This window comes from Homo sapiens, chromosome 9 (assembly GCF_000001405.40).
Source record: "Homo sapiens chromosome 9, GRCh38.p14 Primary Assembly".
Lineage (NCBI taxonomy): Eukaryota > Metazoa > Chordata > Mammalia > Primates > Hominidae > Homo > Homo sapiens.
This window is the reverse complement of record NC_000009.12, coordinates 90,438,468-90,726,825: the sequence shown is the minus strand read 5'-3', so window position 1 is coordinate 90,726,825 and position 288,358 is coordinate 90,438,468. Positions and strand designations below refer to the sequence as shown.

The 288,358-nt window shown below is 40.2% G+C and overlaps 1 protein-coding gene and 1 long non-coding RNA gene across 2 annotated transcripts, besides 7 other annotated features; both read left to right on the top strand.

Annotated features, from left to right (window-relative positions):
- Window positions 41,331–41,500: an enhancer, noted in NCBI's record as "experimental_109028 CRE fragment used in MPRA reporter constructs". NCBI's record gives its function as "activates a minimal promoter by MPRAs in K562 erythroleukemia cells, with activity observed for both the introgressed and non-introgressed 9:93447693 variant alleles {active_cell/tissue: K562}" and the evidence as "EXISTENCE:reporter gene assay evidence [ECO:0000049][PMID:34662402]".
- Window positions 84,002–116,994, top strand: DIRAS2 (DIRAS family GTPase 2). The gene is made up of 2 exons (NM_017594.5): window positions 84,002–84,074; window positions 112,963–116,994. The coding sequence occupies exon 2, from the start codon at window positions 112,999–113,001 to the stop codon at window positions 113,596–113,598; it is 600 nt and encodes a 199-aa protein (NP_060064.2). The 5' UTR covers window positions 84,002–84,074; window positions 112,963–112,998; the 3' UTR covers window positions 113,599–116,994.
- Window positions 84,014–84,063: a silencer, noted in NCBI's record as "silent region_20021". NCBI's record gives its function as "represses an Ori minimal core promoter by ATAC-STARR-seq in GM12878 lymphoblastoid cells {active_cell/tissue: GM12878}" and the evidence as "EXISTENCE:reporter gene assay evidence [ECO:0000049][PMID:35858748]".
- Window positions 112,849–113,349: an enhancer, noted in NCBI's record as "NANOG-H3K4me1 hESC enhancer chr9:93375759-93376259 (GRCh37/hg19 assembly coordinates)". NCBI's record gives its function as "activates a minimal SCP1, AML or CMV promoter by ChIP-STARR-seq in naive H9 embryonic stem cells {active_cell/tissue: H9 hESC(naive)}" and the evidence as "EXISTENCE:reporter gene assay evidence [ECO:0000049][PMID:30033119]".
- Window positions 113,350–113,850: an enhancer, noted in NCBI's record as "NANOG-H3K4me1 hESC enhancer chr9:93375258-93375758 (GRCh37/hg19 assembly coordinates)". NCBI's record gives its function as "activates a minimal SCP1, AML or CMV promoter by ChIP-STARR-seq in primed H9 embryonic stem cells {active_cell/tissue: H9 hESC(primed)}" and the evidence as "EXISTENCE:reporter gene assay evidence [ECO:0000049][PMID:30033119]".
- Window positions 141,898–142,067: an enhancer, noted in NCBI's record as "experimental_108990 CRE fragment used in MPRA reporter constructs". NCBI's record gives its function as "activates a minimal promoter by MPRAs in K562 erythroleukemia cells, with activity observed for the introgressed 9:93347126 variant allele {active_cell/tissue: K562}" and the evidence as "EXISTENCE:reporter gene assay evidence [ECO:0000049][PMID:34662402]".
- On the top strand, window positions 144,080–264,394 carry LINC01501 (long intergenic non-protein coding RNA 1501). The gene is made up of 6 exons (NR_034157.1): window positions 144,080–144,298; window positions 217,885–218,027; window positions 219,486–219,568; window positions 221,046–221,103; window positions 225,042–225,187; window positions 263,024–264,394. It is a non-coding gene; the product is annotated as a long intergenic non-protein coding RNA 1501 (long non-coding RNA).
- Window positions 266,216–266,717: an enhancer, noted in NCBI's record as "NANOG hESC enhancer chr9:93222391-93222892 (GRCh37/hg19 assembly coordinates)". NCBI's record gives its function as "activates a minimal SCP1, AML or CMV promoter by ChIP-STARR-seq in primed H9 embryonic stem cells {active_cell/tissue: H9 hESC(primed)}" and the evidence as "EXISTENCE:reporter gene assay evidence [ECO:0000049][PMID:30033119]".
- Window positions 283,483–284,150: an enhancer, noted in NCBI's record as "NANOG-H3K27ac-H3K4me1 hESC enhancer chr9:93204958-93205625 (GRCh37/hg19 assembly coordinates)". NCBI's record gives its function as "activates a minimal SCP1, AML or CMV promoter by ChIP-STARR-seq in naive H9 embryonic stem cells {active_cell/tissue: H9 hESC(naive)}" and the evidence as "EXISTENCE:reporter gene assay evidence [ECO:0000049][PMID:30033119]".

The following is a 288,358-nucleotide window of genomic DNA, read 5'->3' as shown; positions in this document are numbered from 1 at the left end:
TTTGGATGGCTCACTTTTAGGGCTTCAGACAAACTACACTTCAAGCTGTCAGCTATGTCTTTCTGAGAGGGCCAGTGTTTCCTAAGTGGATGCTTGGAGATTGCAACCATTAAAAAAATGGCAGTAAAATAAATGGCAGTAAAAATAAAAAGGAGACACCCTGTGGTGAAATAATTTGGAAGTGAATTCTATAAGCATGGTGCAGATGGTAGGACAGCTTTATTTCAAAGGAGATGATCAACCTCCATGGAGTCTGTTACCATTGCTCAGGCAAGGGTGTTTAATTGCTTCATCACTGACACAAAATCCTTTGCAGATTAGGGACTCTCACTTAGTGTAATGGGCTCTCACCTGGGGCGACAGGGCTTCTCCCTGGTGGTCAATCGCTCGCCTGGGGTGACAGGGCTGTCACCTGGTGGTCTCACCTGGTGTGACAAGGCTGCCCCTGGTGGTTAAGGTCTCACTTGGCGGTCAGTTTTTTTTTCCAGTGTTCCAGTTAATGTTGATCAATGTGAAAAAATTATTCTTATTAAAACTAAAGCTACCTATTGGTTAACACATATTAAACTGTAGTGCCTGTAACGTGTAGTATAGGGTGAACCCTATTGTTGGTTCCATGGAGGAAGCAAACATCTTTGAGGTATTTTTCAAATAAATAATTTTTAAAACACTGTAGGCATTTGGTTCCAATCTATGCAATCAGAAGGATCGTCCCTCTAAGGAATGGGTGGTTACCTGGAAAAACATAAAGGGATTTCTAACTGTAAAAGCTACCTTTACATCTTGACAGCTGAGTTTGCAGGCCTGAGAGTAGAGTTTATTTTAAGCCTAAGAAAGAAAGATCTCAGGATATGATGTAAGGGAACTCTTCGTGCTACAAGCAGCAGCATAGAGACACTCTGGATTAGAGAGGTGAGAGGAAGGCAAGGAAGTTGGCAAGTGGAGCGCATGGGGTGGGGAGGAGAGAGAACTAGGGTGGAAGCAGCCAGATGACTTCATGACTGTGTGGGGGCTCTGTGCAGGGTCGTGGAATATGGGTAAATCCCATTGGTGGGTTTGAGGTTGTGGCTGTCACCCTCGGGCTGCAGCGTGCGGCTCTGGGAAAATTCAAAAAGCCCCTGGGGCCTTGATGCTCTGTGGCTGCGGAGGAGGGTACTCAGTGTGGAGCAGGTGACCATGGCCAAGAGCAGGGAGGAAAGCAGCTCTGAAAGAGGACTCCTTTCTGGGTATCTTTTGCAGATTCATTGCTGTTTAGCAAATATGAATGCAAATTCAAAAGATTAATGAGTTGTGAGAAGACTGCTCTAGGGAATTCTGGAAAATATTGCTGTCTAAGCACCAGTTCCTGCTCCATTTTCCACATGCCCACTTTTTATGAAGCAATGCAACAGCAGGGCGGGCGTGCTGGTGCAGACAGAAGGGAGCCCAGAGCCCCAAATCCTCTCACTGTCTACAGGAAGGAGGGAAGGGCTTTCTTTTCTCTGATGTCAGGAGAGAGCTGGAGAGTTGGAGGTGGCGGAGGGCATGGGCCTCTCTCAAGGCCTGCAAATAAAATCATTCTCCATCCTCACTTGGGGTGGCCCCACAGCACAAGAGGGTGGCCCACCTGCTGTGAGTGTCCCTGCAGAAGCCTTCCTGTCCCTGTCTAATGTTCCTCTAGTGGCCTTCCTTTCATTCCTGTGGCCCTGTCATAGCTACAGCGTGAACCTGGTTGGAGGAGCCCGCTCCTCAACAGAGAGGAACTGCAGGCTTCCCCCGAACCCGTTCTGCTCAGCAGAAACTGCTGCCGTCCACCACTTCCTGGTTTGTCACAGCTGGAGGAAACCTAACTGTCCTAAAGGCCACAGGTAAATAAGAAAAAAAAAATGGAAGTTAAGGAAGCATCCAGGGGGATTTCTTGGGAGGGCTGGAGGAGAAGATATGCAGTGACGGCAATCCTCCCTCGGCTATGTGCATAGAACAATAACTTTGTTCCCCATAACTCTCACCCCACACCTTTGCTTCACTCGTAGAAAATCCTCCCCAAAGTGGTGTCTCTACTTGTTGCCATGATTTCTCATCTCCTCTTTTCTGCCTAACCTCCTGCCATTGAGTTTGTGTCCCTACTGCTGCTTTGCAAAGGCTCCCATCACATCCTCCACCATGGTCATCTTTTCAAGGCCAGTGGCCTGAGAAGCAGGGAAGCTGATAGTATAAGTCCCAGCCTGAGAATGAAGGCTCCAGAACTGGGAGAGCTGATGTCCAAGAGCAGAAGGTGGATGTCCTGGCTTAACCAGAAGGACAGAATCTGTCTTTTTGCTCTCTTCAGGAACCCAATTGATTGGAGGATGCCCACCAGTACTGGGAAAGGCGGTTAGGTTTACTGAGTCCACTGATTGAAATGCTGATCCTTTCCAGAGACGCCTTCACAGTCATACCCAGAAATAATGGTTTACCTGTGATGTGGGAATCCTTAGCCCAGTCAAGCTGATACCTAAAATTACCCATCACACTCTCAAATGTGCACTCACAGGCAGATGTCTCAGTGATGCGTCATCCGGAAGGAGCAGTTGTGTGCTGTGGAGCCATAAAAACGGTACTTATGAGAAGGCTTTTAATCATGTGAATATTGCTTTAGTAATTGCACAATTGGAAGACCCAGAACTGTATATATAATAGGAGTTAAATACAAAGAAGTCCACCAAATATTAGCTCGGCTTATTTCTGGGTCGGAGAGCGATGCCTTTCATATACATAGTACCAACTTTGACTTTATATATAAAACAGGTAGATAAATAAAGGCGTAAGTTTTGTGGAAACTTCCACGTAAACTGGTTTCTGGTCCTGCTTTTGAGTCTAACAAGGTGCATGTTAATCTGCGACAGGAGAATCATGTTTCTACACTTCATGCTTGCCCTGCCTTGAACTTTTCATTCTTCTGCTCACCTGAGACAAATGTGTATCTGATTGCTTCCTCTGATGTAGAAATGCAGATTTACTGGGCCAGACAAAGGCATAGGTGACTATTACTCTACCCACCTCTCACACGTAAATTATGTATTCCGCGAAAGGCTGATCAAAGACTCAAAAGAATTCAACCATTTGTCTCTTATGTACCCCCAGCTTTAAAAAATTTCTTCCTTTCCCCCCAGTATCCACCCTTTCCCCTTTAAAATACTGAAGTCCTCAAAAACATCTTTGGAGAAAGACACAGATCTATCTTCTGGGCATGCATCCTTAACCTTGGCAAAATAAACTTTCTTAATGGATTGAGACCTGTCTCAGGTACTTTTTGGTTTACAGCATCTATTAACATAATCACATGATTTTTCTGTCTTAATTTGATTCTGTAATGAAGTATGCCAACAGTTTACTATTATCTAACCATCTTTGTACAATTGATTATTCTTGCGGTTATTTTTGTTGTTAAAGACTGCTAGATTCTATTTTTGAACTTTATTCATAATTGAGATTGACATGTTTTCTTTTTAAATTTATTATAACAGCATAATAATGGCTTCTTAAGTAAATTGAGGTACTTTACAATGTCTTTTCTTTTATGGTCTTGAATATTTTAAATATCACTGGAATAGTCAGTTGTTTAAACATTAGATAGAATTCAGTTGTGAAACAATATGTGTATAGTGTCTTTTTATGAAATGGCATGCTTTGCCCCATTTCCAATCTTTTATGAAAATTATATTTTCTTCTTCCAATGTACATTTTGATAGGACATTGTATGTTGTGTTGCCATGGAGTTGTATGTGGCATTCTCTTACAATTCTTCAATCAACTGTATTTATGACAGTGTCTCTCTTTTCATGTCTTAACTTGTGTCATATTTATCCCTTCCTCTTTTCATTCATTGTCTCAGGGGAGGTTTATCTATTTTGTTGGTCTTTTCAAAAACAAAGTTTTGGTCAGGCCTGGTGGCTCACGCCTGTAATCCCAGCACTTTGGGAGGCTGAGGCGGGTGGATCACCTGAGGTCAGGAGTTGGAGACCAGCTTGGCCAACGTGGCAAAACCCCATCTCTACTAAAAATACAAAAATTAGCCAGGCGTGGTGGTGGGCACCTGTTATCCCAGCTACTTGGGAGGCTGGGGCAGCAGAATCACTTGAACCTGTGAGGCAGGGGTTGCAGTGAGCTGAGATCGCACCACTTCACTCCAGCCTGGGAGAAAGAGCGAAACTCTGTCTCGAAAACAAAAACAAACAAACACACAACAAAGTTTTGAATTTATTTGTAGCTTTTTAATTTCAAATTTATCAATTTCAGCTTTCATCTTTGAAATCCTTCTTTTTTTATCTTTATTGCTCATTTCTATACTCTTTAGCTAAGTACAGAATTCTTTTATTTTTAGTCTTTTTTTTTAAGTAATGAAGGCATATAAGACTACACATTTTCCCTTGAGCACGGTAGTCTCAGGATTTGTTGTGATTTTTTTCTCCCTTTATTGCTTTCTGACAGTTTGTGGAACCTAAGCCCTGCTTTGAAGTCCTCTATGCGTCACGTGGAGAAGTCAGCAAGGTCTGGTCTCAGGAGTCAGCAGCAGCCCTAGAGCCAGATGTGTGCACTGTGGCCCCTGCCTTTGAAAGACTCTCATCCACTTGCCTTAAATTATAGCTTTCTGAGCTCAGACAGTTTTATATACAATTCTCATTCTGTCAAGCTTATGCAAGTCATTTGGGAAGAGTATTTGGCAGGAAGCAATGTTCAGAAAGGCAGCCCACAGAGATTGCCTTGAGGGGCAGCAAAGACAAAGAACTTTTAGAAAAACTATGAAAGATATCCCTTAAGTTTTCTGTATTTTACATTTGCACACCTTGGCAATTGCCACCTATTTTACTCATAAGGGACTGTCAATCAGATATAGATTTCTTTTCTTTTTTTATTTTTCCCAAAATAGACCAGTTTGTAAACATGGCATTTTTTTCTCTTTTTGAGGTTAATTCTGTATGTTTTTCCCTGAAATTACTGAGCTTCAACAATTCTGTACTTTTAAAACTCCATAGTCTTTACTTCAAGGGAGACATACTGCTTATTCTAACATTCTATATTATTTTAAAAATATTGATGGTAATTAATACCATGTAAGATTTAATGCCACATAGTCCACGACTTACAAAAGTAGCTGTATTTCAAAATCCTGAGCATCAAGAATACATCAAGAGAAGCCCACACAGAATTGATGCTCTGCCCTCATTTATTGCAGTTTTACTCTCATCTAGCTGTGAAAAATTCAGACTTGACTTGACATGGCAAACAATAGGGAAAGAAATCTTTAGTTTGCCAATCATTTTTGCCGAAATAACTAAGTTCAGGCTGCCATTAAAAAGTAATAACAGAAGAAAGGAATGATGAATGACTATTACTATGAAGTTGTGCTCTTTCAAAAGCATGGTCTCAACAAGTTTCTCAATCTTGCATGCAGGAGAAGCTTCTAAAGAACAAAGAAGCAATACAGTATGCCAGAAGACATTTATTTAAATGTCACTTATGCATTGGGTAATGAGAAATGAAGGAGCTCCATTTGAGATAATAAACCAATTTTTGCAAGAGAAGATGAAGTAATTAATTATTCAAGGGCAATAACTTCTCCTTGGACTTCATTTTCTCAGACCACATTTACCCTTAGCTGTTGGAATAAAAAACAGACTGTACACTACAGTCACTTGTACCTACTTAAAGAAGACACCAATTGTAATTCAATTCAGGAACTCTTATTTTGCGTGTCTGTTATTCTCAAAGGATGTGGCCAGGCATGGGGATGACATCTGGGTGAGGTGGGATCCCTGCCCACCCACTGTGATAATGGTAGTGTTTGAACAGGCTGTGGTTCCAGCAAGGTCAGAGTGACAAACAGAGGAGGCATTCTTCAGATCCCCAGCAAAAGGAAGCTTCCTCTGCCTTTCTCTGGGATACCTGGGCTCTGCCATTCTGATGGCAGCTCTAGCCCACAGTGGCTTCATGTCTGAAGGGGCTGTGGCATCGGATGGATTCTGCAGCAGGAGGCTGACAAGCCACAGGCCCATCAAAGGGATCCCAGGCTTACTTTGTTTTTTTAAAAACTTCTGTTGCAACAGTTTTGGGAGAACAGGTGGTGTTTGGTTACAAGGGTAAGTTCTTCAGTGGTGATTTCTGAGATGTTGGTGCACCCATCACCCAAGCAGTGTATACTGTACCCAATGTGTAGTCTTTTATCCCTCACCCCCTCCCAACCTTCCCCCGAGTCCCCGAAGTCCACTGTATCATTCTTTTTTTTTTTTTTTTTTTAGACGGAGTTTCTCTCTTGTTGCCCAGGCTGGAGTGCAATGGTGCTATCTTGGCTCATCGCAATCTCCACCTGCCGGGTTCAAGTGATTCCCCTGCCTCAGCCTCCCAAGTAGCTGGAATTACAGGCATGCACCACCATGCCCTGCTAATTTTTTGTATTTTCAGTAGAGACGTGGTTTCTCCATGGTGGTCAGGCTGGTCTTGAACTCCCAACCTCAGGTGATCCACCCACCTCGGCCTCCCAAAGTGCTAGGATTATGGGTGTGAGCCACCGTGTCCAGCCCACTGTATCATTCTTATGCCAAGCTTGCTTTCTAATAGTCTCCCGAGGAAACTGTTGCTGGAAGGAAGGATTCTTAGAATTGAGAATTGAGTTTGGTCATTATTCATCTTTGCTCTTAACAATATCCTCTTAGGCTTGCTGGTTGCTGAGGGAAAGATGTCTTAAGGATTTGGAGAAGTTATTTCATATAGAGAGGATGCTCCTGGGCTCTAAAAAGCAAATGATGTCAAGCATGCTCTGCTTTGCCAGTTGAACCTGCCATTGACTTTCTCTAGGGCTTAACATTCTGAGGGAGTTCTACAAGATGAGTTCTGTGTTCTCTTTTAGTTCCAAATACAGGACTTTTTGGATGATGTAAAGATGTAAAGCACAAGACTTCCTTTTAGTTAAACATGAAAGAGTAGACTGCATTTACCTATCCATTTTTCTACAGAAAACCTACTGTATTTGTCAAGGTTCTATTTATTTATGTATTATGAGAAATTAGCTCAAATGATTATGAAGGCTGACAAGTCCCAATATCCACAGGGTGGATTGGCAAGCTGGAGGCCCACGAGAGCCCATGGTGCAGTTCCAGCCTGAAGGCTGGCAGGTTGGAGAGTCAGGAAGAACTAATGTTTCAGTTTCAGTGTGAAGGTAGGAAAAAGCTGATGTCCTAGTTCAAAAGAAGCAAGGCAGAATGAATGGCCTCTTATTCAGGGAAGGCCAGGCTGGTCCTCTATTCTAGGCCTTCAGCTGATGGGATGAGACCCATTCACACTGGGGAGGGCCATCTGCTTTCCTCAGTCCACTGATTCAAATGTCAGTCTCATCCAAAGCACCCTCACAGACACACCCAGAATAATGTGTGACCAAATGTCTGGGCATCCTGTGGCTTAGTCAAGTTGACACATAAAATTTACCATGACACCTACCAGAAGAATAGTTTAAAAGGACAAAAGGAGAGTGGGGAGAATCAGAGAGCTGCAAAAGTGTTGGGTACAGGATGGGGAGACTGGCAAGATTCTAGTGACTTTCTCGATGACCTGAGGCTGATGAAATAGTCATGGTGGTGGTAACTACAGATCAGCGCTTCATAGACAAGACTGGAGTAGTGAGAGAAGTTTCTCTCTGTGGTGACCCCCAGGGTCAAGGGGTGTGCAGAGGAGAAGCCTAAACCAAGATAGTTAATTGAAAAAGGTTCTCTGCAGACAGTTGCAAGAGTCAGCTTTCTCCACATTGAGACGGAACAGCCAACTCCAGGAAATAATCACTAAGAAAATGGAATGATCTCCTGGTAGGAAACTGGAGTCAAAGAGTGGGGCCCTGTGCCTCCAGGGAGCCTCCTGCTGGATTTGGCATCTTGTGGGGAGCCCAGTCTACGCCTGTGGGCTTCGCCCATGTCTCCTACAGGGAAGCCTGGCAGGGTACTTGCCCACCTTCATCCACAGGGCCATGGCCAGCTCCTCACCCCTAGAGGAAGCACCCATATTGATTAGCCAATGTTTCCATTCATGGAAACGACGTCTTCAGAAAAAAAAAAAATGCCTATTGTTCTCTCAGGAATACTAGACACATACACTCCGGTATTTATTCCCCAATAAGGTGAAACCCAATCACACAGGTAAGATGTAAACCTATCAACCTCTATCCAAGGTGGCATGTGAGTTCTGGGCACTTCTGTTAACTCAAGGGATAAGATCTGTAACCGCATGTAAGATTTTTGGAGTTCAGGCATTTGTAGGAAAGGAAGAGAAATACTTGCTGACTTCCCATGACATTTTAATGAGCTTTTGATGATTTTCCCATTTATTTTGAGATGAGATCAGACAATCCTTTTGGTTTTACTTATATAAGTTCAACCTCCTTTGCATCCTCTCCTTTCCCACAGAGGTAATTTCTATTCCTGATCCTGAGACCTTTTGCTTTCTTTTTGCCTTTTTCATCCATTCATGTCATTCTCATTCCTTACAGTACTTTTTCCAGGATGGTGTTTCTGACCATGCTGGCCCACAGTCACCATTCTTCCCATACTCTGAGCCATCCTTGCCATCCCTGGCACCATGCTTTTCATCCAACTGACCCACTGGGCAATCCTAGCATCAGTGGCAAGGGAGATGCCTCAGATGATTTGGTGTTCCTCCCAGCACTCTGTGGCATTGTGATCTCTCCCCCTCAGCCCTTAGACTGTCTTTTATTCCAGAGCATGGAAAATGCTTCATAGCAGCAAGACTGGGCTGCTGTGAGGCTCTGCTCTCCTGGAGCCTGGACTTCTGTGAGCAGTGTGGAGATGCTGTGCCTATGCTCATCTGCTCTCATGCTGCACCTGCACTGCCCTGAATGTGGTGTTTGTAATTCTCCCACTTTTCTTCATATTTCAACTATGTCAGTTCTCCTAAATGATAGGACCCTTCCAATATTTTAAAACATTATATAAATATTATCATACCGTGTATGATTTTGCAACTTTCTTCACTTACCATTTCATTTGTGAGATTCATCTGCAATGATCTATAGTTGATTCATTTTTTGCTTCTGGATAGTATTCCTCTCTTCCTAATATTTCAATTGGCGTATTATTACTTTTAGCTATTTCCAGCAATGCCTATGTGAACATTTTTTCACACGTCACTTTGTAAATGTGTGTGAGAATCTAGAGTCCATCGCAGGTGTGCATTGCTGGAGAGCACCTCCTCAACCTTACACAACAGTGCTAAATTGCCTTCTTTCCAAATGGTGGCACCAATTCATGTGCTTGCTGCAGGCATTCATGCGTTCAAGCTGCTACACATCCTCTTTGACACTTGGGATTCTCTGACTTATAATTTGTTTTCGGTCTGATGAGTAAGAAATGCTATGTGATTATTGAAATGCTCATTTCATTGATTATCAGTGTGGTTGACCTTTTAAAAAATATTTTTACTGGTCATTTGCTTTTCTTGTGAATTGACTCTTTAGTTATCCTACACATGTTGCTTCCTTTAAAAAAATCATTTTTGAAAGTCTTCATATTAATTTGTTGTTAAACTTTTCTTTAGGGCATTAAATATATTTTCTTCCAGGCTGTCTTTGCTTATTTATTCATTTGAGACAGAGTCTTGCTCTGTCACCTAGGCTGATGTGCAGTGGCGAGATCTCAGCTCACTGTAGGCTCTGCCTCTCAGGTTTAAGCAATTATTGCGCCTCGACCTCTTAGGAAGCTAGGATTACAGATGTGCACCACCACACCTGGCTAATCTTTGTATTTTTAGTAGAGATGGGGTTTTACCAGGTTGGCCAGGCTGGTTTCGATCTCCTGGCCTCAAGCAATTGGCCCACCTCAGCCTCCCAAAGTGCTGGGATTACAGGCATGAGCCACTATGCCTGGCCTATTTTTATGTTATTTTTAAAAATAAATTTTATTGGTTTCATGTGGATGAATCAATTTTTTTATTGTTTTCTTTTCTTTCTGTGCCTTTTCAGTGAAACTCTACACTATGTTGGAGTTCTCCTGGAAGAATAGTATCCCTCTCTTCCTAATATTCCGATTGTTGTGTTAATTATTACTTTTAGCTATTTCCAGCAATGCCTGTGTGAACATTTTTTTACACATCACTTTGTAAATATGTGTGAGAATCTACTGTCCATCGCAGGTGCGACATTGCTGGAGTGCACCTTCTCAACCTTACACAACAATGCCAAATTGCCTTCTTTCCAAATGAGAAGGAAGAAAAGAAAGAAGAAAAATATTCTTTTTCTCAAAAGAAGAAAAGTACTTCTTCCAGGAATTCTCAAAAGTTGACATTCTCCTGTATTTATTTGTGAGCATTTGTATTAGTTCATTCTTGCACTGCTGTAAAAAAAAAAAAATACCCGAGACTGGGTAAATTATAAAAAGAGGTTTAATTGGCTCATGGTTCTGCAGGCTGTACAGGAAGCATGGCAGCATTTGGTTGGCTTCCAGGGAGACCTCAGGAACTTTCAATCATGGTGGAAGGCAAAGGAGAAGCAGGCACGTCTTACCGGGCCAGAGCAGGAGAAAGAGAGTTGGGGAAGTACTGCACACTTTTAAACATCCAGATCTCACAGGAACTCTTATCATGAGAGCTGCACCAAAGGGCTGGTTCTAAACCATTCATAGAGGATCCATGGCCGTGATCCAATTGCCTCCCACAGGCCTCACCTCCAACATTGGGGATTGCAATTCAACATGAGATTTGGGCAGGGACACAGATCCAGCTCGCACTAGCATTGGAAATTTTTTCATTCCGTATTTGAGTTTGTGATCCATGTTGAATGTCTTTTCATATACTTTTATGAAGATGTCAGTTAGGGATCAAAATGCACTTTTTCTCCATACAAATAAACAACTATTTTAGCTCTATTTTTTACTCATAAGGCCACCTCTTTCATTGATCAAGTTTCTATATAGGTTTGTGGGTCTATTTACAGACTTTTTATTTTTGTTTTAGGTCAATTTATTTCCTGAATCAAAGTCCCATTGTATTAATTAATATACTATTATTATTATCTTATTTTTTTTTTTTTTTGAGATGGAGTCTCGCTCTGTTGCCCAGGCTGGAGTGCAGTGGCATGATCTCAGCTCACTGCAACCTCCACCTCTTGGGTTCAAGTGATTTACAGCTAATTTTAATATTTTTAGTAGAAACGGGGTTTCACCATGTTGGCCAGGCTGGTCTTGAACTCCTGACCTCAAGTGATCTGCCCGCCTCGGCCCCCCAAAGTGCTGAGGTTACAGGCGTGAGCCACTGTTCCCAGCTTATTAATATACTATTATAATATGCTCATATAATATAACATAATAGTTCTATAATATAGTAGGTCTTAATATCTGGCAGGGAAAAGACACTCTATATTTCTCTTATTTTTTTTCCCAAAATTATCTATGGCCTTCCTAGCACTTTGCTCTTCCTTATCAATTTTAGAATCTGTCTGTCCTGCTCATAAATGTTTTATCAGGACTTTGTGGACTTGGATTGAATTTATGGATTGATTAGGGGAAAATCAACCTCTGGTGGTGAGTCTTTCTATTTTTGAATATGGTATATTTATTGCTCAAATGATTTAGGTCTTCTGAAATGACTTTTAATAAAGTTTCATAATTTTCTCTGTAGAGGCTTATTTTTTATTGCTATTGTAAGAGTAACTTCTTAAATTAAAATTTCAGACAGATGCTTACGTATAAGGGTACATTCAATCTAAATTTATTGATTCTGTATTCAGCCAATTTGCTAAACTCCCTTTTAATTCTGATATTATGCCTGCAAATTCTTTTGGACAGTTTTTGTATATGTAACTAAATGTAATTTTGTTCAATCTTCTCCGATTAATTATTTTTCTTTTCTGACAGGGATCTTAAATAAATTGAAGCATTGAGTCAATTACATTAATTGTGATTATTTTGATAGTGGAATTTTAAAAAATTTTCATTGTATATTCTATATATGCTCTTGCTCTTATTCCTGGGGCAGGCCAGGTCTCCCTAACGGCTGAACAGGCAGGCCTCCATAACAGATGTTTCAGCACTGACTGAGTGGTTAAGCTACTCAGCTTAAGTGGTTAGGATTAAACAAATTTTATTGGGGGTCTGAAGGAACTCCCCAAACCTCCATGATTTAGCAGGAGACAAGATAAGGGTAATCACCGCAGCACCTGGACTCATTTAGATTAAGTAAATTTACTGAGGCTCCAGAGGAAGGTCTTGAGGACTCGGATCTTAGTTATAGATTAGAAGAAGTTAATTGCTTATGTATTTAGATGCATGCACATTAACAGATAAACATATAGCTTAGAAGGTATATAAGCTCTGGAAAACTTTGTAATTTTGAGTTGATCTGGTGATAATTTCCAGGCTTTCTCCCTCTAATTGATTACAGAAATAAACTCCCTCCTTTCCCAGTTCATCTGCATCTTGTTATTGGTCCACAAGAATAAACAGCCTGACCCTTGGTTTTGTCTGGGAACACTTTCTTGAATTTAAAGATCATTTGGAATTATTCTTTTCCCTCATTCCATTTTCCCCCTGTGTTTATTTGGAAGTTTTATGCTATGTTTCTGTGCATTTAGTGGTTACTCTTGTTCTCTTGTTTCTGTGTGTGTGCTTGTGTGTATTTTAATTCTGAGCTCCTTGGTTATGGAGAAGCTCTCAGTAGCACCATGTGAGGTCCTGGGTGTAATTTTATCCTTCAGAGGGTTTGCATTCACTCCTGTGGGTACCATGGTGGTGCTACCTACCAGAAGCCACTGTAATTTGTTTACTTAAAGCTTTTGTACCACAAAAATAGTATGATTCAGTCCAAAAACAGCTTGGGGGTACCTTGGGCTTACAAATTATCAGCGGCAATTTTACTTCCTTCAATTGTCAAGGTAGAGATGATCAAGTTCTTCACCAGGCATAGGTGATTTCTTCTTCACCCACACTGGGAGCCACATCACTGGGGCCTCCAGCTATCTGTGTGCACTGTCTCCTCTGTTCTACCTCTCCTTTTCCACACACCTGATGCCCTTTGTGTAGAAACTTGAGGTCTCCAGGGAATTGCAGGTGGCCTTGAGGAAGTTTTCTTTGCTGTTCTCCTTTCAGGATTCTTGTCCCCTCATTCCTCCTCACCACCCTTCCTTTCCTTTGGCTCTGCAAATTCCTTCTTTTGTGCCTTGAAATTAATTTAAGAAAATGTTTCATAAAGTATGCATTTTATTTTGTATTTAGTTGTTTCATTTGGAGGGTTGTTCATGGCATCCTGCCATAATCCTGAAATTTGAGAGTTGAAACATACATGATGAAAAATGGCAAAATTTGCAGCAGAAAGGCACGGCATGATCAATTTTAATGTGTTGTTTCTTGGCAACATTTGACAACACTCTCCTTTTCTAAGGCGGCAGTGTGTCTGGAGCCAGGACATCCTGGCTTGTGTGTTACCTTCACCACTTGCTGGCTCTGTGACCTGGGACAAATTTCATCATTCTTGTGTCCTCAGCTTTCTCATCTCATACTTACTGTTTATTCCAAGAAACAAAACGCTGTATGAATACCCTACTGATGAGGACATTTAAACTTTTTCCAGATTTTGGCTTTTACAAAGAGTAGAAACATCATTGTATGTGTCTTTTTGTGTACATATGTACACAATTTCACTGGATTTGTAGCTAGGCATTAAACTGCTGGGTTGTGGGGTATACTATGTTCTGCTTTAGCTGGTATCGCCAAACAGTTTTCGCAAGGGGTTGTACCAATTTACATCCCCAAGAAAAGTGTCTGAGAGCTCCTACAACACCACATCTTCACCAACAATTGGTATTGTTGACTTTTAAAGTCATTCTTGTGGACGTATGATGATTACACATTGCAAGTGTAATTTTTATTTCTCTATTTGCGAAGGAAATATGTTTACTGGCCATTTGGGCAGTCTGTTTTGTGGTGTACTTGTTCAAGCCCCTTGCTTATTTTTCTACTGGTGAAATATATTTTACTTCTTGATTTGTAGGAGCATATTTGTTCTACACAGCAAGGTATAACTGTGGTATAATTTTTAACAGCTTTATTGAAGTATAATTGAGATAGAGTGACCTGAACATCTTTAAAGTATACATTATGCTAAGCTTAACATGTATGAACCTATAAAATTTCTACTATAATCAATATAACAAACATATCCATCACCCCACAAGGTGTCATCAAGCTCATTAGTAATCTTTCCCTCCCACCATTCTACAGACCACCCCATACTCAGGAAACCACCAATATGCTTTGTGTTGTCAGAAATTAGTTTGCATTTTGTAGCATTTTATATAAATGAGATCATACAGTATGTGCTTTTTTTTGAATAGTTTATTTTACTCAGCATAATTATTCTAGTAAGCATGAGATGCCACAGTGTTTGTCAACAAGCCTTCCTCCTTTATTGCTGAGTAATATTCCTTTGTATAGGGGATATATCACAGTTTGTTTACTCTATCATCTGCTGATGAACATTGTATTTATTTCTAGGTTTAGGTATTACAAATAAAGCCGCTATGAACATCTGGGTACAAGTATCTACATGGATATATGCTTTCATTATTTTTTTGTAATGTTCACTTTCATACATATAGTTGGAATGGCTAGGCCATAGGTGAAGGTTTAAAAAATATTTTTTGTTGTTGTTTAATTATTCTAAGAGATGAGGTCTCACTATGTTGCCCAGGTTAGAGTACAGTAGCTATTCATAGGCACAATCATCACATACTACAGCCTTGAACTCCTGGACTCTAGTGATCCTCTCACTTCAGCCTCCCAAGTAGCTGGGACTGCAGGCATGTGCCATGGCACCCAGCTTAAACTTTTAATAAACCATTTTATGTTCTACCATTTTATGTTCCCTACAGCAGCCTATGAGATTCCCAGTATTCCAAATCTTCACCAACACTTAAAATGCTCAGTCTTAAAATTTTAATCATTCTATTAAGTCTATAGTGGTGTCTCACTGTTATTTTTGTTTTTATTTCCCTAGCGAGGAATGACATTAAGCATCTTTTTGTGATCTTGTTTGTCATTCGTACGGCTTCTTTGGTGAAATGTTGGTTGAAGATTTTTGTCAATGATTCACTTGATTGTTTGTATTCTTATTATTGGCTTTTTTCCCCTAAACTTTCATTTTGGAATAATTATAGATTTTTGCACATAGAGAGAGCTGATATATTCTTCATGCAGTTTCTCCAAATGGCAAAATGTTGCATAACTATGTTAGAATATCACAACCAGGAAATTGACATAAATACAATTAATTGATCATAATCAGACTTTACCAATTTTACATGTATTCAGTGTGTGTGAGTTTGTGCACGTTTGTTTAGTTCAACCAGTTTTCTTCTATGTATAGATTCATGTGACTACAGTCACAGTCAAAACACAGAACAGTTCCATTGTGAGGAGCCCTCCTTCCTTTTTTTTTTTTTTTTTTTTGAGACGGAGTCTCGCTCTGTCACCCATGCTGGAGTGCAGTGGCGCGATCTCGGCTCACTGCAAGCTCCGCCTCCCAGGTTCAAGCAATTCTCCTGCCTCAGCCTCCCGAGTAGCTGGGACTATAGGCGCCCACCACCACACCCAGCTAATTTTTTGTATTTTTCGTAGAGACAGGATTTCACCGTATTAGCCCCGATGGTCTTAATCTCCGGACATCGTGATCCACTTGCCTCGGCCTCCCAAAGGGCTGGGATTACAGGTGTGAGCCACCACCATGCCCGGCCCCTCCTTCCTTTTTATAGGCACAACCACCTCCCTACCTTCCTCCCCCTATCCTCTGGCAAATATTAATCTGCTCCTTCTTTATAATTGTGTCATACCAAAAATATTATATGAATGGAATTATACAGTATGTAGCCTTTTCAGATTGAAAAGGCTTTTGATCACTAAACATAATTCTTTAAGATTCTTCCAAATTGTTTCACTTATCAATAGTTTGTTTCTTTTTAGTGCCGAGTAGTATTCCACAGTATGGATGTGCCAAAATATGTTTATTCACTTGTTAAAGGACATTTGGGTTGTTTCCAATTTGGGGCCATTAAATATAAAGCTGCTACGAACATTAGTACACAGGTTATAGTGCAAACATTTTTCTGTGTTAAATGCTCAAGGGTACAGTTGCTTGGTTGCATGGAAAGCATATGCTTAATTTTGTAAGAAACTGCCATATGCTTTAACACAGTGGCTGTGCCATTGTACATTCCCACCAGCAAGGTATAGGAAATCCATTATTGGTTCTTATGTATCTTGGACATAAGATACATATAACTATATTGCCTAGGCTGATCTTGAACTCTTGGGCTCAAGTGATCCTCCCACCTTGGCCTTCCAAAGTGCTGCGCCTGCCCTGATTTCTGTTTCGATCCATGGATTTTTGTTTGTTTGTTTTTAGAAATACTTGGGAATTTTCCAAATATCTTGCTTTTATTGATTTTTATTTTAATTTCATTGTATTGGGATAACATTAATATGTATATTTTGAATTATTTTAAAGTTGAGATTATTTTTATTGTCTAGATTATAGTTTATCTAGTTAAACATTCTGTGTCTGCTTGATAAGAATGTGTTGATTAGAGTATTCTAGAAATTCAATTAATTAGTTGGTTCATAGTGTTGTTAGCCTTTTATATGCTTATTGATTTTTGGTCTACTTGTTCTATCAATTACTGAGGGACAGGTGTTGAAACCCCTGACTACAATTATAGATTTGTCTATTTTCCCCTGTAGTTCTATCAGTTCTTGTTCATATATTTGGAAGCTCTGATATTAGATGCATAAATGTTTAGAATTGTTATGCCCTTTTGAAGAATTGCCTTTTTTTAATAATCATGAAACATGACCCTTTTATCCACGGTGATATTTTTGGTTTCCAATTTACCTTGATATTAATATAGTCACTCCAACTTTGCTTTAATTACTGTTAACATGGCATATCTTTCTCACAAGGTGGTATATACATATGTATATGTATATACGTATAAATATAAATTATAATTGTGAATTAAAAAGGTGTTTTAAATTTTGATATTAAGTATTTATATTTTAGGCTGATTTCGGATATATGATTTCCTATTTTAATAAAAAATAAACATTACTGTATTATCAAAAAGTAGTTATATAAAAAGTATGTTTTCCCTTTTCACTGTTTAACACACACATACATGCACACACACTTATTTTGACTTGTAAACTGAGAAAGATGCATAATTGTCTCTCATGAAAATAGTCAAGGAAGGAGGTGGAAGAGATAAAAAGTTTGAAAATGTTATACATGGGCTGGAGGGTCCTGGCTCTTCCCTTTGTTCTCCTGTTGTTTCACCATCTCAAAGGCTGGTTGATCCCTCAGACTTTTGAAAGCATTCAGAAGGAAGGGAAGCTTACGTTTTTTGTCAAGATTATTATCCATTCCAAATCTGAAGCCTCTTTGGAGGGCCTTGCACTGTTTTGGTTGAAACTTCTCTTTAATAGAGACTCACTGAAAGCTACAGCTTCAGAGAAGGGGCCCCGGGCAGCCACCCAGTGGAGCTCTTCTTCATACAAGTTCTCTCTTTCCTTAGGAGCTTTTAATTCAATGGAATCTCCTTCTCTGAAGACATGCCTTGTTTGGAGATGGTTAGGGGGGTGGCTGCTGGAGTCCTGCTTGGAGACTGTGCTCTGTGCAAACAGGAATTGAGGATGGGAGAGCTAAATTACTTGAAAAGACTATTTAAGGCCACAAAGACAGAAATAAAAGTATGTTTTTAGTCTAAGCTTAGCTTATCTCTTGAGCATGTGTGAATCTCAAAATAAAGGCAGTGGTCTTCTTCATGATGTGGGAAAGTTCTGTTTTTGAGACTACTGAGTGCTCTTTTCTACCAGGATAGCCTCGACTGATTAGGGAATCTACCTCCTTAAACACCTGCATGATAAACGAACAGGAGACACTCATGTCTAGAGTGCTTTGGATATGTCGATTCATTTATTCTTCATAAAAACCTTGAGTGATTATAATTTTGTTTGCACCTAAAAAGTAAAAAGAGAAAGAGTCTGAGGCTCTGGTAGGTGAAGACTACATGCAAATCTCAGTACTTGTAAATGTTTAAGCAGGCATTGGAACTCGGATCTGGCTGCCTGCAGGGCTTGTGACGTTTTTACATTTCTCCTGCAACAGCCATAGGCCTTGCTTTGGGCTGGGGTAAAGACTCTTACAAGACATTTACACAAAGGGCCAGGAGATATTGGCACCTCATAATAAAGCTGATGATGCAGTAGATTTGTGAGCCTGAGGAAGCAAGGACTTTGGCCAACTGGACAGTGGCTGATGGACACCCCAGCCACACAGTTAGCACCCGGGCAGGGAGGATTCTGTTGTTTCCATGTGCACTACAGATTAAAGTGGAGGAGATGAGCACCTCCCTTCCCGAGCACAGGCCCCTGCTGGCCATTGAGGCTCAGAGAACAGCACTGCGTGGCCATGCGCTCTTGTGGGTGCCCAGCTTCTCTGATGGTTCCTTCGCAGCTCTTTCTGAAAGGATGCATATGCAGTTTGCTAAAATCGAATTCAAGGCCTTGGCCGCTGTATTAGTCCATTCTCATATTGCTATAAAGAAATAACTGAGACTGGGTAATTTACAAAGGAAAGAGATTTAGTTGGCTCACGGTTCCACAGGCTGTACAACAAGCATGATGTCAACATCTACTCAGCTTCTAAGGAGGCCTCAGGAAGCTTCCAATCATGAGAGAAGGCAAAGAGGGAGCAGAGATCTTGAGAAGAGGAGTGAGAGAGACTGAGGGAGAGGTGCCACACACTTCTAAATGACCAGATCTCAGGATAACTCACTATCAGGAGGACAGAACCAAGAGGGCTGATACTAAACCATTCATGAGAAATTCACCCCCACCATCCAATCACTTTGAACCAGGCCCCATGTCCAATACTGGAGATTACAATTTAATCTGAGATTTGGTGTGGACACAGATCCAAACCATATCAGTCACAAACTTTTGATTCTTTCTGTGGGAAAAGGGAGGTTGAAAGTGACCTGGGATTTGAGAACCTTTGAGCTGTTCCAGGATGGGTGGGCTTAGTTTGGGAGGGGTGGATGTGTGGGGAAGATGGTTTGGGGAGCACTCAAAGGTGATGTGATGGTTTGGGGCCTATTAGCTAAAAGGAGTGAGATTGTATACCCCGCTTCAGTTTTTCAAAATTAAATCTCAACATGCACATAGCTTATAGAGTCAAATAGTTCTACTAGATTTGTTTAAAATGCATGGTAGTTTTTTCTCTTCATGTTCCTTTCTTCAGAGGTCAATCCTTCTAATTCTCTCTCTTTTTTTTTTTTTTTTTTTTTTTTAGACAGAGTCTTACTCTGTTGCCCAGGCTGGAGTGCAGTGGCACCATCCTGGCTTGCTGCGAACTCCACCTGCCCGATTCAAGCGATTCTCCTGCTGCAGCCTCTCGAGTAGCTGGGATTACAGATGTGTACAACCACGCCAAGCTAATTTTTGTGTGTCTTTAGTAGAAATGGAGTTTCACCTGTTGTCTAGGCTGGTCTTGAACTCCCAAGCTCTGGTGATTCACTCGCCTCAGCCTCCCAAAATGTTGGAATTACAGGCATGAGTCACCACTTCTGGCCCTTCTAATTCTTTTAACTGATGATTTTGGTCTTTATCCCCTTATCTCGAAACACTGCACCTGCTTTGCTGCTTCATGATTTAATTTCCTCCCACTACGGAAAGCTAAGGTTCTGCCTGTTTCCTCCTTCCTCCTGCACTGCACACTGGCCTTCTTCCCAACACAGGCTGCCATATCCAGTGGGCACCACCTTACTGCCAGGGAAACACTGGTCACAATGTAGCCTCCTCATTGGCATGCATATTTTTCCTTTCCCACTCAACTCTTTGATTTTCCTGGAAAACCTGTCATTAAGTAGGAGCCCCACATGATAAATAATGCTCCTTTCTGTCCAGCACACACCCCCACTACTTGTTGTTTTCCATACAACTATGGTAGTCATCATTAGTCAGGTGATCTAAGAACAGCAAGAGCCAGAGCAGAGCTAGAGATTTAGAAAACCATGGCCCAGGTCCAGCCTATTTTCTCCAGGTGGAGATATTTGGAGAATGGGCAAAACAGGGCTACAGGACAGGAGACTTGAATGAGGGGTTTGCTTATACCATGAGGAAACTTAAGGGGGAAGCATTCAGATGACACCCCCTACTTGAGGGGTCTGCCCTTATTGAAAGTGAGGAAACATCTAAATTAGCTGGAATTTTCTTTTAATTTTTTTTTTCATTGTGGTAAGAACATATAACACAAGACTCACTCTCTTAACAGGTGTGTACATGAACAACACACTCTGATTATCTATAGGCACAATGTTGCACAGCAAGTCTTTAGAACTTGTTTATCTTGCACCGCTGGATTTTATACCTGTTGACATTATGCTTTCCCCTAAACCATAGCCTCCCTGGGATCGCCCTGTCCTTGGCTTAGGAATGGGTATACTTGCAGTTTAAAAAGCTGGTTTTCTTGAGTCTGAGATGGCTGCATAGTCAGTAGAGAGATGGTTCTGCTGAATCCTTTTTTAACAACCTGCTCTGCCAAGAAAGGGAGTGATGACATTCCCTAGAGGCCGCAAGCCATGACAGGCAGCCCACATCCATGGCCCCAGAGGGGTCTGGGAGTCCAGGAAAGTGAGATGCAATTCCTTTTTCCTCCTGTGATTATTTATTTTTCCACGCTTTTGTATTTTTTATTGATATATAATTCATATGCAGTAAAGTGGACATATTTAAAATGTAGAATTTAATAAATGTTGACATATGTGTACTGGTGTAACTGTCAGCACAATCAAGATGATGATGTGTAACTTGCAAGCAAAACTGGCATTGGAGACATGTATACTTTTATCTAAGGATGCACATAATATTCCATGTGCACATAATAGTTGGGGGAAAAATCCATTTAAAATTTTAAGTCAGTTTTTCGTGGAGGCTGCAGTACTGTCTGCCAGGCAGATGCAAAGACTTAAGGATTTGGTAACACATTTGATGATTAGCTTAAAAGTTGACCAATATGAAAGGCCTGTGCCAAGCCAATCGTGCATATTCTTCCCTTCCAGAAACCTTGCACAATTTGTGTCCTGTCAATTTTAAACAGAGCAACAAGAAAATAATAACACTTTTGACATCTGGTAATTGGGTGTTCACTCTTCCTCAGGTTAAAATTTGCCCAATTCTTTTCTTTTTTAATTTAACTTTTAAGTTCAGGGGCACATATGCAGGTTTGTAATACAGGTAAACTTGTGTCATGGGGGTTTGTTGTACAGATTATTTCATCACCCAGGTATTAAGCCTAGTATCCATTGGTTATTTTTCCTGATCCTTTCCCTTCTCCCACCTCCCACCATGTCTTTTGTTCCCCTCTGTGTGTCCATGTGTTCTCATCATTTAGCTCCCACTTATAAGTGAGAACATGTGGTGTTTGGTTTTCTGTTCCTGTGTTAGTTTGCTGAGAATAATGGCCTCCAGCTCCATCCATGTTCCTGCAAAGGAGATAATCTCATTCTTTTCATGGCTGCATAGCATTCCATGGTGTATATGTACCACATTTTCTTTATCCAGCCCATCATTGATGAATATTTAGGTTGATTCCATGTCTTTGCTGTTGTGAATAGTGCTGCAATGAACATACATGTTCACGTGTGTTTATAATAGAATGATTTATATTTATTTGGTTAAATACTTGGTAATGGGATTGCTGGGTCAAATGGTAGTTCTGTTTTTGGGTCTTTGAGGAATTGCCACACTGTCTTCCATAGTGGTTGTACTAATTTATACTCCCAGCAACAGCATATAAGGCTTTCATTCTAAACCTCATCTCAAGAAATCTTCCTGCAATTTCAGCAGAAGGAATACAGAAGCACAACTCTAAAAACCCAGAGCAACGACTCATGTGCCTACTTCATCTGTTGCTGGCCACTGGATTCACTCTGGGGAATTAAAGAAAACCGTGTTATAAGTTTTGCTACTTAAAAAAATTAAGCCCAACTCCTGAAGTGTAAAATTTTTTTATTTGTAAAATAAGGAGCTTGAATTACATGACCCCAATGGTCCCTCCAGTTTAGACATTTGGGGGTTTGAGGTTATACTGCTGGAGTGTGTGCCTTGGTCATGAGATGGAGCAGGGACACCTCTAAGGACCCTGCTGGGTTCCCCAAGCATGGAAATAAAGGAACAATCTTGATTCCCTTCAAGGGAAATTCTGGGCATCTAACTAGCCTTGGAAAGTAAATGAGCAGCTTGATAAGCAAGAAGATAGTAATAATAGTCACCCAAGCAAGCCAGAGTCACCAGGTATTTTGGTTCCCTATAAAAACTAAATAATAACATATTAATGTATGTGATTGACTTGTTTCTCAGAATCCCCAGCAGGTAGAAAATGTTGACCACTATCACATAGACCTCAGAGAAGGGGGAACGCAAGGCTGAACTCGGACTTCCAGTTTTTGTTCTACATTTCTTTTTGCCAGGTCTGGAGAGAGTTACACTCACATAGGGGCATAGCCTCCATGTATTGGTTTACAATTTTGCCTGAAATTTCTGTTTTCCTGAAATGTACTCTTGCCTTTAAAAACTCTTGCTTGTAATCCATTGAGGAATTTGAGTTATAAGTGAGGCTGCACATACTCCTGCTTGGCGGCATGCGATAAATGCCCCTTTCTCCTGCTGCAAATCTCAGTGTCAGTGTCTGGCTTTACTGTGCTGGATGAGTGGACCCCAATTCAGTTTGGTAACATTCACACAAAACATTCTCTACTACCTCTTCTAATCATAGTAACTGAACGTGACAGTGTATCATGCAGAAACGTCCATATCAGCACATTTAAAGAGGCCTCATTCAGCTGGGTGTGGTGGCTCACACCTGTAATCCCAGCACTTTGGGAGGCCGATGTGGGTGGATCATCTGAGGTCAGGAGTTCAAGACCAGTCCGGCCAACATGGTGAAACCCCGTGTCTACTAAAAATACAAAAATTAGCCAGGTGTGGTGGTGTGCACCTGTAATCCCAGTTACTTGGGAGACTGAGGCAGGAGAGTTGCATGAACCTGGCAGGTGGAGGTTGCAGTGAGCCGAGATTGTGCCGTTGCATTCCAGTCCAGGTGACAGTGTGAGACTCCGTCTCAAAAAAAAAAAACAAAAACAAAAACAAAAAAAAGAAGAAGCCTCATTCTCCTTAATTGCTGCAAGGCATTCCACTGTATTGAGGTATTGAGCACCTAATGTTTACAAGAACTCGTACCTGTTGGCTGGGGGAAGGAAAATGAGGAGCTGTTGTTTAATGGGTATGGCATTTCTGTTCGGGAAGATAAAAGTTGTTCTGGAGCTGAATGGTAGTGAGGGCTGTACAACAATGCGAATATACTTACTGCCACTGAATTGTATACTGAAAAATGGTTAAAATGGTAAATTTTATGTTTTATATATTTTACCACAATAAAAAAATTTTCTGCTCCCTCTTTGCCTCAGGAAAGAAATAGTTCCTGTCCTCAAGAACTTTACACTTTAGAAAGATGGGTACAAGTTAGGAAATAAACATGAAATCCTAAGTCCCCCCACTGACTGAACAGATTCACTCTTGGTCAAGAGGACCCCAGAGAAACCTCAAAAACTGAGTTCCTGGCCATGATGGGACGGGAGGTTGGACACACCTCATCATACCCCCTCACTTCCTCACTTACTGGCGTTAGGACTTCTTTCCTAAGAGTTAGACAGAAACTAGCCCTTTTGAAAGACTTGCTGCACTACTGATTTCAACCAACCACCTGACACTGCTTCTCCCCTTTGCAGTTTTGACACAACAACTGAACAGCATTCTTTGTTGATAAGAGACCACAAACCATGGAGTGGTCCTCGCCAGTCTACAGAGCCTGTGCACAGAAGACCTTCTGTTTCATCTTTTGATGTATAGGGCCTGATTATAATATATTTAAATGTTAACTCTCCACCCAAAAATGAACTTAGGATGCATGTTGCCTGCATGCTAGCCTACAGTAGCCTGCCCATGGTTCCCCTTCATGAATATTCATATCTCCTCCCATAACCTGTTGAATATGTATGTTTGGCCATCCTGTTCAGCAAAAATCCCTTTCATTCTTTCCACCTTCTAAGTTCCTGTTTCTGGCTTCTGGCAGGAGGCTGTGCTTCTCAGCATGTCACAATGGCCTGCAGGCTGCAATCCTTTGTGGGAAATAAAGCTCTCCTTTCCAAATGTATGAACCTTGTTATTCTACAGTTGATAAAATGGTATACAGTTATGAGGCAGGATGGGTGTTGAAATGTTCTTTAACCAAGGTATGGATAAAATGCCCTTAGAAAACAATTCTGGCGGGAGATCTGAGAAGACTCCCCATGGCAGGAAGACAGACACAAAGAAAGGAGGCTGGCCCATCACACACATGCTTAATACTGCCAAAGGCAATGCTGGGTGCTGTACTAGTTGTCAGGCACAAGCTCAGAAAGGACAGGTTAGGATGGTTCTCACCTTTGCTTCCAGGTAACAAATAATTCTTTAATACAGTCAGGTCATATATGAGGAATCCACTCCTTAAAATTGATTTCAGATAGTGGTTCTTGTGTCCAGATGTTAGAGGAGGTTTCTAGCCATCTCTAGTTGTATCACTGGCTCATTTTCATACCTCCCTTCCATTTGTAGCTAACACCATGTGAACATGATTCGTTTTTACATAGGAACAAACTCCATACTTGAAAGTGTTGATCTGGTGATAATGCTTTTGCATAAAGTGCACATGCTATATACTAAACACATGATACTGAAACATCTGGACAGAGGGAGAGTTCATGTTGATTTTTTGGTTTTCCAATAATTTTATAACATTTATGTAGGTATTCAAAGTCTTTGGATTGATTTGGGGTAGATAGAATTGACTTCAGAGTTGGAAGTTATGCACCACTGTCTGCCCGTCTGTTTAGTTATCATCTATCTCTCATCCCTCACCTTAGAATACTCTTCCCCTAGATATGCATGGCTAGAGCCTTCACCTTCTCCAAGTCTTGGCTCAAATGTTACTTCAGTGAGACCCACCCTACCTCCTATTTAAAATTGCAAGCTTCTCCCTAAACACCTTCTTGTGGATTCCTGCTGCACTTTCCCATCACCATAATCACCCTCCAATATACTCCATAATTTACCTTTCCTCTTACTGTTGTCTTCCCACACAAGAATACAAGCTCCTGTTCTGTATCATTCCAAAAGTTAAGCCAAGTTCTAAATTAGTGCCTATTACCTAGTGAATTCTTATTAAATATCATGAATTAATCTCTCAAGTTTTATTGATCTACCATCTTTTCTGTGCAGATGGTGTATTTTAATATTTTGGATCTACTACTGCCAGAAGAGGCAGTTGGCTGTGCTGGTTGATTTTTGCCAAGAGGGTAACTGTGCTGCAAATATTCTAACACAAAAGTGACCACTTCCAGTAAACATTCTCATCAGTGCACTGTTTATCAACATGCTGTATTACCTCTCAATCAAAAAGAAAGTCCTGCATCTACTTTCCTCTTCCAGCTACTACCTTATAGCTCCAATCTTCTTTAAAAGCAGAATTCTCAAAACCCTGCCCATTCCCACCATCTCCACTCTCTTGCCTCTATTCACTGATCAGAAGGTTTAATGTGGCTTTTCCCCACTGCCGTGGAACCGGCCTTCCCCGGGTCCATAGTTCAGCTCCCAGCCCTCGGCTCCCTGTCTGCAGCACCCTGTCTTCTTCTCTACCTGACCTCTCCATGGTGAAGCTCCTCAGAGCCGGAGTTTGATCTTCTCTGTTCTCTATTCTGTGGTAATCTTCATGAATTCAAATACCACCCTTATGTTAATGACTCTAAAATTGTATCTGTAGCTCTGAGCTCTCCACTGGAAGCCACACTAGCATACAGTACAAACAAGCTTTACACCTCCATTGGGTTTTTGCAGATAGCTCATTTCTAACTCTTCAACACAGAACCCTTGAGTTTCACCCCCAAATGCCCTTGTCTCATACTGAGATGAGGAATCTCAGCAAAGGGCACCACCATGCTCTCAGTTTTCAAGCCAAACACCTGGTGTTACTGCTTATCCCTAACAGGTGAATAAGGACCCTCAAGTGCATTTCCCATAGAAGATTGAATCAGCTGCCTCTTCTGGCTCTAGGGCCCCTAGCTGAGCCCGCATCAGGAGCACCTGTGCTAAGCTCCAGCCCGCTCATTAGTGGCCACATTCCACACTTGCTACTCTTCAATCCAAGCGCCACCAAGCTGCAAGAAAGCTTCTTTTCAAGTACAATTCAGGTGATATCCTGCTTGAAACACTCCGGAGCGCCGGAAGGCTGAGGCAGGAGAACGGCGTGAACCCGGGAGGCGGAGCTTGCAGTGAGTCAAGATCGCGCTACTGCACTCCAGCCTGGGCGACAGAGCGAGACCCCGTCTCAAAAACAAACAAATAAAACAAACAAGCAAAACAACCCACTCCTGAGTGCTTCTCAGCAAACATGGAATAAACTTCACTTTTCATTATGATCTCTGAGGCTCTCCCTCCCCAGAGCCTCTGTGCTACCTTCCTCCCAGATCATCATTCTCCAGATTCAATGTTGGCTCGTAGCTCCTTGACCATCATACGCTCTTTGCCAGCTCAGGGACCTCACACATGCTCCTCCGTCTGTGTGGATCTCTCTGCATCACCAGCTTCTTCGATAGCTTTCCATCTCAGTTTCAATGTCCTGTCTATCTTTGGAGTGCCCTTTTCCTGACCACCTCAGCACACCACTCACTGTGGAGACTTTCTACATCAGTCCTGCATTGTTTCTTTCTAACACATACCATAACTTGCAATTATTCCATTTGTTTACTGGTATTTTATTGTCGGTCTTCACCTCTGGAACACAAATGCATGTAAGCCTGGAAAGGCTGAGGCAGAGTCTCTGTTCCTTGCTGAATCCCCAGCCCCAAGAACAGTGCCTGATGTGGACAAGGCACTCACTAGATAGCTGTTAAATGGATAACGTTCCAAGAAACCTTCACTGTCAGAAAATGTAATCAGAGCTCTACATTGAGTTTCACATTTTATAAGTTGTCAGAAATACTTTCATTTAATTTAAATCTTTTAAGAGATGGCTGCAGCAGAAAAGCAGCAATTATAATAACACTTTCAACCCAGAAGGGACACCAAGCTTTTAGATAGTGAGAAACGAGAATAATTTAAAGTTGGAAAGGAAAAAATAAAAGTGTGCGTGTGTGTGTGTGTGTGTGTGCGCGCGGCGGGGATGGGGGCAGCAAAACAATCAGTGAGTTGAGTTCAGTTATTTGTGAAAGGATTTACAATAATTCTATTCGCAACTATCATGACCTCCTACCCTAGCCATGATTTCGGACGTTCCACAATGACATAGATCGTGTTTTGTGAAACTTATATGAACACAGAGGTTAAAGTATGTCATGTAAAAGAGATACATTTATATATCTCTGGTATTTTCCTATGACGGAATGCTTTTCAACCTTAAAAAGGGATGAAATTCTGATCCATTACAAAACAGATGGGCCCCGAGGCCATTATGCTAAGTGAAATAAACCAGTCATGAAAGGGCAAATATTATGAGATTCCACTTATATGAGGTGGCTAGAGTAGTCAAATTCTTAGAGACAGAAAGTAGGATGATGGCTGCCAGGGACTGAGGGGTGGAGAATAGGGAGTTAGTGTAGTTAGTGTTTAATGAGCACAGAGTTTCAGTTTTGCAAGAGGAAGAAGTTGAGGAAATGGATGGTAGTGATAATTGCACAACACTATGAATGTTCTTAATACTCAGTGGTACACTAAAAATAGTTGAGTCGGTAAATGTTATATTATGTGAGTTTCACTGCAGTGAAAGAAAGCACCCCCTTCCCACAAACTTCTTACTACATTCTTTACTTGGTACCCTCATTCTCTCTTATCTCTCTCATTAATTTTACATTTTCTTACTGCATTGTATACAGTCATTTGACTCCGCTTGAATCTTTTCTGGAACTAAATATAGAATGCATATCTTTTTAAAAAGTTGCACTGAACTGACGTCAGATGTGATGGAGTAGAAAGGACAAATGCCACCTTTATGGATGAAAATTAGCCACTGATTCCACAAAGAGAAGCTTTTACACTTGGGACTTATGTTGGTGACAAAGGATATTTTGCAAAAGTTCTCTCTCTTTTTAACCTTTAAGTTCAGGGGTACAAGTACAGGTTTGTTACATAGGTAAACTTGTGTCATGGGAGTTTGTTATACAGATTACATTTTATCAACCAGGTATTAAGCCTAGTACCCATTAGTTATTTTTCCTGATCTTCTCCCTCCGTCCACCCTCCACCATCCACCCTCCAGCCTCCACCTTTTGAAAGGCCCCAGTATGTGTTGTTCCCCTCTATGTGTCCATATGTTCTCGTCATTTAGTTCTTTCTACAAAATGATGAATATAGAGTCCTACCATGTGAACCAGAAACTGTTGAAGCTGATGACCTCAGAACCAGTTTGAGGGTTGCAGTCTTGGAAAGCCAATGATTACAACTGTCATCATTGTCAGCTGTCATCTGCTGTCAGCTCCTAAGGGGCGAGGGACCTCAATAAATGCTTGTAGACTGATAAATAGGACTTCCTCTTAATGGCATGCATGATGATTTTGTGATATAGGTGATTAGAGAAAAGATGGTAAGCAATTAATACAGTTGATGGCAACCGGAATTATGTTCCCCTCTTAAGCAACGGTGTGTGGGCAGGCTCTGGTACAAAGAGAGGAACTTTGAGAAAGAGGGTGCAGGCTGCTGTGCTGATGATGCTCAGGGAGCACACAGAGCAGCCCTCCATGGGATGCCCAGCCAGACATGCTCCTCGACAGGGTCCCCAGCCCTTCCTCTCTGCTCTTGGGACCACGCCCCATCCAGTAGCAGAAAGCTCAACTGTTGCTCCCAATGTCAACATGGCCCCCATGCATGTGCTGCAAATCCCTTAGAATTTGGCATCTTTATACCAGTGTGTGCTCCACAATGACACTGTTCTCTCTCTTCTGGCTTTGCATTACCAAAACAGCAACAACAACGATAAAAATCCTTTGTATAGTGTTGCTTGAACATATTTACGCATGAAGTCATCCTGTGCATTTCTCATTAGTTTGTAGCAATTAACACTGCATTGCTGACATCAAAATGCAATTATTAAGGAACAGTGTGAGAACCGAAGTTGTTTGGTTGTGCTAGTTAGCTGCTTGGGTGATCTATTAGAAGAAGCACATAACGTACATGTTGGGAAAAAAAAAAGGGCACACTGGAAATGGCCCAGGTAGAGGATTTTGCTCTTGGGTCCAGACGTTTCTGCTGAGCAGTCCCATCCCTCATGACCCAGCAGTGGGAGGGGCGTCCTATGATGGAGGTGACATCCCTGGAGAGGTCACAGCCTGGACTTTATGAAAGGCAAAATTGGGATTTTTCCTTGGTTGAAAATAAAGAAAGTGTTATTTTTTATTTTTTTAAAAATCTTACACTGTTTCTGTTGGAGAATTGATTAGAGACCAGTGGCTGTTGGCTCTCTGAACAGTTCTTTGAAAGACGTCACTGGGATTTCTAAGCAGCTCCTTTGATTGGCTTTTTCCCTCCATTTGGCCACGCCATACCTTTTGTGATCCACGTGGTCACAAAAGCTGCTGTTTTTGCTGCTAGCAGAGCATGGGAAGAACAGGCTGACAGCTCTATTTGTGCTTAGGCCTTAAGCCCAAAGTGAGGATGTTCAACTAAGATGTTTTAAAAAGTGTGACATCCTCTTTAAAAAAGGCTACTATACAGAGAAAATAATGGAAATCACAAGAGGCGTAACTCAGGGCTGGGGGCATTGTGCTGACTTAGATTGGAGAGTCATCAGGCATGCAGGCAAAGGTGACCTCTGAAAGGCAGGGAGGACTGTTAGGTTCTGAATGGAATAGAAGGAGGTCAGGGAGTTATAACAGCATGTGAAAAGGCCAGGACTGTGAAGGAAAGGGCTGGGGGCACTGGGGGCAGAGGTGCTGGGAAGTGTGGCTGAGGAGGAAGAGTCCTTGTTCTTAGTTTCTGAGCTCTTACTAGGGGCTTTTCTTAGATTAGCCCATATAATTTTCACAAAATTCCTAGAAAATCAAGTATGATTTTTATCCCCATTTTACAGATGGGATAACTGAGGCTCAAGAAGTTAAGCAAATTTCCCAGGTCACACAGCTGGCTAGTGGTGGAGCTGGGCTTTCTCTCCTGGATACTGCAGCGTAGGTGATTAACCACTAATCCCATGCAGGGATGGTGCAGAGCCTGAGGGAGCACGTGCAAAGCTTTCCATGTGCATTTGTTAGAGGCCACTCTGGCTGCTGAGTAAATAATGGATGAGAGGCCGGGCACAGTGGCTCATGCCTGTAATCCTAACACTTTGGGAGGCTGAGGCAGGTGGATCACCAGAGGTCAGGAGTTCAAGACCAGCCTGGCCAACATGGTGAAACCCCGTCTCTACTAAAAATACAAAAATTAGCCAGGCATGGTGGCTGGCGCCTGTAATCCCAGCTGCTCTGGAGGCTGAGGCAGGAGAATCACTTGAACCCAGGAGGCGGAGGTTGCAATGAGCCGAGACTGCGCCATTGCACTCCAGCCTGGGTGACAAGAGCGAAACTCCTTCTCAAAATAATAATAATAATAATAATAATAATAATAATAATAATAATAATAATAGATGAGAGAGGGGTAAGTGGGGACAGTTGGGGAGTTTTATAAGCCAAGCAGCAGATCACGGGGGGTGGGAACATGAGGGCTGTGACGGGGAGGAGGGAAGTGGGTGTGATCAGCATACACCTGGTGGTAGATGGTGCCCATAGGTGAAGGACAGTGACAGCAGAGATTAGAGGACAGAGGCTGTGGAGGGATGACAAGGTGCTCCGGTTTGAACTTGACGAGTCTGAGATGCCCGAGGGGTGTCCACGTGGAGATGCCACCCTCTCTGTAGGTATGCGACAGCCACAAAAAGTGTGGACCTAGGTACGCATTTGGGGAACATCAGGACAGATTTAGGAGTGGCTGAGACCACAGGAGAAAATGTAGAGTCAGAAGAGGACACGCGCAGGACTGACACCAGGCAGTGAGCAGAGCTGCCCGGCAAAGTACCTATGGCCAGAGAAAGAGTGGCTTAGGGACGTGACCAGGGACTAGCAGCACAGAGACTTTGCAGCAGCCTGACTCATGGTGAGAGGCAGCTGACCCTGGTCAGCACCGTGCGAGGTGACCTGATGGGCTCCACCAGAACCTGCACCCATTGGTCCATCTGTCTTTCTCTGACCCAGCACATTCTCAAAGGGCCTGACAGTGCCTTGCCGCGCTGGGCAACCCCTTCCAGCCAGTGGGCTTTGGCCTGTTTTCTCCTCACCATATGCACCAATATTACCCCGTTTTATGGTTGAGGAAATTGGGGCACTAAGAGTCAAATAACTTGCCCACTGTCCTGTGCTGGTGGCCAGCTGGGAGTTGGCCTCAGCTCTCACTGTTCCTACCCAGCACTCTCATGCATGTTAGAACAACACCCTGGACTCCATGCATGTGAACTGTCCTTGGAAAGTTCTAGAACTCCTCCAGTTTTCAGCAATTCTGTTTTCCCTTTTGGTCTGACTCTCTTGTGGGGAATCCTTTACTAATTGCCTGTCTACGTTTCTCCATCCGCCTCTGGGTTTACAGGAGCGCCATACACACACACACACACACACACACACACACACACACACACCCCACACACACATATATTTCCCCTACAAATTCACACACCCCCCCCACACATACACATATACCCACACACAAATCCACACACACACATACAGACACATGCACATACCCATGCACTCAGCCACATTCACAGATACAAACAACCCCCCCACACACATTCACACACATACACTCACACAGTCACATTCACACACATGTGCTCACAGTCACTTCACACATATACACTCACACACATTCAGACACAAATACATTCTCACACACATACACCCACACATTTATAGTCACACACACTCACACACTCACATTCACACACATTCTCACATATACACACTCACATTCACACACATACATCCACACACTCACATCACACACACTCATACACATTCACACACATACACACACACCCACACATTTACAGTCACACATATACTCACACACATTCATACACATTCTCACACATACACACTCACATTCACACACATACACCCACACACTCACATTCACACACTCATACACATTCACACCCACACACACATTTACAGTCACATACACACACTCACATTCACACACATACACACTCACATTCACACACATACACCCACACACTCACATTCACACACTCATACACATTCACACACCCACACACATTTACAGTCACACATACACTCACATGCACACACATTCTCACACATACACACATTCACACACATCCACCCACACACTCACATTCACACTCATACACATTCACACACATACACACACACCCACACATTTACAGTCACACATACACTCACACACTCAGATTCTCACACATACACACTCACATTCACACACATACACCCGCACACTCACATTCACACACACTCATGCACATTCATAAACATACACACACACCCACACATTTACAGTCACACATACACTCACACACTCACATGCGCACATACACTCAAATTCACACACATGCACTCACATTCACACACACACATCACATATACCTATGCTCACACACGCATTTACCCCCCCACACACCACCCATACACACGCAGATACTTTGCATGTGTAGTTTACATATTTTACATATACTTTTTATTAATTATGTTTAGTTACAAATTTCAGAACCCATTTTGTTAGGAGAAAATACACATTCTCCTATCGTCCTTGCTGTAAGTTTTGTCTTATACAGTAAATGGGTCTTGAGAGTTGAGGGAATTCTTCAAACACCCTAATTGATGTGCTGAAGCTCTGCTCTGGTTTGAGAATGTGCTCTGAATAAATTGACGAACTTTGCTTTCTTCACAAAGGACACTTGATTGGTGGCTGCCATCTAATTATTCTGAAAATATCATGGGGCTACAAACTTTAGAAGACGTTTCTCTGGCCAGATGACTAAGGTTTTACAACCCTGTCACATCATCCTGAATAGAAGGAAGAATTTTCTTTTATTTAAAGAACTATAGCCAATAACAATAAGTTGATTAATTTAATATAATCCATATTTAAATTGAGCTGGATGATAATTCTTAGTCTTGCAGTATAACAATGTAACTGAAGGGCGTAGATTACTGTTTAGAAGGGAACTTTATATTACATAGATAAAATAATTTACTGGTAATTTTAAACAGTCATATAAAGGAGATATGAAAAGTACTTTTTGTTTTTTTTTTTAAAGACCACACGTTCATGCAATGTGTATGCGTGTGTGCACATGTGTAAAATTCTGGTAGAATAAAATACATATATAAAAATTTCTTTAACAAAATGATAATTCCACCCTATGGAGATCTCTTGTACAGCATGGTGCCTATAGTTAATAATAATGTATCGTACTCTTGAAATTTACTCAGAGCAGATCTTAAGTATTCTCATCTCTAGTATTCTCATCTCTCTCTCTCTCTCACACACACGCACACATGCGCGCACACACACACACGGAAACTCTGTAAGGTGATAGGTTAATTAGCTTGATTGCAGTAATCATTTCACAATGTATGTCAAACCATCACATTGTAAACCTTAAATATATACAACTTTTGTCAATTATACCTCAATAAAGCTTGAGAAAATGATAATCATACCCCAGGTCACTTTTTTTTTCAACATTGCCATTTGCATATGGGATTAGTAAAATTACATAAATTAATTTGATTTGAGTCTTACTTTCACCAAATTAGCTTGATTTAGTGTGAAAACTGACCGATTTTACTGGTAGTTTGGAAGCTGGTAAAAATTACAGCTTTTAGTTTGAGTGTGTGAAAGAAACTTTTGTTTTTCAATATGCCAAATATATTTATTTATTTATTTATTTATTGTGTTAAATTTCTTTTTTTAAAATTATTATTATACTTTAAGTTTTAGGGTACATGTGCACAACGTGCAGCTTTGTTACATATGTATACATGTGCCATGTTGGTGTGCTGCACCCATCAACTCGTCATTTAGCATTAGGTATATCTCCCAATGCTATCCCTCCCCCCTCCTCCCACCCGACAACAGTCTCCGGTGTGTGATGTTCCCCTTCCTGTGTCCAAGTGTTCTCATTGTTCAATTCCCACCTATGAGTGAGAACATGCGGTGTTTGGTTTTTTGTCCTTGCGATAGTTTGCTGAGACTGATGGTTTCCAGCTTCATCCATGTCCCTACAAGGACATGAACTCATCATTTTTTATGGCTGCATAGTATTCCATGGTGTATATGTGCCACATTTTCTTAATCCAGTCTATCATTGTTGGACATATGAGTTGGTTCCAAGTCTTTGCTATTGTGAATAGTGCTGCAATAAACATACGTGTGCATGTGTCTTTATAGCAGCATGATTTACAATCCTTTGGGTATATACCCAGTAATGGGATGGCTGGGTCAAATAGTATTTCTAGTTCTAGATCCCTGAGGAATCACCACACCGACTTCCACAATGGTTGAACTAGTTTACAGTCCCACCAACAGTGTAAAAGTATTCCTATTTCTCCACATCCTCTCCAGCACCTGTTGTTTCCTGACTTTTTTTTTTTTTTTTTTTTTTTTTTTTTTGAGATGGAGTCTCGCTGTGTCTCCCAGGTTGGAGTGCAGTGGCGAGATCTCGGCTCACTGCAAGCTCCGCCTCCCAGGTTCATGCCATTCTCCTGCCTCAGCCTCCCAAGTAGCTGGGACTACAGACGCCCGCCAACACGCCCGGCTAATTTTTTGTATTTTTAGTAGAAACGGGGTTTCACCGTGTTAGCCAAGATGGTCTCGATCTCCTGACCTCGTGATCCGCCCGTCTCGGCCTCCCAAAATTCCTGACTTTTTAATGATCGCCATTCTAACTGGTGTGAGATGGTATCTCATTGTGGTTTTGATTTGCATTTCTCTGATGGCCAGTGATGATGAGCATTTTTTCATGTGTTTTTTAGCTGCATAAATGTCTTCTTTTGAGAAGTGTCTGTTCATATCCTTTGCCCACTTTTTGATGGGGTTGTTTGCTTTTTTCTTGAAATTTGTTTGAATTCGTTGCCGATTCTGGATATTAGCCCTTTGTCAGATGAGTAGGTTGCAGAAATTTTATCCCATTCTGTAGGTTGCCTGTTCGCTCTGATGGTGGTTTCTTTTGCTGTGCAGAAGCTCTTTAGTTTAATTAGATCCCATTTGTCAATTTTGGCTTTTGTTGCCGTTGCTTTTGGTATTTTAGACATGAAGTCCTCGTCCATGCCTATGTCCTGAATGGTATTGCCTAGGTTTTCTTCTAGGGTTTTTATGGTTTTAGGTCTAACATTTAAGTCTTTAATCCATCTTGAATTAATTTTTGTATAAGGTGTAAGGAAAGGATCCAGTTTCAGCTTTCTACATATGACTAGCCAGTTTTCCCAGCACCATTTATTAAATAGGGAATCCTTTCCCCATTGCTTGTTTTTGTCAGGTTTGTCAAAGATCAGATAGTTGTAGATATGTGGCATTATTCCTGAGGGTTCTGTTCTGTTCCATTGGTCTATATCTCTGTTTTGGTACCAGTACCATGCTGTTTTGGTTACTGTAGCCTTGTAGTATAGTTTGAAGTCAGGTAGCATGATGCCTCCAGCTTTGTTCTTTTGGCTTGGGATTGACGTGGCAATGCGGGCTCTTTTGTGGTTCCATATGAACTTTAAAGTAGTTTTTTCCAATTCTGTGAAGAAAGTCATTGGTAGCTTGATGGGGATGGCATTGAATCTATAAATTACCTTGGGCAGTATGGCCATTTTCACGATATTGGTTCTTCCTACCCATGAGCATGGAATGTTCTTCCATTTGTTTGTATCCTCTTTTATTTCATTGAGCAGTGGTTTGTAGTTCTCCTTTAATAAGTCCTTCACATCCCTTGTAAGTTGGATTCCTAGGTATTTTATTCTCTTTGAAGCAATTGTGAATGGGAGTTCATTCATGATTTGGCTCTCTGTCTGTTATTGGTGTATAAGAATGCTTGCGATTTTTGCACATCGATTTTGTATCCTGAAACTTTGTTGAAGTTGCTTATCAGCTTAAGGAGATTTTGGGCTGAGACGATGGGGTTTTCTAGATATACAATCATGTCATCTGCAAACAGGGACAATTTGACTTCCTCTTTTCCTAACTGAATGCCCTTTATTTCCTTCTCCTGCTTGATTTCCCTGGCCAGAACTTCCAACACTATGTTGAATAGGAGTGGTGAGAGAGGGCATCCTTGTCTTGTGCCAGTTTTCAAAGGGAATGCTTCCAGTTTTTGCCCATTCAGTATGATATTGGCTGTGGGTTTGTCATAGATAGCTCTTATTATTTTGAGATATGTCCCATCAATAACTAATTGATTGAGAGTTTTTAGCATGAAGTGTTGTTGAATTTTGTCAAAGGCCTTTTCTGCATCTATTGAGATAATCATGTGGTTTTTGTCTTTGGTTCTGTTTATATGCTGGATTACGTTTATTGATTTTTGCATGTTGAACCAGCCTTGCATCCCAGGGATGAAGTCCACTTGATCATGGTGGATAAGCTTTTTGATGTGCTGCTGGATTCGGTTTGCCAGTATTTTATTGAGGATTTTTGCATCAATGTTCATCAAGGATATTGGTCTAAAATTCTCTTTTTTGGTTGTGTCTCTGCCCGGCTTTGGTATCAGGATGATGCTGGCTTCATAAAATGAGTTAGGGAGGATTCCCTCTTTTTCTATTGATTGGAATAGTTTCAGAAGGAATGGTACCAGCTCCTCCTTGTACCTCTGGTAGAATTCGGCTGTGAATCCATCTGGTCCTGGACTTTTTTTGGTTGGTAAGCTATTAATTATTGCCTCAATTTCAGAGCCTGTTATTGGTCTATTCAGAGATTCAACTTCTTCCTGGTTTAGTCTTGGGAGGGTGTATGTGTTGAGGAATTTATCCATTTCTTCTAGATTTTCTAGTTTATTTGCATAGAGGTGTTTATAGTATTCTCTGATGGTAGTTTGTATTTCTGTGGGATTGGTGGTGATATCCCGTTTGTCATTTTTTATTGTGTCTATTTGATTCTTCTTTGTTTTCTTCTTTATTAGTCTTGCTAGCAGTCTATCAATTTTGTTGATCTTTTCAAAAAACCAGCTCCTGGATTCATTGATTTTTTGAAGGGTTTTTTATGTCTCTATTTCCTTCAGTTCTGCTCTGATTTTAGTTATTTCTTGCCTTCTGCTGGTTTTTGAATGTGTTTGCGCTTGCTTCTCTAGTTCTTTTAATTGTGATGTTAGGGTGTCAATTTTAGATCTTTCCTGCTTTCTCTTGTGAGCATTTAGTGCTATAAATTTGCCATTTGCCTCTACACACTGCTTTGAATGTGTCCCAGAGATTCTGGTATGTTGTGTCTTTGTTCTCGTTGGTTTCAAAGAACATCTTTATTTCTGCCTTCATTTCGTTATGTACCCAGTAGTCATTCAGGAGCAGTTTGTTCAGTTTCCATGTAGTTGAGCGGTTTTGAGTGAGTTTCTTAATCCTGAGTTCTAGTTTGATTGCACTGTGGTCTGAGAGACAGTTTGTTATAATTTCTGTTCTTTTACATTTGCTGAGGAGTGCTTTACTTCCAACTATGTGGTCAATTTTGGAATAGGTGTGGTGTGGTGCTGAAAAGAAGGTATATTCTGTTGATTTGAGGTGGAGAGTTCTGTAGAAGTCTATTAGGTCCTCTTGGTGCAGAGCTGAGTTCAATTCCTGGATATCCTTGGTAACTTTCTGTCTCGTTGATCGGTCTCATGTTGACAGTGGGGTGTTAAAGTCTCCCATTATTATTGTGTGGGAGTCTAAGTCTCTTTGTAGGTCTCTAAGGACTAGCTTTATGAATCTGGGTGCTCCTGTATTGGGTGCATATATATTTAGGATAGTTAGTTCTTCTTGTTGAATTGATCCCTTTACCATTATGTAATGGCCTTGTCTCTTTTGATCTTTGTTGGTTTAAAGTCTGTTTTATCTGAGACTAGGATTGCAACCCCTTCCTTTTTTTGTTTTCCGTTTGCTTGGTAGATCTTCCTCTGTCCCTTTATTTTGAGCCTATGTGTGTCTCTGCATGTAAGATGGGTTTCCTGAATACAGCACACAGATGGGTCTTGACTCTTTATCCAATTTGCTAGTCTGTGCCTTTTAATTGGAGCATTTAGCCCATTTACATTTAAGGTTAGTATTGTTATGTGTGAATTTGATCCTGTCATTATGATGTTAGCTGGTTATTTTGCTCGTTAATTGATGCAGCTTCTTCCTAGCCTTGATGGTCTTTACTATTTGGCATGTTTTTGCAGTGGCTTGTACCGATTTTTCCTTTCCATGTTTAGTGCTTCCTTCAGGAGCTCTTTTAGGGCAGGCCTGGTGGTGACAAAATCTCTCAGCATTTGCTTGTCTGTAAAGTATTTTATTTCTCCTTCACTTATGAAGCTTTGTTTGGCTGGATATGAAATTCTGGGTTGAAAACTCTTTTCTTTAAGAATGTTGAATATTGGCCCCCACTCTCTTCTGGCTTGTAGAGTTTCTGCTGAGACATCAGCTGTTAGTCTGATGGGCTTCCCTTTGTGGGTAACTTGACCTTTCTCTCTGGCTGCCCTTAACATTTTTTCCTTCATTTCAACTTTGGTGAATCTGACAATTATGTGTCTTGGAGTTGCTCTTCTCGAGGAGTATCTTTGTGGCGTTCTCTGTATTTCCTGAATTTGAATGTTGGCCTGCCTTGCTAGATTGGGGAAGTTCTCCTGGATAATATCCTGCAGAGTATTTTCCAACTTGGTTCCATTCTCCCCGTCACTTTCAGGTACACCAATTAGACATAGATTTGGTCTTTTCACAGAGTCCCATATTTCTTGGAGGCTTTGTTCATTTCTTTTTATTCTTTTTTCTCTAAACTTCTCTTCATGCTTCATTTCATTCATTTCATCTTCCATCGCTGATACCCTTTCTTCCAGTTGATTGCATCAGTTACTGAGGCTTGTGCATTCGTCACGTAGTTCTCGTGCAGTGGTTTTCAGCTCCATCAGGTCCTTTAAGGACTTCTCTGCATCGGTTATTCTAGTTATCCATTCATCTAATTTTTTTTCAAAGTTCTTAACTTCTTTGCCATTGGTTCGAACTTCCTCCTTTAGCTTGGAGTAATTTGATCTTCTGAAGCCTTCTTCTCTCAACTCATCAAAGTCATTCTCCATCCAGCTTTGTTCCGTTGCTGGTGAGGAGCTGCGTTCCTTTGGAGGAGGAGAGGTGCTCTGATTTTTAGAGTTTCTGGTTTTTCTGCTCTGTTTTTTCCCCATCTTTGTGGCTTTATCTACCTTTGGTCTTTGATGATGGTGACGTACAGATGGGTTTTTGGTATGGATGTCCTTTCTGTTTGTTAGTTTTCCTTCTAACAGTCAGGACCCTCAGCTGCAGGTCTGTTGGAATTTACTGGAGGTCCACTCCAGACCCTGTTTGCCTGAGTGTCAGCAGCGGTGGCTGCAGAACAGTGGATATTAGTGAACCACAAATGCTGCTGCTTGATCCTTCCTCTGGAAGTTTTGTGTCAGAGGAGTACCCAGCCATGTGAGGTGTCAGTCTACCCCTACTTGGGGGTGCCTCCCAGTTAGGCAACTTGGGGGTCAGGGGCCCACTTGAGGAGGCAGTCTGCCCATTCTCAGATCTCAAGCTGCGTGCTGGGAGAACCACTACTCTCTTCAAAGCTGTCAGACAGGGACATTTAAGTTTGCAGAGGTTATTTCTGTCTTTTGTTTGTCTGTGCCCTGCCCCCAGAGGTGGAGCCTACAGAGGCAGGCAGGCCTCCTTGAGCTGTGGTGGACTCCACCCAGTTCAAGCTTCCTGGCCACTCTGTTTAGCTACTGAAGCCTGGGCAATGGTGGGCGCCACTCCCCCAGCTTCGCTGCCACCTTGCAGTTTGACCTCAGACTGCTGTGCTAGCAATGAGTGAGGCTTTGTGGGCGTAGGACCCTCCGAGCCAGGTGCTGGATATAATCTCCTGGTGTGCCATTTGTGAAGCCCATTGGAAAAGCACAGTATTAGGGTGGGAGTGACCCTATTTTCCAGGTGCCATCTATCACCCCTTTCTTTGACTAGGAAAGGGAATTCCCTGACCCTTTGCACTTCCCAGGTAAGGCAATGCCTCGCCCTGCTTCGGCTCACGCACGGTGCGCTGTACCCACTGTCCTGTACCCACTGTCCGGCATTCCCCAGTGAGATGAACCCGGTACCTCAGTTGGAAATGCAGAAATCACCCATCTTCTGCATCACTCACACTGGGAGCTGTAGACTGGAGCTGTTCCTATTTGGACATCTTGGCTCCATCCCCACCAAATATATTTATTTTTAACTCAGGGAAAAAAACATTTTTCTTAAGCTTAAACATGATGTATACTGAAGCAGAATTTGATAACCTATTTGGATTCCCCCAGTGGTTTTAAATCTGAGATTGGTCTCCCCTCATTCTTAGTCAAAAGTGTCTATGATGTATAATATCTTTTTTTAATTGCATTTTCCTGGTTGCAAGAAGAAAAGGAGAAACCAGGAGGTGATCTGCACTCCTCACCAGCCTGCAGTCCCAATTAGGATAAGTGATTGCTCTGTGCCTGGTCCTGAGTTCCAGCTGGCATGACTGAAGGGAGTTGCTGACTCCATCTTGGGCTTAAGGCACATTGGAGTTTGTGCTTGATGGTTGAAAACATGCTTTTAACATCAAGTAACATTTTGATTTTCAAAAATAAAAATTGTCCTCTTTCCTAGCTGCTCAATTTGCTTTGCAAAGCTAGGGAAACATAAATAGGGAATCATGGCTTGAGCTTTTCAATGTTAGGAACATTTTAACATTATTTATGGCTTGTCTAGGAGACTTTCTTTTAAAAAGAAAGAGAAAAGAATGCGACTGATTAATGAACAAAAATAGCTTATGCTTCACAAAGGTGACTGTTCTAGAATGTTGTGTTTCTTTCTAAACCCATGCCTGGGGGATATGGTTCCAAGATAGTCATGAAAATGGAGAACTGGATTCTATATCCCTATATTTCTACAGTCTTCTAGATATTTCTAGAGCCTCTTGTTAAGCCTCCATAATATCCTCAATTCTGTTTCCTGATGCTTTTCGCTACACACATTGCCCAGGTCTGCTCCTCTGCATTGGAGCTCATTGGGTGACAGAGGAGATTCGAGAAACTGACGTTTTTGAATGCTGGTTGTGCCAAAATAAGGCCAAATGTGCTTTTTAGTGGAGTAGTAAAGCTCTACATCTTTTGAGCTGGGTGATTTTGGACAAGTTACTTAACCTCTCTGTACCTGGTTTCCACATTATTAAAATGAAAGGATAATGATAGCTTCTTCATATAGCTGTCATGGAATTTAAACAAGATAATACAAATGCTTAGAGCAATGCCTCTGCAAAGCAGAAGTTAGTGCGATGAGCTTTTTTCTTTTTGTTTCACTCTTATAGTGCCAAGAAAGATTTTCTGAAGTGGCAACAATTAGCGTGAGCCCTGACTCTAGGATCCTCGTTTACTGTCCATGGTGCAATGTACTGATACCCAAATCTTGTATGCAATCAAACACAAGGCAGACAGATGCCAGCGAGGTGCCAGGGGATGGGGAGCCAGCCTGCTCTGCAACCCTCCCACACCCTCATCTCTTCCAAGTCAACACTTGCTAAAGGCATCATCACAACGTCAAGGTTTTTGCACTCACTTATATGAGCCAGGGCTCTCCAAGCTGCCTATTTAAAAAGGAGACATACTGGGATATAAAAAGCTTCAGAACATAAAATGTTAACTGCAGGGAAATGCCAAATGCTTGTATTCATAAGAGAATCACATAGAAACAAAAATACGAAAGCTCAGCTTTTGACCATGTTTCCAGGTCTTGGGACCGCACACTGGTATTATTAGCCAACAACACATTTTTCTGCTAAAGTGATCAACCAACACACCTCTGGGACTAAAAGCATGTAGTCTACTGGGTTCTGCAATTCAAGTCATTTTATTAATTCAGATTATGAGTACTAATCAGCTTTTAAAAAAATGTTGTTTTTCAAAGCAGAGTTTTAAAAAGTGTTAAATCTGGGCTATTATGAGGATGGTGATGAAGCACTCCTTAAAAATCTTTACTTATGCAAAACTATTGACAAAATTATAAAAGAAAAATTAAACAGAGGATGAGGCTTATGGGGCAGGGGACATAGGGCAACCAAGCAGGCTGCAGATGGGCACGATACCAGCAAGCAAAGAAGAGCCAGCTCACACACTTAAGGTACTTGGAGCCAGAAAATTGCTGCTGCACCCAGGGCCAGGACCTGGGACCCAGCTTGCTCTCCAGTTGGCATCCCTTGGTTTCAGATCTGTGATCTTAAAGCAGTAGCAAAGATTACCATAATTGCTGCTTATCCACTGAGATGAGTTTTCTTGTAACAAATGAGATATTATTTAAATTTATTTTAGCTGTTTTGTGGAAATTGCTTTGTAACTCCATGGTGTCATTATTGGTTCATATAGCAACACAATTGCTGTGTGTATTCTCTGTAAAGAAACTGTGAAGGAAATGGGTACGTGTGTCATGGGCTGTTAATAATAAATGAGGCAAAAGCAATTTACTTTGCACATATGCACATAATCATTTATATGCCCTTGCAGCAGGTGTGTGTGTGTGTGTGTGTCCTCTTGTAATTGTGCTTTTATACCAGAGATTTCTGCATGTGGCTCCTTTCAAACCTGATCCCCAGTACCTGTTTCAGCATAATGATGCAGTGGTTTTGCACAAAACATTTCTTTTCCTACAGGCCTCAGTTTTCTTATTTGTAAATTCAGAACTAGTTAGATCCTGAGGCCCTTTTGCACCCCTAAGCCTGTGTCGTGCAGGCTGTCCTGACTGCCCACTCAGCTGTGTGAATGCCGGGACTCTTTTCCACAGTCACCACAGGAAAGCTGCAGATTTGGAGCCTGCCTATAGTCACAAGGATTTCTTTATCCAGATCATAGCTTTAACACATTTTCTCTTAGCCATAGCTTCCTATCCCAGGTGGAAATTTCTGTACAAAATTTAAGAAATGCTTCCATAATTGAGGTTTTTTAGTAGAAGTGAAGGTGACTAGAGTCTAGATAATGGAACACAATGATTCAAAGCCATAAATGGCAGTTTTCAAGGCAGGACTTTACACCTTGCTCTTGGCTTCAGGTTTCTCACCTGGAAAAGGTGCAGACATGGCCTCCTAACATTAGACAGGCACCTGAACACTTTTACTCTGAAGGAAGATACAGTTTGGGGACCGGGACCACACATGCTTCTGTGACACATCAACAGAATTTCTGGCTTCAAGAACTCCTAGCTACAGACTGAAAAAGAGGCCTAAGCCCCAGCCTTCTGGTGTAACCGAGTCTGTTTTCCAACCAGCAGCTGTCCACCAACCTTCACATGTGAGTGCCAATGACCAGGCCCTCCTCCTGGAGCCTTTTAGGAGCTGTATGAAGAAACTGTGTTCACTCATTCCCCTCCTGATTTAGAGACCAACTGAAAAACACAGGGATTAGAGAACAAATCATTAGCTTAATTACTGAACAAAGCTGGCTTGGAAAATGTGGTGAAGATGGGCAGTCCCCATGGCCCTGGGGCTCAGGCCTGAATTAAGCAAGGTGTATGCATACACCAGGACACAACCTCCTGTGTTGCTTAGGGCAAGCAGACCTGAAGGTGTGGGATCAATGATTTCTTCCCAGAGCACTTGCCTGACACATAACTCCTGAGCCCAGCAGGAGAGGCTAGTAGAGTAGGCACGAGCTCTCCATGAGGAATCCTGAGTCCAGGAAAAAAGAATGAAGTGTCCTTGAGACCTCTCAGTGCCATACTGTTTCCTCAAGCCTACCTTATAGATTTCCTACATTCTGACCTGGCCGCTGCAGACCAGCCCTCCTGTGGTCCCGGAGAGGGGATTTGAGCCTCTGCATTAGTAGTTGCCTTGCTGTTTGTGTGAAGCATCAACTCAGATCCTCTGCATTTGGTGCACAAAGATTTCCAGAGAGATGTATCCTCCTCCTCTGTCTTATTTGTCATTCCGCCTTGACCACCATCTGCCTGGGATCCTCTGTGCACACCTCTTCTTTTGTGCATCTCTTTGCTTTGTGCATCGTGGCTCACCCTGGTGCTGTACATAGCACAAGATTGGTTTGCTTGAGCATTTTTTTTTTGAGACGGAGTCTCGCTCAGTTGCCCAGGCTGGAGTGCAGTGGCCCAATCTTGGCTCACTGAAACCTCTGCCCCCTGAGTTCAAGCAACTCTCCTGCCTCAGCCTCCCTGGTAGCTGGGGTTATAGGCACCCGCCACCACCATGCCTGGCTAATTTTTGTATTTTTTAGTAGAGTCAGGTGTTGCCCAGGGTGGTCTCGAACTCCTGACCTCAAGTGATCTGCCTGCCTTGGCCTCCCAAAGTGCTGGGATTATAGGTGTGAGCCACCATGCCTGGCTTGCTTGAGCAATTTTTAAAAAGGAATGGGTTAATTATCTTTAGATTTCATTTGATCTACTTACATTTTTGAGGTGAAAAGCATGTTTAGTCTTAGATCTGCCATTTTTATGGTATTTTTGTCTGAAAGCTTCCATTTTTGCATTTTGCTATTTGATCTCTGCTTGTTTTATGTATAGAGGATTGCCTATGTCTGATTTCTTTCAGAAAATTTGGAAGTCATCTATCTACTGAAAAAAAATCAAAATATTTTACAGCAACATATATTTCTTTGACTTATTTTGAGATAGCTGCCAGAGGGCCAGAAAACAGAAGTGGCTCTGCAAGGCTGTCTTTTGTGGGGGGAAATTTGCATCTCTAAATAAGCTGCATTAATACGGTTGGGCTTTCCCTTATCTGGATCTAGGAAAGACAAACTGAGTCTAACACCTTAAGTATCTGAAATAAACATTTACCTTCTATTCTCTCTGAGGGCTGCTATCTTGAGGCCTTATCGACATAACAAGACCACCTTTACCAGCTAAGCCTCCTTTTCTCCCCCTCCCACACCCTGTCATGCCACTAAAACCTGATTTACCACCATAACCTGCTTTTGGTTATGCTCTGAGCCTGCATTCTTTCTCCCGATTCAAGGTAGTATAAAAGCTTCTGAACCCCATTGACGGATTGGGTCTTCATTCTGAAGCCTCCTATGCAGACAACGTTAAATAAATTTGTATGCCTTTTCTCTATTAATCTATCGTTTTGAGTTAATTTTTCAGTGAAACTTCAGGGGTCTAAGAGCTCCACCCTGTTAAAGTGAAACAAGTATGGCTTGAGAAGGACTCTGGTACTTCTATATTTGAGTCCTTGTGGACGAACCATAACCTCACTTAATAAATAGAAAAGATTGAAAACCTAACTTACAAGTATGTCCTGTAACAATGGCAGAGTATTGACTAATCCCAGCAGCCATACTTCAACCACTCGTAGACTGCCGAGTGTTCAAACTGTGTTCGAATAAGACAAACACCAACCCGTAACCAATCCAGGTGTTTCTGTACGTCACTTTCCTTTTATTGTCTATAAATTTGTTCTGACCACGAGGCATTCCTGGAGTCTCTCTGAATCTGCTGTGATTCTGGAGGCTGCCCGATTCATGAATCTTTGTTTTTTTCTTGCTTAATTATACTTTGTTAAATTTAATTTGTCTGAAGTTTTCTTTTAACAGATCTGGCTTCAAAAGTGGGATTCGAAGTAAAACTTTGGCAACCCCCAGGAACACTAGGTGACCAGGCAAGGTACCTGTGGAGCCCATTGTGCTCACTACTCTCTTGATTGTAACTGGAGGACATGGGTGAGTTTTCTCTTGGATTCTGAGCTCCACTAACGTGTTTTGAGCTCTCTGAGTTTACTTGAGCAATATTTACATTGGACTGGGTTCAAGATAGAATTGGATTTGATAATTAACTGGATTGGATTCAGTTAGAGGCCTCGGACCTCGGTTAGGTACCTTATTTTTAAAATCGGTTCATCTCAGTCCAAGGAGTCTGGGACTCCACTTTCCGGGACTGTAGCTAATATCATGTATAAAAATTATGGGCCCAGAATGTGTGCATTTTTAGAAAAATGAGTTAATCTCACTAAAAAAAAGCTTAGAATTAAGATGGCCACAATGGGGAAGTTTTAATTTGGATAAAATTATTTGTTTGTGAGGCATGTTAGAAAAGGGGGATCAAAAACCCCAGAAACAGTGGGTCATATTCTTACATATTCATATTCATTGGTATGCAGAGGCCTCTAAAAGACTAAATGAATCAAAATTTGCCTCCTTAAAAGATTCTTTGCAAAAAAAACAAATGAAAAGCTTAAGCCACAGACTAAAGACATGACAAAACTACTCTGACTGAACTAACCCCAACTGTTCCTTCACTTTATCCGTCTCTACCTACATACTCTGAGTCCACTAACCGTCTAGTTAAATTACCTTTTTCACCCTGAAGATGATGGAAAAAAGGGAAGTTAGGCAGATGCCTTAAAAAGTGAGACCTTCTGATCAGCCAGGCCTGTCTGCTGTAACTACTTTCACTGCATGGTCTAAAACAGCTTAGAGCCATTGTGAAGGACTTCCCTGAGCCAAGGAAAATCCTCAAAAATTTACTAAGGAATTTAGAACCCTCCTAGGAGCTTACTATCTAGGACTTCCTGACGTTTACCTATTTATTCACATGATACTGGGGTTGGTGAAGCTTGGAAATGGATGGCAGCAGCAGAATGGGACGGACCTGAGGAGGATATTAAAGACCCCTCCAAAAACTCCTCAGGAGAAGGATCAAAAGCAGCTAGAAAAATTGCTGAAAACGTCTTAAATTCAATTTCTAAAATTTTTCCACAAAAAAATTGATTGCTCTATCATCCAATCTTGTAAACACAAAAAGGATGAACTAGTTTCATATTACAGAACTTGCTTAGAATCATCGTTTGTGAAACATTCTGGTCTCAAAGTACAGCAAGGAGTATTTCCTGTAGGGACTGAAATGGCATTAAGTGCTCTGTTTCTAAATGGACTTGGTCCTGGACTTAGCTGTTTAATTAAAAAACATAAGCTGGGATGAGAAGTTACAGATATGACTGAATTGGTGGCCTTGGCTGAACATTTTGAGAGGACTCTACAGCAAAAAAGAACTCAAAAGGCTAACATGCTTATAACCCTTCAATTATTATACAGCAGTTACAAAGGGACCAAAGGGACCTTCCCTTTCTCATTTTAAATCACAACCAAGAGGTCCTAAAACAAGAAATTCTTTACCCCAAGATGTCTGCCTTTATTGCAAACAGTCAGGACACTAGAAAAGGGATGTCCACTTTTCTATCAGTCCACCAATAAGCCTCCGTTTAGGCCAAACTGTTTAACCACAGAAGGAGCCCAAGACACCTTAGTCCTCCTGATAATAACAGGACAAGGCTCTGAGGGATTCTCCAGTAAATTGCTCCCTGTATTAGCTTTAAATGAACATGCAGAAACAGAAGTTAAAATAAATAGGGAGCCACGTACAGTCCTGGTGGATACCAGAGCTACTCTATCTACCATAAACCCTACTTTAATAGGCAAACAAATCCTGCAGAGTAAAAGGATCATTTCTGTGGTGGGGGTTTCAAATCAAGTTCAAGAGGTTCCCGTATCTGAACACATCCAATTATCTTAGAGGTTCTTTTCAGAAAAACACAGTTTTTTACTATGTGATACTGCTCCAGCAAACTTGTTAGGGTGATATTTACTTTCAAAGCTAAGAGGGCACATAAATTTTTTTCTCAGAGAGAGAAATAATCTTAGCACTTCTTGATTCCCCTGAACCAGAATTGTTATGCTGTCTACAGGCAGAAATTAATAAGACAAAAACTCAGGCCTGTAATACCCCTGATCTTTCCAAAATACCTAAATGTTTATGAGCCTCTTCCCCAACTAATATAGAAAGAATTAAAAGTGTGGAACCAATAAACGTCCAAATAGATTATTTTAATCCTTGGCCTAAATTATTCGAGTATCCACTAAAACCTGAAGCAATTCAAGGGCTCTCACCAATTGTAGAAAATTTAATTAAGCAAGGATTCAATCTCATGCACTAGCCCTTGTAGCACTCCAATCTTACCAGTTAAAAAACCAAATAAGTGAGGTTGGAGATTTGTTCAAGATGTACAGGCAATTAACAGAATTGTAATACCAAGATTTCCTGTAGTCTAAAATCCTAATACTTTATTCTCTAATGTACCCACTTATTACAAGTGGTTCAGAGTAATAGATCTCCGCTCAGGCTTCTTAGCATTCCAGTTCATAAAGAGAGTCAATACCTGTTTGCCTTTACTTGGAAAAATCAGAGGTATACCTGGACTGTAATGCCATAGGGGTTTATGGAAGCCTCTTCCTATTTTTCTCAGGCATTGCATCAGGACTGAATAACACAACAGTTTCCTCAAAATTCTACTCTCATTCAGTAAGTAGATGACTTATTGTTATGCTCTCCCACTGAGTGCTCTGAAATTGACTCAGTTTACCTTTTACAGCAACTCAAATATAAAAGTAACAAGGCTTCAACAGAAAAACTTAAGTTTTCAGAGGAAAAGTCTACTATTAGGGACATGACTTGACTGCTGAAGGAATTTTCCTCTTACCTGAGAGGATAAAAACTATCCAAAGTTTTTCTTGATCTGCAGCCAAAAGACAATTAAGAGGCTTTCTTGGACTTGCAGGATATTGCAGATCCTGGGTTCTGCAATATCACCGTTGTATGAACTCACTAAAAATGCTGTACCAGAGCCTTTACCTTGGGAAGATAGTCATGAGCAGGCTTTCAGCTAAATAAAGTTGGCCTTAGAACAGCCCCCAGCTTTAGGACTTCCAAATTACAATAAACCTTTCAGCTTGTTTGTTCATGAGCAAAAAAATCAGGCATTAGGAGTCCTTACTCAAGAACATGGTGATAAACATAGGCCCATTGCATACTATAGCCTGCAGTTAGACCCAGTCACTAAGGCATATCCTAATTGTTTAAAAGCAGTAGCAGCAGGGGCCAGGCTGGTAGAATCTTCATCAGATTTGGTTTTAGGAAATACACTGAATTTGCAAGTCCCCCAAGCTGTGTGGAAAGTCTACTAAATTCCAGTCAAACCCAGCAGTTTTCAGTAAGTAGACTAACATCTTATGAATTACTTCACCTGTCTCCTTCTAATCTAGATCTAAAATGCTGTAATCTACTTAACCCTGCTACTCTGTTACCTCTGTCTGATGATGGTAAAGACCACAGTTGTGTGAGTGTAGTGTCAGAAATAGTGGTCCCTCATGTTGATTTACAAGATACTCCACCAGATAATCCTAAATTGATACTTTTTGCTGATGGGCCCTGTGCTAAAACCTCAGAAGGAAAATATCAGGCAGAATATGCTGTTACCACCCAAAATTAGTAGAGAAGGGAACTCTCCCTCAACTTAAGTCAGCCCAACCTGTGGAAATTTTTGCCCTCACCTGAGCTTGTCATATAGCTAAGGACCAATCAGTAAATATTTATACAGATAGCAAACATGCTTTCAGAGTAGTACATTATTTTGGCATGATATGAAAACTACCAGGGTTTCTCACCTTTAGTGGAACCCCCATCAAAAATGGACTCCAAGTAGATGAACTCCTTCTGCTATTCTGTTACCATTACAGATTGCTGTTATTACAATTGAAGCTCATACTTGTAGAACTAAACCTAAATATCAGGGAAATGCTTTAGCAGATTTGTATGCTAAATCAGCTACTCACATTGTTAAGATATGCAGTCTGAATGAACTCCAGAAGGTTAATACAAGCCAACTTCTTTATGATGACTTATTTCAGAAACGGTGTAATGCCTTTGATTTGGAAAAAAAAATTGGTATCTAAAAAGATGTAAGTTTAATGTGAAGCACAGACTCACAGAGGGCCCAGGCAGCTGCCTGGTCCTCCCTGAGTCTTTGAAGCTTCCATTGTTGAAAGCTCTGTACTCCACAACTCATTGTGGAACAGATAAAATGGTCCAAATTATGAAAAAATACTGATTGGGTGATGGTTCCAAAATTGCTAAAATGGTTTATAACCAATGTTTTGCTTGTCAAACTCATAATCCTGGAAAAACAATCAAAACTTCAGGTGGTATATGTCTACCACCTGATGGATCAGTTGAACATTTACAGATGGACTTCATTCAGTTGTCACCTTCAAAGTGGTATCAGTATTGTCTTGCAATAGTTTGCATGTTTTCTAGTTGGATAGAAGCTTTCCCATGTAAGAAAGCTAATGCTGTGACAATAACTAAGAAATTATTAAAAAATGGTTTTCCTGGCTGGGCGTGGTGGTTCATGCCTGTAATCTCAGTACTTTGGGAGGCCCAGCCCGGCAGATCACCTGAGGTCAGGAGTTCAAGACCAGTCTGACCAACATGGTGAAATCCCGTCTCTACTAAAAATACAAAAAAAAAAAATTAGCTTAGCCTGGTGGCGGGCACCTGTAATCCCAGCTACTCAGGAGGCTGAGGCAGGAGAATAGCTTGAGCCCAGGAGGCAGAGGTTGCAGTGAGCCGAGATTGCATCATTGCACTCCAGCTGGGGCAACAAAGCGAGACTCTGTCTAAAAAAAAAGAAAATGCTTTTCCTTTATGGGAGATCCCTGGAAAAATTTCCAGTGATAGAGGAACTTATTTTAATGGGCAAGTTATAAAGCAGTTAAATAAGGTGTTACCAACACAGTGGCACTACCATTGTCCCTACCACCCGCAGTCTTCTGGAAAGGTTGAAAGAACAAATGACATATTAGAACCTATTGGCAAAGTTAACTGCATCAATTGGGTTGCCTTGGCCAAAGGTACTACCTTTGGCTTTAATGGCAATTAGATTCACTTTCATTGGAAAATATAAGTTGACCCCTTATGAAATAGTCACTGGAAGGCCTATGTCCCTAATAATAGCACCTCATGTTTCTCCTACTCTCTCATACTCTGATATGACTAAATACTGCAAGGCTTTAATGTATTATGCCAAAGTATACTTCCACCAGGTAAAGAAAGCTTTTCAAGATCCACCAACTGAGGATAATCAAACCTTCCATGATCTGGAACCTGGAGACTGAGTCTTCTGGAAATGACATCACAGGAAGACTACTCTCATTGGAAGGGACTATACCAAGTCCTTCTCATCACCTATACCACAGTGAAGCTTCAGGGCCTTGAATCTTGGGTCCATGTCTCACAACTCAAAAGGGCTCCTTTCAAACTCCTGGAACTGTACACCTGTTGGAGACTTTCAGGTAAAGCTGACCAGGGAAATCTCTCCCCAGAAGCAGACAGCATCCTAGCAGTGGACAGCTTTCCCAAGATCATGGATCAAGACTTTGCTACCACCATAAACCCTTACGTATTTTTCTGTTTTCCTCATGTTTTGTTGCCCTAATCCTTTCCTAGAGGAAAACCCATGGCTTTAGCTTGAGCTTATGCTGTAGAACAAAACCAGAGTAACTGTTGGGTTTGTGGGCTAATGCCAAAAAAATCAGGAAACTATTTCACTGATGCCTATCCCTCTTTGTGTTCCCAATGAGAGTCACCCTGAAACTCCAAGGAAAGAATGAAAAGCTTTTTTTTTTTTGGAGACAGAGTATTGCTCTGTCACCCAGGCTGGAATGCAACGGCACGATGTTGGCTCACTGCAACCTCTGCCTCCCAGGCTCAAGCAATTCTCGTACCTCAGCCTTACAAGTAGCTGTGACTATGGGCATGCACCACCATGCCCAGGTAATTTTCATATTTCTTGTAGACAGGGTTTTGCCATGTTGGCCAGGCTGGTCTCAAACTCCTGACCTCAATCAATCGGCCTGCCTCAGCCTCCCAAAGTGCTGGGATTATAGGCATGAGCCACCGCACCTGCCCTGAAAGCTATTCTTGATATTCTAAATATCACTGCTACTTGCTTTCCTACACCCACTAAAAACAACACTCTAACTTTTCCAGCTGAAAACTCAATCATTACCAAATATAAAAAGCCAATTCAAGTGATTCCTGCAAAAGGCATATTGTGCTTCCAGGCATCATGCACTCAAGATTTTGGAACTACCTGTGTTGGTACAAGTAATTGCTTGTATAATGTAACTGGATTAAATTCAGTATGGTCTTTTTTTACTAGATATGTTTATACACCCTTACAGCATGTTATGAAGAGGCCACAAAAAAGTAAATTTCTCACTGGACATTGTTCAGGAGCTATGCAGATTTATGGATGAACAAACCTGACTGACCACTGCTTAAATGCAACTAGTGGCCCTCTTCTCAACCCCTGAGGGTCTATATTCGGTCTGTGGAGAACATGTATATTCCATTCTGCCTCCTTGTTGGTTTGGATCTTATTATTTGGCTTGGATTGCTCCTGCCTTTTGAATAGCTTCCCCTGAAAATTCTCATGATAACTCTTACAATTGGAGGCCCAAATGATCAATAACTGAAATTAGCACTGGCCTTGAATGAGACAAAGATAAGCTAGTTTCCACTGAGGAAAGATTCTGGTGGGATTCCTGGGAGCTCACTCTTGGTGGTAGTGAGGTACCATTTGTATGGAATTTAAAGCTAACTCATAAATTGGGAAAATCATTGGATTCTGTAGCCAACCAGACCTCCCAGCGTTTCAGGCAGGTAGAAGCTACTCTCTAAAAGGTAGATGACAACACATATATTCAACAAAAACACTTAATGAAACATGATGCAGCTTTAGATCTTCTTTTTGCTCAAGCTGGAGACCTGTGTTTGGTGTTAAACAAAACTGAATGTTGTACTTACTTCTCCCCTTATTTTGTTACTATGGAAAGCCTAATTTAAAAGGTGGCTGATACTGCTGTTTCCTTAGACACTGCCACCAAATAGATTAAAGAAACCTCTCAAGAGAAAGGAACCCGTGATGTATTTACAGGACAACTAACGGTTGGTTTGCAGGCATCCTAAGTGGGGGTGACAAGCTTGGGCTTTCCAAGTGTCTCTAATCTTCATATTTCTCCTAGTAGGTTTCCAAGTCATACTAACTTGAATGAAATGAATACTTCTTTAAATCAGCCTATCTTATAGTGAACTATGGTCTTAATTGCTATCACACTCCAAATGAGGACTATGGCCAATTAGACCCTAATATTGTTGAACTGCCTATATTGTCTGAACTTGGTTACTTTGGTTCGGTTCATTTCATAAGAACTATTATTAAAGAGTATGCCTTGGCATTTTGATATTATCCTCTTGATAGTCATAATCATAGTCCCCCTGTACACTGTATCCTCTCAAGTCTTAAATGTTTTGTGGCCGGGTGCAGTGGCTCACGCCTGTAATCCTAGCACTTTGGGAAGCCAAGGCGGGCAGATCACCTGAGGTCAGGAGTTCCAGACCAGCCTGGCCAACATGGTGAAACCCCATCCCTACTAAAAATACAAAAATTAGCCAGACATGGTGGTGGGCACCTGTAATCCCAGCTACTCAGGGTGCTGAGGCAGGAGAATTGCTTGAACCCAGGAGGCGGAGGTTGCAGTGAGCCGAGATCACACCACTGCACTACAGCCTGGGTGACAGAGTGAGACTCCATCTCAAAAATAATAATAATAATAAAAGTTTTCTATGCAGGCTTCCATTGAAAGTTGAATGGTCTCACCCCAACTGGGTCAGCAAGTACATAAAGAATCATTCAGCTGGTACAAAATGTGACTTGTGAATTCCACATTGACACCAAAGAAGACCTGTGAAGCACCATACTAAAACTAAAGAAGACCTGTGAATTCTACACTGAGACCAAATAAGTCTTTATGATGGTGACAGAGAGTGGCATCGATGCCTAAAGTTTTGGCCAATCTCTCTAAATTGAGAGGGTGATCAAAAGGGAGGAATTGTTAAAGTGAACTAAATATGGCCTAAGAAGGACTCTGTACTTCTATATTTGAGTCCTTGTGGATGAACCATAATCTAATTGGATTGGTAGACAAGATTAAAAACCTAACTTAGGAGAATGCATCTGTAACAGTTGCTGAATCTTGGCCAATCCCAGCGGACATACTTCAACCAATTATACACTGTTGATTGTTCAGACTGTGTTCAAATAAGGCAAACGCCAACCTGTAACCAAGTCAGCTGTTTCTGTACCTCACTTCTAATTTCTGTATGTCACTTTCCCTTTTTATCTATAAATTTGCTCTAACCACGGGGCATCCCTGGAATCTCTCTGAATCTGTTGTGATTCTGGAGGCTTCCTGATTCATGAACCGTTTTTTTTTTCTTGCTCAATTAAACTCTGTTAAATTTAATTTGCCTAAAGTTTTCTTTTAACAGATCCTACACTACCTTTAGTCCTTCTCTTGGTTAATTGATTATCTTTAAAAAATTGATTAAGCCTCTGTTTGAACTTAAAATCAAGATAGGTCTGACAATGTCTCCTGACTCCATTCAAGATAAGGAAATATTCCAAGGACTCTCGTCTTTTCTCCCCATTACACCTGCAATTTAGTTAATTACATGATTGTCTTAGTTTATTCAGTGTTATAAAGGACTACATGAGACTGGGTAATTTATAAAGTAAAGATGTTTTATTTGTCTTATGCTTCTGCAGGCTGTACAAGAAGCATGGTGCCAGCATCTGCTTGGCTTCTGGTGACAGCCACAGGCTATTTCTGTACTCACGGTGGAAGGTAAAGGGAGCCAGCCAGCATGCAGCTCACATGGGGAGAGAGGAAGCAAGAGAGAAAGAAGGGAGGTGTCAGGCTCTTTTGGACCACTAGCTCTCACTGGAATGAGTGGAGTAAGAACTTGCTGGCCCACAGGGAGGGCATTAATCTATTCATGAGTAATCTGTCCCCATGGCCCAAACCCCTCTCATTAGGCCCCACCTCCAAAATTGAGGATCAAATTTCAACATGAGGTTTTGAGGGGACAACATCCAAACTATAGCAATAATGCTTTCTTGTTGTTGTAATTTTATAACATTTACATGTCATTTTGCAACCATAGTTCCTGTACATTTTAGCTTGAGTTCTATTGCCTAGTGTTCTTACAGATTTCCTGTTGGCCTCTTGGTTTTCCGAAGTTCTTTTTTGTTCCCATCCCCCACTCAAGAAGGATTTGTGTTAGCTAGTATTTGGCTTTCTCTTTGTGTAAAACTTCGGTTAGTGTCATTTTATTTTTGTGAATTAAAGATAGGTAGTCTAGGGTAATATTCTAGATCTAACTGTTATTTTCCTGAAACTTCTGTATACAGTGTTCTCATTTCCTTTCTTGAATTTTGCTGTGGAGAAATCTGCAGCTGGTCTGCAAGCTTGAGTTCCTTCATCCCAGGTAGTTTTGACTTTGCAGGAGGGAGAAAGGTTATATATTATTCAGATAATTTGATTGTTTATTTACATTTAAAAGGCTATTACTATTAACAGTTGATGTTCCAGGTTAATTATTCTGTGTCTACCTTTGCTGTGACATGTTGTACCCTTTAAATATGTAGATTTAGATTGTTTCAGGCAACTTAAAATTATGTCTTTAATACTCGTTATTTTCTGTTCAGCTTTTCTAGGGATATTTATTATTCCTATGTTAGTATTCTATTGTCTGTCTTCCAGATATATACTTTTTCTTTTTCTCTATTTATTGGTGGACATGCATTCAGTGGCAAGAAAAAAAAAACCAACAGAAAATGACTAAATATGATAAAACACATAGCTGCCCGAAAGATTTATATAAATTATTTTTGCAAATTGCATTCATGATTGTGTCCTTTCTCCTCTTCATTCTTTCTTCCTGTAGTAGCAGGGCCAATGGCTGCCGGAACTCCTTCTCTTTTTTTTTTTTTTTGAGACGGAATCTTGCTCTGTCACCCAGGCTGGAGTGCAGTGGCGCAATCTCGGCTCACTGCAAGCTCCGCCTCCCAGGTTCACGCCATTCTCCTGCCTCAGCCTCCAGAGCAGCTGGGACTACAGGCGCCCGCCAACACGGCAGGCTAATTTTCTGTATTTTTAAATAGAGACGGGGTTTCACTGTGTTAGCCAGGATGGTCTCGATCTTCTGACCTCATGATCCACCTGCCTCGGCCTCCCAAAGTGCTGGGATCCGAACTCCTTCTTACCCTTTTAGTATAGCCCAGGGAAGATCTATCAGTGGCTGGAGAAATTAAATTTAGAAGGGGAAGTACCTTGCAAAAGTGAACCCTCTCTTCACTTTCCCATGTGTACCCCCCAGTACAGCCCAATGTATCCTTAAACTCATTGTAACTGTGGAGAAAACAGAAGGGAGACCCTCTATTTTTCTCCCAGGGCCTAAGTTGTAAAAGAGAATTTCAATAATATCACAAATTCAAAATATTAAGTCACACGTGGTTTTCAAATCATTCTTTCCCTAGGATGCTATATTGAAATTCTGAATGCATTATAATTTAGAAACAGCTTGATGAACACCATTTATTATAATGGTAGTACATTATGTACAACATGTTCACTATTAGGGTCATTACTCTGATACATATTAGTGAGTTGAACTGGTAGTCTCACCAACTTAGAAATGAACTTTGGTAGCACAGTTCAATCAAATGTTAGACAAGACCTGTGTATCTGGATGCTCAGAAAGAGCCTAAGCATTGGTTTCAGCAACTAATATAGGTGCTGGAGTCAAGCAACATAAAACTGGTAGTTTAGGTACACTTTCCCATCTTTGCAAGCATATTTATGGAGGTGAGCATTTAATTTTTACAGCTGTTTTAAAAACTGATGCCACTGAAAGGAGTGACATTAGCAAAATTGCAGGCTAGGAAGCTCCAAGCTATCATTCTTACATGGAATGTCAAAAAACAATGAGAAATGAGCTGAACTAACCTTATAAGAGCTCTGGAAAACAGCAAAAGTCCTGTAGTATCCAAGAAAACACCCAAACAAGAAAGAGCCTCATTCAAAATGATAGAAAACTTTGTGTCATTTTTATATACCCTTTTCCCATTTCCCCTTTTAGCACAGAGTGGTCTTGGTCTGGAGGAGGTAGGACCCAGTTCCCAATTCCATCACTCAAACCAGAGACAGCAGAGCAGACCTCACTTGCCATGTTCTAAACTGTCTGGGGGCTGTCGAAATAACTGGTCTCTGTACTGTTTAACTTCGATCTCAGATGAGGAAGGCAGCCAGAACTGCTTATGAAAGCTTCAGAAAGACTACAGGCACCAAATGCCTGGGGTGGGAGATAATAGTAGAGATATACAATAGACCATTTAAGATCTTATGAAGATATAAATATTTCTGGTAAGTTAAGTACCCGGGGAAAACATAAATATCAGTTTTATTATAATTTTGGTTTGAAACTCAACTGTTTATCTTCTTTAGAATTAAAAGAAGCTAGGATAAGACTTTTTGGGATATTAAGATTTTCAAAAGCCATAAATACTGGGGAACTGAGAAAGCAAGACATACGCCCGTGTACAAAGCATGTTCAGAAAAAGATATGAGAAGACCTTGAGCTTTCAATTCAGGCTAATCCTTAGGCTCAGAGCACAACCAGTGAAGTAGTCATGGACTGCCCTAGCAAAGAGTCAGTTTGTGAAGACTTGGAGAAGTGCCTGCTTTTTGTTTTTGTTTTTGTTTTACAAATGTTCAATTTTAAAAAAAAATCACAAGTCATATAAAGTAATAGAAAAATGTTGCCTACTCAATGCAAGAAAAGAAATTAACAGGAACTGTCCATGAAGAAGCATAGATGTTGACCTTACTAGAAAAGACTTTAAAACAACTGCTCTTGAATATGCTCAAAGAGCTGAAAAGAGTAAAAAGAACTAAGGGAAATCAGGAAAATGAAATGCAAACTAAATAGAATATTAGCAAAGAGATGTGAATTATAAAAAGAAACCAAACAGAAATTCTGAAGCTAAAAAATACAATTATTGAAGTAAAAATTTACTATAGTGGCTTAACAAAAGATTTGAGTAAGCATAAGAAAGAATCAGGGGCCCAGGCGTGGTGGCTCACGCCTGTAATCCCAGCACATTGGGAGGCTGAGGCAGGTGGATCACTTGAGGTCAGGAGTTCAAGACCAGCCTGGACAACATTGTGAAACCCCATCTCTACTAAAAATACAAAAAATTAGCCAGGCGCAGTGTTGGGCGCCTGTAATCCCAGCTACTCAGGAGGCTGAGGCGGGAGAATCGCTTGAACCTCAGAGGCAGAGGTTGCATTGAGCTGAGATTGCGCCACTTCACTCCAGCCTGGGCAACAGAGAGAGACTCCATCTTTAAAAAAAAAAAAAATTAAAAAGAGAGAAAGAATCAGTAACTGTGAAGACAGGAAAATTGAAATTATTGAATCTGAGAAGCAGAAAGAAACAAAAAATAGAAGAAAAGTAAACAGAGCCTAAGGGATTTGTGGCGTACCATCAAGCTAACCAATGTACACATTGGGTCAGTTTTAGAGGAGGAGAGAGAAAAAGGGCAGAGAGATTATTTCAAAAAAATATTAACTGGAAACTTTCTAAACTTAATGAAAGATGTGAATCTATAAATCAAAGAATCTCAATAAATTTCAAGTAGAATAAATTTAATGAGACCCACACTATGACTAATTATAATCAATCTGTCAAAAGCCACAGACAAAGAAAGAATCTTGAATATGGCAAGAGAAAAGTTAAATGTCATGTTCAAGTGACACTCAATAAGATTATTAATAAATTTCTCACCAGAAACCCTGTAGGCCAGAAAAAAATGGGAAGATACAATAAGTACTGAAAGAAAAACAACTGTCAACTGAGAATTATGTACTGAGAAAACTTGTCCTTCACAAATGATAGAATTATTAAGAAATTCCCAGATAAATCAATGGCAGAATTGATTATCACTGAATCTGTCCTGTCAGACACTCTAAAGGAAGTTCTCAAAGTTAAAGTGGAAGGACAGTAGACAGTAAAGCAAAATCTTTCAAAGATATAAAGATCCCTAGTAAGTTAAGTATCTAGGGAAACATAATAACCAGTTTTGTTGTAAATTTGGTTTGTAACTCAACTTTGTGTTTTCTTCAGAATTAAAAGACAAATGCATAAAAATAAGAATATATACCAGTGTGTTTACTGTGTATAAATATATAATTTATGGTAGCAACAGCATGGTGAAAAAGCACTGTAGAGGAATAGAGTTTTGTATGTGATTGAAGTTGTTACTATTAATAAGATTGTTATAAATTTAGGATATTATATTTAATCCCATGGCAACCAAAAGAAAATATCTATGGAATATACACTGGGAATTGCATAGACAGACAACTGGAAGCAGCTAATGTGCATCGATGTCATGAAGAGGAATGGAAGGGGCAAGTAAATACAGCACCTTCAACTGAAACATCCAGGGACTCTCATTAGGACTAATTGAGGAAACAACTCAACCCACAGGGAAGGGAGAAAAGCAAGGCAGGGCGATGGCCCACCCAGGAGTGACATGGAGCCAAGGGAAGCTCCCTTACCCAGAGAAGTGGTGAGTGAATATGCAACCCCAGGGTCTCACACTTGTTCCATAGATCTTTGCAACCCTTAGGTCAGGAGATCCCCTTGTGAACCTACTCCACCCGGACTATCAGTTTGATACACAGAGCTATGTGGAATCTCACAGAGCAGCTGCTCAGGCATGCACAGAGACCCAGGAACTTTAGATACTCTGGCATTTCAGGCATCTCAGCAAAAGTAGCTGCAACTCTGGAAAAGTGGAAAGTTAGACCCCCACAATACTCGTAAGAAAGAGGCTGAATCCAGGAGACTGAGCAATGATGGTCTGTTGGCCCCACTTCCACGGTGCCTCACAGGATAAAACCTACTGGCTTGGAATTTCAGCCAGCAACCGATAGCAGCATTTTGCCTCCCTGGGATGGAGCTCCTCGAGGGAGGGGTGGAAGGGGTGCCACTTCTGCTGTTTGGCCACTTGGCTATTACATCCTTCAGGCTTTGGAGAGTCCAAACTGACCAGGGGCAAAAGGGATCCTCCAGCACAGCACAGCTACTCCTCTAAGACATGGCCAGACTGCTTCTTTAGGTGGGTCCCCAGTGCTATTCCTCCTCACTGGGCAGGACCTCCCAGCTGGGGCCTCCAGCCACTCCCACCAGTGTTCTCTGGCCAACAGGGATTTGAAAACTCCCTGGGACAGAGCTTTCATAGGGAGGGGCAGGTCAACATCTTTACTGTTAGGGTGACTTAGCCTTTCTAGCCTTCAGGCTTTGGAGAGCCCAAACCAACCAGCGGTGGAAGTGATACCCTAGCACAGCACAGCTGCCCTGCGAAAACATGGCCAGACTGCTTTTGTAAGTGAGTTCCTGATCCCATTCTTCATCACCAGCCATCACTCAGTTCAATCAGCCCACGGTGCATGGTCTCTGCTGTGGGCCCAAGCCAGGGGGTCTCTGTGTGGTGATGAGCAGTGGGGGGTGTGTGGGACCCATAGGAGACAGACTGACCTCCTCTCCTTGGGCTGACTGCAGCTTGTTGGAGGTGTGGATAAGGCACTCAGGGTCTTTTCACTAGGTGGAGCCTTCCAGTCAGGGTCTCTGGCTACTCCCACCAGTGTTCTCCAGCTGACAGAGGATTCAGACCTCCCTGGGATGGAGCTCCCAGAGGGAGGGGGAGGATGCAATCTTTGCTGTTTGGGTGACTTAGCCATTCCAGCCTTTGGGCTTTGGAGTACTGGAAGCATTACCCCAGCCCAGCACAGCTACCCTGTAAAAACCTGGCCAGGCTGCTTTTATAAGCAAGTCGCTAATCCCATTCCTCATCACCAGCAGTCACTCAGTACAATCAGCCCAGGATTCAGGGTCTGTGCTGTGGGCCCAAGCCAGGAGTTCCCTGTCTGGTGATGAGCAGTGGGGTGTGTATGGGACCATGGGAAACAGAATAGTGTCCTCTCCTTGGGTCAACTGCACCTTGTTGGAAGTGTGAATAAGACACTTAGGGTCTTTTCCTGCACATTCCCTCTCCATACATAATATAATATATAATAGCAGCTTCCCCTGAGCCCATGACAGCTTCTCACATCACTTTTCTGGCATGTGTCTGCATGGGTGGGTTTTGCTTTACTTGCCCCATCAGCATGCAGGAGTGCACTGTGCCCCACAAACCCCACCAACCACCATTGCAGATGGAGCCTTGGTGGGCACAGAGCCAGCAAGACCTGCCTCTGCCAGCACCCAGCTCTTGTGCTCATGCTGTGCAGAGGACAAGGAATCCTCCCAGGCCCTGAGTAACTACTCCTGCTTGTGGGGCACAGAGAAGGCACCCAGACCTGCACTAGCCAGCACCCCACTGCAAATCAACACCACCTCCAGTGCAACAGCACAGTCTCCTCCAGCAGGGGCCCCCGTTCTCCCTGCAACCGCCTTGCCTCTGTCACTGTGGCGAATGACTGCATGGTGGCAAGCACTCCTGCATCTGCTAGCACTCGGCTGCAGCTGCCACACCTTGGTCTCCTCAGTGTAGTAGGTCCAAACCTCAAGGAGCAAGAGAACAAAGTTAGGGCCCAATACAAATTCCCCAGAGTTAGAGCATGCAGTCCAGAAGTTAGGAGCTGTATATTGTCTCCTTAAAATCTTCCAGAAATGAAGCCAGTTGGCTGAATCTACCTTATACCACAATCAAACCCTCAAGGTCATCAAATAGGATAAAAGAAAAAAAAATATTCAAAGGTCAACAGCCTCAAAGATTGAAGGTAGATAAGCACACAAAAATGAGAAAGAATAAGTGTAACAACACTGAAAACTCAAAAAGCCAGAGCACCTTCTTTCCTCTAAATGACTGCATCACCTCTCCAGCAAGGGTTTCAAACTGGGCTGAGGCCGAGATGGCTGAAATGACAGAAGTAGAATTCAGACTATGGATAGAAAAAAAGTTCACTGAACTACAAGAGTATATTATAACCTAATGCAAGGAAGCTAAAAATTATGATATAATATTGCAGGATCTGACAAACAAAACAGCCAGTATAAAGAAGAACATAACTGACCTGATAGAGCTGAAAAGCACACTATAAGATTTCATAATGCAATCACAAGTATTAATAGCAGAATAGACAAAGTGGAGAAAAGAGTCTCAAGCTTGAAGACTGCCTTTCTGAAATAAGACAGGCAGACAAGAATAGAAAAAAATGAAAAGGAATAAGTAAAACCTCCAAGAATTATGGGATTATGTAAAGAGAACAAATCTACAACTGATTGGTGTACCTGAAAGAGACAGGGAGAATAGAACTAACTTGTACAACATATTTCAGGTTATCAACCATGAAAATCTCCCCAACTTAGCTGGAGAGGCCAACATTCAAATTCAGGAAATGCAGAGAACCCCAGTAAGATACTTTACAATAAGACCATCCTCAAGACACATAATCCTCAGATTCTCCAAGGCTGAAATAAAAGAAAAAATGTTAAATGCAGCTAGTGAGAAAATCAGGTTACTTACAAAGGGAAGCCTATCAGACCTCTCAACCCTACAAGCCAGAAGAGACTAGGGGGGGTCAATATTCAACATTCTTAAAGAAATGAAATTCCAACCCAGAATTTCATACCCAGTCTAAGCTTCATAAATGAAGGAGAAGTAAGATCCTTTTCAGACAAGCAAATGCTAAAGGAATTTATTACCGCTAGACCTTCATTAAAAGAGCTTCCAAAAGAAGCACTAAATATGGAAAAGAAAGACCATTAACAGCCATCACAAAAACACATTGAAGTACACAGACCAGCGACACTATAAAGCAACCACATAAACAGGTCTGAGAAATAACCAACCAGCTAACATCATGACAGGATCAAATTCACACATATCAATACTGCCTTAAATATAAATGGGCTGTGCCTCAACTGAAAGGCACAGGGTGGCAAGCTGGTTAAAGAAACAAGACACATTTGTATGCTGTCTTCAAAAGACCCATCTCACATGCAATGACACATATAGGCTCAAAATAAAGGGATGGAGAGAAATCTACTAAACAAATGGAAAACAGAGAAAGCAAGGGTTGCATTCCTAGTTTCTGACACAACATACTTTAAACCAACAAAGATCAAAAAAGACAAAAAAGGGCATTACATAATGGTAAAGGGTTCAATTCAATAAGAAAATCTAACTACCCTAAATATATATGCATTCAGGAGCACCCAGATTCATAAAGCAAGTTCTCAGAAACCTTCAAAGAAACTTAGACTCCCACACAGTAATAGTTGGAGATTTTAACACCCCACTGACAATATTAGACAGATCACCAAGACAGAAAATTAACAAAGATATTTAGGACCTGAACTAAGCACTGGACCACATGGACCTAATAGATATATACAGAATTCTTCCTGCAAAAACAACAGAATATACATTCTTCTCATCACCACATGGCACATACTCTAAAACTGATCACATAATCAGAAGTGAAACACTTCTCAGTAAATGCAAAATAACAGAAATAATAACAAACAGTCTCTCAGTCCACAGCACAATTAAATTAGAAATCAAGACTAAGAAATTCACTCAAAAGCATAAAATTACATGGAAATTGAATAGCTTGCTCCTGAATGACTTTTTGGTAAATAATGAAATTAAGACAGAAATCAAGAAGTTATTTGCAACTAATGAGAACAAAGATACAATGTACCAGAATCTCTGGGACACAGCTAAGGCAGTGTTAGGAGGGAAATTTATAGCACTAAATGCCCACATTAAAAAATTAGAAAGGGCTGGGCACAGTGGCTCACGCCTGTAATTCCAGCACTTTGGGAGGCCAAGGCAGATGGATCACGAGGTCAGGAGATGGAGACCATTCTGGCTAACACAGTGAAACCCTGTCTCTACTAAAAATACAAAAAATTCACTGGGCTACTTGGGAGGCTGAGGCAGGAGAATGGTGTGAACCTGGGAGGCGGAGTTTGCGGTGAGCTGAGATCGTGCCACTGCACTCCAGCCTGGGTGACAGAGCGAGACTCCGTCTCAAAAAAAAAAATTAGAAAGATCTCAAGTTAACAACCTAACATCACAACTAAAAGAACTATAGAACCAAGAGCAAACAAGGCTTAAAGCTATCAGAAGACAAGAAATAATCAAAATCAGAGCTGAACTGAAGGAAATAGAGACATGAAAAACCATTACAAAAATCAACAATTCTAGGAGCCATTTTTTTTGAAAAAAGTTAATAAAAGAGATAGACCACTAGCTAGACTAATAGAGAAGAAAAGAGAGAAGATTCAAATAAACACAACCAGAAATGACAAGGGGGATATTACAAGTGACCCCACAGAAATACAACAACTATCAGACAATACTATAACCACCTTTATGTACATAAACTAGAAAATATAGAAGAAATGGATAAGTTCCTGGACAAATACACCCTCCCAAGACTGAACCAGGAAGGAATTGAATCACTGAACAGACCTATAATGAGCTTTGAGATTGAGGCAGTAATAAATAGCCTACCAACCAAAAAAAAGCACAGAACCAGATGATTCACAACTGAATTTTACCAGATGTACAAAGAAGAACTAGTACAATTCCTACTGAGACTATTCCACAATATTGAGGAGGAGGGACTTCCTACAACTCATTTTATGAGGCCGACAATATCCTCATACTAAAACCAGGCAGAGATACAGCAACAACAAAAAGAGAAAACTTCAGGCCAATACCTATGATGAACACTGATGCAAAAATTCTTAACAAAACACTGGCAAATCAAATTCAACAGCATATCAAAAAGCTTATCCACCACAATCGAATAGACTTTATCTCTGGGATGCAAGTTTGGTTCAACGTACACAAATCAATAAATGTAATTCATCACATAAACAGAACTAAAGACAAAACCCACATGATTATCTCAATAGATGCCAAAAAGTCGTTGATAAAATTCAACATCCAATCATGTTAAAAACTCTCAATAAACTAGGTACTGAAGAAACATACCTCAAAATAATAAGAGTCATCTATTACAAACCCACAGCCAGCATCATACAGAATAGGCAATAGCTGGAACAATTTCCCTTGAAAACTGGCATGAGACAAGGATGCCCTCTCTCACCACTCCTATTCAACATAGTGTTGGAAGTTCTGGCCAGGGCAATCAGGAAAGAGAAAGAAATAAAGGGAATCCAAACAAAAAGTTAAGAAGTCAAACTATCCCTGTTTGCAGATGTCATAATCCTGTATCTAGAAAATCCTATTGTTTCAGCCCAAAAAGCTTCTTAAGCTAATAGACAACTTCAGCAAAGTCTCAGGATACAAAATCAATGTGCAAAACTTTCTAGCATTCCTATACAGCAACAGTCAAGCCGAGAGCCAAATTAGGAATGAACTCACATTCACAATTGCCACCAAATATCTAGAAATATATTTCTAAAATATCTAGAAATATAGCTAACAAGGAAGGTGAAAGATCCCTACAATAAGAACTGCAACCCACTTCTCAAAGAAATCAGAGATGATACAAAAAAATTGGAAAACATTCCATGATCATGGATAGGAAGAATCAATATCATTAAAATGGCCATACTTCCCAAAACAATTTATGGATTCAATGCTATGCCTATTAAACTACCACTGACATTCTTCACAGAACTAGAAAAAAACTATTTTAAAATTCATATGGAACCAAAAGAAGGCCAAATAGCCAAGACAATACTAAGCAAAAAGAACAAAGCTGGAAGCATCACGTTACTTGATTTCAAACTATACTACAGGACTACAGTATCCAAAACAGCATGATACTGGTACAAAAACAAACACGTAGACCACTGGAACAGCATAGAAAACAAAGAAATCTGACCACAAAGCTATAACTATCTGATCTTTGACAAACCTGACCAAAACAAGCAATGGGGAAAGGATTCCCTGTTTAATAAATGATGCTGAGATAACTAGCCTGCCATATGTAGAAGATTAAAATTGGACCACTTCCTTATGCCTTATACATAAATTAACTCAAGATAGATTACAGACTTAAATGTAAAATCCAAAGCTATAGAAATCCTGTAAAACAACCACAGACAAAGATTTCATAATGAAGACGCCAAAAGCAATTTTAACAAAAGCAAAAATTGACAACTGGGATCTAATTAAACCAGAGAGCTTCTGCACAGAAAAAGAAACTATCAACAGAGAGTAAACAGGCAACCTACAGAATGAGAGAAAATTTTTGCAAACTATGCATCCAACAAATGTCTAATATCCAGCACCTATGAAGAACTTATACAAATTTACAAAAAATTAACCACCCCATTAAAAAGTAGGCAAAGGACATGAATAGACACTTCTCAAAAGAAGATGTAGATGTGGCCAATAAATATATGAAAGAAGCTCAACATCACTGAGCATTATAGAAATGGAAATCAAAACCACAGTGAGATAACATCTCAGTGAGTCAGGATGAGTCAGAATGGCTATTATTATAAAAACAAAAAATAACAGATGCTGGACAAGTTGTGAAGAGAAATAATGCTTATACACTGTCAGTGGGAATGTAAATAAGTTCAGCCATTGTGAAAGACAGTGTGGCAATTCTTCAAAGACCTAAAGACAGAAATACCATTCAACCTGGCAATCCCATTACTGGGTATATACCCAAGGGAATGTAATTTGTTCTATTACAAAGACATGTGCACATGTATGTTCATTGCGACACTGTTCACAATAGCAAAGACATGGACTCAACCAAATGCCCATCAGTGATTGACTGGATAAAGAAAATGTGGTACATATGCACCATGGAATGCTATGCAGCCATAAAAAGAATGAGATCATGTCCTTTGCAGGGACTTGGATGGATTTCAAAGCCATTATTTTTAGCAAACTAACACAGGAACGGAACACCAAATACCACATGTCCTCACTTATAAGTGAGAGCTAAATGATGAGAACACGTGGACACATAGAGAAGAACAATAGACACTGGGGCCTATCAGAGGGTGGAGAGTGGGAGGAGGGAAATGATCAGGAAAAATAACTAAAATAACTGAAGGGTACTAGGCTTAATACCTGGGTGATGAAATAATCTGTACAACAAACCACCAAGACACAAGTTTACCTGTGTCCCAAACCTGCATGTGTAGACCTGAACTTAAAATAAAAGTTAAAAAAAGCAAATACACAGAAAGAAAAAAAAGAAGTAAAATGTATCACTACAAAGATTAACTAAACACAAATCAAGGCAGTAATGAAGAGAATGACAGACAAAAGGACTGTAAGACATATTAAAATCAAATAACAAAATGGTAAAATTAAGTTCTTTCTTCTATTAAATATAAATAAATTACACTCCTCAATCAAAAGGTGTAAATTGGAAAAATAGATAAAAAAAAAAAAAGCAAAACCAGATTTCAACCATATGCTCTACATAAGAAATTTACCTTAGATTTAGGAACACATATAGGTTGAAAGGGAAAGGATAGAAAAAGATATTCCATGCAAATAGTTACCAAAGGAGAGCTGTGGTCCCTATATTTATAAGAGAAAAGAGACTTTAGGTATAAAACTGTCACAAGAGACAAGGAAGGACATCATTTATGGATAAAGTGTTAACACACCAAGAAGATATAACATTTAAAAATATATACGCTCCAAACACCAGAGCTACAAAACCTATAAAGCAAATATTGACAGAAATAAAGTAGAAATAGATTGTTTCGCAATAATGTTTAAAAGGGTCAATACCCTACTTTCAATAATAAATAGAACAACCAAGCAGAAGACCAATGAGAAAATCGATGACTTCAACAACAATACGAACCCTTGGGACCTAATGGACATATATAGGACATTGCCCTTAATAACAGTAGCATACATATTTGTCTCAAGAGCAAATATAAAATATGCCCTAGGATAGACCATGTGTTAGGTCACAAAACAAGCCTTATTAATTAAAAAATTGTAAATATACAAAGCATCTTTTCTGATAAAAATGGAATGAAACTGTAAAACAATAATAGAAGTAAAACTGAAAAATCCATGAATTTGTAAGAACTACACACTCTTAAATTGTATCAAAGAAATCAAAAGGTACATTAGAGGGGATTAGGGAAGAAAATGGTAGATAGAAGACAGGACTAATATGCAGCTTCCATTTGGACAGACAGACAGCATGTGGAGACTCACATTGTAAACTTTTGCTCCAAGAACCATCATGGGAACATACCAGGAAGGCTGTAAGAATTCACAGATCCTTTGAAAGAAGCAGGTTGCTGCTGCAAACTCTGTGAGATAGCCAAAAAACTTCGAATTCCCTAAGTGTGAGAGGGGGAAATGTCTGCCTCTGAACAATATCCACCCTGGGGAATCTGACAATCTACATTACAGGAGAATGATTTAACCTTACCTAGAGCTGAAACAGTTCAGGCATTCAGGACCAGCCTGGCCAACGTGGTGAAACCCTGTCTCTACTAAAAATACAAAATTAGCTGTGTGTGGTGGCGTGTGCCTGTAATCCCAGCTACTCGGGAGGCTGAGGCAGGATAGTCACTTGAACCCAGGATGCGGAGGTTGCAGTGAGCCAAGATCACACCATTGCACTCCAGCCTGGGCTTTAAAAAGAGCAAAATGCCATATAAAAACAAAAACAAAAACAAACAAAACAAAACAAAACAAAACTCATAGGAGAAAATATAGAAATAAATCCTTGTAATCTTGAATTAGGCAATGATCTCTTAGGTACAACACCAAAACAGGCAATAAAAATGTAGATAAATTGAATTTCATAAAAATGAAAACCTTTTGTTTCTCAAAGGCCAGTATCAACAGAGTAAAAAGACAACACACAGAATGAGAAAACATTTGCAAATCATGCATTTGATAAAGGATAAAAGATGATAACCAGATTATACAAAGAAATCCTACAACTCAATGACAAGAAAATTGTTTATAAATGGGCAAAGAACTTCAAGAGACACTTCTACAAGTAAGATATATAAATGGCCATTAAGCACATGAAAAGATGTTTGACATCACTAATAATTAGGGAAATACAAACCAAAACAGCAATGAGATATCACATTTGTTAGGATGGCTAATATAAAAAACAAAACAGAAAATAATAAGAGATGTCAATGATGTAGAGAACTGTTGGTAGGAATGTCAAACGGTGCAGCTACTGTGGAAAATAATATGGCAGTTCCTCAAAAAATCAAACAGAATTTCCATATAATCCAGCAATTCCACTTTCGAATATCTACCCAGAATTGAAAGCAGGGAATTAAAAAAGATACTCATACACCAATGTTCATAAAAGCATGCCTATGAACACAATAGCTAAATGTGGAAACAACCCAAATGTTCATTGACAGGTAACTGGGTAAGTGAATGGGTTGTATACATATGATGGAGTGTTACTCAGATGTAAATAATTTTTTTTTTTTTGAGATGGAGTGTCACTCTGTTACCCAGGCTGGAGTGCAGTGGTGCAATCTCAGCTTACTGCAACCTCCACCTCCCTGGTTCATGCAATTCCCCTGCCTCAGCCTCCCAAGTAGCTGGGATTACACGCTCACGCCACCATGCCTGGCTAATTTTTTTTGTATTTTTAGTAGAGATAGGATTTCACCATGTTGGCCAGACTGGTCTCAAATTCCTGACCTCAGGCAATCTGCCCGCCTCAGCCTCCCAAAGTGCTGGAATTACAGGCATGAGCCACCGCGTCCAGACAAATAATTCTTACTCATACTATAATACGGATAAACCTTAAAAATGCCTAGCTAATTTTTTATATTTTTTTGTAGAGGTGAGTCTCCTTATGTTGCCCAGGCTGGTCTTAAACTCCTGGACTCAAGAAATCGGCCTGCTTCTGCTTCACAAAGTGCTAGGATTACAGTAATTAGATTTTTTTTTAAGAAAATTCCTTAATGTTAAAAAATTATACAGTAGAGAGTGAACATCTAGAGTAACCAAATCCTTCTAACTAGTTTTAATTGTACCAGGATCTATCCAGCAAGGCATGAACTTGAGAATACATTTGTGCTCTCCCATCTCTGACCATCAAACCTTGGACAGTCTACTTCCTTAAGTATCAATTCTGCCTGACTTCTGTGTTCTGTCGCTGCCTCAGTTCAGCCCTTCATCTCTCCCTTCTGCGATTCCTGATGTCTCACCTGACTTGTCTCTCTGTCTCTAGTCTCTTCCCTTCCTAATCCACTTCAGAGTTCCAGCAAGCCCAGAAAACAATCAGTCCAAATTAGATCAAGTTGCCAGCAGCCTTCCGAAAAGAGATCTTTGAAAAAAATATATATTTCCATAGCAAGAACGAATAAAAAATGGATAAGCTATGTTAAAGAAATGTTTCCTTTCACAAAGAGAGAGATGGGAAGAAAGGGCCAACGTAATTAGAATATCTGGGTGGGGTGGAAGCAGGGGTGGAAGGACAGTATTAACAAGGTCATGGTGCAAAACAGAGACAAATTATACCAAATGCAAGAAGACATCAAATGGCACTCTCCTCAATTTCTAGTCTCCCTTTGCTTTGAGTCCAAATTCACCTTGAAGTCCCTTGGACTGTGGGAAGCATATGTTTTCTCTTCTGCTCCTCCCCACTGAGAGTTTTACAGGGCCAGGTCCCTAGCGGGACACAGCTGGCAGGAGTTCCAAGCAGCCTGTGGTTGGGCAGGCAAGTCTCTAAACTCAAGAGTTCAGTAGTATAACAGTAAGCTCACTTGTCTGAAGATATAAGACGTATTTGGTAATACCAGCCTTAAATGATGATAGTGCTATTTTGTTCTCTGCTTCACTTCTGTATAAGCTTTTAAAAGAATTGTAAAATACACATAAAATTCACTACTTTAACTATGTTTAAATGTACAGTTCAGTGGCATTAAGTACATTAATATTGTTGCACAGCTATTGCCACCATTAGTTTCTAGAACTCGTCATCTTGCAAAACTGATACTCTGTCTCCATCAACCTATAACTTTTTGCTCCCCCTTCGCCCAACCCCTGGCGACCACAATTCTATTTTCTGTCTTTATGAATTTGACTCTTCTAGACACTTCATGCAAGTGGAATCACACAGTATTTGTGTGTTGGCTTTTGTGATTGGCTTGTTTCACTTACCTTAATGTTCTCAAGGCTCATCCATGTTGTAGCATGTGGCAGAATTTCCTCTTTTTGGAAAGATTAGTAATAGTTCATTATATATCTATACTACATTTTGTTTATCCATTTGTCTGTCAATGGACATTTGAATTTTTTTCCACATTTTGGCTATTGTGAATAATGCTGCTATGGACATTGGTGTACAAATATATCAAATATATGCTCAACTTGCTGCTTTCAATTTTTTGAGTATATATCCAGAAGTGGAACTGCAAGATCATGTGACAAATCTACACTGAAGTTTTTCAGGAACCATCATACTGTTTTCCAGAGTGGCTGCATCATTTTGCATTTCCAGCAACAGTTCCCCACATCCTCACTAATAATTGCTATTTTCTGTTTACTTTCTTTTTCTTTTCCTTTTTTTTTTTTTTTTTTTGAGACAGAGTCTTGCTCTGTCACCCAGGCTGAAGTGCAGTGGTGCAATCTCGGCTCACTGCAACCTCCGCCTCCCAGGTTCAAGCTATTCTTCTGCCTCAGCCTCCCGACTAGCTAGGATTACAGGCGCCTGCCACCACGCCCAGTGAGTTTTTGTATTTTTAGTAGAGACGGGGTTTCACCATGTTGGCTAGCCTGGTCTTGAACTCCTGACCTCAAGTGATCTGCCTGCCTCGGCCTCCCAAAGTGCTGGGATTACAGGCATGAGCCACTGCGCCCGGCCCCTTTGTTTTTGTTTGTTTTTAAATTAGCCATCCTAATTTATTAATCCTAATTTATTAATGCTAATTTAAATATATAACAATTAATCATTTAAATTAATTTAAATGATTTTCATTTCATTTTGATTTGCTTTTCCTTAATGATGAGTGATGTTGAGCATCTTTTCATGTGCTTATTGGCCATTTATATATCTTCCTTGGAGAAATGTCTATTCAAGTTCTTGCACATTTCTCCATCATTTGTTGTTATTGTTCAGGTGTAGAAGTTCTTTAGATTTTGGATATTAATCCCTTATCAGATGTATGATTTGCAAATATTCTCTCCCATTCTGTGTGTTGCCTTTTTACTCTGTTGATTGTGTCCTGATGCATAGAGGTTTTAGTTCTAATGTAATCCATTTATCTATTTTTCATTTTGTTGCCTGTTCTGTTGATGTCATATATTTTGGTGTCATTGCTAAATTTAATGTCATAACACTTTTCCCTAATTTTTTCAAATGTTTCTTCTGTTACTTTCTCTCTTTCTTCTTCTGGTATTCTCATTATGCATAGAGTATTCTTTCTGTGTCGTCCTACTGTCCTTGGCTATACAGTTTTGTTTATTTCAGGCTTTGTTTCTTCACTTTTCAGTTTGGAAGCTTCTATCGTCATATCTTCAAGTTCTGGTATTCTGTCCTCAACTGTGTCCTGTCTACTAATGAGCTCATGAATAGTACCCTTTGTTTCTGCCACAGTTTTTTTTTTAAATCTAGTATTTTTTTTTTTTTAGTTATGCCTTAGGATTTTCATCTCTCTGCTTATATTGCCTATCTGTTTTTGCATGTTGTCTACTTTGCCCATTAGAGCCATTAGCATATTAATTATAGTTGTTTTAAATTCCCTGTCTAATAATTCCAACTGAGAAGAATTGGCTGTTATGTATTTGTTAAGTTTTTGCTTACTGATCAAATCTCCTCATTAGTCATAGGTATATACAGATTTCCTATTTCTTCATGTTTCTGTCTTATTAGGCTGTGTTTCTAGGAATTCATTAATTTATCTTGGTTATCTGATTTCTTGGCATACAGTTGTCTATAGTACATTTTTATAATCCTTTGTATTTCTATAATATTAATAGTAATGTCTTTTCTTTCATTTCTGAATTTAGTAATATGAGTCTTCTCATTTTTAAAATTTATCAATGTAGTTGAAGGTTTGTCAATTTTGTTTACCTTTTCAGAAAGTCAGCTCTTAGTTTTGTTAACTTTCTATTGTTTCTCTCTTCTCTATTTGGTTGATCTCTTCTCTAATTTTTATTACTCCCTTCATTCTGCTAGCTTTGGGTTTAGTGTGTTCTTCTTTTTCTAGTTCTTTAAGACATGATATAGGTTGGCTTTGTCCCCACCCAAATCTCATCTTGAATTGTAGCTACCATAATTCCCATCTGTTGTGGGAGGGACCTGGTGGAGGTAATTGAATCATGGGGCGGGTGCTGTTCTTATGATAGTGAATAAGTCTCATGAGATCTGATGGTTGTATAAAGGGGACTTCCCCTGCAAACGCTCTCTTGCTGCCACCAGGTAAGATGTGACTTTGCTCCTCATTTGCCTTCGGCCATGATTGTGAGGCCTCCTCAGCCATGTGGAACTGTGAGTCAGTTAAACCTCTTTTCTTTATAAATTACCCAGTTTTGGGCATGTCTTTATTAGCAGTGTGAGAACACACTAATACAAGGCATAAAGTTTAGGTTGTTAATTTGAGATCTTTCTTCACTTTTACTAGAAGCATTTACAGCTATAAATTTCTCTTAGCACTGTTTTTATTGCATCTCATAACTTTTGAGATGTTGTGATTTTATTTTCATTTATGTTAAGTATTTTATAATCTCTCGTGATTTTTTCTCTGATCCACTGGTCTTTATTTTGGGGATTTTCCAGTTTTCCTTCTGCCATTGATTTGTAGTTTCATTCCTTTGTGAATATAAAAGATATTTTTATGGATTTCAATCAACCTTTTAAAAAATTATTGAAACTCATTTTGTGACCTGATGTATAATCTAGTGAGAAATTTGCATGTATACTTTAAATTCTGCTCATGTTGGGTGGAGTGCTATGTATATGTTTGCTAGTTCCAATAGTTTTACAGTGTGTTCACTCTCTGCTTTTTTATTAATCTTTAATTTAGTTGTTCTATTTTTTATTTAAAATGGAATATTGAAGTCTCCTACTATTATTGTAGAGTTGTCTATTTTTCCGTTAATGTTAATATTTGCTTTTTATATTTTGGAGCTCTGATGTTTGGTGCATATATTTTTATAATTGTTATATTTTCTTAATAAATTGAATTTTATCATTGTATCATATATTTATCTCTTATAACAGTCTTTGACTTGAAGTCTATTTTTCTAATTTTAGTATAGCCACCTCTGCTCTCTTGGTTACTATTTTCATGGAACATCTTTTTTCATTATTTCACTTTCAACTTGTGCATGTCCTTAGGCCAGAAGTGAATATTTTGTAGATAGCATATAGTTGTGTCTTATTTTTCTACATATTCTGCCAATCTATGCTTTTTGATTGGAGAGTTTAAAGTAGTTATTGATAATATAAAACTTACTATTACCACTTTATTTTTTTCTATATGTATGATAGGTTTTTGGGGGGCCCTCATTTTCTTCCTACTGCCCTCCTTTGTTTTCAGTTGATTTTTTGTAGCAGCATATTTTGATTTTTTTTCTCATTTTCTTTTGTGCATATTTTACAGATATTTTCTTTGTGCTTACCAGGGGATTACATATAACATCCTAAAGTTATAAAAATCTATTTCAAACTTGTAACAACTTAATTTCAATTGTGTACGACAAAAGAAGTCCTCTAGTCATTTACAGCTCTGCCCTCACTTTATATTATTAAATGTACTGAATTACATCTTTATGTATTTTGTATCCATTATATACAGTACTCATTAATATAGATTTGTAATTATTTTATGCTTTTGTCTTTTAAATTATATAATAGTAAGGGGAGTCAAGAACTCCCTTACTTAAAAAAATTATTATTAAAATTATTTAAAAAATTAATTTTGTCTTTTAAATTAATAGTAAGGGGAGTCAAGAACCAAAATTACAATAATATTATTAATTTTTTTCCTTAGGTATTTAACTTTACCAAAGATTTCTAAATTTTTGTGTGGCTTCAAGTTACTGTCTCACATCCTTTGATTTCAACTTGAAGAATTTCCTTTAGGATTTCTTTTCAGGTAGGTCTAGTGATAATAGACTCATTCAATTTTTGTTTACCTTGGAATGTCTTAATTTCTCCCTCATTTTTGAAAGAGAGTTTTGGGAGATACAAAGTTTTTGTTGACAGTTGTTTTATGTTTAGGACTTTAAATACATCGTCCTATTGCCTCCTGGCCTGCCAAGTTTCTGCTGCAAACTCTGCTGATAATCTTATTGGGGATCCATTGTACATGACATGTTGCTTTTCTCTCACTACTTTCAACATTCTTTGTCTTCAACTTTCAACAGTTTAATTATAATGTGTATCAGTTAAGTCTCTTTGGATTTAGTCTACTTGGAGCTCATTGCCATTCTTGCATTTATATATCCATGTCTTTCTTCAAATTTGGGAAGTTAGGTCATTTTTTTTTTTTTTTTTGCTCCTTTTTTTCTTCTGAAGTTCCTTTAATGTATATATTGGTCTGCTTGATGGTGCTTCATTAATCCCTTAGGTTCTTTTCACTTTTCTTTATTTGTTTTTCTTTTTGCTCCTGAGACTTGATATCTTAAAATGATCTGTCTTCAAGTTTGCTGAATCTTTTCTCCACTTGTTAAAATCTGCTGTTGAAGCCTTCCAGTAAATTTTTTAATTCAGTAATTGTATTTTTTAGCTCCCGAATTTTGATTTGGTTCTGTTTAACAATCTCTTTACTGACATTCTAATTTCATTCATATATCATTTTTTTCTGATTTCCTTTAGTTCTTTGTCCATGCTTTCTTTGGCTCTTTGAGCATATATAGAACAGTCTTTGTCTAGTAAGTTTTTGTCTAGTAAGTTTGAAGCCAGTGTTTCTTTAGAATCTGTTTTTATAGATTTATTTTGTTCCTCTGAATGGACCATATTTTCCTGTTTCATTGTATCCTTTGTGAATTTTTGTTGAAAATTGGGCATTTGAATAAAAACAGCCACACTGCAGACTTTGCAGACTGCCTCTGTGCAGGATAGATCCTTATTAATCAGCTTGGCATGGCGATGTAAGGTGTTCTGTGGCTCTTCTGGGGATGCATCTTCCCTAGGACTGTGTATGTACCGTTTTCCCAGTACCCCTATATACATGACTATTTTTACATGTCCTGATTTTCCTAGGGGTTTCACCCCTTCTTCTTCCCTGGCCTTAGTTGTCATATTGTGGTCCTCTGCCTGTAATATCTTCCTTCCAGATATCTATGGGTCTGAAGTTCCCCTGTAGTTTTCAGGCATTCCAACACACATCGCTGCTTTCAATATCCCCTGACCTACTATCCAAACTTCCATTATTCTTGTGTGATTGCTGAGTCAGGAAAGACAGAAACCCCTTCCTTGGACGGTCCCCAGACAAGCTAGAACACTGCAAACAAGTTATATTCTTTTACTTCTTTCCCAAGAAAGATCCCAGGAATTGAGTGGCTTCCTTTGGCACTCTGCTAGGGAGGGAATGGGGCAAGGTGAGCACAAACACATTGCCATTTTCTACTATTTAGGGTTTGCTTTTTCTTTATTGGGCATTCACTTGGTTGCTACAGATCCTTGACTGGTTTCTAGAACTTTCACTAAGCTGTTCTCTCAGTCTGTTATTGCTTGATATTTCTACATGGAACAAGAAACTGGAGTTCCTAGTTTGCCATCTTGCTCAAGTATTTTGATTCCTGTATATTAGTGTGTATATTCTTTATTGCTTTAGAGTCTAGGTAGTGAGGGAGGTAGCAGTTATGTACATCCTCCCTCAATTTTTTTTTTCAACCTGACATGCTGAAGAAATGATGAGAGAGACTCATGGTGTCTAACTTCATATAGCTTATAGAATAAAGGGGAAGACAAAAATAAGCATATAAATGACGAATATACAAAAATAAAGATATCATAACCTAGACTATAAAGGAAGCAGAAACTAGGGACTGCATGATCGAAAGTGTCCTGGGCAGTCCAGGCTGCTATAACAGAATACTATAGACTGTGGATTAAACAACAGAAATTTAAACCTCACATTTCTGGAAGCATGAAACTCCAAGATCAATGTGCCACGAGATCTGGTGTCTGGTGAGGGCTCTCTTCTAGGTTTGCACATAGCCACCTTCCTGCTGTGTCCTCATGTGGTAGAGAGAGAGTGTGCTGGTGTCTCTCCTCATATGAGGCTCTCCCATCATTGTCTAATTCCCTTCCAAAGTCCCTATCTCTAAATACTATCATATTGGGCATTTAGGCTTCAAATATATGAATTCGGGGGAGGGTTACAAATATTTAGTTCATATCAGGAAGTATATTAGTTTGCTAGGGCATCTGTAACAAAGTACCAAAACTGGATGGTTTAAAAAAGATAGAGGTATTGTCTCACAGTTCTAGAAGGTTGAAGTCCAAAACCAAGGTTTCAGCCTTGTTCCTTTTAAAGCCTTGGGGAAAAATCCTTCCTCACTTCTCCCAGCTCCTGGTGTTTGCTGGCAATCTTTGGCATTCTTTGGCTTGTAGATGCATTGCTACAGCCTTTACCTCCATTGTCACATGATGGTTTTCTCTCTGTGTGTCTCTTTGTCTCTTCTTATAAGAACATCAGTCATGTGTTCTATAAGGTGCGTTCCCTGTAGTGGCACATCCTACTCCAGTATAACCTCTTCTTAACCTATTCTATCTGTAACAGCCCTGTTTCCAAATAGTGTCACATTTTGAGTTACTGGGGGTTAGTATTTTATATATCTTTTTTTGGAGGACACAATTCAATCCAAAGCAGAAGGTGATGCAACTTTAAACAAGGTGATCAAAGAATGCCTCTCTGTGGACAAGATTTTTAGGGGTATATTGGAGGCAAGGAATCCAGTGAAACAGCCAGGGCCATAACAGCACACAGAGCCAAGTAATGGTATGTGCAGCAGCCCCAGTAGGAGGAGGGGGCAGGATGAATTTTGAGAATTGAAAGAAAGCCAGGCTCGTTGGCACCTGTGAGTAGGGGAGATGACCTGAGATAAAACTGGAGATGTAGCAAGCAACTGGATCATGAGAGCTTTATAAGCCAGATGAAGGTTTGGACTTGATTCTCAAAGCTCTAGAATATCCTGCTCTGCTCATCCTGGCTGCTACGGGAACAGACTGGAGATCACATAGGTCGGGGAGACCACTTAGGAAACTGATACTTACCTGGTAATTCCTTCAATCTTTTTGATTTTTCAGAGGGGACAAATGAGTGAGAGAGACAGAAAATGTTTTTGCTACCTCTTATAAAAATGGAGAAGATCTAACAGTGAGAAGTGAGGGTGTGGAAGAGACAGACACTTAGAAAGAAGAGATCCTGAGCACAGGGGAGACATAGGCCTGCTGAAGAGGAGGCATAGCTATGTGACTGGACTGGAATTAGGATGCTTGAAACCCATATTCTATTGTGATGCCAGGGAGCAGGATATGACTATTGGTGGGACAGCTGGACTGTGGTGCAGGAAATGTCAATGAGGAAAAGGAGAACCATGACAATAGAGGCCAGACATGGGGCGAATCTTTCAGGCAGCCAGGTAGAGAGGAAGACCACCAGGCCAAAAGGATGGCAGATGCCGACAGGATGAAGGGAAGAGAATGACATCATCCAAAAAGATGCAAGATTTTGCAGCTGAGAGGGGAAGATATGGCCCAGAAAAGATCATGTATCCAGAGGAAGGAGAACTTCTGCTTGAGATGTGACCAGAAGCAGGGACCTGGAGAACAGTCCTTCCCCAAAGAAGTTTAAATTTCCAAGGAATTTGATGAATAGGACATAGGCATTCCAGAGGATATAGTGGAAGGTCTGGGGAGGAGGGAAGGAGAGGAGTGAGATGAGTTGGATCCAGGAATGCACAGAGCAATGTTAGTGCACAGAGTTACATTTTATACATATAATCATCTGTTCATGCTCACTAATATTTTGAGTAGGCCAAGAAAACTAGGTCAACCTCATATAAGGCAGGGATGAGAAACTCTCTGAGATTACAGAGAACAGATGTCAGCTTTAGCATCTGTGTAGCTTGGGTAAGCTGAAAAGATTAAGAACACGTAGAAAGCATGGTGCCTCATTCTTAGTGGGGCACACATGGTATCAAAGGAAGGAAGGAAGAAGAACGGTGAAACCTTGTTAAACTTAAGAGCACCTAGTACAGTTGGATGGTACAGCCTGAAGGGATGATTAAAAATAGAGAATCAGGATTGAAACCAGTGGAATAACACTAGCTTTATCTGCTGCAAAGAAGACCTACCTCTGAGATTCTTTATTTGCAACAAAATGACACCATCCTCTAAAAGTCACTCTTGGGCACTCCGGGGGATGCCATAGGGCACCACCTTATCCATCATGCAGGACTGAAGCTTTTATTGCACCAGTGGCAATACAATAGAAATACACATTTCAGTCCCACTCCGGACCTACTGATTCAGAAACTCTGAAGGTGCAGCTCAGCACTCTGCTTTTTAGCAAACAATCCAGGTGATTCTGATGCACAGAAGAGTTTGAAACTCATTGCACTAAAATTAGTTTATAAATATATCACACATCTATAATTTTGGAGTATCACTGCCGAAGGCTCTCAGGTAACTCCCTTCCTTGACATTATCTTCTACCAAAGACAGCCAACTTGCCCAAGATTACATTCCTAAGGAGTGAGGAGAGACAGCACACAGAAAATGACTGATCCAGAGTGGCTTTCTTGCCTCAATGTGGGCTATCTTTGAAGGGCCACCCCAACTTCAGAGCTCTTATGTTTGGACCAGTAAACTCATGGACAAGAATGAAAAGAAAATTTTATTTTATTCTTCCTTTTTGGGGGGAAGCCTTTATGTGCTTCCTTTCTCCACAATCTGCAGAGCGTTTTGCACTTCAGGGCTGTGACCTTAGTTTCCAGGATTTGGCCCCTCCAGAGATTAGGATGGAGTGACCCTGTTGAGGAGGGCATGGTGACTGGGGCTTGAAGTACAGAGAGACCTAGGCCAGTCCTGGAGGTGGACATCCTGGCTGGTGCCAAGACTGCTGGGAAATGGAGTGTCCTCTGGGCAGCAGAAGAATGTGCCCCACCCTTGCATGGTAGAACTTTAGAAGGGACAGCTGGGAAGAAACCAATGTTGTGATGTCAGGAAAATCTGCTGAGTCTTCACTACCAGAAACATCACAGCAGATGGGGTGCATTGTTCCCTTGAGCACATTCTACCAGCATGGTAACTTTTCAAGAATTTTACAGGAGATATGTTGATAGGGCATTTGCTAAACGTATAATTAAAAAAAATTGTAGTGCAATGAGTTTCAAACTCTGCTGTGCACCAGAATCACCTGGAATGTTTGCTAAAAAGCAGATAGCTGGGCTCCACCTTCAGAGTTTCTGAATCAACAGGTCCAGGGTGGAGCTGACATGTGTATTTATAACAACTTACCAGAATTGCTGATACTGCTGGTCCCCAGAACCACTGTCTTAGGGAGAACAGGATAAAAGTAAGACAAAGAAACCATGGAGAACATAGTCCAAAGGTGTGTATTTTCATTCACTGCATGCTTGCTTGCTCAGCACCTGATCAGTACATCTGCTGCCTTCTCCCTTAGTTTGTGTCCCCAGTGTCAGAATTTGGCTCTTCCTCTTTGTTGGCAGTGTCTGGCACTCTGTGGACTAAGGTCATAAATGGAGCTATGAGCCATCACACAGACCATGCTGGCCTGGTAGGGGAGCAGAGCTGATGTGTACCTTGAGGGATGTGCAGTTTGTATAACATTCAAGGTGACCAGCAGAGGGTGAGAGTGGCCTGGGGCTCAGCAGGTGCATCCCTCACCCAGCTGGGTATCCAGAGTGTCTGCACCTGTCCAGGAAGTTCTTTGCACAAAGGGTCTTCTGCCCCTCAAGCCACGCACTGTCTGAGCAGAGGGAAGGGTTGTGTCCACCAAGAGAGGGGACATCTTCTCATTTGCACAAGGGCCAAGTGTAAGCTTGCAGAGTCCTAAGCTGTGAGAGCAAAGCAGGAACTCGGCTGAAGAGGCTCTTTTTACAGCCACCTAAAGACTCTGGGGAAAGTGCATCCGTGAGACTGTGGAGAAGGATGGGGCTTCCCCAAAAGGAGTGACACTGGATTGATTTACTTTACAAAATGGAGGACCGTTATACTTCTTCCACCTGAGGATTGAATAGCCCACTACCATTTGCTGCTGGTGTCTGCATGACCTGAGTGGCATAGCTCATCTGGATTCCTGCTCTAAGCAGCATCAGCATTACCAGGGACCCCACCCCGGACCTACAGAATCAGAAAACCAGGCCATGGCCCAGCTGGAAGTGTTTTAACAAGCCCCCTCCTCCAAGGCGATTCTGATATATTGAAGCATTTGAGGTACTCTGGCTTGGAGCTTCTCCACTTCTAACAAACTTGGGAATCTCCTGGAGATTTTATTAAAGTCAGAATCTGAGATTGAAGTTCTGGAGTGGGGATTGAAAGTCTGTATTCTTAATAAGTTGCTTGGTAATGTGGATGCTGCAGATCCGCGAATTCACGTTGAGTAACAAAGGTTTATATTAGATTAATGGTTCTTGACCTTAACCTCTGTTTTACTCTTGGCTGTTATTAAAAAACAAACAAACATAGACTGGGTAGCCTATAAAAAACCAAAATTTATAGCTTACAGTTCTGGAGGCTGGAAAGTCCAAGATCAAGGCAGATTTGGTGTCTAATGAGAGTCTGCTTCCTGGTTCATAGACGATGCCTTAGCTCTCTGGGCCCTCTTTTATAAGGGCACTAATCCCATTCATGAGAGCTCTGTGCAGAGGTCCCACCTCTTCAAGTTGGTAACTAGAATGTCAGCATATGAATTTTTGGGGGACACGAACAGCAACTTCACATAAACACGTTGAAATATATGGATGTTTGCATCCCATCCACGGAGGTCCTGTGCCAGTTGTGGCATGAGCTGGACTGGAAATTGGACCTTGTTTTAAAATGTATTTATAGCTCCCCTGCTGATTCTAATGTGCAGGCAGATGTCAGGAGCCCCTAGCCTAGAAGCAAATGGGTCAGGCTCTTAGAAGGATGTAAGTTAAGGGGAAGTTAAAAGAGGAATTTGGGAGCAATCTGCTCCTTCTGGCTGATGAAAGTCTAGGGATTGTGGGGAGTGCCAAAGGGGCCAGAGACATCATATTAAGTGAGTTGCTCCTTGTTTAAATGAGGCCTTTGGGCCTCTGCTTCACATTCTCAGAACAAATAATGATGGCATGTGGCAAAAGGCAGGCTTCTTCTGCATTGTGGGATATTCAGCATAGAACTGGCTCTCTTTATCAGCTCCTGATTTGCTCTCCCTGCTTCCATACTAGCACTGGATTTTTGCTTATTTAATCTTTTTACCCTCCTTTGTTTAGTTCTTAAATTCCATTTTGTCATTTAACCTGATAACCTACATTTTGGTTGTCATGGAAAACAACATCCTGACTTATAAAACTGGAAGGTTGTTTCAGGACCCAGAAACTGCATCAGGCAGTGCTCAGAATCCACTGTCATCATATTTGGAGCCTCCTCTGGGATGGGTTTCTGAGTGGCCATATATTCCTTTGCAATGAAGAGGAGACTGTGGAGGACAGGGTGACCACTCTGCTTTTAGACATCATTAGTGTAGGGGCAGGTTTGTTGAAGTAGCCTTAAATGACTTTAGTAAAAAGAGTGTATTTTTATTTTTATATTCCAATGGCTGTAGGATCAAGGCCAGAATTAGGATGAACTGGGGAATAAAATAAGTTTTCTTGACTATAAGTTGTAAAATGCGTAGTTTTTAAGTATGATTTTTAAAAAGCATATTTCCTGTGAATAGCAGGGCAGAATTTTACTATGGAAATGAACTTCAAAGGTTAACATGTTTTAATTATTTAGAAAGTGAAGACGGGATTAAAACAGATAAATAGGATTCTACAACAAAAATCAAATGTAAAGAACTACAGAATATTAATTTTGCTCAAGTCTTTTAGCATATTTGGTATTACAAAAGAATGAGTAATATAACCAAGAGAAGAAATCTTCCTTCAGTCTGTAGTTTAAACTTAACATGGATCAATGTTATGCTCAAGCACTTTTAAAAATGCCTGCACAGAATTGTTAGCCATTAATATTTTTTCTTGCTGATTCACCTGTTTTTTAATCAACGCGTCTTTGACAAAATTGTTTATCAATGTCAGGAAATAAACGTGGTCATTTGCTTGAAATGCTAATGTGAAACCACTCAGTGAAAAAGCAATTCTAATCCAAGCTTGCCAATGGCGGTGTTGTCATAGGATCCTATTAAATTAGAATATATTAATCTACACTGTGTGGTTGGCTATGGTATGGGGCAGGGCATTTCGTCTGCCTTTAAATGAGTCGGTTTTTAAAAGTTAAAATCTGGAAATGGAAAAAAAAAGTCTATATGGTTAGTAGCGATTATAGTTCGCAATGCGAACAAAAGAATCTGGTTCCCTTTCAATGGAATTATTTTAATTCATTAAATTATCAGAAAATTCCAGTCCTCGCCATCTATTCCAAGAGCATGCAGTAGGTGGCACCTAAAAGCTCTTTGGAGGCGAACAGGCGCCATTTAAGCAGGAGCAGCAGCCTCTGCAGCAGTTGGCACATCTGAGAAGGCAGAGATTGAAGAGAGTAGGAGGAGCGTGCAGCGGCGGTGACAGTGCCAGGCCGGAGCGGCTCAGGCCAGCGCAGGTGCAGGGGCTGCGAGCGGGTGGAGCGCGAGGGCGCTGGGCGCAGGGAGCACGGCCGGTGGGCGGTGCAGGGCGCACGGCGGGCGAGCAGCTGACAGCATCGTCACGGCGGCGGGAGGGAGTGCGCTGCGCCTGCCTCCGGGAGGAGCCGCATCCACACACCCTGCGCTGCCCTGTCCTGCGCGAGTGGAGCTCTGAAGAAGCTCTGAGCGGAGTTGTGTTCTTCCCCAGGTAACCGATTTCCCCCTTCTGCCGTGGCTTCGCTGCGTCCGCATTGGGGCACGGGCGGCTTTGGCATGATTGTTTGCCAGCCCCTGGAAAGGGATTACCGCTCTCAGGGAGGGCGAGTCAGCGTGTACTGGAGTTGGTAAGAGGGGAAGAAATCTGCATTTCTGTATCCTTGTTAGGGAGGGTGAGCATCATGCTGTCCTTGTCTAAAACATGTTCTTTTTTAAAAATCTGTATCTTACGTATTATTAGGGATTCCTTCCAAAACAGGATTTACCGTTTTGGAAAATTCTACTGTGCAGGTGTTTCTGTTAATGTGGAAGTTTAATGGATTTAGGAAAAGAGTAAGAAGATGTGGTCTAAAGTGAGAAAAAAGCCAAGCACGCTAGGGACTGCCGTTTGGTTCGGCATGCTTTCATCCTCGACTCCTTCACTTCATGCGCTTGGCCGAGACCTGTCTAAATCTTTTGTTTGTCTTCTTAAAGAATGTGTTTCATGATATCTACATGTGCTCCTTTCCGCTTCCTTGTTGTAAGAGCAGAAGATGGGCAAGGGGCTGCATCCAGTCCTTAGTTGTAAGACTGTGGTTTCCCATCAGATGACAATGACTGCTGACAGCTCCCAGGCTCGCCTGAAAAGCAGTGCTGGCTTCTGGCGTTGTGGGAACCTGCCTCTCTCCTTCTCTCTTGAAAAATGCTGTTTTTCCTCTTTAAAACTCCAATTCACATTCTATGTGGGTTTGGGAGACTTTTAAACTAGAAGCTCTGTGAATCATCTGTTACATCCATTGAATGCTGGAATACAACATTGTGGTGGAATTCAGTTTCTTCCTACTGTGCAGAGACACAGCTTGCCTTCCCTAGGAATTTATTTTACATATTTGCCCTCGTTATCTTTTAAATGGATCCCTTCAGATGTGAGAAGCTAGTCCAGCATATCAGAACTTTTCTGCTTCAAACTAAAAATTTTCAAAAATATTATTTTTGAGGAAGATTTTCCAGGTAACGCTAAAAGTCTGGAGCATTTTACATTTCAAATCAGTCACAATGTGCTCCATTTCCAGTGACATTTGGATTTGAGGAGGTGGAGGGGGAGGGAGAGAAAAGGGGAGGATAAAATTAGAATAAATTTAACAAATTTGTAGGGGAATCATACTTTTTTTTCTTCTTGGTTGTTGTCTGAAATTGAAAATTGTCCACAATTTTATCTATCTCTGGAAATGCAGGAGGCTTTGTGGGCTGGGGACAGGAAGACACATAGTTCATTTTATAGAAATAAAAGATACAGTGGCAAGGAAACATTTTCATCCCATTTAACATATGGCATTTAATTTGGTAATAGTCCCGGGCAAGCACAGGGAAAGGAAGGAGAAAGGAGGGGGTATTGCTGTCTATACCAAGGCACAGAACTGCTGCTCACACTTCAGTGATCCCTGCAGATGGGAAGTATGTGTTCATGGTTATTGTAGAAACCTCCAGAATCTTTCTTTGTTACAGCTTTAATAGAATTGTTCCTAAGAGGCGACTCAGAAAACATACAGATTGAATGCCAAGTTGTGGAAGTCACTTTTCAGCTTGTGTCTAACAACCCAGCATTCTCAGCAAAGCAGTTTCCTCATGAGAAGAGTGGAGGAGACCTTTTTTTTAAAAAAATTATTTATTGTATGTTGTTCGTATCCTATACACCACACATGACTTTTACTGTATTGGAAATGTATTATTTCAGTGGTAAATACTGCATATCTTACTGAAAAATTAAAACCTTTTAAAAAACAACTGGGGTGCTTTTGTCAAAAAGAGAGTGTATCTGTGATAATAAAAAGTATTGTTCATTCTTCTTCTAATTTGGAGACCAGAGTTGATATGTTGAAAATTAACCTATTTATTTATGCAAAATCATCATTTCCCTGTGACAAATGCCATACATTTTTCCACCAGAGAATTTCTTTGTGAGAGGACCATTCAGTTGTCTGGGGTGGAGTGGTTGCCTGCCAGCTGTTTTAAGTAAAAAAAGTGTTTGGTGTTGATCTGCAACTTTCAATTCAGATAACAACCATCCCCAATTCTCACTCATATGGTGGATTGCCTCTATCTATCATCAGTCTATCTACCTGGTATAAGTATTGACAGTGGACAGATGTCTTTTTAAGAGCAGAACTGATTTGTAGGACACTGATTTTGGTTATGATTTTTCCAGGAAAACAGCTGCTCAATCAAAAGGGAATACGATGGTTCTTATGTTGTCAAAATTGCTGATGGCTTTTTAAGAGTTAAATTTACTAATTCATACATATTTAAACATGAACTGAAAGTTATTTAACTGGTGTCAAATAATGCTTTAGTTTTCATTATATGACATGGCTTGCAAGCCTCTCCTCACTGACGGGGAAGGACTCTATGAAGTAATAAAAACAAATGCTCCCTCATTCTCTCCTTCTTTGCTCTCAGCCACTGGCAAATTTAGGAAAGAGATTCCTTATAGCTGTCTCCTAAATGCAGTGAAGTGTTTTCTTATAAATCTGTACTGTACAATAGAATTGAAATGTGTGAGTCATATGCACAGTTTAAAATGTCCTAATGGTCGTAATGGAAAAGTAAAGAGAAACAGCTGAAATTAATTTTAATGATATAGTTAAGCCAGCATATAAAAAATGACCATTTAGATATAATCCATACAAAATACTGGTAAGATATTTTACCTTTTTAAATGCCTGCTGACGACTTACAAGACATCTCAATTTGGATTAGCTGTGCTTCCAGTGCTCAATAGCCCACACAGCTGATGGCTACTGTATTGTCCAGCACAGCTATAGATCATTACTCAATTGACGGTAATTTAAAAGCTAACATGTTCGGCGCCATCACCAACTAAGCGCTATCAAAAATAAATATACAAATGATCTCAGATTGCTGTGAGTTATGTGTCCTTCTCTTTCCTGCCATTAACTGTGGTGCTGTCTTGAACCTATTACTTAGTTCTTTATCAGAAAGACAAAAGGATTAGATCAAATAATTCCTGTGATTCTATGAAAAATAACCAGTGAGTAGATACGAGGGATCCAACTCACATGCAGCCTAGGGGTTTATTGTGGCAGAAACAAAGGAAACAGGTATGCCTGATGGGCATCATCATTTTGCACCACTACTAACTTCTATCCCAAGAAGTACTGCCCCCCCGGGTTTGCTTCAACCTTATTCTTGATTGCAGAGGTCAGCAACTTAGCCCGCAAGTCCCATTATGGGTCATTCAATTCTCATATAATTTCTTTTACTGAACAAGCAGCAGCAAACCCATTATAAAACTAATGAACAGCTAGTGGGCTATTCTGTACTATGCAATAAAATATATTTCACAGATCTTTTAGTATTATGCTTTACTGGTATGAGTATTTTCAATGTTTGTCTCTATTTGACACCATTAGATAAAGTTTAGGGTGAAATCTCATGCTTTATAATTGACCCATGAATACCGGATTCTTGAAACACAGAAATTAATGACCTTAATGAAAATATGTCCATTTCTTTATCTAATCCCTGAACACCTCCATGATCAGTGAGTGCTCGTGGGGTGGGTACAATTTCCATCACATGGTTCTCTGTCTCAGAAATTATGATAGGAGACTTAAAGAGGGCAGCGTTTTGTATGAGAGGATCTGGGGCAATATTTTTCTAAAGCTAATTAATGTCTGCAAAGTGATTATTTTTCTGAGAAAATAAGAACGCAAGAACTTTCCATTAGGCCTTCTCATAATAAACACACACACGCCCTTCCTCCTTTACCATCTTTAGATAATCATCAGAGCTCAGACAAAGGAGCCTTTGAAGGAGGAAGATTTCCTTCCTCTGTCATCCTTACACTCTGTTTTATTGGAGCACTTTTGTGCCTTTTGAGTTTGGGAGTTTCTCTCTAGAAGATGCGGAACAAAAAGGAAAAGTGATCAGAATCCAGGTTTCTTCATCGAGGGCAAATCCAGGTGGAGTCCACTCAGCTCTCTATTTGCATAAAAAAAATCCAGCTCAGTGCCATTTTTGTACAAACTTAGACTCATCTCCCCAGCCTTATCACCCAGCTACCTACCACCCCAATTACGTGCACACACACACACACACACACACACATGATCAATGGAGTATTTCATTGCCTCCTTGCCTATAAAACAATCATCTGACACTTAAAAAGGGATTGACTAAGCCTTTTGCTTCCTTCTCTTTACCTTTGTGCTTCTCTCTTGGGACCTCTTTGGCCTTCACTGGGTTCTTATTACAGAAGGAATGGTAGCAGACCACAAAATGTAAAACTGACATTAGCTTTTGAGTAAGGTCTGTGTAAATGTTTGCAAGCCAAGAAGAGATAGAACTACTGGATAATAGAAATGGCTGGGTAACCTAGATTTTGAAAAGAACTTGAATTTCTCTGAATATCATGAAAACCATGTGCTTATCTATTTTTTTAATTTTGCCAGATTTACATATAATGCTTTGTGCCTCTCTTTTTTGTTCTTCCATTCTTTAAATGCTAGTTTAAATTCCTCCACATACATAATAGTTTCAAGATGCAGAAATAAATCAAGTTGTTGTAACAAATATTTAAACATAAAAAACGAAGAGGTAAATATGGGAGAATTTTTAGTGGTTTCAGAGTAGGGGAGGACTTTTTAAGGATGAACTCAAACTGAAATACTAAAAAGGAAAAGTTTGTTAAATTGGATATACAGAAATTTTAAATTTCTGTCCAGAAGACAATTAAAAATAGATAACATCAAAGGAAAGATATTTGCAACATATTTCAGATGAGGCCTAATTTTTTAAAATACAGTGGTTCTCAAATTTTGTAAGCATCAGAATCACCTGATGGCCTTGCTAAGCCTGAGACTGCTGACTTCAAACCCATGCGACTCTGATTCAGCTGATCTGACTCAACGGGGAACAGGCTTTCTAACAAGGTCCCAGTGAAGGGGACAGTGCTGATCTTTCAAGCACAGCCGGAGAGCCACGGCCTTAATCTAAGATAATACCATCCCTGCAAACTACTAAAAACCGAGCAAAGAACAAGAACACACCGGTTTCAAAGATACAAATACCAATCACTTTTAACAGAAAAGACGCTCAATGTCACCCAAATTAAGCAAATGCAATTAATTCAGTAATGAGAAACAGACATCTTGTTTCAATGGAAGGGATCAAAGAGTTTGATAATACACCATATTATGCAAGGTTTGGGGAAATAGCACTCATACACCTTCATGGGACAGGTGATGGAGAACTTGATAGTAATTTTCAACAGCAACAGGCCATCTCTACCCAATTTGAAGTGTACCTACCGTTTGATTCTGCAGTTCCATTTACAGGAGTTTTCTCTACAGATAGGCTCAGAAACATGAAATATTTAAGTATAAGGTTTTCATTGAGCAAAAGACTGAAAATAGCAAGAAAGTGGTTAATAAATGATAGCTTATCCCTCAGCAGAGTCTTCTGAAGCTGTTAAAAAACACAATCTGGCTCTATATATACTAATATGAACAAATCTGTAGATGGCTCCTAACTTGCAATGTTTCAATGTATGATGTTTTGACTTTACAATGGTGGGACTACTACATACATTCGGTAGAAACTGTACTTCAATTTTTGATATTTTCCTGGGCTGGTGATATGCAGTGATATATTTTATGATATTCTCTCACTATGCTGGGCAGTGGCAGTGAGCCATAGCTGTTAGTTATCCTCATGATCACCAAGGGAAACAACTGATACTCTATAATTGACTATGTTGCCAGAAGACTTTGCCCAACTGTAGGCTAATGAAGGTGTTCTGTGCACGTTTAAGGTAGGCAAGGCTAAGCTATGGTATACAGTAGGTTAGTTGTATTAAATGCATTTTTGACGTGATATTTTCAACTTATGAGGGGTTTATCAGACTGTAGCCACATGGTAAGTTGAGGAGCAACTGTACATGAAACACTGTGTATACCATACTTCCATGTATTTGTCTATCTCTCTGACTAAATAGCTATCAATTGATATCTGTCTCTCTTTGACTATGTACCATTTTGTTAACACTTGATCACAATTCTGCTCCCTTAGCAATGACCACTCAAATCATTTAGTCACATGCTAAATGTTCCACTACCATTCAATTTATGCTTTTGACAAGAGACCATTTCTGGTGATTGAGAAAAAAATCATGTTGAGTAAGTTGCCATTGTGAGTTAATGTGAAACAATGAGCCAATGAAGTTACCACATTGTAGAAATATTCAAGTTTGTCATATTTTGTTGCATTTCAAACAAAATATTGTTGATTTTTGCATGGTAACTTTTTGGTGATATGTTTATTCTTACAGAGGCATTCTGTAAGAATATTCAGGGCCGGGCACCATAATTGCAAACCATCTTATCCACACCCTTGGCTTCCATCCCTACCTCAATGCAGGTAGCTCACGCCTATAATCCCAGCACTTTGGGAGGCCAAGGCGGGTGGATCACGAGGTCAGGAGATGGAGACCATCCTGGCTAACACCGTGAAACCCCATCTCTGCTAAAAAATACAGAAAATTAGCCGGGTGTGGTGGCGGGCGCCTGTAGTCCCAGCTACTCAGTAGGCTGAGGCAGGAGAATGGCGTGAACCCGGGAGGCGGAGCTTGCAGTGAGCCAAGATCGCACCACTGCACTCCAGCCTGAGTGACGGAGCGAGACTCTGTCTCAAAAAAAAAAAAAAAAAAAAAAAAAAAAGAATATTCAGTTGTATTCTCTATCCTTTAGGACAATTCCAGATTCCACTGAATTGTTCCACTTCTATTATATAAACAGAAGCTATGTTCGGGGCAGAAGGGTCTTGCCCTGGAATCCTGAGACTGCAGATGGAACCCAGACCTCTTGGTTGTAGCACTCGTACTAAATAGGAAACTTATACTAATTAGAAACTGTGAGTCTTTTACCCCAGCATTGAAAGACATGTAAATACTAAATATTATCTTGTCTTCCATTACCTTCTCTTAAGACCGGCAAAGACTGACAAATGAGACTCCTTATTCTGACTCTAGTCTCCCATGGCCTGGGCCTTCTCTGATCAGGCTTATGAGGACACTTTTGCCCCTAGTGTTAAGGCTACATCCAAATCATGAGTTAAATATCCCATGATGTAAGTATAACCCATGTTTTCCTCCAAACATGTGTTTTCTTGACCTCGTGGTGTAGTTGTTCAGAGTTCAGCTTTTGGTGTGGACCTTACATGAAGCATGTAGAGCATTTCTGATGTGTCAGAAAACATACACAGTTATCCATTATAAGCTGCCTAACATTATCATTGCATTTTTTTAAATGAATATTTTATGAGTTTCAAAGTTGCTTCGCAATATTTTAGGTTAGTCTGAAAGGCTTCCTTCTGCAACAGTTTAGAATCCAGCGCTCCTTGTTCAGTTCTTACTAATTTGGGTTGGTTTGAGTGCTTTCCCAGATTAGCTATGATTACTATGCTTAGGTGCACTAAAACATTAATGAAGATTCTGTCCCCAGATACCTGCATGGCGTGAAATGTTCATCCAGAGCTTCCTTGTTTTAACCGAAGCCTAGACCACGTTTCTGGTCCCCTAGGCTCTTGTGATTGTCTGCTCCTCTTCCATGTGTGTTTGGACTTACCTAAACTTGAGTTCAAATGTGGATTCTGTCACTAGTTGTGCAACAATTCTCTGTGACTTTAACCATCCAGAGCCTCAGTTCTCTTATCTGTAAAACGGGGCTATTAAGAGCTAAGTAAGTCAAAAGGTGTCTTAAAGATGAAACTTGCCTAGAACCTCTGGATTCTAGCTAGGTAATAAGGATTCAGGCTGTTTGGGTCGTTGCTATCTGATGAATATTTGAGTGGTTCCTCTTTCTCAGTGTCTCAGGTTTATTCCTCTCTTTTACAACTTGGCACGAAGCCCATTGTCTTAGAGTTGTACTTTATTTCTGGATGGAATTCTGGCTTCAGCTTCAGCCCTTTCTAATTTACCAGAGCTCACACTCTCAAATGAATGTTCAAATGTTCCCTTTTCTCCTATACATCTTTCTGTTTTCATTGGACCAACTGGGACTCTATTTTTTATCTGGTTAAATCCACTTTCCTCCTTTTGCCAATGTTCCTTTCCTCTGTTGACTAGACTCATCTCCCCATAGGAGTTCCTGACTCTGAATTCATATGGTTTTGGATATGAAAGAACATGTCTTCGTTGATATTCTTGTTTTTCTAGCCTTGAGATGTTCATCTGTGTAAAGATCCTGGGCATCCTGGCCTTGACTGGAAGCCTGCCAAGAGCTCCTCAGGTATTAGGACTGTATGAGGTTATTGATCATTGGATTCTAGACACATTGGTAATTATTCCCTCCTATTGCTAACCTGCCCGGTCACCATGGAGCAGACGCAAATAAATTTTCATTGATTAATGGCTCCTAGGTCCTTACTGTATGCCCTTGCTCTCTTCTGACCTCCTGGAAATTGTTCTTCACTCAGCAAGGGTGTGGGCCCCTGGTTCATTGTCTTCCTTCTGACCTCATGTTCAGATATCATCCAAGGTCACTTCACTCTTTTTCCATCACTCTTCTTATGCTCCACAGGCACAGGAGGACCTTTTCTGGACTGGACACCCTTGCATTTCTAGGGGGACCAGAGGGAGCCTCCCCACTCTGACCATAGCACTTCCTTTTGACCCTCAGCAGGAACTTACACTTGATCTTGCTAGTAAATTCAGCTGTTACCTTCTCTTTAAAAAGTATACATGTCTATATATCTGTATTTGAAAATTAATTTTTAAAAACTTAACAAATCAAAACTGTGTACCATGTAGCCACCAATTCAAATCTTTCCTTTGATTCACAACCAAAGTCTCAGGAAGTGTTTCTGAGCTGCCTATCTCAGTTTCTACGTTTTATGCTTACTTCTCAATCCACTGCAATCTTCTTCTACCCTGTGGTGCCATTGAAGCGCCTCTTGCCAGGCTCACCAGTGACTTGCATTGCTTTGCATCCAGTGGGCACTCGCCAGTTCTCATTTGACTTCACTTCTTAGTGCCATTTCACAAAAGCAGATCCACTGCTTTTACCAAACATCAAATTATGGAGTCTCTTGAGGCTGTGTCCAAGTCATCCACTCCTTTCTCTTTGTTCTTGCAAACGATCTCATCCACACACTTGGCTTCCATCCCTGCCTCAATGCAGGTAGCTCCCAAATGTGCATTCCTATCCCAGATGCTATAGCTAGCCCTGGACATGTATCCACCTGTCTACCTGATGTGAGCCCCTGACTGTCCCAAAGGCACTTGGAGGGCTGCATCCTGAAAATTAAGCCAATGATTCCTCCCATAAAACCTGTCTTTTGTCCAGGATTCTCTCAGCAAATCATCTCATCCTAGCTATGCAGTTCTGTAAGTTGGAAACCTTAGGAATTTTCTCTGATGCTTCCTTCTCCTCCAGTCTACCTCAACCCCTTTTCCCACCGACCCATCACTAGTTGCTGTTGATGTCACCATAATTGTTTTCTGCCTCCTCTGCTCTCACCTTAGCCCAAGCTGCCTTTGTTTTTGACCAAATTGTCCACTTGACAGGGAAGCCAGGGCCCCTTCAGTGGCTGCCCTCTGCCCTCTACAAGCCGCCTGTGATGTCAGCATGGCCTCTTTTCCAGACTCTCCTCACATGGCTTCCCCTGGCAACCCACGGTGGCACTCTCCTTCCAGTATGTGAAAGGCTCCGTGCTGTCTCCTTCCCCAGGGCCTGCCTGGGGCACGTGGTCTTGGTCTGGCTTCACTAATCCGTCTACAACAGAGAGCCATGGATATCACCAAGTAGCAGCACTGCCCTGTCAGTGAAATAGCCGCATGTTCTGCACTAGTGTTCTGTGGTTGCAGCCTGGAAGCCCCATCTGAGATCCTGCCCAGCCCACAGAAACACATGTTACAGCAAAGTAGAGGTGAAGCCAGAGATCTTTGCTTACGTTGTTCTGGCCTAAGGCAAGTCGCTTAGCCTGCCCTTCCCAGTGTGCTCATTAGAAGCAAAACACAGATTCATGCATGGACTGAACAAATGCTTCTTGCACACTTCTTATGGGCCAGGCAGTGTTCAAGTACTGGGAGACAGGAATGAATGGAACAGACAAAAAGCCCTTAAGGAGCTTTTAATATAGTGGAATTAAACACAAATTTTTTAAAAAAGGAAATTGCATACTATGTTCTAAAACAAATGTAAGCTGGAGAAAATAAAGTGGGAAGATGCCACAGACTACTGGGTTGAAGATAGGGTTGAAAATTGAGATAGGGTGGTCAGGGAAATTCTCATTGAGCCAGTGATATTTTAACACAGGCCTGTGGGAGGCAAGAGAGTGAGGCCTTTGATTACCTGGGGGAAGAGGGTCTGGGTAGTGGGAGCAACCAGGGCAAAGGTCCTGAGGCAGAAGCATGCCAGGTGAGTCCAGGAGCAAGGATATAGTGTGGCTGGAATTGAGTGAGCTGGGGGATAATGGTGGGAATGAGGGTAAGGTGTGGAGCAGAGCCCCTTAGCTGTTACTGTCAGGGAGACAGGGCCAATGATGGAGGGTTTTGAGCATAGGAATGACGTGTCCTGCAGCCTGAGTGGAGGATTGACTGGAGTGGCTCAGAGCCTGAGGCAAACTGATCACCCAGCAGGCTGCTGCAGTCATGCAGGTAAGTGATGATAATGCCTGGAGAGCCTGCTAACAATGGAGAAAGTGATTCATGGTGGAGTCTGGAAGAGTTTGGAAGATATCACTGACAAATGTTGCTGATGGAGTGGACTTGAAGTATAAGAGAACAAGAGGAGGTAAGGAGGACTTCAAGGTTCTTGGCCTGGGTGACTGGAGGGATAATGTTGCTACTGACTGAGGCAAAGAAAACTATAGGGGAGCAGTTTCGGGTGTTACAGGGTGTTTAGACTTGCACATGTCCTATTTGGGATGTGTGCATGGCACCCAGGGGGAGATGTTGAGGCAGGAGAGGGGTATATGAGCCGGCAGTTTTAGGGAGAGGTCCTGGCCATGGGTTTGCAGTTGAGGGTGCAGGTATATGAATGATATGGCATCTCAGATGCCCCCACTGACTGAGTGAGTAGAGTAGCAGCGAAGGAAGAGTAGCAAAGATAGGGTGTGGGCTCTCTCATGGGCGAGCTAGTTGCAGTGATGGTGCTGATCTGCCTCTCCTGCTGCCTCTACCCTGGTACAAGCCACCCTTGGCACGTATCAAGATTGTTGCTGGAGACTTCTGACTGGAATCCTGCCTCCGCTCCTGACCCTTGGCCTGCAGGCCCTCAAAGGGGTACTTTTACAATGGAGGTCCCACCGTATCACTTCTCTGCTCAAAACCCTCCAGCTGTCTCCTGTTCTTCTTAGAATAAAAGTTGACCTTTTCCCTGTGCTTACAAAGCTCTACATGACCTGCCTGTCCCGGCCCCTTTACTTTGCTGACCTCATCTGCTTTCCTCTCTCCATTCAAGAATTTATCCATGTGTCTTGAGCATGTTGGACAAGCGTCTGTGTTTGTACCTGCTGCTCTCTCTGCCAGAAGAACCCCACCACCCACACACAGGTTTCCACAGAGTTCATGCCATTACCTCTCTCAAATTTTTGCTAACATATCAACTTTTCAGGGAGTCCTTCCCTGGTCTCTCATCATCTTCGATGCTCACTACATATTTTTGATACGTAATAAAAATATATTTTATTCATGTATTTTTGTCAAATGGTTCCACACTCAAGGAAATCCTGCATTTGGACAGCCTTTAAAATTAGTTTTTAAATTTGATTTTCAGGTTCTTAATTGTGCTGATTGGAGAGTTAATTTTAAGAACACATTTACATTGCTGTGGGCTATCTCATGTAAGGGTGGAATCATTTTTATATGTCCCTTTCCAAAACGCTGTCTCTATAGGATGATTAGGTTTCCAAAGCAGGTACTGTGTCTCTCACCTTTCAATTACAGGGATGAAGAAAGTATGCATATTTTTGGAAAATACCTGCTCTGCTATATAGCATGCTACTGAAGACCTACCTAGCAGAAAACATCAATAAACTTAAAACAGCGCTTTTTGTATAAAAGAAAAATACGCACCTTGATATTAGTTCTGCAACTCTTTTTTTTGTTGTTTTGCTACAGAGTAACTAGCAAACCATTGTGTGATAGAAAATGTTTTCATGGTTGCTGCACATCTCCATGTAAAGTATTGGAAAGACTCTATTGTATTTTAAAAGTCTGATTTTTATAAATGAAAAATAACATATCCAAGTGCATGCTATCCAGTAGCTTCTGCCTACTTTTGGCTTCAAGATCTTTTCTGTAATAGTGCAGTGATAAATGATGCAGTAAACTCACCTCTATCACGTTATCACATATCTTTGTGTAAGTTTTTATTTCAATTGCCGTTGCCAACCTTTGAGTGGTTTTAAGCAGAGTTTTTCAAAACACTTTATTTACTTTTTTATGGTTGAATTCTCTTCGCTGCTACAACTTTCCTTTGTTGGATCACACACACAAAAATGTATTTCCACAGCAAATAGTCAATATGTGCTGAGTGTTTCTGATGTACCTGACATTGGGCTAGAGGCATGGAAGTGCTGGAGAATGAACCAAAAGTCCCTGCCTTCCTGTTGCTATTGACTGAGACAAAGATATTGATATTCGAGTAGGGAGTAGGAGAGAGAGAGAGAAAAAGAACAGAGGTAAGTGCATAAATAAGCACTGAAAGAAGAATATATGTATCAAAGTATCTTATTGTTGAAAGAGAATCATTCTAGCAAATCATAAATGAGCTGAGGTTTATTGGGAACATTTGTACTTTTGCCTAACTATTTAGCAAAGCTCTGTGTGTAACTTCTAATAGGGTTGGCCCCTCTGTATCTGTGGCATCCGCATCTGCAGATTCAATCAGTTGAAAAAAAAATGGGAATAAAAGATGGTTGTGCCCGTACTGAACATGTAGACTTTCTTTCTCATGTCATTATTTCCTAAATGATGCAGCATAACAGCTATTTACATAGCATTTAAGTTGTATTAGGTATGATAAGTAACCTAGAAATGATTTAAAGTATCCAAGAGGATGTGCATAGGTTATAGGCAAGTACTACTCCATTACATATAAGAGACTTGAGTGTCACAAAGTTTGGTATTCACAGGTGTCCTGGAAACGATCCCTCGCAGATACAAAGGAACAACTGTATTGGTTTTTTTCACACCGTCAGCAGTTTTTTTTTTTTCTATATGTCTTCCCATAAGATTTTGAGAAAGAAGTGAATTTTAGTTTGTACCATACATTCCGGTGGATTATTGTATATATTTTACCACAGCGGGAAAATGTTTTTCCAGTGGCTCGTGGATTTTTGCCTTTCACTATTAATAGAAAACCTCAAAAGAGGATTCTAAGCATTTTTTAAAAATCAAGCTTATTTAAATTTTGTAACACATTGGACTAAGCATTATGTGTTATTAAACTGTGCTGGAAAGAGTATAGAGATTTGTTTTTATGTTCTCCAGCAGTACCGACCGTGTGAACCACATATGTAATTTTGTATTTGTAGTAACCACATTTTAAAAAGTAAAAAGATGAAATTAATTTTAAGTAATATATTTTTGGCCAGGCGTGGTGGCTCACGCCTGTAATCCTAACACTTTGGGAGGCCGAGGCGGGCAGATCACGAGGTCAGGAGATCCAGACCATCCTGGCTTACACGGTGAAACCCCGTCTCTACTAAAAATACAAAAAATTAGCCGGGCGTGGTGGCGGGCGCCCGTAGTCCCAGCTACTCAGGAGGCTGAAGCAGGAGAATGGCGTGAACCCGGGAGGCGGAGCTTGCGGTGAGCCGAGATTGCGCCACTGCACTCCAGCCTGGGCGACAGAACGAGACTCCGTCTCAAAAAAAAAAAAGTAATATATTTTTAGGCTGGGCAAGGTGGTTCACACTTGTAATCCCACCACTTTGGGAGGCCGAGGGAAGTGGATTGCTTGAGCCCAGCATTTCGAGACCAGACTGGACAACATGATGAAACCTTGTCTCTACAAAAAATACAAAAAGTGAGCCAGGTGTGGTGGCATGAGCCTGTAGTCCCAGCTACTGTGGATGCTAAGGTGGGAGGATCACCTGAGCCCGGGAGATTGAGGCTATAGTGAGCCATGCGTGAGGCACTGCACTCCAGCCTAGGCAACAGAGTGAGACCTTGTCTCAAAAAAAATACGTGTGTGTGTGTGTGTGTGTGTGTGTGTGTATAAATTTTGTTTTATTTTGCATTTCATATATTATCCAGTTTTACATTCTCACAGGATCAGCAATGACAATGGCCACCTAGTCTCCCCAGTCTGAAATGGCAAGATGATCACAGCTGTGGGTGGCAGTAAAGTACTGATATACTCACAAATCTATGAAAGATGATCATTTCAACTTGTAATCAATATCAGAATTTATGAATGAGGTTAAAAACAATTTTTTATTCTAAGTTTTCAAAATCCAGGGCAGCACATTTCAGTTCAGCCAGCTGCATTTCAAGGGGCCAGTGGCACTGTGTGGGCAGCACAGGTCTAGGGGCTGAGTGTTAGATGCCGTGGCTAATAGTGATGGCTTCACACAGTCAGTAATACAGTAGGAACTTAAGGCCAGCATGAAGGTGTGCATTTTAATTGGTCTTCTCAAGATATTAGTTTTGTTTTGTTCATCTTGTTGGATTAGATGAGACCTTTGCTATTTTTTTTTCTTTTTCTTTTTTTTAAATTTTAAATTCTGGGCTACTTATGCAGAATGTGCAGGTTTGCTACATAGGTATACACGTGCCATGGTGGTTTGCTGCACCTATCAACCTGCCATCCAGGTGTTAAGCCCGGCATGCATTAGATATTTGTCCTAATGCTCTCCCTCCCCTTGCCCCACAACCCCTGACCCTTGCTGTTTTTACTGTATAGTGTGGATGAATAAGGAGGAGCTGTCTGCCTAGCTAACACTGCCAATTACGTTCGTTATGGACATTATCTTTAATTCATGGTTCGGTTATTGCTAAAAATGTTTATACATACAGTCATATCTTTTTATTATGGTAAAATATATATAACATACAATTTTCCATTTAAATCATTTTCAAGCATGTAATTAATTCAGTGGCAGTAAGTAAATTCACATTGTTATGCAACCATCACCACCATCCATCTCTAAGAATCTTTTCATCTCGCAAAACCCAAACTCCATACTCATGAAACAACAACTGTCCTTCTTCCATTCCCTTAGCCCCTGGCAACTCCCATTCTTATTTCTCTCTGTGAATTTGACTGCTATATGTACCCGCTATAAGTGAATTCATACAGTATTTGTCTTTTTTGACTGGCTTATTTCACTTAGCATAATGTCCTCAAGGTTCATCCGTGTTGTAGCATGTGTTAGAGTTTTCTTCCCATTTAAGGCTGAATAATATTTCTGTTGCCATAGTGCATTCTTGCATTGCTATAAAGAAATCCCGGAGACTTCATAATTTATAAGAAAAGAGGCTTAGTTGGCTCATGGTTCTGCAGGCTGTACAGGAACCATAGCGGTGTCTGCTTCTGGGGAGGCCTCAGGAGGCGTACAATCACGGCAGAAGACAAAAAGGGAGCAGGCACTTCACATGGTGAAAGCAGAAGAAATAGAGAGTTGCAAGTTGGGGGTGTGGGGAGGAGGAATGCCACAGAATTTTAAATGACCAGATCTCGCGAGAACTTACTCACCTTTGCAAAGATAGCACCAAGCCATAAGGGATCTGCCCCCATGATCCAAACACCTCCCACCGGGCCCCACCTCCAGCATTGGGGCTTACAATTCAACACAAAATGTGGGCAGGGACAAATATCCAAACTATATCACCTGTCTATGTATACTGCATTTTGTTTATTCATTCATCTTTTCTATGGACATTTGGGTTGCTTCCACCTTCGGGCTATTGTGAGTAATACTGCTGTGTGAACACGGGCACACAAATATCTACTAGAGTCCCCGCTTTCGTTTCTTTTCCAGCAAAAGTGGAATTGCTGGATCATACAGTAATTCTATCTTTGATTTCTTCCGCAGATTTTGTACCATTTTAGATTACCACCAGCAATGCACAAGGGTTTCAGTTTCTCTCTATCTTTGCTAACACTTTTTATTTTCTGTTTTTTAAAAACAGCCATTCTAGTGGGTGTGAAGCGGTACTTCATTGTAGTACTTCACTGATTTACATTTCCCTAATGACTAATGATGTTGACATCTTTTTATGTGCTTGTTGGCCATTTGTATGTATTCTATAGAGAAATATCTATTCAAGTTTCTTGTCTTTTTTTTTTTTTTTTTAAGAAATGGGGTCTTGCTATGGTGCCCAGGCTGGACACGAACTCCTGGCCCAAACCATCTTCCTGCCTCAGTCTCTCTGGTAGTTTGGACTATAGGCATGTGCCACTGCACCCAACTTCTTTGTTGGTTTTTTAGTTGGCTTGTTTGTATTTTTGTTGTTCAGTTGTAAGAGTTTCTTTATATATTCTGTATACTACATCCTTTTCAGATATATGTTTCCTCCCATTCCATAGGGTCTCTCTATTTTTTTTTTTTTTTTTTGACAGAGTCTCGTGCTGTCACCCAGGCTGGAGTATAGTGGCACAATCTCGGCTCACTGCAACCTCTGCCTCCTGGGTTCAAGCGATTCTCCTGCCTCAGCCTCCAGAGTAGCTGGGATTACAGGCACGTACCACCACACCTGGCTAATTTTTTGTATTTTTAGTAGAGATGGGGTTTCACCATGTTAGCCAGGATGGTCTTGATCTCCTGACCTCATGATCCATCCACCCCAGTCTTCTAAAGTGCTGGGATTACAGATGTGAGTCACCGCGCCCAGACAAGAAGGATCTCTTTTAATTTTCTTGGTAATGCCCTTTCTTGTACAAATTTTTAAAATTTTGATGAAGCCTAATTTATCTATTTGTATGGAATTACAAAGGGCCTCATATAGATAAAAGATCTTGAAAAAGAAGTACAAAGTTGAAGACTCATACTTCTCAATTTCAAAATCTACTACAAAGTTACAGTAAACAAAATTGGGTGGTGCTGGCATATGCACAGACATATAGAGCAATGGGATAGAATTGAAAGTCCAGAAATAAACTCACCTTTATAGTTGACTGATTTTTGACAAGGGGACTTAGACCATTCAATGGGGGAAGAATTATCTCTTCAACAAATGGTGGTGGGATAAATGGATATCTACATGTAAAATAATGAAGTTGGACACCTACCTCACACCATATATAAGAATTAACTCAAATAGATCAATGACCTAAACATAAGAACTGAAACCATAAAACTGTTAAGAGAAACATAGGAGTAAATCTTCATGACCTTGGATTCAGTAATGGATTCTCAAATGACACCAAAAGCATGAGAAACAAAATAATTCATGATTGTTTGAAAGAATCATTTTTTGTACCTTGCCAGTTTTGTAAACTTTTAGGTGGCTAACACTAGAAATTCACCTAACCAAGAATACATAGGTAGCCCACGGGCTGACAGTGAATTAAATAGTCTGAGCTGCACACAGTAGTGCATCAAGCCCTCATAACTGGCATCAAATACTTTATTTTCCATACATGCAGATTCGTGTGCTCCAGTTGACTTTATCTTTGTGTAACTATTTCCCTGCAGAGGTTAGCATGCTGCATCGGTCATTGGTCACCAGTCCCTTGACCAAGACAACAATCTTGTTTGTTATTCACATGATTTTCCTTTTTGTTTTCCTTACTCACATAGAAAATGAATAAATCAGAAAATGCCCAAAGTGTAGTTAGGCTCTGGGCAGTCTTAAAAGTGTCATTAAGCGGCCAGGTGTGGGGGCTCACACCTATAAGCCCAACACGTCGGGAGGCTGAGGCAGGTGGTGGCGCCCGCCTGTAGTCCCAGCTACTCGGGAGGCTGAGGCAGGAGATTCGCTTGAACCCGGGAGGCCGAAGAGGTTGCAGGGAGCTGAGATCGCGCCATTGCACTCCAGCCTGGCGACAGAGTGAGACTCCATCTCAAAAAAAAAAAAAGTGTCATTAAGTATGTTTTATTTGGCTCTTTGGAATTTTTGGCCATCATATGTTCCCCAGATGAAATTGTTCTAGACAAATATAAGTGAAACTTATTTGTATACTTAAGCTGTGGGCTTATTGGCCTCTTGGATATGAAATCTTAAAAATAATTTATGCTATCCCCGCCATTCCAAGAAGTGCCCCATTTATCTCCACTGACTTCATTCTTGCAGGTAGTATGCATCTTGAAATGAGCAGCTGAGACCCTCTGGATGTGTCTCTTGCTTTCGTACCTGCCCCACTGCCAGGGAAGATGTCTTTACAACACTACAATACAAGATTCCGGGAAAAGCATTCTGCTTTTCTGGATAAAGTTGATCCATGGATGTTTAAGTCTCTTTTATGATCAAACATTTCCCACTAACAAATCTATCATTTTTTAGATTGAGCTAAGAAGGAATATAAAGTAAACATTTATTTAAATCAAGATTCTAAAAATATATAAAAGTACACTTTCCTACCTAAAGAATTTACATTTTGTTGATTGTTGTTTCTTAATGACCATTATTCACCTTGTATTATTAAGACTTTTAAAGGGCTCCCATGTACCAACTTCAAATATAAGATTTGTTTAAAGCTAATAACATTTCACGGAAACCAAGTCAGTAATTGAGCAGAGACAATCTGTATAAACCTTTTAGCTTTGTAAACCTTTTAGCTTTGTAAACCTTTTAGCTTAGGCTGTAGATAGAACATTTAGGGCAGAATAGTACACTAAATTATCAACCTTTTCCAAACATTTACTCTTAAAGATCCGAATTCTTCCAATCTATAATTTTCCCTCTAGTTTTGACTGTTTGTTTAGACAGGGTCTCATTGTATCACCCAGGTTGGTCTTGAGCAGCTGGGTTGAAGCGATCCTCCTGCCTCAGCCTCCCAAGTAGCTGGAGTTACAGGTGTGTGTCACCATGCCCAGCTCCATAACTGTGTTTTGAAGCAGGATTAATTTAGGGTATAATACAGATAAAGGCTGTGGGTTTGTTTTGCCTGAGATCATGCTTCTATCTCATTCACAAGAATTCAAGTTTCTTCTAAAATATTATTGAATGGGAAACTTGTGTCACTCAGCAAATCAAAATGCATTTTCCCTGAATCTAGGCCCAATAGGCCTAATACTGATTTTCACTGCCTAGGAGGTCTCATTTTGAATTATTGACATATATTTTTGTATTTTATGCACTTTGGGATGGATTTTTTTTTATTTTCTTAATCCTTTCCTTCCTCTAGCTGTCTATGTATAAGCTTTTTTGGAGTATAAGGGAGTGTTGAGACAGTTTAGCTCAACCAAGTTCAAGAAAAGGAAAATAACAGGGGTGTGTATCAAGTCATCCCAGCCTTCCCATTCAGGGGATGGCCTGTCGATAAACAGAACTGCACATCTTCAAGAGTACTCACACTCCAGCTACCTCTCCCAGCCAATGTGATGATTCTTTCATAAATCAAATGGAAAACCACAGACCAGCAGACATTTGGGGAAATGAGCAGATGAAAAAAAAGGATTAAAATGAGCAAACAGAGACACAGAGAGCTCAGATAAGCGAGGAGAACAGCCACAACCAATGGCAATGAGCATTCTTGTTGAAATTCAGCATGGTATCACAGTTCCTAAGATAAGAAACTACTTCTATGAAAAAGGGAAAATCAGAGTACAAGAAAGTTTATTAAAAATAGAAGATGCTGGAGAAATCAAGAATAGGTACAATCAATCCATCATCTAATAGAAGTTTCAGAAAGAGAAAAGATATAGGGGTTGGAATGTTGTAATTTTTTAAAATAGAAGAAAGTGTCCCCAGGCTTTGGGAAAAATTGGGTTTTTATCCCGTCTCTCCCCGCCCAGCCCTCAAAAAGCAATTTCGAATGGATCCTTGTGAATCTTCATAAATCCAAGGTTAGAGAGAAAACTCTAACTCTTCCAAAGAGAAAGGAAAAACACAAATTTCTTACAAAGGAAAGATAATCATACTGGCTTTGGATTTTACGTTAACAAGCCTGGATGCTAAACTTAAAAATGAAATAACGTCTGAAGAAGAAAGAATTTGAACTTGGGCTGCATTCAGGACTCTATCAATCAAGTGAGAGGCCATGAATTCAGAAATTTTAATACCATCTGAAATAATTTATTAGTATTGTTTATACCAGCACATGAAATGGCTGAAAGGAGACAAATTGAAATATCAAAATTGGCAGCTAAGAGTTAGAGGAAAAAAAAAAAAACTCCGGAAAAAAGTAAGATCCAAATGTTACTGACAGAAAATTATTCTTCAATTAGCAAAGTTTGATGAAAGAAGATTATCCTTCTCTCAGTGGGTCCAGTCCTACTACCTACTCCTGCAGTGAAAAATAGTTACAGAATCCTATTAATGTTCTTTATTGATAGGGTATGTATGTATGTATGTATGAATGTATGTATTTATTTATTTATTTGAGACAGGGTCTTGCTCTGCTGCCCAGGCTGGAGTGCAGTGGTGTGATCACAGCTCACTGCAACCTCACATTCCTGGGCTGAAGAGATCCTCCTGCCTCAACCTCCTGAGTAGCTACTATCACAAGTGTGTGCTATCACGCCTAGCTTACTTTTGTATTTTTTATACATATGGTGTCTTGCTATGTTTCCCAGGCTGATCTCGAACTCCTGACCTCAAGCAATCCTCCTGCCTCAGCCTCCTAAATGCTGGAATTATAGGCATGAGCCACTGCACCCAGCCTTTTGGTAGGATTTAGAAACAGGCTGTGGCAAAGCACAGAACACATATATATTTTGAACAAACTATAAATAACATAGCTGGAAATCTTAAATGCTGATGCAAACTTTATTTTTCTTGTAACAAAAATCAGGGTAGTGGAGGAAGGAATGACATTGTGTTAATTTTGTAGATAGATATGGTCCAAAGTCAGTAAGTCAAGATGCAAAGGTCTGTTATTCAAACAATAAGTGCCTGATTTAAAATTATAATTGTGGACATCAGAAGATGATGACTAAGTTCTCATTCTTTTAAACAGTTGTTATTTCTGAAAAGAGAAACTGGGGGGCTCCTGAATGAAGGGGACTGACTATGCATAAAAGAACATTTTATAATCTCCTTACATTTTTTAACCAAATACATACATTGTGTCAATTTTTTTTTGTTTTAAAGTGTACTTTTATAAAAAATTATTAAAATGCAGTCAGGCTTTCTTGTGCTCTCTTTGTGAGTTGAGTGATTTGGCTTGGTCTGGGCAGCTTTAATTTGCGCTTCTGAACTAACACCTGCCCTCTCTTCTCTCTTTCCTCCCCTCCTTGAAGACGGACCTGCCATTTGCATCCTAGGCCCCGGTGACTCCTGCTTCCTTAAGATTTGCTCTATCAGTTATCCATCACCAGATCTATACAGAATCTTTCCTACCTCTCTAACCCTGCATTACCTTATACTAGTCATTCTTTCTCCTTTCCTTAATCTCCACATTTATTTCAAGAGAAATCTACATTTCTTGTCTTTCTAGCCATCTCTTCCATTTCCATCATTCCCAGGCCTGTTGTAACATAACTTCTACTCCCTTCACACCCCCCAATGTCACTTAACTAAAATTTTCTCAGTCTTTATTTAACCTCTGCTTTGTGAAATCAAAGATTTACTTTCTATTTCTATTATACTTGATCTCACAACACTCTTATTCCTCTAACTGGGATCTGAAAATGTATCCTATTGGATTTTTGAGTTTTCAAAGATTTTTTAAATTTGAAATTTTATTTTCATGATAATTTTAAATGAATAAGATAGGATAATCTAGATAATGGTCATATAACAACAATGTTAACATCTGTGTAACCACCACCCACATCAAGATATGTAATATTTCCAGCACCCAGCAGGCCACCGTCAGGTTCAAAGAGGTTGTTGCATGTATCATTTTTTGTATTGTTTTCTCTTTTTTTCTTTCCTTTCTTTTTTTTTTTGAGACAGCGGAGTCTCACTCTGTCAGAGAGGCTGGAGTGCAGTGGCGTGATCTCTGCTCCTGGGTTCAAGCAATTCTCGTGCCTCAGTCACCCGAATAACTGGGATTACAGGCACACAACAAGGCCTGGGTAATTTTTTTGTATTTTTACTAGAGACGGGTTTCACCATGTTGTGCAGGCTGTTCTCGAACTGCTGGTCTCAAGTGATCCACCTGCCTCAGCCTCCCAAAATGTTGGGATTACAGGCATGAGCCACCGTGCCCAGCCTGTATTGCTTTTTCTTAAGGTATTAATATGTTAATTTAGGGTACTGCTTTTCATGGTATGAATATTTCAGGGTTTGTTCATCTTCTACTGTGAATATTTGGGATATTTCAATTACTTGCCTAGTAGGAATAAAGCTGAGGTCTGTTACCTTTAACAGGTTATTTCTCATACTGGGGTCTGTGACCTGATGCTCTATATGTGTGAATCATTTTCAGTAGATAATGGACTATATGCAGTGGATTACTGGCCCTCCTCATGTCTGTTTTTAAGTAAAAGCTTTACTGAGATATAATTCCCGCATTAAAGTGTACATTTCAGCGGTTTTTAGTACATTCGCAGGGTTTTACGGTACAGCCATTACCACTGTTTTAGAACACTTCATTTCCCCCAAAGAAACCTTGTACCTATTATCAGTTACTTCTTGTTTCCCCCCAGTCCCTACCCCACCCTCCCTAGGCAACCACAAATACCCTTTCTGTATATTTGCAATTCTGAATGTTTCATATGATGGAACCATACAGTATGTGTGGTCTTTTGCTACTGGCTTCTTTTACTTGCCATAATATTTTCAGGATTTATCCATGTTGCAGTATGTACCAGTTCCTTTTTCTTGATGAATAATATTTCATGAAATGGGTAGATTGCATTTTACTTATCCATTCATTAGTTACAAACATTTGTGCTGTTTCCACTTTTTGGCTATTATGCTTAATATTGCTATGAGTATCATTGTATAAATTTTTGTGTGGCTATGTGTTTTTATTTATCATGGGTATATACAAAGGAGGGGAATTGCTGGGTCATATTATAATTCTGTTTAACCTTTTGAGGAACTGCTAGAATTTTTTCCAAAACAGCAATATCATTTTACATTTTTTGCCAGCAATGCACAATGCACAAAGGTTCAAATGCTCCTACAGCCTTGTCAACATTTGTTATTTTCTGGGTTTGTTTTTTGTTGTTGTTGATTATAACCATCCAAGTGAGTATGAAGCGGTACTTTATAGTTTGTTTTGTTTTGTTTTGTTTTTGAGACGGAGTTTCGCTCTTGTCACCCAGGCTGTAGTGAAATGACGTGATCTTGGCACACTGCAACCTCTGCCTCCTGGGTTCAAGTGATTCTCCTGCCTCAGCCTCCCAAGTAACTGGGATTACAGGCACCTGCCACCATACCTGGCTAATTTTTTTTGTATTTTCAGTAGAGACGGGGTTTCACCATGTTGGCCAGGCTGGTCTTGAACTCCTGACCTCAGGTGATCCACCCACTTCGATCTCCCAATATGCTGGGATTACTGGCATGAGCCACCGCCCCCAGCCTTTGTTTTGTTTTTTGAGATGAGTCAGAGTCTCACTCTGTTGCTAGGCTGGAGTGCAGTGGTGAGATCTTGGCTCACTGCAACCTCTGCCCCCCAGGTTCAAGCAATTCTCCTGCCTCAGCCTCCTGAGTAGCTGGGACTATAAGCATGCGCCACCATGCCCAGCTAATTTTTGTATTTTTAGAGACAAGATTTCATCATGTTGGCTAGGATGGTCTTGATCTCTTGATCTTGTGATCTGCCTGCCTCGGCCTCCCAAGTGATGGGATTACAGGCTTGTTATAGTTTTGATTTGCACTTCCCTGGTGACTATTATGTTGAGTATCTTTTCATGTTATTGACTTATTATTGGCTATTTGTATATCTTCTTATTGACTATTAAATATAGTCAATAAATTCATATATCTTCTTTTGAGAAATGTCTTTTTAAGTCTTTTGCCCATTTCTAATTGAGTTGTTTTGTTGTTGTTGAATTGTAGAAGTTCTTTGTATATACCAGAACTAGTCCCTTATCAGATATATGATTTATAACAATACTCACTTATCCTGTGGGTTACTTCTTTCTTGATTGTGTCCTTTAGTTTTGATGAAGTCACATTTACCTAGTTTTAATCTTGTTGCTCATACTTTTGGTGTCACATCTAAGAAAACACTGTTTACTCCAAGGTTATCAAGGTTTATACCTATGTTTTCTTCTAAGAGTTTTATAGTTTTAGCTCTTATATTTAGGTATTTGATCTATTTTGAGTCAGTTTTGTGTATGGTGTGAGGGAGAGGTGCTCCCCTTATTCTTTTACCAGTTTCAGCGTCATTTGTTGAAAAGACTATTCCTTCTGCCTTTTGAATTGAATTTTATTGACACCCTTGTCAAAAAACAATTGACTGTAAATATGAGGGTTTATTTCTGGACTCTGAATTCTATTCTGTTCATGTATCTGTGTATCCTGTGTTAGTACCACAATTTCTTGATGTATTATATCCTTGTCGTGAGTTTGAAATCAGGAAGTATGGGTCTGCCAGCTTTTTCACTTTTAATTTTTCAACATTGTTTTGACTATTCTGGGTCTCTTGAATTTTTACATAAATTTTGGGATCGGTTTGTCAGTTTCTGCAGAGTCGCTAGTGGGATGCTTTTAAGAATTGCATTGAATCTGTAGGTGATTCCTGGAAATACTGCTATCTTAGCAGTAAAAGTCCTCTGATACATGACATGGGGTGCTTTTCCATTTATTCGTGTATTCAATTTCTTTCAACCATGTTTGTAATTTCCAGATATGTTTTGCATCTTTTGTTAAATTTATTCCTAAGTATCTTACTCTTTTTGATGCTATTATAAATTGAGTTATTTTCTTAAATTTCATTTTCAGATTGTTCATTGCAAGTGTATAGAAATACAGTTGGTTCTTTATATGAATGTTGTATTCTGAAATCTTATTGAATGAGTTTAATAGCTAGTTGCCCTCTTGTGAATTTTTCTCCTTGTCCATCATACTGCTCCTTTATGAACCCCTTATCTGCATGGTCCTTCTTGAATGTAGCCAAAAAACTATGTGCTGAGAGCTGTTCAAGTGCTTGATTGCATTGTGTTACTCCCCACATTAGTCTCATAAACAACTTGGCATTATTATATCCATTTCCTAGCTAAAGCAACTCAAATGCAGAAAGTTTAAGTAACTTGCCAAGTTCTCTCAATAGCATATAACAGATTGGGCATGTGGTATTCTCCTTTCATTCTACATGCTCTCTCCCTGGAGAATTTTTGTTTATTATAGTGCTGTTTGTGTATGAATGGTATCCAGATATTTATCACTAGATGAGTCCTCTCTGCTGAACTTTCACACTAAATCCCAATCACCTACCAGATATCTCCCCCATTTGTCCCATAAACCTGACCCAATCACAGCTCCTTTCTCCTTGTTGTTTACTGTCATTTCTCTAAAGCTGCTTCTCTCTTCTGCCTTTTATCTTGATTGATGGTGAGTGCCACCACTCACTTGCTACCCCAAATTCACTCCTGGATGCCAGTTTACACAAGCTGTCTACCATGGCATGAGCATTAGCTCTATTTCCTCCATTTATTCCTTCCTATGAAGTTCTTTCTTCTGACTAACACGCCTTTCATCACTTCACCATCTGGCAAGTTCCAGCCCTCTGTGAAATGCTTCCTGAGGGCTCCAGGCAGAGCTAGATTCCCCACTAGGTTCTTATCCTGCCTTTGTTGATAACTAGATCACAGCATCTGCGAAGTGGGGCGTAATGTATACTTTCCTATGCTTGTCCCCCCTCTAATGCTGTGAGTGCTGTTGGGTAAGCACTGAGTTTGCACAGTATCTAGAAGACATTTTATAAATGCTTGTGAAATAAATGAATGGTTCTGACATGGAAGAAAATAGTTTACAATTTTTTTTTTTTTTTTTTTTTTGTGATGGAGTCTTGCTCTGTCACCCAGGCTGGAGTGCGGTGGCATGATCTCAGCTCACTGCCACCTCCACCTCCCAGGTTCAAGTGATTCTCTACAGTCTGGGTTTTTGTTAGTGAGTTGAAGATCACTATGGAGTTATTGGCCCAGGCCTATCTCATAAATGCACATTGAACTTTATACCCCTTCAACTTTCTGACTCCTGTTCATCTTTCAGATTCATGCTTCCATGCCACCTCCTTAGTGAAATTCTTCCTGATATCTCAAATTTCATGAAATTCCTTCAGACCTCTCTTTTGCAGCACTTGCTATGATATAATTTATTAAATATTTATGAAGTTATCTTTTGGATTGATGTCTGCTTTACTTGATTCTGAGTTTCATGAGAATAGAGATCCTTCCTTAAGTCTGTCCTCTGCACAGTTGTTTTCTGGCCGCTTGTCCACAGCCTGGTTTAGTGGAAGCTCAGTGGATATTTCTCTGGGTAAATGAATAATTGTAGCCATGAATACTTTATTTTATGTTTAGCATTTACTTCCTATGTGTTCGTTGCCAGTTTAATAATGGAGACACCTTAACATAGCTGACCACATATTCAGCAAACTCATAAAGAGTGTATGTGCTGTGAACCAAGAGATCTTTGAGATACATTGGGATGCAGAACTTGTTAAGATATGTTCTCTTCCAGCTAGATGCTTATGCTCTAGTCTGGAGCTACATAACCATAATACAAGGCAAAACGAGTGAGGAAACTCCCTTCTAAGCAAAAAGAGAGCTTCATTCTGAGGATGTAGAAAGAAGCTTAAGATTAGATTCCATTGTCCATTTTCTATGGTTTAAATGTGTTCCCTAAAAGTGCATATGTTAGAAATGTAATCCTCAAATGTGTATGTTCATGGTATTTGGAAGTGGGGCTTTTAGGAATAGATGAGGTCATGAGGAGGCTGGGCAATGCCTGTCATGGCATCAGTGGCTTTATAAGACAAGGAGAGAGACCCTAGCTGACATGCTTGCTCTGTCTTATCATGCCATGCCCTCCAGTATGTTATGAGGCAACAAAAGGCTCTCACCAGATCCAGCTTCTTCATATTGGACTTACCATCCTCCAGAACTGTAAGAAGTAGATTGCTTTTAAAATTATTTCATCTGAGGTATTCTGTTATAGTGACAGAAAACAAACTAAGACACGATTGAGTTTTTTTAAAAAAATTGTGGAAAAATTTATCACAATGCTTCACCCTTGAATTAATCATAATTATCTCATAAGCATTTAATAAACTTCACCAAACTCCTAAGCAGACTCTTCTGCCATCTTTTGGTGTTAATGAACTTCCTAACAGTCTTTTATATTTTCTGTTAGCATTGATGTTTCCTTAGCTTCTTGGAGGGTTTGGGATTCCAAAGTGCATGCAAGAACAGCTGAGTATTGAATCGAGCAGATTTGTAGGCAGACGCATGAGGCAAAATGAGAAGGTGGAATACCTCAGTCCAGGGCTTTGACCTGATGTTCTGTCTGTCAGGAGAACATATTCACTGCACAAATGCATTTCCTTCCATTGGTAGTTATGTTTAATATTTTTACTGGACTCTAAAACTTATTTGCTTCAGTAAAGCTTTTTATTGTTTTTCCAAAGTTGCCCTAAAACTAGAAAGGTGAAAAGTCAGCACAATGCCTGCTTGCTGAGAAGAATGAATTCCATGCTTCACATTACCATGTTACTTATCAACTTCAGTTTTAAAAATGTATCCAAATTGTGTAATTCTCTATTTTGTTTGGTGTTATATGTCCTTCCTTACCGAAGAAGGTACAGAATGAAAAAATTTTGATAGATTGTAAATTAAGAAGGCACATCTACACATCCCTGAATAAAAATAAATATTAAACTAGGGGTGAAGTTTGTGATGAAGAGTTGCTGCATTCTCCTCATTTTTAATGACCCTTAAAAAGTAGTTTATGCTACTATCCTGGTAATACCTGATTCCTTATGTTTCTTAAAAATAAAGCTTATATAATCATCTTAATTTTGATGAATGAAATGACTATCCACACTTATTAGTTAACTCTTCATACTTAATGGAGACAATCTATACTATGGCCTGAGTAACGCCCAAGTCACTGGGACCAGCTCTGTCTACAGACAGCTTATGGGATGGGCATTGACATCCACAATGCTTTGGTTGTATCCTAGCCTTCCCTCTTATTGCTGTGTAACATCAGAGACATTCCATTCCCGATCTCTTCCTTGTTTCCAGTTTCATCATTGTACAACAGAGCTAATGGCACCAACTCCTGCAGAGTGGTGAGGATTTCATGAGTTAATATAAACACTGAATAAATATTAGAACATCCTTTTCCCTCATTCATCTCCCTCTCCCAGTATTTCTCACACACACACACACACACACACACACACACACACACACACACACACATTATGATGACCAGTATATTGGGTACTCAGTACTTCAGGTAAAACAGCAAAGATATGCTGCTGTTGATGATGGTGATGTGTGTGTGCATATGTGTGTTTGTGTTTTTACGGGGGTAGTTAATTTATCTTCTCATTGCCTTTCCTTGGTGCTGTCTCTCGGGCTCACTTTGCATCTTTTACCTGGGCTTAGGGCCTATGTGGGAGCAAAGATGCTCATTGTCATGGTCCAATAAAGAGAAACAGATGGGCTCCAGTGAGCCCCTGAGTAGATCGTCTGTCCTTTTGAAAACGGCGGATTGACCAAATTTATTGGATTTAGAATTGTCGCTATTTTAAATGTTATCACCTCCCATTTTTAAGCTATCAAAAGAGGGTAGAGCTATCCTTATTAATGTTTTTATATTTTAATTATTAATTCTTTCAAACATCTGGTTCCTTTGCTAGGTGCGTCCTGGCTGAGAGTTGGAGCTCTCCAGCAACATGCCTGAGCAGAGTAACGATTACCGGGTGGCCGTGTTTGGGGCTGGCGGTGTTGGCAAGAGCTCCCTGGTGTTGAGGTTTGTGAAAGGCACATTCCGGGAGAGCTACATCCCGACGGTGGAAGACACCTACCGGCAAGTGATCAGCTGTGACAAGAGCATATGCACATTGCAGATCACCGACACGACGGGGAGCCACCAGTTCCCGGCCATGCAGCGGCTGTCCATCTCCAAAGGGCACGCCTTCATCCTGGTGTACTCCATTACCAGCCGACAGTCCTTGGAGGAGCTCAAGCCCATCTACGAACAAATCTGCGAGATCAAAGGGGACGTGGAGAGCATCCCCATCATGCTGGTGGGGAACAAGTGTGATGAGAGCCCCAGCCGCGAGGTGCAGAGCAGCGAGGCGGAGGCCTTGGCCCGCACATGGAAGTGTGCCTTCATGGAGACCTCAGCCAAGCTCAACCATAACGTGAAGGAGCTTTTCCAGGAGCTGCTCAACCTGGAGAAGCGCAGGACCGTGAGTCTCCAGATCGACGGGAAAAAGAGCAAGCAGCAGAAAAGGAAAGAGAAGCTCAAAGGCAAGTGCGTGATCATGTGAAGGCCCTTCCTGCGGGAGGAGCAGCTGTGTGTCCCCGGCACCTCACTCCCCCAAAATGACACCCACCGTCGTCAGGGTAGCATGTATAATGCCCACGTGTTAAACATTGCATTTAATCGAGATGCGTCCTATTGTCCTTAAGAGGGCGTTTCACACCACCAACAGTAAGCCACCCACTCTGGAGTCACAGAATCTGCCAGGCGGTTCAAGTGAAAACCAACACACTCAGCATCCCTGGGAACTGAGAGGTGCCAGCAATTGCTGAAGGTGGCGATGAACACCCGAAGGTGGGAGGGAGGACTGGTACCCACAAAGCAACATGTACCGAGAGGACTAAATGTCATCTACGTGCATGTGAGAGCGTGTTAACCTAGAGTTACCTGCACCAACCCCAGACAGAAGCCAATCACATCTTTGGGGGAGGGGAGGGGCAGGAAGAGGTGAGAAGATCAGATGGTCCAAAGTGGACCACACTTGGTCCATTTTACACTTTTTTAAAGGGGATTAAAAAACACAGCCTCTCCCCCAAAGGGTGTCCGTTCTTAATTCCCACCTGGCCTGTTAGGAGCCTTGCTACCCTGAGGGGATGTGTTCACCTTACCTAGACCTAGTTAGGAAGTATCATTTTAAGCTATTAGAGTATTTATCTTCATGTGCAGGGATAAGTGCACTAACAGTGTGCTGCTCTGTCGGAAGTTCTTCAGTTTTTAAGTGAGGATATCGTGACAGTATTAAAACATCGCAATAATGTTCCTGTGTGTTATACATCGAGGGTTTTAGAAATGTGATTTTCTTCTTTTGACCTGTGAGGAGTATAACTTCTTTCAGCCCTCAGATTTTAAATACAAGCAAATAAACTCACTATTTTTAGACGTTTTTTTCCTCCAAGGTGGTTTTCTTCTCTTAAATAACTCGATCTGTACCCAGCTGGGTAGCAGCCAGCAAAGGCCATCAGACAACCAGAAGCACATCCATTTTTGTAGTGTCACAAACATGTATATGCCACACTTTGCACCTTAATGAAATACTTTGAAACAGAAGTTATTCACTGTGTTTTTGATGATCTATCTGTATTGGAAATATGTTCCTGGAAAATGCATTTAAATAATAGTAAATTCTCTTGCATGTTCCATTATACGTGTCTTCTAAGAGCTGTTCAATACAGTATTCACTCTAGAAACAATTATCTTTTTCTCTTAATGATTTTGTGTGCATCTTTAATCTTTCAAGCCAAATTACAGCTATTTCAGGTTTCCTGTGTTAGCTTGGGGATAGGATGGTGGCTGGAGACAGGCAGGCTTCTCTGCCCTGGGAAGAGCCCACTCAGCTTAATTGCTCTGCCATCGTAGAGCCTGGTTGGACTTGGCTTCCTGAAAACTCCCACTGATAGTGCCTGTTAGATCTCCTGTTTGTTTCAGTTGGCAGAACATTTACTGGCCCCAACTGTGGCATCATCCTCTCAGCAGTCTTCCTGTCACCCGCCTGGCAGGCAGAAGGAGCTGCAGTCCCACGTGGGCCTGCCTGGGGGGGTGGGGGCTGCATGGCTGTTGGGTGGCAGTGTCAGCACAGGGAGGGCTTAAGTTGGGGATGTTTGACCAGGCCACCTCCTGCAACTGCTGTTTCTCCTGTCCCTCCTATGCAGGGCTTGCAGCAGCAGCAGTGTGGCCATCTCCATCCCCCAAAGCACACTTGCTCTCTCAATATGTCCTAGTTTTCTTCAGCCTTTTCTGGTTCAGTTCCCTTGTCCTGATCTCATCCTCTCTGGTCTCCCAATAACTCACCCTTGGGATGTGTTTAGAGCGTGGGAGGTGCCTTTGAGAACTGCTTGACTCCATGATCTCCTAGAACAAAACCGCCCTGACTTTACAGGGGGAACACTCATGCTGAGCTGAGAAAGCAGAGAAGTGGCGTGGGAGCCAGCTGGGGGTGAAGAGCATTTGGGCCAGTCCCGTGGCCCCCTTCAGATTCCTCAAGCAGGATTGTTCTGTTCTAAAAAGCTGTTGCACAGCATTCGCAATGAGATCTTTAGTTGGCGGATTTTCTGGAACATTTGTTTTTCAACTTGTCCCGACATTTTTTTTCTGTTTCTATTCTGAGAGAGAGATGATCAAGTTTTAATTTGGGTATAGGTTAAATGGAAGAAGAAACAGAACTTCATGGCCAAAGTAGACCTATAGATTTTGATTGGGTTCTTTGTTAACAGTAGAATGCGATCTTTGCCACTGACTGTAGTATTAATAAGGTTTTAATGTGAGATATTCCTGCAAACCATCCCATTTCTACTGATTGTAAGTCAGAATTTCTTTTATCCCTTTCAAATCAGTTTCTACATGTTTAAGTGTTCAGGGCTTCATCAGCATGAGAAGTTTGTAATTACTGAAAGTCTGATTTCATTCAGGACACATTTTTTCCTTCATATTTTTTCTGTGAATTTATAGGCTAGGAAGGCTATTGAAGCCTCAATTATGGGTCTTCATTTTGAGATCGTTTTCTATGAGCTGAACTGAGGATATCAATGGTTATCTCAAAATCGTCTTTTAGGAGATCCCCAATTGACTCAGAGTTTGAGGAGTTAGTATCACAGAATTAGATTTTTTTAAAGCATTTGTACGTTTCCATTCCCAAATATGTAGCTGTGGTTCTTGAAAACACATCCTACATTGCATATGGGCATAGCAGTTTTTGACCCAGGCAGAATAAGTTAATATTTAATTAAATATTGCTTTGAAGATGGCGCTCTGGGCATGAGCATGGGGCTCCATGACTTCCCTTCTATCCCCATGAGCCCCTCCTCCATCCAGCGACAAGCCATGGGCATGCATACAATGCAGCAAGACCAACACAAGAGCAATATTGAATTGTTCATTCTATCTAAAATTACATGTATATAAAATATATAATTTATCTTCCTGCATTTTTGAAGTATAAAGTCATAAATTGTACATATCTGTAAGCTAGTATATTTGTTTCACTGTTTGTAATATTTAAGAAATGCTCATTCTTTGTAGAACAAAAATGTATTAAATATTTTAAAAATTGCTCTGTGATACTTAATTTTTTTCCCCAAAATTTGTAATGTGTTGCTTCTACATAAGTTCTCTGGAAATATCTACAACTAATAGGACACATGTAAATCCTTGAAGACACATCCTGGAATTCATACCCCACAAGGACAGTGTGTATACAAAGTATTTGCAGAGCATGACTTTTATATGTGTGGGATATCAATGTGTATATTTATATTTAAAGTGTATTTATTGTTACAAGTCTATTCTCTATTATATTTTATTTACTCTGCGGTTATAAAAATCACCCTTGCATACAAGTTTCTAGTTGCCAGTGATGTTCTGGAAATAATGGGAGATATTACAATAAAGCTACAGTTATGACACCCTGGCTGGAAGGTGGTGCTATTTCTTAAGGGGTTAGCTGGTCTAGGATGACCTTGACTTGGTGACCCCTCAGCGGCTGTTATGTGCTTATGACCACAATAGGAGGATATCAGGCTCTGTGCAGAACTAGCAATAGGCAACAATAACTCACCCTGGGGTGTCCCGTGAAACTTTCCCATTGCTCCCTGTCTTTGGGTGGAAATGAAGCAGAAGATCCAGACAGGTTAAGGTGAGAGAGGGAAGGAGTAGGGCAGGGCCTTACTTGTGTCAAAATAGAAGAAGTGAAGACAAACTCCCTTCTCTTTTTTTTTAATCCTGCTTTCCTCCACAACCCCAGGCTATTAAATTGTAAACCAAATATAAAATTCTAAGCCCCCCAACTGACTGATGGATGCTTCCCTTGGCCAAGGGCATTCCAAAGTTAACTCAAAAACTAGTTCAGGCCATGATGGGAAGTGGGGATCAGACATGCCTCATTATATCCTACTCCTCTTGGAATTCAGGCACAACTGACCAGCATTAACATTAAAACATCTGAAGAATGATAGACTGTTTGGGTCTGGTAGGAGGAATTTCCTTCTATTGATTCTTTCTGCATAATAGGAACCTTGGTTTCCATAAGCCCTTATCTTAATCCAGACATTCCCTTCTACTGATTCCAGTCTTTAGATAATAATCTAACTCTTTCAACCAATTGCCAATTAGAAAATTCTTGAATCTACCTATGACCTGGAAGCCCCCACTTTGAGTTATCCCACCTTTCTGGACCAAACCAGTGTACATCTTACATGTATTGATTGATGTCTTATGTCTTGCTAAAATGTATAAAATGAAGCTGTAGCCAGATCACCTTGGGCACATGTTCTCAGGATCTCCTGGGGTTGTGTCTAGGATCATCAGTCACTCATATTAGGCTCAGAATAAATGTCTTCAAAAATTTTATAGAGTGATTCTTTTCATTGACAAAATGATGGTGTTTTAAGTCTGGGACAAGCCAATGCCTGAGACATGGAGTTGCAGCAGAGCAAGAGGTTTAATTGTAGGGTCACCCAGTGAGGAGATAGATAGGAGGAAACCTCAAATCCATCTCCCAGAGGGCTGTGGGGCTAGTGATTTTAAGGGTTTTGGAGTGGGCCACAGCATGAAGTGTGGAAATCATTGATTGGTCAAAGAGTTTGGGGTGAAGTCGTGGGATGAGGATGAAGAAGCTGCAATCTCATGCTGATTCCGTCCTTCTGTGGGGTCTTCAAATTGGGTGCTGGAATTTGGGGGCTGAAAAAATCTTAAGTGATCCTTAAACAAAAGCCTTATGATTCTAATGTCAGAGGTCCTGTCTATGGGAACAACAGGGATGCAGATCAATTCTTAAACCATCTTATAACCTTAATGCCAGAAATCTTATCTACAGGAACGAAGAGATACAAATGGTCAGGATCTAGTGCTACGTGACTTTTAGCAACAAGGAAGTGGGCCAAAGTGCAGCCTGATTAATGTTTAATTATTATTCTATTTCTATCCAGAACCTGGCATGCCATTCTTGTCAACCCTGTGGGGACAGTTTCTGCCCTAGCATTGTTGCTGAGTACTGCTTCTGTTTGGTCTTTATTTCTCTTTTTCCACACTAATTGTGAAATAAAGCTTAATTTTGATGATGCAGGAAAAATCCATCAAACACTAAAAACGAAATCCTCACTCTGCCACGGAATGGCTAAGTGACACTGGGGAGGTTCTTGCCCTCTTAGTGCTTCTGCAAAATGGGAATGATTAACGTCTGCAGGGTGGTGGCCCTGAGGGTTAATTTAATGATAAGCACAAAGCACAGAGCTGGCTTGTCATATATTGAGCTTTCAGAGGAAATATACAAAAATCTGCTGACTATGTAGCATTCTATCTGGAAGGTTGGCGGCAAAGTGAAAATCAAACTACCCAAGTACAAAAACCACCAGAAACTTCCGCTTCTTCCAGCCTCTTTATCAACAGCTTTCCAGGTCTTGCTGTCTGCATGCCCCTCCCTACTCCAACCCTCCGCCCAGCTTCAGGTCATTATTGCAACATTAGTCAGGGCTCCAATTTACGGAGATAATGACAATCAGCCGACCCTATTAGGTATCATTAAAGGGTATTCTGGTGCTTATCAAACTTTAATGTGCAAATGAAGTACTTCAGGGTCTTGTGATTCCATAGCCTCTGAGGCAGCAGGGCCGAGTGGGGCCCGGGAGTCTGCATTTCTATCAGGCTCCTAGGTGATGTCCCTGCTTCTGGTCTGAGACCACACTTTGACATGCAAGGCTGTAATCTACTTGCTCTTTAGTTTTGTTGCACATGAGAATCACTTGGTAAAGGAGTTTTGCAAACTATTGATAACCAGACCGCCTACCCCTCACAGAAACTGTGTGTTAGTAGGTAATTTTGATATGGAATTGAATTTAAGAATCACTGCTGTTAGCCAAGTTTAGTTGGGAATGCCTGCCAGCTCCCTAAGTCTTGGGGCGGGATGGAGATGGGAGTAGGCTTTGTTAAATCAAGTTCCTCTTTAGTGACTTTTTTCAGTCAGTGGTATTGAGGGTCTCGGCTTTCTCTATGTAGAACATTTTCCAAGGTTAGCATTGAGAGAAAATTGTAATTCAGGTATAGAGCATCTGCCCACATGCTCTACCCTGGGGAGTTCCATCAGGGCTACGTGGGCAGTGATGTCCCTGGTTGTGGGTCTGAGCCCCAGCAGCCATCTGGAGCACCCCTCCTTGCCCTCCTGATCTAAGCATGGCACACTCTCTATTCTTAACAACTCCTCAATCTTCTTCAATGCCTGCAAATACTGAAGACAGGTGCCCCTAAAACCATCTTTGCAAAAATTATGACAGTGAGAAAAATCTGACATAGGAAAATTATGAGTGAAAGAAATCTGACCTAAGAGACTCCATCTTGCTTCTAACCTCCAAGCTGCCCTTATTTATTCCTGGGCTTAGGCCAAACTAAATTTGGGATGAATTTATAGTTTAACTTTGAAACATAGATAATAATAGCTCCTCCTTGAGCAAACTTCTCCTTGCCTGGAGACCAGACTTTTGCAAAACTAACAAATTAACCACAAGATTAGAAATTATTATTATTATTATTATTATTATTATTATTATTATTATTATTATTTGAGACAGAGTCTCGCTCTATTGCCCAGGCTGGAGTGCAATGGCATGATCTTGGCTCACTGCAACCTCTGCCTCCCAGGTTCAAGCAATTCTCCTAACTCAGCCTACCGATTAGCTGGGATTATAGGCAAGCACCACCACACCCGGATAATTTTTTTATTTTTAGTAGAGTCAGGGTTTCACCATGTTGGCCAGGCTGGTCTCGAACTCCTGACCTCAGGTGATCCACCCACCTCAGCCTCCCAAAGTGCCAGAAGATTAGAAATTATTATGGCTCAGAAATCATGCAGCCAAAGGCCACAAGATTTCTAACCTCTCCAATTTTTCCTATATATAATAATTCTACTGTAAAACCTAAGATTGATGTTCAAGATATTTTTCAGACCCTGCATTCCCATGGACCAGCTGGTGCCACCCAGACTGGTAAACTGGCTCATCTGGTCTTGTGGACCAGCGCAAGAGGACAGCCTTGACTCCCTGTAATGCCATTCCTAACCCAACGCATGAGTACTTCCCATTCTCCAGCACCCTGTCCACCAAACTACCTTTTAAAAACCATACCCTCTGAATTTTCAGGGAGGCTCATTTGAGGAATAATAAAACCTCCAGTCTACCGCTTAGCCATCTCTATGTGTATTAAGCTCTTTCTCTATTGCAACTGCCCTCCCTTGATAAATCGGCTGTCCCTGGGCAGAGGGCAAGATGAACCTGTCAGGAGGTTATGCCCCCATCAATTCTGCCTTGGCTTTGCCGACTTGCTGTTGCCCCAGATACTTTGAATGTGGGGTCCGTGGCCGCAGTTCCTTGCATTCAGCACTCCATGGCTGCTGCTGCAGCCACATCCACAGGATTCCTTTAACCCACGGCACTGGCTCTGCCCTGCCAAGGTTGCTGCTTCAGATCTGGGCATGAACTCTCATGCCTTCACTTTTTCACATCTCTGGATTGTCCTCATTCACTTTTCCATTTCCATTTACCTTTCTTAACTACAAGGAGTCTTTGCCTATCCTAGTCTATCACAAGTCACTGAGGGGCCCGAAGAGGCAGGCATCTGCCTAAGACATTTTAACATAAATTCTATTGTCACAATGATAATAATTATCATTATTGTTGCTATTATTTGTTTGCTCTTCTAACTCCTCACAGTCTGCCTCAAACAACATGGAGTTAGCTTAGGTGTAGGAAAACAGAGGAACCCACCATACTCCAACTTAACTTCTATAAGGAGAGATGGGGAGCTCAGAAAAAAAACCTAGTGGAGATAGAACTGTTTGTCATGAATGTAAGATGAAAGTTACGCAGTTTCTTTGTTAGGGGGCAACACAGTAGATGTGAAATGTGTTATTTGCCCTTGCCAAAAATCAAGACTATATCTTTTGCAGTCCTTTTAATAAAAAGTACACATTAGCTTTCAAGAAGTACCTCTCCAAATGTTCACGTGCGCACACACGCACACACACACGACATGCACACACCCCAACAGAAATAAAACAGCCCCCGAAGTTAGATACTACAAAATATCTCAAATATCCCCATTTCAATCTTAGCATAAGGATAAGGAACTCAGAGTGGGCTGGAGAATGGGCTTTAAGATATCATTGTCACTGTAAAACTGGCAACACATAATTACAGAGTGAATGTGTCAAAATGTACTGCTTTGATTATGTTATTTCCTCTGCTTGGAAATCCCTTCTTTCTGTCTCCCTGTCCATCCCTGCATATGAACATCTTTCCTATACTAAGGCTGCCCTCAGATGGCCCCCTCTATGCTTTTCCCAGTCATTTAAGTCAAAAAAAAGGATTTTCTCCCTCTTTGAAATGTTTCTTGGGTCTTGCTTTCTTGACCTTTCTGGCTTGTAGGACGTTTTGTTATACAGAAATGATTTCTTCATAATTCTGACTTGTTTGAAATTTAACCCAAGTTCATTTTTTTTTTTTTTTTGAGATGGAGTCTCACTCTGTCGCCCAGGCTGGAGTGCAGTGGCGCGATCTCGGCTCACTGCAAGCTCCACCTCCCGGGTTCATGCCGTTCTCCTGCCTCAGCCTCCCGAGTAGCTGGGACTACAGGTGCCCACCACCATGCCTGGCTAATTTTTTGTATTTTTAGTGGAGATGGGGTTTCACTGTGTTAGCCAGGATGGTCTCAATCTCCTGACCTCGTGATCCGCCTGCCTCGGCCTCCCAAAGTGCTGAGATTACAGGCGTGAGCCATAGCGCCCGGCCCCCAAGTTCATTATTGAACCCTCTCAGCAACCTGAACTATGCTTTGGACCAATAAGTATCCCATGCACATTTGCTAGATTGAGCAGCAAAACCCACCTGACTGCTCACGGTGATAATCACCTGTGCAGTTCTCTGGGTCTTCCCATTCTTCCCCATTCTGGGCACAGAGTAAGATTGCACTTCCTGGCCCTCTTCTTGGTGAGATTTGACCATTTCTGCCATGGAGTTGTGAGTGAAGGAGGCCCCTGATTTTAGGCTGGAGCATTTCATTGCCCTCTCCCCAAGGAACAGGCAGTGTTCCAGAGAGGGGTCGCTCTCCTGACTTGCTTTTCAGAGTGAGGGCAAGGCTGAGATGGGAGCAGAGGTCCCTGCTAACCTGCGATAGATTTAAAGTCTGTGGGAGAAATAAACCTTTGTTGTTTTAAGCCTTCAAGATTCTGGAGTTGTTTGTTACTGGGGCGTAACCCAACCCATCTTGACTAATGTGTTACCTCTGTTTATAGTCTCAGAGATTAGCATTTCCTTCTTGTCAACTTTTTCCTTCTAAGATTCAAATGAGAAGTTGCTAAAATCTGTACAATGTAAATAAATACAGTACAATGGAGGTTGAAGTTCTTAAGAAATTTAAGAAATGCCAGAAACTCATAAAGTGTTTTTTTCCCCATTCCTTTTAGCAGGTTATAAAAAAGAATATTGTCAAATTTAGGCTGACTAGCGTTAGCAAGAAATAAATTAGACTACAGAAATTATGCAACGAAGTCAGTTGGATAAAAAGTACTCAGGTATTCTACACTTTTTTGTCTTTGCCTGGTAAGTCTGTATTGTTCAAGATATTCGGCAATTGAGTAGTCTGTAAGGATTTACATAGTTTCCAAGGAAAATGTAGTGAAGTTTGTTTCTTCCTATAAATTTAAAGACGTGAAATATAAAACTAATTGACATTTATCAAAATTCCATTGAGACCCTAACAGTAGTGTTGACAACAGCATTTGCAGAGACAGTGGGACCTTTGTCATGTCATTGAGGCAGATACTCTATTAAACATTATGCATTTCATCTTGGCTAGTATATGGGAGGCTTACCTGACAGAAATAATTTTTTTTTTCTTTTTCTTTTTCCTTTTTTTTTTTCTTTTTTTTTGAGATAGACTCTCACTCTGTCACCCAGGTTGGAGTGCAGTGGCACAATCTTGGCTCACTGCAGCCTCCATCTCCCAGGTTCAAGCTATTTTCCTGCCTCAGTCTCCCAAGTAGCTGGGTTTACAGGCGTGTGCCACTACACCTGGCCATTTTTTTGTATTTTTAGTAGAGACAGGGTTTCACCATATTGGCCAGGCTGATATCGAACTCCTGACCTCAAATAATCCACCCGCCTCAGTCTCCCAAAGTGCTGGAATTATAGGCGTGAGCCACTGTGCCCAGCCTGACAGCAGTAATTTAAGAAATGAAGGTTGTCATATGGAGGTTGCTGAGGAAAGGTGCCCAGTGAGGGTGCTCAATCAACTGCATGCTTTTTGCCAGTGATTGTGGTTCTCCTGTTCAGCCCACCACCACCGGACTGTCCCTGTATTTAAAATTCCCCCAAAAATACCCTATGTCTCATTTGCTGGCTTTAGGTCTCTTTGGTCTCTTGAACCTGGTGCCATCCCTACTGAAGTGAGCAGGGTTTTGACATGACAGCTAGTGTATTTTCATGTTTGTTGCATGTACTTTCTTATGTTTGTTAAACTGCATTTTTCCTTTATATTCCTAACTCATGGTTCAGTGAATCATGAAGGTCGAGATAAAATAGTAGCAAAATACTAAACTTATAATGTCATAAAGCACCGTGAAGCTTTCTGTGCCTACAGTCCATCTGTCAGTCTGTAAGTATGATAATTTTCTAAGTCAAAAAAATGTAAACTAGTACACGACCACAGTCGAAAACAGTGTGGAGATTCCCTAAAGAACAAAAAGTAGATCTACCATTTGATCCAGCAATCCCACTTCTGGGTATCTCCCCAGAGGAAAAGAAGTCATTATACAAAAAAGATACCTGCACATGCATATTTATAGCAGCACAATTTGCAATTGCAAAAATATGGAACCAGCCCAAATACTTATCAATCAATTAGTCGATAAAGAAAATGTGGTATGTGTATGTGTGTGTGTGTGTGTGTGTGTATACGTATATATGTATATGTGTATATATATATATATATGTATATATATACACCATGAAATACTACTCAGTCATAAAAAGGAACAAAATAATGGCATTTGCAGCAACCCGGATAGAATTGGAGACCATTATGCTATGTGAAGTAACTTAAGAATGGAAAACCAGACATTTTATGTTCTCACTCTTAAGTGGGAGCTAAGCTATGAGGACCCAAAAGCATAAGAATGACACAGTAGACTTTGGGGACTCGGGGGATAGGGTGGAAGGGGGTTAAAGGATAAAAGACTACACATTGGGTACAGTGGATACTGCTTAGGGTGATGGGTATACCAAAATTTCAGAAATTACCACTAAAGAACTTATTCTTCTAACCAAACACCATCTGTTCCCCCAAAACCTATTGAAATAAAAATTTAGAAAAATTTTAAATGTCCCCCATGCCAAAAAAAAAAGTGTGTATAGGAGATAAGACACAAATATCTGAAGATTTGATATTTTGGGTCTGGATTCCTCATGACAATGCATTGATCTTTATGAAAGTTTATCAATTCATTAAACTTCTACCACTACTGGTACACCAATCAAGATCTTATTTTTTAACAGAACAAATGCAAAGTAATACTGTGCAAAATTTGAAATAAATGAGTTTTTAAAAGAAGATAAATAACCCAAGTTATACATTTTGTAGCAGAAAGAGACATAAGTAATATAACAGAGACCTATGAAACCAAACTCAAAGTTTTTTGCAAAATTTCTCAGGGAGAAAGAACAATTGGTCTTTAGTTAAAATTCCTTTCCTTATTGTTGGATATCATGTAACATTAAAAGCACACAATGTGGAAGAGCACAGCAATAGGGTGTTAGCTGATTCTGTTTCATGCTTGGATCAGCTCATCATATGCTGGTGGAACATATGAGCGGTCAACAGAGAATCCACGCCACATAAGAAGATGTTCCGTTATTGTTATTTGTTTAATTAGTGTTTATTTTTTAATAGAGGATATGGGCTGAGAAAGTACACTGGGGTCAGGTCCAGCGGGGACTCATGATGACTGGTATGAAAAGGGAGGATTTTACTTAAATGCCAGATCACATGCTGCTTTATTTTGCAGAGCAATTGCTGATTAACAATATGCCTCCTGCCCTTGATGTATTATTTCTTGTTCAAGGAAATAGTGAAAGTTGTGAACATAACTAAATCATGTCCACCAACATGTTGTGGTCTGCTATTTTTAGCAAAACAGGTGGAGGGGCAGAGGATTGATCGAGCACCCTGATTTTCAGCACTGAGCATGATGACCCTTGAAGGGAAAGGCACTTACCATGGTTTTGATGTTACAGATGGGTAAAACTGTTTTCTTTTAGTTATTGATAATATCAGTAGCATGATCAAATGACATATTTTTGAGACACAATGAGTACCTTGACAGACAGGTATTATGGTTTTTCTTCTGTTAAGGATAGTGCATTATCTGTGATGAAGTCTAGCTGAGTACAACAGAAAAACATCAAATAATAGTTACTTAAAAAACAGATTTTCATTATTTGTTCCATGAAAGGAGTCCATGGTTCCACGAAATCATGAGCTATCCAGATTATTTAGATAATTCATCTTCCCCATGCTAGATAGTTCTAGGTTGTGAGTGTGGGCTGCATCCTAATGGCCCATGATGACTACTGGAACCCCAGCCATCAAATCCTCTGCAGCTAGAGGAAGCACTCAGAAGAAAGCATGCATCCTCCACAGCACTTCGGAGAGCACTGTAAGCAAGCAGCTGACCTGATTCACGTGGCCACTGCTAATAGCCAGGGAGAATCAGCAAAGGCTCGGTCTTTTTTTTATCTTGGAGGCCATACGCTTACCTAGAAGTTGGGGATTTTTTATTAAGAAGAGAAATATGGGTATTGAGAGCAACTGGATGTTTTAAAATGTAGGTTTTATTATTATTCAGGTATGGTGAAACCAACAGATCAGGAGAGGGCTACCTTTGAAAAGTTAGCTGTTACAGTTCCTAAGAGGAGGAGGCATGCAATGCCAGGTGGGGCCACCCGGGGAAGTACAAGGCTCAGTGAGGAGGCTGAGAGAGGAGGGGAGAAACCTGCACAAGAGCCTTTATCATGTGGCTTCTGCAGGAAAGGCAAGGCAAGTCAGGGCAAGCAGGTTTAGGATTGGCTAGCTTGAATAATTTCAGCAGGCTCTGGGACAGGAGGGCTATCTCTGGACATCTGGTGCCTGGCCCTGGAATGATTAGGGAAGGAAGATGGTGGCCTAGATGGTGAGAACCTGAGAGAGAAGGTGGGGGAGGAGGTGGGCGCTAGGTTGGTGGTTTGCATACACGAGGTGTGCTCACAGGGAGTCATTTACTGCTTTTAAAAGTAGGCTAATCTGCATAGGATGCCTCCAGGGTCATCCAGATATCAAAGCATCAGAAATACAGAAAATAAAAAAGCATGATTAGTAAACTGCCAATCTCTGTCTTAGATAGGACATCAAGATTTCATGAGAAGGTAAAATGGTTCAATCATCAGCATTTCCCTAATATTTTACGATTTTTCCAAATTTGTTAGAGAAATGAAACAATGCCATATTGTGAATAATTTAAGAGTGTATCCAAACGCTGAAAAAAAGAGCATGAGGAGACACTTTCTAAAGCCAAATGAAATAAGTGACTAGAGTAAGAATCCATTTGCTGCCATCTTTTCGTTGAAATTTTAACCTCTGGCTTTTGGGTATGTCATGCTCTTTGGCTACCATTAGGTAAACACTGAAAACAGGGTCCACTGAGAGGTCTTTCCCCCTTTCTGGGTCCATTTTTAATCATAGTGCCCAGAACTGCCTGCCAAAATAATCAACCACTGACTGTCACTCATAATGAGCCATTCTTCCTTTGACTTAGGAGCTTCTAATTTGGTAGGCATATATTAATAGGACCAATAAAAGACTGTGACTAGGCAATGAGATGTGACAACCTTATGAAAAGATGAGAGCACATGCTAGTGTCTGGGGACACTGCTACCCCCAAGCATACGACATTTTCCCGTGGGGTCTGTTCAATTGTCCCATGGTTGAGAGACCACAAGGGCATCCAGGTCCCGAGACCTCTGTTTAGGGGGCCTTTAAGTGTCCAGACTGTTGCATGGTACGAGTGGAGGAAGGCAGCACACCACATCCAAGGATGCATATTTCACTGTCCCTCCCAGTGGTACCCTGCTCCCTTGCAGTCAGTATGTTCTAGAGGACAGCTCCTACTGGGTCACAAACCGAAAGGTGCGCAGTTTTTCAACTGCATCCTGTGACTTGAAATGGGGTGTAGCAGGACTATTTCCACCTTGGCCAATGCTACAAATCAGGGTTCCCCTTTTCTTCTCTGGAGAACTGGTTGTTAAGATTTCACCAGCACACCATTGCTTGCAATGCACAAAGCATGTAACTCCTCCCCTTTGAGATGCCGTCATTCTTCATATCCTTCCTCTCCTGGTTCGGTGCTATCCATCTTCATCGTCCTCTCACAAGAACCTTCCTTGCAGATCTCCCAGCTTCTCAGTTACCAGCTGATTGTTAAATTCATCCTTAGGAATTATATTTGAAGAGTTTTAAAGAATTATAACCTGGAAAAAATGTGGTAAAAATTTGTGCTGCATTTTGGGAACATTTTTGGAAGCATTAAAAAAAAATTATAACCCTGTTGGCCCAGCATCCACTTTAGGCATATCTGAAACTAATGTGAAATATAAAAGAAATAATCTTACACTCAGGGATGCTCTTTGTAGCCTTAATTAGTAGAAGAGCGGAAAAAACCTAACAGTAGGATACAGCACAGAGTGGTGAGAAGCGATTGTCAGTATAGCCACCCTGAGGCACTGTCAGTGACTTAATTATCAAAAAAGTTTAAATCAGGTTCACTAAGTCAAGAAAGTGCGTGTTTTATATACTTTAAAAAATGCATTTTAATGGGAATTTTTTTTTCCGGTTAGTGCTCAATTAAGCCAGGAAATTAGATTACTCGGATCCCTCAATTAATTGAAGACTCCTCTAATTGAGATTTTTACAATCACATTTAAAACAAAAAGCCTTGTAGTGTCTTTAGAGTAGGGCTGTTTGTTTCTGCTGCAGGCGATGCAGCCTTTTTAGGTAGATAGAAAATAGCAATGTCAAAAGTCATCGAGAGCTATGATTGGGGGCAGATCCACACCCCAGTTTCCTCAACTGTCACTGGGAATTATGGTAATATCTCTTAAGGTTAAATGAAACCACACACAGGTAAAAGACTTGGCACAGTGTTGTCAATGGTAAACACTCACGTGTAACAGACATGATTATATTCACTCAGTGAGAGCTGTTCCCAGGCAGGATGCACAAGATAGTATCCAGCACCTTGCCTGATTCTAACCTGAGCACTATTTCTTTATGTCTTTATTTATTTTTCTGATTGTAACATCATGCTTTCTAATAATCAACGAGAATTGAAATATGTGGTTTAGAACGACTTTGCTATAGTTTTTCTTCCTTAGGTTACGTTTTCACTGTCTCTGTTCACATTCTCTTTTAAAATCTGCTGTTACTTTCTTTCACCCAGAACTCAAACTGGTGCTAAATATAGGTAATTTGAAATAGCTATTTTTACCCTTTCCTTTAAGGTTCCCTTTCCTTCTGAGTTCTTTGAAAGGAGGTGTGCGGTGGGCTCCTGCCCACTCTTCCTGATGGAGACCCAGGTGGCTCCTCCTGAGGTCAACAGACCTCCTTCCTCCTCCTCCGCTGCGGGACTGGCCAGGGGCTCCTGGTCACCTTGCTGTGGGCCAAGGTCTTCATGATAGGCCCTGTCCTCCCCATGACGCGGCACCTGATGGGTGTGATGCATGACAAGCAGGGGTGCCCTTCTCCTGAAGGCTTGTGCTCAGTTGCATCTGAAAGAAACCCCCAATGACAGTGGCTTGAGCACAGTTTTCCTCTTGAGTCATAAGGAAGTCTGCAGGAAGCATCCAGGGGTCCTCAGGATTTCTCTAGGCTTCTCCATCCTGGTTACTTGCAAATGGCTGCAGCAGCACCAATTGCTATGCCTTATTCTAGGTGGCCAGTGGGAGGAAAGGCAAAGGGGAAAAGAGATCCTGCCAGCCAAGTCAAACTCCTCTGCTTTCTGGAGCTTTCTGGAAGCCCCACCTAACAACCTCCACTCATCCTTCACTGCCCAGCACTGTCTCACAGGGCCACCCACCTACCGGTCTATTTATAAGACTATAAATAATCTTATACTCAGAGATACTCTTTGTAGCCTTAATTTGTAGAGGAATGGGAAGGGAGAGGGTCAGCTGTGAGCTGGGCACATTGCCACAGCTTGTGAAATTGGTATTCTGGCAGGAAAGGGGAAGGGGCCACCACTGCCTTGTCCCTTCATTGTTGACATAATCCCTGACACAACTGTGTGTTTTGATTCCATATCAGACATTATTGAACAATTGGGGCAACTAAAGGAGATTGTTTCATAGAAAGCGTCCTCATTTCCTAGCCTGGCTTGGTTGCTGCCTTTGTCAGAATGTCTCCGTCAACTCTTCATGAAACCCCACCCCATCCACAGAAGGGGGCTTGCCTCTGGACTTCACCCCCTTATTCCCTTACCCTTAGCAGCTGCCCAGTATCTGAAATATTTCCTCCCAAACAGCACTTCTCTACTTTGAGTAATGAACTGGTAACTTTGGAAAAAAAAAAAGATTGTGAACCTTGGGTGGAGATCTATATTACGTGTACTTAATGTTACTTAGTATGTCCAAATGCAGCGCTTGCTGAACTTCTTCAGCTTATAGTTTTATGCAACTTTAACACAAAAACAAAATTCCACAGCAGCTTCAAGTAAAACCGTTCAATCAATTAATATAAAATTAGCATAATTAGTCTAGTGGGAAATAGATATTTTTCCCTCCATGGCTGCTCTTGGTCAAATACAGCACCAATGGGTCTGATTCTGCAATTTTGCGGTGGCTACAGCAGATTATGCTATGTGCTAGCTCAATTATTCCAGCATATTTCTGTCTGCAAGTCACTGCAAAAAGCATTATTGCAAAGTGTATCAGATGCCATTTGGGCCCCATCTCTTTCTCACTCATGATAAAGAAAGTTAGTTTTCCTTGGTTCAAACGGTATCATAGCTACAAGGAAGCTTCAAGGTGGGATGCCACATTAGGTGATCCTCCAGTCCTGGCCAACTGTGCTCAACTCCTTCTGTCTTCCCTCCATTTCCCCACCAAAATTTCCCCTAGGCACTACCCAACATTAGAAACTTCCTAAGTACATGAAAACCTGGGAAAATTTAACTCTTGGTTTGATTAGGCTCTCAGTTAAGACCATCATCTACCAAGAATGGGGATGAAGTAGAGAAGCAGGGGAGTGGGGGAGGCCTTAGAGATTAGCAGCTACATGTCACTCATATTTTTGAGAATGAGACAACTCAATTGGGATATCCCAGTGCCTTGGGCCTTGGACATTAATTTAGCATCTGTGATGGTTAATACTGAGAGTCAACTTCATTGGATTGAAAGATACAAAATATTGGTCCTGGGTGTGTCTGTGAGGGTGTTGCCAAAAGAGATTAACATTTGAGTTAGTGGGCTGGGAAAGGCAGACCCACCCTTAATCTGGGTGGGCACCATCTAATCAGCTGCCAGCAAGGCTAGAATATAAGTGGGCAGAAAAACTTGAAAAGAGAGACTGGCCTAGCCTTCTAGCCTGCATCTTTCTCCTGTGCTGGGTGCTTCCTGCACTTGAACATTGGACTTCAAGTTCTTTGGTTTTGGAACTCAGACTGGCTCTCCTTGCTCCTCAGCCTGTAGATAGTCTATTGTGGGATCTTGAGATCATGTGACTTAATAATTAATAAACTCCCCTTTATATTATATATATATATATATATATATATATATATATATATATTCCATTTGTTCTGTCCCTGTATAAACCCTAACTGATTCATCATCTTAATTGTGTATGAAGTATGAGCAAAGCATGGCATAAGTGATCTGAGAAGGAAAAAAAGCCTATTCACTTATCAAGAGTGAAGTCTCAGGAGAGTTTAAGAGAGTTTAGCACACTGGAAAATCTGACCCTATGTATGGCAGTAAGGAACTTATCAGTCTCTTAGTAGAAGTACATTTTTACTATTTTGCTATATAATTTAACACCAAAATTTATTGACTCAAGTGGAGAAAATAATGGCCACACAGCATCCCAGCATTCTATCTGGGTTTATAGTCTCCATTAAGCAGCAACAGGGGACAGCAGGGGAAATGTTGTAGGTGTTGTTTCAGAATTATCTGTGCCATTTTTTGGTCAAATTGAATAGATTCCATTTGAATTCTGGTAGGAATCAAACTTCTCTCATCCTCCAGGAAGAAATGAGACTCTAGCTGAGGATCACTGGACCCATGAGTGCCATGAGCCACAAGGCACTGTTTAGGCCTTGGCTGCCCCACTTCATGTAACTGTAATGTGGAGTTGTTCTTGCCTTTAAATGTGACTTGGATGAATTCCTTCTCCTGGCCTCTCCTCTGCTCATTAAATGTAACTAACTCTGCCTAGTGTCAGAAAACAATTCTGGAAGTAAGTCTGAAAATAGTTCTGAAGAACTGAACTTCCTTATCATACCAGTCAGCATAGCCTATGTTATATGGTGATAACAAACAGCCCCAAATATCAGTGCCTAAAAACAACAAAATTTCATTTCTTGTCCTGCTGCTTTTCCTCTGTTCCTTAGCTGGGGCACTCCTCCAACAGGATCTAAGATGCTAATGTAGCCTTTATTCTCTGGAATGAAATGACACACATTGTTTCTGTCCATAAGTAATTGGCCAGAATTAGTCACATGTCTTTGCCCAAGCTCAAAAGAGCCAGAAAATACAGTCCCACCATGTTCCTAGAGGGAGGAAGCCAGTGAAGAAGGAAATAGCTATGATTAGCACTAATGATCACCCAAACATCCAGCATTCTAGCTGGGTACAGGGTCTCCATTGAAAGTCAGTGAAAATACAATGGGAAACTGGAATTAATCCTTCTATTGGTGGATTCTATCCTCATAGAATTCATAGTTTTTACTGAGAATATGCACTTTCAAAGGAGGACAAAAAAGCCTCTCTACTGAGAGTAGAAAATGAGACCATGTACCATTTGGGTAAGATGCTGTCTGCATAGCCAATCACCCCTGCCATTTTGGTCTACATTCACCAGTTATTTTGTTCAATTATGTTCAATTTCATGCAGCATGCAACTGGCTGTGTATTTAGATAAGATCATAATCAAAGTCTCATCAGAAGAGCTTGCTGAAGGAAGTCCCATTGCATAAGATTTTGGAGGCAGAAATATCCCTATATGAGTTAGATAGAGGAAAGATATTTTAATTTCCTGTTAATAAAAGCACCAGCTAAGGTGGGAAAGGTGAGGCAAAGGTAGGTGGTTTTAATGAGGTCCCAGGGTGCATCCAAGGCTGGAGCAGCATCCAGGCGGAGAGTGAATTCTAGATATTGGAACTTGTTGCCATGGTGATTGGTTGGAGGAAGGGGGGACCATTTTTAAGAAAAAGAATTCTAGATCATCTGAATGAAAAGAGACTTACTTAGCCTCCACATCGTCTAACTCTATGGGGAAACATAATTAGATGGCATTTGAAATTATGTACATCATATCTACTTTATTATGCAGTATCAAGAAAAAAACATGAATGCAGTTAGCAGCCATGGAAACCCTGGCAAAATTTGACAATACTTGTATTTCTACCTCTTGCAACCTCCAAAACAAACAAACAAAAAAATAAAAAGTGGGAAATGGAAACCAGTCAGAAATCAAGTACAGAAAAAAGAAACTTGATTTAAAAAGAGAATGGTACTAGTGATACATTGTATTGCATACAGTCATCCTCTGCAAGCTGCAAAAACACGCTTAACCATGGCAATAGTACCCACACTTCTTCATAAATGCAAGTTCCACCTATGTGGAAAAAACAGGTAGATAGGTGCACCAAAATACCAAAATAATCCGCCCAGTTTGAAAGATATTAATGACATGGTGGACTGATAGCACCATGAATATCTGACTGGAAATTCCTTATTAATATTAGTTTCTTATAGAATGTAGTCAATAAATGTAATAGGAATTGGTGAGCTCCTTGAGAAATATGATATGGCTGCAAAGGTGAAAAGCAAGCTTCAGCTATAGTAGTTAGGAAGTTTCAATGGCAAGTGAAAACGACCTTTGAGTTTTATAGAAAATGAATTTTTCTTTTTACATCACTCAAAATGAGTATCTTCACTTTCTATTTCAAAGAAGTTGTAGTAAATACAAATAATAATAATAAGGGAATGACAACAGGTAGGCAACAGAGGAACCTAGAGAAAATAGAGAGGAGTTGTTTGTGAACTTTGAATCTTCGCTTCACCAAATTCTGTGGATCTAGTTAAGAAATGGATCTATGGGCATCTGTCCCATTCTACACACAGTTTAGGTGGAGGAACCCCCAGGGTTAGAGTGGATGATGCCCGTGTTATGAATGAAAGGCAAGAAGATTGAGTCTTGGTTGGGCATGGCAACTCATCCCTGTAATCCCAACACTGAGAGGCAGAGGCAGGTGGATAGCTTGAGCTCTGGAGTTTGAGATAAGTCTGGGCAACATAGTCACACTCCATCTCTACAAAAAATGCAAAACTTAGCTGGGCGTGGTGATGCATGCCTGTAGTGTCAGCTACTCAGGAGGCTGAGGTGGGAGGATTGCTTGAGCCAGGGAGGTTGAGGCTGCGGTGAGCTGTGTTCATGCCACTGCACTATAGTCTGGGTGACAAAGTGAGACCCTGTCTCAAAAAAAATAAAAATATAAATAAAAAATAGAAGACTGAATCTGGGCTCCTGTGGTCAGAAGGGATGAAGGAGGGTGCTGGGGGAGGTGGTGGCACTGAGGCATAACCAGGGTGTAAAGGCTAAGAATTACCGTAGTTTCTGGTCCTATAAACAGGGTCCCCGCATGAGCACTGGTGAAGCCCAGCTTAAAAAGGTTGGTGCCATCCAGACTTTGTTTCCAGCCGTTTTAAAAAAATAAGAGCAAAAAGATAAGTCTCATTTATTTCCCCAGGAGAAACCCATCAGATTGAACCTGATGGAGTCAGGATGCATTGAGTAATGAGACCCTCCACAGACCTGAGGCCACCTGCAGGAAAGAAGGCTTACAGTCTCACAAAATATGAGAGCATCTTCTTTGTGTCAAGCTGAGACTGATGGGCTTTTCAGCCTTATTTCTGAAAGCACATATGCAACAATCCCTATTTCAACAAGGAGAAAACTCTTCCCTCTCTTTGTTTCTTTCCCTGTCCTCCCACCAACACCAAACACCTTGTTAGAAGGGAGGGGAAGACCCTCTCTGTAAAGTCTATGGATGCGGATAAAAACCTCATACCTTATGCAGAGGTGCCAACGTGCATCCTAAAACAAAGATATTTCTTTATTGCATCTTTTTGAGTTTACCTTGTGAAGACCTGGTGCCAGCAACATATATGAAATTTTTTATATGCCAAAGAATATGAAATAGACTTCCCCTAAGACCCAGCAATTGCACTTTTGGGAATTATCACAGAGAATTGAAAACTTACTTTTATGCAGACACTTGTACACAAATATACAAAACAGCTCTATTTGTAATAGCCCCACACCGAAAATTACTCAAATGTCCTTCAGGGGATAAATGGTTAAACAAAATGTTCTACTGAGTTGCTGCAAAAGTAATTGCTGTTTTCATGACTTGCAGTGGCAGAAATTGCAATTACTTTTGCACCAACCTAATACATCCATACCATGAAATACTACCCGGCAATAGAAAGAAACAGGTGAATGATACAATAGCTGAGATGGACCTCAAGGAAATTATGCTGCGTGATGAAAGCCAATCTCAAAAGGATATACAGAGGTGATTCCTTTTAGATAACATTCATAACATAACCATGGACATTGAATGACCATGAATAGGTTAGTGGCAGCCCGATATTAGAGATAGGGAGGAGGGGTTGTTGTGACTATCAGATTGAGTAGGTTTTTTGTGGTGGTAGTTACGTTAATCTACACATGTTGATAACATTGCACAAAGCTACACACACACCCAGACTCATGTGCGTGGTGCATATATACTTTGTGAAATCTGAATAAATCCCAAGGATTGTACCAATGTCAACAAGTTTTAGTATTGTATTATAATTGCAAAAGATGGAGGAGCCTGGGTGAAGAGTGTTCAGAATGTCTTGGCATATTTCTTTGCAACTTCCCTTGTATCTATAATTATGTTTTTAAAAAATGTTAAAGGCAGTGTGAAGCTAACTAATCCAATTGCTGCTGCTCATTTGGTGCTATTTTTCTGTGAAGATGTCTGAGGAGCCTCAAATTCCTGTCATTTTAAAACGTAATAGCGATAATATTTTAGAACACCATGTGAATACAGCTATCCCATGTAAATAACATTAAAAGTTACAATAGAAAATTTAACAGATATCCAAATGTTAAACAATCACTATTATTGAAACTATTGGTGAACCACTAGCCCTTGTCCAACAGACTCAGCTTCAAAATGAAATAAAAATTGTGCCCAGTGTACATTAAAATAAGAACATCTATGATTCAAATAATTAAAAATACTTTAGGATGTGATGTGATGTATTGTAAACCTTCTGAAATGTTTCCAACCTTAATTCTTTAAGAACAGTAGTCATAACACTCCGGGGAACTTGACAATACAACTTGGTCCAAATGTGCAGACTGTGTTGTGGGGGGCAATGGGGGGCAGGTGCAGTTTCATGTTTAAGGTTTTTCTGAGGATGTTGGTACCATCTCATTCAATACCAGAGCACAGTGTACGTCCATGAAATATTCTGGGTGTTAATCTACTGAAGAGAGAGAAATGAGTTCAATAACTTTTTAAGAATGCTAGAGACAGAAGCAAAATTTCCCAAGAACCACCATATATCCCAGATACAAAAGAGAAATGAGAATAAAAGTATTATTCCTGCAAAGATAAAACATTACTATTTATCTTTAGTGTTGAAGAACAGAAAGAAGGAAATATAATAATTTACATTTGACTTTGGAAAATGGCAAATTCTTTTTTTACATTCTATTTTTATAGTCTTGCATATTTGACATCTTTAATGGAAATTAATATATTTTACTAATTAAAATGATATGTTTCATTATATAACAGAATTTTATTGATATGCTTGTCTCAGAAAGAAGTTAAAATTTGTTTTGTATTCTGAACTTGTTCCCAAATGATCTACTCTATTTCAGCATTAAAAACTCTTACTTTCCAGAATGATGGAATTCATTAAATTAAGAATTATGCCTCTAGCATGATATAAGCAATTTAGAAAGCTGTAACAAATCAGGAAAAGGCACAAGAGACTCTACGTTATTTTAGATAAAAATTTTCTTTTTGTCTTAGGACTACACTTTGAATCCATGTTCATGAATATTTATTGGTTGATATCTTGATGTGCCACACTGTTCACATGAGTTTCTGCACCATCGTTCCCTTCCCACTGTAACTCAGCCTCCTGCCACATCATTATTCTCTTCCTACCAGTGCCTCTTTCTACCAAACATTTTCCTTCCTTCATTCTGCTTTGCACATCACAGTGGGCAAAACTTTATTTCATATTGGGTAGGTTTTTGAGGAACTGTTCAATTTTGACTAAGTTTAATTTACATCCATAGGGTTGTTGATGGTGTTCCTTTATTATTCTTTTAATGTCTGTGGAGTCTGTAGTGATATCCACTCACTCCTTCTTGTGTTGGTAATTTGTGTCTTCTCTCTCTCTTTCTCATCAGCTCTTCCAGAGATTTACCAGTTTTATAGTTGCAAAGATCACTGTTTGGTTCAATTAATTTTCCCTATATCTGATTTTGATTTTCATTGATTTCTGCTTTGATCTTTATTAATTCCTTCCTTCTTCTTCACTGGGGTATTTGGGTTTATTTCTCTCTTACTTTTCTGTTTCATAAGGTGGAAGCTTATTATTGACTTGATGCCTTTCTTCTTCTGTAATATAAGCCTTATGTTTATAAATGTCTTTCTAAACACTACTCTTGTTACATCTCACAAATTTTGATGTTGTATTTTCACATGCATTTTATTCAAAACATTATCTTATTTCTCCCTTTAAACATTTTCATAAGGATTGGAAAACTCACTTGGCACCCATGGTAGGCTGAATAATGGCCCCCAAAGATGTCCACATCCTAATCCCTGGAATCTGTGAATGCTAGTTTACATGGTAAAAGGGACTTTGCAGTTGTGCTTAAGATGTGGAGGTTATTCTGGATTATCCAGTAGGGCCCAGCGTAAACACAGGGTTGTTAGAAGAGAGAGACAAACAGGAAATGTGATGAGGAAGGGGTGACAAGCAAGGAGAAGCAGGAAACTGCGAGAAGATGGATCTCTCCTTGAGCCTCCAGAAGGAGGGCAGCTCTGCCAACACCTTAGTCTTAGCCCATAAAACCCATTTTGAACTTCTGATCTCCAGAACTGTAAGATAATGAATGTGTTGTTTTAAGCCACTTAGTTTGTGGTAGTGTGTTACAGTAGTCATAGGAAATGAGTACACCAACTTTTATTTTGAAAAATGTCAGGTCTCCTGATTAGCTGCAAGAATAGTATAATGCACACCCATGGGCCCTTCCCCTGCATTAACGTCCTGCTGGGTTTGAAACCCTCCATACACATGTTCTGCTGGATTATTTGGACATGAGTTGTACACATCATCATGTTGACCCTGACTATTTCAGCTTGAATTGAAGACAATCACCTCTCCTTTATAAACAGTAAACTGATGACATTCAGGTGATTTAAAGTTGCCATATACTTTACCTAACACAGAGTTCATGTCCACATTTCCCCTTTTATGCCAACAATGTCTCTTACTGCCGGGCTTTTCCCCAATATAAGACCCATCAAGCATCCCACGTTGCATGCAGTGTCGTGTCTCCATATTTAGTCTCCTAAATCGGAGTAGTTCTCAGCCTTTTTGCTTATTTCCCTCCAATGGTATTGACGATTTTGCAGAATCTGGACTGGTTGTTTTGTAGAATGTCTTGCAATATGAGCTGTTTCCTCATGACTAGATTCCTGTTCAACATTTTTTGGAAGGTTTATTACATAACGATATTATGAAGTTTTCAGGGTCTTACTTCAGGAGACATTGATACTTTTTTTATGTATGTGACTTTACATTTTATTTTTCAAAATGTATCATGTAGTGACATTTTTTGGCATATAGTTCTATGAATTTGAAGACATGATTAGATTTCTGTAATCCCCATAACAATTGGGACACAGAATAGTTCCATCCCCACAAAATCTCCCAGGCCCAACTCTGTAGCTACTTTGCCAGAATCTGCACCTTAACAGGATCCCCAGGGGATCCTCAAGCACAGTAAGTCTGAGAAGCACTGGTTTAGAGGACTTGAGATAATGTTTGCAAGTTTCATGGCACATAGCAGACTATCACATAGCAGACTATCAATTAATTATGGCTATTTTAAATTATTCTCTTTTATAATTAGACGGCTTCCAAGCTCATACATTCACGTTCCATTATGTGAGAAAGATCAACAAATTTATGGTTTCAATAAAGAAAATTATACTGTGGTCAAAGCCAGGCACAGTCTTACTGTAATCACAGTACTATATCACTTTAGTGGTCATTAAATAGTCTCCTCTTCACTGTGGTAACTTCAGAAAACTTTCATGAGTTGAGATTGTTGACACCTGCTCCCTATGTGCATGTGGTTGTGCACTAGACCCACAACCCCGTGCACACACACAGACATTCACACCTTAACTAAGGTTACTAGAAATAGCTTTTTGTTTTTCCTTATGGAAGACACTGCTATAAAAGTTAATTCTCCACTTAAGCCTTTTACTGAGAAGAACATTCTGCTGAAACTGAGAAGGCTGCGTGGAATGTCCTGGGTCCTCTGCCCATCGTCACTTCTCCTGTAGGTGATTTTAAAAGGATGGTGTAAAATGGCCTGCTGAGGGTGGGCTGGGCAGGGCTAGGTCATGGTTCATGTCACTAGCCTTTGCATAATTATCTAGAGCCCAATGTCCTTGACTTACTCTTTCCTAAATCTTGCTCAATTAGGGACTAAGACTCCCACGTCTTGAGAGGGCCTGAAAAACATAGGGCATATAGGATTCATGGTCCCTCTAATGTCATATTAATGACCAATTTCAAGATCATTTTAATACGTCAGTCCATTAAACCAAAGTGAGTATTCACATATTTGTGTGCTGTCATATTAATGGTAGGGTTCACAGTCCTCAAATGTCAGCTGTCCAGTCCCCAAAACAGACCACTCTCAAAATTCCTGTTGATCAAGCAAAGCTAATTTTGTTAGATTTATTGCAGTATGGGAAACCACCACCCCGAGAGTCACAGTGTCTCCAAAGGGGGAAGTAAGGGCAAGAGGTTTATAGAGTTTTACAGACTAGGCTGGGTGACTTAAAGGCAGTATTTCAGAAGAGGAACTGGTTGGGGTTGGACAGAGGTTATGACCAATAAGTTGGATTGGTGTGCATAGCCAGGTAAGGGTCCAGAAGAAAGTATTGATATTATAAGAGGCTGGTATTGATAGCTAACTATTTCATCGGTCAAGCAACTACTTCGTACAGCAAGTAGCCATGTTAATTTTGCCTGATCCCAGTATTATTTAGCACAGAAATGAGAAAGTATCTTTGTGCTAGAAATGTTTGGCACAAAAACAAGAAAATATGTTTGATCCAAAATTATACAGGAACACGGAGAGGAAAGTTGTTGGTTTCAATACTAGCAAGCAACATCTTGCATCCTGGATCAGTATGGAGCAGTCCTGGGCCTCTGCACTCATCTAAGATCTGAGAGTGATGGGACACTACTGATGTTCTGCCATCCTGCTGAGATGTACACATGTACATCTGTCAGGGGTGTGTGGATGCCAGGCCAAACAGGGGCATCCCTCTCAATGCTATCCTCCGTGCTCTCTCATCTGTGCTTTGCTTTGTTGCTTTGTGGGGCTGTTTTTACGGCTTTGCAAAAACTTGAACTGAACAGCACATCAGAGTGGGGACTTACTGTGTAGACTAGGAAAAGAAAAAAAATTCTATGAGATGAAATATATGAATTGTGAGAAGAATCGAGGCAACATTTAGCATAAATCACTGACAATTTTTGACTACAGTTGCATTTTCCACTTTGAGTTTCATAGAGTGCTATGTCTTTAAAAGAAGGCTTCTGTGGACCAGAGGCCTGGAGATATGGCCTGCATACTCTTGAAAGATCCTTAGTGCTACTCAGCATCTTGCCCCTAAAGGTTCTCTTAGGGAGCCACTGGTGACCCTTGCTTGCTAGTGATGCTCAAATGTATGACCACTAAGTACTTTTAACATTTAACGAATACTCTAGTCCTTCAGAAACCCATTTTAGTAAATGCTGAGCCATATTGATTGCAGAAAGTAGACAAAAGTATCTCTGTAGACCAGAAAGACAGTGAAAAGAGAAAAAAAGGTAAAAAATGAAAGGGAAATGGACGTGATGATGAGTCAACAAATGAGGACTTGTGAATAACTTTGACATTTAGGAATCAGGTTTCCAGCACCACAAGGGCCCTTTCGCTTTACTTTATTTTTTTATATTCAATAATCTTTATTTGAAAAATAGTACCTAAAATAGTACAATTCTAATGCTACCTGTCAAACTTCAATAAGAGCAATTTCAGCGTCAACTAATGAACAGTAGCTAAACTAACAATAGGTCAATCAAAAGTGCTTTAAAGGGGGCAGCACCAGCTGATGTTCTGCGGTGTCTCTGGGCATTCAGGACCTGGCTACAGGGAAAAGAGAATCAAACGAGCAGGTGCTCTGGACCCAAGCCTTCCCATCATGACCTGCCTCCTTCCTGGGGCTCCTGGCAGCCCACTGTCCCCCTGGCACTTCTGGACCCCTGCGGGCTGCAGACAGAACCTCGGGAGCCAAAGGACCTTTCAGGAAAGGTTGGAACTTGGCCTCACAGTCAGCTGGCTTCAGCCTGTTGGGGTAATTTTCTTTCTAGAGCACCTGGAGTGCTCTTTCAGGGGATGTGGCCACCATCCATCCTTCCTGGGCCCTTTTCTCTTGGAAGAGGATCACCTTCTGAAAACTACAAGTGTCTTTCTTTGATTACCTGGACCAGGTATTGGGCCATCTTCTTGTAGCAGTTGTGAGTCTTGACACACGCAGTTCAAGTACCCGCGCACCTTGGGAAGCCTTTGCTTGAGGTCCAGGCAGTAGGCGTCCTCCCACTGAGGCCCCATCATGCATTCTCAGTGTAGTTCAGGCAGAGCGGGAAGCCTCAGCTGCAGCTTCAGGAGCTCCCTCCATGGCTGTGCCCTTGTCCTGCAGAGAGGCCTGCTCTGGTCAGACTTTGGTCTTGTGTTACGCGTTCTTTACTCCTTGTTAATTCTTCCCACAATTGTACATCTGCTGTTCCAATCTCCCCTTCAGGACATTTGAAGGATGGACCTAAGTCACCATTGTCATCCATACTCTTCAGAGGGACTTGTGGCTGGGACGCTGGGGAACCAGTATGTTCTGCTTTCCTGTTCCCCTCCACTGCTAAGTCCTCATCCTCCACGTGGTCTCTACTGCCCTGGAGCAGATGCAGGATGCTCATCGGGGTGTGGGCTGGGGAAGTCAGTTACCTCACTGCAACATTTGTGGCCTGTTTGATTCCTGCCTTGCCCTGCTCTGGCCTTTCCGCCTTCTCCTTCTTTGACTGCAAGCGTTGCTTCAGTCTCGCTATTTCTTGGTTAAGCAGCTCTGCAGTTTGCTGACAGTCAGTGTGGTCATTCATATCATTTGTTCTTTGCTCCTAAAGATCTTCTCCACCATGTGGTGAAGGGTGTAGGATGTGCCTTGCATCAGTTGCTCATGGGAGTTCAGGAGGCCTGCTTTTTCATGCTCTTTTCAGAAGCTCTCCTAGATGGGAAGACCATCTTATTGGGATGGGAAGACCTGCTTATTTCCTTTACAACCCTGAAGCAGAGGGTTTGGGGTGATCAATGACTGGCTTCTAGCCTGGGTGACATGAGGCCAGCGCCAGCCTGGGGTGCTGGCTGCATCTTGGCTCTGGTCTTTTCATGGACCTCGCCCTGGGCTGAATCCCTTTGTGCTAGCTCCTCCCTTATTCTCACTGAGTGTCCTCTCCTGACCACAAAGGCCACCACGGCAGTGCATACCTGGACCACCCAGGGTATCCACAGGGTCGCTGGCGCTAGTCCCAGGATTCTGTACATCACTATCACTGCTGCCCACAGGGTGGCCAGCAGCAGCTGAACAGGCATTGTGTGGTGGGCAGCAGGCCCTCCGTGGCTCCCAAGGGCTCTGCAGCACTGCCTCCACTTGCTAGTGGCCTGTGGGCCACAACGGACCACTTGGAACCCTGCGGAGAGTTCCGTGCCTAACAGAAACAAGGGCCCACCACCAACAGGGTAGATCGTCCGTTGGGCTGGGGGAAGGGGAGGCATCCCGTGTGTTAGAAAAGTGTGTCCCTGATTTCGCTGTGCAAATTGAAAGTGGCATTACTTTTGCAGGGCCTTAGGGGAGTGAAAAGAGCTCCTGGCAGCCCTTAGCTCAGGGCACTCCAGGCCCCACCCGGCCCTACAGCACAGCTGAGGGATCAAAGTAGCGCCATGTCTAGCCCTAAGTCCACACACGATCCTCTCAGGGCAGCGTGGCGGCCCATCCCTGGTGGGGCTCATTACCCCAATTTTAAGTTTCCTTCTGCAGCAGGGAAGCCTGGTCCTGCCTGCAAAGAGTTTGTCTCCCTTGCTAGATGGAGCTCCTTGAAGAAGGGGCTGTTTTCTTCATCTACTCTGACTTCGGACTTGTCACTTTCCCCTCTTGACCTCCATATTCAGATCCGTGAATAGGAGTAAGTGGGTAAAGGCCCCTCTAGCTTTAAAACCCCTCCAATACAGAGAGAACTCTGAAACCAGAACCAGAAGCTGAGGCGCGGTGAATGGAGCATTTTCCCTGGCATGATGGATGGGACCTACGGATCTGGCTGTGAAGGCGGTATCTTGTCACTGGAATGCCTCTGCAGACTCGGACCCTTGCAACACACAGTTTGCAAACCCATTGCAAACCCATAGTTTGCAAATCAGACTCAAGAATGATCTTCAGTATTGGTGGTTTTGTGTGGGTTTTGTTTGTTATTTTTATTTGTTTTTGAGACTTCGTTATTGGCACAACAGCTTCTGGAAATCTGTTTCACAGAGAGTATGGGGGCTTCTTTGGCCAAATGGAGTGGGTACTTATGAGTTCGGTCAGTGCCTGAGGGAGCACTCACTTCCTTGCCTGGTCATATTTTCATTGGTGCAGGCTCCGTCTGCTTGGCAGCCACTGTTTGGGCCACAGCCTGTCCGCAGGGTCCTGCTCCTCTCTAATTTGTTCAGACATTGTGGTGTGTCTGGCCATATCATTTGTCATAGGTGTAAAAACAATCACAACCAAAGCTTAAAGCTGTTGGGATGAGCAGCTGCCTGGGAATCACGCTCCTTCCTGCTCTTTCCAAAAAGCCAGGTGCCGCCGGCCAGCATCCCGCTCCCTTTGACCCGCAGTCTGTGCGGGAAGTAGGCCCGGAGTGGTGCCAGCAGGAGGTGGCCTTAGAAAGGCGGAGACCCAAGGAGCAGAGTGAGTCGGCGTCCAGCTCCACCTGAAAGCGCCATCTTGTCGCCACTTCCCTCAGGAGCAGGTGAGCTCTTCCCCAGGACCCGCTTCGCGGCTTCCTTTTTCCCCCAGTACCACTGGGCAGAGGCCGCGGCCTCTCTGGCCCTGCAGGGGACAGGGCCCAGGGAGGGGAGACGCAGCCTACGGGCCTGAGGCGGGCAGACGGCCTGCGGCCTCCGGGCGCTGCCTGCTCCAGCCCAGGAGCCTCCTGGATCCGCCCTCGGCCCAGGCCTCCCTCTTTCACTTTATTGGTGTCTATGAGGCTTTAGAGATGCAACCGTTACAAACACAGCCAAGTACAATAGACCAGAGCGCTTTCCTGTATGAACGCCCCCTGGGGCAGATGTCCTGGTTTCATTTAGCGTTTAACACATCTTTAGTACCATGGCAAACACTGGAATGCTACAGGCTCTTCGAATTCATAGTTAAATAACTATATATGAATAAACAGGCTTATGAGCTACATTTCCTTGTATTGAATGCCTTTTTATTAAAAATGTATTCAAATGATAAAATACACACCATTACATATTATAATAGTACAGATTATGTCATCTCCAATCTTCTCCAATCCCATTCTTCAATTCATTATAGGTGTATATTCTTTTAAACTTAAAAAATATTTATGTGTATTCTCAATATTTTTCTTTAGTCTTAAAGAGATAAAGAAAAACAGTAATTCATTAAAATCTTAAATTGCCTTTCTCTAATTTAATGAGATCTTTGGTCAGCTAGTATATTTCATTTTATGATGTAAGTTGTTATTCTGAAAAGTATTTTATCAATATTGTTATTTTGAGTCATAATATTAAGATGTTCTCTCTGTGTTTATGATTGACTTTTGTCATTGAGTGACTTATTTTAAACAGTACTTCACTGTTATTTTCCATTAGGAACAGAAAAGAAAGAAGTCAGTTTTGCTGTATTTGATTGAGTCTGAGGATGATGATGGTCTGTAAGGAGGACACTGGTATAAGGAACCTCAAGAAGTTTTTACTCAATTCTATGGCTTGAATGTTTGTTCCCTCCAAAACTCATGTTGAAATTTAATTGCCATTGTAATAGTATTAAGAGATGATGCCCTTAAAAGGTGATTAGGTCAAGAGGGGTGCAGCCCCACAGGTGGAATTAATGCCATTGTAAGAGGATGCATTCAGGCCTTTCTTGCCTTAGCCATGAGATGACGTAGCATAAAGGTCCTTGCCAGATGCCAGCCCCTCAATCTTGAATTTTCCAGCTTCCAAAACAATGAGTCAATACATTTCTATTTACTATAAATTACCCAGTCAGGCATTTTGTTATTGCAGCAAAAACAAACTAAGGCACCCAATATGAGAATTTTATTTCCTTTCTTTTTTCTTTTATAGAGACAGAGTGTTGCTCTGTCACCCAGGCTGGAGTGTGGTGGTATGATAGTAGCTCACTATAGCTCACTACAGCCTCATACTCCTGGGGTCAAGGGATCCCCCCACCTCAGCCTCCCAGGCATGTGCCACCATGCCTGGCTAATTTTTAAATTCTTTTTGTGGAGATAGGGTCCCACTGTGTAGCCCAGGATGTTCTCAAATTCCTGGCCTCATGTGATCCTCTCACCTTTGCCGCCCAAAGCACTGAGATTAAAGGTGTGAGCCACCACACCCAGCCTAAGAATTTTATTTCTTCATAATGTGCCTGTTTTTCATTATGTTAAGCTCTAGTTGGCAGCCTCTAAAATGGCTCCCAGTGATCTCCACTTCCCAGTACTCACACTCTGTGTGATCCTCACCCCTGAGTGAGGACTGGATCATGTGACTTGCTTCTGACTAATAAAATATGGCCATAACGATAGGAAGCCACTTCTGACAGCAGCAGCAGGAGACTCTAACCTCTGTCTTGCTCAGATGCTCTCCATGGCTCTTTTCTCTTGCCCACACTGATGAGCCCCAGGCTGCTGGTGTGACTGTCCTAAAGAGAGGCCCATGTGGCAAGGAACTGAGGGATGCTTCTAGCCAACAGCAAGTGAGAAACAAAGGCCATTAATCCAACAGCCTGAAAGGCATGAATCCTGTGAACAACCGGGCCAGAGACTTTAGAAACAGAACCTGAGATGGCCACAGCCCCGGCCAACACCTTGACTGCAGCTTCCGGAGGAGCCCTGAGACACAGCTAGTCATGATTGGGTTTTTGAACCATAGAAACTGGGAGATAATAAATATTATAATCCACTCAATTTTGGAGAAGGTGGTTATGTAGCAACAGATAATTAAATACTGGCTAATTGTCCACTGATTGCATATTCTACAATGTGTAGATCTCTCTTTAGTTCACATGTGTTTTTTTCCAAACAGTACAGTTGTTTTCTTTTCTTTTTTTTTTTTTTCTTTCTTGTCAAAAAAGTCCAATTTGGGTCTGACAGTATTTTTGACATGGGAAGATGGTACAGATGCAAAAGCATCTCTTTGTGCTTTACTACTTGAGATGTTCTGTATACAATTATTAGCTTTGAAAAGACAGGCCTGTGGTTTATCTCTGTAATTCTGAGAACTTTTAGTTCTGGTTGCCCTAGTCAGGCTAATGTAGTTAAAGGCCATGTGCTGTAGTCACAAAAGTCGCAGGAAAGGCCCTCTACCCTCTGGCTTTAAAAATAGAGCCTAAAACCACTATCCCTAGAACAAGTAATTTAAATTACTCCAAGCTAAAAATGATTGATAGAGGAAAATTTATGAGACTGAATGTGGTAGAAGGAGACTCTGTGGATGCTCTAGATTCTAGAAAAAGAGGCAGAAAAGAAGGGCAGGAGAGTTGAGTAAAGAAATTGCCTTAAAGAAAACTGGCTCCTCTTCAAAATTGTCTCAGGCTTGGGCTGCTGGGTTTGGCAGGGCTATTGTTTAGGGGATCACCTTAGCTGTGTGTCTAGACAAAATGATTTTTCATTTTGTGCTGCGGTCTTGAACTTCAGAATCCATGACCAACTTCTTGAATCAGCTTAGCAGTCCTAAGTGAGCCTTTCCCTTAAAACACACAATTGCTTCTGACAGCAAAAGTCCAATTACAAACAAAAGGGTACATCATGTGAGAATGTTTAGGAATCTTAAGTGACTTGCTTTTCATGATAATAACTGCCTTGTATATTGCAAAATGTCCTCTGGACCCCATGAGAGCTCTACAGAAAATATTGTAGAAAACCTAAGCATCGTGTCCAATGCTCACAGTGGGGTATAACCAACTATCAATTTAATTACAACTTTATTACTTACTATTCAATTTGGTTCCTACAGAGTGTATGTTCCTTCCGGGAATACAAAAAAATTATGTTCTAATTAAAGTATAATTATCCATCCAGTGCAGAAGGGCAGGTGTCACAATCTCTCTGCATCCTCATTACATCTGAGTATTCATGAAGATACCTCACATTTACACTCAGGCCCCATCACCGGACATTACATGTGGATTTCCAGGAAATACAAGGCTTTAACCAAACTCTTTTATTTCAAGTTAAAGAAAGTACAATTTAAAAAAAAATCCATAGTAAATGAAATACAATAAGATTTACAGTGACTTCAAACCCTTTACATTTTTCATTGAAATGCATACTTTCTAGGTTAACATATATTGATTGTTACAATCCTGAAATCAATGTAATGCAGTTGATAAGATCCAGAGTTTATTACCAACACACACAGGTATCGTTTTCACCTTTTTGTCTCCTAGTGTCCAAACTATTTTTAACGATGAGCATGTCTCAGACTTTCTGTATTCCCTATGCCCTGCTTCACTCTCCCATTTCCTAACCAGTCATAAGATTTGTGGACATATTTTTATCTTATTGAGCGGTGTCTCTATAGTTTATTCTTTTGTTTTGGTTTTGCTTCTATGTTTTCACTTGGTGTTTGGTAGCTAATAAACAGGTGGACTAAGATTCACAGGCAGATTTTTGGTGTCAAGAATGTGACAAGGTGACATTGCTTGTGAGTTCAGTCAGTGCCTGAGGGAGCACTCACTTCCTTGCCTGGTCATATTTTCATTGGTTATATGTGCTAGAGCTAAGCTTACTTTCTAATTCATTTTTAATTGAAGTGAAAATCACCACCAATTGCCTGGACATTAAAGTGTTAAAGTGTGAGAAAACAGGATGCAACTCTGTGAAAGAGAAATGCCTTACAATACACAGGTTTCCCTGGAGGTCTGTGTCTACTCAAGGAAGTAAGAAAATACAAATGACTGTTGCCACATCCTCAAGTATGTTAGTGGAAATGAGGCATCTACAAATATTTCTGCTGTTTCACTCATTTTTCACCTGATAGTCATGCCGAGAAATATTCTACACACCTGTTTTTCTCTTGTGCTTAGGAGTTTTAGAACACAACAGACCATGGCCCCTTAAATAGCCTCCAGGGGCTGGATTTGGGGAAAGAGCAGGTTTGCAGATTATACACGGTGTCTGTGGGGCAGAGACTCCACTCATAGAGACTGACTCTAATGAGCACAGAAAGAGTGGAGTTAAAGGAGGAAGAGAAGGGCAAATCCAAAAACAGGAAAAAAAAAATACCCTCAGGGTGTTCCGTCCTTCCCTCTGTCAAGCTTCTGAGCTCTTCCCCTGGGCAAGGCAGCGCAGAGGCCATGTATGAAACAGAGGGGAGGCACAGAAAGAAGAACGTGTTTCAGGGGTGCCAGTCTAGGATATGAGATGGATCTCAGAGGGAGAAAGCTGAATATTTATAGCAAAAGCAATGCTAAATGAATTATAGGCCTAGTTTAAAGAAAGAGGCAAAACTATAGATCTAAATGGCAGCTGAATTCTAGGCAAAATTAATTAACTATAAATGAACACAGAAAACTTGAATGTATTTTTCTTTCAAGAATAAAAAATACATTAACAAGCCAAAAAGGTTTTCTGTAAAGAAACGGATATCAGGTTTGTCTCAGAATTTTATTGTATGAATTTTAGTGTATAGAAATCAAAATGAAATACCTAACCCATGTAAGTTTTATTATTTACATCCTGCAATAGTGTATTCTAGTTAGTACTCTGCTGGTCAGCAAATAATGCTAATAGAAAAATCAAGAATGGTGAAGATGAAGTTAAAAAAACTGATGACAAGTAGGAATAAAGCTCAAAAGATACTATTTCATTTCTTATATTTTTAATAGAAAAACTCTACAAAAATTTTTTTTTTGTTTGTTTGCTTTTTTGTTTTTTTGTTTTTTTTTTTTTGAGACAGAGTCTCGCTCTGTCGCCCAGGCTGGAGTGCAGTGGCGCGATCTCGGCTCGCTTCAAGCTCCACATCCCGGGTTCATGCCATTCTCCTGCCTCAGCCTCCCAAGTAGCTGGGACTACAGGCACCCATCACCACTCCCGGCTAATTTGTTTTTATTTTTAGTAGAGACACGGTCTCACCATGTTAGCCAGGATGGTCTTGATCTCCTGACCTCGTGATCCACCTGCCTCGACCTCCCAAAGTGCTGGGATTACAAGCATGAGCCACCACGCCTGGCCTACAAAAATGTTTATGTTTAAAAAAAGAGACTCAAAAAATCAATAGTAATTAAAGTAGCTTCTCATTTATAAGAATAAACCACAAATCATCAGACATTTAAGGAAATAAAAGATTTATGATAAATTAACAAAATAAAGCAAACAAAACCAAACTTTTGCTGGAGGAATAATCCAGAAAAAAAAAAAAGAAAAAAAAACATTTAACTAATTTGAATTAGAATCTTCACAGAGTTTTAAGAGGTCTGGTATTATTATTAAAATAATACAAGTTTGCCATGGAAAGAGAACAGCAGGAGAATAAATAGTAAAGTATGTTTGGAGATTAAAATATTGCCAGACTGAAAACATTTGTAAAGGGGCTGCATGAATAAGAGAAAACAGCCAGAGATAGAATCAATAATTGGGAAGATGTTGAGAAACTCTTCAAAGGTGTTAAAGGAAAAAGGAAGAATGGGACAGTAAGGGTGAAAAGCTTAGGAATGTAGATACCCTCATCCAGGAATCCCAGAGTTTATCTAAGAGGATTTCTAGATGGAGAAAACAAAACAAAACAAAAATGAAAGAAAAATTGTAAGAATAATAACAATGTCAAAAATAATAAAGTAAAACATTATCTGATATGTAAAAAGTAACTGTTTACCTGTGAACCTTGTATGAATTAAAAATTGTTGAGACAGCATTAAGGTTAAAAAAAGGAGAGAGAGACAATATAAACAATATAACAGTGTAAAAGATTTAGTTAAGGAAGAAGTGAAATAAAGCTAAAAGGAATTTTTTTAAAGGATTTATTTTAATTAGGAAAGAGACAAAACATTGTTTCCTTTCATATCCCTCAAACAATACTATGTAGTTCTACATAAATATTTCTACAGTGTTAATATTGTGATTGCCATGTTTTAGTTTTTCATTCTTATAACTAATCTATAGGCAAATTTTTAAAGAAATAAGTATAGTTTCAAAATGGAATGTATATGTTGGAAACTTTAAAACATAGTAAACAATAAAACCAACAAAAATTGGGATGGCAGGAGAGAGAAAAGGAAGAAAACAGTCAAATATGCTAGAAGGAAATGATTTAATCACATTAGAAAGCTAATAAGTCAGTAAATATAGCTATATGTAATGTATATATACATATCTGTATACATATATTTTTTAAATAAAAATTTTAATAAACATCATCTCAAGGGTACATATTATCAACATGACATCACTATTGATGTTCATTTTGACCACGTGGCTGAGTAGCATTGGTGAGGTTTCTCCGCTCTAAAGTTATGTTGTTTTTTTTTCTCTCCATTTTCCATATTGTACCCTTTGGAAGGGAGTCACTGTATGCTGCCCACACTTAAATGCAGAGTAATGCTTTATTACCCTGGGGGTGGCTATCTATATACATTATTTGAAATTCTTCTGCATAGAATATTTATCTATTCTGCATGTATTTATTATCCCATCATTTATTCATATTAGAATGGACATGTGGATATTTATTTTATACATTGTGCTATAAGCCAACATCACTTTATTTACTTATTTTTGCTCAAATTGTTCCAGTTTTGGCCACTGGGAGTTTTCAGTTGACTTTAAGATTCATGGACATACTCCCGTCATTTTGTTTTGTTTTTGAGCACTTTCTTACTTGTTTGTACTACAAGATGCTCCAGGCTTGTCTTGTATATTTTCTGTCCTAGTCCTAGGATCAGCCATTTCTCCAAGGATCCCTGTTTTCTTTTATTGAGAATGGTATTAGAAACCAAGATCTGGGCACTATATGTATTCATTGCTACTGGGGTTTGTTGCTTCTAGACCCTCTCAGCTGACAAAGCAAGAAAATACATGTGTGTGTATGATCCAATCTATATATACACTTCTGTGAATATTTCTATTTGTAACCATCTGTATTTATGTTAGGCAGAACATAATTTCTGCCTAACATATGCTATATGCCTAACATTTCTGCCTAATATTTATGCTGTGTCCACAACTCTAATGCATTATCAACGAAACATCATTCTAACCTCCTTCTCTTACTTATCTGTAACTCATGGCCCCCAGTTGTGAGCAACCTGGCTCCAGTTGTCTTCTATCCATTTGCTTAATTGTCCCATTGCAGCACACATGTATAGTAGTATCAGCATTGATAATCTGCACCCGAGTGAGAAAAAACTTTATCAGCCACAGTACAGTGTTATGCACAGTGTTTTTTTTTTTGCCTTTAGTCTTACAGACTCTATTTTTTTCCCCCAAAGTTACTTAGGTTAAAACTTTTCCCCTAATTCCCTTCAGTGACATTTCCTCATATATTTGTGATAGACTTAGATTTTGGGGGGTCAGATTCTGTATTCTCTCCAGGATCAGATTGAATAAAATTTTAAATTCATAAATCCACTCAGAAGAAACACTAAAAATAAGAATAATATTACCATACAAAAAAATGAGGGTGTCTGGGAAGAAGAGAAAGGATGAAGTAGTAGATAAGCTAAATTTCTTTTTGGTTAGTTATTATTTCTCTTGTTTTATTATTTTATTGCATATTATTAATTATATATATTTCAAACAGGAAAATACAAAAAAAAGTATTTTGATAAACACTATTACCCACCACTTAGATTTAAAAATTGTTAACCTTTAGATATACTTTCTTTAAAACTTTAAAAATTCTTATTACAAAAAAATATAAACATATAAAATAGAAAGCCTCCATATACCCATCACCCACCTTCAAAAATTATCAATTCATGGACAACCTTACTTCATCTATATTCCCACCCATTTCTCTCACCCTGTATTATTTTGAAGCAAATTCAAGGTATCATGTCATTTCAGGTATAACTACTTCCGAACATTTAAAGATAAGGATGGCTAAAAACATAGTGAAAATAATATGATCACAACAAAAAGTGAACAATAATTTATTAATATGATTAAAATTCAATTTGCATTCACATTTTCTATTCTTTCATAAATGTCATCATTATCTAGATTTTTCTTACCATGTTTGAGTCAGGATCCAAATAAAATGCACCCATTGGTCTTGATGATAGGCCCTTTACATATTTTTTATCCTTGATCTTCTTCTCATTTTCTCCCCCTTCCAATTCGTTGTTGAAAAAATCTGCCCATTTGTTCAATACCTTCCCATGTTCTGGATTCTGATTATTGTCTTTGGGTGGTGTCAAATTTAACATTTTTCCTGTCCTCTCTACTTATAAATTGTAGTTGGATCTAGAGACTTGAAAAGATTCAGATTATTTATTTTGACAGACTACTTTACAGTTGCTGATGGACTTTTCCATCAGAAGCCACATACTCTCTGATTGTCTTCTTTTGTGATATTGGCTGTTCTGATGTTTAATGTCTAAATAATTATTAGGATTATAAAATGGCACCATTCTAATTTTATCTTTCCTTCTCACTCATTAGCTGGAATATACATGTAAGGAGAAACTCTGACTCATCTACTCCTTGGCTAGCCAGCGGTAGACTCCGTATAGGAAATGAATGACTTTTCCCCTTTACTTACCAGTTTTCAAAATAGTGACTTAATTTATTTATATGCCACATGTCTTATCCTTAATAATAGCCCTGTCTGAAGTTTAAACAAGAAATAACAGAATGTGTATATTGTATTTTATTGAGTTATAGGGATCAACACCAAAAAACTGAAGATAGAAAATGTTGATAGTGGTTGTCTCTGGAGACAGAGGTTGTGAATGGCAGGAAAGAGGCTATTACTTTTTATTCGGGTCCTTTTTTAACGTGTGTGTTTTTAAAAGCATATGCAAATTTTACTACTACTACTATTGTTAATAATAATGACAATAATACTTTTATCAGGAATTTTTAATTATGTGGGAAAATACTCATTTATACTATTTAAATGAAAAAGATATATATAATATATAAACTCACGTAATTGCATTAAGATAGGCAATGAATCCAGCTCAACAGAGAAAAAAGAGACAGTTAGAAGGTAATTATAACAAAACTAATGGCCAAGAGCTTTGAGCACAAGATCGAGTTCAGGTCTTACAACAGCTCTATAGCTTAGTATTATAAAAACATTCTCAGGAGTTTAATAATTTGCCCAATATCACCTAGTCTGGCTCAACTTTTAATCTGTATACTCTTGCTACTTGTACAAAGTGTGGGCCACAGACCAGCAGTGACAGCATCACCTGGGAGCCTGTTGGAAATGCAGAACCTTGGGCCTGCCCTAGACCTACTCACTCAGAATCTGATTTTTAACAGAATCCCTCATTAATTCATAAGCACATCAAAGCTTGACAAGCTCTGCTTTATAGTCTACTTATTAGTGAGTAGGGTGAAGGGTGTGACCCTAATTGTCTATTTCTCTGTCTATGTATCTATTTGTCTATCAATCTATCTATCTATCTATCTATCTATCTATCTATCTATCTATCCATCCATCCATCTCCTTTTATCTGTATCTGTGCATCCATCCACCCAATGTTCAAATTGTAAATTGTCTTACAAATGTGGTTCTCTTACACTTTGATTCTTTGAAATGATTATTTGAAATTTATTGAAATCCAAATAATGTCCATTGCAGCTTCCTCCTCCAGTTTTTATTTCTTGTATCTTTTGATATTTATGTGTGCATGAATCTGGATTGTTTCCTGATTGTCTGGGATATCATTTAATATGTTTCTCTGTCCTATGCATTTCCTGTATTAGATAATTGAGTATGGAGGCTAGATCAGATTCGGGTTTGATTTTCTCAGAAAGACTATTTCCTAGCGAGTGGTGTTTGCTCTCTCTCTCCTCTCTTCCTCCCTTCCTCTTTATGTATGTACATATCTTGTTCCAGTATCTACCTAATGAAATAATGGCTGTATTTCAAAAGATTAATAATAGGTATTACAAGAAACACTTTCAAATTGTTTTCCTAAAAATAAATAAAATTTAAAAAGCACTGGTTCAGTGCAAGTTAATATAATATTTGAAGAATCACTTTCAAGTAGTAATGTGAGCAATAGAGCAAGGAGGTCATGTTAGGATAAGAAACTGAAAAAATAAGGCCACAGATTACGCCTGGCAGCTTTGCCTCAGCAAAGCTTCACATAGTTCATAAGAGCCTCTTCTCCTCTCTCTAACTGAAGATCAAAGAATCATGTATTTAAATGCCACATGGCAGAAAATGGACACCATTTAAACCAACAAAGCAACAACAGCATCAGCCCTGGAGTGGAAGAGGCTGAGAATGGTGACGCACACCTCCATTGCCTTCAGCACACCTCACAGAGGAATGTAGAGCAGGGACACAGAGGTGGTGTGGCCTGTGACCTGACCTGAAGACCCACCGGGATCATTGGTGTGTGTGTGTTTATGAGAAGCCAGAGCAACATTTATGCAGCTTTCTACCTATTAGGGGGCACATTTTCTTCGAAGTTGTAGAGGAAACTTGTGAAGTTAAATGTAACATGACCTCTTTATCATGAGGCAGAAATTCTAATGATTGAAGTGTGGGTGACCCAAATTCTCCTCTCTCCTTCTGTATTTGTTCTCTATTGTTGCTGTAACAAATTGCCACAAACTTAGTAGCTTAAAACAATATAAATTTATTCTTGTACTGTTCTGGAGATCAGAAGTCCAAAATGAGCTTCACTGGGCTGAAATCGGCAAGGCTGGCGCATTCCGGAGGCCATGAGGGAGAATCTGTTTCCCTGCCTCTTTCAGCTGCAAGAGGCCACCTGCGTTCCTTGGCTTGAGACCCTTCCTCTCATCACAATAGCTTTTTCTTCTGTTGTAGCATTTCCTAGTAATCACTCTGATCCCATGTGCCCTTTCTACAAGGACTCTTGTGATTACATCAGGCCCAACTGCATAATCCAGGATAGCCTCCCCATATCAAACTCTTTTATTTGAATCACACTTGTAAGTCTGGTCCTTCTTCATTCATCCCACATGGCTGTGCCAGCTGACCTGTTCCTGTGGGCACTGCGAGATGAAAAGGAGTACGCTCACTGACAAACTGCTTTCATGGCAGGGAAAGCATGAAAGAGGATTGATGCCCATCAATAGTGGAATGGGTAGATACAATGTGCTGTGATAGGATAGAGTAGTTAAAAGGAATACATTATACAAATGCATAAGGATAAATACATAGAACTCAAAAGCCATGATACATAAAAAAGTAAGTTGCAGAACAGTATTAGTTATGTATATTATTTTATGACAAAAACATACATATCTTCATACATATGCAGACATAATAATATCATAATAGATTAGGAGGATGAATAATAAACTCATATTAATGCTTGCCTGTGTGGAGTGAGGGAGATGGATCTGGGAAGAATTGACAAAGGATACAACAGCATTATTTATCATATTTTATTACCTTTAAAAAAGTCAGATATGCGGAAGTACAACATCTCTACAAAACAGATACAATTCATTAAATGTATTGCTCAATGGATTATCACAAAATTAACCCAACTGGTTACAACCAGATCAAGAAATAGAACATTTTTAGACTCCAGAAGGCTTCTTCTTACTCCTTCTAATCATGACCCCTTCCTCCTGCTCTGTAATGCCAGAAATTTGATTTGCCTAATTTTGAACAATGTATAAATGGAAATAGAGTCATAGGATATATAGTCTTTTACATCAGGCTTCTGTCACTTAACATTATGTCTGTGAGACTCATCCCTGCTAGTCCTCATAACAGTATTCATTAATTTTCAGTGCTGAGTAGTATTTCTGTACATAAATATCTCACAACCTATTTATTCATTTGTCCTCATAGCCATGTGCTGCTTCCAGATTTTGGCTACTAGGAAGACTTTTGTATGCACCTTTTGGTGCACACATGTATACATTTCTTTTAGATATGTGCTTAAAAATGGAATTTCTTGATTATAGGGCGTGCATATGTTTGGTGTCAGTTATTTCCAACATTGTTGTACCAGCTATCATGCTCACTAGTAATGTGTGTGTGCATATAAATACATATATTACATATATACATTTTTTTTTCTTAAAGTGAAACAATAAAGAGGGGATACAATGGAGGCAGAAAATTCCTTTGAGAAATGTTGCTGAAATTGGGAACAGATAATTTCTCATCAGGGAAATAATGAATGGATAACATTTCTCTGCTGAGAGAAATGACACAATGAAGGGAGAGAGATGACAATGCAGGCAGAAGGGCCATCTACAGTAAAAAGTCCTTCAACAGTTAGAGATAGGACCCACAACACAACTGGTGGAAGTTTGCTGTGATGGGAGGAGGGACACTTTCATCACTTCACAAGTGATTAGCCCTAAAACATGCGTTCAGATTTGGTGAGGCAAAGGGGTTGACTTGCTGGTTCCTGTTTCTCTTTCCTCAATGAATTATGAGAGGAAGTTGAGGAAAAGGTGGTGTTGGCTTGAGGCCAATAGGGAAGACACTTGATTTAATTAAAGTAACACCAGCTGCTGTGACAAAAATAAATGCAATGAGAAAATAAATAATTTCCCTTATAACAAGAAGTTAGGCAATACACATTTATATTTTGTTCAGAATTAATACACCTGTTTCTGGGGAGGCTCTGCTCCACACAGGGATTCAGAGACCCAGGCTCGTATGCCTTACTGACCTACAATCCTAAGCACATGTCCTTTCAGGTCACTGAAGAAGAAGAAGTATGGCATCCCACACATGGGGGCTTGGGAAGCATAAGCCTCTGTTAACATTCACAGGGCTTCTCCTGATACCAAGGGAAGTGCCGTGTGAACTCGGTAAAGTGGAAAGAGATGCAGTTGAGCAGATCAGGCTCAACTTCAGCTGTATCTTCCGGTTTTCCTCCACACAAACACACACTCATCCCTCTCCAAAGTCAAGGGCCAACAGCCCCTTTCTGCTTTCATTTCAGGTTTACAGCCTAATTCCTACTCGTACAATTTGAGAAGCTTAAGAGGTGTTTTAAAGCTTGAATGATCAAAAACTTCAACAGTCAAATGCTTTTTACGTTTTGCCTCCTTTTTCAAAATTTAATTTCCGCTGGAACCAAATAGGCCTTTGAGCTATGTTTTTTTGAGCAGAATTATATATCATACATATCAATAGGTTTCCTAAGCATAATTCTCAGGTCTCTTTTATTTTTCTGTTTCCTCAGCCCTACATCCTTTTTTTTTTTTTCCAAACTAACAGTAGCTACCTGGAGGACGTCCAAAACAATGAGCTTGAGTAGGATGAGAGGCTCTTAATTGGGTCTTTGTGACAAAGTGGAATTGCTTTATGTAACGGAAGAATCATAATGGGCCTGTTTTGTTCAGTGCATTTTACAGTCTACTTTTTGAAATTTGAGTTGAAAAAATAGTTTATTCTCCCTATGTTTCAAGGACCTAGCTTTCTGGATTCTTTCTATTGCAAACTGAATAATCCTTTCCTAAGTTCATTTCTTCCTCAATGTAACTTGCTAAATGCAGAAAATAAAAGTTAATGCATTCTGTCGGCATGACGCTTCCAAACATGTTGCTGAAGGTCCGAGCTTGATGGATGGCTTTTTAGGAGCCGTACCTGAAAGGCGTGCACATCACCTGCTCATGTTCAATTTGCAGAAGCTCAACCACACGGTTGCATCTAAGTGCAAACTCTTCAGCCTTACAAACACAGAATTTCAGGGTTGCTAGCATGAAAATGAGGCTGCTGTGTGGGTGGGAGAGGTCTGGGGGTGATAATGGGGGATGGGAGATGGGTTCTGCTCTCAGTTTCCCTATAAGCAGTAGCTTCTAACTATTGACCTCCTTATTGATTACCTAAGAAGCAAGCAATTTTTCTAAGTGGGCATTACTTTTTCCCAGGAAAAACACATCTTAGTTGTATATGTGGAAAACATTTTCTTGTTTATATAACTTGTTTCTTGTGAAAAAAGGTACTCTGACATTATTATTATTACTATCATTAATTATTTGAGACAGGGTCCTACTCTGTTGCCCAGGCTGGAGTGCAGTATTGCAATCATATCTCAGTGCAGCTTTGACCTCCCTGGCTCAAGCAATCCTCCTGCCTCAGCATCCTAAGTAGCTAGGAAGGTTAGTCTGACTCTCTTCTCAAAAGAAGGAATGTATGCTGTGCACCTCAATCCTGTTTGTGCCACGGTATTATCTCAACAAGAAGAAAGGCAGGTTTACAGAGAAACGTGGTATATAGTCATGCGGTATTGGGAGCTCCTTCGAGATTTGTGTTTGTGGGATTCAAAGTGATTGTGTGATTTTCTTTCCAACCTTTCTGTTGTTGGGTTTCAGGCATGGAGAAAGTAGAGAGTTAAGTGTAACCAGTGTTGGGATCTTGGCCAAATGAGTCTAACAAGGTTTCAAGATGGCAATGATGTTGAGTGTCTTAGATTGGTGAGTATACTGATGAATGGAGGAATCCAAGTAGAGAAAGGAGCGAAATGAAGGCGGGAAAGGTGAATAGATTGTGAGTAAACAGTGTGGTTAACCAACTGGGAGTATTAACGGGGTTGAAGAATGATTGCGTGGAGGTGCAGTTATTGAGCACGTGACCAGGGAGTACAGGCAGTGATGGTTTGCGAGTTCTGAGTTGTTGCAGCCACGATGGACCATAGGGAAGAGACAGAAATACAGGTTTGTTTTGTTGCAAGTAAGACAGGAAATAGAGAGGCCATGATATCAAATGCACCCTCCACATGGAAGCTAAATATCCAAGTTTGTTGGGGTTGAGAGGATTCCTATAAGCCTGGTAGGAGCAGGGAACAGTGGTCATATGAAATTCTATTGGCACCAATGACCAGGAGGAGGGGACAATGTTATTTCCAGTGAAACAGGCTTCCAATACGCAGGCAGGTTTGTTGTTTAGTTGTTATTGTTGTTTTGTTTTCAGGAAGAAGAAGAGATTTTGGAGTAGCAATGGAATAATGACTGGAGACTGCAAGAGGTAAACTGAAGGGAGCTAACAAGAAACAGGACACGGCGGGCACGGTGGCTTACACCTGTAATCCCAACACTTTGGGAGGCTGAGGCGGGCAGATTGCCTGATCTCAGGAGTTTGAGACCAGCCTGCCCAACATGGTGAAACCCTGTCTCTACTAAAAATACAAAAGATTAGCCAGGCGTGATGGTGGGTGCCTGTAATCCCAGCTACTCGAGAGGCTGAGGCAGGAGAATTGCTTGAACCCAGGAGGTGGAGGTTGCAGTGAGCTGAGATTGCGCCACTGCACTCCAGCCTGGGTGACAAGAGCAAAACTTCATATCAAAAAAAAAAAAAAAAAAAAAGCAGGACAGCAGGTCTTAGCCAAAAGAAGGAGAGGGCCACTTTCTGAGAAGGCGTTGAAGACGCAGGGTCATTTCTTAAACGTAGAGTGCAAATTCCAATGTGGACAGCAGAAAGAGGTGAGGGAAGGCAGGAGGCCTGGGTGGGGTGAGGTGCTGGCTCAGTGGGTAGGCAGAACCCAGATTATGCTGGAGGGGGTCAGGCCTGGAAAACTGGTGGTTACTCATGCAGCTGAGTATTATCCCCGAGGTTCTCTTCCCAGTGGGTGGGTAAATGTTCCAGCATATTTCTGCAGCATTATCTTTAAGCCACCTTATCTGAAGTACCATCATGTTCTCTTGGGAAACTTTCCCTTCCTGCTAGAAGAAGTTCTACTCTTCAGCTTTATAAGTAGGAGATTTCAGTGTTGCTATCATGAGAATGAAGCTGATCTCTGGGTGAGAGAGTTTTGGGGGTGGTGATGGGGGAGGGGAGATGGGTTCTGCTCTCAGTTTCCCTATAAGCAGCAGCTTCTGACCATTGACTTCCTTGTTAATTACCTAAGAAGCAAGCAGTTTTTCTAAGTGGGCATTGCTTTTTCCCAGGGAAAACACAGCTTAGTTGTACATGTGGAAAACATTCTTGTTCATGTGACTTCAAACTTGGCTTCTTGTGAAAAAAAATAACTCTGACGTTATAGTTATTATTATTATTGGAGACAGGGTCCAACTCTGTTGCCCAGGCTGGAGAGTAGTGTTGCAATCATAGCTCACTGCAGCCTTGACCTCCCTGACTCAAGTGATCCTCCCACCTTGGCCTCCTAAGTAGCTGGGGCTACAGACACAGACCATCACATTCAGTTAACTTTCTTAAAATTTTTGTAGAGATGAGGTCTCACTATGTTGCCCAGGCTGGCCTCCAACTCCTGGGCTCAAGCAAACTCTGATATTATTATGTCATGAAATGTTTTATTTTTCTTCAGCTTAATTCAAATTATGAGAAAAAAATATGCACTCCTACCCACTCTTTTTGGCCCATCTTGGATGAGTGATACCAACCTGAACTAAATTCTTATTCTTAAATTGCACCTGTGGTAGGTAGCTTCTGAAATGACCCTCAATGGTCCTCACCTCCTGGTATTCACATACTGTATAATCCTGTATAATATGAGTTGGCCTTGGTGACTTGATCGTGATGGACAGTAGTGATGGGATGTCGCTTTGAGATTAGAGTATAAAAGACCAGCTCTGTCTGTGGTTCTTTCTGGGGAAGCCAGCTGCCATGTCATGAGGCTATCCTGGGAGAGGCCCATGTGGCTCAGGACTGAGGCTGAGGCTGGCCTACTGGGTGCAAGTCAGCCAGGAGATGGCTCTGTATGACAGCTGCACTGCACCATCAGGAGAAACCCTGGGCCAGAGGCATCCAGCTGGGCCATGGCCAGATTCCTGACTTATGGAAGCAGACAGATAATGAATAACCATTCAATATTACTTTGTTGAGTGCTAGGTAATTTGTTTTGTCCCAATAGAGAATTAATATACCATATCTGATACAAAGGGATTCAGTGGAGTAGGGAAGGGGAGAAGGAGGAGGGAGGAGAGTGGCACATACCATAACAATACTAAGAAAGTTAAATGATAAGTGAAATGCTGGTCAAAGCTTAACTTTTAGTATATAATCAGAGGGTCTCATGACTGGAAGTTTCCCCATGGTCATAATACTAAAGGATTATTTATGCAGAGTAAAACGATGCTCCAGGAAGTCTCCATGGAACACAGAGGTTTACTTTGACCCTAATTCCAACCTTTGCTGTTTCCTGCCATTGTAAAGAACTGTTTTTTCCAAAAAATATTTGGAGCACCTATATTGTGCATGTACTGTGCTAAGCTCTAGTTATCAAAAAAAAAAAAAAAAAAAAACTTGATATGGACACTTTCTTTGGAGAACTAAAGGTCTAGTGTGAAAGATGGAAATTAATTAAACAAACCCCAAATTAAATGTAAAATTACAACTATACGCTGTGTTAGAAAGGAGAGAGCCATGGCATTCCAAAGAGCTTGAAATGAGGGGAGTTGGGAGAATGGAGCATGTGCAAAGGCCCTGAGATAGCTGTATGACATGGAAGGAAATGATGGCATGCAACAATGACACAGAGAAGAAAATAATTAGTTAAATAGAAGGGGCCTGAGAATTGGAGGGGGCATGCAATTTGAGGTCTTGTGGCTTACAGTATGGGATATAGGTTTATCTGAGTTTTTTTATTCCATTGCAGATTAAACAGCCTTTGGAAAAGTATAACAGTAAGATAAATCTGACAGAGCTGACTCCATCTTGCCTCTAGCCTCACAGGCTGGCTGTCTTTGCTCATTTCTGGGCATGGGCCAAGCTCACTTTGGGAAAAGTTTAGTTTATGGTTTAAATGATAATAGCTCTTCCCCAAACCTAAACTGCTCTTGTAAAACTAATGAAAGACCATCAAGTAAGGAGGGTGAGAGGGGCTTGAGTTCTAAATAATTACCAGCCATTTTTCCAGAGTTAATAATATTTGCAACTTCCCCAATCACTCTTGCAGATAACATTACTTTTATAGAACCTAAGATTGGCCTTTTGAGATGCCTTTTCAGGCTTTTGCATTTCTGACAACCAGATGACCCCACCTGGACCTACCAACCAGTCCTATCATCCCCACCCAGGAACTGACTCAGCACAAGAGGACAGCTTCAATTCCCTATAATTTCATCTCTGACCCAAAAATTCAGCATGCCTCCTACCTTAGCCCCCTGCCCTCCAAACTATCTTTGAAAAACCCCTAACCTCCCAGCCTTCAGAAAGATTGATTTGAGTAATAACTCTGTCTCCTGTGTGGCATGGCTGGGCTCGCATCAATTAAACTCTTTCTTTACTGCAATGCCATGGTCTTGGTGAGTTGATTTTGTTTGTGCAGTGGACAGAAAGAACCTATTGGATGGGTGGTTACACAGAGGTGGGAGCAGGGAGTGACTTTGCCAGATTTGCATTTCAGAAATACCACTGACAACAATGTGGAGAATGCATTTGAGAGGGGATAATCAATGCCTGTGGGCGAGTTGCATCATAAAGCACTCGACTCTCTGGTAGCATAAAGCAGCAACAATTTTCTTATGTCCATGCATAAGATGGACCCACGGAAGTGGGTCAGGAATTCAGATAAGGCAGAGTGGGCATGGTTCGTCCTATCTGTCCCCCATAGGTGGTTGGAGATGGAGATAAGGGTGGTTTGGGTATAGGCCTACAAAAATAAAACAGTTGGAATAGGTAACGGATTTGCTGTGAAGGGGCATGGAGGGAGATTAAGAGATTGCTGGTTTGCATGGCTGGATGATTGGTGATAACACTCATTAGGATAGAACACTAGAGAACAGGGTTTTAGTAGGAATGGAGGATGGTTATCAAGAGTTTGGTTTTGGGTAAGTTTTAGCTATCCAAGTTGGCGGAGAATGATAGCTAAATGGCTGACCCCCTGGGTTTTGAGCTTGTAGATTGTGGGCATTTAAATATAGCATTGTGGTTCATTTCCATTAAGATGAAAACTGCAGTTATGAGTGTGAATATGATTGACCAAGAAAGTAGAGTAGGATGAGAAGCCAAGAGATTCATAGGCCTATTATTGGCAAAATCCAGTATTTAGTCGACAGGTAAATAATGAGCCTGGGAAGATATGTCCAGAGTGTCAGGAGGAAAACCAGGGTAGCATAAATCACAGATGCCAAAATAAGAGGGCTTACTCAAAGGAGGACGTGGTCAACTGTGCTGCCATTTTGTAAAAGCACAAAGAAGATGACCTTTGAAACAAGGAAAGTTAGGCTTACCAGTGTTGTTCCATTGGCCTGGTGGAGGCAAGTGAGATTGCAGATGGCGGAGGAGTGCACATGAGGGGAGGAGCTGGAGGCACTGAGTATGAACACTCAGGAGAAATTTGGTGCAAAGGGAAAGAGAGAGTAGGCTGGCAGAAAAGGAAGATCGAGAGATTTTATTCTAGATGTTTGTTGTCTAAAAATTCAACAGAGCTTCATTTAAAAGCTATTTTAAAATTTTGGGAAAATATATTGCAAATATTAGAGAGAAACAAGACAATGATAAAATGATAGTTGAGAAGGGAGGGAGAGAAGAAGGAGGAGAGGAAGGAGAAGGAGAGAGAAAGATGGGCCTTATGTAGAAAGGAGCAGCTGCTGCAAAATTAAAGAGGGAGGGAGGACTGGATGGGGTTGAGGGCCGTGTGAGTGACAGCAGGCTCTGGAGACATTGCCTTGTACACTCTCTTGGGCACTGAAGGCAGTGATACCCACTCATTACTGATGGTACAGCCACCTGCCCCCACTGAAAATGTCAGGTCGTTTAGGTGTGGCTTCAATGTCCCATTGTCATGATCCCTCACCTCTGGCAGTTGACCAGTCATGTGCTGCTGTGGCCAAATATTTGGAAATATTTGTTAGGCAGAGAATGATTCACCTGGCAAATCCAGTCTGAGCAAGAATAAACTTTGATTAATAATGCTTTAATTAGATACGGCAAACTCTGAAAGGAGCCGCAAAGATGGTTAGAGAAGCAGATGCTGGGTCCATGTGCTAAACAGGGAAACTGGTTTGATCTTTATCTGAAAGTAATGCATCTGAAATATCATTTTTCAAGCAGTATGGAGGATTGATCAGCTGGCCATGGCATCCTAAACCTGAGACAATATAGGATATGAAAGAGGAATATATGATATAAGTGGGAAAGCTGTGAGGCCTTGAAATTAAGAGATGAGAATCATCGTTGAGGAAGTATTATTTGTAAAGAAGTAGAATAGAATATATATATATATAATCATGTGGAGGGTGAGTAAAATGAGAGAGTTTGGATGAGCTAATTGATCTGGCGAACACACAGGTGCATAACCTTCACAGTGATGGGGAATATAGGTAAGGCGGTAGGTTTGGAGAGGGAAGGATGAAAGGACTTAAGTTTTAGGTGTGTTGGGTGTGATCCCCTTGAAGTCTTCCATGATGGACTGGGCAGTTTGGTCTGTGGATCTAGGGCTTTGTGGTAAGATCTGGGCTAGAGGTACATCAAGGGTTATGGACAGCGGATGTGTTCATTTCCTATTACTACTGTAAAAAATTACCACAACATTAGTGGCTTAAAAACAAGACACATTTATTCTCTTGCAGCTCTGGAGGAGGAAGTCCAAAATGGGTTTCACTAGGCTAACATCAACATGTTAGCAATATTGGGTTCCTTCTGGAAGCCATAGGAGACGATCCATTTCCTTGCCTTTCCCTGCTTCTACAGGGTGTCCATGTGCCTTGGCTCATGGTGCCCCATCACTACTGTGTCTCCAATTCTATTGCCACGTGTCCTTCTCCAGCCACTCTGACCCTCTTACTTCTCTCCTATAAGTATGTCTGTGATGACATTAATACTCTCCCAACCTCAAGGTTCTTATCTTGATCTGCAAAATATTCTTCTACCATGTAAACTAACATATTACCAGGTGCTAAAAATTAGGATGAGGACACCTTTGGAGACCATTACTTTGCTTGGGATTCAGCACTACAAGATGTGCATTTTATGCCTGATACACTGTAACCCTGAGTGACCCTTATTTTCAGTTAGCCTCCAGTTTTTCATATGCAAAATAGAGATGACATTTATATTTGTTACACTTCTTTCGACAGATCAAAAGGACCTAATGAAATGTTTGTGGAACCTGTGTAAAACATGCTGCACAAAGATGTAAATAAATCAACCCATGAACTCCTAGTACCCTGACCGCAGCGTATGTAAGATCAATAAATAGCTGTTGTCATGAATGCCACCTGTCGAGAGTTGAATCTAACATTCAAGTGAGACAGATCACATGATACAAGATAGTTTCTTGAAGCCAGCACTTGGCATCAAATTGAGGAAAATGGATGTGATGACACAGAGCCTCTGAGGCTGTGTCCCTATTTGCTGGTTATTTTCTGCCATCAACACTGAGGAGTTGGGTGCACATTTGCCCGTGAAGAGGCTCGTGTGACAACTCGCACCCTTTCCTGTTCTTCTAAGTAGAAAATGTCTCCATATCCAAATGCAGATGTCGTCTTATCCTCAATGAAAAGAAAAGATAAGCATGCTGGAGGCCCAACCACAAGCCAAGCATGGAGACAACGTGGCAAGAGAGGACGCACTGAACATCCTGGGGTGGACACGTGCAGAGACGGGGGTGGACACTTGCAGTCCTTATTCTGTTTCTGGAGACACATTGAGATTCTTTCTCCTGGTCCCTTTCGACCCTCTAAAAAAGCAGAGCCATATCAGGAAGAGTTTTTTTTTTAAGAAAAGACCCACCACTACTTTATTTTATTTTTATTTCAATAGTTTTGGGGGAACAGGTGGTGTTTGGTTGCATGGATAAGTTCTTTACTGTGATTTCTGAGATTTTGGTGCACCCGTCATGTGAGCAGTGTGACCTGTACCCAGTGTGTAGTCTTTTACCCCTCACCCACTTCCCACCCTTTCCCCTGAGTCCCTAAAGTCCTTTATATCATTCTTATGCCTTTGCTAGGAAAGACATTTTTGATGCAATTTCTTTTAGATTTTTACCAAAATCATATTCCTAACAATTTGAATTCTTACTCATTTGGGAAGTGCGATAGGCAGATAATGGGCCCTAAAGATGTCCGTATCATCATGTCTGGAAGCTGTGAATATGTGACCTTGCATGGTAAAGGACTTTGGGGATGTGATTAAGGTAGGAGCCTGGAGATGGGGAGAGGATCCTGGCTTATCCAAGTAGGCCCAATCCAATTATGTGTCCTTAAAAGAGGAGAACATTTCCTGGCTGTGGTCAGAAAGAGATGTGACTATGAAAGAACAGTGCAGGAGATGCAACATTGCTGCCTTTGACGACAAAGGACCAGGCCATGAGCCAAGGAATGCTGGGGCCTCTGGCTGCAGGAAATGGATTCTCCCCTAGAGCCGTGGGAAAGTACGAAGACCTGTTGAACCTTGATTTTAGCCCAGTGGGAGCCTTGTCAGACACCTAATCTACAAAAGTGTAAAATAATAAATGTGTGTGGTTTTAAGCACTAAGTTTGTGGTAACATGTTACAGTATCAATAGAGAAGATATGCTGGATGAACAGCTCCGCCCATCCCTGCTCTGGGTGGGGCCTCTGACCACCTCCCTGAAGTCCATGCCCGAGCTCTAGCAGTGAAACCTGAGTTCAGCTTTACCTTAGCATTTCTCAGTCCTATTTCTCAACACTTAGGGCTCTTGGTGAGGCGTCACCTCTCATCTTAATAGCTCTCCATCCTGATTCTCTATTTGAGTGCTTTCTTTTAGTTTCACTAAAACGCTCTCTGAGAGAAATATACTTCCATGCTTTCACTCCATTACCCAGTGTTCATCTCCTCTGCCTTGTGGACCTCCCAACTAAAGGACATGTTCAGCAGGGCAGGGCCATAGGGGAGGGATCCTGGTGGGATGCAGGCCAGGTCTTGGTGGGCAGAGATCCCACCTGTGTGCAGCACTGTAGGGGAGGTGGCAGGGAAGTGGTCTTCTGGCTAGCGCTGACATGCACAGGGTTGGCGGAGGGGCCTACCCTGCCACCACCTGCAGGTTCACTCACTGTGAAATGGTGGAGAACACCAGCTCACCTAGGCTAGCTGAGGTTTCCATTCCAGGAGGCTTCCTTCCAGCTCCAGCCAGTCTCCTGTGGGCAAGGGCAGCCCCCTGACCCCCAGCCACCCTCTTCACTCACAGTTCCTTAAGCAGGGCCCTCCCACAGCCCACCCCCGGACCATGCCCAGTTAGGGGAACTGGGACCCCATGCACATCCATGGTTTTCCTATGCTCTTTCCTTTCAGAGTCGTGTGCAACCCATCACAACTATCTGCACACTTCCCCTTTGGATTTCACAGCCATTCCTCCTTTCCTCTTCCCGCCTGGTCAGGATGGCCACACTCCCCTAGGTGGGATTTATAACCACAATGCAGCAGAGCATGTTCAAATTCATTACATTTAAAAAATTTTCCCTGAAAACTATCAAAGTGATGAAAGAGTCCGCAGTTTCATCTTTGCCACCCCCATCTCTCTCTTCTGATGTTGATCTAGGCTGTTCCTGAATCCAAAATTAGATGGGGAGAGATAGGAGTTTCAACCACACTGAACAAACTTAGCTAAAATCTTGAAGTGAGAAACTTGCAGCATTCAGTGCATCCGGAGGAAATAAACTAACTTACTCTGTCATCTTGCCAGCTTTTTATCACTCCTCTGTCAAAATACTGCAATTGTTGCCAGAGTAGAATGAAATAAAACTGAAAATCTCATAAGAAAACTCTGTAACAAGAAATTATTTTCATGGTGCTATTATTCATGTTAACTAATAAAATGACTCTAAATTACTTAAAAAATAAAATATTCTCTGCAATATATGACAACCTTTTGCTAGAACCAAATAGATACCCACAATCTATCCAGGCCCTGCACTGCATTCTGCCCAGCAAAGTAAATGGATGTGACAATTTTTAGAATTTATTTCTATTCCATCTAGTTTTATTGCCAAATGGATGTACAGTAGCTCTTTCTCTCTCTTTCCATCTCTCTCTCTCTCTTTTTCTCTCTCTGTATATATATATATATATATATACATATATATATATACATACATTCACAAGTAGACACATTAAAAAAGCAAAAGGACACTCAATCATACAATATCATCCATAAAGATGTGTGACTTCCAACAGGATATCTTTAATATCTAGATGATTTTTTTTAGCAATTATTATTCCACATTATAAGCTTATTTGTGTCACCGAAGGTTTAAAAAATAAAAATGAGATCTCTGTGGAAATCATATGTTTGAAAACTGTGCTGAAATTGGTATTGGAACTTCTAAATTCCTGTCATGAGAAAGAGGTAAAGTCAATTACCTTTATTAAGATTAGGGTGATGCAAAGACGAGCAGCCTGCAGTAGAGAATTTGTGCTGTAAAGGGAAAGCTGGAACATTTGATTGGAGTAATTTTACAGAACCCAGGCTTTTTTTCTGTGAAAATGGAAAGGCATTAGAGGTAGTTGGGAAAATAATGTGACATAATTATTGTGAAGGTTTAGGAACATTAAATTGACGATCTCAAGCATGATAAAATAGTTAGTTGCTCTATCTGTCAATGTTTATTTGGAAAATGTGGTTTACTCATTAGAGTAACCAACAATGGAAAGGTATGGAGAGATTCTAAAAGAAGCCTTTACTGAACTATGCCTAAAACAATTTTAGTACCACAATCAGCTAGGCAAACAGTCCCATCTTTGCTGATTAATAGTCTCACGACCTTGGGAAAGTTAATTAACCTCTCTGAATCAATCTAGAATTGCCCCTGGCACATAGCAGACTTTCAATAAATTGAACTCCTTTCCCCAATCTTCTTCATGAATTCATAAAAATTTTCCATTCCCTTAGAGTATTAGGCAACTCTATCTGTGTTGAAGATGGCAAACCGTCTTTAACTCACGAGGCAGCTTCACTGTGAACCAGTTCATAATGGACCAAGATGGCAAAAATGATGTGCTAGAAACATCATTTTTATCTGCTATCCATATTTACTCAAGGAGAGAAGATGGGTTTGCTTTACCTATGCTTTCAGTGCATTTAGCCTTAACAGTGCTTCCTGTAGCTCCTTCCTGTAGCATTGATGAAGTGTCCCTGAATACCTGGACCCCTGTGTACTCAGCATGACTCACAATGTTGTGCATAGATCATGTTCATTGTAGCAGTAAAACAATACAATGACCGTAGGAAAGAAATGTAGAGACCCACAGAAAGGTTAAGCAATTTGACATTAGGATTTTATTTCACCAAATTATTTTTTCCTGATTCCTGTGAAAACATCTCCTTTTAATTCATATGGCTGAAAAAAAGTTTCTCAAACGGATTGGGTTTTATGTTAGCAATGTTAAATTTTTTCATGGTAAAAAATATATTCATTTTTAATTTTAGAAAAAAGGAAGTATAAAGGAATGCTTAATTCAGTGAATAGTTATAGGTTACCCAGTACGTGCTAAGGCCTATGTCCAAGACTCGTGCTCTTTTTGCCCCTCTCTAGACACAGTGGATGGTGGGTGAAGATGGTGGCTGCTTTACCAGGTAGAAGGGTTTGTTAGGCCAAGTACAAGCTTCCAGAAGTGCAGAGGGAAGTTGTGGAGGTTGGATGGTGAGTGTTCTAAGGGCTGATACCTGAGTCTAGCTGAAGTTCAGCCAGATGTGACATTGGCTTTAGGATAGGTGTTCCAGAAAGAAGGACCTACATCATCCATCTTCTAGAGACATGAAACATGGCAATAATTCATGGAAACACACTGTCTATTTTCATAGACACGTAAGGCAGTGAGACTATGGGGCAAATACACCATCAGAAGCCAGGACCTATAATAGAGCCTTAGTTGACACAGTATGGACTTTAGCTATTAATGGATTTTCAGCAAGATTGAGAGTTGAATTTTAGATTGGTTACTCTTTAGGGAAAGAGGATTAGATTTTAGGCTGGGCAAGACTGGATTTAGAGATCTGGGCAAGGGTCTGGATTAGCACAATAGATAGAAAAGGAAGAGATAGCTTCAAGAAGCCCTTGGAAGAATGATTTACAGGATTTAGTGAATGACTGGTGATGTGGAGGGTGTGGCAGTGAGGAAGAAGCTGGAGTTCAGAGATTGGGTGGGTGACACACTCTGAGATCAGTTTTGGACACGGAGATGGTGAGGTGCCAATGGTGAAGTCTCAGAAGCAGCCTGCTTTGATGCTCTGCCCTCGAATGGGTGGTCTCAGTGGTTGTTTACTTTTGTTGATGTTGCTTTAGTTTGAGTGTCTAGAGCTATATATGTTCAAATGTTAAAATTTTCTTCCACTCAATCCTAGTTCCCATGTGTGATGATTAATTTTATGTGTCAACTTGGCTGGGGAGCCGTGCCCAGACATTTTGATCAAACACTATTTTGGATGTTTCTGTGTTGGTTCAGAATTTGCTAACTTGGTGTCCATGGAAATTTTATAGAACACAACTATTGCAGATAGTAAGAATTAAGAGTACTGTATTTATTTAGTGATTTACTTATGGTCATATATTTAAAAGTTTTCCCTGTAACAAAGCAAACATCTTTGTACATTTATTATTGCACGGTTGAACAAATATTTCTGTTGGTTAAATTCCCGGGAGTGGAACTACTTGGTCAAAGTATGTGTGGATATTGAACTGTCATGAATGTTGACAAATGACTGTCCAATGAGTTTGTACTTCATTGTTTGACAAACTCCCAAGGAAACTCCGGCCTTGAGTTCCAGCCACGCTGTGTTCACTGGGCCATGGCCACGCCTGGGAAATCTCTCCATACTCTCCTTTAGTTTGATGGTGGCTCATTTGTGTTGCAGTTCACATTTCACAGTGAATTGACAAATATTACCATAACCCTTACACCTCCATGACAAAAGAAGAGAAATAACAATGCCTCCTGGTGCACTTAGGGAATGAAGGCACAAAGTGATGGACGTCAACCCTGGCCTCCTGCCATGCTCTCTCATAATAAGAGTTCAATTTTTCAACACTCGTGGGAAAATAATGAAAGAAAATATAGAAGTTAACATTTCTTACACAATAGTTCATGTTTAATGTGTTCCTCAGCGACTGTGAGCAGCCTATGTGACCAGAGGAGAGGGTCATCCTCCACTGGCATTTATCAAATACTCTTAGTGGTTCAAGTGGAAAACAAAGTTCTGGTGAACCACGTGCTTATGCCAGCAGGCCCCACATTCACTTCCTTCAGCATTGTGTTTCTTTGCCTCAGCTCTCCGTCCTGCCACCATGGCCTATGCTTGATGCCACACAGAGTCCATTCCAGACACTGTCCTTTCCTCCTTGAGGGCAGAATGCCTCAGTGCCCAAAGCACAGGGCTTGTATTTCAGTCATTCATCAAATATGGAGAACCCAATGTTGAAGGAAGAAAAAAGCCTTAGTTGATATTGGTTGATAACCTGCCGTGTGTACAAAACAAAGTGGGGCTCAGGCTGGAACAGGGTGGGCCAGTTAGGAGATTTCTAGAACCTAGAAGTTGAACTTGGTTTCAGAGACAAAGCAAGTGGTTGCGGCAGTCCCTGGCGTGGGAAAAGTGAGGGAGACATAATCAGCAGGTAATGGAAATCTGTGTGTATGGTCTGGATTTCAGAGAGAGAATTTACATGTCTGGAAAGCCAGACCTTAGCTCTGGAGGAAGTGGGTTACTAGAAAGAAGAGGTAAGCAACTCATCTACTTTAACAGTAACTGCTAGCATTTGTTGCCAGCACAGTGCAAAGCTATTCATGACCACAGATAGGCAGGAGCTTCATTACAAGGAAAGAAACACAACAACTTATTATTGCAATTAGGATTCAGCATCGGACTGGGACAAATGGAAGTCAAAGGCACCATCTCCATCACTTTCTCAAGGGACATGCCATTTCTCTAATCAAGGGGTGTGTTGAACAAGGAGGTGAAATAAACAGGCCCCTGACTTAGAGAGCAACAGTGATAAGGGCTCCAGCAAGTCACATTGTCTTTATTTCTTCAAAATACCAATAACAATACTCAGCCAAACTCCCACTTAGTTCAGAGGAACTGATGAGCAACACCTGGGAAAAACAAATGACAACTCAAAAACAACGTTATCACCTAACATGGGAAGAACTCCCACAAAGCTGCTACATAAAAATAATGATTCTATTTTTTTTTTTGAGACAGAGTCTCACTCTTGTCACCCAGGCTGGAGTGCAGTGGCACGATCTCGGCTCACTACAACCTCTGCCTCCAGGGTTCAAGCAATTCTCCTGTCTCTGCCTCCCAAGTAGCTGGAATTACAGGCATGCGCCACCACGCCCATCTAATTTTTTTTGTATTTTTAGTAGAGATGGGGTTTTACCATGTTGGCCAGGCTGGTCTTGAACTCCTGATCTCAGATGATCCACCCACCTCAGCCTCCCAAAGTGCTGGGATTATAGGTGTGAGCCACCACGCCTGGACAAAAATGATGATTCTTGAACACAAAAGGTTACAGAAAATGGTTTTCCACTGTGCTCAGCCAGTTCTGATGCTCACCAGCAAATACTTGGTTCAGTTAGGAGGAGGAATGATTAGGTATAGGAAGAAAAGCCTTTCTAGCCTTCAAATTAAAAATTAAGACCTACATTTCTGAAAAAATAAAATTCTCTTTTCCCAATTTATAAACACAAATCACTATATAGTTTACAGGTATGCATGTATAAATCCATATATATATTTATCTGTTTATTGTCAAGAGTTGTCTGGTCAACTCCATGAGCAGGGAAGGGGAGGAAGCCCACGTGTGTGGGGGCCCAGACCAGGTGCACCCTCTGTGGGCTGTTAAATCAAGTGTGGTAAGCTGAATAATAAGCCCCTAAAGATGCCCAGGTCCTAATCCCTGGAACCTATGAACCTTACCTTACATGGTAAAAAGAAATTTGCAGATGCGATGAAATTAAGGATTTTGAAAATATGCTGGGGAGATTATCCTGGTGGAACCTAAATGTAATCAAGAGTGTCCTTATCAGAGAGAGGCAAAGGGAGCTTTGCCTACAGAAGTAAGAGATAAGCAAGAGGTTGGGGTGAGGCAAAGAATGGGCCACCAGCAGAGGAATACAAATGGCTTCCAGGGGCTGGAAAAGGCAAGGAAACCATTCTCCCATAGAATGAGATGAGCCAGCCATGAGAACATTTTTTTATTTTAGTACAGTGAGACTTCTGGTTTACAGGTCTGTAGGAGAACAGATTTGGTTGTTCAAAGCCACTGATTTTGTTTGTTGCAACAATCATAGAAAACTAATAGACCAGGGAAACAATAGAAGTTCTCCTCCCCCAAAACATGAATTGTTTCCAATAGCAGATATATTCAGGACATCCAAGACTAGCATTAAGCTTTGAAGACTTACTTTTATCATTAAAATCCTTCATCCAAGGGGATGGTAATTCACAATGCAGAAATTTTGTAACCCTCTAGGCACCTGGGACTTGGCTTCTCCCATCTTAGGTGGGTGTCCTTAGGCTTAATCCCAAGCTCTTCACTTACCTGTGTGAGATCAATCCTTGCTGCCATACTGAATAGTACCAGGCATAGAACTAGAAGTCCAGGCAACAAAACTCACTAATAAGATGACAAACCTCACAGGGTGCCTAATTCAGCCCACAGCAATGCTTGAAAGAGTGGCTTTGTGGAGCTGCCACAGGGGCTGTGGCTGAGAACATCTTCAGGCTGAGCTGACCTCCAGCCTGAGCTAGGCCCAGAAATGCTGAGCTGCTGCCTGGCCCCAGCTGCAGACATGAAACCTTCTCCTCACCCACCAGCACCGTTCTCTTGTGCTTTCATTTCCTTTCACAACAGAAATCACATGGTTGATAATTTTCCCATAAGGAGATACTGCTCCTAATGTGTGTATGTTGAAAACTAAATTCCCCTTCTATTCTGAAAAATTCCAGAAAAAACTCTCGGTTCCTACGACTGCTCTAGGGTGAGAAGATGGGGAGTTTTAAAAGAAACTGCCTTCAAAATCATTCGAGCCTTCTTGTGGAACTAACATGCTTATATAGTCCAGTCTTCATCATAGACCCTAGGAGAGGATCCAACACCAGGTAAATCCTCAGGAGAACACCTTATCTAGTTCCAGCCCTCAAGAGGAACATGGTCAGTTCTTAAGATCAAATAGAGAACTCAATAATATACAATTCCTTGCAGGCACACAAAAACTCAGAGTGTCTTATAGAGTTCCCTACTGGGGCATTTTCCTTGTATTTTGCCTGAATCCTTCATAGCACAATTTATGTTTGAATAGTATTAAGTTGCTGTGTAATTATCTCAGCTATAGGAAATAAGGCATTCTTTTCTAATTCACGAATCTTGGCTGTGGCTGGGTTTTGAACTATCTCTCAATGTGTATGTGTATGAGAGTCTATCTACCTACCCATCTATTGTTTATCTATGTCTATCAAATCTATCATCTATCTACCTACCTACCTATCCATTATCTATCTATCTATCTATCTATCTGTCATCTATTATCGAACTAATCTATTCTCTATACATCCATTTAATCTATCCATTATCTATCTATTCATCATTTATCTAATCTATCCATTATTTATTTATTCATCATTCATTTCATCTATCCATTATCTATTATCTCTCTATCTATCTATGTATCCATGTATCTATCTATCTAATCTATTCATTATCTATCTACCTGTCTATCCGTCTGCCCCCGGCCTCCACCCTGGCTGTAGAGCATACATGTGAATAGATGCCATCATCTGACTTAAGGATGGCCAGACTTAGTGTGGTCCCATGATGACATGCTTGCTCCTCTGTTTCAGGAGTCAATTAATGAATTTTAGAAGGACTTACCTCCTAAGTGGGAGGATTTAGTTTCATTTGATGATACACTTTGTGCCTATTTCTAGTTAACTTATGCCCAGATTTATTGTTTAACTTTCATTACTAGAATTTATTAGTCTTTTCTTGAATACAGCCATGGCTTTTTGCTTTTTTTCCTTTCCTTTTAAAGTATACATTTTTAAAATTTTAAAATCACACACTAATAGAAAAATGCATAATCCATAAAGAGCATTTTAATAAAATTAATAACCTTGTTACTTCAACCTAGGTCAAGAAAGAAAAAATTGTGAAGCCCTTGCCAGAAGCACTGATATTGTTTTTTGTTTTGTTTTGTTTTGTTTTGTTTTTTGAGATGGAGTCTCATTGTGTTGCCCAAGCTAGAGTGCAGTGGTATGGTCTCAGCTCACTGCAACCTGCATCTCTCGGGTTCAAGCAATTCTCCTGCCTCAGCCTCCCGAGTAGCTGGGATTACAGCACCTGCCACCATGCCTGGCTAATTTTTTGTATTTTTAGTAGAAACGGGGTTTCACCATGTTAGTCAGGCTGGTCTCAAACTCCTGACCTCGTGATCCGCCTGCCTCAGCCTCCCAAAGTGCTGGGATTACAGTCGTGAGCCACCACGCCAAGCCTCAGCACTGGCATTGTTAGTCACACACCCTTCTTTCTGCCTTCAAAGATAACCACTGTCCTCTCTTTTGTATCAGTCACTTTTGTGCTTTTATTTTTAGATATTTCATCTAAGTACTGCTAAGCTTGAGAGTTTACTTTTGCTTGTGTTTGGACTTCATATAAGTGGAATCAAATCATGTGCATTCTTCTTCTTCTTTTTTTTTTTTTTTGAAGAAATTGGTTGCTTTTACTCAAGATTCATCCAGGCAGCTGTGCAGTGAATGCTGTAAGGGCATTAGTTTTTATTGCTGTAGAGTCGTTCATAGTAAACACATATGACAAGATAGCTATTCATTCTAATGCTGATGTCCATTTGTGCTGTTTCCACCTCAGAACTATTAAGGATGATGCATATATATACTGGAATGTGTCTTTTGGACCTTATGTGCTCCATTTCTGTGGGGTACATATGTAAAGGTGGAATGACAGGGTCTTCAGATGTGTGTATTTTCAATATTTCTAGATAACTTTGGAGAGTTTCCCCAAAGTAATTGTTACAATTGAAACTCCCACCAGTAAGTAGTGTACAAGAGTTCCAGTTGTTTCACATCTTTACCAAAACCTAGCATTATTAGTTTTTTAAGTTTTACCCATTTTCTGTGTATATAGTGGTATCTTACTGTGGTTTTAATTTGCAATTCCCTAATGACTAATGAATTTAAATATCTTTCAAGTACCTTATTTTTAAATTGTTTATTTTACTTTTGCAACTGACATCCAATAAAATGGACTTTTGTTTCTAATGTGTGTATCAACTTGTGCAACCCCCTTCATAACTAAGATACAGAATAGTCCCATGATGCCAAAATAGTCAGTCATATTACTCCTTTGGGGTCATATCTTCCCCTCACTTCTAACCCCTGGCGGCCACTGATTTATTTTCTGTCAGTATAATTTTGTCTTTTCCACAATGTCATATATTTAACCATAGCCAATGTATTGCTTTTCTGTCTGCATTCAAGTTTTTTCTTGTCTTTAGTTTCCAGCAGTTTGAACATAATGTGTCTGAAATGGAAGTATTTCAAATTTGCTGAGCTGAATTCCTTGTGTGTCTTTTAGCCAAGTGCTCACTATTGCTCATTTCTTAACCTATGCATTGTCTTGACCAAGCTTTAGTAAGGCTTTTTTCTTTCCTACAGGCCCAGGAACTCTTCTTGCACTCAAGCCTGAGCAAGCACAAAAAAGTGTGGTGTGACACCCCCGCCCCATTAGTTTCTCTTGGGAATCAGCTGACTACAGTGAGACTCTTCTCCTGTCAGACTCAACTTTCCCTGCAAAGATGCTGCTTATCTCTACCCACATACTCCTTTACCTATGAAAGAAGAATTTTTTCCCCACAGGATTTTGAGATATCACAGATTTTTGAGCTTGGAGTGTTCTTCCTATTGAACTAGTCTTACTTTCTAATTAAAGCCTCTCCTTTTGTAAGTCCAGCTTGCTTTTATTTGACACTTTTGACAAATTTTTTGGGGGGGAGTTCAGTTACTAGTTCTTCAAATTTTAATTTTCTACATTGCATTCTTTCTCCTCTGCTGTTGCACTCCTTCTCCTCTCCTTTGCCCTGGCTTGTTTCTTACATTTAAGTCTTATTTTTAGGTTTCTGACAGCCTCAAGAGAAGCAAGGGGAATGTGAATCTCATTGTCTAAAAATATTTTGACAGTTCTATCAAAATACTTTGCATCAAAAACATTGCAAAATTAAAGGTTATACAGCCTTATATATTTTTTCAATCTTATATAGCTACATAGATAGATGGGAGAACTTGGAGGCAACACAGCTTGACATGAATGTTAAATCTCTTGGTATTTCCACATAGATATCTAAGAATCTGTTTAGCTCTCTCTTTAAATCTTTTCTCTTTCTTTTGCACAATTGGTTAATTTCTATCTTCACATGTATTGACTCTTTCCTCTGCCATCTTCATCTGCTGCTGTTGAGCCTGTCCAGTAAATTTTTAATTTTGATATTATTTTTCAACTTTAAAATTTTCATTTTTTTATTATATTTTCTATTTTTTCCTGTTATTTTCTAACTTTCTATTCATTTCAATAGTATTTGCCTTTACACCTTGAAGCATATTTATAACAGTTGTTTTGAAGTTCGGTTTTCAAGTGTTTGCAGTGTTCTTGGGATAAGTCCTGCTCTTGGACCACCGGCTAGTTGACAGTCTGGAGCAGCATTGTACCTTGTAGCTCAGTTCTCAAACTCAGGGGTGAGACCATATTTTATATGTGGTATTATGGGATCACTCTCTCAATCTCCCTTCTCTCTGTGACCTATCTGACAGTTTCCTGTTTCCGGGAACCTTCTTTCCCTGTTTTCTCACCAGAAGTTTTGGGTTTTATTTTTCTCATTCTTCCATACAATTGCTGTGACTGTCTGTACTCTGGGTCAAGCAATTAGAGGACCAAGAGAGAAAAATGAACAACAGGGCCTTGTCCCATATTCTTGAGATCTTAAGTCTCCAGTTGCAGGAAAAATTTATCCTCCCTTAAAGTTTTAGGGACATGCCTGGCTACCCTTGCTGTTGTCATGCTGCTACAGCAGCTATGGTATTGCCTGAGAGTAGGGTTGGGAGGCAGAAGAGAAAGGAACAAAGGCAAAAAAACCCTGAAGGATTTTTTCACTCTCTGACCATTAGGTGTCCCCTCTCCCACTCCTTAGACAATAAAGAGAGGGCTTATCATGGAGCTCATCTGCCCACATCCAATCCATACTATTGGCATTCTGTCTGTCTCTGAGTCCAGATCATGTTATCTTGGAAGAAAAGAAAATGATAAAAAATACCCCTCGGTTTGGTGATGTTTTTAACCTCGCTTTCCTTCCTCAATTAACCTGTGACCATTTATTTTTCAGAGTTTTCAAATAGCTGTCCTATGCATTCTGTCTAGGATGGAAGTTATACATCCTGGACAGAATGCATAGGACAGCTGTCTGAAAACTCTACATGAGAGAAACAGGGTAGATTGTGATTTTTCCATGTTTCCTGGAATTGCCACCAGACTTCGTTATTTGTAAAGCATTTGTTCAAGTCTTTTGAGTATTTTTTTCTATCAGATAATATTTCTCACTCAGTTTTTCCTTTTCACTTAAAATTAGCTCCAAAATTAGGTGAGTCACTTTAACTTCTAAGGGTGCTTTTGAATCCCATATTTCTCAAACAGAGTCAGATTAACATCGGCAGGATTTTTTCCTTCTACTCTGGATTCTTTTCCACTTTTAAATAAATTATTTTCAACACATATCTTATTTTCAAAAAATAAAAATTAGATATTCTCTAACACTAAACAGAAAAATGAGTCCCCTAGAGGGAGACTTGAGATAATAGCACCAGGAGACCAATACTGGCTTGTTTGCTGTACTTAAGCCTTACTTGTAGGTTTCTGACAGCCTCAAGGAGGCAATGGGAATGTGAATCTCATTGACTAGAGATATTTCTACCATGTTAGTCAGGCTGGTCTTGAACTCATGACCTCATGATCCACCTGCCTCAGTCTCCTAAAGTGCTGGGATTACAGGCATGTAATATCTGAATATTTGTCATCAAAACATTGTGAAATTAAAATTTGTACACCCTTGTACATTTTTCCAATCTTACACAATTACATACATAGATGGAAAAACCTGTAGACAATACAGCTTGAAAAAAATCATTTAAAATAGATCTGACCTTCAATAGGAAGGCAGTGTATATTGTAATGCCCTTTAATGTTATTGAGAAGTGAAGTGGATTATTATTTACTTCTCTAATATTTGTTTCTGAGTTTGTTATTCTTAGCAAGTGTTAGACATATTAACAAATGGACATATTTCTTATTCAATATCTTCTCCAGTGGATTCAATAATATCTTTTCTGTATTATTGCTCCAGGGAAACTCTAAAAATTGCAGTGGCTTCTCTTCTTATTTGAAGGATATTAGAATCTTATAAGCATCATTTTTTTTGTGTGTAGTACTCATCATAAACTTCCTTGATTTGGAATTACATGTGTGATCAAGTCCATTAATTGTGGTGATACCTCAAGATATTAAATACATAGTGAGGGGTATTATTTTTAGTTATCAGTATTCTTATGTCTAAATACGTACAGTTTTTATAGCAGTACATATCATATAATTACACTTTATTGGTTATGATGTCAATACTCTCTTATTTACTTTAGAGTATTTTAATTCAGGCCAAAATTGCAGATCTTTTCCTTCCTAATCTGCTTAAAGTGGACATAGCAATTACGATGTATGATAGAATTCTCCACCTGGCAACTGTCGTTGCCATGGTGATGACCGTGTGGGCAAGAAGCACGGTGACTCACTGCGTTTTCTCTGCTTGACTTCATCATCTCCAAAGGGGAAGAATGTGCATCTGGTCGAGGATTGCCTTTTAGGCCCTTTTGTTATCTTTTGAGCTGTCAGTTAGGAGGGGAAAATGGACAGTGTGGAGTTGCCTTATTAAAAACGGTTTCTCCCCATAAAAGGATGGGTAATCTGTTTTGCTAAAACACAATCTGCAACAAAACAAAAAATCTGATTTTAATATTATGGAGACAACATGATAATTGTGGTACAGCTACTGATGCATGATTAATACTATGTTTTTGATGATAAAATAAAAACAAATGTGTGTGATTTATGTTCTGTGCCATGTTTTGGCCACTACAGCAATTGCAAAAAGAAAGAAAATACATTATTGATAAATTTCAAGTGTACTTTGATTCCCTAGCTATGTTTGAAATATATGTTTTTTTAAAATATCCTTATCAGCTCAGAGAAGATGTGCATTTAATTTAAAGTTAGGATTTAGGGCAGAAGGATGGTTACTAGGAGCTGGGAAGGGCAGTGGGATGGTTAATGAGTACAAAAAAATAGTTCTAATGAATAAGACCTAGTATTTGATAGCACAACATGGTGACTGTAGTTAATGATAATTTAATTGTACATTTTAAAATAACTAAAAGTATAATTGGATTTTTTGTAACACAAACGATAGATACTTGAGGGGATGGGTACCCATTCTCTCTGTTGTGATTATTACACATTGCATGTCTGTATCAAAACAATTCATGTGCCCCATAAATATATATACCTAGTATGTATCCACAAAAATCAAAACACAAAATTAAAAAAAAAATAGAGGATTTAATGGCTGCATCCTCCACCTAACAGCTCTGAGACCTTCAAAATGTTATTCAACTTCTTCTGGCTTGGTTCTCTCATACGTAAAAAAGAAAGAGTAGATTGGAATGTGGGCTTTATGTGAAAATATGTTAGTATACTTAAATTAGTTTCTGAAATAATATTCATAAAGTGAATATTTGTCATTTTCACTGTTATTAAGTACCATAGTTCCTTGAGGATTAGAATGCCTACATTTCTCCGGGTTCCCTGAGGAGCGATTTCCACTAAATATGAAATCTCCTGACCCATGTCTTAACTCTCCCCTTGACATTGGATTGAGATACAGACGGAGAAGACAGCTGTTGTTCCCAGTTTCTCACTTAGATGGAGCTTATCCGCCAACAACACTGAGTTGGGGGCATTCTCCTCTAATGGTGGGAGGAAGAAACATGGTAGGTGTGTCTCTCCTATTGCCTGGAGCTTTCTCCTGAGAGACAGTTCCAAGATCCACCTTGGAGAGAATACTAGCCAGCCCATTGATCTTAAGCTGAGGTGCCCTGCTACCCAGATTAATCAGTAATATGGAGGTCATTTGGCTTTGCTCTTTTAGTTTTTATGAAAGGCAGTGCTCAGGTGGAAAGATAAGTATTTATTGGACGCTTTCAAAAACCTACCCTTGTTAAAAGCTTAATTGACTATTGAATACATATGCAAATTTATCAGGACAGGCTATAGAAATTCAGAGTTTGCTATACAAAATTATACAGAAGATTTTTTTTGTAATGAAATTATGCTATTTTATTTTATGGAGGTATTTTAGAATTTTAGGCATTGAATTTTATTTTTCCATTTATAATATAGTTCAAGACAGTCAAGGACTCTCTGAATCATACCAGTTTATTTAGTGATTGAGTTATATCTTAATGGCCCCAGGGAATTTATCTCATGTTGTAATAAGAGAGGATAAAGCATTTAGGTCGGTTACTGGGTATGTGCATCAAAGAAGAGAGATGCAATTGCAAGAACACGGTGTTTAAACTGCCATAGACTGTCTGGGAAATTTAGAAAGGCTCTTATATAAAGCTTATAAGGTGAATTGAATCCAGTGATGCTAACTTCTATGGATTCTAGAAAAAGAGAATTTATCAAGGATTGATCATGCTTAAAAAGGAAAATGAATGCTCGATATATTTTTTTATCCGCTATGCTTTCTTCATTAAGCTGATGATATAGAGTAATTTCATATCCTCCTAAAATGACCACAAGTGTTCAGTGTTCTTAATTTCTTTTTTTCTTAATCTCTTTGGTAGGCACCAGTCTAATATGTTTGATATTTATCATTGAACTGCATACACTTTATACAATATATTACTTTGATAACATACACATTTAAAATTTTTTTCTAGTTGGTAACTTTTTACTATTTTTTGTTTGAAATATATTTGTTATTAAATGTACATTTAGTTGAAGAGGTCTCAAACTATTTGATGTCTTAAAAATTTTAATATTCTCTTAAAAATTATTGAGGATTCCAAAGAGCTGCTTTTCTTCTACTGTTGTATTACATCTATCCATAGTTATCACATTCTCAATTAAAATTGAGAACTTAAAAAACTATTAATTTATTTGAAATGACAATAATAAACCCACAACACATTAACACATATGTTTAATAATGTATAATATATATATTTAAAGATATTTTCTGAAAAACTTAGAAGAGTGGCATTCTTTTTCATTTTTGCAAATCTCTTTAATGTTGGGCTTAATGAAAGACACCTGGATTCTCACGTCTATTTCTGCATTCAATTTGTTGCAATATGTTGCCTTATTTGAAGAATATGGAGATATTCTGGCCTCAATTAGCTATATAACTGGACAAAAGATGAGTATTCTAATAGCCTTGTCAGCTGATTGTGAATAATCTAACAAAGCTTGACAGTAGTAGTTTCTTAAAGGTTAATTGCAATATGGAATCTGAAACCATGTCAGTCAACCTTTTATACTTATTTATATCAAAATCCATTGGTCCATCTTGGGCTTTGAATGGATCATTTGCCCAAGGGTGATATTGTAACATCATACATTGGTCACTTAACTAAACACTGATTCACTGACTAATGCAGATCTTCCAAATGATGACACATTTAGTTCTATAATATCACAAATTATATCCATTGATATCTCACTACAAAGCTCATCAGAAATGACTTTAAGTTTGGGGAAGCTGTCAAGCTCACAATGACAGATATAAGTATTCAAAAATTCTAATGTTCATTTTAAAGCTCAAATCTCATCATTGGCAACAAATGTCAGTTATTTTCCCTGAATTGACAGGCTTACTTTGTTAATTTTTGAGAACATGTCTGCAAAAATCTAAGCCTGAATAACCATAACTTGTCTTTCAGTTGTTCTATCAAGTATACAAATAGCATTCCAAGAAAAATGTGACTATGTCTTTCACCTCACAACTCAAATAACTCTGCAAGTGATTTCCTGGAGACAACTCTCATGCCACAGTGCACAGCAGACCAGTTCTATGAGCACTTCCCATTTCGTCAGACACAACAGACACAATATTAAAGAGATGTGTACCTATAGGTCAAGATTGTATAAAATTATCACCCAAGATTGTATAAAATTATCATCTTTTCCTTTTATTAAGGCCATTCTTTTTTTCTTTTTTTTTTTTTGGAAATGGAGTCTCGCCCTGTTGCCCAGGCTGGAGTGCAATGGTGCAATTTTGGCTCACTGCAACCTCCACCTCCTGGGTTCAAGCGATTTTCCTGCATCAGTCTCCCAAGTATGTGGGACTACAGGTGCACACCACCACGCCTGGCTAATTTTTTGTATTTTAGTAGAGACGGGGTTTCACCGTGTTGTCCAGGCTGGTCTTGAACTCCTGAGCTCAGGCAATCCGCCCACCTTGGCCTCCCAAAGTGCTAGGATTACAGGTGTGAGCCACTGTGCCCGGCCCATTAAGGTCATTCTTAAGCAACACTGGCACTTATTTCAATGTGAGTACATGGTAGTGGTGAATGTAATCACCACTCATACAGTTTGGTGCCACTGCTTGATTTAGTAAATCAAGTAAAGTAAAACTTGATTTAGCATTTTTACCTCACACTGCATCACACCACTGTTGCAGATATCCGTGCAGTGAGAAGAGCACCTAATACCATCACATTATTATGAAAATAGTTTCGACACCATGAACTTTTGGAAGGGGTCTCTGGAAATCCCTAGGTCTTCACTGAGAACTGGTGATTTATCCCACCTACTTAATATTATTAATACTTTGACTACATAGTTAAACCTATCCACTTCAGTAAAGGTGATGTTATTAGATGAAGTCAAGAGATCTTAGCATATCATCATAGTTCTGGGGTGCATAGTAAAAATTAGATTATTTTACAATAAATAAAATAAGTAAATGTTACTTCCAATAAACAGATACACAGATGAGCCATATGAAATAACAATGAACCGTTTATATCAAAAAAGTAGGATGTCTTAGGATGACTAGAATAAAAGACCAAAATTCATGTTACGTGACACAGAATAACAATGAATATGACCAGAAAGGACTCCCACCCTACATTTGCTTACTATTGTATTATTAGTATGTTCAAGGTAAAGATCTTTAATATCCAATTTGACAAATTATATTTTCAAAACCTCTGTGCCATCAGTCTTCACATTATTATTGAAAGGCTTTCCATTAAATGTATGGCTTATGATTGCAACGATAGCTTTAAGTCTCTCAGGCAGAATCAAAGAATTTGGGCTGACTGTCATTTTTTTTTTTTTTAACCAATGGCCTTATCTAGTTATCCTGGTGTCATAAAATTACTTGAGCAGCTCATCCTCTTTCTCTTTCCTGGAACAACCTGTACATGAGAGGAATTACCTATTTCTTTGAAGCCTGACAGAACTCATCTGTGAGCTTCCAGGACCTGGGCCTTGGAATATCTTTAATGAATCTCAATTTCTTTAAATACTATTGGCCTATATTAGTTCTACTAAATTTCATTCTGTGACTATTTTGTCTTTTTACATTTTCCCAGAAAGTTGTCAATTTCTTCGAGGTTTAATGGATACTTATTCACAACATTAAAGCAATTATATATCTGTTATCTCCTCTTTCATTTTATAGTATGTTTGTTTGTTTCCAATATGTTTGTTTGAATTTTTAACATCAATTAAAGATAATGTACTCTCTTTTCAATTGATCAGTGTTGTTAGGGCTTTGCATTGTTGATATTTTCAAAGAAACAATTTCAGTTTCCAGTAATATTTTTATTATATGGTTCTTTAATCCATTGATTTCTTCTTTTTCTATATTTTCTCATTTTATGGCATTTATGTGGGTTTTTTTTCCCAACTTTTTGAGTTGAATTTTTGCTACTCAACATTTCTGCTCTTCTGAGTTGAAAGTTTTCTTTTACTATTGCCTTAGCACCTCACTGCTCTTGATTCCTCATGTCCTTATTGTCATTGAGTTGTAGGCATTTCATAAGGTCTCTGTTAATTTTCCACCCAAGGGGTCATGTGTATTTAGTTAATTTTCACACACATATTCACATATACACAGAAATACAGTGCCAGTGCTTTTTTTTTTTTTCTTTTTGTCTTATTGAAGGAAGCTATACCTACCTTAAGGTCATGAAGATATCCTATATTCTGCAAGCTTGACAGTTTTGTAGATTTTTTTCTTTGTGCCTTTAATCTATTTGGAGTTAGTTTTATGTGTGCTTTGAGGTACGGATCATTTTATTTATTTCCCTATGGATACATAGTTGTCCCAGTACCATTTATTGGAGAGTCTTTGGCCCCAACAAATCAACATGACATGCCATTGTACATGAGGTCTGTTTCTATGACATTTATTCTGATTGGTCTGTTTGACTCCCCCCTGCACAAATACCACACACTCCTAATTACTGCAATTTAAAAATAAGTTTTGATATGTGTTAGAATAAGTCCTCTCAGCTTTTGTTAAGAGTATTTTGACTGTTCTTGGCCTTTCGTATTTTTATTTCATAAATTTCAGAATCAGCTTATGAAATCCCACACACAAAAATAGAGATTTTCATTGGGAGTGAAATTTGAGGGAAATTGATATATTTAAAATACGGAGTAATCCAATCCATGAACTTTTTATATCTTCTCACTTATTTAGTCTTACTATTTCTCAATAAGATACAACTATGAGAACCCTACTCCTAGAAAGTAAGATATTCTAGTCCTCCTTGATCCAATAATTTTCTATCATATTCTCATTTCACAAAGCCAACCATTGCTAAACAACATCATTGTCTGTGGTAAAAAGGCATTGTCCATGGTTCAAGTCTTCAGAACATTCAGCATTTTTTGACTTCCAGTACCATATTATAATGAAACTCTTTGGGCTGGAACTCTCCACCAAGGAAGCTGCACATCTCTGAGGCATCAGTTGTTCATTACTCCAATGAAACATTTACAGAACTGTTCATAAATTTGCCAAGAAATCCCAGAGATTGTAGCATAAATGATGAAATTTTACCTTTATTTTCTGTATCCTTTGCAGCATTTTTCTAAACACCGTTTACTCTGAATAGTGATACCCCTGTGTGTGTGCTGGTTAAGACTTGTGGTCTGCGCTTATGATCTAAACCTAGAAGAACAATTCAACACTTGCTCTGAGCTGCAAATTGTAGATTAGTGGGCACTAGGGGTACCATCTGGTACTGGTAGTCAGGTGAGACACTGCTTGGAACCTTTAAACCATTATCAAACAAGGGTATAGGATATCAACTTATAAAGAGTACCTTTGATTAGAACAGAATCCTGCATTTATTTTTTTGCTGATAGTTATTATGATATACATGATATATTGCATATTCAGGGATTAGTACAGAGATGGTTGGAATTATGAAACTGAGTTTTATATTTAAAACAAAACATAAAGGACAGTTTTGCATACCAATCTCTAATTGGACTTATAGAACTTTTTCATGCAAAATACTGAAAGCAAATAAACTGATGTGGTATTACCATATTTGTCAGTATTTTTTCCCCAGAGTGACTCACTGACATGAGAAATACATTTTTTTAATGCCATCTGGTAATGAACATTTTGGCAACATTTTCCTAAACACTCAACAAAGCCACTGTGAAGGAAAGGCACTGTTCTTGGCTTCTGACAGCATTGCTGAAGTGGGTCACCTCATATTAACCAGTCCTGCCATTCCTACTTCCTCTTGTCACACAAAGGCAACTCTTTAAAAGGGAATTTGGTCACTATTTAAATTTATTAGTTCAGGGCTTATGAGTAAAGTTCTGTTTGTAGGGTACTATGTTTTGTGGGGCAACATCTAGGACTTATTGATTTAGTGACCTTGTTCGATTTTTACAGTTGGGAAATGTTTTACAATTATAAAGACCGATTGTTTGATGGCCTGCTTATTCTTTGATGAGATGGTACTATTATTGCTTCTTTCCACTTTTATTCCAGACACAGAAGCTATGTGCAGAACATAAAGTACAATGAAAGAATTATCTCTTTGCTTGGGGAAAGTGATAGAAAGATAACAAATGATGAAGAGAAAGAAGATGCTCTTAAATTCATTTTTCTTTCATATAAGAGTGAATGTACATTTTATTTGGATGTTGTAAGCAAAAGAAATATTTCCCTAATACGTGTATAGACTTTGTATATGATAGAAAACTAAATGGGTCAGAGCCTCAGGTCAAAATTGTTTTACTTTGGAAAAACCATAGACATTCAAAGCTCCTGAAATCAACAAGATCATACTGAGAGCAAAAAATAAATTTTCCTGGCTGAGCTGACATTTACAGAAGATTTCGCTCATGGCTGCAACAGAAATGGACCGAGCCCAGTGCCCAAATCCAGAATGAGTGCTTTGGGCCCTTTCCTGTTTTCTAGTCTTAAATTCTCTTCTAGAGCTGGAGCTGTATTACTATCAAGGTAGATTTCAAAGTAAGGAATAGACCAGGAATAAAGAAAGTCATTTCATGGTGATAAAGGAGCCAATTCGCTAAAACACATAACCATCTGTATTAGTCCATTCTTACACTGCTATGAAGGAAGACCTGAGACTGGGTAATTTATAAAGGAAAGAGGTTTAATTGACTCACAGTTCCGCATGGCTGGGGAGGTCTCAGGAAACTTAAAATTATGGCAGAAGGCAAAGAAGAAGCAGGCACTTTCTTCACAGGATGGAGTGAGCGCAGGTAGGGGAAATGCCAGATGTTTATAAAATCATCAGATCTCATGAGACTCTCATTTTCATGAGAACAGCATGGGGAAAACTGCCCCCATGATCCAATTACCTCCACCTGGTCCTACCCTTGACACATGAAGATTATGAGGATTACAGTTTAAGATGAGATTTTGGGTTGGGACACAGCCAAACCATATCACCACCCTAAATATTTATCAATGTAGTAACAGTGCTTCTAAATACATGAAGTAAGAACTGATAGAAGTGCAAAGAGAAATAGACAAACCCACAAATACAGTCAGAGATTAAAAAACCCCCACGGAAGATGTGAAATATCTTTACATTCAATACCAATGTAAAAAATTTGTTGAAAAAAATTAAAGATGACATAAATTGAGAGATGCACTTTGCAAAAAAAAAATTCTCCTTCCCTAATAACACCAATCTTGCTTTTACCCATTTGTAATTCAAGTGTCATTAAGAGAAAATCTAGAAATAAAAATTGATAATAATAATGGCTGAGACTTATTGAATAGTTAATATATGCGTTTCAGGATCAAACAGGATAATTTATGGGATGGCTTGAAATATAGCATCTCGCATATATTTAGTGATAAATAAACATTAGTTCTTACTGTGCTTCTTAGCTTTTGTTTACAAACAACCTACTTGATAAAGTTAAAAATGAGCTTACCTTGGTATTCAGGACACAATAAAGTCTCTCTTTACCTCTCACATTTTATCACCTTTATTTTACCTCTTTTAAAGTGACTTATTGACTTCAGATTGGAGCCCTCCTGCATGTTCACACTATGACACTCTTGTTTCTGTATCGAGCTACACAGACACTCTCTCCCTCAATTTCTACTCCCGGAATTGGATCCATTCTGAGTACTTCTCCGCCTTAATCTGGTGCTTCCTGTTCCTGTTGTTTTATTTCCTGGCTTTACCTGACCCATGGTGTCTGCACCTTTAGTGGTCCTGACTTTCCTTGTGTCCGTTTCACATATGCACACTTTGTAAGACTGAAGCCCCTTGAAGCAATATGATTTATTTTTCTTTTTCATGCAGGCTATAGCCTAGCAAAAAGTCAGATATATAATTTATGATCAAAATCACTGAGTTTAATTTTGTAATGGATTCCTTTTTAGATCATAATTGGGTAATTCACAACTATTTTTAAATTTTCACTCTTTAAGATAATGATATTTTATTTCACAAACTTCTTTGGAACGACTTCTCTGTTGTGTTTTCTTTAGGCAGGATTTATGTTTGCATTTGTTTATTCAGTCAGCTATTCTGAAAAACACAGTGTCTGACTCACAGAGAGGTGTTTAGCTGATTTTTTTTAGAATAAAATGAAACAGGGCAAAGATTCATTTTGGGGACCTTAAGGTAAAGATGCACGCTCATCCAGCTCTATCCTTTATCCTAAGAGTCTTCTATTCATAGAAACAAGCACATTCATGAGAGACACAGTGCACTACCTGCTTAGTTTTCAATTCTGGGAGGTACCTTATCAGACTCTTCATATTTTAATTATTATATGCCTCCTTAGCTAGCAGAACAAGCAACTATCACATGCTAGCCATCAAAAAAGATGCCAACACATCTAGAAAGATTATATCTATCACTAAATACAGTATGTTAGATTCGAGTTCCTAAAGAAACTTGAATTTTATTTTTATATTGTAAACCTCCAGTTTTGCAGTAAAACTTTAAGGACTATTAACACGGCAGCTTCTGGGCTCAGTCCTCATGTCCGGAATTTCTTACTCACCCTGGATTGATTCTTTTGAATTCTAGAGCCAGCTGGAAGTTGCCTAAATGTTGAAGCTACATTGAAGAGGTAATCTACAGAGAAACACTTTAAAAGCTATAAGCTGTGAAGTTCCAGATAGATGTCAGACTTTTTAAAAATTGTCTTTTGTAAGGTCCCATGCACCTTCATAACTTCATACATAGGTAAGAAATGAAAATCATGATTTACAAGAACCTTCAATAATTGAGTTTTGTCTGCTCTCAAACCCTGTCTCCTGATAAGATGTTATCAATGACAATGTGTGCTGGAAACTTCATTAGCAATTTAAATTTTGCCCTGGTCCTATGGTCCTGTGGTCCTGTGATCCTGTGATCTCGCCCTGCCTCCATTTGCCTTGTGATATTTTATTACCTTGTGAAGCATGTGATCTCTGTGACCCACACCCTATCCATACACTCCCTCCCCTTTTGAAAATCACTAATAAAAACTTGCTGGTTTTGCGGCTTGAGGGGCATCACGGAACCTGCCGACATGTGATGTCTTCCCCTGACACCCAGCTTTAAAATTTCTCTCTTCTGTACTCTTTCCCTTTATTTCTCAGACTGGCCAACACTTAGGGAAAATAGAAAAGGACCCACGTGAAATATTGGGTACTGAATTTGCCCCAGTAAAGTTCAGCAAAAGATGAGAAGAAAACATAGCAGAGCAAATGATATGAAAGCTATTTGCTCTGATAGCTTTGATCTAGTGATATAGGAAAACCCCAAGCATATCAAAGTAAGGATAGACAAATGAATATCTAAATTATCTTACTATATCATACAGCCTTAGTTAAATCAAAAGTAAGATTGGGAGATTTATTTCCTTCTGTAGGGACACCACTGGCAGGTTAGTATCTTGATGAAAGCCAACAGCTCCTTTCAGGCAGGTTTTAGTAACTGCTTTGCACCTTGACCGTTTAGGCAGGAATAACTCTCTCCAGTTACTAGCTTTAGGTTACAGCACTATCCTCCCACCCAACTTGAGTATCAGCTCTTTCTTTCCAGGATCCTGATAGATTTATGGAGTCATAAGACATGTCAGCAGAAATGAACTGTAAAATTTGTAATTTTCTCACTCCTATAAAGGGGATATAACCACAAGATATTATTTCTTAAAAGAAATAAGATAGACATGTTAGAGCATCTAACACAATTTCTGTTCCATAGAGAGTATTTAATAAATTTGACTAAAGCAAAATATCAGTTAATAAGTGCTTTAGGAACTTAAATTAATCATCTTAAACGTGCTGTTCTATTCACATATTCTGGTCTTTTCTTTCAAATGTTCTCATTTCTTTTTTCCTTTTCTGCAATTTAGAATACATGTTTTGCTCTAAAAATTTTAAATTAGTATTTTAAATAACCTGTGTTATCATTCCATGTCAAACTCTAAACAACACGGACATTTCTGAACAGGGCCACAGGAAAATGCAGTTTAATGAAGAATAAAGGTTTGGGGTCCTTCTGCAAGGCAGAACATAGAGTTGAGAAAAATTAGAAAGTACATGGTAATATCCATTGAGTATTAGGAAAGGAATATGGATTTAAAGAGACGATGACACAGTATGTTTTATGAACAACCCAGCTAAGCTAGTTCTGCTTAACCCATTCTTTTTATTTCAATCATGTTCACTTTTACTTGTATCTTTGGTAATAAGGAAAACATTGCAAACTAGATTTCCCGTGAAGATGTTTATGGCACTCTCCAGGTTTCCTTGCCCTTTGTTCAACATGTGGATTTCATGAACTAATGATGCTCAGTGATGAAAATCTAGGTTAGTGGCCATTGCTTTGGTAAACTCTCTGACTCCCATTGTTATTCACCCCTAACCCATAGGAGATTACATCATCCTCTATGCTGCTTAGACCTCTCCATACCCTCTATTACATTGCAGTTGTTCATATGATGTGACTTCTTTATTGGACCGTGACCCTTTGGACAGCACTTAAAGCAAGGCATATAGGAAGAGCTTCGTCAATATTTACGAAATTTAAATAAGGTACCTGCAATGACAACAATAAAAGTACTCACGAACATAGACTATTTAATGTCAGGGCATCATCTTAAATAAGATTATTGACATTTGCTCTGATACCTTTGACCTAGTTATATAGAAAACCCCAAACATTGCGAAGTAGGGGTAGCAAAATGAGTACCTAAATTACCTTATTATATTGCTTGGCCTTAGTTAAGTCAAAATTCCTGGAGAACAACATGGCTTCAGAATTCAAAGACCTTGGTATCTTTCTTGTGGGAGCATATGTTATAACAAAAAGATAAAGAATATAAGCCAAGTAAAAAATAAAGTATAAGCCTGGGAAAAATTAAAAATCCTATTTTAATTTCTCTGGGATAAATACCTAAGAAACTAATTGCAGGGCCATATGGTATTTGCAATTTTTTTTTGTAAGAAATTGGCAAATGATTTTCTAGAGTGACCATACCATTTTATATTTCCACTGACAATGTATAAGTAATCCAGTTTCTCTGCATCCTCACCAACATTTGGTGTTGACATTAATTTTATTTTATCCATTCTCCTGTTAGGTGATGATATCTAACTTTGATTTTAATTTGTACTTCTCTGATGGCTTGAACATATTTTTGTGTGCTTATTTGCTATCTGTATATTCCTTCATTGAAATGTTGTTCATGCCTTTTGCCTATTTTATAATTGGGCTGTTAGTTTCCTTTTTTAATACTACATTTTGAGAGTTCTTTACATATTCTAGATAATTGTTCTTTATATACTCTAGATAATAACTCTGTGATTTATGAATATTTTCTCCCAGTTTGCAGCTTGCCTTTTTATCCTCCATACCCGGTCTTTCAAACAGCAAAAGTTTCTAATTTTGATGAAGTTCAATATTTCAATTTTTTCTTTTATGGATTGTGTTTATTACGTCAAACCTAAGAACTATTTGCCTAGCTCCAGATCTTGAAGATCTTTCCCTATGTTTCTATTTTTTCTAAAAGTTTTATACTTTCATGTTTTACATTTAAGTCCATTATCTAATTTGAGTTAATATTGTTGTAAGCTGTAAGGTTTAGGTTAAGGCTTCTTTTGGTGGTTGTTTTTACTATGATTGTCCAATTGCTACACTATTTGCTGAAAAAGCTATCCTACTTCCATTAAATTGCCTTTCCACTTTTGGGCATATTCATGTGAGTCTATTTCTTGGCTCTTTATTCTGTTTCATGGATCTATGTGTCAATGTCTCTGTCAATACCACTTGATTATTGTAGCTATAAGTCTTGAAATCAGGTGGGGGGGCGGATTTCTTTTGTTTTATCCTTCTTTGTCAACATCGTTTTAGCTATTCTTATCCCTTTGCCTTTTCATATGAGTTTTATAATAGCTTCGGTTATATCTACAAAAACTCTGACAGGGATTTGATATGAATTGCATTAAAATTGGATGACAATTTGGGAAGAACTCACATCTTTACTGTATTGAGTCTTCCAGTTCATGAACATGGTTTGCTCTAGGTATTGTATGAAATATATACTACTTATTACAGTTTACTAGTGTCAACATTGTAGCAGTTCATATGAAGTGCAGAAACTTTACCCTTCTTTATGTCCTTTTACCCTCTCCAACTTGTAATTGTCATACATAATTTCTTTACACACATTTAGGACCATATAAATGTGTTATAAATTTTTCCTTGATCATCAATCATAGTTTAGAAAACCCAAGAAGAGTTTAAAGAAAATATATTGTATTCACTGATACTTTTACTCTTTCCATTGCTTTTTCTTCCTACGGATGTTTCAATATTTCTTTTATTATTTTCCTTCTGTTTAGAGAGCTTCTTCTAGTCATTTTTTGTGGATGTATACATGTGTCATATGTCAAAATGTATCAAAGTGTACACTTTAAATAGGTGCAGTCTATTGTACGTTAATTGTACCTCAATAACTTTGTCCAAAAGAATATATTTGAAATGGCATCAAAGATGCCTAGGGATAAATTTAATGAAATATGTGCGTGATTGCCACCATTGCTGATAGTGATAGTTATTAAAGTAGAAGTAAATGAATGGAAAACATATCACAGTCATGGATATGATGTCAGTGTCAGTTCTCCCAAAATTGATCTATTGCTGGATGCAGTCTTACTCAGAATCACTGTGAGACTTAAAGAACATGGATAAATTGATTTTAAAATGTATATGAATATTCAAAGGCTAGAGTCATCAAAACTTCGAAGAAGAAAGCAAGAGAGCTCACTCTACTAGATATCGAAACTAATAATAAAGTTCCAGTAATAGAGTGTGGTATTAGTGCATATATAGACAAACAGAATGGAAATTCTAGAAATAGATAATATGTAACACAAATATGTAATTTATGACACAGTTGGTGCTGCAGAGCCACAGGACAAGAATGACCTTTTAGTAGCGGTGCTGATTCTTATACACAAAACCAAAACTAAGTTGTATGTAGATCAAAATATTAAAGGAAAAATTGGAGATCTTTGAAGATAATATAGGGTAATATCTTCTCAATCTAGGGTGGATAAATATTTTAAAAACAAAACACAAAATTAACTACCCATAAAAATTGACACATTGAATACAAAAAGATTTCAATAAGGCAAGAAAATCACTAACTATAAGGGAAGTGTGAGAAATTGAACTGTATTAGAGTTAGAAATCTTGATCCATTAAAGATTGTTTAATCTAAAGATGAAGAGGCAAAGGTTGAAGTGAAGTGCTAAACAATACTAGTTTGGATATGATTTGTATGTGGAAAATCGTTGTTACCCTATTTTCAGATGGCCTATGATGATAGAAAATCTGTTTCTGAAACTGTAGTAGGAGACACTGGATAAAATTTTAGGTGAACTTATTAAAAGACTCCAGAAAACTTACCCAAATATTCTTCAAGGTTAAAAACCAAACCAAGTAAAATGACAATTTACTTCTCTGGAGCAGTTTAAATGACTAAACCCACGATAGCCTGTTACTGCTAAAAACAAATAAATTCATTTGAAGTAATGGGTTTTTCACCGATCTCCTGATACATTCTCTAAGCTGTTGCCAATGTTAATCAGACATATTAAAATTCACATCCATATTCCTAACAGAATAATAAACCTAATAGCATTTTCTATCAAATGACTATGGTTGAGACAGTAATCTAATCCAGTTTCCCAATGAGTCTCAAATTGGAGAAGACAGCAATGGGAAAGTGACCCATAGCAATGTAGTGGCATTAGGGAGTCATGCATTTTTGCCAAACATTTGTTTGAGTTAGGAAACATTGACAGCATGGGAGTTCAGCTTTCAGTCAAGAAGAAGTAACCATGAAACCAGACGAAATATGTGAAGTAATGCCTTTTCAGAATGGATAATGGAAAAGAGACACAGAAGGTTAGATTCAGAATGAATAATGGAAAAGTGACACAAAAGGTGAGATTCCCGCTCACTTCTTGGAGGCACCATGAGACTGTGGGAGAAGATGGAGCCCAAACGGCAAATGGTGGTCTCGCTCAACTGAGGAGGTAAAGATTGAAATTTGGGATGGCTGAGGTAGCACAGGGAAGTGGAGAAGGAGCTGTTTAGAAGCCCTTACATGAGTCCTCATAATAAGTTCTTTCACTCCTGTAATCCTAGCACTTTGGGAGGCTGAGGCGGGCGGATCACGAGGTCAGGAGATCGAGACCATCCTGGCCAACATGGTGAAACCCCACCTGTACTAAAAATACAAAAATTAGCTAGGCGTGATGGCGCATGCCTGTAATCCCAGCTACTCGGGAGGCTGAGGCAGGACAATTGCTTGAATCAGGGAGTCAGAGGTTGCCGTGGCTGAGATTGGGCCACTGCCCTCCAGTCTGGTGACAGAGTGAGACTCCATCTCAGAAAAAAAAACAAAGAATAAGTTCTTGAGTCCAGGCACAGTGGCTCAGGCCTGTAATCCTATCACTTTGGGAGGCCGATGCAGGCAGACCACCTGAGGTTGTGAATTCGAGACCAGCCTAGCCAACATGGTGAAACCCCATTTTCTACCAAAAATATAAACATTAGCTGGGCATGGTGGTGGGCACCTGTAATCCCAGCTATTTGGGAGGCTGAGGCAAGAGAATCGTTTGAATCGGGGAGGTGGAGGTTGCAGCGAGCCAAGATCGCACCACTGTGCTCCAGCCTGGGCGTTAAGAGGAAAACTCTGTCTCAAAAAAAAAAAAGTTCCTGAGTGAAGGCTTGGATGTGTATGTGTAGGGTAAGACTCTGACCCCTAAGGGTCTCAGAGAAATATTAAATTTAGTTAAATTAAAATATTAAATGGAATATTACATTTTGTCGAATAATAATATTCAATTAAACAAAAAAGGAGGAAGAGGAGGAACAACAATGGAAGGAAAACAATAGCAAGAAATTGGGTATAATCTCAACTACATCAATAATAACATTATAGTAATATAAGCTAACCCCTCCAAATAAGAAGTCATATATATATAAAGCCAGGAATCTAAAAACCTGCACTCAATAGAAGTTTTTGTTTTTATAAGTTGTAATCATAGACACTAGACAAATTTGTAAAAATTAGCATCATAATAAAGAATAGATGGAAAAAATGTTACCTAATTTTGTGCTTTCCATAGGAGATGCATTTTAACTATAAAGACACAGATAAAAAATGACGGAAAAAATTTTATGCAATGGTAAGTGTAAAATTGCTGCTATGATCTTATTAAAACCAGATATGAATTTCAAGACAAGCAATATGACCAGAGATGAAAAGGTGTCAATTTATCATGAAGATATAAAAGTATTAAATGTTTATGCACATTTAACTTCTAAATACGTGAAGCAAATCCTGGTGGAACTAAAGAATAAATAGAAAATCCATATTAAGAAATAGAGATTTCTATACCCTTTTGCCAGTGATAGGCAAATGAATTTGAAAAAAAAAAAGAGTAAAGTTTATATCATGTAACCCACACAATGAACAAACTAGACCTAATTGACATTTGTGAAATATTTTACCCAAGAGTAGTGAATATACATTCTTTTCAAAAGCACATGTTATATTCACCAGATCGGCTATATGTTGGGTCATAAAGTAAGTGTTATTACATGTCAAGATTGATTATATTACTGAATATATTCTCTGACTGCAGTTGTATTAAATTAAAAGTCAGTGGCAATGAGATATCCAGAATATTATATAATATTTGGATAACACACTTATAAAGTAACACACTTTATAAGTAACATACTTATAAAGAACAAATTAATCAAATAAGAAATAAGAAGTAATTAATCAAATAATCAAATAAGAAATCCCAAGGTAAATTAGAAAATGCATTGAAATGAATGAAAATGAAAAGAAAACATATTAAAAAAACTTATGAGATACAATTCAATCAATACTTAGAAGAAAATGTATAACTTTAAAAGCCTGTGTTAGAAAGCAGAAAAACTTAAAATTAATAACCTACATTTCTAACTTAATACAAGAATCTGTTCATGTCTTTGCCCACTTTTTAATAGGCTTGATTTTTGTTTATTCAATTGTTTAAGTTCCTTATAGATTCTGGATATTAGACCTTTGTCAGATGCATAGTTGTGAGTAGTTTCTCTCATTCTGTAGGTTGTTTTTTTACTCTGCCAATAGTTTCTTTTGCTGTGCAGCTCATTAGTTTAATTAGGTTCCACTTAGCAATTTTTGTTTTTGTTGCAATGGCTTTCAGGGACTTAGTCATAAATTCCCAAGGCTGATGTCCAGAATTATGTTTCCTACATTTTCTTCTAGGATTCCTAAAGTTTGAGGTCTCACATTTAAATATTTAATTCATCTTGAGTTAACTTTTGTTTATGGTGAAATGTAGTGGTCTAGTTTCATTCTTTTGCTTATGGCTAGCCAGCTAACCCAGCATCATTTATTGAGTAAGGAGTCTTTCCCCTATTGCTTATTTTTTTTTCAACTGTGTTGAAGATCAGATAGTTGTAGGTGTACAGCTTTATTTCTGGGTTCTCAATTCTGTTCTATTGGTCTATGTGTCTGTTTTTGTTCCAGTATCATGCTGTTTTGTTTATTGTAGTCTTATAGTATAGTTTGAAGTTGGGTGATGTGATACCTCCAGCTTTGTTCTTTTACTTAGGATTGCTTTGACTATTGGAGCTCTTTTTAGGTTCCATATAAATTTTAGAATAGTTTTTTTTTTAGTTCTGTGATAAATGACATAATGACATTGGTAGTTAGGTAGGAATGGCATTAAATCTGTAGATTGCTTTGGGCAGTATGGCCATTTTAACATTATTAATTCTTCCATTCCATGAGCATGGAATGTTTTATCTATTTGTTCATGTCATCTATAATTTCTTTCAGAGTGTTTTGTAGTTCTCCTTACAGAGAACTTTTACATCCTTGGTTAGGTGTATTCCTAGGTATTCTACTTTTTTTTTTTTTTTGCAGCCATTGTAAATGGGATTGTCTTCTTAATGTGGCTCTCAGCTCAAACATTATTGGTGTATAGAAATACTACTGATTTTTGTACATTGATCTTGTAATCCCAAAACTTTACTCAAGTTGTTTGTCAGTTCTAGGAGCCTTTTGGCAGAGTCTTTAGTGTTTTGTAGGTATAGAATCATATTTGTGGAGTGAGGTATTTTGACTTCTTCTTTTCCTGTTTGTATGACTTTTCTAAAAATCAGAAAAGTGCAAATGAAAATCACAATGATATACCATCTCATATGAGTCAGAATGGCTATTATTAAAAAGTCATAAATGGTGGTAGGATGCTAGTGAGGCTGTGGAGAAAATGGAACACTTATACACTGTTGGTGGGAATGTGAATTAGTTCAGCCACTGTGGAAAGCAGTCTGAATATTTTTCAACTGTCTTAAAACAGAGCTACCACTAGATCCAACAATCCCACAACTGAGTATATATGCAAAAGAAAATAAATCATTCTATCATATATCATCTATCAAAAGGATGCCTGAACTGATATGTTCATCACTGCACTATTAGCAATAACAAAGATGTGTAATCAACCTAGGTGTTCATCAATGGTAGACTGGATAAAGAAAATGTGGCACATATACACAATGGAATACTATGCAGCCATAAGAAAGAACAAAATCACGCCCTTTGTAGCAACATGGATTCAGCTGGAGGCTATGAGCCTAAGTGAACTAATACAGGGACAGAAAACCAAATACCACATGTCCTCACTTCTAAGTGGAAGCTAAACATTGGGTACTCATGGGCATAAAGATGGGAACAATAGACACTCAGGACTTCTAGAGTAGTGAGAGGGAGGAGAGAAAAAGACTGAAAAACTAATTACTGGGTAGTATTCTCAGTACCTGGGTGATGGGATCAATCATATCCCAAACCTCAGAATTATGCAATATATTCAGGTAACAAACCTGCACATGTATCCCCTGAATCTAAAATAAAAGTTGAAATTATAAAAAAAAGAAAAATTAGAGTAAATTGTCCCAAAGAATTATTTCAAAGTAATAAAAAGAAAGATACATAAATATAGAGCAAAAAACTATGATTTTGAAAGCCCAACATAATACAAATCATTAATATCAGGAATGAAGACATGAGCTGATATACATAAAAGACATGCCTGTTACATGTCACATAGCAGATACATAAATGGTGCATAGAGAATGCACAAGTTTTACACAGAAGATGTGCACAAGAAGTTAGGTTCTACCCTCCATTCCTAATTCATCTCACAGAATCATGACAACAATAGAGTCATCTCTAGTGGTAAAAAGTAATTTAATAATAATCATATAGTGCAAAAATTAAGGACACAATTATACAAATATATAATGGCCCAAGCAAAATATCAGTCTATTTCTCACTCACATAATTTCCAAAGTGGTACTCTTCATTGGCAGGTGCATCCCCTCCAAGTGGTCATTCAGGGACCCAGACTCCTTCCACCTGTAGCTCTGTCATTTTTCAGCACACAGCTTCCAAGGTTATATTCCATGTTGTCTCTATGCCAGTCAGCTGGGAAGGAAAACAGCTTGGAGAGTCATACCTGACAAGCTTTAAAGTGCCAGGCTAGCAGGAGTACATACCACTTCTATTCACATTCCATTTGCTGGGACACAGCCCAATGGCCACATCTAATTGCAAAGGAAGAATGAAAATACAGTCTAACTATATTATCAGAGAGAAAGTAAGGCTGGTAAACAGTCTCTATCACATCTATGAAGAGCTAGGATAGTAAGAGGGGATTTCTCTTTCTTTCTTTCTTTCTTTCTTTCTTTCTTTCTTTCTTTCTTTTTTTCGTTCTTTCTTTCTTTCTCTCTCTCTCTTTCTCTTTCTTCTTTCTTTCTTTCCTCTGTCTCTTTCTTTCTTTCTTTCTTTCTTTCTTTCTTCATTTCTTTCTTCTTTCTTTCTTTATTTTCTTTCTCATTTTCTCCTTTCTTTATTAGTTTATACAGAGGAAAATGTGCAAACTGTCCCTTGTATAAACCTGAATGCTGACTGCTACTTATTCTTAAGTAATAAGCTGAAAGCCAAATTGTAAGGCATATGCATGAAGCCGTCACATGTTATGTTTGCTGGGAACAAGAACCCAAGAAAAAGGTCTCCCTAGTATGACCCAGAGGGCCCTGGGATCCTCAGAAAAATTTTTAAAATGTCCATGAATCTACATGAAATCGAAGTAATCATTGTCTGCAGAGTATTTAAATGACATGTTTTACACATTCAGGTCTTATATTTTTAGAAATAGTAGCACATCCTAATTAATGTCTTAGTGAAATCAAAGTAGTTTTTGTTTTGGTCACTATACATTCTTTCAACTGCTTTTTTTCCACTTTAGAATGAGGTTCTTAAATAGATAAGTTTGTAAGTCACATTTTTCTAGACGATTAGCAGTTGTCCTCATTTTGAGGCCAAAACAACAGAGTGTTTTGAGACATGAGTTAATTCAGATTTTTAAAAAGTCAGTCACATTAGTTCCCAGTATTAAAATATTTTGAATTCTTAAGCTCTGAAAAATTATTTTTTTCTGGATTTTTTAATTTCAAGAATTAAAAGGCATCAAAGAAAAGTTCCTTTTGGAAACCATCTAACCATCTGAGAACATCATACCAAGACCTTTGACTTGTTGTTATAATTGCAAATTTACTCTCTGGCCAGGGACTATTCCTCTCTATCACTCACCATTCTTTTTAGTTCTTTCTTGAGCCCTGAGATAAATATTGCACAGTGCATCCAACCTCTGAGCCTTCTCAAATTGACCTTCATACCAATAAAATCATCTCACAATCTGGTATTCACGATTCTACCTGCTGTTTACACAACACCAACCCACCAACTCTCACGTCTTTACAATTGCCGTGTACAGTTATGTTAGTTATATTATTAACCCTGTATAAAAATACAACTTCCCTGAACTCACATTCACATCTCTACTGAGGGGAGGAAACATTGCCTCCTACACATGATTAACAGGCAAAACTGGGAATCCAGAAAGTTATGGCGCCTTTGGCTTCTCATCCAGCAGCTAGCATTTCATTTAAAACTGAGAAATTAGGATCTGGCTTTGAAGGCAGTAGACATGGAAGATATTTCCCAAATACTAGGATTTTTAAAAAAATCTTTCTCCTTTTGTCCCTGGAGTAAAGTAAACACAAATTGCTATTTAGTTGTAAATGAGTGCAAGATTAGTGTTTTGGCATCTTCATTAATAAAGGAACTAGTTGATGAAGGCAGAATATAAGATGTCATGAAGCCGGTAAGTGGAACTGAGGAGAAACATTTCAAGACCTTCAGTGCCAGGCACTGGAAGTGCAGACTCTTCTCATGACAAGTGTATGATGTTCAGAGAGGGATGGCAGTATTTGAATAAAAGAGAGCAAGATAAGTATTAAATGAATTAACAGAGAGTCATCCTGAGTTACTTCATTATTAAATAATGAGCTCAAACCTCCATTAAAACATAACCAAAACGGGTTTCTAAACGGCTCCTATCTAGTATTAGATAGGTAGTATAATAGATATCAAGTTTGTTTTTATGAAGTTCAAAATGCAGTATATTAAAAAAATCACAAAATAGTTCATGACCACCAGACATGAACCCCCTTAAAAAAGTTGAAAATTTTAAAAATCTTCCAACTCCAACTCCTCCAGGAGCCGCGGCTGCTGATATCATTAACTTGCCCGCTTGACTCTAAGTGAATTACTCTGGCATGAAAGCTGATTTTGTTGCCTGAGTGGAAATGAGAAAATGCAAAATCATCAATGACAACTCTTAATAACAAAATGCTAAAATGCAATGTCTCCTAACACCCTCACTAAATTACCTCTTCAAAGTCATTACAAGTATTCTTCTCTTCCAAGTGCTGGGTTCCCTTTTGTGTCTCCAAATAGATTATGGGGGAAAAAAATCTGCCAGCATTGCTGTCACTGTTAATTAGTGTCTCCTGAGCAGGGCTTCCTGCCTGAGGTGCTCACCAGACCTTGCCAAGCCCTACAGGGACTTCCAGAAAAACCTTGTTTATGACCCAGCCCCAGCGTGCCTCTCCTGCTTGTAATATTTTATGGCATTATAGAGAAGGACTCATCAACAATCTCTCTGTAGGAGTGGAAGTCAATTTTATATGAGGTGAGAACTTCACCTAAGCTAATCTTGGCATGATGAGTCCTCAGCTGAATATAAAATTTTACCAAAAAAACCCCCTGTGAGGTGAATTATCAATCAACATGAATTAGAAGCAGTGAAAACCCTTCTATCGAGTTATCTTCATAAATCTATTTTTATTCAATGTCATCTCACACATTCTTTATTTTTATTTGTTTTCACTTTCTCAAATATCGGATTGTTGCTCATGAGAATAATGGCTGAGGGAGCTGGCACGGCAGTCTTCTCAGGCTCCCTGGATAGCTAAATTTATGGGTATAATTATTGAAATTCTTTCCCTGGTTTCTTGTAAACTCAGACACATACTATATTAATAAGCCACAAGTAAAGTCAGACACATACTATAGTAATAAGCCACATTGATCCATATTTTCCACCCAGGGTGTTTGAAGGTGTCTATTGTTTGTGTGTTCTCTCCATTCCATTTTTCCTTCCCCTGGTAACTGGATTCACCCCCAGACATGGGTGTGAGACCCATCAAGGCCTTGTGACCTTAGCCAGGGCTTTTCCAGCTGCAGTGGGGAGGGAGGAAGCATGTTTATCCTCTGGTTTCAAACCTGAGATGTGGGGAGCTGAGGGCTGCCCAGTCATGGTCCCTCCTGAAGGAGACATGATGTTAACCAGGGAAGAGGCTCGGATGGAACAGAGGAAAGAGGCTGGGCTTGGTCAGTCAGCATTGTGGGTAAGGCAGAAATTCCCCTTCTAAAAGTACCATTATATCAGGTGCTGATCCCTTCTTTTTATTTAAGAATATTTGAAGTAGGTGTTCTACATGCTGCCTTGTTCAGCCTGAAAACCCAGTGACTTTCAGGGGTTTGGAGATGAAAACTCCCTACCAAGTCTTTGTGGGAGTCCACCTTTCTAGTTCCTATCCCTACCTGCTTAATAACTATTAGAAATAAATCATTGCTCATATTGATTGAATACTTGCCATACTGGCGTGGGAAAGAAAAGAAAATTTTTGTTGAGGACTGCGAGCCCCTTTAAATGATCAGGCACAGTGAGGGACTGAAAAGTGACAGCAGTTCCATCACTCTCCCTTGAGCTGGGGCATTACCTCTTGAAGCTACTTGCTATGTGGGCTTTAGACTCTAAGCCAATTGCCATAAATTGCTGTATGCTGGACGCCATAACTTACAGTTCGACGATGCACAGCCTATCACAAATCAATGTTATCCTTGTAAATCAATGGGAATCCCTTTCAAACAACTCTGTTATCAATCGGCCCACTCCTTGTCCCTTTTTACTTTTAAAAACCTGCATGGAACAAAGGTCAGAGGGAGCGCTCCCCAAGGCAACTTGCAAGTATGTCCCAGGCAGCTGTCCTCACTTTGACTCAAGTGGACTCTTTAAAATTGTATTTTGTGCCCCAGCATCTTCCTTTAGGTCACCAGTAGTCACTGTGCTAAGTACTTTACAGGCATCATCATATTTAATTCTTACATTTAATTCATTCCCTTTTCAGAGATGAAGTTACGCAAGGCACACTACCAGGAGGTGGCTAAGCCTGATTCAAACCCAGGGGACCAAGTGCCAGAGTATGTGTTTCTAATTTCCCCATTGAGTAAGCCTGGAAATCTCAACTGTAGGCTGTACTAGCGAGGAGTCCCCCTAAAAGGAGAGCAGAAGGTCATGCGGCTTTCCTTATTCATCTCGTGGTCCGTGTTTCTCTGATTTCATTGAGACCAAACCACTGTCAGGGTGGGTGGCCTCTGACTTATTTCCATGGCTTTCTTGTTCACAAAATGTAATTTGAAATCTTTTCTTATGTTATACCTAGAAAAAATAAAATTCAATTTTTTGAGGACCAACTACAGATTTTTCTTAGAAAACTGAATATTTATTGCTTTGCAGAATGATAGGTTTATAGTTTCCTGTATGCTCAATATTTCTGGGAATTGACATAAAGAAGTGATTTCTCAAACACCCACGGATGCTATGTGCACAGTGATATTTACGACATTACTAACATTCACACTATCTCCCACTTCCTGAGAAGGAGGAATGAGAAGGCTGGTGCATCAGTGTTAATAATTGAAATGACTTGAGATTTTCCTTTTGAGATCTCTGGGTGCTTTGTTTGGAGTCCATAATTCAGAAATTTCTTTTGCCAGATAGTTAGGCTCCTGGCTCTGCTGCATGGCCTTAGCAAATTTCAGTAATTTTTCTGAGCGTTTGTTTCTCTACCCATAAAATGGAGAAAACAATGAGTATTCACATTGCATGGTTGTTGTGAGGATTAAAGAGTGACATCAAACATGCAATAACAGGTGTCTGGCACATTAGTAAAATACATAAAAGCTGCTGTTGCTATTGTATTATTAGCTTCCTCGATTTAGGCTTACAGACCTTGTGTTGGAGGATCGGTGATGGTCTGTGGACACTTTGCCCCACCAGCTAAACAGTGAGAAGCTGTGGCTTTCAGGGAGACAGATAGCTGGAAAAGAACACAAGAACAGATCTTTGTGCTTAGGTCCTGGGAAGAGTAACTGAGAGCTAGTTCAGAGAAGGGAGTAGGAGGAGGTCTCCGAGGTGGGACGTACCTGCTCCTAGAGAGGGCTGCATGAATTGTCTATGAAGTTATCTAAGCAGTGTGGACAGTTGGAACTCATCTGAGACATTGCATTGCCAACTCTTTCTACAACATCAACAAATAGTTTGGGCCAAGAGCAGTAGGTCACACCTGTAATCCCAGTGTTTTGGGAGGCTGAGGTGGGAGGATCACTTGAGCCCCAGAGTTCGAGGCTGCAGTGAGCCATTATTGTGCCACTGCACTCCAGCCTGGGAGGCAGAGCAAGACCCGGTCTCTCTAAAAAAGTAAGTAAGTAAATAAGTAATATAAAAAATAAGCAAATAGTTTGCAGCTCCCAGCACTAAGGACTTGGAAGTCATGCCATGTCTGGAAGACTCAGGGGGCCTGGCATGGCATGGTGGCCAGAAAGGTCTCTGAGAGAACTCAGAAAAGGAATGACTTAGGGGAATGAATTCAAAGATTGAGATGGAGTCATATTTTTCAGAAAATAATGTAACCAAAATCAACTCAAGGGGTAGAGAATTTTAATAGAAATTGTAAAAGTAGTCCAGGAGCTCTGCAAATGCACCAGGTGCAGCTGAACAGGTGAGTGTTATGACCTTTTTAAGAAAGAGTGGCGTCCAATGTCATGAAGCTGTTCTATAGTATGGCAGAAAAAAAATGAATTGACTCAGCTGACTAAGTTTGCCCCAAAATGATAATAAATCTATACTATGTAAAAAAAGTGATGTATCTTTTAAAGATACAACAAATACAAAGACAGAAAAATAAGGGTCTTATTTCTGAAAGGTACATTCAAAACTGGCAATTCTCAAACTGTTACATTTAATGTAATCCTAATCAAAATTCCAAGAATATTTTTACAGAACTTGACAAGTTTGTTTTAAAGTTTCATGTTAAGGAGAAAATATAGAAGATTAGCTAAATAAATGATGGGAAGAGAAGAATGAGGGGTACCAGCCCCAGAAAATATCACAACATATCATGAAACACATAAATAAATAGGAATAAAAATATATGGATGATAAGAGTAAATAAATAATTTGGAGAACTGAATAGAGAATTCAGACAGACACACACATACATGGTCATATTGCAAACACGAATGTCGTGGTGTTCAGAGTGAGTGCTGATTATGGAAGTATGGTAAGATCCACCTGTCACCTGATGTCAGCCATCCTTTGGGGGAGGGTATGAGATTGGGGGACAGTACTGAAAAGTCCCCATGCACTTCTAAGTGTTTGAATCTTTCATACCAAGAAATATTATTTAATGAATTATATAATTTTAAATATTCTTTTAAAGCTTTCTGAGATTTTGTATATTTTCTGTTTCATTCACTTGTTTTGCCATTAAGTTCATTTTGTAAAATAGAAAAGAGAACTTTAAGAGCAGAGACTTTCCCTATGTTGAAACTGCCTAGGTTTAAATCCTGGCTGTAGGATTTTCTAGTTGTGAAATCCTGGGTAAGTTGTTTAATCTCTTTCTGACTCAGGTCCCTCACCTGTAAAATGGGGCTATAATGCTTTACGTGGCTGTTAGAGAGGTAAAGGAGATAAGATAAGCTATGTGCTTAAAATAGCTTGTTCATGAAGCTCCTTGGGATGTTAGCATGATGCAGAAAGAAGACAGGCACAGTTGGAAGGTATGGAGTTTGTGAGGGTAGTGCCAAGAGAAATATTTCAAATTTTAGAATGATTCTTAAAGGCAATGGGAAGCATCGAGATATTTCTATGCAATAATCAGCTTTGTTCTTTATAAAGATTCCCTTTGCAGATGAAGTTACTACATTATAACTTATTTTATATCTTAATTCTGAACTATATAATTAAATTTACTGCATACTACACACCAAAAACCTTAGTTTATAGTCACTAGGAGCACTGACATGTGAAATAATATATGTTTTGAAAACTTATTAAGTATAACTGTGATCATGACCTCTCCCAGGAATACATTTTGGGGTTCACTCAGCCAATCTGAAGGTCTTGCGGCCCACCTGATTGTTTGTGATCAGGAACAGGATATTTATGCTACTGGTGAACTGTGGGAATATCAGCTCCTCAGGCAGCTCAAGAAAAGTCTCCAGAACTCAAGTTTATGACTTTGTGATGCTTTAGTCTTGAAACAGAGTATACATTTTGTACTTTGTTATTCTAATTTTTAATTTTGTTCTTTTTATTTTTCTAATTAATTATTTCAAGCAGCATCTATTTAAAATATATCAAATACACATAAGTGAATATTAGATATGTTAGGACAGACCTAGTTCTCTGAATAGATACTATAATAAGTTGCTATGAAATAATTTTATATTATCAGAAAGCTTAGAGAGAATTTTAATGTGCATTCAAGGTTTTGATAGTATATAATTGAATACTATAGATATTGTTGGTCTCTGAATGCAGCATAAAAGCTTTAAAAAGACAACATCACTAATATGCTTCTTTTTCACTTATCCTGAATAAACATATGTAAGTCTTACATCATGGAGGGTATTGAATGAGGCTGTGTTTGTTTCCAGTGACTCTTGTTCCCTCTGCCTTTGACATTTTAATCTTTCCAAACATTTGTGGGATTGGCAGAGAAAAACAATTCCCTCTTATAGTCCTAGGAAGAGGGGAAAAAATCTCCTGAATAATAATCTTGATGTAATGGGTATTTGTCTACAGAAGGTAAACAGAGAAATATTAATGTAACTATTGAACTAAGGGAACAGATAGGGTGAGGTAGGCTGAGTACTTTGTTCATAGTTTTGATGTTAAGATAAAGATAGATGCATGTAACAGAGCACTCGATTAAAGGTTCAAAAATACATTTTCCAGTTGTTTTTAAGAAGAGCAAGGGGATTATAAGGCATATCATTTCTACATTTATGTTAGATGACACAAATATTTTGTCTTACATTAGAATTAAAATGTTCATTAAGATTCAGAGCTCTGTTTTTCTGAGATAAATTATGGTCTTAAGCGTGAAATCTCTCCAGTCAGAGTCCTGGAAGAAGAAATTGCTTCTGCCTAGGCAAAGATGCAAATGCAACCTTCGTTTAAGTTTTGTGAAATTGAATGAAATAGAATGACATGAAAGATAGTTCACTAAATTCAATCATTGAGGCTTTTCATTTCTGTGAAGTACTGGTCTTTGACTGCCAACATTGCTAGTCATTGGAAGATCAAGTAATTTTTAAAATTTTTATTATAATTTTGAATATTTTTAGCCTTGTTAATGCACCTTAAGTACAGACATTTAAAAATTTGTAAAGGCATATTTGCTAGTTTACATTTAATATATAAAATTTCAAAGGAAAAATCAGAGCCTAACCAAATCCCAGTGGCACCCACGGTTCACTTGCCGGCCTCTATTCACTAACCCTCCAGAGAAGAGCCACTGGGAACATCAGGAAGAAGTTTTACCTGTTTTCAGTCTTCATATCTGCTTTAGCCAATGAGAGGTACATAGGATAAGACGGAAGAAGAGGACCGTGGCTATTGATTTAGACCTCAGGTCCAGTGTCAGACAAGAATGATAGCATCTGTGTCATCTTCTCCTCACATGCCTGGAGGATCCTCATGACGGCTGAGTGTCCAGGCATTTGGTAAGAAGGTGTCCAGTAGCCCTTTCCTGTCAGTGGTTACGTTAGCCGAGGACGTTCATGTGCTCCCTGCTTGGTCCTGACAGTATCTGAGAGCGGAGGCGCAGGAGGAGGAGCTGGACATTCGTCCAGTTGCCCCTCAGTCCATTCTCCACCACACTTCTCCATCCCGCTCCCCGTCACAGGAGCTGATTTTACGAGTGGACCTCATCAGCAGGCTCCCACTCTGGTTCCCATGTATGTTTGCCTAGTGGGAAGGGCTGATGGGAGACTAGGAGGCAGAAGGACAGAGAAGTCAGTTATTGATTCCCTGACAACTTTCTCTGCAGAGATGCTGTTAAAGAAAAAATTCTTCAAGCACTTGTTAAGATGGTAAAGAAGATTTTATTCAGTACTATATCAATAGGTATCCAGGCTACGCCAGTAGCAGAGAGAAATTGGGCTCAATGCCAAAGGCATATTTATAGCTAAGGAACAGAATAAAGTTTGCAGATTCTTGTTAAACTCGTCTATCAGGATTTTCAAAGCAGGCCAGGGTGATCAGATATCACCTGCAGGATGGTGGGGGATGAGGAATTCAATGGATTTGGGCTGGAAGGAGGTGATCAGATATCAAGGGTGGTGGGAGGATTCTCTAAATTGACTTAGCAGGATTCTTGTTAACACTGGACTCTGCAAGGACAGGCATGCAAGCCCAAGGTCAAGGCCTAGTTGGGAAGAGGGCCTGGGGAGCCTGTCCAAAGCTTGGTTAAGGAGGGTCTCTGTTCAGGACACCAAGGGCCTTATTTTCAAGCTACTGTCTAACCCCCCCAGGCCTGGGATTCAAGGTGGGTAGTGTCAGAATGGAATTGTCAGGCCTGGGATTACAGGTGTGAATAACAGTTGGTATCTGCAGAGGACTGGAGAATTGCGCAGCAAGTGGAAAAGCCACACATTTGATGTCAGAAGTGTTCTGTGGATAGAAATGGATGATAGTAGTAGAGTAGTAAGCAAGTAAGCACTTAGTAATTTTCATTTATGCCCAGCTAATTCACCGAATTCTTACCTGGAGTGTCTTGGCTTATCTAGGATACTCTCATATCATCAGAAAAGAGGAATACTTTTACCTCCTGTATTCCAATAGGTATATAATTTTTGTCAGATTCATTGAAACTGACCAGACAATGTTGCAAACTAATGGATAGAGTGACCTTACACGTCAGTTATTTTTCCATTATTTAGGTATACTATTTACTTTTGATTTTTAATATTTATCATTGTCATATTTAAGAAGTTTTTTTCTATTCTCAGTGCTAACATATTCTTTAGAATTTTTACATCTATGCTCATTTTTTTCCCCTGTACTACCTTTATATTTTGGGCTTAGAATTATACTAACCTTGTCAAATAAATCTTAGGCCTTCTTTCCTTTCCCCTGTCTTGTCTGTGGAAATATCCACAAAGATGAGAGGGGATCTATAGGCCTTATTTGTTTGTAAAGAGTTGTCCTCATTTTTTTTTCTTCCATGAAAATTGGTCTTCCTCTTGGGTCAATTTAAGTATTTTATATTTTGCTAGAAAATTGATTGCAGAATGTTGCCTGTAGAATAATTCATTTATAACTCTACTGACCACCTTGCCCGTCTCCCCCCTTATTTAAGGTAAAGGCTCTTATATCATTCCTAATTTTGCACAGTTTTTGCTAATGTTCTTTTTTTCCTAGTTGGGCTCATGTAGGGTTAGTCTCTCCTATTTGACTTTATAATTTTTTTTCATTTTATAGATGAGATTATCCTATTTTACAACATCGATGTAACATATGTTTGGTCTTAATTTATCACCTGATTCTAAGCTTTCTTTTATTTCTGTCTCTTGCTGTTGACCTATCTTTACTATTTTAGGGTTGTTTTGTGTATGAATATGTGTACATGTATGTCTGCCTCTTGGTAATTTGGAAGTCATATATTTTGTTTTTGGTTTTTGTAGTCATTCTTTTTATAATCCTTTATATTATACTTAACCCTCTGTTTCTGAATTTAGCACTCTTACAGAGCATCTGTTGACTCTGTTATGACTAAGAGAAAATTACTGCTCTTGCACTTCCTCTCTCTTCCCCCTCCACCTCCAGTCTTTTCTTGGTTTCCTTCTTATTTTAGTTCTTCTGGTGGTTCCCTTTACAGCTCCAAGTCGTCCTCACAAGGCTCGGTTCTTGGTTTTCCCGCTCGCCCCGTGACAGATAAGGAAATTACAGCCCTCACATGGCTTCTTCCTCCCTTGACTCTGGTTTGTTTGATAATGAGTTGTACCTTCTTGAGGTTCATAAAATGTACCTCTTGGAACCAAACTGCCTTTGGAAATTTTGTTTGGATTTTGTGTTTCAATGTTTTTCTGTTTGCTACCACTCCTTTTACTGGCACTTCTTCTGTTACTGAATATCCAGATTCAAGCTTTTCTTTTTACAAACAACACGCAATGGTAATTGCTATGGTCTGAATGTTTATGTGTTTTCCGAAATTCATATGTTGAAACCTCACCTCTAAGGTAATGGTACTGGGAGATGCGACCTTTGGGAGGTGATTAGGTCATGAGGGCCAAGTCCTCATGAATGGAATTAGTGCCTTTATAAAAGAGGCCTGAGGGAGCCTGTTTAACCCTTCCACCGTGTGAGGACACATACAAGGCACCCTCATGACAACAAATATGCCAGTGCCTTGAGCTTGGACTTCCCCGCCTCCAGAATTGTGAGAAATGAATTTCTGTTGTTTAAAAGCCACCCAGCCTGTGGTATTTTGTGATCACAGCCTGAACAGACTAAGACAGTCATAATTCCTAAGACAGAAATTACCTCCTGTGTGAGCTGACCCACATTGTGACTTGTCCTTAAATGACAAGTTGCCTGCATGTGGCACCCCGGATCTCAGCTTCCCCCCCTGCAGCATGCAGAAAAAGCTGCTGCATTATTTTCTGGGAGAGACTGTTGTTTGGTCCCTGCTCTTGCCAGTTATTTTGTTTTGTCCTACCAAGAGGTCTGAATTGTTGTATTTTAAAAATTACATTTGAAAACTTAACTAGTCCTTGTGCTTTTGTAGATCATTTTGTGCTGGTTTGGGAGGGTTATGGTTTGCTGTTTAGATTTGCAGACTCTATTCTTCCTCAGATCTAGGAGAAACTTTTTCCATTGTACCTTTGAACATATCCGTGTTCCCTACACAGGGTCCCCATGCATGGACAACAATGACCTTTGTATTAGACGTGCCAGCTCTCCATTCATGTTAGCTTCTCTCCAATTGCCTGTGTCAACTTGGCTTTTTCCTTCTGTATTCATGGGGAAAGCCTCATACCTTTCCTCTTCATAAACGACTTGGCTTTGCAGCAAGCCTATTATACTCCTTACTATTTCATTAATCAAGCATACTTTGGGGATGTTTTGATTCAAAATTTTTATCTCAGCTGCCTCTTTCCTTCTGGAATAGATCTTTACATATACAATTTTATATTATATTTTCTTTGCATCACTCTTTTTTCTTCTTTTAATCATTTATGTTGCACTATAACTGTGTAAATACCATTATTTTTTCCATATTGCCCATGCTTAATGTGGGTAGTTCTGTCTCGGTAAATTTTTCCATCCAGATTCAGTGTAGATGGGTTTTCCCACGTGCCTTCTCTACCCTCTCTGAGACCTAGCTGTCTTCCTCTTTGAATTTTAGGGTTTCTCTGAGATTTCCCTGGCCTTTCTGGGTTTTCTGAGGTCTCTGCATCAGAAAAGTGCCAGTGTGGATGGCCGGGCTGGGCTGGCTTTGGGTTTTCTGCATCAGGAGGGTGTAGGGGTGGATGGCTGGAGGGTGCAGGGGAGGATGGCTGGGCTGTGCTAGCTTTCCTGAGGCTTCCTTCACTGTCTCTCATCCAGCTTCCTGTAGCCTGCTGGGGTCAGAAACACCATCAGCACCTCTCTTCTAGTACAGGATACCTTCAGCTTCTGATGGTTCTTTCTACCCAACCCCAGTTGTCTTAAGGGAGAGCGAGGTTGCTGGTAGTGTTTCCCTACCTAGCTTCTCTCACCTCTCTCCAGCATGACCTTAGATCTACTTGGAGCAGAAGACTGGAAAGGCTTATGGAAGTAGACTGGGGCCCCAGCGATAGGCCCACAGAGCCTGCAGGGGTTTTACTTGCTTCTTTCCTGGTCCTATTCTCCCATTTCCTGCTGACAGAGAATTTTCCTGTCATTCATTTTCTCTCTGACTAATTGCTATTTAATTTTAGGAGATAATTATCTCTGCTTTTGTGGCCTTTCTGCTTGTACTCCTCTGCTCTGATGGGAAATGACGAGGGTTGGGGAAGTTTGCCCTGTGTGGACATTTTCTAGTGAGTTCTCAGTCCTGCCTGAGCCACACCTACGTGTCATTTCTCCAAGGTGGGGGTTATTTATGATTTTCCACCCCCCAGAATTTTGCTTCTAACCTCTCCTTTGTAGTGGTCCCTTCAAATGCAGAGTTGAGACTGTGGTAAGACGTTAAACCAACCTGAGGGAAAGCCTCAAAATTTCTGCCTTTCTATGTGGTGGGGTAGATGCCCTTTCTTTTGTTGAGTTGCTATTGTTGGGACTGGCTTCTGATTTTTCTTATTTGCCATTCTTTGTTTTAGGTTTTGTGAGAGGTAGATTTAGATTTCTCACTTCATTCCACCATCTTAAACTTGAAGTCCCTAAATCTGGCTTTTGGAGAGTCACAAGAGGACATTCTCCCCCATGACGTTAGGCATCTTGAGATTGCAACTCTCCCTGTGTCTCCATTATGGGACTTTATACTGAGGGGATTCAGCAGAAAATGCAACCCAACAGGCATCTCTCAAAGCACGTGCAATTTTAAAGACACCATTGAACAGATTTATTACTCACACATTGTTATGTGCTGTTGTTAAATTGTCAAAAAATCAAAATTCTTAAATTATGTATTTTTAAAGGAATTGAATAAAGTTAAATAACTCTTTAAAAGAATAGACAAGATGGTGCAGATTCCAGAAACAATGCTGCAGAAGACCAAGGGGTCACCAACCCAAATGCCTGGAAGGGTAAGTAGACCAATTGACACTTGTAAGTGACCAGGTACAAGGCAAAAAGTAGGGGTAGGGAAGTGCAATGAATTGCAGTACGCATGCTGCTCCTAAAAGCATTCATACTAAACAAGCTCATTTCTAATCACCAGTGTGGATTAAGGTTTGATGAGCCAACTTCATGCCCTGGGTAAGGCTCCCACAATCATGTGGTTGATAGTTTTGACAATATATCTCTCAAAATTTCTTGTATAACTAGCTAGATGATAAGATCATGTATTATACACATGCATTTTAACCACAAATTTGTTGAAAAAAAATCACTTTTTATCCATAAATCATTTTCTTAGGCTTTGTATTTATTAATTGATTTAATATCAACAACTAATTTTTCAGCTGCCCCTGGAAAGAGGTGTTGTTTCCCCTTTGTTTTGAAAATGCTATTGCGGATAAGTGGAGGTTTTGGAAATGACACACTGAGAAGCTTCTGACTCTAGCCTCTCCCTGGTGGTGAAGGCTTCACTTGTCATGTCACCAAGGAGGCTGGTAATATGGTCAAAGTAGTTCCTTGTCCACAGAGATTCCCATATAGACATTCACTAAAGGGATTGTTAACAGAAGTGCAAATAAAATTTAAAATATGAAAGGAAAAAAATGGGCCTAGAGGGAGGAGAGAAGAGAGAATTTTCTTTAGGGAAGAATTTCTTTAAAGAAATTCATTAAAGAATTTTCTTTAAACCTGGAAACCCCTTTGGTTCACCAGGTTGGTTTTGTCTTCTGCAAACAAAATACAACGAAATGGCTATTATCCTTTATTAGGTGTGAATAGTGGGCCTGTTTGTCAACATCGTGTTAGTCTGTTCTCACATTGCTATGAAGAAGTACCTCATTAGCAAAGCTGGTGGCACATACCCGTAGTACCAGCTACTTGAGAGGCTGATGTGGGAGGATTGCTTGAGCCTGGGAGGCAGAAGTTGCAGTGAGCTGAGATCACGCCACTACACTCCAGCCTAGGCGACAGAGCCAGACTCTGTCTCCAACAACAACAACAACAACAACAACAACAACAAAAACAAAACAAAACGAAACAAAAAACCACTACCTGAGACTAAGCAATCTATAAAGAAAAGAAGCTTAATTGACTCACAGTTGTACAGGCTGTGCAGGAAGCATGGCTGGAGAGGCCTCAGGAAACTTACAATCATGGAGAAAGGTGAAGGGAAAGCAGGCACATCTTACATGGCCAGAGAAGGAAGTATAGAACAAAGGGAGAGGTGCTACACACTTTTATAAATAACCAGATCTCATGAGAACTCACTCATTATTATGAGAACAGCAGGGGGGAAATCCACCCCCATGATCCAATCATCTGCCACAAGGCCTGTCTTCTAACACTGGGGATTACAATTTGAGATTTATGTGGGGACACAGACCCAAACCATATCACACATTAATCATTTTATTTAATGCTTATCTTCGGCCAGAAGATGAGGAGTTGGGATCCTCATTGCACACAGGGCAACTGAGGCTGAAGCATAGTAAGTTCATTCCTTCACTCTGTGCCAGTCACTGGCCACTATGTACTGGGGTGCCTCTAATACCTAGCTGGGTCTAACACTGATTTGATCCTTTAATTAAAATTTTTGGTTGATGAAGAATAGAGCTAATAAGCAGCAGAGGCACTATTCAAACATAGGACAGTCTGACTCCTAAAACAGTGATCAGCCGAGTGTGGTGGTTCATGTCTGTAGTCCCAGCATTTTGGAAAGCTAAGGCAGGAGGATTGCTTGAGCCCAGGAGTTCAAGATCAGCCTGGGCAGCACAGTGAGACCCCCCATCTCTACAAAAACTACAAAAAATTAGCCAGGCATAGTGGTACATGCCTGTAGTCCCAGCTACTTGAGAGGCTGAGGTGGGAGGATCCCTTGAGCCCAGGAGATTGAGGCGGCAGTGAGCCAAGGTCACGCCACTATACTCCAGCTTGGGGCACAGAGTGAGATCCTGTCTCAAAACAAAAACAAAAACAAAACTGTGATCTTATGATAGTGCCTGGATGTTTCTCCCAAATTCTTTACAGATTGTCTCCATGAATTTTTCTTCAGGCTCCAATGTTGGATAACTACAGGTCATCATAATCATACAGATTATGTATGCAATTATACAGTTCTTTGGGTTGACTTCAGCTGGGCTACTCTGCCTTGGAATCTCTCATGCAGTTGCAGTATTTAGAAGAAATATATTTGAATACAGGAAGACACAACTAAAGAAGTTGAAAGGGTTTGCTCTAGTTCTTTGATATGTTGAAATAGCATAACTTATGGTGTGCAATATAAAATATCTCTCCTTTTAAAATTTATTTTCTGGAACAAGTTTTTTTTCCAGCCTTTGATGAAAACTTGAGCAGGCCCACAAATTTGTTCTTTCTTGGGTAACATGAAATCCTCTGATCAATAATTAACGTTGTCAGTAACATGTAACTAAAGCATTGAATGTCTGCTGCTGATAGGGCAATCCAGTCTTTCTGGGAATGAGGTCAGGTTCAGTCTCTCTGTGATAATTTAGAGCTTCTACTTCTCTTTGGAGATGGGAAAGAGCATGAGACATTTTCACCTACTTGGTGTTATTATTATCTGGGCTCAGGCCCTGTGTCTGGCAGATGTTTTAAATTAACTTCATCTCTAATGATTGTTTTTAATGGTTCTTCGAAGTGACTTGTTTGATGTGTAACAAAACATCTCAGAATATAACTGCTTAAAGTAACCATAATTTTATTATATCTCATAGTTTGTGGGCCAGAAATTTGGGCAGTACACACTGTGATGACCCCTCAGCTCATGTGGCATGGATTGGGGTCAACCTGTATTTGCCAGATCACAGGTACTCAATCTCAGGTCTCTGTTTGAGAGATGCACACTCCTACCACTCTTCACTTCCTCCTGCCCCACGCTCTAGACATCCTGCAGCATCTCTCTGCTGAAATCTGACTTCCTTTTCCTCTGACCCTCGTGAACAGGACCTATGATGATCCAAGCTGGTACTCTCTTCCATCTGGACAGTCCAGAGGAAACATTTATGCAACTTTTGCCTGGCAGTTTTCCTGATGCAACTGTTACAGGAAAGGGGTCTCGATCCAGACCCAAAGAGAGGGTTCTTAGATCTTGTGCAAGAAAGAATTCAGGGCAAGTCCATAGTAAAGTGAAAGCAAGTTTACTAGGAAAGTAAAAGAATAAAAGAATGGCTACTCCATAGACAGAGCAGCACCGAGGGCTGCTGGTTGTCCATTTTTAATGGTTATTTGTTGATTATATGCTAAACAACGGGTGGATTATTCATGCCTTCTTTTTTTAGACCATATAGGGTAACTTCCTGGCATTGCCATGGCATTTGTAAACTGTCATGGTGCTGGTGGGAGTGTAGCAGTGAGGATGACCAAAGGTCACTCTCATGGCCATCTTGGTTTTGGTGGGTTTTAACTGGCTTCTTTACTCCAACCTGTTTTATCAGCAAAGTCTTTAGGACCTGTGTCTTGTGCCGACTTCCTATCTCATCCTGTGACTTAGAATGCCTTAACCATGTGGGAATGCAGCCCAGTAGGTCTCAGCCTAATTTTATCCAGCCCCTACTCAAGATGGAGTCACTCTGGTTCAAATGCCTCTGACACAACCACTTCCCCTTGGCTCATCCATTGGCTATTCTCCAGACCTTCTCTAACTCTTTAGATTTTCCAGGCTGGAGTCAGACACCAACCGCAAAACATTGTTAAGCCAGAAGGCAAAGGCAAGCCCCTACTCCATATCTGAACTGGGAGGAGGGGAAACCCCAGCCCTGCTCTAAAATTCTTCTCCTCTGAATTCTTTCCTTTTGCAGCATGCCCAGCCTCTTGCATAGGAAGAAGTGGTAAGCTAAGGAGAGAAATGCAGGGTTCCTAGTACACCAATTTTCCAACTTTTTCATCTTGGCCCTGCTTTAAAATGATGCATCTACTGTCTTCATGCCTCAGCACAGCAGAGGTAAGAAAATTCCCATTCAGTTTTTATTAGTGTTTTTTAAAAAAATCGTGTGCATGGTTGCTTCAATAAAATTCGAACTAATAAGAAAAAAGCATAGCTTTGTTTTATAGCCATGGCTTGGTTAACACAAGGACATTTGGGCCACATAAATGCATAACACATATTATAACTTCTTTAGTTCACATTTAACACACACGTTGGAGCTGCATTGTCCATAAATAAACAGCATATTGTAAGTTTGAGATGTAGCCTTTGGAGCAAAACATACCAGGATTGGATTATCATGTCTGACACTACTGGCTTTGCGATCCCTGATCCTACAGTTCCTTTTAACTTTCTCAGCCTCACTTATCTCATATGTAAAATTGAAAAAGTAACATATGCTTCATAAGGATTAAATTAGGGAGATATGAAAAATACTCTTGTACTTGATGCTTTCTTCTAAATGGGGCAATAATGATAATTAGTGATTGCATTTAATTAACTTTTCACACATTATCAGTTAGAAACTGCTTTTAAAATCTTTCTCTGGAAATTATCTTGTTTCAAATGCAGTGTTATGTCATTTTATCATATTTCACATGAAACTTCATTGTTGGCAATTAATTAGGTGTTTTGTGTTGAGTTGCCCAGTCTGTCTATCAAGTTGATTTAATTTATATTTTATCAGTATCATTTTCCTAGTAAAAGCAAGAGGAACTTGTTTTTGAGGGGAATTATGCAGTTTTTAAACATTAAAAGGTCACATTAGCAAAATTAGTTCAACCTCAACCTGTTTAATTTTTCAAACCTCACAGCCAAAAAAAAAATCACAATTCTGCAATATCACTGTGACTCATTATCAGTTCACAAAATACAAGGAAGCAATAAAGAGTCGTGCAATTAAAATAGTAGTGATTTTTGTATCCAGTGGCTTTAAGTCCATCCAAGAAAACATGTTGGGTTTGTGAAATATGGTCACTGTAGTGTGGACAAGACTTCCCATATTAGAAAGTGCAATAGTCTGTGTGGGCCTCAATTTCCTTCCCTTCAAGGAGCGGTTGGGATGGCAAAAGATCTTTAAGGCCAAATGATGAGTCCATTTATTAATTTTGGATTCACCTATTTATTTAATCAAAAGAGATTGGCACCAGCAGGTTCTAGTGGAAAAGGCTTGTCTCTGAAGTACACAGACCTGAATTTTAATTCCATCTCTACTATGTATTAGTTATGTAACTATACAGGGCATTTTTTCCCCATTCTGAATCTCAGTTTTCTTTTTGTAAACTGGAGCACTGTTACTCTGAGGTTGCAAAGATATGAGTGGTTGTGAGATATCAGTGGTTCCCATAGGAGGTAATATCTCCTCTTCAGGGAATTTTGGAAATTTTCTGAGCATTTAGAGAATGAGGACTGGGACTTTTAGTCAGTCCACATCTAGAATTCTCCAAAATCGAGATATACCTTTCTGTACCCTAGAAAACCATGCTGTGTTCCAGTTTACTTTGAATGTTTCAGTGAAAATGATGAAGCTGAAAAAATGACGGAGGCCCGTTTTACATGTAAGTATGATGCTTTCACACAATTGTAATATGTGTTGAACGTCACACAAACGGATCTACCATAGAAATTAAGGGAAAATTACATATTGCTTTATTTGGCACTTTACCAAGAATTGTCCATTATTTTGGAAAAGCATGCTGTCATCAAGAATTTTATTCCTGGTATTTGACTTACTGATAAAGCACTCTTTATCAATTTGCACTTGTAACTCTCCTGATTATGGTGATCTACCTATACAGGAAAATATGCAAATTTAGATTTTATTTAAAATGTTAAATATAAGAATAAATTACCAAATAGCATTGTTAGATTCTCAGTAGTGATTTTGTTTCAAAATTTATTTTGAAAAAACAGAATAAAACCATAAATTAGGCAAACATTTTCCAAAAATACTTTGATAAAGAGAGATGTCAAATATCTATTGAACTTACAAGATATGAAGACATGATTTTGTCAGAGAGGTTTGAACCAGAGCAACTCTATCTTGAATAGGAGCTGGGTAAAATAAGGCTGAGACCTATTGGGCTGCATTCCCAGACAGTTAAGGCATTCTAAGTCACAGGATGAGATAGGAGCACAAGATATAGGTCATAAAGACCTTGCTGATGAAACAGGTTGCAGTAAAGAAGCTGGCTAACCCCCACCAAAACCAAGATGGTGATGAGAGTGAGCTCTGGTTGTCCTCACTGCTACATTCCTACTAGCGCCATGACAGTTTACAAATGCCATGGCAACGCCGGGAGGTTACCCTATATGGTCTAAAAAGGGGAGGCGTGAATAACCCACCCCCTGTTTAGGATATAATCAAGAAATAACCATAAAAATGGGCAAAGCAGCCTTCAGGGCTGCTGTTTCTATGGAGTAGCCATTCTTTTATTCTTTTACTTTCCTAATAAAGTTGCTTTCACTTTACTGTATGGACTTGCCCTGAATTCTTTCTTGTGTAAGATCCAGAAACCCTCTCTTGGGGTCTGGACCAGAACCCCTTTCCTGTAACAATTTGACAAAAGTAATAATGTAACTAAAATATTGAAGGCATTTTTGGATCAGAAAGAAAGAAGATATTTCATTGCTTCTTAGGTAAAACTAAGGTAAAAAATTAATGTAAAATATGGCAAACTATATAATACTAGAGAAAAGTTATCATATTAGCTGTATGAATGATTATTAATACTAAATGGAAATAAATTCCAAGGAGATAATTGTTTTCTTTTTCAACAAGCAACTTTCATGCTTCAAAAAAATTTTGAGGTGGGGAAAGATTTAAATACAACTTAATAATGTACTGCCATTTAGTAAATTTGCATTGTAAGTGAAGAAAAAGAAACACCTCAGGTGATAATGAAGGTTTACTGCTTGCATATGTCAAATTTGTAAGGGATGAAAAGCCACAGAGGAAATGTTACTTTCAAAATTACTGACAATGAATATAAACACATTTCCATTGCCTGAAACTCTTAAAATTTATTAAAACAGTGCATTTCTCAGAGTCATCGCCTCTGCTGCAGATGGAACAACAGCCATGGAGAATGAGGTGAGTGGATTGCAGGAGGACTTTAAAAAACTGCACCAGGTTTTTAAGCAATTGCTTAACTTATGCTCATCAACACAAAGATGTCAAGAATCCTAGTGAAAGGTCACAGGAATCTCCAGCGTTGCTAGTGCACCCAGTAGCATGGAAAATGCACCTCCGAATGACAGATTATTTTATGAACTTGCAGTGACAATAAAGACGTATTTGGATGTCTTATTCTGTATAGCAAAGGAAGTAGCTCTGCTAAGGAGAATGCTTAAAAAACGGATCTTGGCTGGGCGCAGTGGCTCATGCCTGTAATCCCAACACTTTGGGAGGCCGAGATGGGCGGATCACGAGGTCAAGAGATTGAAACCATCCTGGCCAACATGGTGAAACCCCATCTCTACTAAAAATGGAGATGGCAGGCGCCTGTAGTTCCAGCTACTCAGGAGGCTGAGGCAGGAGAATCGCTTGAACCCGGGAGGCAGAGGTTGCAGTGAGTCAAAAAAGCGCCACTGCACTCCAGCCTGGCGATGGAGTGAGACTCCATTTAAAAAAAAAAAAAATAAGATCTTATTCACTTTTTGTTGCTGTTGAATAACTTTTAAATTTGTCTTAAAAATTATATGTTAAAGCTGAATTATTGAGAAAATATGGGACATATTTCTCAGGCACATTTAAAATGTTAAATAGATCCTTCCCAAGTTCTAAGGAAATTAGATACTTCAAAGGAGCTATCAATATGTGTATTGTACATAAACTTGTTCACTGAGAATTGCATGAAGATACACTTAATGGTTTTTGTTTGGAAATATATTGGTTATAATATTACTTAAAATGTATAATAATTGATTTAAATCTTTCTATTAGCTTAATATACTAGACCTGATCATTAATTCATTTAAAATGGCCAAAGAAACATGTTAATGATTTACAGGAAGTTAAATAAGTGACTTTGAGACCAAAATATCTTTCAACTAGTATAGTTAGAAAAGATTTTGCATTTAAGATCTTCACACCTACTCATTTGGAAAGAAGCTAAATTACTTATTTAGCCCTATTTCCAACTCTGTATTTTGCTAAAGATGGTTTCAGTGCAGTAGGGTGGTTACTAAAAAAAAGTGATGGAACCAATTGCAAGAGCTGGGAGAAGATTTGAGACTTCTTTTAACAAATGGAGAGTCAAATGTTACCAAGCTACTGGAAACACATGAAACATAGGGATATCAGTGAATTCCATCAATGCAGCTTGCTTTAAAGGTTTTCACATTATTTCTACCACGTATATGTAATACAGATACACACAGCTGTATAGAACAACAATAACAAATATATGTTTTGAAAAGTGAGTACTGGATTAGGTTAAAAGTTGTGCTACTTGTCAGTCCTTCTCTGACTTGTCCTCCATGTCTTTTGCACCATCTTTCCATATACTCTTATTTAACTATTTCTCTGTCCTGTATTCCCTGTTACTCATTGAAGGATATAGGCCCTAAAACATAAACACCAAGCAGGATAAATAAAAACAACACATCTAGGCCTATCTTAGTCAAACTGCAGAAAATCAAAGACAAAATCTTGAAGGAAAAATACATATTATATATAGTGAAACAAGAATAACAATTACAGCAGTGTTCTCATCAAGGTCCATGCAAGCATGAATAGAGTACAATGAACCACACAAAGGTTTGAAATCTTTTTTTCAGCAGCCTAAAATTCTATATCCCAGAATTCTATATTCTAGATTCTATATCCAAAAAGTAATTTTTTTTTTCAAAAGTGAAAGAGAGAGTGCCATCAGCAATATGGTGGAATAGGAAGGCCCCACCCCTAGTCCCCTGACAGAAACACCAACTTAGCAACTATCCATAGTTGGGAATGCCTTTGTGAGAATCCAGGAGCCCAGTAGAAAGGCAGTAGCATGCCAGTGGAGCCCAAAAACTGCATCAAGTAGGGTACAATAAGCAGATTTACTTTGTCTGTGTTGCTTCTCCCCCAAGATGACACAGCCACACACTAAGAAGGACTCCCTTGACCCTTGATTTACCAAGTGGGAGAAAGAGAGACTAAGGCTTATGTTCAGTTCTCCTAGCATTTGGGGGCAGTAACTAAGAGGTGCACCTCTGACTTGCCTCATGTGAAACACTGGGAGAATTGGCATGACTAGAGCGTGGGGTTAGCTACAAATGGGGAAAGAGGCAAGGACTCATAGTGACAGTTGTGCAGATCTTAGCAGTGGCTCTGCACCCCCATCAGCAGCCTTACCCATACAGGACCTTCTCTAAAGGCATTGCTAGACTGAGGAGACAATCTAACCAACTGAAACTAACCATGGAGTATGGAAAGTGGGGAAAAGTAGCATTACAGTGGAGAAATCTGACAAACACTTTGTTGGCCAGGTCAACATCAACAGTATAAGTCATGTTGATAGCATGTATTCTTGACATGATGTGTTGAGAATAGCAATTTACCTCCATGGTTTTCCTTTAAAAACTTCATAACCCTAGTCTAATTATTTTAAAAATGAGATAAATTATAATTGAGAGACATTTTCCAAAATATCTGACCAGTATTCCTCAAAACTGTCAAGGTTATCAAAAACAAAGAAAGTCTAAGAAATTATTACAGCCAAGCAGGGCCTAAGTAGACAGGACAACTGCATGTAACATAGAATTTTTTTTTTTTTTTTGAGACAGAGTCTCACACTGTCACCCCGGCTGGAGTGCAGTAGCACAATCCCAGCTCACTGCAACCTCCGCCTCCCAGGTTCAAGCGATTCACCTGCCTCAACCTCCCGAGTAGCTGGGATTACAGGCATGTGCCACCACACCCGGCTAATTTTGTATTTTTAGTAGAGACAGGGTTTCTCTATGTTGGTCAGGCTGGTTTCAAACTCACAACCTCAGGTGATCCGCCTGCCTCAGCCTTCCAAAGTGCTGGGATTACATGCTTAGCCCAACCTGATTTGACATTTTACCTTCTTTAGGTTATGTCCTCCTTCCTGGGTAGGAACTTGTACCTGCAGCCTCTCTCCAGCTGAATGGACTGATCCCTGCCCTCACCTGACTGTTCCATCCCCACACCTATTGCCCCTCCTGGAAGCAAAAATGGCTTTGATGGAAGGTGACTGGGCCCCTGTGAGAGGACTCCACAAGGCCTTTCTGAGATGTTCTCTCTGTGTGTATTTCTTACCTACAATCTATTCCCCTAATTTTTAATTTATTACTCAAGATAAGTAGGCCCTTTTGTTCCCTTTTTTCCCTGTTTTCTCCCTTGAGGAAGTCACCAGTATAGACTCCCTGAGGGTTGTGTTTTGGTTTTGCGGTTGTTGTTCCTATAGAATGAGGAGTGTGGAAAAGGTCACACGCACCCCTCTCCTGTTACTTCTCCCAGTCCAGGGATCACATGAGCTGGTCAGGACCGTCTTAGCTCTTTCCAAGCACAGCCAGGAGCACAAAGAGAAGAGCTATGTGGAGCTGCACCATGCTGTGTTTTGAATATTTTTAGATAATTCGTTGTTCTGCTTAATGGTGAGCCACCTATTCATCAAACAATTCATTTTAAATGTGTGCTGGTGTCCTTTCTCCTGCCTTCTTTCACTGCCTCTTCTTTCCTCTCATTTCCATTATAGCTCATTCTCTGTTCATGTTGTGAGGTTCTGGGATAGGAAGGCTTTCATGTGCAACCTCACTTTACCAATTTAAGTGTGAAATCACACAATGCTTCCTGGAATTCCTCAGGCTGCAAGGCCGGATGGCAATTTAAATACAGTTACCGAAGTTAAAATCCACACAACAGTTCTGCTCCTCCATGTGGCCCAAAGGTACTTTCAAAAAGCTGATAGTGAGCATGTTTATTTCTAGCCATCCCTGGAGAAGCAGCAATAGCTTTGGAGTGTCACTTTTAGATTTTTAGAATGCACTTTTAACAAAAGCAAACTTTTTGCATCCTTTCAGGGTCACCTGAATGTGGAAAAGTTGAGTTGGAGCAAAACTGGCACGGCCATACTGGATGGACCTCAGCATGACCAGGACACATTTCAGCTCAAATCCCCTGTGCCAAGAACACATTCTGCCAAGGACCACCACCTCTTCCCACAACTGTGAGTGGATTTATGTCATCACAGGAGGTGCAAAAACGTGTGGTGAGGTAAATGAATTGGGATGTCCTTGGCTGCCTGAGCAAGAGGGCAACTTTCCTGCCTTTAGAATAGAGAAAACACAGCAGGATAATTAAGAGGATGAGACTTTGGTTCCAACAGACAGTGGCTTCTCCTTCCCTAAATTGCCCTTATTTTGTAGTAAGTTATAATATGTTTATTTTCTACCACCTTATTACTTCACTACGTGAACCAAAAATAAAATCCTAAAGCCAACCATCTGAATGGACCTCTCCTTTCAGCCAGGGTATTCCAAAGTTAACCTGAAAAACTGGTTCAGGCCAGAATGGGAAGTGGGGTTCGGGCAGGCCTCATTATTCTTTCCTCCCTTTTGGAATTCAGGAAAAGCCAACCACCATTTGACATCAACACAGACCTTAAGTCTGACAAGAAACATTTACAATCTATTCTCTCTGAAGTCTGCTACGTGGAGGCTTCATCTGCATGAAAAAACTTTGGTCTCCACAACCCCTTATTATAATTCAGACATTTATTCCTTTCTATTGCTAATAACTCTTTCAATGAGTTGCCAATCAGCAAATTTTTAAATATACCTATAACCTAGAAGCACTTCCCCCAGACAACACTTCAAGTTTTCCTGCCTTTCCAGACCAAGCCAATGTATATCTTACATGTACTGACAGATGTCTCATGTCTTCCTAAAACGTATAAAACTAGGCTGTGTCCTGAGCACCTTGAACACATGCTCTCAGGATCTCCTGAGGGCTGTATCACAGGCATTGGTCACTCATATTTGGCTCAGAATAAATCTCTTTAAATATTTTACAGAGATTGACTCTTTGTTGACAATTACATACGTGATGCTACTATGTATCATATACTTCTTGTGTGCCAGGCCCTATATTAGATGTTTTATCAACACAATTTCATGTCATTTTCACAACAACCCTACGAATAAATACCATGTATTTGGTTGTGAGACACTGAGGCACTAAGTGATTACGTCACTTGTCTAGGTTCACTTATCTAGTGTTGGGGCCTGGATCCAAGCCTAGGCAGGCTGACTTCAGAGACAACCCCACTCTGGGCTATATTCTTAGAAAAGTCACAGCTCTTAGCACATGGAACACACTGGAATCTGAAAGACCCAGCATGGCAAGCCTTCAGCTTCATGGGAATGAGCCTATCACAGTTTCTCTGAGACTACAAAATGGCACCATCCTATCCACATTGCAGGGTTGAGCTGTGAATTCCAGAGAATCTCTGTGGGGTATCTGTGCCCAGCACCTCCTAAATAGTTGCTTATTCATGGACTCTGTGTAGGATTTACATCATCTACATTTTAAAAAAATACATGAATCCCCAAAGAAACAATTCTCACACATATTTTCCAGATGTGAAACAACTGAAGAGGAACGATTGCAGTAAATATAGTCAGCAGAAAATATTTTAATATATATTTCAGAATAATGCTGGAAGATAAATGGTATTCAAAATGTAAAGGATACACTAACATTTTCAAATGGTATGATCTAAACTTGAATTATCCATCCACAGCTTTGGTAATTACTTTAGCAAATTGCAGCCCTTTCCTCTGACCAAATTTCCAGTTAGGGAGAGCAGGAGGCCTGGTGCCTGAGGAAATGAGTTATTTATAGGGACCTGTGAAAGTGAACTTCAGCTGTTCCTGCCTCTGTGCAGATGAGAGAAGGTGGCACTTGGGTTTCAGTCCTGTAGACATCGCCTATTGACATTCTTCTTAGTCAGTGAGAAAAGAAAATTCAGCATTCTTGACCGCAAAGAACAAAAATGGAGTGGTCTAGTATGGGATGAATTTTGTCATCCCAAAAGATATTAAAGTTCTCACCTCCAGCACCTGTGAATGTGACCTTATTGAGAAATGGTCTTTTCAGATGATCAAGTCAAGCTGAGGTCCTATGGGTGGGCCTTAATCCAGTATGACCAGTATCTTTATAAAAAGGGAACTTGGACTCAGAATTTAGACATCCACACAAGAGATGTGCAGATGAAGACAGAAGTTTGCAAGCCGAGGAACACCAAAGGTGGCCAGCAAAACACCAGAAGCTGGGAAAGAGGCCTGGAGCAGTTTGTCCCTCATAGCCTTGGAAGGAACCAACACTTTGGACACCTTGCCTTCAGACCTCTGGCCTCCAAAATTGTAAGAGAATCCATTTTTGTTGTGGAAGTCATCCAATTTGTGGTGCTTTGCTACACGAGCTGCAGGGGATTAACGTGCAGGCTTTGACAATGAGCTAAATTCTCCCTCTTGCACACTGCAGAGGTCAATGCAATAAATGCTTGCAATGCTGGGTCTTTCAGATTGCAGTGTGTTCCATGTGCACTAAAATGCTGTGTCAGATTCTGAACTTCAAAAGACTTAGTTTGGAAGAGTTTCAAATGCAGATATGAAAACATAGCTGAAAGGCATAGGCTAGAAGAGCTGGAGTGAGGACAGACTGAAGACGGCAGTATTATTGTATTCTTGAATAGTTGAGAAGCTAGTGCTAGCTAGTTAGGAAGGGATTAGAACTAGAGAAGCCAAGGAAATGTCTCCAAGTCTCCATTTCCAGAGATTCCTCATGGATTCAACTCAACCAAACTTATTCCTCATGTGCAAGACCATCAAAGGTTGACAGAGAAAGAAGCTGCACAGTTAGAGCACACATTTGAGAAAGACAAAGAAATGCATTAAGAAAAACTTGGAGCTGGGCACGGTGGCTCATGCCTGTAATCCCAGCACTTTGGGAGGCTGAGGCAGGTAAGTCACTTGAGATCGGGAGTGTGAGACCAGCCTGACCAACATAGAGAAACCCCATGTCTACTAAAAATACAAAAATTAGCTGGGCATGGTGGCGCATGGCCGGAATCCCAGCTACTCTGGAGGCTGAGGCAGGAGAATCACTTGAACCTGGGAGGCGGAGGTTGCGGTCAGCCGAGATTGGACCATTGCACTCCAGCCTGGGCAATAAGAGTGAAACTCTGTCTCAAAAAAAAAAAAAAAGAAAGAAAGAAAGAAAGAAAAAGAAAGAAAAAGAAAAACTTGTAGAAAATTGTGGCAGAGGGGCAGAAAGGTGACCTTTTCTGATAATGTTGAATTATTCATAGGTTTTGGCGTGTTCTCCCTGAAAATTCAATGCAACTTTAAAAACTGCAGAAATTATTATCCACATTCAATCAAAAAACTTGTTACAAGGAAAATAAGAGAGTGGGTATGAACCTACAAGGAGATATCTTGCAAGTGGGAGGACTTGTAGAGAAAAGTTTGAATGATACTGACAAATCAAAGGACATCAATAAAGCATGAAAGCCAATTCCTGCAGGGAAACAAAGAAGAAAACTAGCCTTATTAACATTAACCAGGCCCATACATAGGATGATTATTTAACTCTCAGGATAGAAAGGAATATACAATAATAGCATAATAATATAATAGCAAGAAAGATATGAATTATCTAAAAGAAAACTGATGCTCAGAGATCTTAAGTGATTTGCTTCAGGTCACAAAGCTAGTGCGATTCAAAATCCAAAAATGAACACCAGTAAGTCTAACTTTAAAAGCCAGGATTTTGGACTATGAGAAAATCACTGGAAAGAACATGACTTCCACTTTTGAATCAATAATTTATATTGCATTGAAAGCTTTGTTATTTCTGTCTGGAATATCCTTGTATCTACACATTCTGAAATCCATTTTTTTTTAATAAGAAAGATGAACTGTGTAGAAATAAAGTTTGAAATAAAGACTGACTCAAAGTCATTGAGTTCAGGGGTATTTCTTGGAAAAATAAATCCACTTCCATCTGGGTCCCACACCATCTGCTTCTCTAGCTATGGTCCAGGATATCAGATAACCAATGGTTTAAAGTTGTTGCCAAATCCAGTGAATTTTAAAGGACATTTTAATCAGAAATAGGCTTCCAAGAAGCTGTCATATATTGTCAATATGATTAGAAGCTGGCAGGCAAGAGAATGTCTTGAAAATTGACAGAAAAACAACCTCAAGTAGAATAACACCAGTGCCACAAAATGGTTGTGACTTGGAGGCTGGCCAGGCGCAAGTGCCTATGTTATGATAAGAACTCTAGAACTGGTAGTCACCTCTCTTTATAAAATTGCCAATAAGTTTATAATAAAATATTGTCTTCAAGGATGTTACAATATTTTAATCAATTGGCCAAAAGAACAAATTATTGAGGAAACAGAATAGTCTGACAGAGAATTTTGCTGAGTTTTATTCTCATGTGTGCAGTTGACTTTCAGCCTTATAGTTGGAATGGGATTTTCTTTTTTCTTTTTTTCAACTTTTATTTTAGATTCAGGGGTACATGTGCAGGTTTCTTTTTTGTTTGTTTGTTTTATCAACTTTTATTTCAAGTTCTGGGGTACATGTGCAGGATGTAAAGGTTTGTTCATATGTAAATGTGTGCCATGGTAATTTGCTGCACAGATCAACCTATTGCCCATGTATTAAGCCCAGCATGCATTAGCTGTTTTTCCTAAAGCTCTCCCTCTCCCCAACCCCCTGACAGGCCCCACTGTGTGTTGTTCCCCTCCCTGTGTCCATGTGTTCTCATAGTTCAGCTCTCACTTATAAGTGAGAACATGTGCTGTTTGGTTTTCTGTTCCTGCATTAGTTTGCTGAGGATAATGGCTTCCAGCACCACCTACGTCCCTGCAAAGGACACAATCTTGTTCCTTTTTCTGGCTGCATAGCATTCCATGGTGTATATGTACCACATTTTCTTTATCCAGTCTACTGTTGATGGGCATTTGGATTGATTCCATGGCTTTGCTATTGTGAATAGTGCTGCAATGAACATACACATGCATGTATCTTTACAACAGAATGATTTATATTCCTTTGGGTATACACTCAATAATGGGATTGTTGTATCAAATGGTATTTCTGCTTCTAGATCTTTGAGTAATTGCCACACTGTCTTCCACGATTGTTGAACTAATTTACATTCCCACCAACGGTGTAGATGTGTTCCTTTTTTTCTGCAACCTTGCCAGCATCTGCTGTTTCTCGAATTTTTTAATAATTGCCGTTCTTACTGGCATGAGATGGTATCTCATTGTGGTTTTGATTTGCATTTCTCTAATGATCAGTGATGTTGAGCTTTTTTTCTTATGTTTGTTGGCTACATGAATGTCTTATTTTGAGAAGTGTCTGTTCATGTCCTTTGCCCACTTTTTAATGAGGTTGTTTGTTTTTTTCTTGTGAATTTAAATTCCTTGTAGGCTCTGGATATTAGGCCTTTGTCAGATGGATAGATTGCAAAAATGTTCTTCCATTCTGTAGGTTGTCTGTTCACTCTGATGGTCGTTTCTTTTGCTGTGCAGAAGCTCTTTGGTTTAGTTAGATCCCATTGGTCAATTTTTGCTTTTGTTGCAATTTCTTTTGGTGCTTTGTCACAAAATCTTTGCCTGTGCCTATGTCCTGAATGGTATTGTCTAGATTTTCTTTTAGAGTTCTTATAGTTTCGGGTTTTACATTTAAGTCTTTAATCCATCTTGAGTTAAGTTTTGTATAAGGTATAAGGAAGGGATCCAGTTTCAATTTTCTGCATATGGCTGCCAGTTCTCCCAGTACCATTTATTAAATAGGGAATCCTTTCCCCATTGCTTGTTTTTGTCAGGTTTGTTGAAGATCAGATGGTTGTAGGTGTGCACTCTTATTTCTGAGTTCTCTATTCTGTTCTTTTTGTCTATGTGTCTGTTTTTCTACCAGTACCATGCTGTTTTGGTTACTGTGACCTTATAGTGTAGATTGGAGTCAAGTAGTTATCTCTTAATGAGTATCCAACAACCAGGTACCTGCACACATTCTCGTCAACTGTCTTATCAACAATGGAAGGGACAGGCATCATTTATGACTTCCTCAATGTAGAAGAGATAAGAGTCTCTGAAATGAACAGTTCGCAGAAGGACAAATATTACCACAAAAGATGGAAGAGAGTTATTTTGGAGGCAATGACTTTGTGTTCATATGAGTTCTCAAAGTCACCAGCAGTGACATTTCTGAAATGTGGTTTAGGTTCCAGTTCACAGATAGACTTTGCTTCCAGAAAAGCCGGTCTGATGTTGAAGTCTCAGCTGTAGGTGTGCATGGTCTTCATTGTGCCAGGTGCACCATCTTGCAGAATAAAGGACACATATTATTTTATTATGGAAATCACACACACAAAAGCAGAATGTAATGAGCTGCCATGTACACATCACCCAGCTTCAACAGTTATCAACTCATGGCTAACTCAAAGCGTGATGGTTTTATTTAAAGAAAAATCTGGGTGCTCGCCTGTCTCAACTTTTCCTGTGTATTAGTTCACTCACATGCAGTGACCAATATTTTTAGATTTAGGTTTAAGGGGGAGAAACTGCTGATTCAGAAAGGCAGAAGTTCCTAAATTGAGAGTTAAACCGATCATTTTTACTAATAATAGGCTAATATGGACAAAATATAAAGCATGTAACAACTATATACATTTGTCCAGATGTATTCGGATTGGATACAAAAATTGAACATCATTTTTAGCAAGAAATAGTCTTCCTTGGGCAGGGCATGGTGGCTCATGCCTTTAATCCCAGCACTTTGAGAGGCTGAGGCGGATGGATCACATGAGGTCAGGAGTTTGAGACCAGCCTGGCCAATGTGGTGAAACCCTGTCTCTACTAAAAATACAAAAATTAGCTGGGCATGATGATGGGTGCCTGTAATCCCAGCTACTCAGGTGGCTGAGGCAGTAGAATCACTTGAACCTGGGAGGCAGAGGTTGCAGTGAGCTGGGATCGAACCATTGCACTCCAGCCTGGGTGACAAAGTAAAAAAAAAAAAAAAAAAATTCTTCTGTGTTATTTCTTCATTTTACACTCTCTCATTACCTCCCTTCACACCATGGCCATGACTTGCTGAATGAGCCTGTCAATTCATCAAGGTTCTTATATCAGATGTTTAGACATATCCAACAAACAAAACTGAGGGTCCTAGATGGGGTACTGCCTCCTGGGGACCATAGTGTTTCTTGAAAATGAATGTTTATCTCACCTTCCAAGCCAAATCCACTGTGCAGGCTGCATTTGTCCTGCAAGTTGCTGGTATGAGACCCTGCCTCACCTCAGTCTTCTCATTTATTACTCATCACAATTGTGCATGCATGCATTTTTGTTCCTATTTAACAGATATTCCAGTGGAAGCTCAGCCTCAAATCTGATGACACAAATCACTTTTATGTCCTTACATCCTTGTCACCTCAGCTATTTCCAAGACCGCAACCTAGAAATTGTGAGAAGCCTACCCATGACCACAGTGACAACGCAGTCTTCAGTGGTTCAGCCTCCTGCCCCCTCCCAGTGCCGGTGTTCCCAAATGCAAGGGGATTTCAGACATTCAGCTTTTCATTTACCTCCAAGGCACAGATGCCGAGATGTCCCCATGTCTGTCTTCAGAGTCTCATTTGCAAATTGGCAGCTTCATACCACTCTCGCTATCTGCATTGCTATATTTACACCTGAGCTGATGTGTACCCGGGGAAAGTGTGCTATGACCCAGTGCTTGGGTGGCTCATCTAAAGCCATCCAGAGTCTCTGACTCCTGGTGCATGGGGAGCCTTTCTGGGTCATCTTCTCAGCTCTGCGCAGCCACTAATGCTTGCCTTTTAAGACTGTAGATGAAAAGGGTCAAACTCTGAAAAATATTTGAAGAGAATTCTTCTGAGCCAAATATAAGGGACCAATAGCCTGTGACACAGCTCTAGGAGATAATGAGAACACGTACCCAAGGTAATTGAGCTACAGTTTTGTTTATACATTTTAGCGAGACATAAGACATCAGTCAATACAAGTGAGATGCACATTGATTCTGCTCAGAAAGGCAAGACAACTTGAAGCGGGGAGAAGGGTTTCCAGATCATAGGTAGATTCAAAAATTTTCTGGTTGGCAATTGGCTGAAAAAGTTCATCTAAAGACCTGGAATCAATAGAAAGGAATATCTGGGTTAAAATAAAGGTTGTAGAGACCAAGGTTTTACCATGTAGATAAAGCAAAATGAAACAAAAGTAAGAATTGAACTTGAGAGGCTTTGAATATGGAAGAGGCCCAAGCCCAGGAATACAGGAGGACCCTAGAAGTAGGAAAAGGCGTGAAAATCATTTCTGCCCTAGAATCTCCAAAAGCCCTGCTGACACCTTGACCGATAAGAAATATAATAAATTTATTTCATTTTAAGCCACTGAGTTTGTGATAATTTGTTACAGCACCAATAGGAAGATAAAACATCCTGCCCCATCACCCCTCTTCGATTAGTCCCCTTTTAACTCAATTGCTCTAGCAATAAAGATTTTAAAAAGCAACAATAAATTCAATGAGGTATTACGTACATTTATGTAATCACAATAGCTTTTTCATATATTTGAAAAATAATATATTTATATAAATGCATATGTATAAGAGTGTCATTAGAGTTAGGATAAACCATATGAAACTACTATCTATATAGGACAGGAATGGAATATTAGCAATCTGATATACTTCAATCTTATATATATGTGGTAGACAGCATTATTTCATGTATCAATAATGGCTGGTGCATACTTGGTTGTGAGGACAGCTGTTAGGTACTCTATAGCCCCACCATAGTTTTGGTCCATACTTTGGTCCAGACTTTGGGAATCATCTCTCTGAGGATAAAGATAGCTAGAAGATAAACATATCTATAAACCTATGTTTATAGTTCCTACTGCTTCTTCCTAGAGCATATAAGTGATCAACTGGACTGTGAGGGAAACAAAAAGCATGCTTTATGACAAGTGACACCACTCCTTAGCGTGTCAATAGATTTGCCTTAAGAAGAAATGTTTCCTCTCAAATTAGTGCAACTGAATCTTAATGTTCCTATGCTGATATGTGTTCATGTGTGTGCACATATGTGTGAAGTCAGTGAATTGGAATCCACCTGCAGAAAGCCCAGAGTAAGCCTAAGGAAATGAACCTTTGGGAAAGTCAAAGCTTTCTCTAACAAGACATCTATGTGTTTAAATAAACCAGGGCAATGAGACAATCCCAACCACTTTCATTTTCCCCTAACTCAACAGGAGAAAAAGAAAGCTAGTTAAGGGAGAAAAGAAGATGATGTGAGAGAGAAGGAAGAGAAAAAGGAGGAGGTGGAGGAAGAGGAGGAAAGGGAGAAAGGAACAAGAGGAAGGAAAGGAGGGAGGGAAGGAGGGAGAGAGAGAAAATATAGAGATCAAAGAAGAGAAGCTGTTAGTGTCACACAGTTCACATTCCCTTCAGATATATTGTTCCTTTCGAAAATAGGCTTGTGATTCCCAGATAATAATATTTGATATTATTAAATCACTGATAATGATGTATTAAATTATTTGTTTTGCTACTGCTATTGAATACATGTTAGTTAACTAGTGCAACAGCCTAAAACTACAGTAAAAGCCATTGGATCTGACTAAGTTTACTTTTTAGCATTATCTGAGAAATGACTGATTTAGCTTTGGCAGTAAAGTATATGTCTAATTTGTCACTGTCAGATTCAGAAAAGCTGGGTTGTTCTTTGATTTATAATATAATAAAGGACTCTGTTTATCATTGATTTTAAAAACCTGAACTGATGTGCACCCGAGGAAAGTGTGATATGTCCCACTACTTGACTCAGTTTCTTTAACAAATCAATTTCTTCAAAAAAAAATAGGAAATACGCTGAATTAAAAAGGATCAATGGGATAAAGCAAAGAAAGTTTGTGGAATATTCTCCATTAAGAGTCCACAGAATCATTCTGCTCTTAGGTTCAGTAAATAACATGACTATTAACTCGCTCAGGCACCTTCTCTCTCCCTTTCACTGCCCCTGCTCATAGGCCTACTCTTTAAAAGCTGAAGCTAATAACCTAATTTATTGAGCACCTACTATAGTCCCAGACACTCTATCATTTTATATGCCTTATTTCACTAAATTCTGATAACAAAACTACATGGATGATTTTAACATCTCCATTTGCATTAACTGAGGATTAAAGAAGTTCAAGTGACTTACCCGAGGCCACATAGCCACATAGTAAATAGTAGCAGAATAAAGATATAAATCTATGATAAAGCATATACATACACATACACACATACATTTACATATGCATACATATAATATTGAATTATGATTAGGAAAAATAAAGTAAGGTAAAGAGAAAGAGAGTGAAAAGGGATGCTATATTTAGAAGTCAGAGAAATCCTCTAAACAGATGATACCTAGGCTGAAAGCTCAATAAAGTGAGACCACAGGCCATTTGGCTGGCAGACTAAGAGTGGCCCAGGTAGAAGGAACAGCAAATGATGATGCCTCAAGCTTACATTAATTATAATTTATTGAGGTAATATTCACATAATGTAAAAGTTTGTTTTTTTGTTGTTTTTTTTGTTTTTGTTTTTTTGAGATGGAGTCTTGCTCTGTTGCCTAGGTTGGAGTCCAGTGATGGATCTCGGTTTACTGCAACTTCCGCCGCCCAGGTTCAAGTGATTCTCCTGACTCAGCCTCCCAAGTGGCTGGGACTACAGCCACGCCACCACACCCAGTTAATTTTTTTATTTTTAGCAGAGACGGGGTTTCACCATATTGGCCAGGCTGGTCTTGAACCTCTGACCTTGTGGTCTGCCTGCCTCGGCCTCCCAAGGTGCTGGGAATATGGGCATGAGCCACCGCACCCAGACAAAATAATCATTTTAAAGGAAAAATTTCACTGTCATTTATTAAATTCACAGTATTATGTCACCACCACCTCTGTCTAATTCCAAATAATTTTCATCATTCCAAATAAAGCCTCTTGCTCATTACACAGATTTTCTTCAGTACCCCAGCCACTGGCAACCACCAATCTGCTTTCTGTCTCTATGGATTTATCTATTCTGGATATTTCATTAAATGGAATCATACACTTTTTGTGTTTGGCTCCTCTAATTTAGCACAATGTTTTGGAGGTTCATCCACATTGTAGCACTTATCAGTTTGTCAGTCCTTTTTTATGGCTAAATAATATTCTATTGTATGGATATGCTATAATTTGTTTATCCATTCATTTATTGATGGACATTTGCATTGTTTCACCTTATGGCTATTGTAAATAATGTGCTGTGAACATGTGGGTACATGTACTTACTCAAGTTCCCATTTTCAGTTCTTTTGGGTATATATTGAGGAGTGGAATTGCTCCTCAATATATACCAAAATCATATGGTAATTCTATGTTTAACTTTTGGGAAATAATGAAGTTGTTTCTCCCAGTGGCTACACAATTTTATATCTTCATCAACAATGTATAAGTGTTCCAATTTCTCCACATTCTCATCCTGAGATTAGATTTTTATTGATGTTTTCAATTAAAAGATAGGAGTTCACTAAATTGGAACTGGACAAATGAGTAGCAGAGAATTGGAAATGAATGTGGAGAGTAGTCTGGGCCAGAGCTCATTAAGGCCTGAGTGAAGAATACACAAGAACTAATTGTTCAGAACAATGTCAAGAAGCTTTTCCACTGTGTTTTCCTGTAGAAGTCTTATAGTTTTAGATCTTACATTTAAGTCTTTAATCCAGTTTGAATAGAATTTTGTGTGTGGTATGAGATAGTGGTCTAATTTCATTCTTCTGTATGTGGATATTCAGTTTTCCCAATGCCATGCGTTGAAGAGACTGTCCTTTCCCCATTGTGTGTTCTTGGTCCCCTCCTTCAAGTTTAGCTGATTGTATATACATTGGTTTATTTCTAGGCTTTTAGTTCTGTTCCATTGGTCTATATGTATGTCTTTATGCCAGTACTATAATGTTTTAATTACTGTAGCTTTGTAATATATTCTGAAATCAGGAAGTGTGAGATCTCCAGCTTTGTTCTTCTTTCTCAAGGTCGGTTTGGCTATTTAGGGTATTTTCTTGTTCCATATGAATTTGAGGGATGATAGGAAGCTAAGTCAGGATGGTGAATCAGACAGCAATATATGATTCTGGCTGTTTTATGTACATAGAATGTAGAGCGGCAAATTTAGAAGCAAAGAGACATGGTATAAATCTATTACAGAAAGCCACGTAGGACAGAAGGGCTGCTCAGTGCAGGCTGGTAGCAGCTGGAGGGGTAAGAAGAGGTTAGATTTAGGATGCACTGGAAGTATCTTGTAGCAGCAGACACTCATGACTTTCACACATATTCCTCCTGTTCTGATCTCTCCTGTCAACTCATACTCCTACTTGCTATTCACCATCTCCACCCGGAAATTCAAAGGGTGACTCAAACTAAAAGTTGTTTTTCTGCACCACTCCTCCCACCCTCAGCCTCCCATCACCTTCCTCCTCTATGGCTGTTGCTCCTCATCTCACCTCCTGGCATCCGAACCTTGCAGCTGTCATTGACTCTTCTTTTCTCCTCCACCCCACTTCGAGTTCATTCACAAAACATGCTGGCTTGATCTTCAAAATACACTCCCAAGTGTATACAGCCAAGATTTGGGTTGCTTCTTACGACCTGTGGGAGTGACATTTAGAAACGTAAGCCTGGTTATGCCACTCTTCTGCCGACTATGGAAGCGTTTCTTTTTTCTCAGAATGATGTTCAAACCTGACCCATGATCCGTAAGGACCTTCCTTCTGACCTGGGCCTGGATTCCCCTCTGATGCCATCTTCCCCCTCCTTGCTTCCTGCTCGCTGGCTTCCTGCTACCCTGGGCATGGACACCTCTCTGGTGCCATCTCCCCCATCCCTGCCTCCAGCTCGCTGGCTTTGGACAGGAACCTGCAGCCCTCCTCTTACTGTTTCCTCCCGCTGAAGCATCGTACCCCGAGACAGCTCCGTGTCATGTCCTTGCTGACATGGGACATTTTGAGAAGTGCTTTTCTGTCCTCCATCCCCTTACCCTCCTTTATTTTTGTTTGGGTACCTATAAACTATATATTTTTATTTTCTATTTCCCTCTAATAGCGGGTAAATTCTATGAGAACAAAGTCTGTTTTAATCACAGCCATGAGAGACTTACAAGAGTGTTAGGTATAAAATAGCTACCCAATCAATATCTGCTGAAGGAATGGATAGATTAGTATACATTTGTTTTTGGAAACCCCTCAAACCATGCTTTTCCTCTGCCCTCACACCAACACAACAAAAAATCAACACAGAATACTTCTGTGACTAATGTGGGCAGGGGTTCCCCACCAAGTAGCTGGGTGTTGTCCAATTCTGTTCTGACAGTGGCAGATTCCACAGACTGAGGGCTCAGTCCCCAAGACTGCCCCCCTTCAGACAACAGTTGTGATTCCAGGCCTCCAGATCTGACCAACAGACTTCAGGCTGGGGTTCCCACCATCCCCTCTTTGGGTTTGATTAATTTGCTGAAGCAGCTCACAGAGCTTAGGGAACCACTTCCATATATCCATGTACTATGCAAGTTATTACAAAGGATACAGACGAAGAGATGCATAGGATGAGGTATAGGCGAAAGGGGCACAGAGCTTCCATGCCCTCCCCAGCTCCACCCTCCAGGAACCTCCAAGGGTTCAGCTCTGCATAAGCTCCCTCAACTCTGCCCTTTTGGGGTTTTGTGGAGCTTCCTTACACAGGCATGACTGAAGCATGGACAACTATATCAAAATGTGATTGGACAAAAGGGTATGATCTAAACCCAGCGAGCCCTGTGAGTTCAGATTTTACTTGGCCTCTCTGTGCAGCCTTCCTTCCTCCAGGGTATGGGGCAGGACCCTCTTTGGAATGAGGATTTCATGACCCACAGAGTCCTGCCTCAGGCAGGTGAAAGGAGGGCAGGAGAAGTTCAAAGAGAAATTCTGTTTATTGTTGCAAGGGTTGTGGTCTGTCCTCCAGCTCCTTAATGTCCTTTATTTTTCTTTGCATACCTACACATTTTATATTTTTATTTTCTATTTCCCTCTAATAAGATGGTAAATTTCATGAGAACAGAGTCTGTTTTATTCATAGCCATGTGAGACTAATAAGGGTTAGGTACTAAATAGACACTAAATGAATGCATGAATGTACAGTGTTTAAAACCATGGGACCAGATGAAACTTACACTAAGTAGTAAGTATAAATAGGAAAAAGAATAAGGCCAAGGACAGATTCCTAAAACATCTCAACATTTAGAGACTGGAAATAGAAGGTGGATCTGGAGAAGATGGAGCAGCACTCTGGGCACAGTACGGAATCCAGACAATGGTCTAGGAGCCCAGTGGACAACTGTTCCCGAGAGAGTGATCGACGACTCTGTCAGGTGCACCTGAGATGACTGTTGAGAAAAAGGCTGAGAGTTAGCCCTTGAATTAAAGTATTAGAGCATTTTCTGAATAACCTACACCGGTGTTCTCCTACTTCTGCTATACACAGTGTGTCTGGGGGAATCTCTGCTTTGCCATGTCCTAAAACTCAAGGTTATATCTGTGGGAGCAGCCTCTCTTCAGCCTGAGTACACAGGCCTGGGTGTTCTGCAGGTCTTCACAGTTAGTATGGCCAGAGCTATAGTACGCTCTCTGCTTCCTCACTTTTTTTGCTCTCTGATTCTTGACATCGTTTAGCAGAATTTCTCTCTCTCTCCCATGTTAGAAATCCCAGTGTCATCCCCACCTTCTCCCTTGAGCCCCCACCAGATCCCAGCAGTTATTTACCAGATCCTCCTCGTTGCTTCTTCTAAAACTTGGCTGTGATGCAATGCTTGAGCTCAAACTGTTATTATTTCTTGCTTATGTTATTACAGTAGGCTCTTAACTGATCTCTTTATCACCATCTTCTTCTCACTCTGGCTTATCCAATACATCACAATCATCATTATATTGATGAAATTTAAAAAGAGCTAAAACCTGATGGGTTTATAATTCAAGTTTCTAAGATAAATCTTTTTTTCTGGTGAATTTTTGTATTTTTAGTAGAGATGGGGTTTCACAATATTGGCCAGGCTGCTCTCGAACTCCTGACCTCATGATCCTCCTGCCTCAGCCTCCCAAAGTGCAGGGATTACAGGCATGAGCCACCGTGCCAAGCCGATAAATATTCATAATTAAAAGTCATATATGTTAACGACTAAGTAAAAATTTAAAAGAATGCATTTTGTAATTGATAACATTGTAAATCTTTAGCTACGTATGCCAGGTGCTTCACAATCCTGGCCATCTTATTATCTGACACCATCTTCAGTCTCACCATTGCTTCTTCCCCATATGTCCATGACCCTGAACCAATTATGGAGAAAGAAGAGGTGGTTTTCATGGAGTTCCTCTGCCTGAATGTCACTCACTCTCTCTTTAATTGCTTGGTAAACTCCTACTCCTCGAAGAGTCAGTTGAAATAATATCTCACTTGCCTCCCCCAGTGTCACCAATTAACTCTCCTGCCCTTGTTGCCATGATGACACTTTACTTGGGTCACATCCATTTAGGACGTTGCTCCTCAGCATCTTTTTATCTCACCTTGTCCTCAACGAAGAGCTGAAATTTTCTATTACCTGACTTTGTTTCACCGTTCTGGCCACAAACACTTTATACGCATTTATTCCATGGGTGGAATGTTGGCGAGTAATTTATCATATCAACTAATGAATAATAACTATGACATTACAGTCCCGATCTAGGAGACACCAATAACATCTCTGAAAGTATAGGGATTGTGTTGATACAAGCACTTAATCCACTGCTACCCAACGACTGCTCACAAAAAACAAAGCCAGAAACAGCGGAACAACCTATGTGTTGTCTCACAACTCTTATTATTATTTTTTATTATTATTTTTTCTTGCGATGGAGTCTCGCTCTGTTGCCCAGGCTGGAGGACAGCGGCGTGATCTCGGCTCACTGCAAGTTTCGCCTCCTGGGTTCATGCCATTCTCCCGCTCAGCCTCCCAAGTAGTTGGGACTACAGGCGCCCACCATCATGCCCGGCTAATTTTTTGTATTTTTAGTAGAGACGGGGTTTCACCGTGTTAGCTGGGATGGTCTCAATCTCCTGACCTCGTGATCTGCCCACCTCGGCCTCCCAAAGTGCTGGGATTATAGGTAGGAACGACCACGCCCGGCTTCACAACTCTTTTCTGTCTTTCTTCTCAACAATTTCCAGGTCTGCCTGGGGTTCCCACTTCTGTATTTTTCTGGAAGAAATGGTGGATTTCTGGATCATTGATTTCCTCTTGAATAATTGAATACACTTTTGAGAACTCTCTCAAGAAGAGGATAAAATTGTCTGAAGCTATTATCAGACAATTGTTAGACTTTGACTCAGTAGATAGTAACTTGCCATGGAAAAATCAGGATGTGCTTAATACAGATCCCACTCATTGCTTTTATGGCAAATATGTATTTTAATACCACGCTAGCATCAAAGTAAATAGAAATGCAAGGACAGCACTTTATTGACAAGCTCAAACTCTTGGTTCATATTATTTATATCTTAATGGTCTAATATTACATACACTGCAGTGAAAAACAGAAAATAAATGCACACACATTTGTGTTTATGGCACTGATGTTTGTCATTGACATATCTGAGCTAGGATACACACCATTCCAGGAGGATCCCTGCTAAGTAGGAACAGTGGTCAGACTCTGGAAGAACAGTTCTATATCAGAAAATAGAGGTTATATGAAATATATAGAAAGATATATAGTCACACTGCCGATTTTAATAAATCCAAAGAAAATATACATGGGTTGCAAATATAGTGCTCTAACATTTCCTGCAATTCAGTAATTATTTCAATCCATCTCATGAAATAATCTTGGGAAAATGGTAAGTAGCCAACTAATGTGTGATAATGTTTGTTGTTGTTGTTTGTTTGTTTTGAGACCAAGTCTCACTCATGTTGCCCAGGCTGGAGTGCAATGGCACAACCTCGGCTCACTGCAACCTCCACCCCCTGGGTACAAGCAATTCTCCTGCCTCAGCCTCTGGGGTAGCTGGGATTAGAGGTACCTGACACCACGTCCCACCAATTTTTGTATTTTTAGTACAGATGGGGGTTTCACCATGTTGGCCAGGCTGGTCTCAAATTCCTGACCTCAGGTGATCCACCTGCCTCAGCCTCCCAAAGTGCTGGGATTATAGGCACGAGCCACCGCACCCGGCATGTATGATAACTTTATTTTTGAGATATTATTAATTAACTATTCTGTTAATTCTTTTGTCTAAAATTATAAAGTATGTATCTGCTATCCACCAGGCATTAGGGATCGATACAGCAGAAACAGAACAGAAAAGCCTATTCATGGGTTCATTGATCTTATGCTCTGGTGAGATGATAAAGTCAATTGAAGGTACAAATAAGTAATATATCAGAGGATTGTTAAGTGCTATGAAGTACAATAAAAAATTAAGCTGTGTAAGTCAGAGTAGTGAATTCTTAGTGCTATTTGCCCACAATTTGGTTGAAGAAAAAATTAAATAAGTCCTTTATGAAACCTGTGACCAGTGTCATGATGGAGAGGTGACGGGGGCCAATGGAAAGCACTACAAAGAGAAACACACAATATTAAGTGGAGACCCAAAAAATAAATTCAATGTATTTAGCAGAGGAAATACCACTTTTGAAATATCATCTAAGGCAGGAGGGAGCTTGTGGTGAGAGACTGAACTTTTAGGCAGAGGCTGATTATATTTAATGATCTGGTGAGGCACCCTGTTGGCTTTGTTCCATTTGTGATTGCCTCCAGGTGATGGGCATCAGAGGGAACCCTGGAATGGAGCCATGTATTTGGAGATGGCAATGAAGGTACTGGACTAGATGAAACACCTCCCAGGGAGAGGACCATGCGTGAGAAAAGAAAAGGGACTGGGCAGGCTTTAGCTAACTTTATCATTTGTGGCACACAGAGGAAGAAGTCTACGCAAAGAAGGCTGATAAAGGGCCGCAGAGTAAGGAGAGAACCCTGAGAATACTTCATGAGAAGTATTTCATGAGAGTACTTCTAGAAAGAGCTGTCAGCATGGCCCAATGCTTCCTGGAGGTTAAATAAGAAACAGGCTGACAAATATCTATTTACCCAAAAGAGGTCTTTGGTGACTGCTATAGTCTCAACGTTTGTCTCCCCGCAAAGTTTATATGTTGAAATGCTAACCCCTTAGGTGATGTTATTAGAAAGTGGGGTCTGGTGGGCACGGTGGCTTACGCCTGTAATCCCAGCACTTTGGGAAGCTGAGGTGGGCAGATCAGGGGGTCAAGAGATCGAGATCATCCTGGCCAACATGGTGAAACCCCATCACTACTAAAAATACAAAAATTAGCTGGGCATGGTGGTGCATGCCTGTAGTCCCAGCTACTTGGGAGGCTGAGGCAGGAGAATCGCTTGAACCCAGGAGGCGGAGGTTGCAGTGACCCAAGATCATGCCACTGCACTGCAGCCTGGGTGACAGAGCGAGACTCCATCTCAAAAAAAAAAAGAAAAGGAAAGTAGGGTCTATGGGAGGTGATTGGGTCGTGAGGGTGGAGCCCTCATGAATGGGTTTGGTGCCCTGTCTATTGAAGAGACCCCAGAAAGGTCATTGGCCCCTTCTACCATGTGAGGGCACAGCAAGAAGGTATAATCTGTGAACCAGAAAGCAGGCCCTCGCTAGACAACAAATCTACTGTACCTTGATCTTATACTTTCCAGCCTCCAGAATGGTGAGTAACACATTTCTGCTGTTTCTAAACCACCCAGTCTATGGTATTTTGCTGTAGCAGCCTGAATGGGCTAGGACAGTGACCTTACAGGAGAGCCAATTTGATTGAGAAGTCGAGTGGAGGTCAGATTGCTGTATAGAAAGAAGTAGCTGGTTAGAAGGTTAGAAGATGAAGCGGAGATCAGGCTCTCAAGAAGTTACCGTGAAACTGATGGACAGGGAAGGCATTTAGCTATGTGGGCATGAAGGACAGGAGGTCAGGGAGCATAGCCTGCCCTCTTAGTATTTTTAAACACTGTACATCATCCTTCCTACATCTGCCAGACCTGTAGGACATAAGTTCTCCCTAATTACCAACCTTATATTGAATTAAGAATCATGAAAAGATCTAAGCTGCAGCTGTCGCTAAATGAAATTGCCTTCTCTGGTACTATGCAAGGTGCTAGAAGAGAGATTCTCACCTGGGCAGTCTACCAGCCTCTTGAATGAAACTGTCCTTTTAATTCTGGCAATCCCATGCTGCTGGTGCCTGGTTTTCTTATGTATGAAATAAGAAGGCTTGATGAGTTGATTGATTAGTTTTCTTTTAGCCTCAAAACTCTATGCAGATATCACTATTTTATAACAGTTTGACTGCATCAATACAAAATAATTCAGTTTCCTCAGAACATAAATTAGAACTCATTATTTATATTTCAGAAATGCTTTAAGAAATGCTCTTTCAGATAACTTGAAAAAGGCATTAATTGTGTGTGTGTGTGCACGCGTGTGCGTGTGTGTGTCTGTGTGTTTTAGGGAGATTGGAAGTAGGAGGAATAAAGAAAGACCAACTTAAAATATTAAGAGACACTACCCATTGAAACATAATTTAGGAGAAAATAAGGTATTAAACTAAGTTAACTAGAAAATATTCCAGTTTACATAATTTTATTAACACACACCTATGTGAAGATATATTATCCTTGCATCATGTGAAATACGTGTCAATTCACACAAGTTTCTCAAAATAATTACATGGATCTTTGCCATGAAAAAAGTCATATATAACAATTTAGCTTACTCTTTTGATAAGATAAAAAAGCACAGTCTCTGAAGTACATTAATAAGATAATAATTTGAACTGTAATTTCTCATTCAAAATTTGTGGCTGTTTTGGCATTCTGAATGTTCAGCATAGATATTTAAGTAGTTATTAAGATTTTATCATGACAAGTGTTTGCAACATAGACAAAAAAACTATTAGTGTCATGCAGAACTTCAGGTTACAGAACTTGGTATTCCAGACGTGTTTTGATGGTTTAAAGTACTTTTATCTGAATGCTGTAGGGCAGTCTTTTAGAAGCATTATTGTTCTATTGACAGTGGTCCTAGAGAAATGGCCAGTCTATTCAAGAATTTCACAGGGTTCTGAGAAGTACCACCTTTCAACCTGAGAGTGCCCATAGTAGAAATGAATTGCCTTATACAAGGTATGTGTAAATAACAGACACGTTTGACTAGCAATCCTAGATTTTTGAGATCTGGGGATATAATTTAAAAGGAGAAATAAAAACAGTCCGATCAGGTATTATAACTTGAGATTTTTGAATTTTTCTATCCAGGCACTATCTTTGGATAATAAGCCCTAACTCTGAATTCCAGGCTAACTTTTGGACAGTGAAACATATCCAGTTGGATTCATTTCCACTTAGTTTCTCTAAGTCTTAAAGAACTTTTCACCAAGAGTTTATGACTTGTTTTTATAAAATATAAAATGGATATAGTTAAAGGGTTCTAGATGTGTGTTTGTTTATTTTAAACTACAGCTTCTTTGTTTCTTTTTAAAATTATTTATTATTTTTATTTTTAGTAGTTGTGGGATCTCATTATGTTGCCCAGGCTGGTTTCTAACTCCTGGCCTCAAGCAGTCCTCCCATCTTACTCTGTTTCTTATTTGGTTATTTTGATTGATGTCTAATGGGCTGTTTTCATCACCAAGATGTTGCAGAACTTTTTCCTTAGTTCAGCTAAAACTGGGCTCTTGTCACACAACCAGGAAAGATTAGGCTTGCAGACACATAGAAGGGTGAGGAAAATGGAATTTACTGGATGAAAAGGAAAAAGAAAATATAATTCTCAGCAAAATGAGAGAGAGTCCTGCTAGCAGGTTTCCCACCTCACAGATTGAATCCCAGGTCACCACACAGGAACAGGAGAGCCCAGGCTCCTCCCGGCACAAAGGGCACAAATTTTGCATGGCTCCACTCCGTCCTCCAGCGCGTGGGTGGGCATTATTCAGAAAGAGTCAGTTGGGTGGTCAGACGTGGTGGCTTGTGCCTGTAATCCCAATACTTTGGGAGGCTGAGGCAGGTAGATCACTTGAGGTCAGGAGTTCGAGACCAGCCTGACCAATATGGTGAAACGCTGTCTCTACTAAAAATACAATAATTATCTGAGCATGGTGGCACGCACCTGTAGTCCCAGCAACTCAGGAGGCTGAGACAGGAGAATCGCTTGAACCCGGGAGGTGGAGGTGGCAGTGAGCCGAGATCGTGCCAGTGCACTCCAACCTGGGAGAGAGACTCCATCTCACACACACACAAAAACAACAACAACAACAACAACAACAACAACAAACTCGGGAAGGGTAGGCTTCATCCAGAACCAGCAGTCTGGTTTTTCAGCCTTCAGGTTGTTTTAGGCTTGAAGGCAGGGTTTCACCTAGGACCCTTTACTCTCTCCTGTCTCTATTAAAGAGAAATCCTGAATTACTATTAAACACACTATTCTGTGTACCGCCACATTCAGTTAAGTGAGAATAGACACTGTGCTTACTTCTCAAGGTTCCTGAGAGAATAAATATAATAAAATCAGGACCTGTCATATAAGAAGCCTTGGGCAAATGTTAGCTACTTGTAATGCGTAGGCTTTTATAATTATTTCTTCTTTTGCTTGTGATTTTTCTAAGCTTTGTTTTGTTTTTCAAAGATGTATTGGTTGTTTCTTTTCTTTTTGGCATCACCAGTTGCAGATGACTAGTGGGGTCATGTTACTGTGGTCACATAGCCCTTTCCTCAGAACACTGTAGATATCTCTCCATTGTCATCTAGCATTAAGTAAATATTAATATAATGAGTTGTGAGAGCAGCCTGATTTTTTTTCTCTTTAGATGATTTGTTCCATGATTAGCAATTTTTGTTTTGCCAGTCTTGAATTGCAATAAGTTAGCTACATTATGTTACAGTATTAATCTTCCTGTTAGAGAAAGATTTGGTTCTTCTAATTCAACTCAAGGAAATTTTCTTGCTTTTTGTCTTTGAAAATTTTTTCTTCTCTGTTAGTTTTGTTCTTTGTTTCATAGACTTGAATTATCCTAACATCAGATCAATTTTGGTGTTTTGGAGTTCTTTTCATTTTCTTCTGGTTAGTTAAATTTCTGTCCTTTTCTTTTACTATTATCATAATAGGCCTCTCTGTATGTCATTGATTCAGTTTTCAGGATTGTTTAGTTTGCTCTTTGCAATTTTTAATTTTGGTTTCAGTTTGTTTTCTTAGCTCTTTATTGCCCCTTAAATACTGTTTTGTTAATTGTTTGGCCTTTGAGCACGCCTTTAAAAAAATATGTGTTCATTCTCATTAAAGTGTTTTCTGGATTGAAATATTATCAGGAATTCATTTCTGTTCCTCAGGTTAGGTTTTCTTCTATAAACCCAGAAAATTTGAGACAGGTCTCAGTTAATTTAGAAAATTTATTTTGCCAAGGTTGAGGATACATACCCGTGACACAGCCTCAGGAAGTCCTGACAATATGTACCCAAGGTAGTTGGGGGACAACTTGGTTTTATATATTTTAGGGAGACATGAGACATCAATCAATATATGTAAGAACTACATTGGTTCCGTCAAGAAAGGCGGGGACAACTCGAAGCAGGGAGTGGGGCTCCCAGGTCACAGGTACGTGAGAGACAAATGGTTGCATTCTTTGGAGTTTCTGATAAGCCTTTCCAAAGGAGGCAATCAGAATACACATCTATCTCAGGGAGCAGAAGGATGACTTTGAAGAGAGTGGGAGGCAGGTTTGCATTGAGCAGTTTCCAGCTCGAATTCTCCTTTTATCTGTATGATTTTGGGGGCCCAAGATATTTTCCTTTCACACTTCTATACCAAGCTCCTAGGAACCACTTTACGTTTTTGCATTTTTATGCTGTTTCTCTCACCTGCCTTTATGGCTGTGCTGCTTCTGTTTTGCAGTCATGCTGGCTCTTTTTCATCAGACTCAGGCTGGGGCAGCTCTGTCCAAGGTGAATGCTATGGGTCTGGCTGGTGACCACTAACTCATTTAATTCTTTTCCCTCCATCTTTCAGCATCAAGACCAGATACTGCAAGTTGTAGACACTTTCGAGTGGCCGGAAGGAATGAGAGTGGAGTGCGGGAGAGGCTCTCCTCTCCTTTCTAGTGAAATGTTGTTAAACGTCCTGGACCAGAGTTTACAGAAACCACCACAATGGGTTTCCTAGGGCCATGAAATGGATCCTTGGACTTTGCACACTCCCTAAAAGTCAGACCCTTTCATAACAATCATATCCACTACGCTGAACTCCAATCAAAAAAATCTACCTTCTTTCCAGAATTGAGGGATGGGTAAGGATTCTTGGGGTTTTGTGTCTACCTCAATGTGCACCTGTGCACCTGAGGTGTCCGGAGACAGAGTCTGGGGTAGGACTGACAGCAAGGCATGCCAGAATATTCTACATTATTACATTACATTAAACAATGGCATGTTTTTTCCCCCTTTCTATATGTATTTGCTGCTGCGATTTGCTTCCTCTTTGTTGATTTTTCTTACTTGGGTCATTTTATTAGGGACTGGGTGCCACGCAGGCAACAGCTTGGTCTTCAGCTTCAGCAGGAATGCGAGGGATGGCTGTGCTGGGCATCATCTGCCCACCCCCTGCATCTTCTCCACCCTTTCCCACCGGCTCTTGGCTCCAGTTATCTAGTGCTGCATAACAATCCCCCCAAAACTCAGTTGTATAAAATAACCATTTTATTTTTCCTCATGATGTTCTGGGCTGGACATTCACACAGGTCACAGTGGGATTGGCTAGTCTCCTGAGCTTCCTATAGGGCAACTCTAATGGCTGGACAGGGCTGGGATGCTTGACTGTGGCCTTGTGCCCGGTACAGGACTAGGTTCCTTTAGTACTCTCCATCTGTCACCTGCTGGAGTTGGAATGTTGGAGACAGCTTTCACTGGCTTCTGCACTCTTCACTGAAGAGGGTGGTTGGGCTGGGAGGACAAGGACAGCTGGGGTCTGGTCAGGCATCTGTCTCTCCATGCAGCCTCTCCAATGCTCATGCCTTGGCAGCCCAGGAATGGCAGCCTCCACGGCCCTACTTCTTACCCTGTAGCTGGCTTTTCCCAGAGTGAGTGGCTCAGAACAGGGGGTGGAAGCTGCTGATCTCTTATGGCCTCAAACTGGAAACCTGCACTGTGTCACTTCTGTTTGGTCAAAGTCACACAGACACAATCATCAATCCAACACACTCCCCTTAAATTCAGGAAGATATACTTAATGAAATGGAGAGAGGTCCAAGACATGGCTGGAGATGACATCCACTTTTTCCACTCCAGGTGCCCTATTATCTCAAAATGATTCAAAGTTCAATACTTTTTAAAATGCTGCACATATTGAGACATACAAAAGACAGTAGTGTAGGTGAATTGCTCAGATGTTGGATTATTTGGGCTAGAAGTGGTCTGAAGAGCATATGCTGTAGCCCCATTATTTCAGAAATAAGTGAGCCACATTCATCTAACTCTCGCTATGTTTAAAGTCTTGGCAAGATTCGCTGGTATTTCCATTACTTACAATAGTATCAAAAAGAGAAGCTCCATTCAGAATGTGTTCCATGAAAGAACCACTGCATTGTGATGCTCAAAGGCGTCTCTGGATGATGCTTATTTTATTCTTCAGCAGTTGACTTCTCAAGTGTACAAAAGGATAAAAGTCCTAATAATAGTGTATACCCTAGAAAATATATTTTCCAAAGGATGGCAAGAAGTTGTAAAAATTAGCTGTCTGTTACAGGAGGATCTTCATTTTTATCTGGAGTGGTCCATGTAACTAAAGCATCAGCGGAGTACTTTTTGTAGCACCTGCAAAAGTGGAAGTTTAGTGTGTACCATGGACTTTAGACTCTGCTGCACGCATTTTGTTTGTTCTTTTATTTATTATGAAAGATTATGTCTTCCTCTTTTCCTTTCTTTCCTCTTTTTTAAAGTTTGGACTGAATTGTATTTATTTGTTTGTTCTTTAACTAGTTTTTCTTTTTTAACTTGAGAAATAATAAGTGAATATAATAAAAGGAAAATGCCATTGTTAAAGATAGTTGCCCTGTAACAAAATAATTTTTTCACTCCCCAGAGGCAACTATAGTTGCCAATTTCTTGTGGGTCCTTTAAAAAAATGCTGTTTCTGATTGGTATCCAGACACTAGACATGTGTGTGTGCATACAAATGTGTGAGTGTGCACCTCCAATTCCTTTTCTAAAAATTTGGGGACTAGATAGAACAAAACACACAAATTGTGTACATTACTTTTTAAAATCCTAATATTTGTTGGATAAACTGCTGTGATCACTGTAGAAGCAGGAGGATTCCCACACAAAATTTGGTTCAAATATTGACATTGATGACACCATCACACCCTAGGCCAGGAGCATGTGAAAAGGTTTATCACTTAGATAACTGCTTTCTGGGGAGAACAATGCAGACCTCTCAAGCAGATCCTGGCCTGAGAGAGCCAGGAAAGGACATTGGCCTCAAAAATTAAATTATCTTTTTCTTAATGATTTAAAAAATGTATTCTGAGCATTAGTCTTTTGCCACCTACATATAATATGTATCACAAATCTCTTCTACTCTGCAGCAAGCCATTCCTTTTTTATGAGATATTTTGGTAAATAATGCTTGATTTTAACGATTCTAATTGATCAATCTTTTCCATTATGTTTATCTTGTTTGAGAAATATTGCCTTATCATAAGACCATATGTTATTTTTTGAAATGTTGTTAATTTGTTTTTCACATTTAGACCTATAATCTATGAAGACTTAATTTCTCTGTATCCTGTGAAACAGAGTGACCATTTTTATTTTTTCTCTATTTATATTCAATTTACTTGGTACTTTTTTTTAAAGAACCATACTTTCCCCTGTCCCATGGTGTTACCACTGTCCAAAATCAAGTGTCTTTTTATGCTTGGGCCTGTTAATAAACGTTCTATTGTGTTCCATTGGACTATTTATCTATCCTTGTCCCCACACTACACTGCCTTGTCAAAAGACAAAATGCAACAGATTTAGTTTAAGAATTGAACTGGCTTTTGTTAGTGAATCTAGAATGGGACAACATCTCATTTTACCAAACAAAATGAATGCTCTGATGAGCTGAGCAGAGAAGTCTGGCTTTATTGGCAATAAGAAGAAAGCTGAAACAGGAAACGAGATGGGATTCGTCTTTTCAAAGTTACGTTCTCTGTAGGGTTAAACAAGGGGGACTTCTTGATTATGCTGGCTCAGGTAAACTGGGCCCCTTTTGACAGGTGAATCTCCCATTTCTCGGAAAACTGGCCCATTTCAAAGTTCAGTTTGATCATGTGGTACCTAGACTTGTGACTCCATTCTGATTTGGTCTGATCAGCTGGGGCCTAGTGGAGGAGTTCAGTCCAAAACAACTGCTTCCCATGAATTCTATTTAACAGTCTTTACAATATCTCATATCTGATCGTATAAGTCCTCAAACTCTGTTTTTCTTATTAAGATTATTTAGGTCATTTCTGGCTTCATATTTCTGTATGGGTTTTTAAAATGAGCTTGCTAATTTTTGCAAAAAACGAAAAATGTAAACAAAACAAATCAGGGAAGATCTGCACAGGACCAACACTGATTCCTTAGTCTCAGTACAGGGAGAGCTGACATTGCTACAGAGTTGAGTCTTTTAACCCTTAAGTACTATATATTCTTCTATTGGTTTAGGCCTTGCTTAATTATTCTCAATAATTTTTTTTAGTTTTTTTGTGTAAAATTCTCGTGATTTTGAGAGTGTTTTATGCTTAGGTATTTGATTTATTTTATTTGTTATTGTAACAAGTAGAATTTTAAAGCAGCATTTTCTTATTTCCTCCTGTTGGCATGTAGCAATACAATTTAGTTTTGTATAATAAATTTGTATCTAGAGACTTTGTTAATTTCAATGATTAACATGCTAAATTTATTTGTGGATTCTTTTGGATGTTTTCCTTGCACAATCATGTCATCCTTTCTCAGAATGAGGACATTCCTATCTGTTACATGTGAGCTGAGAGTTTTAATCATAGTGAAGGGTTTGTAAACCAACCAACCAAACAAACAAAAAGAGACTGAGGCCAAGTCTCAACTGGTTTTGAGGTTTATTTTGCCAAAGTTGAGGACACACTTAGGAAAAAAGAAACACAAGTTACGGTTGGTTTTGTGACTTGTGATTCTTCCAAAGAGGGTTTTGAGGACTTCAGTATTTAAAGGGGGAAAGAGTGAGCAGGTGGGAAAAGACAAAAGGCAAAAAGAGAGTAAGAGTATAGGCAATGAGGAAGTGGTTACATTCTTGTTAGGCTTTTGTTAGCACTCACTGAATCCACATTTTACTTATGGAAGGAGGGGATAGAGCAAGCTTGTACAACCCACAGCCTGTGGGATGCGTGTGGCCCAGGACAGCTTTCAATGTGACCCAACACAACTCTGCAAACTTTCCTAAAACATTTGTGAGATTTGTTTGTGATTTTTGTTTTTTTGTTTTTGTTTTTGTTTTTAGCTCATCAGCTATTGTTAGTGTTAGTGTATTTTATGTGTGGCCCAAGACAATTCTTCTTCTTCTTCCAATGTGGCCCAAGAAAGTCAAAAGATTGGATATCCCTGGGGTAGAGGAACAGTCTACTATGCATTCCTCCAGTGCTTGGTAACTCTACATTTCACATAAGATAAAGTAAGCATATGAAGTTACAGCTATCTTTCTGAGAACAAAAGGAAGGCAGTTTTTGTGTGGCTCAGTCCCCAACCTTAACATTCCCTTCGGTGTAGTGAGTTGGGAGTCCTGAGATTTTATTTTCCTTTCACAGGTTGGATTTTAATTCTTTTCCAGCATTTTTAGGATTATGTGATTTTTCCCCTTTATTCTGTTACTATCGTGATTTTATTTATTTATTTATTTTTGAGACAGAGTCTTCCTCTTGGTGCCCAGGCTGGATGCAATGGCGCTATCTTGGCTCACCACAACCTCCACCTCCCGTGTTCAAATGAGTCTCCTGTCCCAGACTCCCGAGTAGCTAGGATTACAGGCCTGCACCACCAGGCCTGGCTACTTTGGTATTTTTTTTTTTTAGTAGAGACGGGGTTTCTCCATGTTGCTATGTTGCTCAGGCTGGTCTCGAACTCCCAACCTCAGGTGATCCACCCTCCTCGACCTCCCAAAGTGCTGAGATTATAGGCTGAGCCACCACGCCTGGCCTATAGTGATTTATATTGATTAATTTTCTAATATTAAACTGACATTGCACTGCTGAAATAAACAAAACTTTGTTATGATCTAGTATCATTTTATGCATCTCTTTATTTTGTTTGCTACCATTTTACTTGGAATATTTGTATCTATGTTCACGAGAATGATTGGTCTACATTTTCCTTCCTTTTAATGATACATACATATTTTGATCATCAGATTATATTGTTCTTATTATTTAGTGGAGAACCCCCTTTTGCTATACTCTGAAAGTATATGTGTAAGGTTTATGTTATTTCTTCATTAAGTGTTTTTTTTTTTCCTCAAGGCAGGGTCTCAAAATAATTATCTGCTGAAGCCATCTGGTGTGGAAGTTTTCTCTGTGGAAAGAATTTTAATAATGGGTTTCTTTAATAGTTACAGGACTACTAGCACTTTTGACTTATTGTCACTTATGTTTGGGTTAGTTGTGTTTTTCTAGAAATTTGTCTAAAATTATTGCCATGAAAGTTTTATAAGGATCTCTGATTATCATTTCTGTCTGTATTTGTAGCTTTGTTCCCTCTTTCACCCTGAAGTATTTATTTATTCTTTCTTTGCTGTAATCAACATTGCCAGTCATTTATCAATTTTTTAATCTTCTGAAGAGCCATCTTTGTCCGTCTCTATTAAGTATTTTTTCTTATTTTGTAATATTCTGCTCTTGTTTCAACAATTCATTCTTTTTACTTTATTGGAGTTTAATTTGCAATTACTTTCTACTTTCTCAGCCCTTACTGATTTTCCAACCTTTCTTCTTTTCTAATATGCACTTTTAAAGCTACACATTTTTCTCTAGACACAGCTTTAGAAAAATTTCATGTTTGATCTATTGGATCTTCATTATTATGAAGCCATTGTGATTCTTTTGACTCATAGACTATATCCAATGTCATTGCTTAATATTTCCACATTTAGAGATTCTCCAGTTTTCTTTTTATCATTGACTTCCAGCTTCATTGTGATCACAGAATCATACTTGGTATAATTTCAGACCTTTGAAATTTATTGACTTTTATGGCAGATCATATAGTCAGTTTTGACAAATATTTAATGGACATTTAACAAGAATTAACATCCTTTGTGTGTGTGTGTGTGTATGTGTTTCTTTTCTTTTTTTCTTTTCTTTTTTCTTTTTTTTTTTTTGACACGGTGTCTTGCTCTGTCACCCAAGCTGGAGTGCAGTGATGTGATCATAGCTCATTGAAGCCTTGAGCTCCTGGACTCAAGCCACCCTCCCTTCTCAGCCTCTCAAGTAGATGGGACTACATGTGAGCACCACCATGTCTGGCTAATTTTTAAATTTTTTTGTAAAGATGAGGTGTTTCTATGTTGCCCATGCTGGACTGGAACTCCTGGAGTAAACCGATCCTCCCTTTTATTTGTTCCAATACTTACAGCTTTTCTGTCTCCTTCTTAAGGCTTCTCAAAGTGCTGGGACTATAGGTGTGAACCACCCCACCTGGCCTAGAATGAATATTTTATGTAATGGCTTATTTCCATCCTTTGCTTTCTTTCCTTGATTTTGGAGGCTGGTTGCCCTTCCCACTCTTTATACTCTTTTGGTTGAAATTTTTGAGATAATTGTTAATTCATATGTAGCTATAAGAAATAAAACAGAGATTTCTTGTACTGTCTGCTCGGTTTTCCCAAACGATGACATTTTGCAAAGCAGGAGTATGTCACAACCAGGAATGACATGAGTGTGGTGCTACTCCCCCTGCCATTATCCACAGGCAGACCTGCTGTCTCTGGGCAATGGAGGAGAGTCTCAAGGCCAGTGGGGACAGAGCAGCTTCCCCAGTCACGCACCTTGCTATGGCTGTGCCCCTCCTCCTGATTTCACCTGCCTTCCCAGTTATCTTTCTTCAGAAAAGGGAGTTTCAGGCCCAGATTGGGAGGAACATGTCTCCACTGGGCATGTATTTCTGGTGGGTCCCCAAACCACTCCACTTGCCAGTGGTGTCTGATGGAGTCTTCTTCCATTGGTGTAGGAATAAGCCTGCTCAGATGGCCTCTGCTGTACGTGGGAGTTGGCCTTCTTCTTTTAGAAGATGCTTATGCTGTTGGGCCAGTCCTGGAGTCCCCAACCAGTCTGCTGTCCTGTTTCTCCCTTTCAGAGTCCTGCCGTGCTTGTCTGGTGCCATTTCCAGGGTCTACGGTTGTGCATTGCAAGGAGCAGGGGGAGAAACCAGTCTGTACCATCTTGTCTGGACCAGAAGTCTCTGATTTTTAAAAAATATATTGTCTGGATTACTAGTTGTTTTCAAAAAGTCAGAGAGGAATAAAACTAGAAAGCCAAAAACAGAAGAAAAATGGGAAAATCCACAAGTATGTAAAAATTAAAAAGCATACTTTTAAACAACAAATGAGTCAAAGGAGAAATCGTAAGAGAAATTAGAAAATATCTTGAGATAAATAAAAATGAAATGACAACATGACAAAACTCACGGAATGCAGCAAAAGCAGTACTAAGGGGGTAATTTATCACCATAAATGCTTACATTTAAAAAAAGGTGTTAAATCAACAACTTTAAAATGTAAGGAATTAGAACAAGAAGGACTAACAGGGGCTGGGTGCGGTGGCTCACGCCTGTAATCCTAGCATTTTGGGAGTCCGAGGCAGGTGGATCACTTGAGGTTCGAGACCAGCCTGGCCAATACGGCGAAACCCCGTCTCTACTAAAAATACAAAAAAATTAGCCGGGCGTGGTGGCGTGTACCTGTAATCCCAGTTACTCGGGAGGCTGAAGCAGGAGAATCACTTGAACCAGGAGGTGGAGGTTGCAGTGAGCCAAGATCGCTGCCACTGCACTCCAGCCTGGGTGACAGAGTGAGACTCCATCTCAAAACAAAAACAAAAAAACAAAAACAAAACAAAAAAACAAACAAAAAACAGAGGAGAGAAAAACAATAAAGAAAATAAGTGAAACCAAGGGTTGGCTCTTTGAAAAGGTCAACAAAATTGACAAATTTTTAGCTTAAGAAAAAAAAAGAAAGAAGACTATTTAAATTCTAAAAGGCAAGACTTTCATGGCTTAAGATGCTCTGTGGAGTCACTCCTGATCCGTTCCTATGTTATCCTTTCCTTTATTATCGCTCTTTGCTACATTCCCTGTTTATACCTGGTCTTCCGCAGAGCCCCACTTCAGTCTGTCCCAGCAGCTTACCAGAGGGTTCTCTCAGCACAGGCACTCTCAGTACTCAAATCTGCATTATTCAAACACGCTTCAGGAAAAAAAAAAAAAATGCATTGTATCTAGAAACCAGAGTCTGAAGCTGTGAAGGCAAATGAAGCCATGGAGGATCTTTAAAAGGATCTGGGAGTAGAGGCCCAGGGCACGGTATGAGCCGTTCTGTACAGGGCTGCCTGAAACCCAACCCTCTGCAGAAAGGAGCCTCCAAGGTTCTGCTGCTGCCCCTTAGCCTTGATAAATTTCAGATGGCTGAGCATAAACAACCAGGGATGCCCCAGGCCACATTTTGCCTTTATATTTTTTCTTGGGGGAAAGCTTGTTTTAAAGGCACTGTTACATTTCTTTAGTCCTTTCCCTGTAATATTGAGCTATTATTAAAATATCCCCAAATCTTGATAAATTTTTTAAAATGTAAGATGAAGGGTTTTTTTGCCCTTCACCATTAATGATTCTATAAAATTGAATTGCAGAGCAAACTGATTTTGAACCTCCCAGACTTGATGTACATGTTAATGTTCAGCTAACTCAGCGTTTCCCGAGATACCACCGGAATTGAGAAGCTGCCGCTGACCGACATTTCTGCTGCTCACCACGTCCCTTTGCCTCATTAAGAACGGCCTGGGAGACCCAGGGGAGTTCTGAAGCATAGGGTCGCAACTGAGTTGGACTTCAATTCATGTAATTGCTTTACCCTTTGGTGGTTGATTTAAAATTTTATACAAATGGTAAATAGTAGCCCTGAATTCCCTCAAATGACATTTTTTTGAGTACTGTTCTAAGCATATCTCTTATGTGTAAATAATGCTAAAGCTCTCAGCCTTTGATTCTATTAATACGGGATATACTTGTGGACAAAAATGAATGTGCGGTTTGTTTCAAGATGGTGGAGGCAGCGGGAGGTAGGGTTTAGGCAATTAAAAATGCCAGGGAAGGCTGGATGTGTTGGCTTACACCTGTGATTACGGCACTTACGGAGGCCGAGGTGAGTAAATCATTTGAGGTCAGGAGTTCGAGACCAGCCTGGCCAACATGGTAAAATCCCATCTCCACTAAAAATACAAATATTAGCCGAGTGTGGTGGCAGGTGCCTGTAATCCCAGTTACTCAGAAGGCTGAGGCATGAGAATCACTTGAACCCGGGAGGCAGAGGTTTCAGTGAGCTGAAATGGCGCCACTGCACTCCAGCCTGGTAGACAGAGCAAGACTTTGTCAAAAAAAAAAAAAAAAAAAAAGCCACTAAGGAAGTTTGTCAAAAAGTCCCTCACTTCCTTTCAAAATCTACTCTTGTAATTTTTGTAAGAAAAGTTCCATCTCATATAAACTAGGTGTTTTCGTCTTTAAACCTACCATTATTCCTCTGAACTTTTAATATTGAAGCAGCTGGCAGAGCTCTAAAGTACTTTTGATTATTTAATGCAAATTTTTGCAAGAAACCCCAGCAGGCTCTCCATTTTAGTGGAACACAATTCTTTCAAATTATTGCTGAAGCTGCTCACATTTAAACTAAATGTGCATAAAATTTAAGCAAACGCCACATTAAAGTGTAACTGCACATTGTCAATCAGGGCAAGGTAATCACACTGCTTGGGGAAGGGTGATGGGGTGGGCCTTGGGGAGGGACTAGGCACAGGCCCTGGGAGGATTAGTTGCTGAATATACTCAGCAGGTGTGGGCTGGGAAGAAGTCCAGTTGTTGGAACTCAAGATGAGCCCAAAACTGCATACTGGGGGAGGAGTGTGTCCTTATTGGTCACAGATCTCCTTTGGGGACCAAAATAGGCTTCAAGTGCTCTGCCCTTGTCTTCTGGGCATTCAGTTCTCAGCACCTGGGGCTCCTAGTGAGAGCTTTGTTTTGCTGACTGATCCCCCTCCAACCCATCCACAGCAAGCTGGAAATGCCCTCCAATAGTGCAGGGCAGGAACTGTATCTTGCTAGCTCCTGGCTGGGATCAGTCTTACAGGTGCTCCACAGCCCCCACAGCCCTAAAATGTAACTTTCTCATTAACTGCCCCCCGCAAGTCTGGGCTTCCTACTCTGCCCACCTCTCAGACCTTCCTGGGCTCATCTCTCAAATACGGTCCCTTGAAAACAATTATTCCCAACCCTTGTTGGAGATGGTAAGACAGACTTGATCCAAGCAGGCCACAGCGATGGGGAACACAGCAACAGGGTTGTGCAGTGGAGGAGAGATTGGACTCAACTCCAACTTCAACAAAGACAAGGGGGCTTTTAGCCAAGCAGCAGGGTGGGGTCAAGGGGTGGGAAGTGATGTAGAAAAACACCAAGAGTAAGAAGTAAGAAGTAAGAATCCCACCGACTCAATGGGATTCTTGCTGAAGGCAGGCCAGGGTGATCAGGTACAAACAGTGTAGTGAGATACTAAGGGTGAGGTGTCTTTATTGAACTGACTTCGCAGGATTCCTGATCAAACTGGATTCAACAAGACAGAGAGGGAAGCCCAAGGTCAAGTCTCTTGGAAAGAACTCACAAGGTTGACTCAAGTTCTGGTCAAAGGAAAGAGTGTTTGCCAAGTCACCTGCGCTTGCCATGAAAGCTCAAATTTGTGCCAGTGGGACTGATGTACAGTCATGCATCGCTTGACGATGCAGACACGTTCTGAGACATGTGTCGTTAGGTGATTTCATCATTGTGTGACCACTGCAGAATGCACTTACACAAACCTAGATGGTGTAGCCTCCTACACAAGTAGGCTACATGATGTAGCCTCCTACACAAGTAGGCTACATGATGTAGCCTCCTACACAAGTAGGCTACATGATGTAGCCTCTTGCTTCTAGGCTACAAACCTGCAAAGCATGTTGCTGTGCTAAACACTGCAGGCAACTGTAACACAATGGGAATATTTGTGCATCTAAATATATCTAAAGATAGATACAGTAAAAATACAGTATTATAATCTTATGGGACCACTGTCATATATATGGTCTGTCATTAACCAAAACATGACTATGAGGTACACATGCTTAGGTATGTTAGGTAACATTTAGGTAACTATGAGGTATACAACTGGGTGTAAGTGGGCTTTGAATTTGCTTTTACTATGATTTACAAGACGGATGCCAGAAACAAACACCAGCTGACTGGCACTGAACAGGAATCTAAGGTTCCTGCCTGCATTTCCAACACACCCTGGCTCCCTGAGCACTGTGCACCTCCGGCCTTGCAGCTCGGGGCCACCAGTAGCCCTTCATTACTGCTCAGTGGCTCCAGGCTGTAGTCCACACCCTCTGCCCACTCTAATTTTCCCTCTTTCCTCCTGTCCTAGTTCTATCCATCCTCTGTTCTTTCTTGCTCTCTCTTTTGTTTTCTTCCTCTGGCACACAAGACATAAGAGCAGCATAGCCACAAGCAAGGCTTAGTTAGGTCTTTTTCAAGGTGAGATGCCATGGGTACTATAACGCTTTTGTACATCTTAACTGTATAGCATGGAAAAACTGTGTTACTATTGTTATTAGCTTTCTGTCTTTTTATGTGTCACTGGCAGTCATGGAGTGTTGTGCCAATAACCCCATTTTCCCATCTGCCCTGCAGCTTTCACTTAGTGACTTTAGGAAGGCATGTGTGCATTATGGCAAAAGTGGCTTTCAACTTGGCGACTGAATTTTTGGCTCAGCCTCTTCTCAGCTAGCTTAGTATGCTCCGTTACAAGGGAAGAACTGATAGGCTAATTGGGCTAAATTATAAATGTCTGCTAAAGATTTAATGTCTTCTGTCCTCTGAAGGGTGTTTGGAGACTCCCACAGAGAACCATGGGAAAGCATAAGCAATACATTTCTGAGATTGGGAAGGATACTTGCAAATCATATATAGGAAGCATTATGTTATATAACCTCTGTACCAGGAGGAAGTCCTTTCAGATCACTTACTTGGAAGTAGATCCAATCTCTCCATGCTCCTTCTCTCCCTTTTTTAAATTTAGGTGTGCAGGAAAGCAGAAGGAAGGAAAGCCAAAAGGAGAGATTCTCCAACCACAGAACAAATCCTTAAGCCACATGGAGCAAATATCTGATAGTGAATAGTCTAGAAAGCTGTTGAGGGGAAATAAACAGAACTGAGCTAATGCTGGCTGGAAATAAGCATGAGCAGTGTGTTTCAGGGCACACTGGGAAGTCAGATTTCCTGTGGTCCTGATTGAATGGACTTATGCAGTAGTGAACCAGGAACAAGAAACTCTATGGAAAGAATAAGACTTTAAGAACTATTTTTACATGCAATTTGGAAGGAATAATACTTTGAGGACTATATTTAAATAAGTATGGCCCTTAAGGAATCACAGGTAGAGTTACCAAGACTACCTTAGAATAGGCATGGGAGCATTGATATCATGAAGTCTCCTGCACACTGTAGGGTTGCATGGACATGAACATGGCACTTCTTGGCATTCAACACAGAGGATGTGAGTAGCATAGGGATGGAAATCTCTTCTGATCATATTTAGCTCAAGTGCTTCATTTTTATGCTCAGTCCTTAGGCAGACAATATTAATCCCAGGAAAACAAAAGAGATTATATATGATTTGATTTATACATGTTAATGCTGCTTTTATCATTTTAGTAAAATGCATTTACAAGTTCTCATTTAAAAATATAGGTTCAGTCTAGTCATTCTCATTCTTTTTGATATTTTTACAGAATAGATTATTAATTATTAATGATTCCTGAGATTTTGGTGTTCAAAATGAACATAATTTATGATTCTGCCCTAACATATTTGTTTTAAGAGGACATCTCCTTGATGTGTGTGTGTGTGTGTGTGTATATATATATGTATATATATGCAAATGTATATTTGTATATGTATATGCTTTTGTTTATTTGCTCATGTGTATACCCCCCCCACACACACATATGTATTTGGTTTTTAGGCATAATTTGTTATATAAGAAGGGTTTGCTGTTTTGTTTGTTTTGTTATTCTTATTTGGTTTGCTTTTTCTTAATGAAGGACTCTGAACACAGCATGGTACAACAGAATGCCTTAGGGAATTTTAGCTCCACCAGTCTCCATCAGACCTCACCAGTCATTCCAAATAAATCATGAAGAGGAAACAGTGCAGCTGCTATGCAAATATGATGTCAAGAGAAGAATTCTCCTCTTTCACACACCCAATATGCTGCTACTGCCCCAAGACTTCGTTAGACAGAAATCCCTGAGCCATTGATTGCATCTGCAAACGATGTAATAATATTATTTCTAAATAATATTTGAAGAGTACTTCATATTTTACAAATTGTATTCATGCATCACCTTTCTGAATTTTTACAACAGTCTTGTGAATTAGATAATATCAATGCCATTTTACAATAGACTCTGGTGACTTTGTGCTTTGATGAAAACAACACGTTTGCAGGCAGATAGTGAACTGGAATTGGATGTCATTTTGGTCACCAATCCCACTTATTTTAGGATGAATTTAGAATTCAAAGATTGGAATAATGCATGTATAAGAAGGGGATCTTTCTCAAGACCCATTTGCAAAACAGACATGAATGCTGATTATTTTGAGGGTGGAAAACAGAGGTGAACTATTACTTGTTGCAAAGTGTTAGGAATTTTATGTTTATCTGAATCCTGTTAGCCTCTGGTTAATGGGGATCCTAGTCATTTTTTCAATTTGCAATTTTTTCAGTTTGTATAGGAGTTGCCAGACTGTAAACAAAGTGAGAGTGTCTGTGCCAGTGCTGGGCTCGGCAGTGTGTGCTGCTGTCAGGTTGTAGCAGCTGGCTAAAGCTAATGTTAAAGGAGTTTCACCTTCTTCTCATAAAACCACTAGTAGCTAGGCCACGCACGGTCGCTCAGACCTGTAATCCCAGCACTTTGGGATGCAGAGGGAGGCGGAGCACAAGGTCAACAGATCGAGACCATCCTGGCCAACATGGTGAAGCCCCCATCTCTACTAAGATACAAAAAATTAGCCAGGCATTGTGGCACGCACCTGTAGTCCCAGCTACTCGGGAGGCTGAGGTAGGGGAATCGCTTGAACCCGGTAGGCGGAGGTTGCAGTGAGAGGAGATGGCGCCACGGCACTCCAGCCTGGGTGACAGGGCGAGACTCCGTATCAAATAAATGAATAAGTAAAAATAAATAAAAAATCCCTCTCTACTAAAAATACAAAACTTAGTCAAGTGCAATGGCCCACGCCTGTAATCCCAGCTACTCAGGAGGCTGAGGCAGGAGAATCGCTTGAACCCAGGAGGCGGAGGTTGCAGTGAGCAGAGATGGCGCCACTGCACTCTAGCCTGGTGACAGAGAAAGACTCCATCAAAAACAAACAAACAAACAAAGAAAAAAAAACATTAGTAGCTTGAAGTTGGCCATAGTGGGAGAAATTACATCATGAAAACTGGCAAATTCTTCAAATGAGTGCTTTTTATTTTTATTTATTGCAGAGAGCTGGCTTACCAGAGCACCGATGGACTTGGATACCTGAGATATCTGCTTGGGATCCCACACTTTCAAGGTCTCTCCTCTGGCCTTCTTCTGGTTCTGCGACTCCTTACAGCGCTGGGAGTTGGTGATGCCAACAGGACATACGCTCCCAGAGCCTACCTCTCCCAGATCACTTTAAAAGGCACCCAGGACCCCAGAATTCTCATCCTCAAAGGCATGGAGCTCAGCTCTTGGCCCTCAACAAATCTCTTCCCCATAAAGATCCTTTTGAGAGCTTAGGATGTCCCCCGGATGGTTTTGGTTGCAGATTGTGGTGGTGGAGGGAGCTATACAATTTAATCTATTGCCATTAATTGGATGCGCTAATGGCAGATTGGGTAGTGATAATGCCATAAGAGGTAGTGTGTGAGCCGTGTGCTGCATCTGTGCTAGCTCAGGTAAGTCAGCACACAGCACCTGCAGCCTCCTCTCACCTCTTCCCTGAGCAGCACCTTTTCACCTGAACATGCTGATCCCCTAGTGCTTCATCTTGACAGCAACTTAACAAGCCCTGGGCAGCTTTTTAAAATAAATGACTATGATATTGACTATGAATCTACATAAAAGCCACTTGTTTTTTAGTCATAATCTGTGTCTAACTGCAGAAGAAATTCACACCTTTGAAAAACAAATAAAAATGTAAAAAGTGAAAATTGTTTGTAACCACAATATTCTGAAATAGAACCTTTTTGTTAGATCATTTTCAAGAGGATTTTTCATACTTTCCTACAGTAATACCAATGTATATGCACTTGTATAAATTCTTGGTTAAAATATTCATAGGGTGTATGTGTCTAAATATAGAATCATACCCTATTGTACAGTTCTAGTAAATAGCTATTTTTTTGCTTTTAACTCAGAAAATATATATTTGTATTATGCTTTACGTTCTGGGATACATGTGCGGAACGTGCAGTTTTGTTGCATTGGTATATACGTGCCATGGTGGTTTGCTGCACCCACCAACCCATCATCTACATTAGGTATTTCTCCTAATGCTATCCCTCCCCTAGCCCCCACTCCCTGACAGGCCCCAGTGTGTGATGTTCCCCTCCCTGTCTGTGTCCATGTGTTTGCATTGTTGAACTCCCACTTATGAGTGAGAACATGCAGTGTTTGTACCTGTGTTAGTTTGCTGAGAATTATTGTTTCCAGCTTTGTCCATGTCCCTGCAAAGACATGAACTCATCCTTTTTTATGGCTGCACAGTATTCCATTGTGTATATGTGCTACATTTTCTTTATCGAGTCTATCATTGATGGGCATTTGGGCTGGTTCAAAGTCTTTGCTATTGTGAACAGTGCTGCAATAAACATAAAGTATGCATGTGTCTTTATAGTAGAATGATTTATAATCCTTTGGGTATATACTCAGTAATGGGATGGCTGGATCAAATGTTATTTCTGGTTCTAGATCCTTGAGGAATTGCCACCCTGTCTTCTACAATGATTGAACTAATTTACACTCCCACCAACAGTGTAAAAGCATTCCTATTTCTCCACATCCTCTCCAGCATCTGTCGTTTCCTGACTTTTTAATGATCGCCATTCTAACTGGCATGAGATGGTAGCTCATTGTGGTTTTGATTTGTGTTTTTCTAATGACCAGTGATGATGAGCTTTTTTTCATATGTTTGTTGGCTGCATAAATGTCTTCTTTTGAGAAGTGTCTGTTCATACCCTTTGCCCACTTTGTGGTGGGGTTGTTTGCTTTTTCTTGTAAATTTGTTTAAGCTCCTTGTGGATTCTGGATATTAGCCCTTTGTCAGATGGATAGATTGCAAAAATATTCTCCCATTCTGTAGGTTGCCTGTTCACTCTGATGCTAGTTTCTTTTGCTGTGCAGAAGCTCTTTAGTTTAGTTAGATTCCATTTGTCAATTTTGACTTTTGTTGCCATTGCTTTTGGTGTTTTAGACACGAAGTCTTTTCCCACGCCTATGTCCTGAATGGTATTGCCTAGGTTTTCCTCTAGGGTTTTTATGGTTTTAGGTCTTAAATTTAAGACTTTAATCGATCTTGAGTTAACTTTTGTATAAGAAGTAAGGAAGGGGTCCAGTTTCAGTTTTCTGCATATGGCTAGCCAGTTTTCCCAACACCATTTATTAAATAGGGAATCCTTTCCCCATTGCTTGTTTTTGTCAGGTTTGTCAAAGATCAGATGGTTGTAGATGTGTGGCATTATTTCTGACACCTCTACTCTGCTCCATTGGTCTATACATCTGTTGTGGTACCAGTACCATGCTATTTTGGTTACTGTAGCCTTGTAGTATAGTTTGAAGTCAGGTAGCGTGACACTTCCAGCTTTGTCCTTTTTGCTTAGGATTGTCTTGACTTGACATTCATGCAAAATATTGTATATTTAAGTTCTTTATTTGCAAAGGATACATAAATTTCATTTCAAAAGCAATACAACAAAGTGTTCCAACAAAAACAAGGTAACTTAACTTTTCCAGGATAAATGATTCATGCTTTTATTAATTTATACATTTTCTTCTGAGAGCAGCTTCACATAGTCAAGTCTCCTTTTCAAGGCACCTGTTGGTTATATTGCTATTTAACCCTCAACCACATGCTCCTTTGGAATATTTTTTATGTGATTGACATGCACTTTTACTTGACTTTAAGGAATTTTTCTTGCTTTTCTAACCAGATTGTGTCATGAGGTCAAGAAACTTGTAATATCTTATTCTATTATCTGTGGAGCTTAAAACTCTACTATGTGATGGTAGTTTTATTGGATAGGAAACATGTGAGGGTAGGGAACAGTATAAACACTCAAAAGTTTCCAAATAAATAAATGATGGGTGCTCTATAAATGAGCACCAGATATGAGCTGCCATCACAGGCTGTCTCAAATCTGGAGGTCATTTCAAAGCACAAATAGACCCAGTGCCCTTAGAGATCTCAGTATGACCAAGGGTTGTAGGAAAAAGGAATCTGTGTTTTGAAAAGTGTTTTTGGGTCACTCTCATTTACCTGTTTTTTGTTTGTTTACTTTATTTTTTATCTTATTGAGATCAATGAGCTGAGATTATCATGCGCAGTTAGACCTCAAAGGGACTTCAGGGATCCCTCAACATTTCCCAAACTGGTGAATAGTAAAAATGTCCACCTTGAATTCTCCGGTCCTTCCCTGGAGATTCTGACGTAATAAGTCCAGGGTGGGCCTGGGTCCATCTACTTAAATAAGGACTCTGGCTGCTCTGTTTATGGGGCATTTGAAGCATGTGAGGAAGCACGTCCCCAGGAGCACTGGTAGAACAGACAGAAGGCATGCATGGCAACAACAAAGGTTGCTCTGGCGTTTGCCAAGGTTTATTGTGTCACTGTAATTACAGGTTGAGCACAGCTACATTCCTCAGCACAATAAAGTTGTCGGAGCCCACTCCCGAGGCAATTGTTTCCCATTAGGGAAATGTTGGGTTTCCTTTAGTGATGAAAGGCAATAACACAACATGTAATTCCTGTAGCTGTAATATAATGCGTCCAGAACCAAAACACAACCCTCCCGGGAGCCATATCTACAGAGTGCCCAGAAAGGTGAGATGTTCTCTCAGATTGAGAGGTGACCTCTTTATCTTTTGCTGATGTGAATTGACGTCTCTACTCCCCAGAAAGCTGAAATGTGACAGTCTTTGGACCTCATTTTCTCCCTCACAACAATTAAGCAACACGTACATGCTGAGATTCACAAGGCTTCAGGCTTAGCTATGCCAAAAGAAAAAGATGGTTTTTGTCTGATTTTTTTTTTTGCTGAAATCTTTATAAGTATTGCAGATAATTCTAGTCCTAGAGGTTTTGTAAAAGTGATCTGAAATTTCTCCTTCTGAAGCTTTCAGTATTATAGATAATTATAGCTCTGCAGTGATCTGTAGAAATGATAGTGGACACACAGCATTTTCCCTGCCTCTCTCTCTCCTCTTTACGGCCTACTCTTTCTTTGGGAGCTTTAGCCTCACTCAAAAAGACTCAGGCCTATATCTTCTTATAGACTCTTACAAAATGAGTAATGAATCAACAAGTGGACATAAATTAATAGTAACTTAGGCCAGCTTAAATATAGAGAGATGCAAACTTTTATGTTAGAATCCTAGTATACCTTTGTTTTATGTTTGTAGGTAAACACGTTGTAATAAGAGGATAACAAGGGAAGTTGTTGAAGGTGGAAGGGAGAAGATAGTAGGTCTTAGGGCCTTTGTCAGTGTCATCTGCAGACAGCTGCACACACTGTAGATGTTTGCATAAACTTCTGATTTCTGATCTACATGTGCCTCGTGGGCTAGTTTCAGAAACTCATCTCTAACTGAAACCAGTTTCACAATTTCATGTTGTGTTCATGGACAAGAGACAAAATGGGAGTTGTTTGCCTCGGATTTGTGGGGAAAATCGTTTTGGAAAGATCTTTGTCAACTATTTAAAAAATTGATTTCCAGCCAGGTGCAGTGGCTCATGCCTGTAATCCCATCACTTTGGGAGGCCAAGGTGGGTGGATCACGAGGTCAGGAGATCGAGATCATCCTGGCTAACACGGTGAGACCCTGTCTCTACTAAAAATACAAAAAATTAGCTGAGCGTGGTGGCGGACGCCTGTAGTCCCAGCTACTCAGGAGGCTGAGGCAGGAGAATGGCATGAACCCAGGAGGCGGAGCTTGCAGTGAGCTGAGATCAGGCCACTGCACTCCAGCCTGGGCAACAGAGCGAGACTCTGTCTCCAGAAAAAAAAAACAAAAGAAATTGATTTCCAAGAAATTTATATTGTGATTTGACCTGGCAAGTGAGGGTCAGAAAGTGTCATTTGGAGTCTATATAAAAAATAACTTTTGCTTAAATTGTTTCCAGTCCAATCCAGTCCAGTCCAACCCAAGTGTTACTGAAAACAAAATATCTCTTTATGAAAACCTCCACAGAATACTGAGAGCAGAAGGCTACGGCAAGACTGGCGCCTGCAGCCTTGAAGGGTTGTACCCAGCAGCGGGGAAGGGGAGGCAGGGATGGTGCTGCTGACATCCATCAGCAAGCTAGCCCAGCTGTGAGGTCTTCCTTGGTCACCAGCAGGTGGCCACAGGGACTCTGGCAGTACACAGGAAATGACCCTTGGACTCCATAGCTATCAATGGGCAATCACTGCTTCAGAGAGGCTGGGAGCAGAGCCAGGGAAATACTATGGGCATCCAGGACTGCTCTGCACACCACGTTGCTGTGTCATGGAAACAGTTTTAAAATTTTGAGAAAATTAGATTTTCTATTTTGCAATAAATACCAAAAATAATTTCTGCAGGAAATAAACCTTTTTTTTTCTTCAAAATATTTACCAAGGGCCTTCTTATATGTGCCTCATATGTTTTGGGCTTAAATTAAAAAAAAAAAATAACCTCCTTATTAAATACTGCCTTACTTAATTTTTATTCACTTCTATTTCAGAATTCTTCTGAGATTACTTAATATAACTTATTACTTTTGCAGAATTGTACAGTCTCCTAGGACAATGTAATAGCAAAACCTAAAAAATAAAAATAAAAGTCAAAAACAAAAACCCAACCCAATCCATCTTCTACTAGCAGCTGATAAAATATACACTGCCGAGACTTGAGTATTATTTATCACTTCTTTCTCCTAGATACACATCACAGCACACACACACACACACACACACACATCCCCCATACAACACACATATTCCCACACACACAAACACCACATGCACATCCCCCACACAACAGAATCTTATAGACAGGCATTAATCAAATAATTCTAAATTGCATGGGAAATTTCCAGAGTGATCAGTGCTATGTAAGGGAGACCATCGTGCCCTGAATACATGCAGTTGAGTCATCTAATTCAAGAAAAATGCCTCAGGGAAGGTTTTCCTGAGGTAATGAGGAATAATCTGGAATCCAAAGGATGAGCCTGGATTTACTAGGAAAACAGAAGTGAAAAGGGCCTCTGACCACAGGAAAAACAGCACGTGTGCAAGTACAATGGCCGTGAAGGCTGACCAGCTCGTGGGGCCCGAAGGGTGTGGACACATGGCTGGAGAAGAAGGCATGGGCTGGTCCTGGACCAGCGGGTCACATGCTGCCAGGGTAAGGACATTTATCCCTAAGAGCAGTAGCAACACAGAGCCATTGGGTGTTTTGACAGGCACAGCAGGAGGACCTGGAAACTGATGGAATCAGGCTTGCATTTCAGAGCATCAGCGCAAAGGATGCAGTGGATGTGAGTGGGAATGCATCCTTGTAGACCCATTAATGGGGCTAGGGAAGGAATGATGGTAGGTAGAGGTAAGGTGTCAGCACCTATTCCCTCTACCCGAAATTCCCAACCAGATCATCACATGACTGTCTCTTTCTCATCATTCAATCTTAGTTCCAATATATTCACCTCAAAAAGACCTCCTTTCACCACTCTATATATTGTTGCTCCCTCTTCTTCTCATGGTGTTGCCAGACCTTTGGTCTTGAATTTCTTATTCACAACACTTGCCATGATCTGATTCAGCAGGGCCTCAAACAGCATGGTTTTGTTACAACATTGATAAGAAAAACAAGTGGCTCCCGATTTCCAAGGGCCACTGAATGTGTGGCGTTTGCAAGTTCTCCCTACAGAGAAAGTGGCTCTTCTCAGGGTACTCTGGTTTCTCCCATATCACAAAGGTGCGTCCGTTAGGTGGATGGGTGTGTCCACACATCCCAGTGTGAGTGAACGGGTATGGGTGGGTGTGAGTGCACCCTATGATGGATGGCATCCTGTCCAGGGTGGGCTCCACCTTTCACCCTGCATTGCAGGGACAGGCTCTGGCCACCCACTACCACAAATTGGAATAAATAAGAGGACTCAAAAAAGGAATGAGAGGATGAATACAAATTATTGTAAAATAAAAATGTGCAAGGTCTATGATCATCACGCAGATGTGTGACAAGGACCGATGAGGTACGAAGATGCTCAGCGGGCCCGTCAGATTGGTTCTTGCTTGCTTTTGAACTGAGTTGTGGTAGGAGGTGCTCCTGACAATTTTTGCCTTGCAAACACTTATTGCCTGATTTAACCAACCACTACTGCCACTGCAGTCCCTTGCTGATTCACCAAAAATGGAATAAAAAATTATCTTAAATATGTGTATATCTCACATGTATTTCAGTGTTTAATATTACAAGTGTTTGGGTCTTTCTATTATTTTTTTCTTATAGAGTCTCGCTCTGTCACCCAGGCTGGAGTGCAGTGGCACAATCTCCGCTCACTGCATCCTCCGCCTCCTGGGTTCAAGTGATTCTCCTGCCACAGCCTCCCGAGTACCTGGGACTACAGGTGCCCACCACCATGCCCAGCTAACTTTTTTGTATTTTTCGTAGAGATGGGGTTTCTTCATGTTGGCCAGACTGGTTTCAAACTCCTGACCTCAAGCGATCTGCCTGCCTTAGCCTCCCAAAGTGCTAGGATTGCAGGCATGAGCCACTGCGCCAGGCCATGTTTGGGTCTTTATTTAGAAATTTGGTGATGTTTTTGTGACTAGAAATGTGTCATAGGAATTTAACTCTTGTTTACATAAATTAGCTTATGGCAAAATTGGTTTAGTTGTATATCATTTTGCTTAAAGTCACAGTTTCCAAGAACCAGTTGATGACATTAAGTGAGGACTTACTGTACTCAAATGTTTGCTTCTGTGAGTTCATGTTTTTCTCCTCCCTAGAATGTAATCTCCAGGGAGCATGAGCCTATTCTTCTTCCTGTATCACTGTGTCCCCACTGCGTCGTAAACCCCTGGGACACGAGAGATGCTCACTGACTTATATTTTATGAATAAACAGAGACAAATAAGCATATTCTAGAGGTACCAGAGAGGCCACACAGGCAGGTGTCAGCAGTAGATTGGCTGCAGTGAGGAAGGAAGGCATTAGGGGCTACTTTTAGGCTTGCATCGCTGGTAGAAAGAAAATGTTAAGATCATTTAGGGGGTCCGGGGGACAATGAGTATTTGGAATAAACAAACAAACAAATAAATAAATAAATAAATGAGTAAATAAGTCAATCAATATTTGTACCTTATGGCAAAACAATGGCAGTTCGGAATTGATGGAATCGTAGGAGCTCTACTCTAGGCCAACAGTTTTGGGTTTTGGCAGACCTGATGTTCCAGTTTCGATCAACCTGCCCAGCAAAACAAACAGGAAGGAGAGCTGAGGGCCCTCATATTTTGCTGCTTACTGGCTGTGTTTCTATCTCTGGCCTTGCCAGGGCAGCCCGCTGGAAATGATCTAAGATAAGTCCTCTGTGTTCTCTAGGAAGTGAGGTCTCAGAAGCCACTGGATCCTGGAACACCTCACTCTTGCTGATTAAATTCTGCAGCCTGCAGAGAACCCCCTTGTCTCTGGCAAGCACCTTCTGAACACAAAATAGAAAAGACCTCAAGCAGAGCTGTGGGGAGAAAAATGTTCTGCCTTCCAGTGATGTGAGAAAAGAAAACACAGTGAAGGCCAGGGTAAAGGAGAAGATGAAGTTGTTTTGATTTTCCCACAGGGGATATTCAGCAGATGAATTTGCCTATTTTCTTTCTCCTAAACAGCCAGGCTACCTTGAGAGAAGCAAGAGATCCTCTCCCTTTTGCCAAAATCTGCCTCCCCCAGGAGACTGTGCTTTGCTCATACACATCATTAGAAATTATCCTTAAATATTAAAAAATAAATGAATATTCAATGAACGACTAAAGTTTCTCTAGTTTGAAAGCAAAGCCTGTAAACCTTTATATATTCGATTATACAAGGAAGATGAAAATGAACTGATTCATGGGCAACCCTAATTAATAATGAAGAAGGCCAGAAAAGTGGCCCTGTCATTGGTGGTGGCTGGAAGTGATGGGGAAAGCCTAAGGGAACTTTCAGGAGTGATGGCAAAGTTCTATATCTTCTTGGGAATTCGGTTACACAGGTGTATACCAAATTTGTCAAAACTCATTGAAATGGTCCCCTCAAGTTTTGTGCATTTCCCTCTCTGTAACTTTAACTAGAAAAAAACATAGAATAGGTACATCTTGAACTCAAGTCAATGATATGTACCCCAAAGTATTTAGGGTGAAGAGGACTGACCTCTACAACTTATTTTAAAATGTATTAATAAGTGAGGTGGCCTGGTGGTGGCTAGAGGGAAGGAGGGATGAATAGGTAAGTCAAAGCAAGGGTAGTAACATGAATGGTAGGTTCTGAGTCCTGGTCATGTTCATGTTCACACTGCCATGGCTTTTCTGTGTTTGAACACTTGCAAAATGAACTGATGGGAAAAAATGAACTAGTTAGAATTGTGCCCAATGACCATTTCCCACCATATGAAATATCTCTTTTCTTAGAAATGCAGGAGTATAATCACAAGGGGTATTTCTGCTTTGAACTTCTGACTTAGATATTGAATTTGTATGTTACCCCAAATCCAATCAAATGCTAACAAAGGCAAGTTCCTTGCTGCAGAGAGACCAGATAGTATTGTTAAGGGACATTATCCTAAACTAGTCTACAGCAGTGGGTTCAAATGACAGTGCTGTGGTGTTTACAGTTTTAATTCTGCTCTCTTCCCTGAGTTATATTTATCCTCACTGAAACAAGTTTTGCAGCATGAGTCCTCATGTTCAGATGCATTGTTTTGATTTAGTGAAGATATATTCCATGTATCTAAAAGTATCATGCAAGTATCTAAAAATATATTTGAAGAAATGCTTATTATTATCTCCAATTTATAGATGTGTTTATACTGGACAACAGCATCATTACCATTAAGCGGAATGAAACTTTTTAGCAGCAGCTCATATATTAACAAAGAAGCTTGCATAATTATCATGTAGACAGTAAAATGCACAAATATAATTCATCTTTATAATTTTATGTTTGTAACTCTGATTTGCCTATAGTAGCCCTGAAATGGACCTGTTCGCCCACCCGTATGATCGCAATGGCTATTTCCTGGTTTAAATTTATTGTCAGAAATCCAGGTTCCCATGATAGGTGGTTTCAGGCACAATGTGTGCAAAGTGGCTGCAAAGGAACAGCAGTTAGACTGAGCACTGATGGTAAGCACATCTTAGCCAATGTTTGAACTAGGGTGTCTGGAATGAGAAAACTAGTAATGATCCTCCAAGTATGAGAAGGCCTAGAATTCAATGAAGATAGTGTGGCAAAATTCAAAGTAACCTTTATGTAAGCCCTTTTTCATGCAAGCCAGGAGTGGTTGAATAGTGACCTGTGCAAGAACCCACACAGCATCTCAGATGGATGTTCAAATAGTCCAATGCTCTAAAAATCTATGCTGAGTGGTGGCAGGGACAGCTTCATGGGCTTACAAATTGTGCAAGCATCATAGGCTTGCAGCAGGGTCCTGCTCTCGGGAGGGTCCCCATGTTGGTTTAATGATTTGCTGAGATTCATTGGAACTAACTTAAACTTTTACCTTTAAACTCATGTTTTTTAAGTGAGGCATGGACATTGGAGAACACACATGAGTGAAAAGCTCCGCTTGGGGACAACGCTTCCACACACAGGCTCAGGCTTAGGAACATGGCTGCAGTGTGTGCACCAAGCAGTTGCCCTGAGCACACCTGGGGCAGTCCGGGGAATGGTGGGGCCTCAAAAGCACAGGCCGGTCTGGGATCTGGGTCCACACTGCTGGCGGGTACTGTGGCAGTAGACAAAGGAGGAATTCTTCACAGGCAACAGTGGACTCAGAGGAGGAAACTCCAGGGCTCATGATGTCAATTTTGTCAGCAAATTGTTACCAAAAAGTGCACATATGGGCATTGCAATAATGCATATCAGAAAGTTATGAGGTTCCTTGTAAGGATTTAGAACCCATAGTTTTAAAAATTGCCGCAACATTGCAAAGCAAATACTCGTAGTACCAGAAATAAAAATTACATTTAAAGTTTATCACATTGAACAGAAAAAGCCACATTTCCATAAGGGGCTTCTGATGAATCCATTATGAAGAAGAGAACAACGTTGGAATTAACTTTTCCCTGTAACTGAAGTTACAAGGATAACTTGCAAAACAGGCCTTTGAGTTATATACAGATCACAAAGCCACTTAGCTCTTCTTGTACACCCTCCGCAAGCTATCAGAGAATGTTGCCATTGCATTTACATTTGAAGTTAAATTCAGAATTGCATGAAGCCTGTTTGTGTCAAGAGTTAAACCATTTTAGAAAATTTATTCCATAGGAATCATCAACTCCAGATGGCCTAAAATTAATATATTGAAATCAGTTATAAGAAATTTATCCCAACATTTTATGGAAAATTTCCACAATTCCCATAAACACACTTAACAGCCTCACTAATATTTTCATTAGCATAAAGGTCCTTCTCACTTTAAGCCATGAGTAAAAATTATTTGCAACCTTGTATTTGCCAACATTGACTGACATTGCTTTCAGTTATATCAATCATAAACAAGTTGCAAAAGTAAAAATTTTGATGAGATAATAAATGAATTTCAGAATAACAGGTCAGGAAAATCTTACAATCAATCAAAATCTCACATTAATAAAGTATTACTTATTATATTAAATTATGACACCATTATATATAATTTTTTCATATGTATATATGTATATATATATACACGTGTATGTATGAATTTGCAAGTGAATTTTGTTGTTACTCAGGTAAAACTATTACCCCTTGTGAAGGTTAATTTTTTGTTACAACCCAACTATGCTGTAAGGTGCCAAGATATTTGGTTAAACATTATTTCTAGGTGTGTCTGTGAGGGTGTTTCTGGATAAGATCAGCATTGGAATTAGCAGATGGCCCTCCCAGGTGCAGGTGAGCATCATCCAACCTGTTGAAGGCCTGAATAGAACACAAAAGGTGGAGTGACAGAACTTGCTTTCTTTGCCTGTCTTTGCACTGGGAGATTGGTCTCCTTCTGACCTCAAATTCAAACTTGGACTGGAACTTACATTGTCAGCTCTCCTGGGTCTGTAACTGCTGACTGCAGATCTTGCAACTTCCTAGCCTCTGTAATTGTGTGAACCAATTCCTTATTGTGTATCTCTCCTCTTCCTCTTACTATTTACCTGTATTACTTCGTTCTCACGCTGCTATAAAGAGCTGCCCGACACTGGGTAATTTATAAAGGAAAGAGGTTAAATTGACTCACAGGGCTGGGGATACCTCAGGTAACTTATAATCACGGCAGAAGAGAAAGCAAACACATCTTTCTTCATGTGGCGGTAGGAATGAGAAGTGCCAAAGCAAACGGAGAAAAGTCCCTTATAAAACCATCAGATCTCGTGAGAACTCACTCACTATCATGAGAACAGCATGGGGTTAACCACCCCATGATTCAATTACCTCCCACTGGGTCCCTCTTATGATACATGGGGATTCTGGGAACTACAATTCAAGATGAGATTTTGGTGGGGACACAGCAAAACTATATCACCATCTATCTTCTATCTATCTGTCTACCTATTTATTATCTATCTATCATCTACCTATTAACCTATTGGTTCTGTTTCTCTGTAGTATATTGACTAATCACCCTCAAGTTTTATCAGTAATAAAATAGTTTTAAAAGAAAATGCTTTACATTTTAATACCTTTAATTATACCTTTTTCTATTTTGTGAATGAGGAGCCCCACATTTTCTTGCATGGAGTCCCCAGTCATGTAGCAAGCCCCTGGTGGAGGTTTGAGAATGGCTTCTCAACACTAGCCCATATTCCACTTTGTTCAGTTGCTTGTCTGGGTGGGCTGGGATGGAAGGCAGGGCACTTCGTATTCTGAGGCTGTTGGAATAAAGAAAGAGGTTCTTGGTTTTGTTTGGGATCAAAGCGATTGTCTAAAAGATTTCACAGGACTAGGATTAAATTCTTAAAGATTCTGTGTCTATTCTGGTAAAAGTAGCTGTCTCCTTCTCTGCCTTGAGTTGCATCATAGAAGGGCCCTCTCTCCCATCTTCTATTTCCACCAAATGCATCTCATTTCATCATGACTGTCTCCCCAGAACTTCCCTGGGTCTGAACAGATCTAGGTGAGGAATACAAGCCCCTAGAATGATTTTCCTACAATCTCTGTGCTAGGCTGGAAGACTTTTTTCTGGACATATACAGTAATCATTGCAGCAAATACATTTTGTTGCTTTGAAGTCAAGCTTTGCAGACAAATGACAATGGGGGTTATTTTTCTGGATTTTCTGGTCTGAATCAACTTGGCATGGGTGGATTTTGTGAGAAACACTTTCCACCAAATACGGAAGGTGCAGGGGGTCAAGTTTATTTTCTTCTCTATCTAGCTTCTATCCCTAAAGAACTATATCCCATTTATCTTTAACATCAATCCTTTCTATTTTCTAAATTAATTAGCATTGTGGGGTGGTATTTCTCAGGCAGCATCCACTATTTCCAGAGCAGGTGCTGCAGTAATCTCCATAGCATTCCCTTATTATCAGTGTTTTCTGTGGGCAGAAGCTTAATGACCGGGGAGGTAGTCTGGATCCACCTTCTTCAAGAGCTGTCTGACTATCCCACATCTGGTCCATGGCAGCAGCAATGGGCTCAGTGTGAGGGATCCAAGGCCAGCATCTCAATAGCCTCTGGGGAGGGCCCAGGCTCTGGAATTGCCCTGGGTCAAGGTGGCCCCTCTCATAGCTCAGCAATATCCATGCCGGCCTTCAGGGGGACATGCATGGGGAGCTTGCCGTCTTACATGGCTCTTCTCTTATCTGAGTCATTTTCAGTGCTAATATATCTACTTTACGAGAGAGAAGCATTGGGCCTCTCTGTTAGACAGGCCCCCAAGTGGCCAAGGGCTTTTGCTGTTATGCGTTCTTATGACACATGTCAATGATTCTCCAAGTATGGTCCCCAGACCAGCGACATCCATGTCACCTGGAGCTAGTTAGAAAAGCAATCACTTGGGCCCTCCTCAGGCCTTCTGAGTCAGAACCTCTGCAGGTGGGCCTCAGCAAGTATGTTTTCACAAAGCTTCCAGATCACGCTGCCACACAATGAGGTATGAGAACCACTGAACCACTCAATGCCCACACACCTTCCATCTATCACTTTGTACCTGAAGAACTGGAGTCATGTGTCAGCTCTGCAGCTGTCAAAACAATTTCCCATGATGTCAGCCCCCTGGCTTCCTCTGACCTTTCCCCAGATGAAGTCAGGGCTGATGGGATCAGCTCTCCTCAAGATCCCAGTTCATCTGAGGCCAAGCCCCAGACCCCTGAAGTGTTGCTCTATCAACCAACAAGCTGCCCTTCCACATATCAGTAGCAGGTTTTCCTGTCTGCTGTGTTTACTCTGCAAAATGATGGCATGGATTAATGAGCAATTCTATCCAAAAGTCTAGGATAGACTAAGGACCCAGGGCATTGGTGTGCTATGTGCGGTTGGTTCACAGTCTGACATTCCACACTCATCACACTTGTTAATGTTTCCTGCCACAGGCCCCTCACTGAGATGTGGTTGGAGTTTTTTGATGTGATTGTTTGATGTGTCTGTATCCGACAGCAGACTTCCTAGGAGGTTCCCTAAAGCACTGCTCATGAAGGAAGAGCCCTCAGGTCATCGTATGTAGTTTTCTTTTCATATCTCCTTTCATTTCTCAGACTTCAGGGAACATGAAAATTCTGATGTCTTCTGCCTCCAGATACCCTTCGCTGAAGAGTCATGAACAACCCATGGGGTGAGCAGGCCTCCCTCTGATGGGTGCACTCACATGGATGCCTGTGTCACTAGGAAAGGGCCAATGTTACCCCCAGCAACCCCAAGAAGGGGATCCCCAAAAAGTCCTTGCTCCAGTTGGGCAACAAGGTCCAGAAACACCACCAAAGCAGAGGCTCCGGTTACCTCAAGGCACCCCAACATGGTAGCTCTGCACCGAAGCCGCACGGAGACCCCTTGTGAGTTTGCAGAGGGTGAGGATCACAAGTTACCCCATGGACTGACTGAAAATTGGCAATGATATGAGGTTCCAGTTTTTAGCATCCCGGTGGGAGGCTCCTGCTTAATCTTAGCTGGCGTGTGTCCCTAGGGCCTCGCCAATCCCTGTATCGAGAGAGCTGGGAGCTGCTCATGACCACTGGGGTTGGGGGTCGCGCCTGGACAGGGTTAAGCCCAGGTCAGCTGGGGGCAAGCTCTCCTGTCTGAAGCCCCAAACCCTTTCCCTGGCAGGTCCCAGCCCATCTGAATTTCTATCCAGGAGGAATTATCCCACTGAGGACAGAAGTGTGAGTCAGTAGAGAGCACACGGCTCATCCCCTGGAGAGGGTGGGGACTTGGGGAAATTCAGTGTCCCTTGTCTGAGAGCATGCTCCTGCTTCTCACCATGGCTCTCTGGTGACACTGCACTGCCCACCACTGTGGCAGATGGCAGCCCAGCTGCACAGGACATGTATACAATGTTAGCACCACTGGTTTTCTCCTCTTTCCCTCAGCCACAAAGGCCAGAAAAATTCTGAGGGTTCTAAAGGAGATAGCATGCAGCCTGATGCTGGTCAAGAAAGCTGGGTAGGAAATTACCCCAGGGCAAAATGAGCTGGGAACATAATCAGAGATTGTGAGTGGTGGTGTCCACTGCTTGGCCTGTAGCTACCAGGTGGCCAAGGATTCAGCAAACGCTTTTTGGACATCCTGTGCCCTCACCAAGTCTTACTCTAGAAATAAGAACCATCATGCATCAAACAGGTGCTTCCTTCCTGACTTTCAACCTTCGTCCCATGCAGCTCTGAAGCATTCTGCCTTGCTCCTCAGCCTCTGACCTTCCTCCTCCATTCTGGGCTGAACTCCCAACTTCAAGTACCCCAGTGGAACTCACATAACCATCTCAGGCCTTTGGTACTTGACAGCACTCAGCAAGGGCTGCCTCCTCAGACTTACTGCCGACCCAGGTCCTCGGGCCATGGTTTTTGAGAAGCCACCATTGAATCCAATATCTGCCTGAGTCCTTCTGCCAGCTCTTCCAGTGTATGGCTTATCATGGACCTTCTCTTTCAATACCACATTCTCTAAACCATTTTCATAGGTCACTGTGGGATTATAAGCTGCTCTCTGAGGCTTCCCCCTCTCCTACTTGCTCATGGGATCTCATATGGAAATTGACCCAGTAAACAAACATCTTGCTCAGCTGTAAAAGCACCTTCTCTGCTATCCACTGTATCCAGTGGCTCTCGAGTGGAGCATACATCTCTTCTTGATCCTCTTCACACCCTCAGTCCAGCACTAAGGGAAAATCTAAGCCTCATTATTTCTCTTCTGGGGACATTGTCACTTCTCTTCTTAACTGTGTAGACATCCGGCATCTAAATATTCCTTGACTCATCTCTAGAAACCCTTCTTTGGTCCTCTAGCAGGTATCTTGCAATCAGTAGTCCTATCCTAGATGAAAGCCTCATATCTCTCCTCAACATAACCCAGCACAGAGCTCAGGATCTTCAGGGGAGGCAAGACCCCTGAGCACTGGCCTCAAAGTGGATTATTTCAGACAGAGCCAACCTCTTTACACTTCCCAAATTAAAGACTGTTTAGTCTCTTTTGTTCATTTTTGTGCAAAATAATGTATCTCTTTCCCTGCCTCAAGTTTTATTGCTAAAGAGCCCTTCTGTCGGCCGGGCGCGGTGGCTCACACCTGTAATCCCAGCACTTTGGGAGGCCGAGGCAGGCGGATCACAAGGTCAGGAGATTGAGACCATCCTAACCAACATGGTGAAACCCTGTCTCTACTAAAAATACAAAAAATTAGCCAAGCGTGGTGGATGGTGCCTGTAGTCCCAGTTACTCGGGAGGCTGAGGCAGGAGAATGGCGTGAATCCGGGAGGCGAAGCTTGCAGTGAGCCGAGATCACGCCACTGCACTCCATCCTGGGTGACAGAGCAAGACTCCATCTCAAAAAAGAACCCTTCTGTCATCTGCCTGTGCTGTGTACAAGGCCAAGGGGTGGCAGGGAGCTTTCTGTCTCACAGACAATGGACATATGTTTAACAAAAAAGAGACAGATGCTCAGTCAGAAAGCTATAAAGATAATTATGTCCTCCAGGCCAGGGTCACAGAGCTGCTGCAAGTGATTCACAGGTCACTTGGGAATGTTCTCAATAAAAGCTTGATGCATTTCTGACCTGAGAAAGCAACACAGCCTGTGCCCTGTTGGCATTTTATATGATTTAGGGCAAGAAAGGAGATTCAAATACCATCACCAGTGCAGCTCAACTATAGTCAAATTAATTAACATGACTGCGAGAATGTGAGGTGACATGAAACGTATTTGCAGGGAAGCCACTTTTTAGTGATAATTAAATGAGAGGAATTTAACACATTACAAATCAGAGACGAAAAATGTCAGAGCATAGCTTGCTGATTCCTGGAGAGAACACGTTTGCAGACACCTGGTGAAAGGCCTGATGATCCTGTACAGAACAGGAGAACCAGAGTGAGATCTCATAACGTGGACATTACTGTCATGATGTGATTTTCTGTGTCACTACCTTAGTCATTCCATGTGGCCTGTCAGTGTTTCCTGGTGGGTTATATTGCTTGATTTTTATAACATTTAAAGTAAATGAATGCTCTTCCCTTTAGATGAATTCTTACAAGGTTGAGTCTCTATATAAAGACACAAAACAGAATTGCTGCTAGAAGGAAACCGGGTTGGGGAAGGAGGACCCAACCTGCCCTGGACCCATAGAGTAGCCCCTAAGACAAGAGAGGTAGGGGCCGGGCACAGTAGCTCATGCCTGTAATCCCAGCACTTTGGGAGATGGAGGTGGGTGGATCACCTGAGGTCAGGAGTTTGAGACCAGCCTGGCTAACATGGTGAAACCCCATCTCTTCCAAAAATACAAAACTTAGCTGTGCGTGGTGGAGCACACCTGTAATCCCAGCTACTCAGGAGGCTGAGGCAGGAGAATTGCTTGAACCCAGGAGGTGGAGGTTGCCAAGAGCCAAGATCATGCCATTGCACTCCATCTCAAAAAAAAAAAAAAAAAAAAGGGTGAGATGTGTGTGTGCATGCTCAGGTAGGGTTGTGTGCATGAACATATGTGTGTATGTAAATTCCAAAACAGAATTGCATTAGCTGCAAAACTTAATAAAAATTTCTACCGAGAGTGAGGTCATGTCTTCCCGGACCTCTGCTTTAGAGGCTGCACAAGGGAAAAGGTGTAGAATTTAAGTGACTAGGACAGTGATTCACTGCTTGGGAAAAGGGCGGATCATAGGTTGAGATAAGCTCTCTCTGGTCTGCAAAGCTGTCTTCCTCCTTCCTGTGTTTGAACAGATCATTTTTTCCCCCTTGAATATCAGCAGTGAGTGGGTATGTTTTTAGAAGCCATGTGGAAAGAAAATCATATATCTTCAAATCCTCTATTCACACATAACAGGGAAGTTTATGCTGAAATCCTGTAAGATGCACGGGAACTGACAGGTATAAGTGGCAGATCCCCATCTGGCTTCTCACAATCCTTCTGGGCAGACACACTCTGGGTGGGATGGGGCAGAGCAAACCTGCTATGTTGCTTCCCACTGCCCAGGGGTTTAGCGATTGTGTGGCTTCAGTGGAATTCACAAACAATGAATCCACATAGGGATCCACTGTGCAAATCAGTCGCGTGCCCTGACTGCTTTGGGGACTCTATTCATCTAATTCTTTATTTTAAAAAGTGACTAGGTCCACAAAAATTCTACTCCACAGCTTCTGAGCATAAAATGGCATTTTAGAAACTTGAAAAAGAGCTGATTTATGGTGTCTTGCAGTCTGTTTCTTTGAAATGTGCATAACTTATACTAAGGAGCATGCTCACAAACTACAATAAAATCTGATTCAACACTTCTGAATAAACATTCGTCCAAGAGCCCTTCAAAGGCAGTTTTGAATCTGCAAGTCTTTCTCTGTCTTCCTTATTTATCACACAGCTCCAGTGGGGACCCTAAGACTAGAGGCTGGGGCGGTCTAGCAGTTGACATTCCGCCGAGCATCCTAAGAAGATCAGAGAGGCTCAGAAGCACTTCAACAGTTGATGATCTCAGTAGCATCTTTGGCTTTTTCATTTGCTAAGTGTCTGATAAGGAGAATGGATAGCAGAGTGTTGATCTTCTCTTTGCATTTACAAAGCAGATAAGGTGTTAATGCTTCCACAAGTCAATGAAAATTATGTCAGACAAACTTCTCTTCAGGTTCTCCAGCATTAAAGAATATGGTTCAGAGCTGTGCCTTCTCCGTATAAGTAGTGATGTTTGGAGCCTTGCAAAGTCCATTGGCAAAAAACAAACCTTGAAAAGGTGTCGAATGCATCGGGGGCTTTGTAGCTTCCTTGAAAAATAGGCCGCGGACTTCCATGACACTGATGCACACACAACACTGTCCTGTAGACCCAGCTTTCACAACGTTCACCAAACTCCTTAACACAACCAAGCAAGCACCCTTATCTTACTAATCCTGACACCCATGTTGCAGCTCTCGTCTCTATCTGGGGCAGCACCTGGCCTCAAGTGTGCCCCACCTGCACACAGAGTCTACCTGCACGGAACTCTAGAGTTACATGGTGCACCTGCTTGCTGTCACTAAATTTCACTAACACTGCTTGGAACAGCTAAAGCCTCTGGGATGCCCTCGGGTTGTAAAGCGGAGGCTACCATATTCTCAATCTCAATTGAGCAAATATCCTGTGGTCACACATGGAAGCTGGACCAAGAAGAAGTATGTTTTCCATCAACAAAAGCTGATTTGTCTGCCATATGCATGTCCAAACATATGCTGAGAAACTGGAGACATCAAATTTGCTTTAAATATCCATTCTGATTTTCCCCAATATTAGCACCATATTTCCAGAGGTGCCAGACTTTGTCACTTGTTGCCTTAAGAACTTTGACCTGGAAGAGAGCACAACAGCCTTTGGAAGCCTACGTTGGCCATAAGGTTCAGGTCCAGAGGAGATCATACATACAAGGACCTCTAGATGGGAAAGGCGGAGCTCTGGAGCTAGGAGTCAAGAAGCAGAGAGGGGCCTGGGGAACTCGAGCAATAATAGCACTTGCAATTACTTCTGCTTCTCTTGGTAGAGGTTAGATCTCAGAGATGCTGCTGCTGTTGTGATGGTTTTACAGGAGTCAGAGCACTAAGAGTGGGATTTCCTGGCTCATAAAATATTATTAAAAGCAACAAACAAACAAAAAAACACACAAAACATATTTCCAGCCAGACCGAGTGCAGAAATGGTGTGTTGTCCTTGAATCGAGTAGGCATCTAGAGGTGGTCTCTCCATGTCATGGGTGGCGTTTGCGTAGCCCACAGCATCGCCAAACTGTCAGTGCCCAAATATCACACACACACACACACACACACACACACACACATACACACACACTTCTGGGATGTAACTGACCACACAAGGTTTTTGCAGTGCTGATGCCAGTAGCAACCAGGATATACTGGAGGATGGAAGCCTTCTCTCTTCATCTGCAGGGACCAAGGAAGCCTCCAGGATCTCATGCGTCTCCTGGGAGAGACCCTGGGGAGAGATCCCAATTGTCATGGGCATAGAATCTTCTCATGAGGCTGCTGGGACTTAGCATCAGAATATAAGCTGATTTAAGTGATCGAAAGAAGAGGATATTTCTTGCCTACTGAGTTAAGAGTTAATCGTGCCCGGCTCATCATCTTTTTTAAAAGCCGATCTTTTTAAAGTCAGATAGCTAACTATAATCTCGTCATTTCCAAAAGTTCTCTTCACAGGCTTAGCACCAGGAATGGCTTTTGGCAGATGTTGTCAGGTATTTTCTAACTTCAGTTGGTTGTCTTTCTAAATCAGGGTGGTGGTAAATTGCTCTCAGATTAGAAACAAAGCCAAAGAGTGAAGACCCAGACAGGAACACACTTAAAATAACAAAAGCCTGTTTGACGTTACAGCAACACAGTTTGCCTCAGGCACTGAGGGTTCGTAGCTTGGACTTTTGATTTTCCAGAGGATAATTTAATTCCAAAAGGGTCTTAGTTTAATCTCAAATTCTTTTGATAAACACCTACATGGAGGGAAAATGTTAAATGATGGGGTGGCGGTTGGTGGACAGAGCTTCCTATTTTCTAACAGGGCAGGAGGAAAAGAAAAGAACATAAGGAAGGATATGGGAAATATATTCCCTGGACATGAGGCTGGGAAGCCAAGCTTCACTCTAATAAAAGAAAAGGGAGAACAGTCCTCAGTATCCTTATGTCCTCATTTGGAGCAACCAACACGCCACTACATTTTGCTAAAGAAAAACCAGAGCTAGACAGTAAAGTGGTGAGAAAGAATTATTCAGGAACTACTGCAGTCAGGGAAAAGACACCTCAGTGCAAAACTGGGCTTAATTCCAAATACAAGGAAAAGTGAGAATTTATAGCTGAGAAGCAGGATGGAGGGGTCGGAGGATGAAAAATTACTAAGAGGAAACAGCTGGGGTTGGAAGAATTCTATTCTCTAAAAAGATCTAACAGGATTCTTGCTGAAGACAGGCTGGGGTCACCAGACATCACCTGGGGGAGGGGGAGGATGAGGAGGCCGATGAGATATGGAGGGTGGGGGGTTCTCACCGCACTGACTTGGCAAGATTTCTGTTGTAACTGAGCGACTCAGTCCTGACAAAGATGCACACCATGGTAGAAGCCTGCAGTGCTTAGAGGATGCTGACTAAAGTTAAGTCAAGCAGGTGCGGGGTCTTGTTGATTAATTCTTTGTTTGTAGACTATAGTCATCTACTCTGGTTAATTATTACAAAATAGGTATGTGTCAAAAATATCAGAGATACCTCACAGAATGAGTCACAATCTGGAAATCCACCCTGGCAGAACACAGGGCAGTGCCAGGGGTGTAAGTGGCAGGTGCCAACACTTAGCCATCTCCTCACGGCTCATTTGACAATTGCATGAGCATTACCTCTTGTCCTTGTGTCAATCCATTCAGCATCTGAGGGCCTCACCCAGCCCTTTGCTAAGAGAGAGGAAGGCATCTTAATTACACCCCCACCAGACAGTGCACACTGGGAGGAGATGATCCCACAGGTTTTCTGAAAGATGAGAAAACACTCATCCTGGAAATGGGCAAAGGGGTGCTATAAATAAAAATAAATAAAATAAAGTAAGATTAAGTCTCTGAAAGAAGCCTTTAAATCATGACTTCTCTGCAGAATAGTCTAATTTAGGGGCTAGACAAAGACCCAGATTCCTGAACCCTCAGGTAACTATTTACAATGTGGATGATAGAATCAGCTACAGCCAACATTACCTGAGACATGCACACTACTGGCTTTTGCTAATTGCATTTAACTTTTTTTTTTCTACAGACTAGTAAAAGAGAATATCAGCAGAACTTTAAAGATGCAGACTTGAGCTTGGATCTCAGCTCCATCATATACGATTTTTTGTGAGTTTAGGCAAGTTAATCTGAAATTTTGAGACTCAGTTTGTTTTTCTGCATAACATGATCCTGCCCCAGAATCATGGGGATTAAATGTAATAATGCATGTGCACTGCTGTATGTCTGGCACCTGGTAACAAATTGATACATGTTAAAGGTTATTAAGGTTATTTCCCCCTCTTTTATAACTGTTTGTCAATAATATGGTTTAAATGTGCCCCCTCCAAAATCCAGTTGTTGCCAATGTGGCGATGTGAAGAGGTGGGACCTTTAAGAGGTGATTTGGCTATGAGGGCTTCTCCATGTGAATTGAATTAGGGCTTGTTAAAGGGAGTCCATCTCTTCTCACCTTTCTGTCTGCTATCATGCAAGGACACAGTGTCCCTCCCCATTAGAGGACTCAGCATTCTAGACACCATCTTGGAAGCAGAGAGCAAAGTTTCTGCAGACCAACGAACATGCTGGTGCCTTGATCTTGAGCTTCTAGCCTCCAGAATTGTGAGAAATATATTTCTGTTCTTTATAAATTACCCAGTCTGACACCCACCATCCCAAGACTGAACCAGGATGAAGTTGAATCCCTGAATAAGCCAATAACAAGTTCTGAAATTAAGGCAATAATAAATAGCCTACTAACCCAAAACAGCCCAAGACCAGATGGATTTACAGCTGAATTTTACCAGCGGTACGAAGAAGAGGTGGTACCATTTTTTTCTGAAACTATTCCAAACAATTGAAAAGGGGGAATTCTTCCCTAACTCATTTTATGAGGCCAGCTTCATCCTGATACCAAAACCTGGTAGAGATATAACAAAAAAGAAAATGTCAGGCCAATATCCCTAATGAACATTGATGCAAAAATTGTCAATAAAATACCAGCAAACTGAATTCAGCAGCACATCAAAAAGCTTATCCACCACGATCAAGTTGGCTTCATCCCCAGGATTCAAGGCTGGTTCAACATACACAAATCAATAAACATAATTCATCACATAAACAGAACTAAACACAAAAACCACATGATTATCTCAATAGATGCAGAAAAGGCCTTCCTATGTTGAATAAAATTCAACAACCCTTTATGTTAAAAACTCTCAATAAACTACATATTGATGAAACTTACCTCAAAATAATAAGAACCTTTTATGACAAACCCACAGCCAACATCATACTGAATGGGCAAAAGCTGGAAGCATTTCCCCTGAAAACTGGCACAAGACAAGGATGCCCCTCTCTCACCATTCCTAGTCAACATGGTATTGGAAGTTCTGGCCAGGGCAATCAGGCAAGAGAAAGAAATAAAGTGTATTCAAACAGGAAGAGAGGAAGTCAAATTGTTTGCAGATGACATAAACCTATGTCTATAAAACCCCATAGTCTCAGCCCAAAAGTTTCTTAAGCTGATAAGCAACTTCAGTAGTCTCAGGATACAAAAATCAATGTGCAAAATCACAAGCATTCCTATACACCAACAACAGACAAGCAGAGAGTCAAATCATGAATGAACTCCCATTCACAATTGCAACGAAGAGAATAAAATACCTAGAAATACAGATAACAAGGGAAATAAATGACCTCTTCAAGAAGAACTACAAATCACTGCTCAAGGAAATCAGAGAGAACACAAATGGAAAAACATTCCATGCTTATGGATAGAAAGAATCAATATTATGAAAATGGCCATACTGCCCAAAGTAATTTATATATTCAATGCTATTCCCATTAAACTACCATCAACATTCTTCACAGAATTAGAAAAAACTATTTTAAAATTCATATGGAACCAAAAAAGAGCCCATATAGCCAAGACAATCCTAAGCAAAAACAACAAAGCTAGAGCCATCATACTACTTGACTTTAAACTATACTACAATGCTACAGTAACCAAAACAGCATGGTACTGGTACAAAAACAGACATATAGACCAATGGAGCAGAATAGATAACTCAGAAAGAAGACCACACACCTACAACCATCTGATCTTCAACAAAGCAAGCAATGGGGAAAGGATTCCTTATTTAATAAATGGTGCTGGGAGAACTGGCTAACCAAATGCAGAAAATTGAAGCTGGATCCCTTCCTTATATCTCATACAAAAATTGATTTGAGATGGATTAAAGACTTCAATGTAAAACCCCAAAACTATAAAAACTCTAGAAGAAAATCTAGCAATACCATTCAGGACATAGGCACAGGCAAAGATTTTATGATGAAAATGTCAAAAGCAATTGCAACAAAAGCAAAAATTGACAAATGGGATTGAATCAAACTAAAGATCTTCTGCACAGCCAAAGAAGCCATCATCAGAATGAACAGACAACCTACAGAATGGGAGAAAATTTTTGCAAACTATGTATCTGACAAATGTCTAATGTCCAAAATCTACAAGGAACTTAAACAAATTTACAAGAAAAAAACAAACAACCCTATTAAAAAGTGGGCAAAGGACATGAACAGGTACTTCTTAAAAGAAGACATTTATGTAGCCAACAAGCATATGAAGAAAGCTCAACATCCTTGATGTGTTTTCATGTACCCTCTTCCACCCACTGCTTCAAGACTTATCTGTTTTTCATGTCTGTGCAGGGGAAAGCTGGGGGAAGAAATAGAGTGTCTGATTAACTTGCAAACAGGAGAACACCAAAGAGTCAAGAGGTGTTCACTGCAAAGAGAGGATGGTGCTAAGAGGAAGAGGCATCCATCACTAATTTGGAAAAATCCTTGGCCATTATAAATTCAAATATTTTTTCTGCTCCATTCTTTGTTACTTCTTTTATTCTAAGAAGGCATATGTTATACTCATGCCTTTGGAAAATGTCCCACAGCTATTGAATATCTGTTATTTTACTGTTTTATTCTTCTTTCATTTTGCATTTTAGTTTGGGGGAGGTCTCTGTACTATCTTCTTTAATTTCAAAATATA

Excerpts from the sequence above, each read along its gene's own strand:
- DIRAS2 (NM_017594.5), top strand. The coding sequence starts at position 112,999 with ATGCCTGAGCAGAGTAACGATTACCGGGTGGCCGTGTTTGGGGCTGGC.